The sequence below is a fragment of the Eschrichtius robustus genome, chromosome 5 (assembly GCF_028021215.1).
Source record: "Eschrichtius robustus isolate mEscRob2 chromosome 5, mEscRob2.pri, whole genome shotgun sequence".
In the NCBI taxonomy this organism is placed as follows: Eukaryota; Metazoa; Chordata; class Mammalia; order Artiodactyla; family Eschrichtiidae; genus Eschrichtius; species Eschrichtius robustus.
Window position 1 is genome coordinate 30,442,944 of NC_090828.1, and position 206,762 is coordinate 30,649,705.

At 45.5% G+C, this 206,762-nt stretch overlaps 1 protein-coding gene and 1 pseudogene across 4 annotated transcripts; both read right to left on the minus strand.

Annotated features, from left to right (window-relative positions):
- Nucleotides 1–8,114: 8,114 nt before the first annotated feature.
- LOC137764607 (mitochondrial import inner membrane translocase subunit TIM14-like) lies at nucleotides 8,115–42,903 on the minus strand (annotated as a pseudogene).
- A 1,475-nt stretch (nucleotides 42,904–44,378) lies between these two features.
- NRP2 (neuropilin 2) lies at nucleotides 44,379–159,417 on the minus strand. 4 transcript variants are annotated; one of them, XM_068544610.1, is made up of 17 exons: nucleotides 158,469–159,416; nucleotides 144,576–144,753; nucleotides 124,245–124,426; nucleotides 118,158–118,388; nucleotides 116,934–117,089; nucleotides 115,129–115,298; nucleotides 113,113–113,268; nucleotides 100,257–100,401; nucleotides 98,772–99,121; nucleotides 96,751–96,895; nucleotides 92,891–93,007; nucleotides 89,815–89,955; nucleotides 78,495–78,757; nucleotides 76,834–76,930; nucleotides 75,665–75,685; nucleotides 49,919–49,969; nucleotides 44,379–47,893 (listed from the first exon to the last, which is right to left on the minus strand). In XM_068544610.1, the coding sequence occupies exons 1-17, from the start codon at nucleotides 158,539–158,541 to the stop codon at nucleotides 47,589–47,591; spliced, it is 2,781 nt and encodes a 926-aa protein (XP_068400711.1). In that variant the 5' UTR covers nucleotides 158,542–159,416; the 3' UTR covers nucleotides 44,379–47,588. The 4 variants fall into 4 exon arrangements, with proteins under 4 accessions (XP_068400711.1, XP_068400710.1, XP_068400713.1 ...); XM_068544609.1 differs by having other exon boundaries at nucleotides 75,650–75,685; XM_068544612.1 differs by lacking the exons at nucleotides 44,379–47,893; nucleotides 49,919–49,969 and adding an exon at nucleotides 62,702–66,195 and having other exon boundaries at nucleotides 158,469–159,417.
- Between the last annotated feature and the right edge of the window lie 47,345 nt (nucleotides 159,418–206,762).

The following is a 206,762-nucleotide window of genomic DNA, read 5'->3' on the forward strand; positions in this document are numbered from 1 at the left end:
GGTAAACATAAAGCCTCATACTAAAGGCTTATTTACTTCAGTTCCTTTTACCCAGTATGCCATGTATGGTTTCCAAAAAGTAAATTATCAGATATTCTAAAAGGCAAAAAAACACCGCTTGAAGAGACAAAGCAGGCATCAGAAACAGACTCAGACATGGCCAAGGTTTTGGAATTATCAGACTGGGAATTAAAATAACTGATTCATATGGGATTTAATGGAAAAGTGGATAACATGCAAGAACAGATGGGTAATGTAAGCAGAGAAAATGGATACTCTAAGAATGAATTAAAAAAATACTAAAAATAAAAAAAAAATACCAGAAATGAAGAATGCCTTTAATGGACTCATCAGTAGACTGGGTATTGCTGAGGAAAGAACCAGTGAGCTAGAAGATAGAAACTTCCAAAACTGGAAAGTAAAGATAAAAATGAATGGAAAAAATGGGAACAGAATGTCTAAGAATTGTGATACATTACTAATGGTGTAACATAAATTCTTTCATAATTATTTTTATTTTTTAAGCTTAGTAGTGATGTCTCTCTTTAAATCCTGATTTTAGTAATTTAAGTCTTCACCCCTTTTCTTGGTCAGTCTAGCTAAAGGTTTGTCAAATTTATTGTCCTTTTCAAAGAACTAACCTTTGGGTTTGTTAATTTTTTTTCTATTCTTTATCATACCCTTACTTCTTCTTGCTTTGGGTTTAGTTTTCTCTTTCCTTCCAGTTTCTAGAGATAGAAGGTCAGGTTATTGATTTGAGCTCTTTCTTCTTTTTTAACATTGGCATTTTACAGCTATAAATTTACCTCTAAACACTGCTTTAGATGCCTCTCATAAGTTTTGGAATGTTGTGTTTTCATTTTCACTCATTTCAAAGTATTTCCTTATTTCTCTTATGATTTCTTCTTTGACTAATTGATTATTTTGCAGTGTATATTTAATTTCCACATATTCATAAATTTTTCCAAATTTCCTTATATTATTGGTTTCTAATTTAATTCCATTTTGTTTGGCAATTTGTATGATTTCAATCCCCTTAAATTTATTAAGCTTTGATTTATGGCCCAACATATATTCTATCCTGGAGAATATTCCTTGTGTGCTAGAGAAGAATATATATTCTTCTGTGATTGGGTGGAGTGTTATTTAGATGTCTGTTAGGTCTAGTTGGTTTACAGTGTTGTTCAAGTCTTGTATATCCTTGTCAATATTCTCTCTGGTTGTTATATCCATTATTGAATTTGGGGTGTTGAAATTTCCAACTATTATTGTTGAATGATCTTTCTCCCTCCAATTCTGTTAACTTTTGCTTCTGTATTTTGAGGCATTGTTTTTAGTTGCATATAGGTTTATAATTGCCATATCTTCTTGATGAATTGATAAGTTTATCATTATAAAATTTACCCTTTTATATTATAAAAGGTACATATTATAAAATACATCTTTAATCTTATAACCTAGTGACATTATTTGTTTTAATGTCTATTTTGTCTGATATTGGTAGAGCCACTCCAGTTCTTTCATGGTTGCTGTTTGCATGATACATCCACTGTATTTCCATTCTTTTACTTTCAACATATTTGTATCTTTGAATCTAATATGTGTTTCCTGTGGACACCATATAGTTGACTCTTGTTTCTTATACAGTCTGATAATCTCTGCCTTTTGATTGGATTGTATAGTCTATTCATATTTAGTGTTTCTATTGATATGTTTGGATTTATGTCATTTTGCTTTTTTCTTTCTTTATGTCTCACATATTTTTATTCCCCTGTTTCTCCTTTGCTACCTTCTTTTGTATTAAATGAATCTTTTCTAGTGTAACATTTTAATTCCTTTAATGATTTTTAACTATAGTTTTGGAATTATTTTCCTAGTGGTTGTTCTAGGACTTACAACATACATATTATATTATATTAAAATTTAGTAGATTTTCTTAAATGGCTGTCTCTCCATTTGATGTGTGTCCTTAGGAAAATTTTCAGAAACTTTAAATGGCTGTTCTTTTATAATTTTTAGTAGTTAAATGGTATTTCCCTGGGGAGAGGGTCTTTGGCACTCCTCACATGGCCATCCCATAGACCCCACCATATTACTTTTTAATCTGTTTCATGCAGCAACATCCAATCTGGGCACATCTTGGGCACAGTTTAAACTAATTCCTGTCTAGAAAAAAATACCAGAAAAGGTAAGTCATTTACTGTTCCACACAGCAGAGTCTCTCTTTATCTTGTGCCAGACACTTTGAACAGAAATAATTTAGAACCACAGCCAAAATGACATGGTGATGAATTGATCTGATAACTTCTTTGTGATCACAGCTCTCCAATGTTACCTGTTCTTACATTCACAGGCACACTAATTTAGTTCTGCTTTGACCTTTGAAATTCATTTTAAAGAACATTATGTCTTCTCCTTGCTCTGTGAGTGTTGAGAGGGCCTTTGCCCAATTGCATTAGAGTTTAGATCTATGACAAAATTCACATGCAAGGAACAATTAGTGAAAAATTAGGAACAAAAGTAGGCAATCCTATGTTGAAGTGTAACAGAAGTTCAGATAAGGAAGGTGTTAGTGTAGGTTGAAGCATCTGGTTGAGGGTCCAGAGGCACTCAACCCAGGCCTTGATTGATAATTAGTGAGAGGGAAAGAAAAATATCTCAGTGTGAAGGACCACAGATTCCTTTCTTCTTACCTGGGGAAGTTAGTTTCCAGTTAACATCTATTATTGACTTGATTGAAAAGAAAGTAATGACTTGACCTCTTATAGCAACTCTCGCAAAGGCAGTACATTACTCAAAGTAAATCTGCAGACCAACAACATCAGCATTACTTTGTTGTTAGAAATGAAAATTCTTTTCAGAAATGCAGATTCTCAGACCTTACCCCAGACTTATTAAATCAGAATCTTTTGGGGTTGGCCTGAGAATGTGTGTTTTATCCATTTTACCAGACTTTTGCATGCTGAAGTCTGACAACACTGTTCTCAAATGTTTTTCCTGATCACTCTTGGCATCCAGGGCATATTTGGAATGAAATAGCCAGGGCCAGCATTTAGGGCCTCTAAGCATGGACCAGTGCTGGACAGGTATGGCTTTCCAATTAGCAGATCATGTAAATGGAAAACTGTGTGATTGCACCCAGGCCAGCAGAGTAGTTAAACAAATAAGTAGAAGGATGCCTGGCTCTCATCTCCCCCAGCTGCCTCACATTTTTCAACCTCAGGCACTGGACAGCAGAAGTAGCGGGGGTGGTGCTGGCTCCCTGGCATGAGGCAGTCTGGCTATCTGGGGAGAGGGAGTAGCTCACTTAAAGTGCCCTTATGAAAACAACTCCCTATCAGCAAAGTTATGACTCAGAGCTTGTTCCCCTGACCACAAAGCAGAACCATAACCAAGACTCCCAGTCATCTTGTCAACCTCATTTCATACTTCTCCTTTATTCTTTTCGTTAACATCAGTTTAGGGAAGATTCTTCTGATTCATTGAAACTCCAAGCCCACAAATCATCGAGTCTTTGCTCCTACTCTAGACAGGATCTGGAGAGTGTGATGAGAACCACTCACATATTCTCAAAATAGTATTAGTTTCTCGACCATCTCTTTTAGCAGAGTAATGCTAAGAGGGACTTAAAGGGGAGGGTCTCCAGGGATCATCAGAGTCCCTTAGAAAATTGGCTGGATCATTTTCCATGACCTGCTAATTGGAAAGCCCAGATGGATGAGCTGGGCTTTTCAAAGCCCAGCAGTTTCGTTTCCAATGGTGGTTGGATTCAGCTGCCGAGAACCCAAATTAGGGAAGGTTTTGTTTTCATAAGAGGACACTCTGAAATATTGACTGAAGGCTATGGCCAACCCTAGACAATAAATAGACATATATACGACCCAGAGAAAAAACGTGTGCAAATATATATGTGTAAATGTATATATGTTGTGTTACCAAAGTAAATGTGTTTCTCACAGTCTTTGCCATGTATGAAGTGATCAAAACCAGCTGGACCATGTAGTTCTTCATTGAAAGGAATAGGGGGTGTGGAGTTGGCAGTTAAGGGGGTCAGCAGACACACTTCAGCATCAGGCTGACTTATCACTTCTCTGGAAACGGTTAACATGCTTGGCTCAAGCCACCCGTCATGTGGCTGTGATGTGCCTCTGAGCAGTTCTATAGATGACAGGTATTTATTTCACCCCCAAATCTGAGGGGCAAAGGGTCACAACACAGGGGAAGCCGGTTTGCTTCTGAGCCAGTTCATTTGCATTTCTCATTAATCCAGGCTAGACCCTTTTTAAAGTCTCTACCATAATTTATTCAAAACAGTTCAAACATTTGACTTTGTTTTGGTTGAGTTTACTCTAATGTGGTTTCTGCATAACTGTCTCTTTTTATGGTAATCAAATGTTCTGCCAACATTTCTCCTGCTATGTACACCATCTAAGGAAACCAGATGCTTTGGGTTGGTCTTTTCAATGTATCTGAGTGTTATTTTTGTTTAGAATTTCAGAGGTTTGGCGAAAGAGTACTGTTTTATAAATCTGACCCTTGATGCACTCCATTTCCCAACCTACTAATAGTTTTGGCTACTGCTCACATCTGATTTGAAATTGCTCCCTATCACCATGCGGATTAGCATGTGGACAGACAAGCTCATTTCATTCATTTTGTTCGATTTGCTTAATTTTCCTGTTCATCATTTATTCCACTTTGTAGTGTGAAAAGGATAGGTAGAAGAGTTGAGCAGCTGACTCAGAACCACACCCTGCCTTACCTCTCAACCAATCCCAGACCTGAGTGGGATTGTTCTCTGATGTGTGGGGTGTTCTTTCCCCCCCTCACACCATCAGTGTGGGAAGGAAGCAGGCCAGCTCTCATGGGAGTGTTGGCTTATAATGCAGACTGAAAGTGTTTCAGAAAAGTAACTTGGCATTGGATCAAACTAATAAGTGGAATTGCTTGTCTGTATGGATTGAAAGAAGACTTTCTAGGGCCTCAAGAGTTTGTGGGAAAGAGAAGAGGAGAAGGTTGAGGTGAACTGTGTCAGAGGGAACTTTGTAAATTATGGCACTTGAAGTCCACTTACTAGGAATTATACCTTACGAATGGGGAGATATAAAAGGAAACCAACCTGAGAACTTTAGCCCTTTCTAACCCTGGTGCTACCCTCTTGTTTGGTTAATATGATTCTCTGGTCTGATTGTCTCCATACTGACAACAGGAGAGAAAACTAGATATCAACGGCCGGATTCAGTAACTGAAGAAAACCAAAGAGGATTGAGTGGTCCCCCAAGAGTGGGCACAGGTTACCTGAAAGTATATAGATGGAAGCAGTGTTTATGATGACATATGATGGTTTAGAATGACTGAGCCGTGGAAAACAAAGAGGGAAAAGAGCTAGTCTTATGCTAAACAAAATCAGTGGGATGAGGGGTCCTCCCTCCAAGGATCTTCAGTGTTGGCCCTGAGACCTGGGAGATGAAGCTCTAAAAGACACAGGGTGAAGAAGTTTAAAGTGTAAAGGGAACTGAAGTTTCAAAAAAAGAATAGGGAGCAGCTGTTAACATCTTAAATTTAGTTTAAGGCTATGAGTATAAACAAATCCAAAGACAAAGCACCAGACATTGGTTTTTCAAGAACAATAGCTATAACCACACACATACAAACTTAAAAGAAAGACAAATCTGAGTCTCCAGAGAAGAGTGTTTAGACCAGTGTCTTGGCATTTATTCCAGATGTTCAAAAGACCGCACTTTTCTATTATAAGCTTCTGCTTTTGTGAAGTCCACTGACAAAGGGGTGGTCTGTTTGAAATGAGCTCCACACTATCATTATAAAGAGTAAATACCTATTAAGTTCCAACTACATGCCACGCATTGTGGGGAAGCTTGGAGAAGAGAAGTGTGGTGAGGACTAAGCCCTTGCCTTCTAGAAATGGGCTTAAAAAGAGATAAGGTTAGAGATGCAGCCATTTTTGGCAAAACAGCAAGCAAGTGTTGAAAATAAATGTGAGCAAATTCATGAAAAATCGTTCCTTTTTTAGCCAGATAGGACATTATACCTCAACTACAGGCTTTAGATCCAGAAATTACTGACTGACTTTGGGTCTTGTTATAATTTCCAGACATACTTTTGAAAATCCAGGCACATTTTATTTTACTCAAGGGCTCTAATGAAGTTAACAAAGGGAAAACTATGTTGCTTGAGAAGAGGTGATTAATTTTGACAGTAGCCATATCAACAAGGTCTGGATTTATGAGTTTTCCAACAATCATGTATGTTTATTATAAGTAGTCAGCGATGGATATACAGCATGAGTGAATGGATTGAAGATGGTGAATATGTCATTTTCAGAGTTTTCCAGGACTTGGCTCAATTGGAAGAAATAGATAAAATGGATTTCAACTATTGTGTCATTTAATTTAATTTTTATTTTTTTGTTTATTTTTCATCTTTTAAAACATTCTGCTATTGATTCCCTTTTCCTTCTAACTTTAAGATGTGGTACCCCAACATGTGCATATATATGCAAATGTTTGTGGAGGGCCAGGAGCAAGAGCAGAGATTTTTACAAGTGACTAAGAGGGTCAAAGTGACTCTCACAGGAGGGGAATGTAGGGATGATGGATCCCTGGAAATGTGGAGGTTTGTAAAGAAACGATTCCAAGAGCCTGGGCAGGATGTGATGAGGAGAAAACAAAAATTGAGATAATGCTGAAATTTTGAGATAGGCTGAATGATGATTTTAAATTTCTAAAGTGTAGGGAGCTTAGGGTCTTGGAATTATGACAGTGTTGCCCAAAAGACCAGGCAAAAAGATTATCTTTTTCTTTGCTTGGCCTTATCTGACAGCAGGACATTTATGCTGAGGTGTTGTGGTAGAATGATTAGGAAGATGGCAGATGTATGAACACACCTAACTGAGATCAATCAAGTCAGGCCACATCACAAAACTACTCAGAGCACTCATATACTCACAAGCAATAAAAATTGGTTAGTATTTTAGATCACTAAGTTTTTTTTTATATAGATTTTTTTTTAACATCTTTATTGGAGTATAAGTGCTTTACAGTGGTGTGTTAGTTTCTGCTTTATAAAGTGAATCAGCTGTACATAAACATATATCACCATATCTCCTCCCTCTTGCATCTCCCTCCCACCCTCCCTATCCAACCCCTCTAGGTGGTCACAAAGCACTGAGCTGATCTCCCTGTTCTATGCGACTGCTTCCCACTGGCTATCTATTTTACATTTGGTAGTGTGTATATGTCCATGCCACTCTCTCACTTCGTCCCAGCTTACCCTTCCCACTCCCCGTGTCCTCAAGTCCATTCTCTACCTCTGCGTCTTTACTCCTGTCCTGCCCCTAGGTTCTTCAGAACTTTTTTTTTTTTTTTAGATTCCATGTATATGTGTTAGCGTACAGTATTTGTTTTTCTCTTTCTGACTTACTTCACTCTGTATGACAGACTCTAGGTCCATCCACCTCACTACAAATAACTCAATTTCATTTCTTTTTATGGCTGAGTACTATTCCATTGTATATATGTGTCACAACTTCCTTATCCATTCATCTATCGATGGACACTTAGGTTGCTTCCATGTCCTGGCTATTGTAAATAGAGCTACAATGAACATTGTGGTACATGACTCTCTTTGAATTATGGTTTTCTCAGGGTATATGCCCAGTAGTGGGATTGCTGGGTCATATGGTAGTTCTATTTTTAGTTTTTTAAGGAACCTCCATACTGTTCTCCATAGCGGCTGTATCAATTTACATTCCCACCAATAATGCAAGAGGGTTCCCTTTACTCCACACCCTCTCCAGCATTTATTGTTTGTAGATTTTTTGATAATGGCCATTCTGACTGGTGTGAGGTGATACCTCATTGTAGTTTTTTTTTTTTTAATGAACAACACTTCAAATGGCATGCATTTATCCATAATTATTGAGTATTAACCTACAAATATTCTATAATCTGATTTTAAATCCTGAAATTTATATGAAGGCTTCGATTTAGCTTATGCCAATTTTTAAAATGTGTAGCTTTGAGGCATTTTATTATAAAAAGCTGGTACTCATATACATAAATGAGTAAGAACTTAAAATTAATCATGCATTTACTTCATTTGTTAGCTTGACCTTCTAGTAAATCTTTAGCTTCATTGATTTTGGCTGCTATATAAGGAGATCCTCCCTTGTCTGGGTGATTTAAAAGCATAATTCGTCAATGAGCGTATCTATTTTTCCCTTATTGGCAGTAGGGCTTACACCTAATAGCAGTATTAATGCTGCTTCCCGTTTTGTCATTTTGGGTTCAAACCCACCTCTGTAATAGCCACCACTGAAGGCAGATTTCGGTAGACTCTGAAAAACTTGTTTTACTTGAGGCTCCATATGCTTCAGGTCTTGCAAAGCGTAACGGGCTGCAAATCCTGCAGCAGCAATGGTCAGTCCAACTGCTACCACTGTACTGGCGATGGTTCCTGCTCGGCTCCTCTGCTTCCACCAGGAGCGTGGTTTATCCCACCCCACCAATTCTACACCTCTACCACCCTCATTGTAGTTTTGATTTGCATTTCTCTAATGATTAGTGATGTTGAGCATCCTTTCATGTGTTTGTTGGCAATCTGTGTATCTTCTTTGCAGAAATGTCTATTTAGGTCTTCTGCCCATTTTTGGATTGGGTTGTTTGTTTTTTTTGAGATATATATATATATATATATATATATTTTTTTTTTTTTTGGATAACATAACTTCTTTTTTTGAATTTTTGAATTTTATTTTATTTATTTTTTTATACGGCAGGTTCTTATTAGTCATCAATTTTATACACATCAGTGTATACATGTCAATCCCAATCACTGAATTCATCACACCACCACCCCCTGTTTTTTTTGATATTGAGCAGCATGAGCTGCTTGTAAATTTTGGAGATTAATCCTTTGTCAGTCGCTTCATTTGCAAATATTTTCTCCCATTCTGAGGGTTGTCTTTTCGTCTTGTTTATGGTTTCCTTTGCTGTGCAAAAGCTTTTAAGTTTCATTAGGTCCCATTTGTTTATTTTTGTTTTTATTTCCATTTCTCTAGGAGGCGGATCAAAAAGGATCTTGCTGTGATTTATGCCATAGAGTGTTCTGCCTATGTTTTCCTCTAAGAGTTTGATAGTGTCTGGCCTTACATTTAGGTCTTTAATCCATTTTGAGTTTATTTTTGTGTATGGTGTTAGGGAGTGTTCTAATTTCATTCTTTTACATGTAGCTGTCCAGTTTTCCCAGCACCACTTGTTAAAGAGGCTGTCTTTTCTCCACTGTATATTCTTGCCTCCTTTATCAAAGATAAGGTGGCCATATGTGCATGGGTTTATCTCTGGGCTTTCTATCTTGTTCCATTGATCTATATTTCTGTTTTTGTGCCAGTACCATACTGTCTTGATTACGGTAGCTTTGTAGTATAGTCTGAAGTCAGGGAGCCTGATTCCTCCAGTTCTGTTTTTTCTTTCTCAAGATTGCTTTGGCTATTTGGGGTCTTTTGTGTTTCCATACAAACTGTGAAATTTTTTGTTCTAGTTCTGTGAAAAATGTCATTGGTAGTTTGATAGGGATTGCACTGAATCTGTAGATTGCTTTGGGTAGTATAGTCATTTTCACAGTGTTGATTCTTCCAATCCAAAAACATGGTATATCTCTCCATCTGTTGGTATCATCTTTAATTTCTTTCATCAGTGTATTATAGTTTTCTGCCTACAGGTCTTTTGTCTCCCTAGGTAGGTTTATTCTTAGGTATTTTATTCTTTTTGTTGCAATGGTAAATGGGAGTGTTTCCTTAATTTCTCTTCCAGATTTTTCATCGTTAGTGTATAGGAATGCAAGAGATTTCTGTGCATTAATTTTGTATCCTGCTACTCTACCAGATTCATTGATTAGGTCTAGTAGCTTTCTGGTAGCATCTTTAGGACTCTCTATGTATAGTACCATGTCATCTGCAAACAGTGACAGATATACTTCTTCTTTTCCAATTTGGATTCCTTTTATTTCTTTTTCTTCTCTGATTGCCATAGCTAAAACTTCCAAAACTATGTTGAATAATAGTGGTGAGAGTGGACAACTTTGTCTTGTTCCTAATCTTAGAAGAAATGGTTTCAGTTTTTCCCCATTGAGAACGATGTTGGCTGTGGGTTTGTCGTATATAGCCTTTATTATGTTGAGGTAAGTTCCCTCTATGCCTACTTTCTGGAGGGTTTTTATCATAAATGGGTGTTGAATTATGCTGAAAGCTTTTTCTGCACCTATTGAGATGACCATATGGTTTTTCTCCTTCAATCTGTTAATATGTTTTATCACATTGATTGATTTGCGGATGTTGAAGAATCCTTGCATTCCTGGGATAAACCCCACTTGATCATGGTGTGTGATACTTTTAATGTGCTGTTGGATTCTGTTTGCTAGCATTTTATTGAGGATGTTTGCATCTATGTCCATCAGTCATATTGGCCTGTAGTTTTCTTTCTTTGTGACATCTTTGTCTGGTTTTGGTATCAGGGTGATGGTGGCCTCGTAGAATGAGTTTGGGAGTGTTCCTCCCTCTGCTATATTTTGGAAGAGTTTGAGAAGGATAGGTGTTAGCTCTTCTCTAAATGTTTGATAGAATTCACCTGTGAAGCCATCTGGTCCTGGGTTTTTGCTTGTTGGAAGATTTTTAATCACAGTTTCAATTTCAGTGCTTGTGATTGGTCTGTTTATATTTTCTATTTCTTCCTGGTTCAGTCTTGGAAGGTTGTGCTTCTCTTAGAATTTGTCCATTTCTTCCAGGTTGTCCATTTTATTGGCATATAGTTGCTTGTAGTAACCTGTCATGATCCTTTGTATTTCTGCAGCGTCAGTGGTTACTTCTCCTTTTTCATGTCTAATTCTATTGATTTGAGTCTTCTCCCTTTTTTTCTTGATGAGTCTGGTTAATGGTTTATGAATTTTATTTATCTTCTCAAAGAACCAGCTTTTAGTTTTATTGATCTTTGCTACTGTTTCCTTTATTTCTTTTTCATTTATTTCTGATCTGATATTTATGATTTCTTTCCTTCTGGTAACTTTGGGGGTTTTTTTGTCCTTCTTTCTCTAATTGCTTTAGGTGTAAGGTTAGGTTGTTTATTTGAGTTGTTTCTTGTTTCTTGAGGTAGGATTATATTGCTATAAACTTCCCTCTTAGAACTGCTTTTGTTGCATCCCATAGGCTTTGGTGGTCGTGTTTTCACTGTCATTTGTTTCTAGGTATTTTTTGATTTCCCCTTTGATTTCTTCAGTGATCTCTTGGTTATTAAGTAACGTCTTGTTTAGCCTCCATGTGTTTGTATTTTTAACAGATTTTTTCCTGTAATTGATATCTAGTCTCATAGTGTTGTGGTCGGAAAAGATACTTGATATGATTTCAATTTTCTTAAATTTACCAAGGCTTGATTTGTGACCCAAGATATGATCTATCCTGGAGAATGTTCCATGAGCACTTGAGAAGAAAGTGTATTCTGTTGTTTTGAATGGAATGTCCCATAAATATCAATTAAGTCCATCTTGCTTAATGTATCATTTAAAGCTTGTGTTTCCTTATTTATTTTCATTTTGGATGATCTGTCCATTGGTGAAAGTGGGGTGTTAAAGTCCCCTACTATGATTGTGTCACTGTCGATTTTCCCTTTTATGGCTGTTAGCATTTGCCTTATGTATCGAGGTGCTCCTATGTTGGGTGCATAAATATTTACAATTGTTATATCTTCTTCTTGGATTGATCCCTTGATCATTATGTAGTGTCCTTCTTTGTCTCTTGTAATAGACTTTATTTTAAAGTCTGTTTTGTCTGATATGAGAATTGTTACTCCAGCTTTCTTTTGTTTTCCATTTGTATGGAATATCTTTTTCCATCCCCTCACTTTCAGTCTGTATGTGTCCCTAGGTCTGAAGTGGGTCTCTTGTAGACAGCATATATATGGGTCTTGTTTTTGTATCCATTCAGCCAGTCTATATCTTTTGGTGGGAGCACTTAATCTATTTACATTTAAGGTAATTATCGATATGTATGTTCCTATTACCATTTTCTTAATTGTTTTGGGTTTGTTATTGTAGGTCTTTTCCTTCTCTTGTGTTTCCTGCCTAGAGAAGTTCATTTAGCATTTGTTGTAAAGCTGGTTTGGTGGTGCGGAATTCTCTTAGCTTTTACTTGTTTGTAAAGATTTTAATTTCACCATTGAATCTGAATGAGATCCTTGCTGGGAAAAGTAATCGTGGTGTTAGGTTTTCCCCATTCATCACTTTAAATATGTCTTGCCACTCTCTTCTGGCTTGCAGAGTTTCTGCTGAAAGATCAGCTGTTAACCTTATGGGGATTCCCTTGTATGTTTTTTGTTGTTTTTCCCTTGCTGCTTTTAATATTTTTTCTTTGTATTTAATTTTTGATAGTTTGATTTATATGTGTCTTGGCATGTTTCTCCTTGGATTTATCCTGTGTGGGACTCTTTGCACTTCCTGGACTTAATTTACTATTTCCTTTTCCATATCAGGGAAGTTTTCCACTATAATCTCTTCAAATATTTTCTCAGTCCTTTTCTTTTTCTCTTCCTCTTCTAGGACCCCTATAATTCGAATGTTTGTGCGTTTAATGTTGTCCCAGATGTCTCTGAGACTGTACTCAATTCTTTTCATTCTTTTTTCTTTATTCTGCTCTGCAGTAGTTATTTCCGTCATTTTATCTTCCAGGTCACTTATCTGTTCTTCTGTCTCAGTTATGCTGCTATTGATTCCTTCTAGAGAATTTTAAATTTCATTTATTGTGTTGTTCATCATTGTTTGTTTGCTTTTTAGTTCTTCTAGGTCTTTGTTAAACGTTTCTTGTATTTTCTCCATTCTGTTTCTAAGATTTTGGATCATCTTTATTATCATTGCTCTGAACTCTTATGCAGGTAGACTGCCTATTTCCTCTTCATTTGTTTAGTCTGATGTGGTTTTACTTTGCTCCTTCATCTGCTGTGTGTTTCTCTGTCTTCTCATTTTGCTTAACTTACTGTGTTTGGGGTCTCCTTTTCGCAGGCTGCAGGTTTGTAGTTCCCGTTGTTTTTGGTGTCTGCCCCCAGTGGCTAAGGCTGGTTCAGTGGATTGTGTAGGTTTACTGGTGGAGGGGACTAGTGCCTGTGTTCTGGTGGATGAGGGTGGATCTTGTCTTTCTGGTGGGCAGGACCGCATCTGGTGGTGTATTTTGGTGTGTCTGTGACCTTATTATGATTTTAGGCAGCCTCTCTGCTAATGGGTGGGGCTGCGTTCCTGTCTTGCTAGTTGTTTGGCATAGGGTGTCCAGCACTGTAGCTTGCTCTTCGTTGAGTGGAGCTGGGTCTTAGCGTTGAGATGGAGATCTCTGGGAGAGCTTTCTCCATTTGATATTATGTGGAACCGGGAGCTCTCTGGTGGATCAATGTCCTGAACTTGACTCTCCCACCTCAGAGGCACAGGCCTGACACCCAGCCAGAGCACCAAGACCCTGTCAGCCACACGGCTCAGAAGAAAAGGGAGAAAAAAAGAAAGAAAGAAAGAAAGAAAAAATAAAATAAAAAGAAATAAAGTTATTAAAATAAAAAATAAAAAAATTATTAAAAATAGAAAATTAAAAAGTAATTAGAAAAAAGAAAGAAAGAAGAGAACAACCAAACCAAAAAACAAATCCACCAATGATAACAAGTGCTAAAAACTATCTAAAAAAAAACACAAACGAACAGACAGGACCCTAGGGCAAATGGTAAAAGCAAAGCTGTACAGACAAAGTCACACCAAGAAGCATACACATACACACTCACAAAAAGAGAAAAAGGAAAAAAAAAAATATATCTTTTGGGAAGTCTGAGGTCTTCTGCCAGCGTTCAGCAGGTGTTCTGTAGAAGTTGTTCCACATGTAGATGTATTTCTGATGTATTTGTGGGGAGGAAGGTGATCTCCCTGTCTTACTCCTCTGTCATTTTGAAGGGCTCCCCTCTAGACCACTAAGTTTTAAGGTGGTTTGTTATGCATTACTATTGTTACAATGGATAAGTGACACATATATCTTCAACAGAATTCATGCTAAAGATCTAAAAGAGATAAAGAACAGAAGCTGGAGATTATACAGACAGTTAATAGAAAAAGTACATGATTAGGTGAGCCACTTATTAGAAAGAATTAGAAAGGATGATCATTGGGCAGGAAGAGAAATAAGAATTTGCCAAGGAGTCATCGGAAAGGTTGGAGGTGATCTACTACATGGAAGCATCTCTGAAGTCTAGACATCAACCTTCACAGCACCAGAAAAAGTGGTGAGAAGAACACATCTTTGTAGGAAAATTTGTACATCGGGGAACTATTGAGTTTGACACAAAGAAAACCATATAGAGTGATGGACAGAAGCCAGCTTATAAGGTGTTACAGAGGGAGGAAGCAGAGGCAATTCAAGGTCAACAAAGTCTCTTATGCATTCTAGAGGAAAGATGTGGTAACGGCTCAGATGGATGGTGGAATGGAGAGAAAGTCTTCTAGGAGGGGAGGGACAGATGGATTCTTAAACAGAAGGGACACACCAGACAGAAACAGTAATGATTAGGAGAGAGGGTGGTGGCACCAGGGCTATTAACAGATACTCTATAATTATAACTCCATGAAGTCAACATTGACCTGAGGCCCTTCAGCATTTGTAGATATTCATTAATTTTATGAAATTCCTCTGTGAGATTCAGTTACATATTCAAGGTTGGGAGCAGCCCAAGAGCCAAAAATAACATGGCTATCATATTGTTTTACTCGTGTTACAGATGAGTAACTTCAGATATCAAGTAGTTGAATAACTTGCCCAAAGTCAAACAGGAAGCCTGTTATTGAGCTGCTGAAAGATCCCAGTTCTGCAAATAAACTTCTAGTTCACTAGCTTTTCACCAAATGAGCTAGTTAGAAGTCAGATTAAGTTCATTTACTTATGGCTCCATTGACTTAAGAAAAAAAAGAAGTTATTTCTTATGGGAGGTCCTAAATATCTGAATATCCTTACATCTGTGATGGTGTTTACTTTTCCATCTCTTTATTTTATTTTTTTACTCTTTACACAGCCTTTATCTTTTACACAGTCATTTTGGCTTGTTTCTGGGTTTTAACATAGTACATGCGGGGTGTGAGTCATAACAGCCAGTTTTTTTCCTGATCCACATTGACTTTTTACAGGCAACACGAAACACTGCAGGTTAGGTTCTAGAGTCTAAGATTCTTGACTTTTTGCAGAAATCCCTTTGATCTGCTGGTGAGTCTAGGATGTGAAAAGATGATCATCACTTAGGTGAATTCACTGCTGAAGGCTATAGTTATGCTGATCACTTTGAGGCTTATATTTCTCCCCCAAGATTATCTCTTAACTTTGCTGATTTCCCTTTTCCTTGGTCGGTCCAAGGAAAGCACCAACCACCCAGAGCTTTCTGACCTCTAGGTTCTCTCTAGAAGGAGAGTTTTATACTTTAAATATATATTCTGGTAATCAACTAGTCTGACACATGGAAAGGTAGCATGTTTTATTCTATTTTTACTAGAGATTAAGAAAACTAATGAATATTAATGACCATATGTACTCACCTATGAAATGACATTGCATATGAGGTGCACTCTAGTTTCCAAGACAAATAGGAGAAGTGAGAAATTGAGGAGAGTCGAATGGCAGAAAGGAGAGAGATGATGGACACTAGGAAAGAAAAGTGGACAGAAATTTGATAAGTAGGGGAAAGCCATTAGGAAAGCCAAAGAGAAGAAATGCAGAATATAGAAAGTAAATGGAGTGGAGAGGGATGTAAGACATGGAAAAGCTATATTGATTTTTATATTTTAAAACACTGAAAGAGTTACATTACATAAGTGAGTTGGGTATATATTTATTTAACATTAGCAATAACTTAATTTCAAAGGTTTGAAATGTACTGTGAAGATATTAATTCAATCAGTCCTTTCCTGCTGATTGTGAACTGTGAAAGAGATCTGCTTACTTCTTTTCCTCTGGGGGAAACTGAGGCAGAGAAAAGAATGCCTCACCCTAGGAAATGGGTGAAGCTGGTGTCAGCCCTGGCAATCAAAGTGGTGCCAACTTTGTGGTTCCAGTGAAGCCTGTCCCAGGGGGAAGGCCCCTTGAGCCTGGCATTTTCGTAATAATTCATGGTATGTTATTTTCAGTTGCAATGGTTTTATGCATTTTAATTAGTGTCTTAATGTAGTATATTTGGGCCCCAGAGGGCATAATTGAAAGAAACAAAAACAAAACCCAAAAATACATAGAATGAGTGAATGAAAATTCACAACAACCCTGGGAGTTCTTGGCTGCCCAGCTTGTGTCATAACCATTGGATACTGCTGCCTTTCCCAAGCTCCCCACCCCCAATCTTCCGACCCTCCCACCCCCAATCTTCCGACCCTCCCACCTCCAATCTTCCGACCCTCCCACCCCCAAACTTCCGACCCTCCCACCCCCAATCTTCTGACCCCTCCACAACCTTGTTTTGCCCCCAGCTGCCTGGCTTTTCGTGTTGATTCTGGTCGCTTACAAGGTTAGTTTGCATTCCATCTCATAGATGCAACAAGGAGCAACCACAGCTTTTCTGTTTCTTTGGGGATCAGTTTCAAGCTCCCCCCACAGCCAAATGTATGTTGCTGGTGTGTTTGTTGCCGGTCTCTGCAGGCCCGAGCTGGCTCTCCGCTCCCACCCACACAATCTGCTGCTCTTTTCGTTCCTTATTTGCAGTCCCCGGTCCGCTTCTTCCCCATCATGCCTCTGTGGCCTTGCCTCTTTTCAAGTCCAGGTTGGAATCTTTGCATCATGCTGCCTCAGCCTGAAAAGAAGCCTATATTTTTTCTGCTCCTAAGCTTAGATTTATGGCCCGTGTCAGGCCTTTCTGCCATGGCCTCTGGCAGCTCCTGCCTTTCCTAACATCAGATTCATTGCTGTTCCTAAGGTCCTTTAAGATTTTAATGCTAAGTCTATAAATTTCGTTCCCTTTCTGCTTTAAACTTTCTTTAGACCTTCCCATTGTCTGATGGCATGTCCCGAAGGCGTTGATTTGCATCTCTGTTCCTGCACTCTTGGGTGAGTTGGAGGAGGAGGTGGGTGGTTGGAGCCGATGGAGGGGGAAATGGGGAAAGCAACTGATGAATTTAGATTTCCATCAGCTGCAACAATTCACTGGGGTTTGATAGGGATTGACATTTTCCTTCGAAGTTGTGATTTGCTGAGAACTTGTGGTGGCTTTCGTTACAATAGTATCTGAGAATTAAGAAAAAAAAAAAAAAGAGGGTTGGCTGAACAGATATCCAACCTACCTTAATAAATGCATCTGAGCTTACATTTTTTCTTTCTGTTGTGGCAGCTGGGGATTCTCTTCCATCTCCAGTACACATCAGCACTGCTAAAATCACTCCGATTTCTCTCCCAGGCAGATTTCTGCTGAAGAAACTTTTCTCACCTTAAGATAATAAAGCCTCCAGTTGAGAGAGGTGGAAATAGCAACCGGCTTGAAATTTCAGGGGGGGAAGGCTGGGTCATTGTCTAGAAAGAAGGAACTTGCCAGCTTGGGGAAGCATGATGAGTACTTTGGAAGTATAATTTTTGAATTCATTTTGTCTTTCATTGGCCTTGGAGGGGTTAACAACATCCTCAGCCTAGCTTTTCCTTTACTTCCTTCAGGTCAGCTCTTGTGAGGGGGGGAGGTGGGCAAAAGGAGTGGGAAAGAAAGAGAAGAAAGACTTTTGTGTCCAAATCATTTTGATTACATTGCTTGTTCAAGCTTCAATTTATTTCGGGCGACAGTATAAGTCTAGGGAGCAAGCCATTAATGGAATGGTGAAATCTGTAACATATACGGAAGTCTTGCTTCCCCAGGGCAGACTTGAGTGAAATGAAGTCAAGGCTTTTGTCCTTGGATGGTATTTGCCTCTAAGAACTCACTTAGTTTTCTTGTTTGAATTCCACGCATTGGAATCTTGAAGATCATTGGTGCCTCACATGCTTTTTCTTCAAGTTCTGGTACAGTTTTACATTTCTTTAAGCCAAGTTTTGTTCATGCTACTGTGGTCCCTACTTCTCTAGCTACTCAATGTCCTCAAACCTGGTGCCAGACTTTCCTTTATTCCTCCAGCCTTGGAGACGTGGTCCTCTAAACTCCCACAAATAAGACATTAGCACTTTTCTGAAGCCAACTTTAGGTGGTTTGACATTCAAGTAAAGACAGCTTAATGTAGAATATGGCAGAGACTAGCTAACTATTCACTTTACCAGTTCTCTCCTCCTCTTAGGCATACAGCTGGATTGCATTTCCCAGTCTCCTTTGCACCTATAAAATTTGCAACCATATGACTGAATTCTGGCCCATAGAATGTAGGTAGAAGTGTTGTTTGCTGCTTCTAGGACTGGCACATGAAATTCCTACACAATCCTCCATGTCCTCTCTCTTCCCCTTGACTGATGGTGGGATTTTAAATCTGCCACTAAGTATGGTGGGGAGATCTACACACCTGAAAATGTGCTATCTGATACCAAGGCTCCTGTAACTGCTTTGGAACTCATCCATTCCATCTGCTAAACATTAGAAGAGCCCAGCTGAATTATAAACACTCACTTTGATCTGTGTTTTGTACAATTTAATAAGAGTACCTTGAGTGAAAATGGGTCACATTCCTTAGAAGGAGGCCCTTTGCTCTAAAAAATCATGAAAGCTGGTGGAAAAGATATAGAGGAATTCTTGCCATTTAGGAGTAAAGAGTGAAGAGGTCAACTGTGTAGGGAAAAAGCTGAGGTAGATTGCATTCAAGTTCCCAATTCCTTACTCCTTTCTTTATCTTTGTGTTTTACCATTCAACTTTTAAAAAATCATTCTTATTTTTTTATTTCCAGCTTTATTGAGGTATAATTAACAAATCAAGATTGTATATATTTAGGATGTACAATGTGACTTTTAAAGGTGTACAATGTGATGATTTAATATACGCATTTATCATGAAATGATTTCCACAATCAAGTTAATTAACACATTCATCATCTCACATAGTTACCTTTTATTTTGTGGTAAGAACACTTAAGATTTACTCTTTTAGTGAATTTCATGTATACAAGATGGCATTATTAACTGTAATCACCAGGCTATACATTAGACTCCCAGAACTTATTCATCTGATAACCAAAGGCTTGTACACTTTGACCAGCATCTCCCCATTTCCTTCATCCCTCAGCCCTTGGCAACCATCATTCTATTCTCTGATTCTATGAGTTTGACTTTTGTAGATTCCACATCTAAGTGAGATCATATAGTATTTGTCTTCCGTGTCTGGCTTATTTCACTTAGCATAATGTCTTCCAGGTTCATCCATGTTGTCACTCATCTTTGTATCAATAGTTCCTTTCCCCAGTAGTGGAGTTCGCTTCCCTGCCCTTTGTTTTTGAGTTCAGCCATGTGACTTGTTTTGGCCAAGGGGATGCAAGCCATTTAAATGTGTCTGAGTGTTGGGGTGCCCTCTGGTGCTTCTGCTGTCACTGTGAGGAGAATATGCCCTGTCCAGCCTACTGGTGAGGGGAGGAGAGACATGTGAGGTGACCTGGATCCAACCTGTAGCCCAGAAACAAGCCCCGCCTAGCTCACACTAGATCACCTTACCCCCAGACGACCCACAGATACGTGACTGAGAAGAAATAATTATTTTATAAAACCACTGAGGTGTTTTTTCTTAGGTAAAAGTCACCTAAGATTCAACATTTTAACCATCTTAAACTATGTAATTCAGTATCATTTAGTAAATTCACAATGTTATGCAACCATCGCCACTACCTAGTTCCAGCATTTTCATCACTCCAAAAGGACACCCCCAAACCCATTAAGCCATCACTTCCCATTTCCTCCCTCTCCCCAGGTCCTGCGAACCACGAATCTGCTTTCTATCTCTATGGATTTGCCTCTTCTGGATGTTTCATGTAAATGGGATTACACACTACGTGCCCTTAGCATAATGGTTTTCAGATTCATCTATGTTGTGACATGTAGCATCTCATTCTTTTGTATGGCTGAATAATATTATATTATATGGAAATACCATATTTTGTTATCCAGCTGATAGACATTTGGATTGTTTCTACCTTTTAGCTATTGTGAATAGTGCTGCTCTTCACATTTGTGTCCAGGTTTTGTCTGAACAATTGTTTTCAACTATTTTGGGTATATACCTTGGAGTGGAATTGCTAATGATAATTATCAGGGAGGCTCTGTTAACCTTAAGGCTCATATCTCTAGTCATTTGTTTTCCTTGGGCTTCCTCATCCACAGCTGAATAAAACTGGGCAGGTTTCTCCATTATGTTGCACCTTAATCTCCTCCCCAGTAAAATGGAGCTAACAATAGAACCTACCTCAAGGGGATGTGGTGAGGATTTACGGAGTTGATGTCTGAAGCACTTAGAACTGTGCCTGGCACAAAGCAAGCCCCGTGTAAACATTTGTTAACTGAATTTTAAGAAGTCTTGCTGTAAGGGGTCATCTGCATGGAAGTGGCTGGCTTGACTTGAGCCTCATTTCCTGCCTGGGTCCTCTTCATCCTTAAAGCTCTTCCATAGCCTTCCTGACTTTTCCTGACTACAGGAGGTATGGGAGCACCTCTCTTCCTTAGGCCTTTTTGGTGTAGAATGAGTCCTGCATTATTCTGTTCCTGAGCCTTCCCTTCCTCCGCCAACCGAGCTTGAGGGAGCCAAGTTGCCAGTGGGTCTCTCACTGGAGCAGGGCTGAGCCTGTGTAGGTGCCTGAGTCACATCAGGTTGTTGGCATGTGCCACTGCTGGAGCCCTTAAAGTGTGGATCAGATCCATCCTTTACCTGAGGTGAAAAATCAGGAAAGGTTTTCATCAGAAGAGCATTAAGTCAATGGTTTCTCCCCAGCTTGTTCATTACATAGTCTGTTTAGACAACTACCCGGAAAGAAAACAAATGGTTCATCTCCACTTTACCCATTCTTTTTTTTTTTTAATTGTCAAAGGTTAATACAGCTGCTTTGCTTTCCTATTCCAGTGTTGGCATCTGATAACGGCACAACTGATCTATGGCGGGAGAGCCTGGAGGTGAATTATTTATTCACCCCATGTAAAGGATTAGCTATTTGTACTTTTAATGGATTTTTGCTGCAGTGTGTTTATGTATGTTCAGATGGATTGAGAAGTCCTCTGACCTCCAATGTCATATCACACAAAGCTATTTGCAAATCACATTAAAAGTCTGAATTTAAACTTTTGATGAAAGCAAAGAAATGAAGAGTTATAATATTGGGTCTGTGACCCTAGAGATTTTTCTTAATTTATACTCTTATGTCCCAGAAGGAATATATAGGTGTGAGAACAGGGCCAGAGCACAGCAGACTGTATTAAGTTAACCAATACAGGTGTCCAGCTTTCTAGGCACAGTTACCCATCTCAAAGTCCCCATCATCCCACAGTGGGTAGAGGAAGCAGCCTGGAGGAGAGGGGACAGACTGTTCCAGATGCTGAACTTCCTGGGCATCCACTCCAACTACAGAGCACTGGCAGGTGAATCTACTCCTTAGATAGTCATAAGACCAGATTTTCCTTTCATTTAAAAGAAAGGTGGGTTATCTATCTATCTATCTCTATCTATCTATCTATCTATCTATCTATCTATCATCTATCTATCTATCTATTTATCTATCTATCCATGTATCTGTCTATCACTTATCTATCATCTATCTATATCTATTTTGAATAGACAATTAAAAATATTATAGTAAAATATTTTCCCTTCATTCCTTGCTTCCTCTCTCCCTTACCTGCCTAATTCTCCATTCCCTGCCATGACCATCATTCCTCTTATTTTTCTCCATACCCTTCCAGAGTTTCTTAATGTAAAACAAATACAAGTATATATACTTATCCCCTCCGCCCTCACTTTTATGCCAAATCTGGAATGTTTTATATACTGTTCTCCTTTGCCTTATTATTTTTAAACTTAGCAATATATCCTGGAGATCATCTCATAAAAGTACATGGAAATCTTCTATATTTTAAATTTTTCATTGCTGTATAGTATTCAGAGTCTATGCTTGTACCAAGGTTTATTTAATAAGCTCCCTATTGATGGACACTTGGTTTGATTCCCATTTTGTCATTTCAAACAAGTCTGCAAATGAATAACATTTTACGTATGGTTTATCACGTGGGTATGAGTTAATCTGTAGGATAAATTCTCCAGTGTGACCTTCTGGGTTGAAAAGTATTTGTATTTGTAATTTTGCTAGATGTGTCCAAATTTCCCTCCGTGGGAGCTGTGCTGGTTACACTTCCATCAGCAATGCACGAGAGACCACATTCTCTCACTGTGTGTGTGTGAGAGAGAGAGAGAGGGAGGGAGGGAGAGAAAGAGTGAGAGGGTGAGGGAGAGAAAGAGGGGTGGTTTAAATTTGAAAGTTTATTTATTTATTTTAAAAAATTATTAGCACCTTTAATTAATTAATTAATTAATTAATTAATTATTTTTTGGCTGTGTTGGGTCTTCGTCTCTGTGCGAGGGCTTCCTCCAGCTGCGGCAAGTGGGGGCCACTCTTCATTGCGGTGTGCGGGCCTCTCACTATCGTGGCCTCTCCTGTTGCGGAGCACAGGCTCCAGACGCGCAGGCTCAGTAACTGTGGCTCACGGGCCTAGTTGCACCGTGGCATGTGGGATCTTCCCAGACCAGGACTCGAACCCGTGTCCCCTGCATTAGCAGACAGATTCTCAACCACTGCGCCACCAGGGAAGCCCAATTTGAAAGTTTTGATAGTATTTAAATAAGAGGTATGGAGTGAGAGAAGGAAGTGGGAGAAGCCCTTCTGGGTTCCCATAATGTGAACAAGAAGCAACAGTGACTCTAGATAATAATAATAACACTAATAGCTAATATTTATATAGCACTTATGTGTTTGGCACTAAGTGCGTTACTATATTCACTCATTATTAGATTAGACATGGCTCATTTTCATTTGATTGTCTTGTGATTTAAAAAAAAGTGAGTATTGACTATGTGCCAGACACTCTGTTAGGGGTTGGTTGTTGTAATTTTTGTTGACAGAAGTCCTGCCAAATGTTGACAGAAAGGGAATTTGGGAGGAAGCTCTTACCTACACCAAGATACCTTAGGAAATACCAACAGTGGTTCTGTTTCAGGTGCTGTGTAATGTCCCCCAAAGGAGATTCGCCTTGAGAGCTGCAACACAAAGCAAGGCGTGTGGTTGACTCACCTGGAATATTACGAAGCAGAGCAAATCCCAATAGTTGCTTTACTACACACGTGTATGATGGTCTGTTTGTTTCATGTTTCTTTGTTTAATAATTATGGTTGGGGGCTAGAGATGTAGGAATGGGAAAGGAAGGTTTTTGATTTTGTGTGAGCGATTATGTGTGTGTGTGGTAATACTAAACTAAGAAATAAATCCAGTTAGGCTACATATCAGATTTAGTCAATAGCTGGCAGTTATAATTAGCACATGCAATGTATCACTGCAAAGGAATATTGAGAAGGCAAAAAAAAAAAATCTGAATGCATATAAATGGAAAATACCTTCCAGACCTGCAGGTAGATATACTGGAGCTGAGTGGCAAAAATAAGTAAATAAATAAATAAATAAATAAATAATCAGAGGCCAGAACTAATTAACCTTGAGAGCTAGTGTCTCCCATTATTTTCTAGTTTTTCTCTCTTTTTTCCCTCTGTCCTAGGTCATCTTCAAGATTACTCCAGAACTCTGTAGCCTTCACTTCTGTCATTGGCTTCCAGACTGTCCCTTCATCTGGGCTAGCCTATCTTCCTGGTCCTGATCCCAAGCTGTTCTATAGTGGCAGGAGATGATTAGTCTTTGTTCATCTGCTCAGTTATCCCTACATCCCATACCATGGGGCTGTAATAGCCATGATACCCTTATCTTCAGGATAGGGTTGAATAATAGAGGGGGTTTTAGGGAGGACCAACTATGGTAGAGTGTTAGACAGTGGAAAATAGTTTTAGGAACAGTATTAATAGCCAGGGAAAGTGTTTGGGGTAGGAGAATAGTCTTCTGGGGCTATCAATGCTATTTGGAAAGGGAAAGATAGGGGATTTTAGTTGGGAAAATAGTTTACAGTAATTGAAGATTGTTTCCAAGTCAGAAGCAGAGAATTGGGTTCTGACTCTAGAAATCTGGTTAAATACTGTTTCCGTCAAGGTCCTTTCAAGTTAATGTAAAACACAATAGGTATTTTAAAAAGTGTGAGACTCAACAGAGGTTCATGGATACAGGTCTCATATCTGGGAATAACCTGCCTGAGCTCAGAAGCAACTGCCCACTTTAGATGGGACATGTCCTCTACTATATGCCACAGCCCCTGCTTGGCCCATTAACTGAGCAGTAGACTGGCCAGGCCCTTGAGTGTGTGATCCCTGTCATAGAGGAGTTTGTAGCTAGAGAATCTAGATGTGTTTCTTGGATTAAGGCATTTCACCTTGTTGATGTTTTCTAGGCAGACTATCATTACCTTTTGTTAACCTTTGATGGGTGGCTTCCTGAATTTTTAGACCTATACTTGACACTCCTTAAGATGAGGACCAAGGCCATCCCTTTGGTCTTGGGCCATATTCTTCCCTAAGAAATCCCATTCATACAATGACTTCAATTACACAAGGACTCTTTCATGCCTTCAGCTCAGTCTTCTCTTCTGAGCTCCAGACCTAATGGATGATTTAAAGGCAACTCATTTAACACATGTGAGATGGAGCTCATGTTGTCCCTATGAAACCTGATTTTCTCCCAGTGTTCTCCCAGGGACAGATGCCACCATCTACCCAGTGGCTCAAGTCAGAAACCTGGAGTCATCTATGACCTTACCTCATTTCCCGTATCCAGTCCATTGCTAAGTCCTCTTGATCTTACCACCTTAATATCTCTTGAGTCTGTCCTTATTTCTCTAACTCTACCCCTGCCACCCTAGTCTAGGCTACCGTTGTCTCCCTCCTGAGTAACTAATACTACCTCCTAACTGGTCTGTCTGCATTTGTGTTCACTTCCCTTCCATTCATTTTCCGACTAACCCTAGCGTGCTCTTTTCAAAGGCATATCTCATGCTAACATATATTTCCCTCAGGGATGCTTTCTCAGCCCTTCACATTACTTATCACTGTAGCAATTTTACAGTTTTGAGTGTGATTCCTCAATTATTGTCTGCCTTTCCCTGTAGACTGTCAACTCTTGAGGATTAGTGGCCATATCTGCTTTTGCTTATTTTTCTCATATCCCTAACCCTTAGTGTGATATATAGCACATAGTAGGCATTCAGCAAATCTTTCCTGTAATACTTAGCACAGAGTTTTGTACTTAGTCAGTGCTCAATAAATATTAGGTATTTATAAATACCAAATATCAATTGAGTAAATTGACATTCAATTTCAAAAAAGAATTAATAATTAGTTATCAACCTATCTAAAAGTACAAAGGAAGTCTGCAAACCTCTATTTTCCATAGGATGTAAAGGAATTCTTGTCAGGGTTTTTAGCTGCAAGTGACAGAAACTGAGTCTGGCTTATCATGCAGGGAAGGGGTTTGTTAAAAGTGTACGGGGGAATTCATGCAATCATTGAGAGGACAAAAGAACCAGGCTAGAGGCTAAACTTCCAAAAACATGCCTACAGCTGTGCCTTCAGACTGGTCTGATGGGGAAGCCAGTGCTGCCACCACCATGCACTTGACACTATAATCTGTTCTGCTGAACGTCTGCACCAGGAACTAGACTTGCTGCTCGACCAGTGCATCTGATTGGCAGAGCCCAGGTCACATGTCTTCCCTGCAGCTGCAAGGGAGATAGGAAAGTGAGCTGCTCCCCAAACATAAGAAGCATATCTAAAACATGTCAGGCAGCCACCAACATGACTGATGTCCTCTCCAAATGGACGGTCAAAGTCTTCACTTGCCCCTAGATCATAATTGTGCATTTGGATAGCAGCGTGTATCAATAAGCATAGTTATATAGGTGAATGGTAAGCGCTTGGCCCAGAGTGCTGTGAACTCCTTTCCTACCTTTATAGCTGATTTTGTATTTCACCGTTAGATGCTTTAGTTTAACCATCTAGAAAATGAATGTAATACTATCTACCAAATGCTGAGATTCAGCAGCAATAGTAATGTATTTTGAGGTCCTGGGATAAAAACCACTTCAAAGATTTACTGTATAATTATTTAAAATAGATGATTTCTAATGAAAATGCTAAGTTTAAAGCGATTGATGGCTTCTCAGGATGCAAAATGGGCAATGCCTGGTATATTAGCTTAATAAAACCAGTCCCAAAAATGTTTGCCTAACTCTCCTTCCCGCTCTTCTGTGGGCATTAGAAGGCAGAAATATGCAGGAATGGTAATGGGCGTAATCAGTCACAACATACGAGCTTATTATATTGGCTGCTTGTACAGTCGGAGTTTTCTAAGGTTAATCAGAGCCCTTTTGCAGAATTCACTGGGTTGGACTTTCTAATACATCTTCATCCCAGGTAGGTAGGTCGAGAGGCAGAGACACACCAGATGAGGCCCTGATAACACCATTTACATGTGATTCAGCATGAGAGAATTGCACGTGAAAAACACAAATCTCTTTTCTTTTAGCCATGGGATCTGCAATCTTTTCTAACCAAACAGTATCAGCAATTGATTCCTCTTACAGCTCCCCTTTCTTTTCTTTTCTAGTTCTATTTTTTTTTTAAGCTTGGTAGCCTTAGCTCCATTCTTCCCCAAGGCTGCCAGTCAGTTCTTTGTCCCTGACTGTTCTTCAAAGAATGGCAGCCCCAGCCTCTTAATCCCTCTCAACCTCTTCTTTTGTGCATTGCCCTCCCCAGAAATGCCTTCATGGATCCTCGTCCTTCCCTGGGACACTCCTTCTTTTCTCATTCATCAATCTAGTCTCTAGATTTCCAAGATAAGGTCATGATGCATCTGTGTCTCTTCTTTTTCCAGTCTGTAGCAAGCCCTGGTCATTTTTTCTTTCTGCCTTTCTCTCATCAGCTGGAACAGCTATGCTGTTCTCCCTGTAACAGACCATAGTTCTGCAAGCAAAGTAAATCTCATAACATTGCCCCCATGTTATAAGGTATCAATACTTTATATGGACTGCGGCAGGTTCTCTTTGCCTGTCAGTGAAGTGGGGCACGTAAGGATGGGTACATCAGGCTCCTGCATCACTTTATACCAGCTGAACTGATCTCAGTGTGGGAATAATTTAGAGAGACTCTACCAACCCCAGTACACTCAAGTTGATTTGGTGGCAGGCTTATTTGAAGGGAAAAAGCATTGAGAGTACCTTTTTTTGGAGCAGTCACTAGATGCAGGCACTCAAAAAAGATTTTACGAGCTGAATCCGGCCCCCGATCAGCCAGTGATTGACTTTGACAGGAGAGGGAAAGGCACAAAGCCTCCCCAAATGGCATACAATTTACAGTGGGGTGGCCATAGACTGTGATGTGATGTTGGTGGGAGATTGAGTATTTATTAAAATATCTTTTGTCAGCCAGATTTATTTATGTCTTTCTTCATAAGATGTGATAGTTTTGCATCAGTGCATCTAAATGAAATAATTTGCTAAAGGTCAAATGCAATTCCCTCCAGCCAGCTTTCATTTACCTTCTAATTAATAACTAAATGTTCACACATACATTAGCCTAAGGCTCATGCATAAAATAATAACTGCCATTTATTGATCAACTATTATATCCCGGGCATTTTTGAATACGTTATCTCAAATTCTCACAAACCCAGAAGGTAGGAATACCCCTTTAATAGAGGGGGAAAATGATGCTTGAAGAGGCTAAGTGATTTGCTGTTGGTCAGGCAGTGTCTGAAGCCCAATGCTCCATGCTTTCTCATACCATGCTATAGGGCAGCGGCTTCCTGCAAGGGTTTGATGCCTTGTACCATCTGCTGTCACTGACAAATGGGAAGATGAGAGATCCGTATGAAAGACTGTGACTTTCTGAGTCAAACACTTCCCCACTGGAGGAGGTTGCGTTGCCCAAAGCGTGTACTCTTTGATGGCTGTCATGGTGCTAACAGCTGCATAACTAAGGTGGAGACCTTGGAGAGAGGGGCCAGAAGAGCTTCTGAAATGACAAAAGCTTTAGGAAATGGGCCCTCTGAGAAATCTTTGATTCTACAGAGCCAGTGTGGGCTGAGCTTCTCTAAGAAGGGATGTGTCTTAGTATGTCTCAGCTCATATTACTTCTCTGGGTGAATGGGTATCCTGATGGGTCAGTGAAAAATAGATCTTCCTCTGCAGAATCTAGGTAAGAAGCCAGTCTTCCTACTTTTCTATTGACCTACAGTAGCCCAGGTATTCCACAAAGGAAAATTACAAAGATTCCTGGTATTGGGACTGTACTGTTACATGGAACTCTCATACTCATAAAAGGAGGGAGAGAAGGAGGCATGTGCATATTTGGGAGGGGGCAAAATGCTGTCCAGTGCTAGGTTCCTTTTCATTCAATTCAGTTTTCTTCCCCTGTCTTTTCAGTTGAGGGAGGGGTTGCAATGAAATCAGAAGAACATGCTTTGAACTTGTAAGGCAGATTTAGACATGCCTCACCTGGAGAGGTAGGTGAAATAAAGCGAAATGGAGATTCACAACCAAATAGTGATTTCTAAATTGTGGGCATTAAAAATTAGTTTGAAGTTTATTATCAAGTCCTTACTTCTAGGGAGAGGCTGGCAGAATTGAAAAGTAGGTAAAACGAGTTTCTGTAGCTCTCCAGCCTTCTCTCTGGGTTCTGTTTCTATGTGTCCTGGACTTCAAAACTCTAATAAATTAGCCATTATACAAATCCACTGCTTATTTTTCTTCCACATTACTTTTGGTATTGAATTTGTAAAATTCATCCAAATCTCTAAACTCTTAATATTTTAAATTTGAATAAACTAAGTTTTGAAACATTTATTGAGTAGTTATTTGACATCACGTTTAAATGATAAAATCACTACCCTCTGACCTCTCAGAGCTCTCCTTTCCATTATGCCTGTAATTTTGATAAATTTCCATCTGGTGGTAATTCCTTGCTCCAGATGCATAGACCCAGGACATTACCTGCTTCATAAATCATAAGAGTAGTTTCTCAAAAGTGAGATGTGAATTCCTTGCATCAAATTACCTAGGACCTATTTCCTTGTTAAAACACAGAGTCGTGAGCCCCAACCCTATATCCACCTAATTAGACTCTTTGGGGACTTGGGTTCAGGAATCTCCATTTTTAAAAAGCTTCCTTGGTGATTCCGATGCAGGTAAGTTTCAAGAATCACTCGTTTTGAGAAAAACAGAAATGCAAATAAGAACATCTAAATATAACTCTTAAAATAGTAAAGGCAATATAGAAAGTGATACTCTGTAGAGAACTTAGAACAACATCCAAAGAACTACTGTAAAAAAAAAAATCTATGTTCGGGTTAAGTTCTTTGTCCCACTAGACTTTGATTATTATCAATCATTGTTTATTTGTAACTTGACTTTTCCTTTTTTCCCTTTAAGCAAAACTCCCCGATTTTCAATTACTCTTAGAGTGTAGACTAATCCCTTGGCCTCTCCTCACAAGCTACTGGCAGTCTTTCTCATCCTGCAGCTTTTACTGGAAAACTTTAGGACACTGACCTCCTTATAGTATCTCATCACCTGGCCAAGATTCAGCCAGTCTCTTCCCCAAGAAATCCTGGCTTTATTAATCTCATAATAGTCCTGAGACCACCTTCCCTCTTCTTGTGTTTCATCACTTTGAAGCAGAAAAAGAAATACATAAATAAATAAGGATAAGACCAAACAGTAATTTGCATAAAATTAAGAATTTTTTTTCCAGTAAGGAAAATGTCCTTTTGGCAACCAAACCACACCTTCCCTTCCGCAACTGGTTCCTCCAGACGTGGCAGAGGAATTATTTTTGCTTAGCTGGATGATTATTCTTCAGCTAAATTAGCAACTACACAAATCCCAGCTGTTTTATTTCCTTCCATACTACTTTGGATATTGAATTTGTAAAAATCAACCAAACCTCTTTTGTCTCTCTTAGTATTTTAAATATTTATTTATTTATTTGGCTGTGCTGGGTCTTTAGTTGCGGCATGTGGGATCTTCGTTGTGGCACGAGGGATAGTTCCCTGACCAGGGATTGAACCCGGGCCCCCTGCATTGGGAGCATGGAGTCTTAACCACTGGACCACCAGGGAAGTCCGTCTCTTAGTATTTTAAATTTGAACAAGCCAAACAAGCTTTAAAGCATATATTGAGTAGTTACATGACAATATCACACAAAATACTTTTAGGCATTCCAGGGCAATATATTAAGCTGCTCTGCAAAATGTCCCTCTTTTACTATGTTCAAGACATTTTGTTTTCACTTTCCAATTCTTGATGAAGAAATTTAATATTGGTTTTGTTTCATCTCCAGCTTCTGCCTACTGGGAAAAGAATTTCTAGCAATTATCACAAAGTCTCAACAGAATAAAAATCATCTGAATATTTCATATGATTTTGAAATCTTTGGTTGGCTGCAGGGAGGGGTTGGATTGTCATGATGAGATATTACTTGTATAACCTGGCCATTAAGGAATATGGTAGTGCCTCAGCTGACTGATGAGTCATTCATTCATTCACTCATCATTTCAACAAACGTATATCAAGGATCTATTTTGCTTTGTAGTGTTTTAGGTGCTGGGAAAGAAAGATATGTCTGAAATTGGCTTTTCCATCAAAGTAATCACCATGATTTAGTGGAAGATAAATGCAAAACAAGATAGAAGGTACATATGTATATATTGATACACTTCTCTCACAGAGATACTTGGTTCCTGGTGTCCTAGGCAATTCAGAAGGGGAAAAGTTCCCAAGGGAATGTTGGGGTTTGGTCTGACTTTCATACTACTTCTACAGCCAATTCGAATTGAGTCCTGGAGTCTTCTTTTCTCAGTTAAGGAATGCCAACATCTGCCTCTGATCTTGACCTTCTGTGACTCTGGATTATTGATTTATTGGTACTCTTGGAAGTAACTCCTCATCACTCCTCTTAACTACCTCAACCTCTTACATCACTTGGAGAGCTTGTGGAAAGTCTTGAGAGAGTTGCTCCAAAGAGCTGTCAAGTTGTCAAAATTTAAGAAACGTTTCCAAGAAAAAGGGGGTGCAGTCCATACCGAACACTACTGTGGGCCTTAAACAATGGTGAACCTAGTGTTCATTTGACTTGATGGCACAAAATAATTCATAGCCACATCTATACAAATGAAAGTAGGTAGCCCTTACTTCCAAATTAGCTCTATTGTGTTCTGGACAGAGGAAGATTCTGTTGGTAAAACAGCTGAGAAGAATTATTACATTTTAGTTCAATATTATATAGATCATTTACATTAAAATTGGGGCTTCCCTCCTATGTGGTTAATGATTAAGAGTTTGGGCTTTGGGGCCAGAATGTCTTTGTTCCAGTCTGGCTCCATCCTTTATTCACAGGGTAATATTGGGCAAGTTACTTTTCCTCTTTGGACTTCAGTTTCCTTATCTATAGAATGAGAAAAATCGTAGGACCTGCCTTGAGGGGAATCATGAGGATTACATGAATAATTCCTTCAGGACATTGTAGATACCCAATACGTGCAAACGATTATGATTATCTGTAGTTCCGGAGTATTCCACATTCCGCTTCCATTTCTCCGTGTTGCGCCATTCTGGAGACACATGAAGGTGTCTTTTTTTTCTTTTTTCTTTTTAACATCTTTATTGGAGTATAATTGCTTTACAATGTTGTGTTTAGTTTCTGCTGTATAACAAAGTGAATCAGCTATACCTATACATATATCCCCATATCCCCTCCCTCTTGCGTCTCCCTCCCACCCTCCCTATCCCACCCCTCTAGGTGGTCACAAAGCACCGAGCTGATCTCCCTGTGCTCTGCGTCTGCTTCCCACTAGCTATCTATTTTACATAAGGTGTCTTTTTTAGACTTGGAACATGTTGTTATTTCTGATTACTACCGTTATTACTGATAACATTCATCCAACCCATGCATTTGAAGAGATCTGGAGTCCCTCTACTCACAAGAATAGCACGTATTACCCTACAAGGCAGCTGTAAAAGTAGGCACTGGCTCATGTGCCTGAGGCCTAGCGAAGTTCAGGAGGCTGAAGAGAACCTCACAGATCACAGAGTGAGATAACATTCTTTACTTTATTTGGCTTCTTAGAAATCTACGTCCAATGGCAAGCGCATGAATGGTGAGAAAGAGGACAGTTGTGGCTTCAGTGAGATGCATCTGTTCTCTGAGCTTCTTCCCATCCCCAGGACCTCCACGGAGCAACATGGAATCACTGAGAAATGTGAATGGGAACCCATGTATTGCTTAGAGTCTGCGTGCAGTTCTCTACAGCCCTGAGGACTTTTCTAAATTATTTCCTTTTTTGACTTGGTAACTCATCCACACGGCTCACGCATTAAAAAGTAGAAATAGGCATAGAGTGGAAATTCTCCTTCCTCCTTCTTCATTCCTACTAGTTCTCACCACCCGCATAAGTAAACCTCATTATTTATTTCTTATGCAACATTTCAGGTTTACTGCATGGTAACATCCCAGCACCACTGGCTTCATGGGTGTGGAGGACGAATGTGCCGTCGTCACCAGGGCCCCAGGGTCAGGAGGGCCCTGCGCTTGCCTAATGCTCTGCTCTTGTTCTCTTGAAATTCTTAATTTTTCAACCCCCTCAATTTCATTTTTCACTGGACCGTGCAACTTATAGAGCCTGTCCCACGTGCTAGACATGGTTCTTCACTTTGCTTTTTTGCTTAACTGTAGATCTTTTTTTTTTTTTCCCCCCCGGCTTGCAAGATCTTAGTTCCCTGACCAGGGATTGAACCTGGGCCCTCGGCAGTGAAAGTGCAGAGTCCTAACCACTGAACTGCCAGGGAATTCCTAAGATCTTAAAGATCTTTTCACATTTATATATAAAGAATTTTCCTCCTCCTCCTCCTCCTTCTCCTTATGGCTGCCCAGTAGTCTATCTGTGAGGATTTAAAAAACTATATACATGGCTACTTTAGAAAACCCCTTAGGAATCCCAATCCCAATTTTCCAGTTCTTCGATGCTTCCAAACTTGGGAGAGAGAAAAAGATTTGTTGAGAGAAGTACCAGAGAATCTTCCCTCTGGCTGGGTCCCTCACTCCGCCTGCATGGTTTAGAAGCCCTCAGAAGCACCTCTCATTTCTTTACCAGCTTCCTGGCCAGCAGTGTCCCCACCCCCACGGCTCCTTCCCCGTGACCCCCTCCCTGCTTTACCTTTCAACTCCCAGTTACTGAAATGCTTGATGACAAGGCATCATCTGGGCTCCATCAGTCAAAGCAAACTACTTCTATCTTTGCCTCTATCTGGAGACAATACTTTGGGCTGAAGGACATAGTGGCCATCAGAGACCCACTTTTTTTTTTTTTTGGCCGAGTTGGGTCTTCATTGCTGAACTTGGGCTTCCTCTAGTTGGGGCGAGGGGGGGCTACTCTTCGTCGCGGTGCGCGGGCTTCTCGTTGCGGTGGCATCTCTTGTTGCGGAGCACGGGCTCTACGTATGCAGGCTTCAGTAGTTGTGGCACACGGACTCAGTAGTTGTGGCTCGCGGGCTCTAGAGTGCAGACTCAGTAGTTGTGACGCACGGGCTTAGTTGCTCCGCGGCATGTGGGATCTTCCCGGACCAGGGCTCGAACCCATGTCCCCTGCATTGGCAGGCGGATTCTTAACCACTGCACCACCAGGGAAGTCCCAGAGACCCACTTTTAAAACTCCCCTTCCATTCCTTCTCTATTCCTACTAATCATCATTTCTGGATAAATCTATGGTCATGGCTCAACAATTTGCCTGCTTTTGAGAAGACAGCCTAGGCCCTTGGTCCTCAGGAATCTCCCAATGGTGAGAAGGCACCAGAGTAATGTCCTGAAACTCATAACTTATTTTGAAGCAGCCAATAGCTCGGTCTCCATTACAGGCCTACATCCCCAAAATCCCCTCTGGTAGTTAGAGATGCCTGTTCACTCTTTCAGGAAACAGCCCTGCAGAGTAGGAAGTGTACTTCGCCGTAGCCTTTCTGAGCAGCTGTCCCTTTGGGAAGAACAGAGCTTCATATGAAGCCCACATTCCCTGAGAGTCTAGTGCTGGGGGCCTTGTACACAAGCACAGGTCCTGCCTGTCACCAGTCCTCTGCCCATGGCTTGGGTTCAAGGTCATGGATGTGCATCGTTGCATCAGACCTAGCTGTTCCCGTGTGAGTGATAAATGATGAGAGCCCTCCTGCAGAGCCCAGAGAGATGCTGCAAACAGAAGCACGTGGTTGCCACTGGGCCTTGACCCTTCCAACAGCTGGGGTGCACCCCCTGGTGTGTACTCATGCAGCGCAGACACACAGAAGTGAATGGTGAGGCAGGTGGGTGGGAGAAGGTCCACAGCCTTGTTAAGTTCCCGCCTCTGTTCCTCACCAGGGTACCACAAACACCCAACGGCTTACGGCTCCTTGCTTCAATCAAGCCATGCCCTTGGCACCTGAAAGGAAGATGAACTAGATGCTAACAACGCACTTTTGGAGTCCAATTCCACTGCCAGGGAAAGCTTCCAGGTGCCCTGAGATTCCACCGGGAGAAAGCAAGGCTGCAACTCCAATTAAATGTCATATTGAGTACTTTGGTCTCAGTATACTCTAATTGTTTAGTTTATTTGAATATTTGATAAGAGAAGTGCTGCGGTGGCAAAAATTAATTATAATAAGAAAGAATGATCTTAAGAGAGAAAGGGGGAAAATGCTAAGAAGCCATAGACGCTTTCTCCCCACACCTGCCAGCAATTAATTAATCACTAATCAGTTCATTATTTTCAACTCCGTCCCCTGGACAAAAAAATAAGGTTATTATTTTTAAATGTCTAATTAAAACATGTTGAAAGACAATCTCTAAAATGGGTTTGGCCAGTGCTAATCACATTTGCAACATGGTTGGGGAATGCTGAAGTGCAGTCTTGGGGCTTTCTGGAATTGGAGGAATCTTTTCTCATCAAAACGCTGCACCTGGGCTTCCCTGGTGGCGCAGTGGTTAAGAATCTGCCTGCCAATGCAGGGGACATGGGTTCGATCCCTGGTCCGGGAAGATCCCACATGCCGTGGAGCAACTAAGCCCATGCGCCACAACTACTGAGCCTGCGATCTGGAGCCCACGAGCCACAACTACTGAAGCTCACTAGCCACAACTACTGAAGCCCGTGTGCCTAGAGCCCGTGCTCCGCAGCAAGAGAAGCCACCGCAATGAGAAGCCCGTGCACTGCAACGAAGAGTGGCCCCTGCTCGCCGCAGTTGGAGAGGGCCCGTGCGCAGCAACTAAGACCCAACGCAGCCAAAAATAATAAATAAAAAAAATAAATTAATTAAAAAAAAAACCCGCTGCACCTTTAAGGCCTGTTTTCCTCACGGCTCACCATGGGCTGCTTCTCACTCCAGTTATCAGTGGGCAAAGGCAGGGTGAGAACAGTCAACAGTGGTCTCTACTGCCTTCCTGCAGGGGGTGGACGGTGGCGGGGGCGGGCAGGGGTGGGGACGGAGGATTTTTACTGCAGTCATCCTGGGCTACTGGTTGGAATATCTATATTTATAGCAGTGTTACTGAGGCCTAATTCACATACTCTAAAATTCACCCTGCATTCTATTTTAACCCACTGCAATGAACTCAGTGCTGTACCTCCGCTTGGGCTGAGGATGGCTGGATGGAGTTCTACGAGTTTTGTACATTTCCATCTAGAGCCAAGGCCAGGGTCCATCCCAGAGCCGGCAGCCCACACAGCTGCTTCTCACCCTGTTTCTTTATTACCTACTCGCCCTTCTCCGCTCTTGGCAGGTGAGAATGTTTCCCCAAAGTGATTTACAGCGACGTGTGTCAGGACGGGTCTGACACTGATTGAGTCCCTTATCTCCTTCCTGTGTCCTCCCAGCTGACGGCCTCGCCCCCGGGTATCAATCAGTGTATCAGCTCCCCACTCCTGGGTGAGCCAGGAGCTGTCAGAGATGCATTCCAACTGGCATCTTCATCAGAACTGCCGCCTGCCCCTCATGGCTTAAAGAGTCTTTCTAAGGCATACAGGGAGAAGAGGTGCCTACACCGTTCCCGACCAAACTGTCACAGCTTCGGATGATTCCATGTGTTTTGCACAAATTTGGAGAATCCGGTTTCTAAAAGGCAGCACTGGGGACACTTACCTGCATCAGCTGTTCAACCTCCAAATCCCTGGCAGGATGTTGATAGGGGTGGTGACAGCCTCACCTGGCAAGCTCCCTCCCCGGCCCCCCCCCTCCCAAATCAACATGATGTCCTCTTAGCAGGGGCTGCAGTCACAGAGAGTTTTGTGTTCTAAGGCTGATGCTTTAGAAGAAGGCAAGTGAGGAGCGTATGAGAGAGGGGAGACATCAAGACACCAAATGAACACAGGAATGGAGCGGGGTGGAGATGCAGCCCCTAAAGACTCCACGGGAGATAAAGACATGGGGAGAATGAAACAGAACATCCGTCTAAGCCTGATTTTTGAATTGGCCCCAAATGCAGTGACATTTTCTTTTTTGGCTGCTTTGAAAAAGGAGGAGAGGAGAAAATGTAGACTCTGACATTAAAGATGGATGGGGCTTAGACAAATTGAACAGTGCTGAAGGTTTGCCCAGCGCTGGGGAGACTGAGGGCAGGTCTCCGTGGGGCGCATCTGGGAGAAGTGTGCTCTTTTTTCCTTAACCCAGAGGAAGCTGCATAACGAAATGGCAGCTTTCAGCCCAGGCCCAGGCAGGGAGGTGTAATATTTAACATCGTATTGGCTGGCGGGCGTGCTGGGGCTCCTCACGCGCTTTAGGTTAACGTTTGCAACGGGAACCTGGCAGGGCCTCTGAGTGGTGAGGGGCTTGGCAAAGGGGCGAGGCCAAGGTGCTGAGTTTTCTGGCCTCCTGGGGAAGGCACCGGTGGAGACCCCCCACCCCAGGCAGAGACTGTCTGTTCCGGGCCTGGCTTTGCATTTGACTTTAAAAGCAGATTCGGCTGGCTGGCCCCTCTGCATGTGAATGGCATTTTGAAGGAGCAGAAATCTCATTAAAAAAGAACTATTGACCCCTCTGTCTGCATGCTTTTGACTCTCTGCTAACCTTCCGTTTGTGCCCTGTGATTCTTTAACGTGGGAAGTGGTAATTGGAGAAGAGATTAGAAAGAGGGACGAGACAATGACGGCCTGTGACACTGACTACCAAGGACTCGAAGGCCACTCCATCTATAATGTCCTCTTGGCTGCCACAAAAGGGGGACTTCTTGTTCCCATCACCCCAGATCGTGTTGATCCAGAGAGGCTCCAAAGCCAGCATGTCTTATTCATCCTAGTCTTCCGCAGTCTCCAGTACGGGTTCTAGGCCGGCACCCACTACGTTCTACATCTGTCTGTGTTTACATCTGTCTGTGTCTAGCTGAGAGCAGCCTCTAATGAATTTCTCCTCTGGTAATCATTCACCAGGAAAGGTTAGAAATACCAGGCAACCTGGGGGCCAACAGAGACAAGGCCAGGCACATGGACGGGGAAACACACACATCCAGGATGGAAAGCAAGTGACATGAACAGCTAAAAAAAAAAAAAAAGACATTCTGTTTTAATGTCATAGATCATCGCCAGACTGCAGTGATCATAGCCGGTGCAGGCGGCAGGGAAAGAATTTCTTGTGGCATGCAGGTCGAATCTGCTTCGGTTGGCTTTGGCTGCCACAGTGACCCCCTTTTTGATGAGTGTAGCTGAATTAACTACCCCCTGCCTTTGGGCTCCCCTCCCTCCATGCAACACAAACTGAAATAGTGGGGTGGCAGGCGGTGGCGGTGGGGGGCTGTGTTGGGGAGGGGACCGCAGGGACCTTCCATCTTGTTAATGTAACACTTCCTTATGTGATGGGAGCTGAGAGCAGCCTGTAATGAATTTCTCCTCTGGTAATCATTCACCAGCGCATCGTGACCCGTGTGCTTCTGCCGTGCTACGCCATTTCCAGACGTTCGCGGTGACTTGTCAGCACCTAGTAAAAATGACTTGGACACGACCCATCTCTTCATGCCATGCCCTCCTCAGCTGCCTTCAGTCTCGGTTGAGAGAAGGAGTAGGTGGGACCACCTGGAACAGCAGCCGTAGACTCCGCGGCTGTGGTCTGATTTCAGGCCCATCTCGCAGGCAGATGAGTGCAGGCGTGCCAAGTCCGTGGGCGCTCTTGTTACGCTGAGCCATGTTCTTTGGTCCAAATGGTTCCAAAGTGGCCTTTGCCTTTTACACCTGTTGTTTCTTGCTGCACGGTGAGCCGTTTCTTTTATTGAGAAGGCATGGGTGCAAATGACTGTACAATTAGGCATCTGGGCACCCCATGGGTTCTTATCAACTCTGGTGTGAAGATGCATTGATGGCGGGGGACAAGGTTATCGTCTGAGCGTCGCCATCTGCAACTGTAATTCTAGCCACGTGGTCAATCGTAAGAAGGGGTTTATAACCAGCTTTTACTGCATTTGTGGATCACGGTGATTAAACGACAGATGGGAAACCCAACCAAGATTTCTAATCTTCACCTCTTCACTGATGGAGTGAGTGAGGGCTGAGGGAGTCACTTCATGGCCTGTGTCTAGGGCTGAGTCTACAATTAGGGCAGGCACCCCCCTGATTTTCCGTGCCTGGCTTGTACATTCATTCTTATCAGACCACAAGCACTGATTTTTGCTTTTGAAAGGATGGTTCCTGAATCCTGGAAATGTTCTAGGAAGCCCATGGTGAACAGGAAGCTTCTCAGTTAGGGTTGCCAGAGAAAATACAGGATGCCCAGTTACATTCAAATTTTGGATAAACAATAAATACATTTTCAGTTTAGGCATGTCCCAAGTATTACATGGGGTTTTTTCTTTGAAGGAAAAGTGCTTTTAAAACATTGTGGTAAATTTATATAATGTAAAATTGACTATTTCAACCCTAAGTACGATTCAGTGGAGTTAAGTGCATGCACATGCTGTGCGACCATCACCACCACCGTCCACTTCAAGATCTTATTCAATGTGCCAAATTCTGTACCCATTAAATAATAACACCCCCCTGCCCCGGCCCTTGATAACCTCTAATTTACTTTCTCTTTGAATTTGCCTACTCTTGGTATCTCATATTAGTGTTCCTTCTGTGTTTGGCTTAGTTCACCTTAGCATAATATTTTCGAAGTTCATCTATGTTGTAACATGTATCACAATGTCATTCCTTTTTAAGGCTGAATAATATTCCGTTGTATGTACGTACCACTTTTTGTCTTTCCAGTCATCTGTTGATAGACATTTGGATTGTTTCTACCTTTTGGCTACTGTGAATAATGCTGCTATGAACGTTGGTGAGCAAGTATCTATTTGATTCCCTGCTTTCAATTCTTTTGAGTCTATGTGCCTGGATGTGGAATTGCTGGATCACATGGTAATTCTGTTTCACATTTTGAGGAACTGCCGTACCGTTTTCCACAGTGGCTCATGGAATATTTTTATTTGTTAAATCTGGCGATTCTCCAACTTTCCAACAGCATTTTAATCTGTATATATTTAACCTAAATTATCACATTTAAATAAGTAGTACCCATCTCCACACTGGAACTTGTGGGCATAATCTCTCAGTTCAGACTCTAGGAAACTTACTTCCACATTTTCCACTATGGTGAAGCACAACAGCAATAAGGAAGAACTAATGGTTTATCTTTTAGTCTGTACAAAATAGGCCGCTTGATGTCTGTCAGAAAGGGGAGTTTATACAAGTCATTCACTCATTCATACGTTCAGCAAACATTTTTTGAGCTCGCACAGTAAGAGTCAGGTATGAGTTGGGGGTCCTGATACAAAGGTGAATGAGATGCTTCCCCTTATCCCTCATTTTTGCTCCAGCCAGATTTCCCTCTGCCTCTGAATCTTTGCACCTGCTGGCCCTTCTGCTTGACACGCTCTTCCCTCTGTTCTTCCTACTCCCCTGACTCACCCTGGGATTTCAGTTCCCATCAGTCGCGATGCCCAGGGGCAGCTTCTCGGAGCCTCTCACACGCTCACGGCTCTCTGAACTTCACTTTATAGCTCCCGCCGTGATTGTCATGACAGCTTTGTGTGCTTATTGGCTTTACCTATGTCTCTCTCTCTAGATTGTAAGCTCTCTGAAGGCAAGGACCACATCCGTCATGCATATCATTGTCTCCTGGCACCTAGCAAGGCGCATAGTGGGCATTTAATATAAAAGCACGTTGATTATATGAATGAATGCATGCATGTATCCTTCCCATAAGAGTTAGTGGGAGATAGACAAGTCAGCATGCCAGTTTCTATGTAAAGAGCTATTAGTGAAGGGCTATGGGAAAAAGAGCAATTCTGCTGCGAGGGATTGGATTTGAGCCAGCTCCACGGTAGGATCAAACCCGAAGATGCGCTCCCAGCCTCTCTGCACGGGGGAGGCATCTGCAAAGCTTTATCCTCACTGCTTTGTACAGCACAGATTCAGACAACCGAAAAGAACTACTCCATCAGCTAGGATGTTAGAGTTTGGGGCTCAAAATTCATTTAACTCAAATGTTCACTATTTTTTATTATTATTGTTGATTTGGTTTTTTATTTTTTATTTTAACATTTTTATTGGAGTATAATTGCTTTACAATGTTGTGTTAGTTTCTGCTGTATAGCAAAGTGAATCGGCTATACATATACATATATCCCCATATCTCCTCCCTCTTGCGTCTCCCTCCCACCCTCCCCATCCCACCCCTCTAGTTGGACACAAAGCACCGAGCTGATCTCCCTGTGCTCTGCGGCAGCTTCCCACTAGCTATCCATTTTACTTTTGGTAGTGTATATAGGTCATTACACCTGGAAAACGCCAGATGTGCATGGCTTTCCCAAGGTCACAGAGCTAGAGGCAGAACTGAGAACCCTGGGTGCCAAGCTCTGGGACCAGTGTTCTCCCACCTCCTCAGCATGTCCAAGTTCAAGGGGAGAGGAGCACTGGTGGATTGCAAAACCCTCTAAAGGTTTCTTTGAACTCCCATAGGATTTAAAAACAGTTGGCTGGAAATAGAAATGTGAATGCTCAAGGAGAGGTGAGATGAGGGGGTGGAGGAGGGAGAAAGGTGAAGAAAAAAGGCAAATCCAGAAAGGCCGCCTGCCAGGGCCCTGGAGTCAAGGCTTGGCAATGCAGCAGGGCTGCCAGGGCGGCTCGGAAAGGCCGGGCTTCAGTTCCCAGTGGAGGCAGTCAAGGGCTTGGGGATGGAGATTTATTAGTAGAGCTGTGCTCCAAACTACGGCAACCTGGCTCTTGACGGTTCTGAGAGGCCTGGGCAGCTGCAGAGGCTGCAGCCTGTCCTTTGCAAACAGAACTGCCCGGGTTTCCAGGGGAGGTTTGTTTGAATTAGGGTAGAGGAGGGGCCACGCCTGACCACAGCTGCCCGGGCCTGCTGGTTTGGTGAGGGGCCTGGAAAGGAGCTCCCCCAAGTCCCCCTCCCGACTCCGGAGCTCTACCTCTCTGCTGGTGCAGGACTTTTCCGGGCACCTCTGTGTGCACGTGGGCAAGGCCGGCTCGGGCGGTACCTCTGTGGAGAGAGGGGCCCTGCTCACCTGGCGCCACTGTGCAGGAGGAGGGATGCGGGACCGCTCACCTGTGGCCAAGGGTCTCTTTCTCTTGCTGCACTTGGAAGCTGGCTGTGACTGAAACAGCGCTCCCGCACACAAAATTGTCCTATGGGGTTTTTCTGGCTGGGAAGAGGGAGGACACAGGCATCATTCTCTGGATAAGCTGCAGAAACAACTTGACCCGTGGCTCCCTCGGAAGTCCCTGGCCCCATCTTCAGGGAGAACACGGAAGGCGTGTCCTTCCTCCAGGAGCTCCTCACAGGGGCCCCCAGGAAGCCAGGGATGAGGAGGACCGGCCTCGGAGGGTGGGGAGCAGGTCTGGGGCTTCGGGGCGGGGGGTGGGAATCCAGAGGCAAGCCGAGCCTGGGCCTCAGTCCTTAGGCTTCTTCGGAACCTTCCCTTGTGTTGATAGAAACTAGCGTTAAAGTTACTGTGAAGCCTGTGGGCAGAGGGAAGGAAGCTTCGAGGACCCACACAGGTGACATTTCCTATTCTGACCAGCACCCCCTTGTCTCACAGATCATCCCCCAGGGGAAACATTTGCTTAGGAGATTTGTTTAGCTCAGCCTGCGACTGGATGCTGGAGCCTGTGAGGACTGGAATAGACTCACCTTTCCATGTCTTCCTCACTCTCCCCTCCCCACCCCGATCACCACCGCTAACGTTGCAGGGGCAAAAGCGCCTCGGCATCCAGATGGGTCCTGTTTCCCTCAAGGAAGGGCCTGCTCCAGCTTCATTTCACTGCCTCCCCTGAAGATTCTATAAACATTTCCAGAAGGATGCAGATAAGGGGGAAAAAAAAAGATCTTATGTAAACCCTAGATGGCTAGAGACCAGGAGATATTAGATTATTAAGGCTTTAAAAATATCCACAAACTCAACTAAAGGGAAGTAGGAATTTGCTTTCATTTTAACCTCTGTGATTGTCGTTAGGGTCAGTAAAACGATAGAAGCAGGCAACTCAGGAGACACGTGATATCATAAAGATCACAAGAGGGTCTGAGAGGGAAGCTGCAGAGATATGACTGGGGTGACCTTACTGGCCCGTGAGGAATGGGGACGGGGCACACTTGAGGGCTGCCTTTTCTGTAAATTAAGGAAGGCCAAAGAGTGATGCAGGGCAGCACCTCCTCACTGCCTTGAAGAATCTTACCTGGCTCCCCAGTCTCGATACCCTTCCCCCACGTTGATCATGCTCGCTCTTTCATTGCTCTGCTTTGTGGTCATAGGAACACAGCAGACTCTTTCCCGCAGCAGGATCTCTATATGCTGTTCCTTCAATTGGGAAAAGTTGTCCTAGGTCCTTTGCTTAGCTGACTTCCTTATCTTTTCAGGTTTTAGCTTAAATATCACCTACTCAGGGAGGTCTTCCTTGATCAATCGTTTACAGGGAGTGACCCTGGTAATGTTTTTTAAAAAAAGTTTCCAAGAGATATATTGTATTGATATTATATCAGATTCATTAGGTTTCGTTATGATAAGTGTTGTCGACTATAAAACGGGTAAGTTGTATTTAATATATTAACCCAAATCCTGTAACATCAGTAATAAATAGCCATGTTTTGCAAATAGGAATTCAAGTGACACAAATATTATACCTTTAATATCTAGTAATTCTCTGTCAGAGCTACGTGATTATTGCCTTCATCAAATTTACCATAAGCAATCCTTATCTTATGTGCTTGGCTGTCTGCTTTCCGTCCACTTCACTGGAGTATAAGCTCCAAGAGCTTACAAAATCAGGAAGTGCTCAAAAACATTTTTTGAATAAGCGATTGAACCAAATGTGAACAGAGCTTCCGGATGGGGGCAAATTCAGCTCTGGTTCACAGGTTTGAGTCTCCCGTGTGTGGGGTAGTGGGAAGTTCATAGTAAGGCTTTTCCTTCCTCATCCTCTGGAAACTTGTACTACCTAAGAGTGTACTTGACCTCCTTTAGTTTTCTCTGGCCAAAGTCTAGTTTGTTTTGAATTCAATAACCCATAGGTGAGAAGATCCCTGATCATTTTGTGAAGGCAGGCTACTTCTCCTTTCTCCTAGACCAGAGGTTCTTAAACTTGAAGGTGCATAAGAACCCCCTTGGAGGGCTTGTTAAGATGTAAATCTCTAGGTCCTCCTCCCAGAGTTTGTGATTCAGTGGATGTGGAGTGGAGTCCGAGAATGTACACCTCTGACAAGTTCCCAAGTGAGGCTGATACTGCCGGTCCAGGGACCACACTTTGAGAAGCACTGTTATAGACCTTGAAATTACAGAGATATTGACAAGCAAATGTTTGAGCAGGAAGGCAGCAGCAAAGAGTAAAAAATTGCAAGGGACTGGCGATGTCTAGGGAGGAGGAGTGTTTGTAGGGATCACAGTCTCGGAAATCTACCAGGCAAGCCTTTGAGCTAAAGAAGCCCACCTGGCCAGGTAGCCCATTACCCATCTACATCATATTTTCACCTTATAAAAAGCCAGCTAGCCAATCTACCTACTAACTTCACATAAAAGTGCTGAGAAACATTGTCCCAAGGGAATGACCGACCATCCTGATATGGCTGGGATTGAGGGGTTTCCCGGGACATGGGACTTTCAGTGCTAAAACCCAGGAACGTCTCAGGCAAACTGGGATGATTTGGTCACCCAGAACCCAAGTCTCTTTGTCTCCAATAAAGAAACACGCAGAAAAATATCTCTGGTATAATGTTTATTTAAATAGTAATCTTAAAAAGGCTTTATACAAATCATATAAACACAGTTTGACATTGTTGTTTATTTTTTACATTGAAGAATCACAGTAAAAGCTCTCAAGTTCCCTTGATCTGGCTCAGCCAGCGAATGGTCAAATACCTTTAACTGCAAACCTTGGAAAAGTTAACCTTCTGTGTGACAGTTTAACTTTTTCCCTTGTGTTCTTGCCATTCATGCTCATTCCTCGGACCCTCACCCCGTCAACTCCCCATCCCCACCGAAGAGAGGAAGCAGCCCTGTGGCCCTGCTGACCGCCTAGTCCGGGAGAGCGTGGAGGTAACGTGTCATTCAGTACAAGGCAAAAAAGGAGATCAATACTGTGAGTAGGGTTTCCCAAAGGGAAGGACTCAAGGAGAGGGGTCAGCTAGCCTACCTGCAGATAGAGACAACCAATGCACCGGGGTGTCCCCTGGTCAGGTTATAATCAGGCCCCACCGTCCTTCTGTCTTCCAGCAGACCAGCCTCCAGTGCTGGTGAGGTATCTACACGTAGCCCTGGATGCCCTGCTTTTGTTCAGCATTCAGAGCCCACGCAGGGCCTCAAACCAGCCAATGGTGAGTATAGAAACAGGACTTTAGAGGGATGCAGGTTGAGTTGTACATAACTTAGAGGTGAACTGCAGGCCAGAGGCAGGGCTGGTCTTTGGGGAGTTGTAAAATGGCCCAAGGGACATGAGAGGGCCAGGACCTCCGGCGTCGGCTTTGTGTGTGTGTGTGTGTGTGTGTGTGTGTGTGTGACTGCTCCACGACCCATGTGGGATCTGAGTTCCCCGACCAGGGGTTGAATCCGTGCCCCCTGCTGTGGAAGTGCTGAGTCTTAACCACTGGACTGCCAGGGAAGTACCCCTCACCCCACCCCGTGTTGGCTTTTGAACTCTCTTCTTCTGCAGGCTAACTCTGGAACCCCCTGGACTTGCTAGCTTCCTGAACACTGAGTTACACGGAAAGCCGAAGAGGAAGGTGGGCTAATTAAGAACTTGCTTCTGCCACACACCCAGCTCAGGGGGGCCTGAAGCTAAGTCCTTGGGCTTGACAGCTTTACTTTTCACCTCTAACTACCACTGTGCCAATGAGTGCCGAGGTCAGCAGTGACTCTCGGGCCCTAGGTCAAAGTCACAACAACATCACTGAGTCCCACGTGACCATTCACATACACAGTAGATACAGAGAACTCAAAGGCTGGCAAAGACACACACACATATGAATAAATAGCCGTCAGTATGAACTCTCCCTCTCTGCATACAGAACACTGTGACGTTACCATCTGAGCTAGCATTTCCATAAGTTATCATTTAAAGGAACCAGCCGGTCCCATTCACCCTTCCCCTTTCACCTGGGTATGAGACAAATGAAATTGTGGGTGACCATAGCAGCAAAAATGGTCTGACAGTTTAACCACTGATAAGCAATAGGCTGGGCATACTGTTTGGGTTTCAAATGTATTTCCAGCACGCAGGCAATCCTTAGGCGTTACTACAAAATCAAGATTTGGATCCTGACGTGGACAATCTTATCCTTCACACAGTTTCATGCGATTCCGGATGCCTCCCCGTCTAGAGCAGTTGAGAGTCATCTAGGGCATGACTAGCACTCGGGTGGCAGGGCTTACTCCATCGGTAGGATCAGCTATGCGGGGGAAACTGGGTGTGGAGCCGCTGGGTCAGGGAAGGGGAACAGAGGAATGCCTTAGCTTGTATGGTATTCACTGATTTCTACGTAGAAGGAAAATACGTTTTCTTCATTTTCTTTCAAGGCACTTAATAAAAAAATACATAAATGTGTGTGTGTGTGTGTGTGTGTGTGTGTGTAAGAACATAGGTCTCTCTGGGGTTGAAGCAGAATTAGCATTTTGGTCCGCAGTGCTTGCAGACTTCTGGTCAGAATCAGCTCACGGACATCCTAGTTCTGATGCTTCTGAAAGGTTAAGGTGGCGGCTGTCATGCCAAGGAGGAGTCAGTGTTTACTAGCCTATTGGAGAGACAGAGTTATCACAACGTCTCTTACGGTCCTCTCAGCCTTTGCATGATCCCAGAGGATGGACTTCTTTTTCTCTTTCCACTGTTCTCCTTTCCAGCCAGTGGTCGCCAGTTACATCTCACTGATGGAGAAACATACTAGTAGCCTATATTTCCCCAGCCCCATCTCAGAGAATATCAGATAATGCTGTTTCCTGGGGCTTAGAGACCTGACAAATGAGTGCATGTGTGTATATGTGTGTGTGCTTGTGTGTGTGTGCATATGGTGCATGTGTGTATATGTGTGCGTGCTTGTGTGTGTGTGCGTGCATGTGTGTATGTTTTAGAAGAACAAGGAGGAAGGAAAAGGAAAAGCAAAACCACCACCAGAGGCCCCACAAAGTAGCCTCACAGCCACAAATTCTGGGTCTAGATTGAATGAATGGCTCCTATTCACAAAGCACGTTAAGGCTTGTCCGCTTCTAACACGGAGGCGCTTCTATGGATTTTGACGTGTGAAGTTTCCTTTCTGGTTTGTTTCAAATCTCATGTAAGAAAGAGCTGTTCATGCTGACCCTAAAATGGCAATTTTCCCCTGGATAAAAAAAGTTAAAGGCAACAACATCCTACTGAAATGCTAGGACTGGAAACGGCAGCTTGTCAAGTTGGCTGGCAGAAGCTATACCACAGCAAATCCCGGAAGTCATAAGACGATCAGAGGATGGGATAAACTGAACGGCTTTGTTTTGGATTTTTTTTTTCTAAAGATGGAAAGTCTGAAAAGACCCTTTGCTTTCCAAGTGTTGATTAAAAAGAGAAGGCAGAGACTATTGATCCCTGCTCTACTCTATACTGGAAAAGTGATTCTCTTCTGCCTCTTGAGTTGCTCATAGACCAAAGAAATATAATAATAACAAACTCACAAACAAAATAGAACTGTGACCCCCAAAGAGATGAGCTCCTGTCTTTGTCCCAGCAATGAGTCAGCCACGCGGTCCTAGGTGGGTCACAACCCCCTGAAAGGCTGCATCTCCCCTCCTCCCTCGACTTGCCTGTCTGTTCTGTCCACACCTTCAGTATTCTGGATTGGTTGGATCAAGATTATGGCATTCAGTTTCCAAAGGAAAAACAATTGTCATCTTCACTAGCCCCTCTTGCTGGAATGAAACGTCAGATGCGATTTGGGTGCAGTCCGTCAGGCCTCCGAGCAGCACTTCTGGTGGTTCATCTTGACCTTGTGCTTGAGGCCATCATAGAGCTCAAAGTTGTAGTTCTCCAGCGTGGTGCAGCTGCGGGAGCTCAGGCCTGAGTAGGAACACGTGCAGTAGAGCAGCAGCCCTGCACATGTGGCCCCCAGGAGGACGCCCAGCGAACTCATGGCGATGATGGTGATGAGGATGGGATCCAGGGTGTAGAGCCAGCTCTTTTCTTTGTCAGCCAGAGGAGCCCCAGACCCGGAGGTCGGGGAAGAAGAGTTGCTCCAGTCCACCTCGTACTCGTCTAGGACATAAAGGACACGAGAGACTGCAGGCACTGCTTCTTTCGGGGTGAAATAACTGAGGCTCCCCCAGCCCGGTTCAGAGGTTCTTCAGAGCCCAGGACTAAGCTGTAGACTCTGGAACCACATGGCTTGGCTTCAAAGCCCAGGCCTGCCTCATCCTAGCTCTGTAACCTTGGGCAAGTTATTTAACTTCTCTTTGCCTCGGTTTTCTCATCTGTGAAATGGCGTTACTAATAACCTCACTGGCTTGTTAGGAGGTTTAAACGACTTAATATTTGCAAAGTGCTTGGTGACCAGCACAGAGTAAGTATGGTCTAAGGATTAGATACTTAAAGAATCTGATTCACATTAGGTAAGCTCAGATTTTCCCAGAAGCTTCAGGGAGGCTTTGGAGCACCTGGGACGGACCTGTGTTCTGGGCACCCTTCTTTCTTTGCCTCCTCATCCCTACTTCCAACTGCTTCAGGTTAAATCAAAGAACAGGCTGAGGCTATTTTCACACAGTGAGTTTCCCAAGTTAGCATTCCTGGCCATCCAAGCAGCAGATTTTTTTGAGCCACCAGACCTCTCGACCTAAATCTTAACTTTACTGCTGTGTATTATGTGTCCCACCCCCCGGAATCAGATGTTGAATTCTAACGCCTAGTACCTCAGAATGTGACCTTATTTGGAGATAGGGGTTTTACGGAAGTAATCAATTTAAAATGAGGTCCTTAGCGTGGGCCCTAATCCAGTATGACTGGTGTCCTTATAAAAAAGGGAAATTTGGAGATATAAATTTCTGATGTTTAAGTCACCCAGTTTGTGGTACTTTGTTATGGCCACCCCAGCAAACTAATATACTTCTATAGTGTGGCCAAGGCATGACCATATTCATGGAGAATTTTGTGGGATTTCCTAATAATCCCATGAAGAAGGCAGGGTGATATTATAATTTTAAAAAATAGATGAGGAAATACAGGTTTTAAGAGATTAAGTGACTAGGTGACACAAGTTCCCAGAGTTAACAAGCAGTTAAACTAGGAGAATAAATCAGGCTTTCTCCATCCACATCCCTTACTCTTTCCACCCCATCTTAGGGCTTCTGCTGCTTGATCTATTGCAGCCTCTCTCTGAAGGCCAGTTGTGCAGCTTTGCCCATAAAAGGAACGTTAGACCGGGCTTCGCAGGGAGAGTCTGCATTCAGTTAACAAGGTGCTGTTTGGGTTAGTCACTCTGTTTCTATAGCTACACTTGAAGTGTTTGATTAAGGTCAGGTTCAAAACAGCTGCTCTATAAACTGCTCTTCTTAAAGGCATCAATCTTGGTCTAAAGCTGTTCTTTGAGGGGAACCTTGGTGATCTCTCTTGGGGATCAACTCTGGCACTCAGAGACTCCCAGAGAGACCTGCATTGCTCTGAGTCGAGGGAAGATATTACATCTGCGTGTTTGCTCAGTGCCTCTCCAGTCAGGACTCTTGCTTCAGCCTCATGAAGTATGTGTATTTGAAGTAGGAAAATAGAGCTTGGAATAAATATGATAACATGAGATGGGCAGTGTGGACAAGAAACCTAAATCCTGCAACAAGCCCCAACTTGGAGTCATGGAGAGTGTGAGAAGGGTTCCTGAAAGCCATGGAATTAGAAACCACAGCAGGCCTGAGAGAATATTCAGCGACGCTCATTCACTCGGCCCTTTTTGGAAGGAGGTCAGTGGGTTCAAGCAGAGACATGTGTAGAGAAGCCCAGCTTTCACTTCTAAAGGGCTTACTCAGATTTGTAGTTCATCAGTGTCGAAAGTTGCCCAAAGTAGGAGACCTGTTTCAGATTAGGCAGAGGGAACTCAATAAGCTTTCTAAATCGCTAAATTTGACCTTGCGAGAGCAATTGATGGTTTCTTCATTCCTCTCTGGATTCTTTTCACTTATATTTCTGACCGATAGTTCTAAATTCTGGCCCTCCAATACCCCGGACGTTATTTTTGTTTTTGTCTTTATAGCCAAACTTGACTGTCATGATTATCTTCTAAATCATAGCAATACTCACCATCAGTTTCATCCTCGTAGCCCTCTCTCCCATGTATTTCTGGGATGTCCACTATAACGAAAGAGAAAACGAAAAAAATCAAGTTATAACAAGTTCTATTGCCGTGGCTAAAAGGCAGAGATGTTTCCTTGCTGAGGATGACTCCCCAGCACTGCAGGCAGCTCAAGAGTCACTTTCTGCTTCTAGGTCATTTAGTATGTACATTACTGGATTCTTTCCCCTTTAAATGATTTGTCTTTACTTCCAACGATAACCAGAAGAACAGAAACAATAAGAAAGGCCTCTAGCGCCAAGTAAATGCTCCCGTGTGTCTTTATAGTGACTGTTGTTTACAACCAAAGTAGGTCTGAGTTTTATCTAAGGCACCTTCAGTGGTCTCTCATGTCCGTCATCAGTTGCCATGACTGCGATGTTCATTTGATATAGCAAACGGCCCCTCCTCATATGCATGCATCTAAGTGGGCACAAAGTGTGCATCTTTCTCCTCTGGATTTCATATAAATGTAAAGTAATTTAAGGAAATCACATTTCATCATTACATGTTTTAATGTAGAACTAGAACTGGAAAGACTGTTATAATGCCTGTCCACCTCCATGTCTGTGCTAATATCCCTTCTCTTTCCTTCCCAGTCTATTTTTCCCATTGGCTTTCTTCACGGTTTAGAATAGATCAAACATGGGCATCCAATCTGACTCGCCCAGGCTTGAACAGAGCTAAGTTAATTTACTCAGAATTTTCCCCAGGATTATCACTGTCTATCTTTTTCTTTTTTTATGATAATCTTTTGGGGAATGGGGAGGATAATTCAGGTCTCTATTCACCATGCTGTCCATCTTACAGAAATCAGAGCCAATGGAAATTACCTGTCTAAAATGGTAAAACACTAAAAAAGAGAATCAAATATGTGGTGAAGAAAAGAGTCTTATCATTTCTTCCTGTCTCACAAGTTAATTATACCTGTCCCTGCTGTCAGGTCAAAATGGCTCCAGTGAATATATGTGGCCCTTCAGGAGTTTCAACCCCAAGTCAGGTGAACTACCTCGATGTCAGCACTATAAATTTATATTAAAAAAATCAAGGCTTAACACAAACCCCAAATTCCAAACAGGTAGAGTATCAAACAAGAGGAGTACAAGAACTTCAGACCAGCCTGAACTTCTCCCTCATCTGCACAACACCTCGGGGAAGATCTACTTGACTATGACCTGAACTGAGGACCAATCCATCACTGCCATACCTGACATTCAGTCTTTCCCTGGAGGCAGTGGTTTTCATCATGTTCGAAGTCTTCTTCATTCCTGGCCAAAGTGCTAAAGCACATTCTCATCCTTTTGGTCGCCAGTAAGGGATGCGGAAAACCACTTGCTAAGACCCTACTTGAAAAGATGGACGCCACGTGGCACCAATCCTCCATAAATCCAGCCTGTTCCTGGCATGTTCATAGCACAACAACTGGTACCTGCAGGCCACGACAGCCTCCCCACCTCAATGCCCAGCCCCTGTGTTATTCTCCAGGACTCTACAACGCAGGCTGTGTCCTTGGAATGAAGATGTAAAAATGAATCAACAAGAGGCAGGTGGTGTCTGTCATAGGGATCAAATCTGGCTTGTGGAAATCAACCTGGAGCTTTTTTTTTTTTTAACCTTATAAGAAATAAAAAACATGGAAGAAAACCGTCACATTTCCAACAATTAATCATTTTTATGGGATGCTCATATGTCTTAACAGCTTCACGGTTAGAAGATGCAGAACATTGGATAAGAATATGTGGATTAGCCCAGGACGAAAACTGCGGGGCTCCTGCCTGTGACTTTTGGGCCTCATCCTGTTCTTGCTTTTAGGGATTCAGTCTTTGCCAAGGATGTGACAAATTCTTGGAGGCTAGAATGCCATCTTGCTCCATCTCACACCCTCAGGGAAGAACTCTTAAGACACTATTGATCATGGGCTGGAAAGCAGTGGATGTGGCATTGATCTCAGTGGAAAATAGGTAAGAGGATGGTAATGACTATGAGAACATTTTGTCCCAGGAGATCACAGCCTCTTGTCTCTGTGGGCAGAGGACTGGATGAGATGACCTCCCAGGAATAGGTCCATTTTTAAGGTTCTATGAAATTGATTGCCCAGATGTGGCTGAGATTTCTGCCCCTGGAGGATCAAAGCCTACTTCAGGTGAAGAACACTTTAGAGGCTTGACTTGGCTTTTTGCATAATCACTGCTCCCAGGAGTTTGGGTGAGTGGGAAGGGGTCAAAAAAAGGATAAGTTAATCAACATTTTCAAAAGAGCATCTGTTCACGAAGCCTTAAAGAAAGAATGACACACTGGGGAAAACCCCAGTAAAGGGAACATTTGTACAAAAAGCAATTTACTTTGATAGCAATTTTCTCTAGTCCCCTTGCTAATATTCTTGATATCTGTGTTTGATTAAGAGCTTCCTTTCTCAGATGGCTCTTTGCCCTGCACGGGTCACTTTCCTTTTCTGTTGAGCCCAGGAGGTAAACCTCAGCCTGTTTCCTCAGGATGCTGGCAGGGAGGGTGGATGTCCACCGGGTCCCTGTAGTTCTAGTGAAAAAAAGGCAAGGGCGGGTTGGACGGAGAAGGGGTGACCCAGGAGCTCAAGGCAAAGAGTGGAGGAGGCAGCACCTCCCTGGGAAGGGGACATGACAGCCACAGGATGGAGACCTGGCTGGGGAAGTGAGGTAGATGGCAAAAGACTGTGGGGACCAGGGACGTGGAATTAAATTTTTTTCTTAATGAGGAAAAACTTGGAGAGGACCTTCCAGGACTCTGTTTTAGTAGGTGGGTGTGTTTGTGAATGGGAGACAGATGGGGGAGAATGGAATGAGCCCCACCTTTAAGAGAACACAGATCAGGAATGGATCTTACCACCCACACAACTTCCACTTTCAACCTTTGTGCTCACATGACCCTGTTTCCTTCTGGGCCCTTGTTCGGATTCAAACGCAGATCAGTCTGACTCCAAAATCTGAATTCCAACACTCAGTATTGTATTAGGGCCAGAGGACACCCTCTCCCCTCAACTCCCCCAGGTGTGCACTCAAGCAAACCCCCTATATCATCCCTAACCCATTCCAACAAGGGTGCACCTTGCCTTCATCCTAGTGGGCTGGATACACAGCCCCTGGCTGTTTGCCTGCATTGCTGGCTCACCACTTGGATGGGAACTCACGGAGACTTCTCAGGAATGTGAGGAGGCAGTGATATGAGATTTGGGACTTCACATTTTTCTGTGATAGGCATTCCCCCAGACAGGGAAGCCTGATTTACATTGTTCTTCAAAGGGCAGTTTTCACTTACTGACTAACCAACCGATCAACCAACCCTCACTTATTAAGAGGGTTGACTACGTGCCCGGGAACCACACGGAGGAGTTTGGGAAAGGAAGATGTATGGGACCCGGTGTCTACAATCGAGGCCCTCCAGTGTGATTGGGAAGCAAGGACTCACTCATGCCAAAAGAGCATAAAAGAAAGTGGGTTGCTGTGGAGGGGACTCAAAGTGCTGGCGAGTCTGGGGCAGGGATTGGGCAGATGAGGCTGCGCCAAGGCAGGGAAAAAACGTGGGAGACAGGAGGAGATGGCTTTGGAATGGAGGCTGCTGCAAGGGTGGGGTGGGGATGTGGAGTTCCAGCTCCTTTCTCTGTCTGATGGAGAGAGATGGTCTCAAACATGGCACCTGAGCCTTTTTACTCGTACACTGATCTCTTGGTTTGGGGCTTGTATTCATTTTTATCAGATCCACTGAGGAATTCAGAGGTTGCCCTGCCCGCTCACAGATCTTCCACCCCGTATTTCCCTAAGGAGAGTCAGCCTCTGTCCACCTCCCTGCGCTGGCTGCTGCAGACCAGCAGAGTGAGAGGAAGAAGAACTCATGAGCGCCTGGAAAGGAGTTTAACAGAGTGAGAGGAAGAAGAACTCATGAGCACCTGGAAAGGAGTTTAACAGAGTTCGAGAAATCAAGTGAGCAGAGTAGCCACTAGTTAAAAAACAAACAAAAAACCCAATTCAACGAAACCTGGCTGGGACTTCCCTGGTGGTCCAGTGGTTAAGATCTGCTCTTTCAATGAAGGGGGTGCGGGTTAGATCCCTGGCCGGGGAACCAAGATCCCACATGCCAAAAAAAAAAAAAAAAAAAAAAATCAGCTCCGCCTGGGGAATTCCCTGGTGGTCCAGTGGTTAGGACTCCGAGCTTCCACTGCAGGGGGCATGGGGGCACAGGTTCAATCTCTGGTCGGGGGACCAAGGTCCCGCATGCCGCGCAGTGCGGCTAAAAAAAAAAAAAAAACAACCACCACACAAAACCTGGTCATTTTCATATTGACATTACATCTCAGGCTGAACGGTCCCCTTGTTTCCCTTAGTGTCACTGAGAGGTGGGTTAGGTACCCAGTGAAGAGTGATTCAAGGTCTCACCTATCTCTTATTATCCTGATTTTCCAGAGCAAAAGACCCCATAGTGACTAGTTACTAAAACGTCCTCTGGACTGTCTAGGAACCCCTTCCACCCCGGAAGAGCCAAATATTCTCCAGCATCCTTGTCAGTACATTGTAACACTACAGCACAAACGGGGAACAGCCATCCCCAGCCATGAGCTCTGCCTCCTCGAAAAAGCTGTGTTTCTCCCAGAGGGGTCTGGAACACTGCCTGGCACTGTAAGATCACACATGCCATGCAAGAGAAACGCCCCAGACACTCCAACCTGCAAACAGAAAATTCCCCCTGAGTGTGGTTTAGGTCTAAAACAAGAACGCCCTCTCTCATTTAGATTTTCCTTCCCACCCTCTCTCTCTCTCTTTACACACACACACACACACACACACACACACACACACACACACACACACGCACCCACTTTATCTTTTCTCTCTCCCTTATTTTCTTCTTTTCTTCCTCTGAAATTAGGATCCTTTGGGGTTAGTTTGCTTTTCTGCAGTTACAGAAAAATTTCGACCTTCCCTTCCACCACATCTCATATGCCGTGGTTGCTGTGAGTGTATTTTCATTGACATTGTTCTGTTTACTTTCTGCATCAAAAAAAAAAGAGCCTCACAAGATAGTTAGGAGAGTGAGGAGCCCACCTGAAACCACTGGCTACTTTTAGATAAAATGATTTAAGGCCATCTGTCCCCGGATCACTTGCACACTGACCAGGACACCAACATATGCTGGCTTTCAATGAAGAGTCCCTTCCAGGCCAACTCCGAGCAGTGGCTTAAGACGCCTGGTGGAAGCTGATGACAGGCTGGCCATCCAGAACGTGTAGCGGACGCACTCTAAGGACGGTACCCGGAGGGGGGCAGCACGGGATGTGGAGGAGCACTAGACGGGAGCACTGCCCCGAGAGCAGACTTCCTCCTTCCCATCTGAGCTCTGCCACTTCACCCAGGTGTGAGAGCCGGGACGAGTCTCTGACCCTCCCTGGGTCTCAGCTTGCTCCCCTGTAAAGTAAGCACTGATGTTCTTTCCTGCTTGAGAACTCGTCTTTACAGGAAGAAAATGAGAAAGCTCTGATGGCCTTTCTGCTGAGGGTTCCCTGAAAAGGGCGGCTGGCTGTAGACAAGGCAACTTCGACAGAAAAGGGCTCGCCACCTGTCTTCACCCCGGGTCTGTCCTCTCCTGGAGGTGGTCACACCTGAAGGCATCCACCTTAAGGTGCCCGTGGAAGGAGAAGACCATGCAAAGGACAGGTGAAAGGAAGCCGTGAGGTTCCATGTTTTCCATACTTGCTCGTTTAGCTTAGGAACCAGTCCTGCTAAGGGGCAACTGAGGAACTGACAGAGCTAGTAAATGGTTTCCCCAAGTTTGAAGCCTCCACCTTAGCTGAGGCAGGGCTGACAAGACCTGGTGAGAAGCCAGTTAACCCACACGTCCGCTCAACCCACCAAACTGCAACCAGCCTTTAAAGCAAGGATTGAAGAGATGCCTACAGAGGAAATCACTGAAACCATTCATTTTCAAGGGTACCAGGGGTCATCGCGTCTTCTTCAAGGAGGAAGAAATTGAGGAAGGAGGGTAGAAAAATGCAGTAAGTCATTGAAGAGCTCGGCAGTAGAACATTTTCGACACCTTGTTTGGGGCTGTGATTTATTTGGGATTAGCTCTTGGCCACTTAAGAGCCCTTGTTGAGTTTGATTCCAAGTTCCCGAACCCCCCGAGTCAACTAAATCACATTGGACCTTTCAGATGGGAGTAGCCTTCAGAAAATTCTCTCAGTCACTTTGTTCTGATCCCAGCAGGAGACACAACACTGTGATCTAAATAAATGAGAAATCATGAAGGACTAGCAGATATTTCTTGGCCCTCCAATGTGTTTAATTCAGTTTAATATTTAGTATTGGCTGAAGCTTCCTACTCCCTACCACACTTAATTTCCCTAATTCAGTTTGTTCATCCCCTGTTGCTATAAGGAGCCAAAAGTTCAGATGTAGATCGAATGTTTGCCAAAGCTCCTCCATTAGAGTCAGGCTACTTGAGAGCCATTCATCCCGTGCTGGGTTTGGCTTGAGTTTAGAAACACCACCAGAAGATCCTTTATCGTGGGTTTTTTTTTATCTCTTGGGCTATAGCCAAATCTACACAAAGTCATGGAAAAAAGTGTTTTTTTTTGAAGTTTTCAAATGGTTTCAAGCTGGAAAAGAAAAGGGGGCTTGGTTTGTGATACCAGAAGACTTTGAACATGATTTTCTATTATTTTTAGTTGAATAATCAGGAGGAAATACTAAAAAGAATTGGAAATACTGACTGCAAAGGAGAAGGCTGTGAAATGACCTAATAATACTTTCAAGTGTGGAGGCAGATGAGCAGCTGAGGCCAGAATGGCTCCACTGAGCCCCAATGATGGTGTGAAAATAAGAAAAAGGAGGCGCCAGAGAAATGTTTAGTTATAAACATAGGCTTCATGATTGTGTAGGCTGGAAAAAAACCAGTAAGGCTGATGGAGGAAAATTCTGGAATCTTTGCTTTGCTCTAGGTCTTTGAGAAATCAGAGATATTCTCCATTACTGTAAGTGGGTATGTCCACAAGAAAGAGGCCCTTCTTTTGTTGGCTACCTTCTCTGAGGGTATGAAGGTGGGAAAAAGAAAAGTTCAGAGAAAAGTGTCCCCCTTCCACTGCATTCTTGATTTCTTCCTGAGATGTTAGGAAAAAAGTCTCATATTTTCACATTTCAGGGAGTTCGCCAATAGGCTTTAACATTTCTCCTCTCCTCCAGTCCCAAGGTTCAAGAAGTGCATAAACTGGAAACAGTGCACAGGTGGAGAGGTTTGGTGTTACCTGGGACAAGTGAAAGGATGGAGGAGAAGAAACAAAACTGCATCCACTTCCAACGTGAAAAGCAATGTCTTCTTAAAGATTGCCCCTCTGTGTTGTAGGTCTTTGGGAAAAAACTCTCTATACACATGTATCTCACCAAGAGAGTTTGCTTTACTTAAATGCTGGGCTCTTCTGAACACAAGGATCCATGACCTTGTGATAAGATTTTAGGGCTTCCAAAGAGGTACCTCTCTCTGCCCATTCAAGAGATGATTTCCCCCAAAAGTTTGCTGATGGCTGAGAACTGTGGTTATAACATAAGAGAGTAATTCCTCCGACCTTAGGTTTGGTCTCCTGTAAAAATGCAGCTACTTGGAGGAAGCAAGCAATGAAGCCTCTGTGTTGGGAATCTGGCAGGCTCTTCTGGCAGGAGGCCTTGGTAGAGGGAGGTGGAGAAAGTGCAGGAATGCCAGAGGAGAAGAAAAGGAGCCACCGAGAGAGGGGGCAGCTGCAGAAAAGGGAGGGTGGAGGTTGAAGATGAACCACACCCGACCCAGAGGTAGATAGATAGGTGGAAACAGGTCCTTCTTGGGGAACGAGGAGGGGACGGTGGCCCTGTGAGGAGTTCAGAGCCAGGAAATGATGACGGCGGTGAGAGCTCAGGGCTTCCCGTGGACGCTATTCCCGAGCTCGCGATCTTGGTCTGCAGTTGGCCGAGGCTGATGAGGCACCTTGGGGGCTCCTTTGACAACCCACGTCAGCCCCAGTCTCCGTCCTAGTGACTGTCTTCCCACTTAAGTACCAGCTGTTGGAAGTGCCCCAGAGAAGCGATACGGAAGACCACACGGCCCTCAGGGTCCTTGTATCCCTTCTCCCAGCCCCTTGGTGGCAGTAGGGAGATGCAAAGAGAGGAAAAGATTCGTAACAGACTGTGCTGAAACGGGCCTCAGTAACCAGCAGGCCGACTGAGAATAGGACTTCGGTCAAGGCCACCTCAGGCTCAAAGCTTTCTCCGCATTCCCTTCATTACTGGAGTTGGCTGCTCTCTAGCGAGTTCCGGAGAACTCCAGTCCAGCACCCAGTTAATGAGTCCTGCCGCCTGAGAAAGAAACTGCTGCTGCTGAAAGCCAAGACGTGGTGCCTTATCATTCCCGCTCTGGATCAGAGCCTTTGCCTTTGGGTATGTCAGTTAATGATACTAAAAGGGTTCAATTTTGCACAATTACACAGAGAAGACAAAACAAGCTTGTGTGTGTGTGCGTGCCCATGTAGCTCACCCACACCTCACTCCTGTGCTGCTTTTTCTTCCCCTGAGCCACCAAGAGTTATACCCAAGCCTCAAGCCCTAGAGGCAGCAGTCCTGGATTTTTGGCAGGTTGGAGAAAGCTGGCAAAGCTCATATATGGCCGTCACACTATCCATTATGCTCAGTCACATTACTTTGACCCCTTGGTCTAAATGCACAGTAGAAACAAGGGTAGCAACTCTTAGAAGAAATGGTGTTTTGAACTAATGGGTCCCTTGGCTTCTCTTCTACTTGTCCTTCCTCTCTGGAGCCACTTGGGGCTAGCAGCTTTGCCTGCACATTGAAACCTCCCACTGGAAAACCACCGCATTTCCTACTACCTTTCCTCGGGTCACATTAGCCCTGAACCTCCTCAGAAAGAAGCTGGGTGCCTCCTTTCAGCCAGGCAGACCTGCTCCTCTCAGGGCCATCATGGGGCCCTTGGGCACAAGGCCACAGGATTAGGGACTTTCTGTTGGCACGTGGGCCTACTTGTGGCTGTTGGAATATTTTTGTCTGCAGCACAATAATGTGCACTGACCTTAAAGGATGTTTTTGACACGAATTTTTTTAGTAGAAAACATAAATAAATAACGGCAAGGCACAGCACAGTCACTCTTTGAAGAAACCAAGTGGAACTCATTAATCATGGAGAACAGGGCTCTGCCTGCTGAACCAGGGATAGAATTAACTCCCAGGCCACGGTGGCCAAAGCTCCAGCGAGCTGCATCTTATAGCCAGGCTCACATTCTCCGCAAATCAGCATTAAAAAAAGTCCCTGTGATTAAAATTCCCTTCAACTAAAATTGTCCTCAGTCTTCCCTTGCAAGCACTCCACCCACTTTAGAGAAAGAGAGAGAGATAGTCACAGAGATTATGTGGCTTCTGCACATGACAGGGGATATAATGCAGGGTGTTCGCTGGTTTGTTACCCTCTCAAATGGGGGCAGGTTCATTTTAAAGGTAAAACTCAGCCACCTGAAGCATCTATTACAATGTAAACAGGCACACCATTTGACCCAGATATTCTATCCCAGAGAAACTTGCACAAAGAGGCAACCTCAAGGATGTTCACTGCAGTATTGTTTATCATGGAAAGAAAACCTAGACACAGCCTGAATGACCACCAGTAGGGGAGCAGTTAATAAACTGTGGTACAGCGACATGATACAAAATGCTAGACAATAGCTGAAAAGGATGGGGTAAACCTGTCGGTGTGCAACAAAGTATCCTCAAGGCTTTGTCAAATGGAAAGAAGCGCAGTTATCCAGCAAAGTGAGCAAATGTTGATACTATTTACACAAAACCAAACTAACCCCAACCAAAGCAAACTGCATAATTAGACATGAACATATACATTTGTAAAGGTATAAAACAAGGCCTGGTAATATATACCTCGAACAATTTCTCATGATTCCCTCTGGGGAGGGGCTTGGGACTGGTTAACAATGAAATGAACTTTTTAGGAAAATTATTTGCACTTTTTGAGGACATAGTCACGTATAACTTGTAAGTTAAAAAGAAATGAAAAGAAACCTAGCCAGAGACCATCTTATAATTTCCCCCAACGACCTTTTTCAGTATCATAATGAATCCGGTCATGAGCCTCCAAGAACAGGTGTTTTCCCCACCCAGGGCCAGTCTTGCCTCCAGCACATCTGTTGCTGACTCTTCAAGTGGCCTTTCCTATTTCTTGGTCTGATGCCGTGGGACTTTAGTTTTATTGGGAGCTTGGAGGTCAGTGACGGCAAAGCCCAAGAACAATTACTTTACTGGAAAGAGAATAGAAGGATTCTGGGTCTCCTGTCCACTGGGCTTGGGGCAAGAATGGTTTCTGCTGTTTGCCCTGAAGCACCAAGATTCTGCCCTGTGCCATGCAGAAACCATGCTAAAAGGGGGTTTGCTCTTTGGCAAGTCCCCAAATCTTGTATCTCTTCCATGCTTAAGTTTGGGACCAAAAGGAACTCCTCCACACAGGGCAAATGTAGTCTGGCTGAGGCCTGTGGCCTGACGCCTTCTAAAGGCGCAGGTTTCTGATTATATCGAACCTCGAGACATACTCCAGTGCACCTGATCTGTGTCAGGCTTCATTAAATCCTACACTGTTCCTAGCTGTTAATTTATTTATATAAGCCGATCTTTCCCCTGCTGATTATAAGACCATTGGCTGGTGTTTCCCTCTCCCCTCCTTTTTCCTCTGGTTGGATTCCTTTTGTGTTTTCTTTGGGCCGTCATTGAAGTGGATGAAAGGCAAATTACAGCTGCAAGAGCCTCAGTGATGCACACAATCAAAGAGAGAAAACAAGCCGCACCTACAGATCTGCAGTTTGGCTCAGATGTGGAGCCCCCAACACGGACAAATTAAAACTTAAAAATGAAGCTCTTTTCATCAGAGATTACAGAAAGGCCAACAATGTTTGTGCAAAACAACTGCAGAGTCAGTGAAGAGAGGTGATGAAGACAAACACAGGGCCACAGCCGACTGGCCAGGCTGCGGGTATCTGGGCTAGGAGGGCAGAGTCTTGCTTCAACAGCAAGAACGCACATTTAAACTATCATAAGGGCCAGGTAGGAGCCAAGACAGACGATCCTGGGCCTTGACATCTGGTGTTTATGACCCATGGAAATACAATTTCTGTAACATTTATGCTTGGGTTAGGTCTGAAATACCATACTGATAACAGTGCTGTGTTTGACGCCTAAGATCAGAATCGTAACAGTCTGCTATTTGGGGGAAGAGAGAGTGCATATAGAATAAGCCTTGGGATCAGAACCAAGGTGGGAGAAGCAATGATGAAATTCTCAAAGGTGGCTCCAAAAACAGTAATGCTAACGAAGCATAAGCGATGGCTAATTTAATTCACTCTGGCAAATCTGGTCCCAGGCCAGCTCATGAAAATGTTGACTGAGCCTGGCTCTTTGCTGGAAATAAATGCTTTTGAGATGCTTTCATTTCATCTTTTGCTAATGGGAACAAATGGCTTTAAGAATAGCCAAATGTTATGTAGACAAAATGGGTAATGATGCTTGTCATTAGAGGAGAAAACAATGCTCTAAACATGGACATTCTGCTCTTTTCTCCTGCAGAGGACAGACAGTGACATCTATACTGAGCCCTCTGTACTGACAACACTTCCTGTAAGATCTGAAAACCCAGAAGCCTGTTTCCTTTAGCACCACTTGGTCAGGTTTATAGCTGTAAGAAGTACTCCTTCCTGGATCGAGGTTTAGAAAGGAAAAAAAGCAGGATTCTGACAGAAATAGGATCTCCTGGACAAGCCCCTTTTCTTGGGACCTTTAGGGATGTTCTCAGACTCTGAGGAAGGCTCCTGGGTTGATGGAATGCTTCTAATACATCCCACGAATAGGGAGTGATGGAAAATTCTTCCACCACCTCTTTTGACCACCATCTAGAAACACTGAATAGCTGGGAGGCTGTCTTTCCTGGATTATTTTGCCTCTAATACCCCTCAGATAGAAATATTTTATATAACTATATCACTAACTACTCAAGAAAGAGAACCAAAAGAAAACTATTCGTCAATAAGCTCTGGCTTTTGAGTTTCCCCAAGTCCCCCTCCTCAAAGTTGTTATAGAATTGTTCCTTTTATAAAATGTTCCACCATGATATTTCCAGGTTCACAGTAATCATATAATTATCTTCCTTACTTGCTCCAAAGTCTGGAATATCTTCGAGCCTGAACATGCTACAAGTTCCCGTTTTGTCTGGGAAAGTGCTCATAAATTGGAGATCGACGTGTCCGTGGAAGTAATCATTTGGTAGGCAAGGGGTAAGATGTCACCACTTCTTCTCCAAAGGAAGCTATCTGTCTCTGCAGAGCTGAGTACATGATTCTGCTTCGCTCATCCCACCTGCCCCCCCGGGGCCCTTTGAAAGTAGAGTCCAATCTCTGGGGATTTGCCATCAAGAGAAATTTTGTGGAATCACATTGAGTAATTTAGCACTTAGCAACTTTTGCAAAATCCCACACCAATCATAAAAATTGGCTCAGCTGCACAAATTGGATAAAACTCCTAACAAGCAGTAATAAAAAAATAAAAGAAGGAGAGGCTGGCATTCAGCCTCAAGGAGAACCTACCTCCCACAGAAATGCCCTGTGGCTCAGAAGGCGATGTATAAACTTTGGAAACATCAGTTCTTTCGCAGCCTACATTTCAACTTTGTTCTCACAAGCCAAGGTGAAAAAAAAACCCCAGATGTTTGTATAAAAATATCATCACTTTATTACATTCCACACAATACACATTCAAATAGTTTCCAACGTCCACAAGTTATTTTGACACACAGGCAACTGAGCAATGCAAGAGATGTCACAGTTATAGGGTGAGGGGATAAGAATAGGAAGTAAAAATCTTTAAGTTTTCTTGTTTTTTTGTTGTTCTTTGGTAATTTTCGATTATTTAGGTGTTTACTTGCCTGCTAGTTTCATTTTTAAAGACAGGGTCTTCTTAAAGATGGGGTATATCAACCTCAGAAATATTACTGGATTTTCTATCCTATTCTGGCTTTAATCCCAAAAATGTGGGACAAAGGAAAAGACAATTTATTTTCAGCATTCTGTTTTGTCAGTGGCAATGCTATGATCCTCTTTATTCTTTTTTCTGTCTTCACCAGCAATTAGGGGATAGCAATTGCTAGTGTAATATCAAGGAAGGGATTTTTAACCCAGAGGTAAGTGTTTCCCTCCTGGAGCTGTTAACATGAAAGCTCTGCTAAGGCAAATACTGTACCAGCCTGAGCTAGACCTTCAATTCATTCATTCAGTAATTTTTTAATAGTTGCTATCACCTCTTTGTCTTCTGAGCAGCAACTCTAAACATGCATGCATGCATTCACCTGTCCAGTCTATTTTTCTTAGAAGAGAGGGACCCTTCCCTCCATGAAATACAGAATTTTGCTTTTTAAAGCTGCAAGGCATGACATTTAATAAAAGAGCTTCCCTTTTAGCATAGTACCTGGATAATACTATGAAAGTCGCTTGGGCTGCAAGAGCAGAGAGAGAGACAGAGAGAGAAGTGTGACATCCCCAGCTGAAGTGCATCATGGGATTCACAGAGATTTGAGCAGTCTCATATTCTCAACGACAGCTTGTACATAAAGATGATGCCATGTGGGGCATCAGATAAAGATACAGCAAATTTCACAAAGTTGTTGTCATCTTCTTTTAAAGAAGGGAAATCCTCAAGGGTGTATGGTAACTCAGACAGTTCCTACACTGGCTAGACTTTCCAGGTGTAATTCCCTGACACCACGCCTCCATGGGGTGCCTATAGGGATGTCAATCATTTCAAGGGATGCCTGACCCCAGATGCATCACTGGATACAGATACCTGAGACAAAAAGCCCTTAGTGATTGGCATGGAAGTCATCATAAGGTATCCATGGTATCCTGCCACCCCTCCTCCCTCTCTCCGTCTTTCTTTCTCCATCTTCAGCTGGGGGTAAGACACTTCTTGAAATCTCAAGGTAGCTCATGCTCTAGCCTTTCGTCTTTTTTCCTGGCAGGGCTGCTGTGGTTGAGACAGACCAGCTCTTTGAAATAGAATAAGAGTGGGAGAGCACCATTCTTTCAGGAGGATGAAACAAACCAGATGCAAAAGTGTGTTTGTGTGTGTGTGTGTGTTGGAGGGACCTATGTGGATATTCCGAAAGAATGCTAAGAGTCTCTCTCTCCCAAGCAGCCAAAAAAAAAAAAAAAAAAAAAAAAAATCATTAGTATTTTGTTCTCAGAAGGTACCTGGAGGCTTTCAGCCCAGGCAACCATCTTTGGAGAGAATCTTACACTTCCTCAGTGGATTCCTAGCAGGAAGGTGAGAAGTAAACACCCCCCAAGGCAGAGCCCCAGTACACCGAGAATCTCGTTAAAATACGCATTTTCTACCAATGAAATTGACTTCATTATCGAATCCATCCTTCGTACAATATCATTAGGCAATTTATCTCTAATATCCCTCTCCCTGCGTTGTTTAGAGAGGACGAATGGGCAGCAAAGGATTTATCTTCATTATACCTTCTCCTGACGATGCAGCAACATCTGGAAATGCCAGGCCAGCCTATAAGGGTGTATTTGCCAGATGCCATGAACGCTTTAAGGGGTAGTACACTGGTACATTTTAAAAAACTGATAACTTTTTATTCTCTCATAATATTCAAATAAGTCAGGTGAACAGCCATATATTTTAGTGGCTATATATTCAGGCACCCATTAACACCATAAAAGGAAAGCAAATGACCCCTTTCCCCCCATGTTTTACAAATGCTATTACAATGATCAATATGATACCAAAGAATACGTTTTTTAACCTTCTTCCTCTATCCCATCCTAAGCAGGGCACAATGAATGCCCAGGGGGTGAGGAGGTTCTTTAAAGACAACATTTCATCCTTCCTTCTCCTCCATCTCCTCCTGCTCTCAACAGGCTACTGCTTTTCCTACATCAGTCTCAGATCTGTTATTCTCTATGACTTATTCCAAGATTGGACTTAACCAATAAAAGCTAAACATTCATTATGAGCTTCTCTTTTATAAGGCAACATGAGACAGATTTGCTTCAGGGCTGGAAGTAGAGATGGTTCCACACGCACCCAATGGCTGTTATCATGTGACTTCAAAGATGCCCGAGACAGGACAAGGGGTCATGTCGGAGTGCAGTGGGGGAACCTTCCTCTTGGGTCAGGCGGGTTGGGCATGGGGACTGGAATGAGAGGGGCCACACTTCTTTTCAGGTGGCCTCTAGTTTTTTAGGTACCTGAAGATGACAATGGTAGCCAATAGAAACCCAGCCAGAGCTAGATAAGGCAACAAAAAGCTTCAATCTCTTCTCCAAGTAAACAAAACTAGTACAGTATATTATTTTCTGGAACATGTACCCCCGGAGAAGTAACACAAGAGTTAAAGGGGGCCCTCTCTGAACACACCCACACACGCCGCCCCCCAACAATGAGCCAGTCTCTCTCTCACACCCACGCACACACAGAGCTAGTCGCACGCACAAATGTATACCATGTACAGACACACAGATCCAGGTCTCCCCTCAAGTCTCCTGGCAGACTGACTGCCCACAGAGAGGAGGGATGGGATAAGGCAAGGGGAAGAAACAGGGAACCAGTCTCTGGAAGGAAACCAGCTGAGCCTTGAGTTGTGAAGTGCTTAGGGGTGTATCTCTTCTCGTATTCCAAGATGCAGCATTAGAGCTGGGGTTGGTTGGTTTGGAATCAACAAAAGGAAAACAAACAAACAAAAGAACCCAAGGAGAATGGTCGGGATGGATACGAGCGCACAGGGTTTGGGCCCCGAGAGAGAGATGTCTGAGCGTTCACACAGAGACTAGGCGAGGAGAAAAAAGTGCAAAATCGAGGCAACGTGTTTGCAGTCTTTCTTGTTTGTTTTGGGTGCCGTCCTTGCTTCGGCCCTCAGCAGTGCGAGCTGCGGTCTTGCTCTAGTTTAATGGTTAGGGTGGGCTCCACCGCCAGAGGGGCCCCGTTGGTGTAGTGGGAGGTTTTGTAGGTGATGGAGTGATCGGTCTTCTTGGCCGCATAGCGGAACCGGTGGTAGTGGAGCACCAGGGCCAGCGCGACGGAGACCAGCACCAGCACGGCGCCCCCGGCGGCCATAACGTAATACCAGTAGGCTGGGATGGGCTGCACGGGCACCGTGTCCACTGTGGGCTCGGTCCCCGGTAGGAGGGTGCCCCCTGGTGGAGAGACACAGAAGAGTGTTGCTAGGCTGAGAGCATGCAGACTAATCCAAAATTAATTTAAAAAAAAGAAAAGAGAAGAAAAGAAACACACACATGCTTTGGAGTGGAGAGGGAAGGGGACAGGGGAATAAGATGGTACTGAGTATTTAGTGGGTGCCAAGCACTTTTCAGTGATTGATATTATTTCCTACTTACAACCCTATGAGGTAGGTACTGTCAGACCCATTTTACAGATGAGGAAATAGAGGCTCAGAGAGGTTAAATGAATGGTTATACAGCAAGTAAGTGGGAAGTTCGATATTCAACCAACCAAGAGCTGTGTGATTCCAAAACTCTTTTCTTCTTTCTGTTAAACCACAATTACTGTATAATATATAGAAGCATTATGATTCACACACATCACACACACATGCGTGCACACACACACACACACACACACAGAGGAATACATGCAAGTAAGTGATGCTGATATGACTTCTGGGATTCCGTATCACTGATTCTCCGAATGGGCGGAAATACAATATTTGTTCTGGCTGGCCAGCATTCTCAAACAATGTATTAATTAGGCTGGCTAGACTTGAAGGGGAATTCCACTTTGGTTTGCCAAGGCTTCCATGCCCACTGAAAATCAGCCTGGTCTTGTCTAAACAGGTCAATTACCACTGTCAAGCAATGAGTAGTGCATCTTCATTTTTTTAATTGAATGGAGGATTTAAAAAGCTGATTGGAAGGAAGCTGCAACCAAGAAATGTTGAGTGCAAAACGATAGTAGGTATGTGAGAGCGAGAGTAAGTGAGAGCAAAGGGAGGGAGATCATTCTAATCACAGAAAAGACAGAGGACGGAAGAGAAGCTAGCAGAGGATTTAGAAGGCAACCACATTCACTGGCTAGCTTCTGGTTGCCCAGGGTAACTCTGGGGAAAGACTGGCTAGAGTCCCATTTGATGCAAAACAGTGCTACAACTCGATTCTCCCAACCATTTACATCAGATGAGAATCTGGCCCAGGATGGGACTAGGAGCTTTTGAGCTTGCCAAAACCAGACATGATCTTTACTTCTGAAAAATGATGTATGCTTAACCTATGAAAAATGCCTCCCTAGCTGCCTACATCAAGTAGGGGTGGCCAGAAAGATGTATCCTCTCCATCCATGCGATACCCCAGGTGGGAGCCACGGGCGGGAGGTGCTGCTGTCCTCTCCGTGCACCGTTGGTCCTACTCTGTGGGTGGATCTCTGCTCTAGACTCAGACAAGGCTCATTTATATTTTCATGCCTCCCTCACGAGACGCAGAGCTCTCAAGCAGAAGAACTCGCTTTCATCTTGGTGTCTACCTCAGGGTATGCACCAAGAAGGCTCTCCAAAAGTGCTCGTGATTAAAAGACTGAACTGAGGTGAAGACTCCTATTTCTGAGTCAGCGTTTGCCGGCTCCTGTAACCCAAACCCCAGAGCACCTCTTTTTGATTTGGGGACTAGCTGAGGGGTGAGTCAGACCTTCTGATGTCTTCTCAGAAGTGCTAGAAAAATGAGAGCGTTTTTCTTGGAAAATCTTTCAGAGCCTGCCCACCTTCCCAGCTTTTAATCACTCACTGGTTCCTCTAGTTTTAGGGATCCCCTTCTGCCAAGGTACAGGGTTCATTGGTGCCTCTTGGCCCAACAGAAGTGCCACGGGGCTGGAGAAGCTGTGACAAGGATGTGTCACCCAGCATACACTCTGGCAGCCGCAGGCACAGCCCCTGGGGTGGAAAGGATCCCAGAATCCCAGGATCACCTTTCTACACTGTCTTCTTCATTACCCGCTACTCTATGTTTGTTTATTCCCAGACCATTTCCATCTTTTAATCATTTCATTACTGTAGCTGAGAAAGCTCCCTTCCTCCTTTCCTCCTTCCCTCCTTCCCTCTCTCTCTCTGTGACCATATTGAAAATTATGCACAGAAACAGAAAGAGAAAGCAAGGCACTGAAAATGGCTCCTTGAAATGGCCAGCTCGGGAGTCACAAGGAACTGGTGTCAACTCATTATTCAGGTCACCAAGAGTATCTGCTGCCTGGCAACCATCCTGCCATTGGATTTTCATGTGGGCTCAGAAGAATGCGCGAGTAACAACAAAGTGTGCAGGGATGGGCTCCAAGTTCCCCTGTGCCACCGCCTCTCCCCAGAGGGTGTCCTCGGGTCTGCCTCTGATTTCGATTTGGCTCCACAGTGAAACCCATTCTCTAATGAGGCTGCAGCTCACCGTGAGAGGAAAGGAAGGCAGTAAATCCACAGGGTTTAACTTTCCCCTCTGAAGCCCTGACTAGACCACAAAGCAGGAGCACAGATTTTTGTCAAGCAGAAAACTGTCACAACTGCTCACGTTCCTACCAACACCGCATAGTCTCAGTTCAAAGGTTTGCTTTCCCTCAGCCAAAATGCTGATTCTCAACGTTAAATACGTCCCCTAGGGCTCAACGTGCCGGGGCTGGGGCCTTCATGTGACTCCTAAAGTGTTGCTTATGATAGAGACAAAGTTGGGGCACGGTGGGGAGGATCTAGGGACCTGCTGGAGAAGAAGAAATCGCATTCTGTGGATTACAGATTCAGAATCAGAGATAGACCCCTCGCCTCAAGTTCTGCTCTGCTTTGGAAGACAAACTCCACTTTATTATAAAGCCCTCTTCCCCTTTCCCGCTAACACTCCCCTCCCCAGAAATGATTGCCATGTAGAAAACTTTAGTGACAAAAGCAATTTGGTGGACGTCACATTGGTTCCTTAAACTTTTTCCTTGGACATTTATTTGGAGAAATGAGAAAACATACTATATGAATTTGTGCTTTTATTGTTAAAGGAGTCAGAAAAGAGAGGATACACCTAACAGCCCTCCTCTCACCCCCCTCAGGCAATTTTTGATGACCTGCAGTTGGGGGCCAGAGTTTCTTAGGACATTCTCCAGCTAAAGAGACTCAGCTCCCACAGGCTGGTGGTTCGCTGGTTTGGAACCTGGCTCTGTGGCAGTCTTCAGGGGCTGTGTGCTAACGAGGCTGTGGTTTGCTAGCCAGAGAAAAGGAAGGTGATAGATCAATAGGGGTTAAATCCCCTTTCAAAGCGCCTTTCCAGATAACAGCAGCAACCCCAGGAATGTCGGATGGATGGATGGATGGGTGGATGGGTGGATGGATGGGTGATTAGATGAATGAGTGGACAGATGAATGGAGGAATGAACTTTGGACCTACATTCAGACTCCCTGGAAAAAATGTTGATGACCTAATGGTACTTCATAGAATAGTTATTCTTGGAAAGTGTTAGATTCTGTTAGCTCATACCATGCCTCTATGTCAAACTGCAAAAAGGTGCCCCCTTTGGGCAGATGCTTGCCTGCACCAGGTACCCAGGTTGGTGAGTGGCTGCATTTTAGCCCCACTTGCCCCCCTCAGCCATATGGGATGGCTGGGCCTTTGCTTCACAACACAGGAGCCAGGGCCATGTCCCCCAGGATGGCAGAAAGAATGCAGGTGACTTCAACCTTGCCCAGCACTGGTGATGTGTGGACCTGAATGTCCCCTCTGATTGTTCTAACATCTCCCACTTACTCACATACCTTGTTTTCCCCCCAATTGAAAAATGCTTTCAACGTCTCTTCTATTTTTCATTAATTTCCACCTTCTAATTTTCCATAAAGTTTTCTCATCGTGTGAGATAATGAGAAACAGACATTTAAATAGTCAGTAACTCCAAGTGTATTTGCAAGGTTGAGCAGGCTTCCACCTGTAAAGCTCTGAGCCCCCTGGAGAAAGCGGTAATGTGAAGGTGGAGAATTCGAATTTTGAGAAACAAATTCTAAGAAGCCATGCATGGAAGGAAAATAAGGGGAAAAAATGACACTGTTGGTAGCTTTCTTCCATTCCTATTGTGCAAATAGGGTTACAGAATTAATAAGCAATTGGGAAATGTGACCATAGCTAAAAGTATAATGAATGGACACTTCTGGGGCGCCGGGCATTGGGCTATACGGTGAATCATCTTTATTCTTCGTGACTCTCAGATGGGAGAGCTGAGAACCTGAGAGGATAAGTGATTTTTCTCCCAGTTTTACCTGTAGGAAAACTGAGGAGGAGGGCGGGGGGCAGCACACAGTGAAACCCTAGAGATGGCCCAGAGCCCTCAGAGGAAGCTCACGCCGCTGGGAAGTGGCAGGGACCACGTGGACCAAATCCTCCGCCCGTGCTGGAACCCAGAGGTCAGATAACCAAATCTGGCTCACTGCCTATTTCTGCACGTCTTGGAACACGGCCACCCTCATTACATATGGCTTCTGGCTGCTTTTGTGCTACAGTGGCAGCGAGGAGTGGTGACACAGAGTGTCATAAAGCCCAACGTATTTACGATCTGTCCTTTTAGAGAAAAAGTGTGCAGACCCCTGTTCTAACCGCGTAGGGATGGAACACGAAGCAGCCCTCCCCCTTTCTGCCTCTTACTTCTGTTGGAAGCTGTCTGAGGACTGTCTCAGTCAAGTTCTCCCTGAATCACCGGAAAGAGACAGCATCTCCTACAGCTAAGTTTATGACATGTCCTCCGGACCTGGAGGAGTCACCCAGGTTTCCAAAAGAAATGTTTCGAAAGACACCAAAGGTAAATCATCTCTCTCAGAGGGGAAAAAACAAAAAGGCTCATTGCAAATCAGAACTGTTTCAGGCCTGGCTTGTCTGCAGTCTTTTAGGTATAGGTTGAAAACGAAGAGCTGGAGAAGGGGCATTTCAGATGAAAGATTTATGTAATTTGTGAGATTAAACAAACAAAAGAGAAGGCTGGCTCCTCTAGAAAAGTCTACAGAAGACAGTCGAAGAATATGGTCACACCCACTCATCTGTTGGGAAGAAGAATGCAGAAGTGCCAAATTTCCCTGTGAAATGACTCTTCCGGGTTGCCTTGCACTCGGTGTGTGTGGGGATCACCGGAAGGTTTCCACTAGGTTAGCAGGAGACCTGGTGGTCTCCCACATCTTTCTAAACCCCCCCTAAACTCAGATCTGTGGCTGGCTGAAGTCTCAGACACTTGTCCTCTCTTTGGTGGCACTTAGGCTACTTCTTTTATTTATTTTTATTTTTTTTAACATCTTTATTGGAGTAGAATCGCGTTACAATGGTGTGTTAGTTTCTGCTGTATAACAAAGTGAATCAGCTATACGTATACATACGTCCCCATATCCCCTCCCTCTCGCGTGTCCCTCCCACCCTCCCTATCCCACCCCTCTAGGTGGTCACAAAGCACCGAGCTGATCTCCCTGCGCTCTGCATAGGCTACTTCTTTTAAACTAAGGCTTCTCCTTCCTGTTCCTGGAGAGAGGAAAGGGCAGCGAAAAGAAAATTCCTTCTCCCCTTAGAGAAACTGACGTTGGCAGCTGTTTAGATGAATGGTAAACGTGCGGGGGGAGGGAGGGCGTCAGGCCTCTGTGACGTGGACCTCACAAAGGATGCCTCGGCGTCCCCTCAGGCGAGGAGCCACAGCCAGGCGGCGAGCGGGCCACACACTTCCCATCTCCAGGCTTCCCCGCTCAGCAACACCTAGCCCTGATCTGGCAGCTGGGCACATCGGGGGGAGGGGGCCGAGGAGAAGGAGTCACACCCCACAGCTGCCTATCTGGAGCCCTGGCAGGGTTCAGGAATACTTCTCCGCCTTTCATCAGAGGATTACTGCAGGAACGCCGATGAACCCTCACTGTGTTTCTCAAGTGCTTCTAGTCGAGAGAGCCAGAGAGCCGTGGGAGGGAGGGACGCCAAAGAAAGAGGGAATTTGAGGCCAACCCCACGTCCTGTGCCCTGGGTTGTGGGTCATCACACTGGGGGACAAAGCCTCGGGAGGCAGCCGACTGGTAGATCGACCGAGGATGAGGGTGGGGACAGAGAGATGGGGGCGGGAAACGGCGGAGATGGGCCAGTTGGTACCAAATAAACAGAACCGAAAACCTGATGCATAGGGTCAAACCCCAGCCAGCTCTGTCATTAGCCCAAAATGGGCCCCCTCTATGCCCAGGAGATAGCCTGTGCTGTCCACTTTCTCCTGGTTTTACCTGGTTGAAAACTGCCAAGGACTGCACAAGGTGAGACCCAAGAGATGGGCCCGATGGCCCTCAGAGCTGGTCTGAGGCATAAAACCCACGATCACAGTCTTGAACAGGAGCTACTGATGTTCCTTTTAGCGTCCATCAGTGGTAGACGCAGCACTTCTGAATCCTTCACTCTCACTACCTCCCCCCCTCAACCCGTGCCCGGGATTTCCATGGGTCTCTGACGGGTAGGGTACCAGACTCTGTCTCTTTGCTCCCGCTTTGTTCAAAGCCCACAGCCTCTAACATGAATAAGAACTCTTGCTTCCACTGCGACCTGCTAAAAATAACCGGCTGGTTAACAACTACAGAACTCTGATTATGGGCTTTATGTGTTTTTACTGGCTTCCTCATTGCTCTTTTTACTTTTATTGAAAGAAGAAAGTGTTGGTTAAGAAAAAATAATCCATCACCTTAATTACACCCCTTTTCGGTTTTCCCCCATCCCCCGACCCTTACACACAGTTTTTCATTTGTAAAAGCTCAAATTCTAGAACAAGATACATGACGGCACTTTGTCTATAGCCAGTGCTTTTTAAAAAGAAAAGAAAGAAAGAAAAAAGAAAAGCACACCCAGGCTACATTGTTTAGAACAACAGCAAAAAAGTCTCTTTAAACATCACATGACAACACAGCTTATTCACTCTCTCCTCCTTGTCCCTTCTCTACATGGCTCTCTTTTTCTCCGTGGCTTGTTTCTCCTCACTACTGACTCATACCCCGGTATGCAATCAAAGTATACACCCCGAGCAGAAGACACAAGGCGATTTGAATTAAAAGGGAATGTTCTATGGCAAGAAATGAGTAAGAGGCAGAAAATGAAAGACACTTCAAAATATAAAAGATCAAGACTATCTAATAAGCCCCGGTCCAGAGGCCACTTTTGTTGCATTTCCTTCAAGATTTACCTAGTACACATAGATCTCTCCTAAAGCATAAGATTGCTTCTGTCTCGTGGTTAATATATAATGGAAAAGAAAAACAACCCCAATTCAAAAATCATACTAACAATATATATGCCTGTTGTTAATATTGTTTCACCATCAACTTTCCATAGCCTGCTTGCCCCAAACCTGATTTCTCTGTTTCTCTTTTTGAGTGAAAGCCTGGCATCAGGATCCCCAAGGCATCCACACCCCCAGCAAGAGAGGGCTACTGCTGCCCTGACCAGGAGAGGTGAGTAGGTTAGATAGAGCGAAGGGTCCTCTTTCCTCTCCCAAATGGAAGGCTTCGCTCAAGTCAAAATCCAGAGGTGCCTGCTGAGGTCAGAGGGGCCTCAGCCCAACAGAAGCCTCCCTGGCCCTGGGTTCATCTGGCTACCAAGTCAGAGTTCCATGTAAAACTTGCCGATGTAATTGAAACTGTCCAGTCTCAACTCCTATCCTGCTATTGACTCCTTAGCCAAGTCTCTGCTCCCCACAGCTTGGTTTCCTCCTTCCAAAGATGCTCCTTATTTCTCAAGACAACAGCCGTGGGCCAATCCATGCCACTCGTGGGCTGCCTTTGCTTAACCCCCAAAGCAGCCCATCGGGAGTGCACTGGAAATTCTTACCTTCGAGTCCCTAAGCCCTGTGTTTATTTGGGCTAAATGAGCACTGCGGCTCTGAGGCTGTTGTATTTATATATATATTTTTTACAAGAGAACATGACGGGTCTGTGACGCTCATGGTAAACACAGCCTCCGGGACAGCACATGTGCCCTGGTTTGTTTATTCTCTTACAGAAGCAAAGTGCTTAGCCACCGTACGTGTCATTCATGGACCCAGACATGTGTGCTCACGCAGCACAGTGTCTGCAGCAGGGGCTGTAAGTCTGTAACCAGCCTTTCCTGGGAGCTTTGAGTCTCAACAATCAGTCAAAGTCACGTGAAACAACATAAGCAAGTTTCACTGCCCGAGTGTCAACGTTACCTTGGGTCCCGAAAGTTAGAACTTGAATTCAACTGTACTCCAAGCCGTTCAGTTTTGATCTCAGCTTTCCTTCCAATACTTTTAGATTCACATTAACATAAATCTCACACCCAAGGAGCACCAACAAATGCACATGAATATTCTTAATACTTTAAAATGTGCAGCGGGGAGAGTGGGGATGGAGGCAAGGAAAGGTGAAAAAGAAAGAAAAGGTATTCTACGTAGGTAGGTCTGCCATTCCCCGTGCTGCTGTCCTCCTCCTCAGCTACTGTCTCAGGGCTGAGGAGTGGCAAACTGGGTGAGATGATTTGGAGTCAGAGAGCACATCTAGGTGGCAACCCAGGAAGTCATCTCTCTCCAGCCAGGAGCTGGACAGATTACTGAGACTGAAGATAATGAGTCTAGACTTCAGACACAAAAATGACTTCCCTTACCTCTGAAATGCTGTCACCTGTGGGGTTAAGGCCAGCCAATACAAACAGGGCACCGAAACCCTCACAACGGTTTGCATAAAACAGGGTCCGTCCTTAAGTGAGGGTGAGTGTCTCTGAGTGTGCTTTCCCCCCCCAGCCAACTCAAGTAAAGCATTTATAGAGTGGCTTCTAAATGCTTAGCATTGGAACCCGGGTGGAAATGTTAGCGGTGCCAACCAAGAGGACTGCAAAGAGGGTGAAATGTGAAATCCACTGCAGTAAACAGCACAGATATTAGCATCCCCAAGTTTGGAGGTCTTTCTTCCCTCCCTGGATAAGGCAAGCATCCCACATTCCTCTTTCTTTGCCCTGCTCTCTATTTACCTTATTAGGGATAAAATGCCCTTTTCTGTTCTGTCGTCTTGTATTTCAAGTGCTCCAACTCCAAGCACCGAATGGGCCTCCTTCTTCCCTTAATCAGACACCAGCTCCTGAGTTTTGCAACTTTCCCCCCTTTGGATTATCATTCCTTGTGTGTTTCCCCTAACTTTCTTCCCTCACAAAACTGCCCACCAGTGTACCTCACTGAGGGTTAATTGAGACCGCTGCCTTGGTACCCTGTGACTGGAAAGAAACCATCTTCAGGCGAAAATAAATCATTGCCACCTCATTTCACTTTTAATTTACTACTGACTTTTTTTTGTTGTTCAGTCTCCCCACAGCCTCTCCTTTCTCACCACTCATGCATTTTCAGCCTCATGGCTCTCCGTTGGACAGTGCAAGGCTGAAAGGTTTATCTGTAACCTATTTGTCTCTATTACAGGTTTCTAAATTTTAATTAAAGAAGAGACAGCGAGGATCTCAACCCCCCTTTCCCTGCATCTACAGGTGTTGTTGGCGCCATCTAGCGGTGAGAAGGTGTGGCATCTATTTTCTCTTGTGAGCTTTGTCAAATTTGGAGGCCTATTGCCTCCACCAAATTCATATCACATGGGGGGAAGGAAAAGGCATGCAGAAATTTAAAAAGAACTTTTTTTACCTTTAAAATTCTCACCTGCAAAAGCTGAGATGGGTTCTGGAAAAAAAACAGAAAAAAATTTGAGTTAGATAAGGGGAAGAAATAGGGTGAACAAAAGGGTATGATGAAGATGAATTTCATCAAGCTTTTTTATACTATCCCACGGAAAGTATCCCATGTCCTCCACATGCTCTAGACCATGTCTAACACATCATCATCATGGGGGCCGGGTAGGTGGGGAAAAGATTCTCAAAGTTGCTTTGGAACAAAAAGTCCTTTATAGAGTAATGGGTCCCTGAAGCATTGTAATCAGTCACTTACCACTGATTACTTTCTCAGAGCCTGGATTACTTTTAGATGCCTGGGGCCCCGAGAATTGCCTGAAGAGACTAGGGTGGTCCCAGGTGCTCTGACATCATCAGGCACACACACACCTGGGACCCATGTGCCAAGAAAAGCACTTGGTGAGTTATTATAATTACTCTGCAGACTGAAAGTAGGTCTCGTAGCTTCTCAGGATTTCCTCTTGCTTTGGGGAATGTCCATGGCTCTGATGGGCCCGTGGGGTGAACTAGGTAAAATGTGTGCATCTCAGGTGGGCTGGCTCCTCAGCACTTCTGTCCAAGGTGACAGTGTCCTTCCTATGCTGGTCACCTGGCATGCAACGTTTAATCTTACAACTTTGGCATCTTGGGCATTAGAGATATTAGCCTCCAAGCAAAATCTAAACTCTTACTTCACATGCCATAGCTTGCCCTGCAATTCATTCATGTAAAAGAGCTACTTGGGTAATTGTGTTATCACTCTGATATAACATATGTACTATTTTTTGCTCACCAGTGAAGGCTTCCATTAAATCCATCAAACCTTTCCATCATGTAATTCTGACTGACAGTTGCTCTCGTCCTCTAGCATTTTCTTTGCTAAAAGCTGGAGCGTGATGATGGGGTCTTGGCACCCTGAATCTTCATATACTTAGTGCGTGTCTATTTCTGAATGGGAACGGGGATATAAGACTTCACCTCATCTCACCCCTCTCCCGTCCTGAATGCAGCCCAAGCTATAACTGCACTCACCCCTCGCCTCCCGCACAGACTGGAGCTGCCCCACCCACTGGGTAAGAGCTGTGTTTGAAAACGATGTGCTGTCTCTTCTTGTACATCCCAGCCCTTGGAAGAGCCACAAAGAGACAGATATTCACGTACCCATACAGTTCTCCAGCGGGACATCGGTGCTTATCCGAATGTCATCAATGGCAATTTCTCCCGAACGTCCTTTTCCTATAACTCCCTCGAACACAATCTAGAAGCCGGAAGAAAAAGAGCCATGGTTAACTGAGCTTCCTCGTCCAAACAGTGCAAAGATTTCCAATTTTCTGTTAACTGCAGCTTAAAATGTATGTGTGTGTGTGTGTGTGTGTGCATGTGCGTGCGCTTACTGCACCTGGTACACATCTGTTGACCACATGGCTATGGTGCTTGAAATCTTAATTTAAAAAGAGTTGGTTCAAATCAAATGCATATTTGAGGTGATTAAAAAATACGTATATAACAAAGTGATGGATATTGTTGTCCAGTAACCAGAATGTATTGACTACAAGGGCCACAATCAGAGCACGTTTCATGGAGAATTGAAATTTCCCTAGCCATTTTTGGTATTTTTTCTCATAAATCTTTCAAATGCCCAATCCAGGTATTTGGAAACTCAGAGGACACGAGCAGGTGGGGGTAAGGTGAGAAATGTAGTATACAGGTTTGTGTCGCCTTGGGGGTGACACTGTCATATGGCTCCATTATTACAAAGAGAAGGGAAGTGATTTTCCTTCAGCACTAGTTTACTGAGCACCTACTACGTGCCAGGCACCACGACAGTTACAAAGCCTAATAAGACAAGACCCTCTGACCAGGAAATCTCACCGTTTAGTGGGCGAGACAAAAATGCCAACAGGTACTGGCAACACCATGCTCTGAGGTTTATAAGTGGGAAGGCAGGTGGGGGGTGGGGAGGGACTCAGGCTGCCTAACAAGCTCGAGAGTGACTGCAGGCTGCTCACAGGAGCCCCTCTGCTCTGTGGTCTCCGTTCCGCCCTCATTCTCGCCCTCCCCAGGTTCTCTCTGCAAATGAGCACATGTCCTCTGGCAAGCTGAGCGCGCAGTTGGCTGCCTCACCAGCCATCTGTTGCTGCTTCTTGTCTGGGGAAGACCAGGTTAATGCTGTGGCTGGTTCTCAGTCACCTCTTCCACAGTATGCCTACTCCTACCCAAGTTCCAGCCCCAGCTGTGCATACCCATCTGTGCCTCGGGCTCTTGCTCTGTGGGGCAGAGATAATAGAACTCAACTCCTGGAGCTGCTGGGAGAGATACCACTCACTTAGGAGTCTCTCTGGTCTGCTGGCCACTGAGCACCAACAGCGACCCTCCCCTTCCCGTGTTCACACTTGCTGGGACAGGGGTGGGAGGCTGTTTCCCTCTCCTCCTCGGAGTCTGAGGGGGCTCCACAGGCTTCTTCCCTTGTGTGTGGAGGGTTTGTTTGTGTTTATTTCCCTGGCTTCTGCGTCCCTTTGCCAGCCTACCTGATAGCAATCTAAAATAAAATGGAAGAGAAGAAACATTTGTTGGAGAAGATTTCAGCAATATAAAAGGCAATAGGAGGAACAAAGAACCAAGTCTGGGTGTAGAGATAGGCACATTCTGAATAACAAATAAGAGTGTCATTTAGTTGCCATGGCAACGTGAGAAACACAATGAAAACAGCGGCGCTTAACCGCGTTCCCTAAAGATGAACGGGCACGGCCCTTTGAAATATTGAAACACAGATCACAACGATTCCCTCGGATCTCCGCAACGGTCTCCCGTCGCCACCCCACCTGGTACTCCATGTCATAGCTGGGCAAGATGATCCGCCCGTGTTTCCACTCGCCGCCCTGGTCCTCGCGGATGACCCAGAGGAGCTTGCTCTCCTGGCTGGCTTCGCGCACCACCTGCAGCGCCACCCCGCGGCCTCCCGTGGCTTGGTACTGGAACTCCATGCACACGGGGCTCCGCGGCAGGTGGACGGGGGGGCTGATGAGCCGCGCGTACTGGCCCTCTCTCCCGCCATCACTCTGCAGCCGCAAGAAATTCCTGTCATCTAGGGGGAGACAAACCCAAACAGAGGTTCCAGGTAAATGCTTGGGAAAGACACCAGTTGGCAGCTGTGGTCCCTCCGGGGGGAAGCTGGGGCAGAGTTTGGGTGTCTTTTGTTTATTTATGAACTAGTTCTCCAGGCCCTGTGTCCCTTTCTTAGGGCTCTGGAGCCCGGACTCAAATGCTGCATCCTCTTGAAGCCCTTTCTTGAGTCTTTACGTCAAGAAGGTCCCTCCTGCCTATTTCCCTGCATCACTTCTTTTGTGCCTTTTACATATGGCACCCGGCGCCGCTGGCCGTAGGTCTCGGCTGGTTGTATTTGTACTTGTCTTTCCCCGCTAGATTCCGAGAGGCCAGACCCACGTTTTACTCATCATCGGCTTACCCAAAAGGCCAGTGCACTCTAATGAACTGGATAATAAAGGGGTGAAATGGCTGCTAGACCAGAGGATGTTTCTGGCCAGGTAGTTTATGATTCAAGCCTTTATCCTCTTGGCTGGGCACTGTCCAAATGGAAGACATTTAAAAGCTTCTGTCTCCGATGGTGCTACTGGATGGTGCCTGGGCTCTAGTAACTGCAACTCGGAAGACTCACATCCCTGTTCAAGCAGAACAGGGAATGGTGGCAGCACAGGGGTGATTCAGGGGGCCTGAGATCCCAATCCCTTCCCTGACCAGCCTGGGGAGGCCTGAACTTGGCCTTCCTTAGAGATCCAGGCAAACACAGCCCCAATGAAAACAAGTGCTGTCATCATCACTAACAGAGGCTAAGTGTTTAGCAGAGAACATACACATATTGGGAAATGAAGGTTTCACCCATCCAAATGTTTGAAGAGCGTGTCTTTTGGCCGATTAGCTTTCAGATACATCAGGTACTGTGTGGGAGGCCGAGTTCCCATTCCTGCTGGCAGACCCCATGCCTTGCAGACACAGGTCTGGGGACCCGCACCAGCAAATCCAGCTCGTGCAGGAGCATTCCGGCCACTTGCACAGAGAACAGGATGGCATCTGAGGAGAAAATCTCACGGCCTCCTTTGGGCCCTGAAACATCTTATGCTGAACACTTCTGCAAGATGGCGGCGGCACTTTTGCACCACATACCCAGCACATCAGACACCTCAGGATCATGTTAATCTGAGATGTGGGCACAGAGCTTTCTTACTCAGCAGGGACTGTGAACACCCTGGGCTTGTCAGGGAAGGACAGGCGGGCACGCCAGAGCCCTGAATCAACGGGGTACTCCTGGACCACCGGTTTGCTGTTATTCCCGCTGACATCATCTTTCTAGTGAGAGCGGAGCCTGTGACACTCATCAGTGGCCCAGCAACAGCTCTTTCCTCTCCTCCTCCTGGCCACGTCTCTCCCTCCTCCCTGTCTCCCTTAAGTCCCTTCTGGTTAGATTCTCCAGGGTTATTGCTCTAGAAGCTACCGTCCCCTGAAGTCAAATTAGACCAGCTTAGGATGCATAGTTGGGATTCCAGTTTGGGACTCCTTAACCATCCAGAACCACATTGGTCTAATATCCCACAACACGGGACCTCTTCAAGGCCAAAGTCAGCACAGATAAGTAGGCAGCTGTCTGGAGCAGAGAATTTTAATGATGGTGATCTGCTGAGGGAGGAGACACTGGTGCCACAAGCAGACACGCAAAGAACTTCTGAACCTATGCTTCTCCTATCAGATCTCATTACTGCCACTATTAATGGTAATAATTATAAGTCATATTTGCATAATGCTTTAGAGGTTCCAAAGCATGTTGATATGCATTCATAATTTAATCATTGCTATATGCTTGTGAGCTAGGTCTTACTAATCTTATTTTGCACAAGATGCAGAAACTGAGGCTCAGAAAGGTTCAAGTGACTTTCCAAGGGAGAGAGGCTAGTGAGTAGCAGAGCTGGACTTGACTTCAGGTTTCCCCACATTCATGCAGTAGGCCCTTCACTTCAGCTGTGACCCCAATACCTTGTCCCAAGTCCGTGTGATCAATCACATGCTATTCAAGGCAAACTGGCTTCTCTGCTGAGTGCTGCTGCCTTCTCTCCATTTACCTGTAATTCTCTGCTCCCCGACCCCCATCCCACCCCTTTTGCTAGTTCTTCTCCTAACCATTCTGGCACATTTCAACATTAATTCCTCTCTTCTCTCAACAACTCGAGCATCTACTGACCACACCACTGATTTTACCTTGTTTTAAAAAAGACTGGAGGCCATTTTTCATGCGTTTCAGCGGGTAAACACCCACTGCCTTGTACTGTAATTTAACTGTTTGGTGTGTGTCTTTCCTATTGCCCTGGTTAGATGTAAGGTCCTGGCCTCACACACAGAAGGGTTAATAATGCTTCTTCTCCCTGCCCCTAGATAGTGACAAATATATGCCATCACTCAGGAAAGTTTTGTTCCCATGAATGAATGAATGACAAACACATGGATAAAGAATGCTGTGAGGCTGTCTATTGGAAACAAGAACAGAGGGGGAATCATCTGGCCTCTGGTAATCCCTCAGGTTCATATAATCTCCTCACAGTTCCCTCCCATTCTACTGAGCCAACAGCCTTTTTCAAAGGTGAGGTGATTTTGTTTTGAGATGCTCTGCTTTTTAATAAGAAACATTTATACTGAATATGAGTATGTATAAAGAAAACGGTACAATAGCTTTCGCAAAGTGAATATACCTACAATCAATAGGCAGATCCAAAAACAGGGTGACCTGTGGAAGCAACCAGCCCACTGAGCTACCAGTGAGAACCCCCCAAATGCTCCCATGCTCCAGTCATCTCCAAGCCTTTACTGTTTCCACTTGTATATAAAGGAAACCAGATTTCAGAGACTTATTATTCAGCCGTCTTCCTTCACAGTTTCACAAATAAGACCCACTGGCTGCCTGAAAATTGCTTGGCAGAAATACTGTCACTTGTGTGAATTTACATTCTCAAGCAGCAGGGGAATCATAGCATAATGGTTAGAATTTAGTAAGTAAGATGTGTGTGGAGGTGTAAAGAGCCGGGCTGGCTGGATTGTATCCGGTCTGTTTTATTTACCCATCCCGTTGCTAAAACTTCAGGCACGATGAGGCCAAAGGTTTCACAGACTGTCTCTCCCGGGGACCTGAGCTTTCTCTCCCTCCCTTTCCTCTCCTCTCTTCTCTCTCTCTCACAGTAAGATGGTAATGACTGTGCATGATTTAAAGGACCACTGGAAGACCAGGGAGTTAATGCTGGTGGCATGCTAAGCACGAGCAGCTAAAGGATCATAATTCAGTGCTGACATCTGAGCTAATCCACTAGTTTGCAGAATCTCAAGACAAGCAGGCCTCTGAATTTCACTTAGTGAAATCATTTGTGCCCCACTTGTCTGTTAAGTGCTATGAGCTCGAGGGAAGAAAGATGATATGTAAATTTAAGGAATTAGCAGTAGACATCAGTCAGAGGGACGCTGAGCTGCAAAACGTCCCTGCCTGTCACTGAGAGAGGACTGATTAGAAGCAGGACATCATGAAGGAATGGCTTCGGCCAGGAAAAGCCCAGAGATGGGGAGAGGAAGAGTAGGGGCAAGAGAATTGTTGTGACCTGAGCACCTCTGTGTGCCAGATATATCACACTGGCGGCTTGGTTGCCTTCCGTAATCTTCCCTGTGAATTAAGTATTATGTTCTCCATTCTTACCAAAAAGGAAACAGAGGCTCAGAGAATTGAAGTCATGTGTCCCAGACCACTGCTAGAGAGTGATGGAAGTAGGATCTGAGCCCTGATTGGACTGAGTAAAATCGCCAGGAACTCGCCTCTCATCTGGGCTGGAATCCTAATGTTCGCTAGTCTTTTAAAGCCTCAGTCTTCCCATCTGTGAAATGGATATAATAACAGCAATACTGCATAGAGTCGCGAGGAGGAGGAAATGGAAAGAGCCTTGTAAGGTGCTTTGCATACGAACAGGGACACAGTAGACGCTCCATAAATGCTCTGATCTTCATTTCCACTGCCATCACTAAACCCACTGCCTCCTGTGCTGGCCTTTTTGTTCCTTTTAGAAAGAAAAAGGGCCCAAAGAGCACCAATAACCTGGGAGGACCAATCCAAGACTCAAAGGAAGTAAGATTTGGCTCAAGGACAGTAAAGATGTTCTCTGGAATAAGATGGTTCCCAGATCCCTCCTAACCCCAGAAACCAGCCAGCCTCAAGTTGTACATCAGACACTGTTTACCACATGCTTTTGGGTGAATCTACAGTAGATGCAATAAAATAATACATGATTCTGGAATGAGAGTGGGACCTCAAAAAACCATTTAGATGGGGCCAGCCCTGCTGCCCAGAGGAACCACGCTGAAAACATCTCCAGAAGAGCGGTCCACCCTTCGCTTTAAATTCTCCAGAGGAGGAGCTGCCATAGGCCATGCTGGCAACGTGTTTTCTGGGTCACAGTCCTAACTGTCAGAAACTTCTTAAATTCAGTTTTAAGTTTTCCTGCTGTCATTTAGACCCCTGTCCTCCTTCTATTCCCGATGGAGTGCAGCCAATTTCTGTCCTCTGACTTAGAAACATTTTCACTCGTGAAGAATTAAGACCCTGGTCTTCACTTCCTCAGGAAACACAACGCTTGCCTCTTTAAATGTCCGCTTTCCAGGGCTTTGGTTGTGGCAGGTCTCAACGTTGACCCTTTGCCAAGCTAAGTGCTTCAGTTCTTTGAAGTCATGGCACCCATATATGTGCTGTGAGCGAAGCACATGTGCTATCAGTGGAGTTTGTTCTTCTAGAACATTCTAATTTATGGCCTACCACTGCCAATCACAGAGGAAGTTTTAACAGACAGTGGCTGTTGGTGACTTGATAGAGCAAAGGGTTGGCCTGGCATGGGTGGGCTACTTTATTGATTTACTTAGACTTCAGGGGAAAAGCCCTTTGGATTGTTAAGAGGTCCCCAAACATGACAATTGGCCAGCTAAGAATCAGCTCTACCTGCTGGAGGCTGTCTTCTTGTTTTTGTAGCCGATGGCAGTGATGTCGGCAATGGATAGCTTCCAACGGGAAACGATGCAGAGGAGATACATTTAGCAGCAGAAAGAGAATGAAGAAAAAATGTTCCAGAGATACAATCCCTCTCCCCCCAGACCTGACATGTTTGGGAGGCATTTTGCTAGGTTCTTGACTCGAAACATCTGTTGTTGCCCATGACGCAGGGAAAACAATCACATGGGAATGAACAACAGGAGTTCAAAGGGGCAGAGAGGAAGTGCAGAGGACAAGGTCATTCAGCGTCTTAACCTGCTGCTGTCTCTAGAAAGGGTCTCCTGACATTTCACCTGGCGATTTACGACCACATCTGGCTTCAGCTGATCACGTGACCACTTCTGGCCCAACAGCAATGGAATCAGTGGTGCCGACACCTTACCAAACCCTGAAAGAAATCACCAGTCTGATCCTCCAGGCTATCGCAAAGCCAAACACACCATCTGTCCAACACACGCATCTCCTGGCTAGCATCTTGCCCTCCTACTAGAACAACCATCTGAAAGAATATTTAGTGCTGCAGGAGATGGAGTCTCTTTGTATAGGTCATGCTTAAGACATGAGTCAGCCCCTCAGCTGGCCTCCCAAGGTCAGACGATCTCTGCTAAGGTCCTCAAATTAACAACTGGCTAAGGGAAACATTGACTTTGGATGAACTCGGCAGGATGTTCTCAAGGTTTACAATTGACCATCTTGTGGACATTTGAGGTTTCAGGCCTGGGCTTTGCAGGAGTCTATCTTGAGCTGCTTTTTTGGTATGTCAGCTTTCATGAAGGTTTGCAATCGACTCAGTCTTGTTATTACTCTGCCCCTTCATTATCAATCTTACACACTCAACCAATCATGACTTTCAGAATAAAAGGAAGAGCTTCTCCTCTCTACTGCTGTCTTTTCTACAAAGTCAGAGATGTCTGCCTTCCTACGTTCCTTAAAGAAGGGCCTCTATGCTTTCCTTTTCCAGTTGAAGTTATTCCTTAAATATGGCTTTCTTTTAGCCCAGCTCTTCCTGGTCTTTAATTATCTAGCCTGCTCTAAGCCTGAGAAGTTCCCATCTCCATATTTGTAGTGGCTGTGCCCCAGACACGCCACAGCAACCTCTTTCTGAAGGCAGTTCAAGCTGATGCCAGTCCCCTGTTTGGATTGTTTGCTGCCATCGGTCCCACCTATGAGGAAGGTCTTTTGAGTTTAGAGAGTTGCTTCTTAATTCACAGAGTCCCTGCTAACTCACCGCCCAAAATCAAGCCCATTGTAAACAAGTTGACTCATCAGTCATTTTCACTGATTGCTTTGTGACTGTCTACTGACCATACCCACCCACATTTAATCCTCTTGTGTGTATGTCCCATAGTGAACCACAGTTCTGGTCCTCCACTCTCATGGGGTTTATTCAGTGACCCAATCTGCATCAAAACAGCCCTACGAGAAGTCAACAGGCCTACCGCTTACATCTGATGGAAGAGCCGCCATTTGTAAAATTTGAATATTTCAGAACATTGTATTCTTGACTTACTCTCACTTGTTTTTGAACCCAGAGTAAAGGTTCTGGTCTCTCAATCCAGTAAGCATATAAATGCTAGGTAGCCAAAGCTCTGTCCTTTTATAAAGGCATACTATTCCGAATAGCCTTTGCCTGTTTTCTTTATGTCACTTCCATGATTTGAAGTTACTGAAATGAAGTAATATTGTAGTCATACTTCATTAGGTCAACAAATATATGAAAGAACACACATTTAGGGTGACCACACACTTGAGGATTCTGAAGCTGACCTGGAACATACCCTTTATCTCTAGTCTTGTCTCATTCCTGAAGATAATAACAACAACAACAACAACAACAATAATAATAAAACAATTATTACTATTATTGCTATTACTTAGTATTTACTCTTTTTGATTGAATGAAATAGTTCCTATACTGTCTAACAGTATGTTACTTGCTTACTTTACTATGTTACTCACTGAGGTACAATGACAGTGACAAAAAATGCCAGGCACTGAACACTCCCACCAAGGGATCACGGAGAAGGCACATCTCCCTAATCATTTCCTCTTGGTTTACACCAAACCAAGGAACAAGAGCATCAGCAAGCACCCTGGAAGTTACTCTTCATGCCAAAGGGTGCTCCAGCTGTGCTGACCAAGACAGCATCCTGTGATGACGGACGTGTTCTCTACCTGCACCGTCCCACACAGAGTGGGTACTGAGCTCTTGAAATGTGGCTGATGTGATGGAGGAACTGAAGGTTTATCTGTATTTAATTTTAATTAAAATTAAAATAGTCACATGTGGCTAGCGGCTACCGTATTACGCAGGGCAAGTCTAGACACACGGGTTCACCACAGCATCTCAAGGAGTTTTTGCCTTGTTCCTTAAAGAGCTGAATCTGATCTTCCTCAGAATTCTGTTTCTGATCAATGCACTTGAGAATATCTGTGGGAGATACAGCGGCTTCCACTAGGGGAGACATTTTCTGTGTCATTGCAGTTACAGAGCAAAGGCAAAGTGCTTTCTCAGAGAGCAAGGTACTGGCTCCTCTGCAACCACCAGGGGTCACTGAATTCGGACCAGGGTCCCCAGGGGCTGGTATGAACACACTGCAGGCTTCTAAGCCACAAGCAAAGAGCTAAAAAAAGAAATTCTGAATGTCTTGAAAGACTATCTTGAAAAACAAAAACAGTGGAATAAAACCAGTGGGGGTCTTGTCAGCCTTAAGCAACTATTACCACTAGCCAAAAGAACAGAACTAATTGCTTACTTAAAAGGAAAAGAAACAAAACATGAGAAAAGAACTAAATCAGAAAACATCTAAGGAATGTAAGTAGTTTCCACAGACACTTCTAATCAAGTAGCCTGTGTATGATATTTCAACATGGCTGTTGCCTTTTTTCTTTCCTCCCTTCTCCCTCTGCACTTGATGGGGACACCTCCTTTCTTAAGTGTAATTACTTTTGTTTACCTACCTAACAAGGAGATAAAACACATGGCACACTTTTCTTAAAGACTGGAGTGGTCTCCTCTTTGTGGAGGGGCGAAGTGTGGGTGACACAGCACTTTCAGGCTTGACTTGGAAGGTCCCGGGACTCTGAACCCGTTAGCATTTGCCCTGCCCCTAACCAAGCACAGCTGTTTCCTTTCTCCCAACTGCTCTCCTCGGGCCCCAGTTTTTTTTGAAGAAGAAGAAAGGACCACCCTGAACAGAAAGGGCTCTCTATCCTCTCCTGCTTAGAGCCCAGTATCATGTTTTGTAAGGGGAAGGACAATGGGAAATACAGCAAACGATTTTTAAATCATCAGAGGATGGACAGAAGGGCTCTGAAGACGATATTATGATTTTGTTTTCTGGAGGCAGCATCCAAGGGCCACTTTTCCGAACTTCAGGGATTCCTCTGGAACAGGAAAATAATTATTTTCTTTCTCGATTTCTTAAGGGAGAAACAACATTAGGTCTAGCAGTTCCTTATGGCCCTAATTTTCTTTCTGTCCCCAGCCAGCCAGCCAAAGGTTGGACTTCTGCCCGCTCTGCAAGATTGCTCTGAAGAGCCTTCCCAAACCGCAGGGTGTAATGAATCAAGTGGAACGAGGGCAGGATGAGGATTCCCAGCCAGTAGCCGGGGTCAACCCATGGGGCATCAGGTGAGGGTGAGGGCTGGGCGAAGAGGGGGCAGAGGGGAACCGCGTCAAATGGAGAGTAGCTTAAGCTCTCCCCAAAGTGTCACTTGCTAACTGGTGGCCTTGGAGTCTGGACAGGGCTGACCTCAGGCATTCTTAGAGAAAATCTGCTCAGAAGAGTGCAAGGGAGGAAGTGGAATTATTAGAAAGAACCTGAGGATGGATGCTGAATAAGAGCCAGTAAATCTCCCCTTGCTGTATCATCTACAACCCTTTATTCAACGTGCCTTTGCCAAGCTGCCCCCTTATACACACACCTCACACACACACACACACACACACACACGCATATAAACCACAAACACACTCAAACATAAACATACAGACACACACATACACATGCATATAAACCACAGACACACTCAAATATAAACATACAGACACACACACACACACACAGATTCATACATGCACACAGACTAAACGAATGCATATACATATTTACAAACACACAAAATCTACACATAAAAACAACATATGCACATACACACAAAACCCACAACTACCTTGAGAAAGAAAGACATACATACACACAGCGCACAAATGCACACGTATAAACATCACACGTACACACATGGTGCACAAATGCACATGTATAAACATTACACGTGCACACACAGCGCACAAATGCACACACATAAACCTCACACGTACACCACCCCACCCCCACGGCAAATCTCCTTTACGTTTGGATAAAAAGTAGAGGTTGGGAAAACAACCAATTAATTGGGCCAAGTCTCAAAGGAGAGGAAATGAAATGAAAAATCCAGGCTGGGTTATAAAAATAAGTATTTTTTTTCCAACGTGCAGGAGGCTTATTATATTAATTAAACATTATTGCAGTGAGCGAGAGGGGGGAGGGTGATTAACGCTGGGACGAGGGTAAGTGTTCTCTCCTGTTGCCTGAGGCCGTGGTGATCTTCAGATATTAATCTCTCTGAGCACTCAAATCCTGAAGAGATAAACACTTGAAATATGAAAATGTTTTTCTCCGGAGCAGACGCTGTGACCCTCCGGGAAAGCAAGCGCAGGAGGCGGCCCGCGGAGAGCGTCTGTCCCACTGCCGTCCCTGGAGACAGGGGACACGGCCAGTCCTTGGGGTGAGGGGCAGCAGAGCAGCTCTGGGGGACTCTGAAGAAGGGGAGGTCCCTCCCTCTTTTCATTCTCTAGGCAGGCAACATATGATCTACTAATTTCTAGAATTAAGTCCTTCCCTCTCAAACGCTTACGGGGGCCCAAGCTCCAGGAACACTGAAAGCTAACGCGCGATGTGCTAGAGCAACGTATGCTACGTACTGGCTTGTGAGAGCCAATTGTGGAGTTTTCTGGAATATTGCAAGCCTACTGTGAAATGCAAGTATTGTTAACAACTGAATTACATAAAGTTGCAATGAAATAAAGTATATTAAAAAAGAAAGGAAATAAATTCTCAAAATGCTATACTTCCTAATTATTTTAATACACTTTACTGGTATGCATGATCCGGAAGTTATTTTTATCTATGTTATCTGTGTGAGGGGAAAAAAACTATCTAAGGCTGTGTAGCTGTACTTCTCAACTCCACCTCCGATGATGTCACGTTGGTAGCTTGCGTTCAACCACAGTGGGAGGATTTACACCACGGAGAGTGGCAAACATTAATTACAAAGCAGATTTTTTTTTTTTTTAAACCTGGAGAGCCGGGTCGTTAAACACTTACCAGAACATCACTGTAAAAGCATGCCACAATGGAGAGAGTGGACAACTCCTGCTTAGAAGGGCTAAAGGCAACCCCTCTCTACCAACAGTGCCAGGAGAGGCTCTGGAATCTGGCTCTCTGAAACCAAGAGGGCGGCTTCACAATATTCCAAGGACTGGCAACAGCACCCTTCAGGGGGCCAAGTGCCCGGCAGCTCTGCTAGACACCCACGGGTGTGGCAGCATTTCAGGCCCTCGACTTGGTCTTCAACAGAAGTGATGATACCCTCCAAAAAGTGCCACTCAGACTTGGGGCCAGCAGCTTCCCAATGAGCCATTTTAGGAACAATATCCAGCTTGGAGTCACAAGGGGCTCTGTGATGGTGGCATCGAGAGCTGGCTACGGGAACAAAGGGACATTGACTCATCCCCTCTCCTAGGACCTCCTAATTGCTCTTTCTTTCCTCTTCTTTGATCTTGGCCTCTCTCGCTCCCTCCCAGCTTCCAGGCTGCTCTGTAATCACAAGAGAGGGCCAGGAACCGCCAACCAGCTATTCCGTCGGGTGACATTGTCAGTAAAGGCCGGTGGTTTGCGGGCAAAGAGCAGAGGACGGTTCCGTGAAGTTATGAAGCTTGTCAGGGAATGTGGAGCTGAAAAACGTGGCGCAGGCTGGCCTTAACCCTCTCATCACTTAATTCGAGGCTGGCTTACCTGGAAACGTCCGGTCGCTGGGGCCGGAGCTGCCGGTCCAGGTGCTCTTGAGCCACTTGGCACGGTCGTACATCCAACCACAGGGCTCCTCGGGGAAATCAAAGTTGCAGTTGAATCCTGAAGGGAGCTGCAAATCTTTGTCTAAAAGGGAAAACAAAAACCCCGAAACGAGGCAAATGAAATGGGTTCGGAGAACAGCCACAGTGGTGCTATTTAAACGGCTGGCAGGGCCTAAGGGGAGAGCAGAGAAAGAAATGGCTCCCTTTGCTTATTCATTTAACTCATCTTGGCGATTGTTGGCTTTCGGGTCAGCCTTTGGTCTCATCCTTCCCAGGCATGAAAGCCAAGTCTGCCAGTGGTTCCCATAGTAAGCAATTATAAATGAGGCCACCAAATGGCTTCAGGCTCTAATCGGCCTCTTCTGTCCACCCTGGAGAGCAGACAAATGTGGAAATTGCTGTTCCTTAAATGCCAGAGAAGAATGTCTCCCCAGTGCCTCAGTGGAAGGCAGGATCCTGCCAACCTGGCTGTCAGCAGTGATGGACAGCCCGTTGGCATCCGGAGAGGCTGAAATTCAAAATGCGGGAGGTGCTGGCCAGGGAGGAGAAAGTGACCTTGGAAACAAGGGAGGCTTGTTTGCTCCCCTTCACCTCCCTGTGCCAGGCCTCTTGTTTCAGAAGACCGGGTCAGTTCAGCATCCCCAGGGGAGGCACTGCCAGGCGGGCGATTTGGCATGTTAGGGCAAATCGAGGGGACCAGACCAGCCTGCCGCCCAGCTCAGCGCTGACCAGGAGGAAAAATAATTTTACATGGCTCAGAGTGCCTGAAGACCAGGATTCCAGGGACAGCAGAGAATGGAAATCTAAGAGACCACACAATGGCTTGCCCCCCGTCTGCTCGGCTGTTCACCTCTAAGCGAGCAGACCAAACCCAAAGGGTTTCTTTGGAGGTGCCACTCAGCTCTAAAAATCCAGTCTGAGCTGGTGCCGAACATGTGATTAAGTCGAGGGTGGGGTGGAGGTGGGGGAAAGAGAGGAAACGGGAACCCAGATTTGGACTCTTGTCCACAGTAGCTGCGGAGACAGCGGAAAAGTGTTGGCTAACGCTGGTAGCAGGGAGGAAGTGGGGTCTTTGGCCTTTTCACTTCCCTTCTCAGGGTTCCCAGAGAGGAATTTCCGTGGGGAAGGCAGGTTAGGAAGTCTAAAGGGAACAGCCGACTGGTAGAAACACATTGCTCCCACCCCGGGGGTGAGGACGGTTCACCTCTGAGGGGAAGGGCACTGCTGGCCTTGGTGGCAGGTTGCCACCGGGTCCTGCGCGTGCCTCCCCTTCCCAAGAAAGAATATTTAATATTTGCCCACCCTTGGCCAAAGTCAGCTTGAGTTGAGGAGAAACACATGGAATCTATTACTGAAGCATCAACCTGTGGCTTGGAAAAGTCAGCCCTTAGCCCTCCCCATCCCCTTTTCCCGACAACTTCTAAGTTTCTATTTTTCCGTTCAAAAATATGGAGTAATTCAATATACCATAATTCCTCTCTAATGTTTATACGCATACCGTATCTCAGGAACGCAATTCCACAAAGAGATCTTTAGCAAAAAAAAAAAAAAAAAAAAAGCGAGAGGGGAGGAACCACCAAAGAAAAAGAAACCCCAAATGAAACAAACCACTATAAAAGGGAAAATTATATTAAACTTCTGAAGTCCTTACATTTTCCTTTGGATTGCCATTTAGACAAAACCCCCTCCTTTTGCCCTGCACCAAGCAAACCCTGCTAATCCAACACCACACAGTAAATGAGAGAGCTCCACTTTTGGCTCTCAAACTCTTTCAAACATGTCTTGGAAGATTCTCCAAGTCTCTTTCTCCTCTTCATAAAACAAAAACAAGTTCATCAAAATGTCAGAATTCTGCATTCAACTATCCCTGACCAAGAGTGTCCCCCGGCCCACGCAATGTACAAAAGCACATTCCTGAGAGCATATGCATTAAATTATCATTTTGCAGTCACACAACTTCAGCATTTATTTTTGGCTCCCCTCCCCTTCTTCTTTGTAGCCAACTTGGGGAGCCGTCCACGGCATCCTTGCAGTTTCTCACACTGTCAAGTGGCTAAGGGTGCGGGGTCCACAGATTTCACCATCTACCTACTGACTCGGTGCTATGTCTTTATGTCTCCATCACTTCCCAAGCCTCTTCACCAATCTTCCCTCATTTGGTTTAATGAACGTTTAATAATGATCAGTAATTTACTGTAAATTGAGGCTGTCAAGCATTAAATTCTAGCCCAAAATGCCAGGTGTTCCAAACTTTGTGGTCTGTTAGGAATGTCCTCATATTCTGTGACCTTAGCAGGAAGATTTAAAATGTGATGCCCTTTTGGGCTCTGCCAATTATTGTTTTTCTCTAACTTGGATATGCTTAGAAGATAAAATGAAAATGCTATACATTTCCCATGTGAAGAGACTGATCCTAAATGAGGAGGCCCTGAGTTTTGAGGAATGGGTGAGGTGCCTTTTCGTACCTCTGTCTTTGTCACTGACCTGCGCTCGCCTCGTGGAGGATGGGGTGCCCTATCTTATAATCCTAATTGTCAGGCTTCCTCAACCGGTGGTGGTAAAAGACACAGGGCAACGCAATTAAATCATGGTTAACTGCTGAGTTAACCTATCATGCTCCACTGACCAAGTCACCCACATGACAGCCAGATCTTCCCTTGACTGTGCCCCGGAGACAAGCTTAGCAGGAGGGGCGATCACAGCTGTGGATTCTAAAGACACGAAGTGAGGGCTAGGAAAGGAGACTACTCAAAGGAGGCACCCTCCTTGGATGGCCCCTTATCTCAGCTGATGCCCAGTGGGTTCACGCCCGTAGGGCTGTACTGGTTGTTCCAATATGTGAATGCTTCTAGATTGGTTGGAAATAGCCACTGCCCCAAGCCCCTAAGTACGACACTTCCCTGACCTCTGACCTAGGGGACCCCCAGGTGCCGGCCCCAGCCGTGGGCCAGCCTCCACTGCGACTGGTCGGCACCCATACCATCCTGGATGCAACACGGCTCTGGCCCCATCCTCACCATCCTCAAAGCTGCAGTTCCCCCCGCACTCCGTGGCCTCCTCGTCGATGGGGTATGGGGTGGTGGTCTCTTCGCTCTTCACGGTGGGTCCCAGTGTCTCAACCGTTGGCTTTGAGTCTGCAGAAAGGCAAAGGAAGGGGAGTGAATACCACATGCAGCAGCCTGTGTCAAAACCCAGCAGGAAGATGCCAAATACTAAGTCTCCTCTCCAAGGGTGGGCCTTTCAAGAAGGAAGGAAAAAGGAAGTCCAAGATGGACACACACACACACACCCATGAAGTCAATGCTGTGTGCTGTGATGAAGTCAGGACCATGGCCTGTGTTAAGGAGAATGGTCCCAAGCTGTAGAAATAGCCGTAACGGAGGCACGAACACAAACCCACACTCTACTCCAGAGCAGAGGCCCTGAGGCCAGCACAAAAGGCCATGCACGCCAGGCAGTAATGAATGTGGGTGACACTGACCACAGGCAGGGCTCAACCATGCTCTGGGTGTTCTGTTTCAGACACCGGTGTGGGTGACACAACACACATAAGCAATGAAGGACACCCATCAAAAATGGTTTGAAAAAAATCGGGGTTAATGGAGTGAGCTTCCGTCCTGTGGAAAACACCTGTCTGTGCACAGCCCCTTGGGAGACTGCTGTCGTGTCTCGGGCTCAGCCCTGCTTGCGCGTGGAACAGGCCTTCTCTTCTCTGCCTTCTCTGAGTCAGACGGAACCAAAGCTAACCCGACCTGGGGGCCCACCTATTACAAGATAATCAGAAGCACAACGGCTGAAGTCATAGCCAAGCCAGACAGCTTGGGAGGTGCGACCCCAGGCATCGTTGTTCGTGTTTGCACAAAACCGGATGGAAAAGAATATGGGCTCAAAGTGACTCAGACTCCATTCAGTGGAAATAATTTGGGGCTGTGCCTTTAGGTCAGGGTGTGGCAAATTCAAATGCTTCTAGGAGGCTGACTGCTACTGTAAGGGAGGATGGCCTGCTGGGGGCTGGGAGAGTAAAGGCTGGGAGAGGAGGTGGCAGAGGGGTCCTGCACACCTGGTTGAAAGGAGGCCACCACGTGACTGGTTCCAGCAGGTTGAAGAGCCGAGGGGAGGTGGCCCAGAGTGGCCAGATCTTGCAAAAAGATTTTTTTTTTTTCCCTCGCATGAAACAAACAAACAAAATCTCCAGACTTGTCAATGTTGGCAACTTATTCAAAATACAAGTAGCAGGTGACCAAACCTGGCTGGGCAAGTAACCTCGAAGCGTCCTAACTTGTAAGTTCATATTTGTTACTGGGTCACAGAATCTCAAACTCCATTGTAAAGCAGACTATGGTCAGCAAGGCAAGAAGTAATCATTTGAAATACAAACAAAATGAACAGGTGAAGAAGCCCTGTCAAATTATTTAGCTGCAGTAACTCAACCCAGCCCATTATTTTCCGTGTTATCCTTTTGGAGTAGGAATGAAGAAGGGAAGAAGGATGAGTCACAGAAATGAATGGAAATTTGACAAGCAGAAAGCCACGTGGCCTGGGAGAGCGGTTCCTGGAAATGTTAGGTAGCAGAGTGGGTGAGCTGGGTGGCAGAGAGATAATGTTAAATCCAGGGGCACAGGGGGCGGGCGAGGCAATGAGAGGGCAGGGCGTGTGAATGAAAGTGAGGAAACAGTAGCTGGCCTCCGTGCCCACTGTGTTTGTACTGGACACTTAGAGGTAACTGCCCATCAAACTACGCTCCCCGGCAATTGAAACCAGATGTCAGAGACTTCAAAGGGAAGGAGGCTGGGCAGAGGGTATCGAGCCCCTACTCTGATCTTCCAAGGAATGGCCAGGAGGACTTTGAAATGAGAAACCTGTTGCTGCCCATCGCCGGTGTAATCTGGGCCAGCTTGGCGGGGGGCAATAGGAGGAAAAGGCCATTAGCAATTGTCCAGCCGGTCATAAAGCAGGGCCAGCCTGGGAAGAGGCGTGGCACGGAGGACCAGGGACAGGAGGGAAGTATGAGTCAGCCCTCAGGTAGCTGATCGGCCTCCGGCAAGTGGCTCCTCTCTCTGGGACTCAGTTTCCCTCTCTGTGAAAGAGGCATTGGCCTAGATCGGTGGTTTTTTTTCAAACTGTATGTCACCCTTGTTAACAGGTTGTAGATCAATTTCATGAGTCAGGACTAGCGTTTTAAAATAGGGGCTATAATATTTCAGCGTGTACTCACGTGGCAAGGAAGAGCACCGCTTTGGGAACCTTTTGTTTCAGTCACACTTACTTATCATAACAAGTTTATTAGGTGCCAAGCAGCAGGCTAAGTATTTTATATCCATTATTTTATTGAATCCTCATGACAACCCTGGGGGGTGTAGATATACTATGGTCACCCCCGTTCTTCAGCTAGGATAACCGAGATCGGCAGAGTCAGGACTTGAACTTGGCGATCTGTCCCCAGAGTCCAGGTGCTTAACGATATACTATATCCCATAAGCACACACGTGTATGTGTGCTTGTGTGTGTGTGTGTGCACGCATGCTTGTAAGTCGAGTGGCTCGTGACATAAATTTATTTTAAATTGTGGATGGTGGTCAGAAATGTTTGAAAGTCACTGGCCTAGAAGCCCTCGGGTCCCCTGCATCTCTAAGCCTCTGATTCTGGCCAGAAGAAGCCAGCTTGTGTCACTGTTGGAGGGCAGTTTTCAGCGCCTGCAAGAGGACAGGTGAGGAACACTGAGCAGCCTGCAGGGAACCTGGCCTCACTCCGTGATGGGGAGTAAAGTGTCTTCCCACTAAAATATGTTCACTGGGGCTGCCTTCCACTGAAAGGTGAGAAAGGCTAATTTGGGCCCGATTCCCAGCCTTCGTGCCTCAACGGGACACTTCCTCGGCGCCATCATAACGGCTCACAGGCAGCACTTTTCTCCCCGGGAGCCAAAAGCACTTCTCCGACATGCTCTTACTAATCCTTCACGATCCCCTGCTGGGTGAGCTGCTGACAGGTACGGCACAGACAGGAAAATGGAGATACCTGGGGCCGGGGTCCTGCCTGCTGCGCTTGCTGCCACTGGCTCGGCGCGCCCCCCCGAGCTCCGTTTGGCAGGCAGCGAGCGAGCTCGGGCTGCGGCTCGGCTCGAGCTGGGATCTGTGCCAGCCCTGCTGGGGGAGGAGGGCGGGGCCTGGAGGGGAGGCGGACCCAACTCGGAAGGCTGGATGGGGTGCTTCCCGGGAAACCAGGAGGGTGGCCATGATCGGCGGGCCTCATCTTCGTTCAGGAGACTCGGAGGTGCTCCCAGGGCCTGGGACGCAGGGTGGAGCCCAGCGAGCCTCCTGCGGCACACGGGGAAGAAGTCGGGCTCTCAGCAGCTCCCCTGCAACAGGGTCCCTCCTGAGCAAATAAATGCCTTTTACAGATGTGGCTTCGAAATGAAAATGAAGTCTCTTAGCCACAGACATCTGGAGGCCAGATTCAGACATAAACCGATTACTTTATTATCATGAGCATTTTTTTTTCTTCCCTAAATCAACAGCCACAGCCCTCTGGCCTGAAGAGTCAGGGTCTAATTGAATTTGGGTGGGCAGTGTGTGGTTATGATTTGTTTTTGAGAGACTGGGGTTGGAGGACTGAAATGATCCTTTAAAAATGACACAGCACATCCTTTGAGAAGCTGTCCTGAGTCCAGAGGCTGCAGTGCCCGTGGTTTGAGGTAGAACAAGGTGGAGCCCAGGGCAGGCAGGGGGCAGCAGCGTTTTGAACTGATGGGGCTTCACCCCAGGGATGGCTGCCCCTCTGCCCCGTCCCCGTCGTGGTCTGACCTCCTCCCAGGCCATCCCAGGAAGCCGGGGTCATGAGACCTTGTGAGTGAGACCCGCAGTGGAAAAGAGGGCCTTACCTGTCCAGTCACAGCCCAGCACCTCCAGTCGCATCCCAATGCCCGCAGGGGACCACCTCTCAGGGTACACCCGCACGTACTGCGCCAGGACAGGGTCAAACCTCCGGATGTCAGGGGTGTCGTAGTGCATGTTCCCTTCAAACAGCTGCAGGGGAGACAGGCTGCTCAGCCCTTCTTAGGTGGGAGCCCTCCTCACTCCTCCTTTCTGCTCCTTCCTCCCCACTTCCCACCTCACCCCTCACATCCAACCAGAAGGCAGCTTCAGAGTTAATTCATGGTCACTGCCCGTTTTGGTCCGTGGGAGCCCCATTCTCAGACCAAAGTTTCTATTCATTTGGGAGGTCCCAGAAGCACGGCAAATGGGGAGCAGATGAAGGTGGCAATTGCTGGGTTCTGTCCTCTATCCTGGGAGTGAAACTGAGGACTCAGAATTCGGCTCTGAGTGAGTCTTAATTAAGCTGGATTTGGCTAGAGAGGAGTGAAGGGCATTTAGGCTGTCTTGCCTGTTCTGAAGTTCTCGGTTTACTAGAAAAAGAAGTTCTTCCCCAGATGCTTAAAAGTCTAGATTTAGAAAGTCCCAGCTTGAAAGTCTAGGTTTAGAAAATGCCAGGTCACTGAGAGGCTGAAGGGAAAGTGACCATCCCTTTTCTAGGCTAATGACGATTTCCACTGGTCACACCCTGATAATCTAAGACTGTGTTCCCCCAGCCTTGGTTTAGTGGAAGAAATTCTGTCAAAAGGAACCTCACCTAAAGCCACACTACATAAAATTGATGACAGTGGGGCTGCCCTGGCTGAAGCCAGGTGGGGGACCCAACCCAGAGCATACCTGTGAACCAGTGACTTAGGGGACTGTTGGTGTGCAGGTGTGCCAGGGGCTGTAGCTGATTAGCATCTAGGAATGCGGCAGAGCCACCTCATTTTGCAGGATGCCCACAATTCCAAAAGGGGGTCACTGTCATGGGGAGGGCAGGCTCTGACCCTGGCTAAGATCATCTCCTTTCCCAGGCCCCCAGAATAGTCAAGAAGAGCCAGGGTCAGCTGTCCCTGGGGGAGCCAGTGGTCCGACTTCTGCTGCATCCACTGAAGGTTCCAGTTACCAAGCACTGAGCCTTTCCAAGCCACTGGAATTATGAGCTGGGAGTTTACATCAGCACTGCAAAACCTCCAACCCAGCCCTTGCCTCTGCATTAAGAATGGAAAACATTTGCTAAACAGAGCCATGTGATACCCCTTCCTTATTAGGGGCCCTGCTCTTCTGAAGAAAATGAAGGGTAACTTAGCAATGAGGATCGGAACGCCTGGCTGATTGGGAGATTAACCTGGAGAGCGACTGGGGTGTGATGTCCTCTCCCTTTCCTGGGGCTCCTCGGTGCCCCTCGTTGAGGGCTGACCTTCACTCCTCCGATGGCAGGAGGGGGTATTACACTGGCCTGCACTTTGGCCTGGTGTTAGTTTCTCTTGCCTCTTCCCAGCCTCTGTGTGAGAGGCAAGAAAGATCTAAGCAGTCACGCCCAGGAAAATACAAAGGAGTGCAGCAACACTCAGAAAAACACAGGTGTTTTTGGAAGTAATTCACTAGTTTCTATAGTTGAGCCTCCAAAAACCACATCCCCTTTGGATGTCTGGCCAGTTCCAAGGACACTTTATCTGAAAGAGGGTAGAAAGAGTGTCCAAGACACTAGAAAGGCAGTGTTGAGTAGTGGTTAGGCGTTTGGGCTCTGGAGTGAGACTTGTGTCTGAATCATGGCTCTACCACAGGTACTGTATGACCCTGGCATGACATCAAGCCTCAGTTTTGTTATCTCTAAAATGGGAGGGATGAAAGGACCTACCTTCTAGAGATGTTGTAAAGGTTAAAATAAGGCATTTAGCAGAGGGCCTGGCACAAAGTAATCTCTCAGTTAATATCTGTTTGACTGGCAGGGGTTGGTGATGACCGTCTAGATGGGAAATCAACATCCCCCAAATCAACCTCCCTGTTTGGGGCAAGGTTAGGGAGCCCTCCGGGAACATCCTACCTTCGGCTGCTGGGTCCTGGGGTCCTGGATGTGCTCCCAGTCTTTGCCATTTAGGCTGTAGGAGACCTTGAACTTGCGCACAAATGCCCTGGCTTCCACGGCAGTGATGCTATCTCCTCCGCGGGCCCCCTGGATGATGACGCCTTTCACGGTCTTGGGCGCTCCCAGGTCTACCTGGAGCCACTCCTCGCCCGGCTGGGCCTGAGGGATCCGAGGGAACCAGCCTGAGCGGCTGCTGACCAGGCGGGCAGCACTGGGGCTCCAGAGGTACTCGCGGGTGGAGGAAGCAGAGATCTGGGAGTCGGCAATGAGGCCCGAGAGCATCCCCAGCATGTCGGAGCAGGGGGCGTCTGCGGAGAGGGAAGAAGATACAAGAGGTCATGCTGGTACCCTACTAACTGGAACCACCCCCAATCAGTAGGGAACTGTCAAAGAACCTGACTATCAAACACTTTTAAGTCAGCACTGATTTCTTTGCATTTCAAGGTGGGATAGCACCGTGGTTACGAGCCCGGCTGGGCACCAGACTGCCTGGATTCACATTTGCTTTGTCACTTACTAGTTGCGTGACTTTGGGAAAATAATTGAAGTGCTCTGTGCCTCAGTCTCCCCAGGCCTAAAGGAGGGCTAATAGCAGTACTTACCTCTTGGGGGTTGTTGCGTGGATTCTGTTAGTTACAATATAAAAGCCCTCAGCATGGTGCCTGGCATGGCTGAGTGTCTCATGTTGTTAGCCAAGGACTCTCACATCCTTGGTGACACAGTCCCCACTGACCCTCCTAGGGGCGGTGAGTGCAGGGGAGCTCAGCTGAGCATTGAATTGTTACCTGGGGGATTATTTCCCCAACTAGATGGAACCCTTCCTGGGACCAGATCTTAATTTCACATGTGTTACCACAGCTCTTTACTGCCTTGCATCCTGCCAGCATCCTGGAACATGCTGTTCCCTCTACCCAAAATGCTCTTCCCCTCAGTCACCATCAGACTACCCTTTACTCATCCCCGAGTTTAAGTGTCACATCCTCAGAAAGGCTGTCCCCAGACTTTCAATCAACACTCAATGAGGTCCCCTCACTCACTCTCAGAGCCTCCTGTCCTTTTCCTTCACACACGCATCTTAGTGTATAATTACCCCTGTATTTACATTTGTTTACTATCTATCTTGCCCACCCGCCTAAAAGTTCCAGCATGTCAGAGACCCCATCTGCTGGTTCCCTTCTCTTATTCACTTCCAGCTCCCAATGTGTGGCCTGGCACACAGCGGGCCTTCCATAAGTATCTGTGCAGTGAATGAGTGAGTGGAGCGTGCGTGAAGAAACGGTAGCCTGCAAGGCAGGGTCTAGAGTCAGTGTGCATTCAATACCCATACAGGGAGTTACAGGTAAAAGCCAGCCTTCTGTTAAGGTCATGTGGTGCAATCAAGCCGTTTGCAGAGGGCTGGAAGGGGGCGCAGAGCTCCCCAACCTCACAGGAGCCCCACTTCACCTGTGACCCGGCAGCCGAAGAGCTCCAGGCGGAGGGCGATGCCCGAGTGCCAGGTCTGTGGACGGACCCTGACGAAGCGTGTCAGCAGCGGTGAGTGCAGCTTGTTCAGAACCACCTCCGTGGCATCGTTGTTGGCTTGGAAGACCTGTAATATCACACACGAATCCATGTTATAGAAATCCCAGTGTGTAGGTGAGCCACGCAGTCTTTGACGGAGAGGGAAAGGTCTGTTCAATTTTATTTCCCTTAAGCTTAGAAATAATCAGTGGGTTTGTTGTTTGGTGCTGTTTCAGAAACACCATGAAAAACATTTAATTCCTCACACTGCTCTAAGTTGAAAACAATACATGGTCTTCACAAAAACTTTTGGAGGGAAGGAAAATTTTGCCTCTGGGCCTGAGGGCCAGCAGAGGAAGGCACCATGAAAGGAAAACACTTTCAGAGAGAGAGAGAGAGAGGAAAAAGAAAGTGGAATATCCTTTAACAATGGAGCGACAATGTCATCTTTTAGGGTTGTGGACCTCTCTCGCTAGCTTGAACTTGACTTTCCCTTTTCCTCCGGTTTCAGGCCTATAGAAAGATTTCCAGGGTATTTTATAATCAGAAAGTGCTTCACAATTGTTTCTGTTAGTTCCTTAGAGGTCTCCCTGCTCCATGGATGGGTGAGAGGGTGGAAGCACTGTCGACCCCCGGTGCCCCTGTGTCAATCAACACTTTCTTGGTTCTTTCTGGTCTTTGTTGTAGGGTCAGGGTTGCAGACAGACCGTCGGAGTCCTGCTCTGGCTTTCTCTCACTGTAGTCCCTGCCCTGTAATGAAATCCATCCCTGTCCCCATCTGACCAATGCATCTCTTATGGGAGGAAAGGCTTTCCAGAGTAGCTTCTAATCCAACATGGTAGGAGCAAGTCCTAGCTTACCAGATGGCCCAAATCAATAACTGCCATATGGACCTTGTGCTTTTTTTGTGTTCTCCATTAAAAAAGGAAAAAGAGTAGCTGGAACAAGTATATGTAAGTTTCTCTTGGTTTCCCCGGATAAGAGTGAAGGGAAAGACCAACTAACCATCACTTCTAGATCATACCTGTCATAGCTCTTAACAACCAAGTGACTGTAAGTCCACTCACAGCCAACTCTGCAACAACTAGCAATTTCTCCTGGGCAGGGGGACCAGCTCCTTCAGCTCACGGCACCTATAACATGCGAGCTGTTTGGGCACTGACAGGCCTGGGACAAGGGGAATAGGGAAACTGGTATACTGGAATCTCATTGAGCCAGACACTGTGTAAACATAATTAATTAGGCCTACAACATCCCGGGAAGTAAGTACTATTATTTCCACTTTATTGATGAAAAAACTGAGGCTCAGAGATGTCTGTCCAGATCTCAAGCCCTTGCCATGTTTTTAGACTTCAGGCTTGTGGTTCTCTCCCTTGACTCTCATCTCTTCTACATCTGCAGTGTTTATGTTGGTGGCTAGGAGTCATGGAGCCCTGAAGGTCCCCAAGCATGGGTGGAATGGAAGTAGAGCTGCTGTTCAGTGACGTGCTTGCTCCCAGGGTGTTTCTAATCCCAACGTAGAATGATCCGAGTAACAGCGAAGAGCAGCACAGAAGCTTAGAGCTAATTAACAACGCGGTCCTTGCTTCCTTAGGAACTGTAATCAGGAACTCTGCCATTTGGCAACCTTGAACCTTCTATATTTCCCACGTACTAAGGTCAAAAGTTAGAGCGGTTAAGAGCGCCCCACTGATGGTGGGGAGGAAGGCTAAGAGCCATCATACCTTTTGCCAAATGAGGGGAAGTGGCCTGTTTAAGAGAAACAGAGGAAGGGAGAGGAGGAAACAAGTTCTCCCTGGACCACGGCATTCAGTTGAAAGCCCTTGCTCCTGGTGTCGAGCCCACTGATTCCAGGGCAGCTCCCGCACCAGCCTTGCTGTCCCTTCTCCTCCCCTGGTGAGCCTCTGCCCCGGTCCCTGTCCACCAGTTTCCTCCTCTGCTGCCCGGCTGACTTCAGGGAGCACCGAGGCGGGACCGCTTGCCCACCCATCTCTCCCAGCTTCGGGTTGGCTGCTTCCTGCATAGTGATTGAGGACAAAGCGAAGGAGGAAGAAGGGCCACAAAAGCAGAAGGAAAGAGGGTCAGTTCCAGACACCTGGGAGAAGGCCTAAGGGAAGAGAGAGGCGCCTGAACCTCTGTGATCTAATCTGGGGAGGGACCACTGGAAGGAGGGCCCAGGGCCCAGCACGACCTAAGCCTCGCCATGCCCGTTCCTTGGCTTCCTCTGAAGCTCTGAGGAGAGGGATGGAGGAACTGAATCCAAGGGAAAGAGATTAACCGGTTCTCCTAGAATTCGGCGTGAGGCAGAGGCTCTTTGTTCTGTTTTGTTTTGCTTTGGCAGGGAAGAAGCAAATGCAACCCTCTGCTTATTTCCGACGGGTGCTGTGAGCAGTGGTGGGTCCCCACTGGCCTACTCCCTGAGGATGGTGACGGTGGCTGTGTGTGACCTCCAGCAGGAGGTGCTAAGGAGTTCGTAAGCGGGGGGCAGGGGCGGGGGCTTGATTCTCCACGTGAATGTATAATTGGAGTGTTGAGTGGATCTGAACTTTCACACAGCTGCTAATCCACAGCGTACACACCACGCTGGTACTGTTTAGAAACACAGCACGTCTCGTGTTTTTAATATCCAATTTTATCTCATCTGACCCCTTCATTTCTCAGCCTTGGCAGACAACACCAAGAAACCTTTCCTTTCCTTCCTCAGTAAGGAAATGACTTTGTGGACTGCCTTGGGAAGGCTGGCTGCCTGCGGGCACAGGGGGCACACACGTGTGGGTATACGCCTGGGGAGGGGCTGGTCTTCCCATGGATGCGTGTGGCCACAGGCTTGGGTGAGACCCTGGATCTCTGTCTACAATGGCATCAGCCAGAAAGGGAGGCAGGCACATGTTTTATGTCCCTGCGGACATCTACCTGGTGCTCAAACTGACCTTCATTCTGCTATTCAGTTTTGTTCACTCTTCTCCCACCCCTGGAACCAAATGAAGCCTCTTTCAATGTGACCTCAAATTATCCTTCCTGTTTCCAAGCCTAGGTCCTTCTCGGTGTCTTGTTTGCTCTTGACCTTGTTCTCATATCTGCCTTCCGCTCTCTGGACCCTTGGCTGAAGGAATACCATCTTATTTTAGTAAACTTTTTGTGTACCTCTCACTCTGAGGTGGGTGTAGTGGGAAAAAAAAGTCCAAACACCACTCAACCAGGAGCCAGACTCTGCTGTTAATTAGCTCCTAGGTGTGGGCAAATATCTCTACCTCTCCCAGGCCCCAATTTCCTCCTCCATTAAATGAGAGGATTGTATGAGCTGATTTGTAAGGTCCACTCTGGCCCCCAGATTCTAAGGCTTTCTTCACAAGAGTTTCTCATTTAGAACTGCCCCGGAAGTGTCCACTTCCTAGCATGGCATTTTAGTTACCCTTGTCCCTTGTAGCCTAAGTGCTTTTGTGGACAAGTGATGTGGATTTTCATATACTTCAAACAGTGCCCAGAACACATGGTGACTGCCCCACTCAGAGGGAGAATATATCTTGTTGATGTTTTAGTTCAATAACAGTTCAAATGATTAATAACGAAGAGTAATAAATAACAACACCTTAGTTCTGACATATCGTCTTTGGCCCAAAGATATCAAAGTGCAATTTAAGAAGATCCATTTTTAATGAAATATTAAGCAGTTTCTATTTCTCCTGACCCAGTGGATTTCCAAGGTCTCTATTTTTTCTCCCTGCACTGCCCTATTTATAGCTGGTAAATGCTATCATACATTATACATCTTTATGACTTTTTCAATGCTTCTGTGGTTTCAGAATCACCCTTCATACGTTTTCTGATCAAATTCTCTGAGATGGATCCTTGGCTTCCAGTCTTGGCATTGCAAGGTAAGGGGTTGTGCGCTTGGGAGATGATACCAGGGAATTGGTTTTACTCCCTATTCCCTTCCGACTCACTGAATCACTACAGGCCAATCAATAAACCTCAGATACCTTGATTTCTCCTTCAGGAAAATAAAGTCGATAACACGCTTGCAGGTAGACACTCAACTCTACCAGCCCTCCCTGCTGGCTCCAGCGCCTGCACGATACCCAGGACAGATATTGGACTGGAAACCACGTCACAAGCAATAAATAGGTCTTTGTTCAACTGGGGAAGTTCAAGTTCTGAAAGCCACAGACTCTCAAGTCTCGTCTCAAGGCCAGGAATTTTCAGGCCATAACTTTGCAGTGAGGAGTCCATATTGCTGAGAAAACTCAGTGGCTTGTCAGCATATGGCATACCCAGATAGACGTATATCAAACGTGGTGATCACATTTTAACATCTGCTTTAAAAGCTGGATGTCACAGATGGTATATATTTTTGTTAACTTTAAAAGAGAAATGTTAATATGGTTGCTTTCTTGCCCAAAGGAAAACCAGAGGTGTGTTCAAAGTGACCCTAACCTTCTTCAGAGGTGGGGATAGCACTGATTATGTTGTAATTACTAATACATACATATATATATATATATATATATATATATATATGAAGCTATGTTGAACATAAAGATTTCTTCAAGTGCACTTTTATAAACCAAGTTTAAAAAACAATTCAGGACACGAAGTGGTTTGGATAATCCATTTGGTGCCTTGCTGAATTCTGAACATAATCCAACACTTTCCAATTGATTCCTGAGACCTTTGGTTTATTTTCAGTAAGACAGAATCAGAAACCAGCAGCACCTCATGGGTTTTCTGATTTGCACCTCAGGGGGGAGGGGGGGGGCCTCTGCCAGTCAAATTGGCTGCTTTCCAATATCCCAATTTGGTTATTATCTACAACTTCACCGCCCCCCCTAATCTTCTCCCCCCAGGAAAAGAAAATCAACATGTTTTGACCACTCCTGTGAGCTCGTAAGGCAGGGACTATAATACTATGTAAAAAACAAATTAAAGAAAATAATATATAAACTCTAATAAGAAACATCTAGCCAGAAAGAATCACTGAGGTCATCTTTTCTCTGTCTTTCACCCCATTCCTAGTCACACCACCTCTCCCTGCTGACCCCTCCCAAAGTCCTCTTTGAAGAGTATGCAGTGACTCAGGCACTGCTGAGAACAGTGAGCGTTTCACGGCCTACCTTGGAGGCCTCTATGCGGGGGGGGGGGGATCCTCTGCCAGCCCTACATCCCTCTCCCATACACCGTTCATCTCTGCCATCAACATCCGGGTGCCCAGGCCAGTGTAGATGCTCTGTGTCCGTCAAAGTCTTTGAGCTCCTTGGTGGAAGGACACGGTGCAGGCTCACAGCGTTCCTGGCTGTCTAACCTCCCGCCACGAGGCAGACCCTCATTCTGTGCATAGCCTACCTCCTGATGGGGCTTCAGTATTGCATCTGCGCATGCCCGTCTCTTCATTCCCTATGCTGTGACCTGTAGTTTATTTCTATTTTGCTGTAAATATCTGAACGTGGCCAGCTCCAGGGATTGCACAGAAAGCAGGAAATCTTTCAAAGACAACACAGTGTTGGAGCCCTGAGGTAGAAACCGTGCAGGAGATCTTCTTCTTCTTCCTTTTTTTAAGAATAAATATTTCTCTCCACTAATACATGTTGCGTTGCATCCAAAGTTCTCCTTTTCAATCTCCTTGGCACAGACACTGAAGGAGGAGAACAAAGCAGGCAGAGAAGAGAGATGACAGGAGTCGAGGGCAGAGATGGGGGAAACCAGGAGCGCATTTAAAAAATCTGTCTCAGAAACAATGGTACCGACTCATCCTCACTGCAGAACCTACGGCCAGCCCTCCCACTCCCACCTCCTTCCCTTGCATTTTCTCTAAAACCAGCCGTCGGGGCTACACGTAGACATACATTGTTCATCAATGAATGCCATCCTGTTTAATTAATTTGTTGCACCAAACAGGCAAGGGTGTGGGTGAGGGTGAATGCTGCGCTCGGGAAATGATGCTAAGGTAATGGACCTTTTTTTTTCCTGTTTGTAAATCATGGTCCTGACATTTCTCTCTTAAAACTCTTCCTTAAAGACTATAAAATTTTTTTAAAGCTGCTTTTATTCTAGTGAATGTGGGAACTTAGCCAGATACAGAATCAGAAAGGATGTCTCTCTCATGTATAAATATATATATATATATATATGAGAGATGAGAGACAGAGAGAGAGAGAGAGAGAGAGAGAGACAGAGACAGAGACAGAGAGAATTTAAGGGAGGGAAGGGATGCAGGTAGGGCAAAGAAATTCCCTAACCACCAAATGCTCGTTTATGACCACGATGCCCTCCTGTCTCCTCCTCCTTTACTTCAGGGCTGTTTTTGTCATCAAGCAGTTTTGCTGATGTGAGGGAGGAGATAGAGGAGCGGGAGCTGGTCGTGGGGTGCAGGGCAGGGGAGACCGCTTTCTTTCTGGGGCTGGGGGCTGAGGTGGGTGGGATGTGCACACCCCCATCTGTGTGAGCCTGGCGGGGCCCGTTAGATTTACTGCGGGATTATGTTACCCCCATGAGACACTGAGCCCTGGAACACAGCATACTAACAGGATTAGGGTTTCAGGATTTGAGACAGGAAAGCACGAGGGAGGAGAGGAGAGGAGGGCAGCTCCGGGATTTGGGGCTGAAGGAGAGATGGTGTGGGAGAGAGTAGAGCATCAGAGCAACGAGGGGCCGGAAGTCCTCCTGGGAAGGTGGGGCAGAAACAGACATTCTACCTGGGTGGGAAGGGCCTCCACGCTGAAAACCTCCTACAAAGACACCGCCACATTATTTAAGGAGGCACCTTTAACTTCCAGGTGGGGAAAAGAGAGCAGAAAAGGTACAGGGAATGAGGCTGCTGAGTCTACCTGCCACCTGCACTCCTTTTCCGGGTGAAATCGCAGGAGAGCACAGAGCAGGGAACCGGTGATGGCAAAGAACCTGACAATCCACGTGGAGAGGTGTTCACCCCACTGCTCATCTAGGGGTGCTGAGGTTAGGGCAAAGCGCGTGTTTTCGCAGCCCAAGCAAAATCACGGCGCCGTTCCACATCCCCTGCTATCTGCTCTGTCCCACTGGCCCCTACGCACAGTGGGGCCTGGGAAGCACGAGGAATTTAGCATCAAGGCTGTGAGCACCAGGGAGGCTGGCCTCAGCTCCCGGAGACAATTCAGCACCCATGGGAGTTGGGTGAAGCCAGCCACGGGAGCCTGATGGAGAAAAGGTTCCAAGCTTGTGTATAATGAAAATTTCCCTGGAGCTTCCTAAGTGGAGAGGCTAAAGGTCTGAGCTCATCCCATGGCAAATGGATAAGGGACAAACTTAATTACCGAGAGCCCTGGATTATTCTTGGTTATAATTGAGGGGGACAGATAAACTGGGGGGACTTGAATTTGAAAAGGTCATCAGCCCTCTTCTAAACATATATAGCCCTAGACGATGCAATCATATCCATGACTTCTAAAGTCTGATGCCCATTGCTAGCTGATGGTTTGAGTCACTGTCTTAATCTTATATACGGTAAACAAAATTATTACAATAAAAAGGAAAAGGAAGGGGCTTCCCTGGTGGCGCAGTGGTTGAGAATCTGCCTGCTAATGCAGGGGACACGGGTTCGAGTCCTGGTCTGGGAAGAGCCCACATGCCGCGGAGCAACTGGGCTCGTGAGCCACAACTGCTGAGCCTGCGCGTCTGGAGTCTGTGCCCCTCAACAAGAGAGGCCCGCGCGCCGCGATGAAGAGTGGCCCCCGCTCGCCGCAACTAGAGGAAGCCCTCGCACAGAAACGAAGACCCAACACAGCCAAAAATAAATAAATAAATAAATAAAAATTAAAAAAAAAAAAAAGAAACAAAGCAATGAGCAAGCATCCTTGAGTATATGTATTTATAAAAAAAAAAAAAAAGAAAAAAGGAAAAGGAAGAGCCAGTCATCCACCAGGAGGCTTAAAAAAAAGGTATTTTTTGAAAACCTAAAAATTTTCATTGGAGGAATAATTACACTCCTAACTGAAGAATGAGGGGTACCGTTAATCTGAGGCAGCTCAAGTACAGGCCCCATCAGATGCAGGGAGAAGTCTGGACGACTCATCGGGTTCCTTCCAGACCTATGATTTTAAAGGAGGCAGTAAATATCCCATGGGATATCCCTTGTTACTTTTTAAATTGATAACTTCCTTCTGTTCAAGAAGAGCTCTGCGGGTCTAATACATTAGTTATATCTGCAGAGAGCCTTCCATCCACGGATCCCAGAGTGCTTTGCCAACAGTAGCTACAGCACCATTCCATTAGGGCAGGCGGAAACACTGAGGCACGGAGCTGTGAAGAGAAATTTCCAAGGTCACGTAGTGCCTCATCCAAGAAGATCTGCAAAAAGACGCCGCATGGTTCTAACCGTTAGCTGACTGATTTGGGGGGTGTGGTTTTATGACGCCACTCTCTCTCCTCTTAAGTCTCTGATAATTTCACAGAGGGTTTTAAATTCTCAAATGGCTCTCACAACGATTCATTTTAATTTGGAAAATAAATGTAGTACAGAGGATTTTTGAAGCGGGGGCTTATTTGTTCTGAAGGGATGTGGCCAGATCAAACGCAAAGCAACTTCATTCAACGCTGCATCTCAGGATTCTATGATGGGGCCCAAAATCCAAAATGCTGAGCCCCGCGCTTGGAGCCATGACCTTCAAGCACGAGTTGACTTCAGATCTCCGTGAATATGCACCCCTCTCGACCCGTGGACGGAACATCGAGGAAGCCAATTTCCCTCTGGATGCAAGATGGTGAGCCAGACCTGGATCAGATGATGGAAACACTGGCCTGAAGTCAAAGCCTGGTGACCGGTGCCTTCCAAGGGACTCCACGGTTCCCCGTGTCCCTGGGGCAAATGACTTTGCCTTGAGAGCTTCAATTCCACAGTCTGAAACACTGTTAAACTCTGAAGCAAATGGGCCGGTGCCTGAGGGTTCTCCAAGCCCCTTGGAAGTCATCATTACATTAAGAGGATGAGCTTAGTGCATTTCTGTTACTCATTACAGGGTAATTCTGAAAACTCTTGGACCCAAACCTTACCTGATCCCCGCCCTCACCCTCCCATCCTCAATCTGGCCATCAGGACACACGTAGCATCCGACAGACTCTTTCTTTTAGCCGGGATTTCTTCCAAATACGTCAGAACAGCCTAGCAACACCGTGACTAAGAGCAAGGTAACCAGAGCAGTGTCAGCAAGAAAGATGCCCATGTTTACCAAATAAAGGAGAAGTGAAATCAAGGGCTTTTGCCTAGACATATAAGGGCACGGCCTCTATCCTCCTGCCCGGACCCCAGCCTCAGCCTCACTGCCTCCAGTGCAGACTCACGGAAGCAGCATCTCAGAGGTGAGCAGGATCTTGGCCAAGGCCTCGTGCCTTCCAGCTCCTCCCATCTTTCTCCACGCCCCTCCCCTTGGTTCGTGTGTTCATAATTGTGCCTATAATTATAGACACACTCACGAACCTTCTACTATTGTACTTACAACACTCTGTCTATATTTGGGGTGTTATTAATACAGCTGGTGAAACCAAAGCAGTAGTTTTATGCTTGTGGTTTCTGAAGAAATCTATGTGAAGCAGTTTGTATAATCTAAGGGAGCATGTAGACTGGATGTGGGCTCTGACAGGCAGAAGAGCTCTCTGCCTTGTGGTTACTCCATAAATACGCGTCAGGAGGGTCCCCCCAAAGGAAAATCATAGGTTCCGTTTTTTATGGCACGTGGAGCTGGACGAGGATTTGGGGATGTGCTGTACACGTGGGCTGCGTAACTGGGCTGTGTTTTGCCAGGAGGACGTTTGCAACGCTCCCGGCCACAGTGTAATGCCTTTCTCATCGGCAGCCTCACCGTTACCTGGTGGATGGAAAGAGACTAAGAAGAGGCCGCTCACAGGCTGTGGGAGACTGCAGAAGAGCTCCTCGGTCGTCCTTGCTTCCCGGCCACGAGGAAGTCTTCCCCCCATAGGCTCAGGCCTTGCCTCAGCCCAGTCTGGGTCCAGACTGTAAATACTGTTTTGCAAGGGACTATCACAGCCATCCTCCACTACCCTGAGTGCTCATGAATCTTGTTTTTCTCTGACTTCCCCAATTCCCTGGTCTTTGGTATACCGCACTGGTGTTGACAGTGACCAGGGGATGGGAATCAAGTTCCCACATTTCTGCCCCAAATATCACCGTCCCCTCCTCACACCCTGTGCCCTGGTTCGCGTCCGCAAACCCTCCCCCTGCCCCACGGAGTAGAGCAGCCTGTTGCCTCCACCTCTGCGGTGCTTTGCTCGCAGGTCCTGCTGGCTGAATTCTGCTTTCAAGCCCACCACTTAGCACCGTGAGCACAGCGCCCACCATCCCGCAGCTACAAAGAGAAGCTCAGCGGTAGAGCCCCGGGGGCATAGACGAAGCCTCTCCCCGCACTGCCCCCAAGTCCCCTCCTCACGCCGCCTCCCATTCATGGCATCGAATCAAACTGCAGCAGACTTGACAAATCTATTTGGCACGGTTCACTCAACTGTTTCAACCCGAACAGCCAGAGCGCCGCGCTGATGCACCATGAACGGTGCGGAATCTGCACATGAAATACAGTCGGCCGGCCGGGCGTAGATCTGCTAATGAAGGAGCAGCAGAGATCACGCCCGGAGGCGAGAATCTGGCAGGTCTCCTAGCTTGCCTGCCACACCCGAGGGGGGACGAGGGAGCATGGGGAGGGGGCGATGCTTAATTGTCAGGCTTTCCATTCTCCTGCCTCCTTCTAGGGACCAAGAGAATGAATTTCTAATGGGGACAGAAAGGGCTTTTCCTCTGCCCCAGCGTCCTTTATGTGGGCAGGACTGATTCGCTAAAAAGCCAAACAACAACAACAACAAAACAAAAAGGAAATTACCCCTTGGCTCCTAGGGAAAGAAATTTAGCCACAGGTGAGAAGAGGAGGCAAAGGAGAGAGAGAGAGAGAGAGAAAAAAAAAGAGAGGAGGATGTATCTGATATGAAGAAGTTGAGAAGAATGGTTCTAAAGGAACCCAGAAAGCTAAATTCCATCCTCAGGAATATCTTCCCTGCAGAACGAATACCAGGGACAAAGCCAGGGAGGACAGCATTCTATCAAAATGTGCAGTGCTAAGGTATTTCCAAAAGCAGATTTCCTACAAATGGTGTTTTAAATAGCATCCCGGTCCATCTGCACGCTTTTAAAATTGGCTTATGCTACAGTATCCCTCTGGCCAGTGCTGCTTAGTCATTGAGTCTAGACAGGGAGAAGGTTGGGGGAATCTCTTCCCCCTCCCCTGTACCCACCCCGACCCAGCTGCTGGCCCTCGCCTGCCTGGCTGACCTTCTGGGTTCTACCAGTTTCTTACTGAAAAGGGAGGCTGGAGAGAAAGGGTATGAAAAAGAGCAGGCTGGGATGAGGACTCAGTCCAGGGTGCTCCCAGCAACCCATGCCAGACTCTGGCTTGCCATGTCCAAGTGACATTTGGTAACTCTTCCTGAAACAAAGGCAGGCAATGAGAAACCAGACCTGGCTCAACTCGTCAAGATGGGGAAGTCTTTCAATTGCTAAGTCTCTCACTTTATCTGTGAAATGGGGTGTGTGTGTGTGTGTGTGTGTGTGTGTGTGTGTGAGAGAGAGAGAGAGAGAGACACCTGGTAATATCTAGAAGCCATGATTTCAGATGAATGGTGCCATGTTACTATGGCGATCTTAATTTTTAAAAATCCACTCCTTTAAAAACTCACATTTCCCGAGTGAAACAGTGCCAACGTTATAGTTTAGGATTTTCTGGGTCCGAGGTTTCCAGTTGCACCAGCAACAGCAAGCTGCCTTGGGGCAGTGACAGGAGCCAAGGGGGCCCTGTTTGGAAAAGACCTTTGGCTTCTCCAGGTTGGACCACCTGTGTTGCCTTTTGATAATTCACACCTGACCGACCAGGGGGCTGCTGGGACTGTGGCAGGAAGAGGAGAGACCCTTTCCCTCAGTTCCCGATTCCACTGGGAAGGATGAGCGCTCTCCTCTGGGACCCGAGAGCCAACCCACAACGAACGGAGTTCTCGCCCTGCCCACGTGAGACCACCAGCCTTTTCCAATAAGCCCCCCATATGCTGAGTCTACTTCACACCCAGTATGTACCTCGCGGGCGCCAGCTGCGGGCCTGTTCACCGCCAGAGCGCCACGTGTCTTAGGAAAGTGGAGTGCCAGACATTCATCCACATGTACAACAAAAGCCCCACATCACCCACGCGGACACACCTCCGGGGGCCCCAGACACTGAAGGCACCAGCCGAGCGAACTCAGCGCCTCGCTGCCACACGAATGCCAGTTCAGATCCCATCCCCGACACACCGAATTTCTCCTCATTATTTATTGTCCTCTTTCTTCTTCGGGACATTGTGATTCCCTCTCAGAATCTGTGCCCTTTCACTCCCAGACCTCGGTAACTCCCGAACGGCAGTTTCATGGCGTTTTGTGATTCTTAACCCAGCGCGTGCAAGGGACTCAGGCCATAAGTGCTCAATGAATCCTGTACGGGGAGACTCAGACAGGGAACACACTTTCTCCTTCATTTGCAGTCAGAGAGCACCCTGCAAGCTCTCTTCCTCTCTCTGCTGTGCAAGATGTGACAGCAGCAAGGCTGTCGGAGAGACAACGGTGTTTTCCAATCACTTTAGCGTAAGAAAGAATATTCGCAGGGCCAGCGTCTCCGGTGCCTCCATCAATTATTGGAGCCTCAGGGAACAAGGCCTCCTTGTCCGCGTGGGGTGGCTCTGCAGCCCTTCTTGTGCCAGCCCTCCTGCCCCACCCCGGCGTGCCCCTGCGGTGGGGAAATGGGTTTACCTTGTGGTTCTTGCCGTGCCGGTACACCATCCAGTCTTCACCATTAGTGCTCACTTCCAGCTTGTAGGATTTGACATAGTAGCCATTCTGGGTTTCCCTGGAAATCGCTCCCTGCGTGGCGATGGCCGTGAGCACGGTTAGAAAACGTAGGTCCACCTGAGGAAGACAGGCGGAGAAGGAAGGGGGCCTTGACTCTCTTGACACAGGGCTGCATCTGGCTTTTTCTTCAAAGGACACAATTGTAATCCTTAGCTCACAACCCGTGTCTGTGATTCGCTCACAGGTATTGGTGATCTGTATCCATCTGTGTCCCCTGGACAGTTGAACTCAACATACTCGAACTACATTGGACACCTTTGAAATTGGAACTTGATTTTTTTTTCTTCTTTTCTCTTTTTTTTTTTTGCAAATCTGAACAGACAGGATTATGTTTATCTTAAAGGAATCACTGAACATCTAGAACTATGACCCCTTCTTACTAAACCACGACCTGCCTTGGATAGTGAAAGTGGATGCTGGTTTAAGGGAACAATGGCTAAATCCAATCCAATCCACTCCGCTCTGATCCAGTCCAATTCAAGCCAATTCACTTTCGATGCCCTAGTTGCCAAAGTCTCAGCTCGGAGCTGTTTCCCCTCCCCTCAGTTCCTCACTCCATTGTGTATTTAATGGCTCAGGTCACCAAGGGGTCAGAGGGCATGCAGAGTCTGCCCAAGCAATTAAGCTTATGCACCAAGTCCTGACATTTTGCCCGATGAGGAGGAGGGCCAACATTTTGAGGCACTTCCCCTCCCACAACACCAAGCACATTTGGAAATTGCTGGATGTTATTCCTTTGCTGACCACAGTGTTTCTTAGTGGCAATCTCTGCGTGATCAAAATTTAGCCAGCAGACACCGGTAAAATTTGATTCAGTAAGCATTTATTGACTACTTAGTATGTGCTCTGCATCATTAAGCATTCAAAAGGAGTACACAATGCTGTATATGTGTACGATAAACAGGTGGAGAGCAATAAGAGAAAGTATATGATTAGGACCCAAAATGAGGACTACAATCAACAGAATGCTGGCTAGAAAGGAGAACTTTCTGGAAGCTCTGCAAGATGAGAAGCATTATTGGAGAAGCAGAGGAGAGATAGTGATAGATGGCCTCAGGGTTGGGCGTTAGAACCTCTGTGGACCCCCTGGAAGTTTCTAAGTGGTCTTTCTCCCTTTCCTGTTGTCTGCTCTGCGACGTCCTTCTCAGAGTAGAGGTCGCCGTGTCGCATCAGAGCTAGGACAGGCTTGTCAGTGGGTCACGAGGCTGTTTGCCGTGTGTCATGAAAGCAGTCATTGCTCTAGCATGGAACTAGCAGCTTGCTCTTCCCTGGGGATGAGAGCTGGACCAGTGTGTAGTGCAAGGGAGGATTACTCAACAGGAGCTGCAAGTCTTGAAAGAAGGAAAGCAAACAATAGTCTGAAAAGATGCTGCAGGGCATCCGAGCAACTGGAGTTTCACTCCTGGTAGTGACATTTTCCCATGTGTTCTCCTGATAGCTGTAGGCAAAACCTTCCTGGGAGAGCTCCCTCCGGACAGCAAAGATCATGAGAAGCTGCCGTGCTTCTCATGCCTGCCCTTAGGAAAAATGCCCCCTAAGTCTCTGATGCCTCCCTATGCTAAGAATGAGGACACTCTGTAACTGTTTATGGAAGTTCCTTGGATAACTATAGTGAAAGGGCAAACAGCTTCCCAGCCAAGCAACTTCTCCAAGGCCTGGTAATCTTCACAAGGGCAGAGGCAGTGTCCATCTTACTTGTTATTTTATCCCAGCACTTAGCACAGTGCCTGGTATAGTCTCTTTGTGCCTGGAATATGGATTTCTCTGGATGGATGGATGGATGGATGGATGAAAGAAGTTCTCAAGTATGTTGTGTTTATTTTCTTTGTGTTCTTTGTCCACTCTAGCGAAGGAGCCAGCCCCCTTGCCCACCAATGCACACACACTCTGCACACCCTCTGGTATATGAGTCAGTACCTGGAGATACTCCTTGCTGGAATCCAAGTTGGGTGTCCAGCCGTTGTCATCGCCATGGAGCCGGCTTTGGTGAGGTGTCCACCTCCCATCAGAGTAGGTAGATGAGGCACTAATCTGTTCATTAGCAATCCGGCCAGACTCCATTCCCAGAGGGACATTGCACTGAAAGTCTGGGGGATGGAAATGGTCAAGGGCAGAGTTAGGTCTCTTCACTTTAAACCCCTGGGACCCCCAGAACGCTGCTCCCTTCTAGGGATGAGTCCTTGCAGGCACTCCCTCATCTTAAAGACCTAATTATACACTCACATTTTAAAAACAACTATGCCAAAGTCACGGAGATTGACAGCCCCTCTGGGTCTGAAAGGAACTAAATTTGACCTGAAAGAAATCAGGCTGTGGATAAATAAGAATCATCATACAAATTAAAAATACAATCTAAAGCACAAGAACTGTTAGTGCTACAGGCTACGGATGCTCACAGTTTCCAGACGCACTATTATTGAAATACAGGTAAACGTGTGATAGACTTGGGTGGGCTGATACATCGTGGGAAGCCTGCTTTATTAATAAACACCCAGGAGGCACTTTTGCTTCTTTCTTTCTTTCACTCAACTGTCTCATGAGTTCTGGCACAGAAGACAGACGTTACAAAGCAATAAATACCTGTCTTTGGGAGACCCCTCTGTAAGCAGAAGTGTGTCACTCTGTATTACCCTGCACCACCTGTCTGGGCAAATGGACCCAGAAGTCACTTCCCCTGGCCTTGCGCTGTCAGTTTAATTGCTGTCCTTCCTATGGATCCCACGGACACTGGTCAATATTTGTGTGTGCATGTGTCAGATAAGGACCAGCAATCTTTTTCAGGTATCAAACCTACTCTGTAGCTCTGTGACCGCACTGGCCATTTGCAGAACTTGGTGCAACTCACAATACTGTTTTCTTGTCACTCAATCTTCATGAGCTCTTTGAAGAAAAAAACAAAAGCAAAACCCAGAACAAAACCCATCAGTCGGCCAGGCTGCCGTGTGTGCAGGTATGCATGTGGTAAGCTGTCTACAGCCTTAGCAGGATTTGCCCAGCTCCAATCATCCTGAAAGTGTTCCTTTAGTCCTTCAAGTTATCATTTGGGTTTCTTGGTGAAAATGGCAGCACATCTTAAGCACATGTCCAAGAGGAGCTGATTTAAAGATGTAGCTCAGGGCAAGAGACTGATGGTCTGGGTTCAAAGACAGCAGGTTCCATGACTGCTGGGGTCAGGGTTATACTTTCTCTGTTTGCACATAGTAGAAGCTCAAAAAACTGTGTTTATTAGAAGAACGAACTGAAAGTCCAAGCAGTGTACCAGCCTAGTGAGAGAAACTCTAGCCAGGGCCAGAGATGTTTAACGTCAAAACATATGTATATAGAGAGAGGTTTAAAATTGCTCAGTTTTTTGACAATGGTCACTGAGGCTTGGAGAGGGAAGAAAATGGCCCCAGACTCAAAAAATGTTAGCACAGGAGGGGACTCGATATAAATATCCTAACTAACCTCCCTTTCATTCTGAGCCTTGAGATGGTCCTGCGACATTCCACTGGAATAACTAATTCTTGGTATACATACTTTTTCTTTAAAGAAATGAGTAGCCAGATTGACATTTATCCTATTTTCATTAATCTCTGCCTAGCAAGAGGACACAGCTCCCATGCCACTGCAAATTCTGGAGAATTCCCATCTCCCTCTCTTGCAGGTCAGCCTCTCTTCCCCACACACCCTCACAGCCCTGATGGGAGGACAGGACAGAGGTTCCCAACCGGCCAACTCACTCTCTAGCGGCTCTTGGTGAACCAGGTAGTAACGTGCAGAGAAGCCATCCTTGGCCACTGCCATGTCCGTGTGAAAGGTCAGAGAGAGGATCCCAGTGGCCGAACGGAGTTCAGAAGGTGTTTTGGTCCCACAGTACTTGCCAATCAGGGGTCCGACTGGACATGCAGGACAAAGAGAGGTCACAGAAATGGAAATGCCAAACCCCATTGGCCGTACATTCTCCCTTCCCACAATTGCAAGTCATTCAGTGGGGCATCACTTTGGATGCCTTGGCATAAAAGAGCAACCAGAGATTTGTTTTAAGAACAATGGCTAATATTTTTCCTGCACATTAAAAAGTATTTTCACTGACCTGGGCTCATTCTGTTTTCACAGCCCTGGGAGATGGACTGGAAAGGTATCATTATAATGTCTGTTCTACAGAAGAAGAAATTGAGGTTTGGAGAGGGCACGTGACTTTTCTTTGTTCATACAGCTAGGAAATAGCAGAGCTGGGACTCCAACCCAAGTTTCCTGACTAAATCTTATGCTTTTCTCAGGAAATGAAATTGCTTAGCCATCAAGTCTTCCTTACAGTGCAAAATACTTAGAACGACTACAACAGTGAAAGATTGGTTCCCTTGCTGATCCTAAATATACCCAAGACTTATGCTGGTCTCCACCTGAGAAGTACAGGTTCCTCTTGGCCTTGGGGGATGCACCTTTTATGCATCTATGACTATATAAATGATAATAAAATTACAGTAATTATAGTGATGATAATAGCAGCTTATTTATACAGATAAGACACAGAGAGGTTAAGGAACTTGCCCAAGGTTGCGGAGCTGTTAATATGAGAGCCAGGATTCAAACTTAGTCAATCTGGCTCTAGAGTCCTATTTGGGCATAGTGGGTGGTCACTGAGTCACTCTCTATGGCAAGCCTGATGACTTGGAGCAGAAAAGAACATTACCTATAGGTTTTCTCATCCTCATCCAAGTATCTACTCAGTCTCCTCCTATCCCTCTCCAAAGAAATATCTCCAAGAGAGAAAACTGCCTTTCTACAATGTCTCTGAAGTCATCCTTGGTGAAGGATAAGAAGAGAAAGTCATCATGGGTCATAGAGAAACCCTGAGGAACTTTAAAGTCTCTGTTCTCTCTCTTTTTTTTATTGCTCCTAAAGCAATTAGCAGGCAAAGGGGAAGCTACTGAGAAGTGCCTGGTGATGGCGCCATCACTCACCATGGGGGATGCCATCCCAGATGTCCAGCCAATCGTATTTGCAGTCTCCCTCTCCCACCTGCAAAGGGTCGTGCTCCAGGTCAAAGGTCAGGAACTGCAGGATGATCTCCATCTTGGGTTTGGCCAGGATGGTGAAGGTGCAGTCCAAGTTGTGTGGGTACTTCTCGGGAAACCCGGGGGACTCGATGGTTCCGTTGGGGCTTGTGAAGTTCTTTGAACAATCTTCGGAGCCTGTATGTAAATGAGAACCATAGCATTAAGAGAGTGGAAGAGGATGCCTTTCTCTGTTGCCTCTGTCACATGGGTGATTTAAATGTTTGGGCCCAAATTTCCCTACTCACGAAGTTTTTGTTTCCACTGGAGTGGCCCTTGAAGCAACATACTTTTCACATCCACATTTCAAGCCCTTAAGCCAGACCATCTTTAGGAGAGAAATTAGGGAGTAGAGCAGGCTTGCTCTACGTATTAGAGTAAGAACAGCAACTGAGGATTTGGGAGGGGGGTGGTGTAGAGAGAAGTGTGTGTGAGATACAGGGAGGGAGAGAGAGAGATGGATTCTCTTGAAAAGAGGAACAGAGTCTTCTTTCTCAATTACTCAGCTGCTTGCTCCAGAAATGTAAGTTATTTCAATCCTCAAGGAAGGCTTGCTGATTGCCAGCAGGGAAAACAATGTGACCCCTTATTTATTGCTGACCTCAACACTGGCCCCTATTGTACCAGAGCCAACTTGGTGCCCCCATCTCCCTCCAAGATCCAAGGTGCCTCAGGGGAGGGGCAAAGGGGAGTTCGGGTCTCATTCATGTCATGACTATATTAAAACTAGCGGCTCTGTAGTGGCCAGACAATTAACAATTGAGGTTTGTAGCTGGTGGATCACAGCAGGGTTTGGGGATGTTAAAGGCCGCTCCAGCAGCAAGTTTGGAAAAAATGTGGCAGTGCATTGACATTTGGAAGGCTTCTGGTTCTTTTGTGGTGGGGATGGCCTTTTTTCTCTCCTAAGCTCTTGTGTCTGCTTTCTTGGGGCTCACGGAGGCGTCTTATTAAATGCTGCACACATTCGCATCCTGGTGCAGGCTTGGACCGCAGCGGGAGGGAGCTCGTAAAAGGATTACAGCCGCTGTCTCCCCTAATGCCTCAAGGTGGAGTCACATTAAAAGGGCCCTCATGTGCTGTAACCCAGCCACCATTTGCCAGGGTCGCCTGGGACGGTCCCAGGACACTGCAGCCCAGACCATGGGCCCAGGGAGCTGCACGGAGCCAGAAGTTTTGCAAGTTAACGCGATGAATGTAAATGCTGCACAATTAGCATTGATTTCACTACGTTCTGATTTTAAAATTGAAAAAGGGAGCAGGATTTATGAGGGGAATAATAGGCACTCTAAGCATGAAGAAAAAACACAGAAATACTAGATAAACTAGGTGTTTACTGGCAGGAAGTGTCCTCTGGGGATCCCACTGAAATATAACCGTGTGATGTCAATACGCTGATCTTAGCCCGCAGCGATGTCTTTATCCGTGTCTCCTGCAGCAGCCCCCCTCTGCGAGTCTCTTTATTGATGATGGCTTTCTGGAAAGCGGCAAATGTCTGACTTGGAAAAGGTGCCATGCAAATAAGTGGGGGAGGGGATGGAAACTTTTTTTTAGCATCAGACAGGAAGTTCCAATATCCCTGCTCACCCTTCCATCACCTCCGCCCTTCCAGCCAGCACTGAGCCTTGGCAGGGTGGGAACCCGGGACACCTGGGGCGAGAGCTAATCTTTTCAGGATTCTTCTTCAGAGGCTCTCTAATGCTGCATCCCAGAGGCTCTGCGTTCCATCATTCTGAGGCCAGGTGGCCCAGTGGGCAGCCAGGCCTGGAGGCAGGACATGAGATGACCTCTCCCCCAGTTTGTTTACCACGGAGCCCCCAGTTTTGTTTACCATCAGGACCCCAGCTTCTGAAAGCCTCCTCAACGGTCCAGGATGAGGCAGTTTAGCAAAGCCAAGCCAGCTGGCAGGTCTTCAGGTGGCTGAGAGGGATTTTGAAAAGGTTAGCGTTTATGGCTGCCCGGCCACTTTGCCAGAGTAAATTAACTCTATTCACAAGTTGCTCCTAGAAAAGGCATCCTGACACTCCCTCCTAGTGTTTGCCCTATTGTCATTCCTTTCCAAGGCAAGGGGAATCACCACCACCCCCCCAGCCCCCGGAGTGGGGAATTTATAGTGGAATCTTTCTTTAGTCCCTGTCATCCATGGGGGACAGGCGCTTCCACAAAGCACACTTAGAAAGCCCACGAGAGGCCTGGAGAATGTGAGATTCTAAAGTACCCACAGTTTCCAGGGTTCTGTGGTCCTGTAATGGACTGGAGAGATTTTTTTCAATCTGACGTCCTTAAGGCAAAAAGAAAAAAAAAGTGTGTATCTATCTCTGACATGTGGCTATACACGGGTGTATCCTGTGGCTTATTTTGAATGAAGTAGAAAAACAGTTTTATCCTTTTCATGCAGAAAAATCAAGCCTGTCCATTACAATCGTGCATCCATCTATAATTGCACCATCTTGCTGTTTGAACTATGGTCAATGTCAGAAAGCAGGCAGCTGAATATCAAATGTGGAGAAGAGATCTCAGGAAAGGGTGACCATCCCTGGGACAAGGGTTGAGTCTTGCAGTTATCTGTCTTGCAGTTATCTACCTAATCCAAGATGCTTTTCTGCAATGTGTTAAAAAGGATTAAAGGTTAAAAAATAGCTCAGTCAATAAATACTCAAGTTCATGCAATGCTAAAATTGTCCATAGAACCTGGGGGATTTGGGCTGCAGTGAATGATTTCATACCAAAGTACTCTGGTATGAAAAATGCCCACTCCGTGGTTTTTCACTGTAAATTGTACAATAACTCTGCAAGCAGAAGTAGAATCTGCACACATAAGGCTATTGAAAACATGGTGGATTTATCCAACGATGAGTTGAGGCTGACCACAAAGGTAAATCCAGTTCTTCAATTTAGGAAGTGGGAGTAGGGGGCACCCCAGGTTTTCTCTGTCTGTGAATAACCCGAGATTTCAGTTTCCAAAATGTCACTGGGCACCACGAAAGAAAACTTGATCTTGAACTTTGGTCAGAAGACAGGAAAGAAACACACAAAACCCCCCACACTTTCCAGTGATTCAGTTTCCAATGTTACTTTTTAAATTATTTTAAAATTCCTTTCTCTGTTCTGCTTATGGTTTGGTGATTTGGGATCACTTAAGTCAGCGAGTTGTTTGGTTTACCCTTTTATATGTGGACCGTCTGGTCATACACAGACTCTTTCACAAACCACTTCATTCAGGGCAGACGTGAACCTCCCTCTCCAGCCACTTGCCCCCATCTGTACTGAATTGTGAGTTTATTTCTGTCAGTATAACTCTGCAGCAGAGCCCTGTCTGGGCGATGTGCTGTCGAAGGCTTCCAGAGTCCTTTGTACAGTTGTGTATCTGTTTACAGTTCCCCCTTCTCTCTCTTTATGAATTTGACTAGCAAACACAACTGTGTTTGTTTGGATTTCTTCAGCATGTTCATGCGTTTCTTTCATGTTCTGTGGATGACATAACTTTGTGTATTTTCTCTCAGGGCTCCAACAGTGGAGATCTGGGTGTGGGACGTGGCACCTGGAAGAATGCTCATCTTCCTGAACTTCTCAGTTTTGAACTCGGCACACCCCGCCCCCTGCACGTATATGTGCTCATAAAGAGGGTTGACTTTCAGGCTGAGAGTTGCTCTTTCCAATGGGCATGATGGCACGTGTGAACAGCGCCGAGGCCACTGGGCTCTCATCTCTTTCTTACATTCCCCAGAAGAATGGCTGTTGTTGTCCGGTCTGTTATCTCCCGCTGCTGCAGTAATCTTTTTCTTCCTTCTGTAGGCAATCCCAGGCCTTAAAGTAGACTGCCCCACTTCTCCATGCCCAAGCCACCTTCCTTGGCTGGCTCCTTTGTTTCTAGGCTTGCTGCCTCATTCAAAATCCTACATTAGCCTGTCCTCAAAAGAGCAGTGCTGAGTTATGATACCCTCTGTGTGTTTTGTCTTTTAATATCGACTCTTCAAATTTGCATGATGGATAGAGCTAACATTCAGGTGTTTGTGTCGATTTCTGGAGGATGTGGCACCATCCTTTGTGAAATACTAAGTTGGGAAACGTGAAACAGAGATGAGCTGGAATGGTCCTCCCCACCCTTGTTCTGACCTCCGGTGGCTAGCTCCCTGGATGGCCTTGCTTGGAGCTGTTTTCCTTTCGTGGTCAGCACAGCGGCGCTGACTGGCAGCTTTAGCACTGGGGAAACAGGCTTCCCAGATAACCTGCCGGCAAGCCACTCAGTAGCTCCCTCATTTTCACATCCATAGCATGTTAAGCATACCTTCACAGTTATTCACTCTGCCTCATATTATGACAATAGTTTACCTTGCAATTTACATATCACTTTACACATATTCATCCAATAACATATACTGTGCATCTGATCTGTGCTGTGGCTTTACACACTGTCTCCCCAACCAGAAGAGGGCAAACACCCCGTTTCCTTCCTTCCTCTCTTCTCTCTCCCCATTGCTCCCCAGCAGAGGATGGCATAATGAGGGGTCCATCAGTGCCAGTGGCACTGACTAATCTGAATCTCACACAGGACCCAGGGGAATGTGGATGAGGCGATTTGGGAGCCCCACACCAGCCCGAGCCACTGGACACACAGACTGTCAGTCCCTGTGACCTCATGTAGTCAGGAGCATGACGACCCTTGGCAGACGGTCCTTCTTGGGACTCGTGCCCTGGGACACTCCCGGCTCCCACTCTGGCTCCACGCAGCTCCCTCGGCCCCAACCTTTCAGTGGATTCTACGATCTTGTTCTCAGGCAGACAAATCTGGCAAATATTTAGACAGAGTGGATATAAAAAGTGCTTTCAGCAGCTACCACTTCCTTTCAAGAATTGTTTGGCGAAAAAGAAAATATATATGAATAGTTCCCCTCACACTGAACTCAACAGGCGCCGGACTTGGGCCCCTCGATGACAAGGCTGACAGCCTCCCCTTTCAGCAGACTCTGTCCATGAGTTGTAAAACTTGGGCTGCTGGAGAGGGAAACACAGTCGTAGACGGGGCGGGAGCCCCTGAGGTGGGGGGATGGGCAGGGGTGAGGGGAGAACTGGAGGATAAACTTCACGTAGCCTCAAGGTAATGAGCTCACACATGGGAGGGAAGGGCACGTTGCTTGGAGTGCTTCCGTGGAGATGCTGAACCGGCGACTTGTGAATCAAAGTTGTCTCTACCCGGTTATGGATATTAAGCATTGGCCCATATTCTCAGGATCTAAAGTAATCTAAGGGGGACCTAATGGAAAGCAAGTGGTCAACTTAAAAGAAGGAAACGTGCTCCTCCTCTCTTTCTGCTGTCTTTTTCAGGGTGTCGGCTTCATCGGCATTTAGGAAGTGTGGGTTCAATGGGTAGACGTGATGCAGTGGAACAGCAAGGGGAAGTCCTAGGAGCCATATTTGGGTGTAAAAGCTACTGTGTGACTCTGTTGGTGGTAGTGGTGGTGGTGGATCATAGTAAGATTTTTAGAGACTCCTAACACTGAAAAGACGATGTTCTTCCGTCCCATGTAATTCCAAAGAAAGGTTGTGTTAAATCATGAAGTAATTAGGAGGACGTTTAACCAAGTTTTGTTTTTACCATGAAGATTATTGTGATTTTTAAAAAAAAACACACAAAAATCAAATTCTTTCCAAAAGTGTTTTTCTATGTAACAGGTTCTCCTATTCTTTCGTTGCCACAAACAATGTTTATCTGCCCAACATGCTGCACCCAAGCGCTAACCTGGCAGCTCGCCCTCTTAAATTGGCTGGTAACTTAAACTGGCTTTTCACCTCAGGCTGTATCCAGGTTCACCTGGAACCTCTCTTCCCTCCATCAACTTGCTCAGGCTGGATAAAATTAGAACCCTTACCACCTGTGTCAACCCACTGGGCTCCATCTATGAGCACATAACTATTACGTAGTTCCCGCACACAGCGCCCCGTGGCCAGACACAGAGGGCGGAGTCCCATCTTCTCTCCACCCATGACCGCACTGACCTGTCTTGAAGATCTCATAGCGGAGGGAGAAGCCTGCCCCCTGCCGGGCATAGTCGGAGGTGAACTTGATGTAGAGGACCGAGCCCGAGGAGATAATGGTGGGTGGGGCGATGTTCCCACAGTGCTTTCCCAGGAGGTCTGCGGATTCGCTGTCCCCATCCCGAATCTCAATGAAGTCATACCTAGGTACGGATGGCACAAAGGGGTACATATGAGAAAAGCTCACTTTTAGGAGATGAAAAGGACTATTTTCTCCCTCCAGCTCAGGTGCCGCCATCCACTTCTAGACATTCAGGTGTTTTGTATTCATCAAAGGGCACTCACGTTTGCTTGTAGAGACTGGCAAACATAGATATAGGAAGTTGCATTGCTTTCTGAAAGCCACACAGAATGAGCACCTCAGCGGATGGCTAGACTTTAAGGCCTTATCTCTTGCTCACATGAGAGCAATAGCATCATTCTATCAAATGTCTCAAATATTTTTTTCTTCGTGCGGTAGCACCATTTTTATTTCCATTATGATCTCTCTGAATCGTAGTCTTTTCTTCTTAGCTCTGTGTCTCTGCATGTTACTTAACCCCTTTGAGCGTCAATTTCTTCATCTGTAAGATGAGGATAAAAATATCCACTTCAGGGGATTGGGATGGAGATGGAATGGAACAATGTAAGGAAGGTGCTAGGCACCGAGTCAGGCACATGGGGGCTGTTTCAGAGAGATTTGTTTATTTTCCTGCCTCTTCCCCAAGTTCAGTTCTCTCCTGGGTCATCTGCTCTTCTCTTTAACGTTTAGTGACAAAGACTCCCCAACCGTGGGCCACCTGCCTCCCTGAGATGACTCTGCGAAGTTCACATCAGCAGTGTCTATCTAGTCAACAACACGTTTTTAAAAGGAGTCAGCACCATATTAGATAAGGCAATAAAAATCTTTCCCCAGGGGCTTCCCTGGTGGCACAGTGGTTATGAATCCGCCCGCCAATGCAAAGGACACAGGTTCGAGCCCTGGTCCGGGAAGATCCCACATGCCACAGAGCAACTAAGCCCGTGCGCCACAACTACTGAGCCTGCGCTCTAGGGCCTGCGAGCCACAACTACCGAGCGCATGTGCCACAACTACTGAAGCCCGCGCACCTAGAGCCCGTGCTCCGCAACAAGAGAAGCCACCGCAATGAGAAGCCTGCTCACCGCAACGAAGAGTAGCCCCCGCTCGTGGCAAGTAGAGAAAGCCCGTGCGCAGCAACGAAGACCCAAATGCAGCCAGAAATAAATAAATAAATATTTTTTAAAAACACCTTTCTCCAAAAGCAGGGGGTGAGTCCCTGGGGGCCCAGCATCTCTGAGCATATAACTATTAGTCTCAGCAAGAGGCAGAGCGGGCTGCCTTCCCCACCCTGAGGCCTGAGTTCATTTCAAACAGAATGAAACTCGCCCGGGTTGGGGAAGACACCTCAAAGACATCCTTGGCTAGGTTCACGGGACGGCACGCCTACTGCGCCATTTTCTGTGTACGGATGCACACTTTCAGCTTCGGCGTGTGGTCTGGCAACCCTCACCGTCCCGCGTCTGTGCTCTTGTCTGGGCTCCCAGGGAATACTCCTGTCACAACTGTTGACGTGGAACATTTCTTCCCCACCAGCTCCCTCAAATTGCTGGCCACTGTACCATTATTTACTGAAAACCATCCATCTCCCTCTCTCTCCCTGTTTATTTATTTTGCATCAACCTGTTAAAACAACATGTCCGAAATCTCTTCCTTTGGGGTAAAGAGAGGGACTGGGAAGGCTACCCTCCCTGGGATGTGCCACACACACAGGGTCTGTGGGAGCCGGTGGCCTGCAGGAGTGGCTTGTTTGAGATGGAGTGGCCTGAGGCCGCACCACCGCCCCTGGGAGCCATAGTTCGGATGGCTCAGCCACTTCCAAATAAATAGGCCTTCGAAGGGAGTATATGGAGTGGACCAGGGTTAGTTCATTCTTAAGCCCAGAGGGCTGGAATCCTACAGTCCAGAGAATCGCAGAAGCTGGTTAGAGGCCAGAGAAGAGGAGATGGCAGGGTTTTCCCCCAGGAGCTCTGGAGAGATGGACACAGATTGGGAAAGGCGGGGGTGGGGGAATCTGTTTAGGTCTTGTGATTTCAGTGTGGGAGATGGTGCTGACTTTGAAAATGTGCTTCCTCACTTCCAAAACAAGAGTGAAAAGACACTTAGTTTGTTCTCAAAGGAAATTCCCCCAAACCTTCTGGAAAACCCCTCCTTTTTATTTCCACACTGTTGGACAGTCACTCTCAGCTGAGTAATGGTGACGCCTTCTTTACCAGGGTGCACAACGGTGGAGAAGCACCTATATCCACGGAGCAGACATTACCCAACTCGCCTGGAGGAGCCAGTGTCCCCCCTAGCCCACCCCCATCCCTGAATTAGACAGAACAGGGTTTGGGTCCCAGCTCAGACTTATTAGCTGGGTCCCCTCAGGCAAGTTACTCAACCTTTCTGAGCCTCAGAAATGGGGAAAATAAGAGCAAAATAGGGATACTAGAATTTTTCTCCTAGGGTTTTTCTGAAATTTAAATGACCCACATCATGTATATAAAGTGTCCCAGCACATGCTTCATGAGTGTTCACGGGGATTTGTTGTATTTTCACACCCATTTCAGAGGAGAAGCAGCTGAGCCATAGTGCAGAAGCAACTTTCCCTAAGGGACAGAGCAAGTGAGTAGAGATGCAGTATAAGAGGGAATGTACAGCTGTTCAAACATTTTGGAGGGCATTTTGGCAAAAATGTGAAAAGAGTTAATATGTACACACCCTTTAATCCTAGCAATCCCACTGCTAGGATTTTTTTCCTAGGAAAATAATCAGATAATTGTGCGAAGATGTTTATGCATCTTTGTGTGTATATATTTTAAAAAGCATGTGAAAAGTGAAAAGATGCTTTGTTTATAAACAGCATTGTGTCTAAACGTCCAACAGCAGTGGAGGGTAAATGAATTTTGGATATTTATAAAATGGAATACTCCACTGCTATAGTAAAAGTGCTATAGGTCTAGTTGTTTTATTTTTGCTTTTAAGGAAAAATGTCCACGATATATTGTTACGTTGAAAAAAAGTAGATTTTTTTAAAAGTATGCTTTAAAATATATATAAGTATATATATTTCCTTGCATATACATACAGAAAAAGTCTGAAAGAATATAGACTAAAATAGGGACTTCCCTGGTGGAGCAGTGGTTTGGAATCCGCCTGTCAATGCAGGGGGCACGGGTTTGAGCCCTGGTCCAGGAAGATCCCACATGCCATGGAGCAACTAAGCCCGTGAGCCACAACTACTGAGCCCGCGTGTCTAGAGCCCGTGCTCCACAACAAGAGAAGCCACCGCAATGAGAAGCCCGCGCACCGCAAGGAAGAGTAGCCCCCGCTCGCCGCAACTAGAGAAAGCCTGCGTGCAGCAACGAAGACCCAACACAGCCAAAAAGAAAGAAAGAAATTAAAAAAAAAAAGAAAAGAATATAGACTAAAATATTAACAGTGGTGAGATATATGGATGGTGGGATAATTTGTAATTTTTACTTTCTTCTATTATCTGAATTGTTTACAGCAAGCCTGCATTTCTTTAAAATATATAAAATAACGATACTTGCATAAAGAATTTTTTCCAAAGTAGAAGAGCTGAGAAAAATAATCCAGCTCTCAAAATTTTGCAGATTAAAAAATACCATCGTCATCATGACAATCATCATCCATCTCACAGAATCACCGTAAGGGCTAAATAAGACATAGCTTGTTGGAGCACCTAGAATAATACCAGGGACATGGCCCACACTCAGTGAATACTTAAAAAAAAATTTTTTTAAAGACTACCAGATAGCTCCAGTGTTTGTGTCGCCAATTTCTATAGGAAGGACCAAAAAAAGGCCCTGACATCCCACTGGCTTGTTCATCAGAAGGGGAGGGTTTTATCTGGTTGCCTAAATACCCGTGGAGTAATTTAGGGGATTAACAGAATCAGTGACGAAGCAAGGCTACCCAGCACACGTCATAGTTATAAACTTGCCTCAATTTACTCAACGGATATACCACCCAAATCCTTTTGGGTAACGCGGCCAGCTGCAAATACATCCTTACATATCTACGTACACATATATAGTGAAGAGAGGCATTTTTGAAAAAGGTTCATGTAAATCAATCATATCATCCAGTTTCTCTCTGAGCTTGTTATTTATAAATTTTTATTTATTTATTTATTTATTTATTTATTTATTTATTTATTTATTTATTTATTTATTTATTTATGGCTGTGTTGGGTCTTCGTTTCTGTGCGAGGGCTTTCTCTAGTTGCGGCAAGCGGGGGCCACTCTTCATCGCGGTGCGCGGGCCTCTCACTATCGCGGCCTCTCTTGTTGCGGAGCACAGGCTCCAGACGCGCAGGCTCAGTAATTGCGGCTCACGGGCCTAGTTGCTCCGCAGCATGTGGGATCTTCCCAGACCAGGGCCCGAACCCGCGTCCCCTGCATTGGCAGGCAGACTTTCAACCACTGTGCCACCAGGGAAGCTCTGAGCTTGTTATTTAAAGGACCCCTCTGGTGAGTCCTTTTGTGAAGTAAATAATCAGTCCTTACTTGAACTTCTTAGAAAAACTGGATTTTCCTATCCAGTTTGCTTGAGGGGAAAGCGACCCAGAGTCACAGTTTGGCAGCTAACACCACCCCCCCTTCCCTTCAGTGTCGGGGTTCTGCCCTGTGGACAAGCCCCAGCTAACCACCAGGCCTTCTGGCTGGGGTTTTTGTATAAAGGGCATACTCCAAATGACATGCTGACTCCACGCAGAATGTCTCATTTACCTCCTGTGTGACTGACTCATTTGGGGAAATTTTTTCTTATCAGGGATTTGCTACAGCTGGAGTAAATCTCCTTAGAAATGTCAGTGTTGTCAGGTTCATTTGTGAAGACCTAGCGGAGACTTAGGAACTTTGTGGCCTTGGAATAGATCTCACTTTGCATCTAGCATCTAATCACCAGCATTTGTTTGGTAAAGGAATCTGGGCTGCAAACTCAGAGCTCACCCCAACGAGAGTCAAGTAGGATAACCTGAAAAGCCGTTCCTCTTATTCATTCTCTGGAAGGAAAGAGAAACCCGCTCACAGACATATTAACTATTGTGTTTGCATTTCATTATTCCTAATCTCCCTCAGATGAAAAAATTCCTTTCAAAGCTTTAACACTACCTTTTCTTATTTTATTTATTTACTTTCCTAAGCTGAAGTAGCCATCTCTACTCCAGTTCTTTTTTTCTCTCTAAAATGGTTCCCCGAGTGCCTTTTTACTTTTCTCTTCACAGATTCCAACATCTGTATGTTGAGCATTTGTCTAGAGAATGCTTTCTGTACTTTCTTTCTTGACTTCAAAGTCTTAATTTCTCTCCCCAAACCCACATTTTGGGCGTGGGAATCTTGATGGTGGAATTAATTATAAGAGTCCACAGAAGAGGGCTTCCCTGGTGGCGCAGTGGTTGAGAATCTGCCTGCTAATGCAGGGAACACGGGTTCGAGCCCTGGTCTGGGAAGATCCCACATGCCGCGGAGCAACTGGGCCCGTGAGCCACAACTACTGAGCCTGCGCGTCTGGAGCCTGTGCTCCGCAACAAGAGAGGCCGTGATAGTGAGAGGCCCGCGCACCGCGATGAAGAGTGGCCCCCGCTTGCCGCAACTAGAGAAAGCCCTGGCACAGAAACGAAGACCCAACATAGCAATCAATCAATCAATCAATCAATCTTTAAAAAAAAAAAAAAAAAAAGAGTCCACAGGAGAGATATGAGAAAGCGGCAATCTCATCTCTTCTTCTCATCACTAGGCAGGCATGAAAAGAAGCTTTCTACCTTCCATAACTCTATCCACACTTGACGCTGCCCAGCAGGTCACCAAAGGCTGGGTCAGCCAACCGAGCCTGTGCTGGAAGATTTACCACGTGGAGGGCCCTTCTCCCAGGGCTGGATAATGTCTAGCCCCATCCAGAGTCTACCTTTATGGATGTCACATAGAACTACTTGTGAGGGGATTTCTCTATCGTAGGCAGAGTACTTAGCTGCTCCAAGGAAGAATGCTGTGCCCATTCTATGGGATTTGTCTACACATCTAAGCACCTCTGCACCCAAGTCCTGAAGCCATAAACTTTGCCAACCAGGCAATGCCTCCTCTCACGCTACTTGCATCATGAATGTTTAAGCCATTGCGTTTTGGACATGGCAAGTTCTTTCCAGCCCCTGGGCCTTTGCACTTGCTCTTCCCTCTGCCTGCAATACTCTTTGTTAGCTTTTGCTCTGTCTGGTACTTTCTCATTCTTCTGAGTGCAAATGTCACCTCCTCTGAGAAGGCTGCCCTGGTCACCCCATTTCAGCTGGCATGCCCTTATTTTCTACCTCACCACCCTCTCATTGCCTTTCTGGCTGTTGCCATAATCTGTAAGGTTTTGTCAATATACTTTCTTTGTTTAGAATCTGTGTCCTCCACTAGACACTAAGCACCATGAGGGTAAGAACCTCACCTTTTCACGGATGAATTTATAATACTTGCACGGTGCCCAGCACATAGGAGGGCTCACTAACTTTTTGTTGAGTGAATAAATGATTGAGAGACCTGAGGTTGACGTTACATGTTAAGAAGAATGAACTCTGCTTTCTGAGGGGTTCGGTCCGTTTTACACTCTGCATTTGTGCACCAACACACTCACTGAGCTATTCTGGCTGTATCTGGAAACCAAAATGTTGCCTTGTGACTTGAAAACATGAAATATAACATTTTGAGTGGAAGAAATATCTCAAATCATGCTGACAGCATTTTCTCTATTAGTGGCAAACAAATCAACTATAATTAAAATGCTGTCAAAGTGATTTGAGATTTTTCTCACACTTTCAAAGTTCCATATTTCATGAGTAGATTATCCAGGCCAGAGAATTTACCACCTCCTGGAGTGCCTTTCTTACAGGAAGCTCAAAGACATCTACAAACACTGTCTTATTAATCCTTACATTAAAACCTGCAGGGACAACAGGAGGAAAAAACAACACTGTCATGCACAACTTTCTCAACAAAGCAGCTGCCTGAGATCCTAAGAGGCTGTGAGGTAGGTCTGCATGATGCTGAAGTTTCTGGTCAATTCAGGCCCAAAGCCAGGTCGCCTGGTCTCCAGCTTAGCAGGGACATCCAGCTTTTATGGAGAAATCAGCTAGCTGTCAGGTCGGGTTTTTTAAGAAGCCAGTTTTATTTCCTTGAATTTCTCCCTTTCACTGGTACCACTTTTATAAGAAGCTGGTATATCAATGAGAAGAGCTCCCATTTACTGAGCATTCACAGTGGGCTAGATCCTCGCTCCGTGTAGACACTATTTCATTTAACCCTCACTTAATATACACCAGGCCCTGATATGATTACCATCCATTTGCAGATGTAGAGGCTGAAGCTCAGGGAGATTAAGTGACCTGCCCAAAGTCACACGACAAGGAAAGGTCAGAGGCAGGCTTTGCCCAGGCGGTTTCACTCCAGGGCACACTGACCTCGGCCTCTGTCCTCTGGCCTCGTTGTTGCATGAAGATTGGAGAGCAGTGGGAATGCCAGATTGCCAGAACACTGTAACATTAGAAGGTGCCAGGTGCAAAGACACCTCTCCGGCTCAGTTAGAGACTTAACAGAATCTCACTCTTTTTATCTAGCTGTTTTGTTTAAACAAAGCCTGTAGGACTTGCCAAATTTAATAGACAAATCACCCATAGATGCAGTGAATAGATTTGGAATTCACAGTTTCAAGACTCATCCAGTAGAAATCCAGCTTGTAAGTGTTCAGATGGGATCACATATTAATTTTTGTAACTGAAGTATTTTTATAAGCACATATATACCCATATGTGAACATATGGTCCATTGGGTGAGAAAACAGTATCCCGTGTATTTATACGCTCTTATAGTATCATCTAGAGCACATATTTTTCAGCCCATGGATTTCCAGTAGGGTCCACAGATGAGTCTCAGTAGGTTGGGGAAACCCTACAATCCTACGCAGAAATTTTGTGTGTTTGTGTGTACGCACGTTTTCCCAGGGAAGGGGTCTGGGACCAAAAGAAAATTTTTTAATTGCACAGAAACATATCTGTCTACAAGGGTGTGTGTACTCTGGGAAATGCAGTGCATGGGTTTTGTGGACAGACCCAGCTGGTTCCTGGCACATGCTAGTGGTATGATTTCAGGCAAGGCATTTATCTTCTCTGAGCCTCAGTTTCTTCATCTGTAAAATGGAAATAATAAAACACCCCACCTTGTGGGATTGTTGAAAGTTTCGTGAAGGCATATACAGGCCCAGCACAGCACTGGATGCCTTAGAAAGTGCCTGCGAGGCACTGGTCATTTTGATTATTACCTGGGTTCTACAAAATAGGATGGCAGACTTGGGGGAGAGAAGAGTTACATACACACGATGCTTTGGAAACTGAACAGGTGAAGGTGAAATGAAAAGTAATAAATTTAGAGACCGTCTCAATGTTCCCCAACCTCAGTGCTATAGAGGGTGGTGTCGAAAAATCCTCCTACTGTACAAACCCATCAACAGTGCTTCATCACTTGAGTTTTTGAGAATTCGTTTCAGTCTCATGTTTCCGAACCCAGGCTATGGGACCAGCCAGCCAGGCTGGGTTCAAAACCACCTCCACTCCCACTCCCATTTGCTGGGTCTTCAAGAGCTAGGCACTCAACCTCCCTAGATTTGGTGAGTTAATGCACGTCAACAGCTCAGCACAGGGCCAGGCACATAGTAAATGCTCAACAAATAAACGCTACTTGTTATTGCTGCTGCTGCTATCGTTATTTGTTGTTGTTGTTGTCTAACTCCATATCATTATTATGTCTTACCTAACTTATTACCATTATCTGCTCTCTAACTCCAAGGACTCACACACCGCTTCGGTTTGTGTATTTGCGTGGTGCCGAGTGCCTTTTTAATAGTGGCCGTTGGCACTTTCATTTTCTTCCTTTATTTCTTCCCATCCCGAATCTCTGATATTTTGAGCTTATTAGCAATCCCCTCACAGCCAGGGTCACCAGGGCTCTTTAGAAGGGAGGAAATCTGACCACCCAGCAAAGGAAGTATGCAAAGAGAACAACCCAAGACAAACTGAAGGAGTTATTCCAAAAAACCTTGAAGGCAAGAAAATGGAAACTACAAACAACATCTATTTATAATGGCCTGTCGTTTTTCCGCAGCAGCCCTGGGATGATGGAGAGGGCCCGCCGGTCTCATTGTTCCTGGCGGAGCAGCCTGCCAAGAACGCCTCGCAACGTGAGGAAGGAGGCCGCTCCAGACACCGTGTCTGATAAGTCTCACTGTAGATGAACTTACAGAGAATCAAGGGCACACAACAAGGCCTGCGTCACTTCTCCCTGACCCTCTGGCCAAACACCACTCCCTCCACTGACCGGCTCCCCAGCAAGCACATTCCTCAGGTCCTGCGGCCACAGATCTGCTCTGCTCCTGCAGACAGGCTTGGATGGAACGTATTTGCTTATGCAAGGAAGGATTTTCGAAGCAACCGGTGCTAATGTGAAGTTTAAGGCTTTTGGGCAGGCTGTTTTCAGCAGGACTGTTGAGTGCTTCTTTCTGTCTGCTCTATGCGTCTATAAAATCCTCACCCTCTGCAGTCAGCTCAAAGGACCCCATGCTAGCATTTTGTAACAATATCAGGGTAGAAAGCAGATAAGAGTAGCCCACAATTTGTGTCCATTCACCACTAGGCTGGTGCTCAGATGGGAAGGTGAACTGCAGCAGGGCCAGAGACTTGCTGAATTGTTCTAAGCTGGCCTGGGTCAATCGAACATGCCTCAGTTTGCCTCGTCTCATAAATGGCTACAGGGACCATGCCTCTGTGCCTCTCAGGGCTGACGGGTAAGGGCACAAGGTGAGTGGAAGGTGATTTCTGAGGGGAAATCAGAGTACACCATTCCTCGGCCTGGTGTGCCGGCAGCGTTCCTGACCCTGGCCAGGTGAACGGTTCCCTCTGGGACGGGTGCTTACCAACCCTGGCTCCCAGGGGGTCTAATTGTGGAGTGAATCATAACCTCTCCACCTGTACGAAAAATGGGAGCCTGCTGGGAACGAGGTGTGCTGGGCACTAGGGAATCAATCACAGCATCGAAAAAGTCCTTTATGTGTTTTCCTGGGATCAAGGCTCCCAGTCGTTTTTCTATCCCCCTTTGCTGGCATCCAGCCTCCACAACAGAAGTCGGAAAATACAAAACTTGTCTGAAAAACGTGCCATGCGGAAATGCAAGCAGGGGACAGCTTGGGGAGTAGGTGGCAGGTGTGACAGGCCCTGTCCTTGCATTTCATTCACCCTGAGCTTCAGGTTACAGAGCTCAGAGGTTCTCCCCGGCTCCAGGAGCAAACTTGTCACTACCGTGCAAAAAGCATGGTGGTGTGGAAATGATGGGCCTGCACTAACGTCCAAGCAGGAAGGGGCTGCTGCCACGCCAGGGTGGAGACTCTGAGGCCAGCGCTCCCGGGCCAGTCAGCTGGGACTTCTTCCACCTCTCAAACGGCCGCTGGCTGTGTTCTGAAGGCCCCAGGGCTGTCAGAGCAAAAGCAGGCCTGTCCACGCAGGACACGTGAAAGCACTCGCCTCTCCCCATCATGGAAACGCCCCTCTGTTCCGAAAGAACCAGCTGCCGTTTGGGGGTGGGGGGAGTAGAAGCTGTGAAGGTTCAGAATGTTGGATGCTCTTGGCTGAAGCCTCAGTCAGACCAGAAGGAAAGATGCCTAGAAAGGACACCAGCTCCTGCAAGAAAGGGAACCAGATTGCAGGAAGTCTCCTCACGGGATGGGAACGGTCAGACCCTAAAGGACTTTTATTTATCCCACAGCCAGAGCAGGCTGTTTGCTCTGCGTGCAGAGCTGCTGGCTGGCGCCAAGGCCACCTCCTTGCGGTGGCGGCCGGCAGGGTCCTCACAGCGTGGGGAGGGACCGTCAGCGCCAGGGAAGAGCTCTGGGGGCCGCACAGGGAGAAGAGCCCTTGCGGGCGGTAGGACAGTAGAGACCGATCCCCCACGCCACAGAAGAGGAGTCAGTACCCCGACATTTAACCCAGCAGCCTGCCCGGAGGCTGGGACTAAATCCTGTATCTGCTTGGACCTCAGTTTCCCAGCAGATAAGACCAAAAAAATAATGATACTTTCTTACCCTCCTACTGCTCTCAAAGGGATGACGCAGGGATAAATCACTTTGAACATTTAGATGAAAGGTGCTCTATAAACCCGAGGTCTCATCAACTGCAATTGTTACGGTAATTATTTTAATGATAATAATGATGATAATGGGCGGAGGGGGTATGGGGCGGGGACGAAACGTCCTACCTTGAGACCAAGAAAAACCCTCCCGGTAAAGCCCATGGCACGGATTCCTTCCGCTCCTAGGTCCCAACCATCTCTTTCAAACTGCCAGTTCCTGGGCTGAAATATTATTTACTCCTTTCCTTTCCAACAAAACAATGATTTGTTCCACCGTCTTCCCTCTTGCTCACTCCCCGGTGTGTCTGGCTTCAGCCTGACAGCTCAGCCCTGGGCTGTTTACAGGCCTCGCTCACCCTCCACGACTCCGGTGCAGCTCCACTCACACTAAAGGCAGGAGAATTCTCTCTGTGTGAGGAATCAATTACTTCCGCTGACACTCTATTACTAGCCCTCACATCTTCGGATTCCAGACAGAGAGTGAGGTGATGGGGGAATGGCAGGGAATTTGAAGAGGATGGCGAGGGGGGCTGTGCGGGACAGGGGCGGAGGTGGGCGACAGGGAGGCAGGAAGAGACAACTGACTTGAGAGGCAGGCCTCCAGCTTGCATTTAAAGACACAGAAAGATCTCTCTCCCTCCTTGACTGCCCCGTCGGCATCCGGAGGTGACCACATGGCAGGAAGAGGCAAAGAAAAGGAAGAAAGAGAAAAGGAAAAGAAAAGACTTGTCAAGTATATCTAAGGAAATCAGAGAGGCCCCAAATACCTAAGCCTTGGGACAGCAGATGACAGCTCTGGGCACAAGGACACAGGTATACGAAGGCAGCTTTGGGCAGCAGGCTTCAAATCCCAGGCCTACCATTACCATCTGTGTGCTTTCTCTGGGCCTCAGTGTCCCCATCTGTTAAATGGGAATAACAGCAGTACCAGCCCCAAAGCATTGTTATGAGAGTAACACATGGAAAGTTCTTGGTGTAGTAGCACCTGACACCTGTCAGTAGCTTAATAAATATTTGCTATTATTGTCCAACCGACAATCCCTCCATACCACCTACAAAACATGCGATGGAGCCCCTAATGGGGCAGAGCAGAAAAATTTATAGAGACTGCCAAGATGCTTGGCTACAAAGCCAGGGAAAAAGCATAAAAAATCATGTGAATTTTCCTTTATCATGTGGAGTTTTTTGCTGCCCTCCTAAACCTAAGCCCAACTCACACTTCTTCTTTCTTCTTCTTTTTCAAGTTTTATTTTGAACCAGCTAACATTTTTCAGGGATTTTCCGTCTAGGAAAAAAAATTTTGATTATGTAAATTAAATACAACCATCTACTCTGCAATCAACTGAGATGAGTTGTGAGGTGTAGGTCTCATAATGAAGGACGATTATGGAAGCTCTTTTCTAGAAGGAAAGACAAGGGCAGCTAATTTTTTTTTTTTTTTCTGGGATGATTTATCCAGGCAAAAGTGGAAGAATGGAATTAAATATTCTGTTGAGTTTCTCTTGATCCAAAGGTTTCAACTGCCCTGCCACTAAAAAGGACAAAACAAAGAGAATACATTTTTTTTCTAAAGGACTCATAACTACCGGAAAACACACAAATCCCCTTTTAGAAAAATCTAATTTCTCTACTTCATCTATTTCCTTCTCCTGTTTATGCCCTCCACACCCAGAGCTCCCACTGAATTTCTTAAGACAGACTCTCACCCGGTGTAATTAGATGGGAGAATTACATGGAGCTACATGGGGTGAGATGCTGGGCCTCTGGGACCTCTGGGTTCAGAGAAGGTGCCAGGCTTGAGAGCCAGAACAAGTGGGATTGTGTACTGGAAAATCTCAAGGGATTTCCTCAATGAGAAGATAAAAATGCATTGTGAGGAAGGACATCCAATTGCATTTGGAGAGTTGGGATTGCAACATCGCATATTTAAAAACAAACTGCCAAAAATAACCGTTGTCCCAACTGCTCTTTAACCTTGGTGGGCGGAGAAGAACAATCTGCGGTGTTTCCCCCACTTCTTCAGCGAGCTAAAGTGCTGGGTGGAGTCCTTGGTCAAGGCTGGTGAGTGTGGGGTTGGCTGCCAGCTGAGCTCGAGGCAGCAGGACTGTTCCCGTTTATTGCACCGCGTACCTGGAGGGGATCTGTTTCTGTCATTAGCAGGGCTGCTGTGATACAGAAAAGTATTGCTGCTCATTGGTTCCTTGGGGGAATCAGAATATTTCTGTGGCTGAGCAGGCAGTAAATCTGTAACAATGTCATGAGTAATCAACCTGAGGGTCTCTCCTGAGTGCAGGACACCCTCTTGAACCACACAGAACTCTCACTCTGCTCTGAGTTCCAGAGACTCAGGCGGACACCAGCTGAAGCCACACGTCTAATTGGGCATTGTGCCCTCCTGCCCTCTGTTCGTAGGAAAGAGATGTGTGTTCACAGGGAGTCTTGTGTAGGAGTAAACTGACGAGCGGAGCTTAATGCAGAGTGTTACCCGGACTTCCCCAGGCCATACCCCACTTTCAGGCATTAAATTGGGGGGGGGGGTCCCTGGATATAGGGTAAGAAACTGTAGAAACTCTCTGACCAGGGAGAGTGGGACAGCAGAGAGTCCCCCTCATCTCACTCTTTCCTGCTCCCTGACCACAGCCCCTCTCTGAGATGCTGGAAGTTGTCTGGCCAGGAAATAAAATTAAATAGCATTGCCCAGTCATCTCTTCACCGAGAAGGGGGTTTGTATCAACAAGCCACCAGGATGGCCCTACATTACTGTGGTTCCTGAAGACATCAAATTCTCTCCCCTTCTTGCCTTTGACACGATGCTCTCTGCCTGGGCCACCAGCCCTACTCACATCCCCTTCGCCTGGCTAACTTCTTCAGGATCAGTGCAGGCATTGCCTCCTCCAGGGAGCCTTCCCTGATCTCCTCAGCCAAGGGTAGATCCCAGGGCTCATATCACGTCCCGGGTCAGAATGCATGGTGTTGGCGGAGGCAATAGAGCATGAGAGTAAAGAGCTCAGGTTGCAAAGTAGTGTGTTCTGGTTTCAAATCCCTTCTCTGCACTTTTTTTTTTTTAACATCTGTATTGGAGTATAATTGCTTCACAATGGTGTGTTAGTTTCTGCTGTATAACAAAGTGAATCAGCTATACATATGTTCCCATATCTCTTCCCTCTTGCATCTCCCTCCCTCTCACCCTCCCTATCCCACCCCTCTGGGTGGTCACAAAGCACCGAGCTGATCTCCCTGTGCTATGCGGCTGCTCCCCACTAGCTATCTATTTTACGTTTGGTAGTGTATGTATGTCCATGCCACTCTCTCACTGCGTCCCATTCTCTGCCACTTTCAAGAGTGCAAACTTGGGCCAGTTGCTTACCTTCTTTGAGCCCAAGATTCTTCATTTGTGAAATGGGAAGGGTAACAACGACTTCCCATTTCACCGTTTGTCGCAAGGATCAAACGTGATGATGCGTGTAAAGCACTTGGCAGCGTCAGGCTCACAGGTGGTGCTCCACATGTGGTAACTTTATCATCAGTAACCACACATTTTTTTACTTGCTCCCTCCTTCCAAACTCTAAATTTCATAGGGTCAAAGAGTACAATCTACTTACTCATCACTGAATTCCCAAGGCTATCATCACGCTTGGCACATAGTAGATGTTTAATATCTAGGAACGAATGAAAGGTCTATTGCCACTTTGCTGATGAAAGACCAAGTCACAGAGAGCGTAGTAACTTCTGTGATCCCGTGTCCTATCTTCCTGCTGTCATTATGTCACATCACAAGATGGATGACTAGGGAAGACACCTCTGTTGACATTCCAGTGTGGGTTCATGCCACGCTGACTTACGTCCTGGCAACTCAGATGTAAAAATCTCACTGACACAATCATCTGCATGCCCCTGCTCAGCCCCCTCTAGGACTAGGCACCTTAGAGGGTAGAGGTGAGACACATGCGGTCCGTGCCCTTAGAGAACTTACGTGCTCAGAACACAGGATGACCACGCACGAACAAACAGCAAGCAAATCAAGGCAATATGCAACGCTTGGGGAGTTCCGAGTAGGGGGCCCTAAAAGAGAGCTGGAGGAATCAAGGACTCCAAGGGGGAATGGAGGGGATCGTGCCGTGGGGCACTGGAGGGGAGAGGGAGGAGGGTCTGAGCCCTGGCCCTCACAGGGTCTCCTGCAGATGTAAGGTTGTACGCGGAGGATGTTTATTGAGCACAGGGAATCTTCGCTGGCCGGCTGGGGAAGGGCCCGATTACTGAGGTCTGGTATGTTCCCTCTGCTTCCTGTAATCAACTTATCAACCTGGGAAAGTGCCCCCTTCCTAAGATAGCATCCCCTACTTTGGGAGAAGCACACGTATCTTCTAAGATTTAGAGAGCTCCTCTGGTCGTAAATAAACACAAGGGCACTTTGTTTATCCGGCACACTTAGCTAGAGGCTGAATATCCCCCCAAACCTCAAATATCCAGAATGTGGGTGGGGCGGGGTGGGGGGATGGTTTCAGAAGAAAAGACGGTGAGCAGCTCAACTAATGCCGAGGACTGCATGCACTGATGCCCTTACACTCTGCCCCCGGGAGAGCGCACTAGGACACACTCCGCTATGAGCGTGGCCGACTAAAGCAAACCAGATGTGCTGGCCCTGGGACTGCACCGGCCTGGGACAAAGCTTAGACCCCAGGACTAAACACTTCCCAATAGACACCAAAACCTCCTGCAGCAAAATCCATACCCACAATAAAAGGGTAAAAAGAGGGCAGAGGGGTATACTCATAACAGAAGATGACAGCAAGAGTATTGATAGAAAAAAGTCACACATTCCCCCAAAGTACAAAGATGCTAATAACCCAGTTGCGAACTTATCGTGTATCTACATAAACAAGAGACTGAAATCTCGCAAAGTAGTTACCATTGTCCAAGTTTTGCAGATGAGGACACTGAGGCCTGGGAAGTTTAAAAGGTCAACAAAAACTCATATCTAAATACCCAAACATGACATTACCCAGCCTCTGTCACAAAACGTCAAGTTTAGAATTAGAAGCCTGAGTCACTGAGAAAAAGTTGACTCACCTTAGCATTAATTTTGTTTAAGAAGACGAGGAAGCGTGGCACATGATTTAGAACGTTCTTAATCAGAAATCTTTCTAAAGAGGAACTTTTGGAACTTTATAGGAGTATGTTTTAGAATCTGGAAATGTCAATGAGGCATGGTAAATGAGATTTGTTGTGCTGAACATACACATGAAGTTATCAGTATAGGTTTCTGTGTGGGTTTTTCAGCCTAAGAAATGTTCTCTCAAGTCTTCCTAGTGGTTTTCGCACTTTCTGAAGCATGTTTGTCAAGATATCCATCTGGAAATAACCAGTTCTTAAAAGGACCTAGATTCTTGATTCTGGTTTTATTTGGGCCTCCGGGATGGGGTGGGATGCTAGGCTTGTGCGAGGGCTCGTGAATAAGCTGTGTATCGTACACAGGTGGGTGTTTTCAAGAATACACATATTTTAGGTCTCAGAAAGGGAAAAAAGAATATTCAAGTTTGCATGCATATGCTCCTAAAGCCCTAAGGTTCAGCCACTTGGCTGATGACTCAAGTGAAAGGCAGTAGGCACGATGCTCTTCCCCACCGCAGGGAATGAAGTGGCTTCTCCCTGTTTGCTCAGATGGCCCTGAGTCCTGCCCTTTTGTCCCTCAGCCACACCGTCGTGGCTGGGCCACAGCGGTTTCTGGTTTCTGCCTGCAGTCGGTGACTAGGCCTCCGAGCAGCCTATGGGTGCTGGGGCTTGGATTCCTGCAGATGGCCAGAGGGAGGAGTTGGGAGCTCACTGCAGATGGTGGCCTCGGACTGTACTGACTCAGGCAAAACTGGGGCTGGTGAGTGAAAGTTTCCAAGCAGACGGCAGACTTAAATGGAACAAAATTAGCAAGCGACGGTTAGGGGAAAAGGTCTGTCTGTCTGGGGTTTATTCACCAACGGGCTCCACCTTTAGGATGTGGATTTCAAGGGACAGGGAGCCAAAGGCTCAGGGGCCACCGGCCAGGCTAATCCTCTCATAGCAGGACCCATTCCCAGGTCACGGGGCCATCTTTGCAGTTAATCCTGCACAAAGGAAGAAGAGGGGAAAACAGAAAAGGGCAGGCATGCTGACCACTGCCTTTTTTGCACAGTGGGGCTGGGTTTTTTTTTTTTCCCTGACGTTCTTACTCATTTTTCTTTCTGCAGGGGTGTTGCTGCTGCAAGCTCTCCTCAGAAGGACCTTTGGGCCGTTTTCTCTTGGTAGGTGTCTACCCTACGGGCCTTGAGAGTCAAATCCAATTGGAAACATGCGCCGAAATGAAAGGAGAAAGGATGCTAATTTCCTCTGATAGTAAGTGCTTTCCAACCCCCTTGGAAGGCAAATGAGAGCGGGAGAGAGGAGGAACAGGACAGAACCTTCAGGACTTCAATTAGATGAACTGTCCCCTTCACAAGAAAGTGAAACAAGGCAGTGGGGGAGGAGGAACCCATTTACCCTGAATGCAGATGGCAGTGAAGACTGTTGAAAATACCTTGCAGGGTGAGAGATGGAGAGAACCGGATGTGTCTTTCTAAGTAGAAAAATTAATGAGAATGAGAGAGAAATGGGGAGTGGAGGAGAAATGGGGGAGGGTACGAGAAGTAAGGATGAGGTTAAGTAGCAGAGGCGTGACCCCAACAGCATCTTGCTGACACTTTGGCACTGGGGCAAAGAGACTCCAGAAAGATCCTTTTCTGACCTCCCTGAACTTTTCGGTTCAAGCTGGAAGCATGGAATTGGGGGAGTGGGGAGAAAAACAAGAAGCTACTTGGTATAGACGTTAAGTACCAGAAGCTTCAGAATAACCTTGTAACTTACCTGCTTCCCCTACTCCAACTCCAGCCAGAGGCAACGTCTTGGTTCCTCTGTTCCCAGTGGCTTCAGAGACCTTGTGCTCGCTCCATCCCTGGGGCTGAGTCCTGAGGGCAAGGGGTACGCCACAGCCCCAAACTGGGCAGGAACATGTTTCCCTGGCCTTTTGTGCTTCCAACATGTTTTAAGTCATGCTTACCAGCTCCTGAGTTTTCCCTTCCAAAAGCATGCCTTCTCTCTCTGCCACTATGAATATACATGAGATGACCTCTCAGCAATTTTCCTGGGAGATTTGCTGGCATAAGCATAACAGATTTTGGCCCTCCGTTGAGACAGGTGATTAGTCAAAGTTCCCTGAGCTCAGACCCAAGCTCTCAGTACATCACGCTTCAGTCTGTGCCAACCTTCTGTAACCCAGACAGAGGCACCAGAAGCCTTATACCTTATAAAGAAGCTCTTCTAACAGAAATTTTTGGTAAAGTTCACTGGCAGGGAATTGGCAGCCTTGAGGTGCTATGCAAATATACACAAGGCTGTGCATTTAACTTAGACAAAGAGGAACTGATTAGTTACCCTATGTCATCCATGGAGTCAAGAGTAGATGTGGGATTATAACTCCATCTTATGACTCTTTGTCACATGAGGCGTCCACCCGGGAAACCCTTCGGTTTTCAACAAAGGCTACCTCTTGTTAGGGAAAAACCATTACGAAGGTGCAAAGGAGTCCTAGGAAGATAACAGTGACATTGACTCACTGTGCCCCCTGATCGAACTCTGGTTAAAGAGGAGCCTTGCTCTCCCCCACAAGGTAGCACGGGCCCAGACCTAGGCCTGCTCCCTTGGACTTCTCCTGCTAGCTGATCCCTTTATTAATTTTTCAGTCCTCACAATGCTTTGGTCACAAGGAATGCTCAGACTACTTATTAATCACAAGGGGCCACTGAACACCCATCAGAGCAGTGGCACGTTCTAGGCACTCGTTTGGAGCAGGATATGATCGTTGGCACATTCTATCATGCATAGAAAACTCTCACTTTGGTTTCAGCGAGGAAAGACCTTAAGATGGAGCCCACTAGACAGTACAAAGGGCATTCACACTCTTGACATTGCAATGCTGCTTCCTCCCTCACCTTAACTTATAGAGACCTTGGTGTTAACATGGTGTTTCTTTTTGCTTCCTTTTTTTTAATATTTATTTATTTATTTATTTATTTATTTGGCTGCGCTGGGCCTTCGTTGCGGCATGCGAACTCTTAGTTGTGGCACATGGGATCTAGTTCCCTGACCAGGGATGGAACACGGGTTCCCTGCATTGGGAGCGCAGAGTCTTAGCCACGGGACTACCAGGGAAGTTGCGACATGGCATTTCTAAAGCACTCACAGATGTCTAAATGTCTGCTTGGTCTCTCCTAAGCCACACATTTCCAAGATGGAAGGACCAATGTTGTGAGCCCAGCTGAGACACCTCGGGTGACTTAACTTCTCTGGGCTTTGGTTTTCTCATCTGCAAAATGGAGGTCATAATGGCACCAACTTCCCAGGGCCATTGTGAGAATTGAATGGATTGATATTTACAAAGCAATTAGAAGAGTGTTTGTTAAATAAATCCATAGCACCTGCTTTGAGACTCTAACCTGTACAGCACAGATACCAAGAATCAATGCGAATCTCAGACCTGCCAGTACAGACTCAGATTTTTAGCTCTCTTTCTATAAGGAAACCTGCTGCTGCTTCATGAAATAACAGCCTGACCCTCCACGGCTGGATACACAGGAAGTCTCCACTTGGGGATCTGGCTACTGTTTTATTAAGGAAGCTGCTGGGGTTCCTACATGTGGGAGAGGCAGTGGAAATGGGGAGATCTCCAAGGGGAAAGTCAATCTTAAAGTCAAGAGCTGGCATTGTGTACTCCCCCCACCTGCCCCTACGTGGAATTCTCCTCTACTGCCAGCCTTTGAATTTAGGGTGTATTCTTTACACTCTTCACTCAGGAAGGCGCTTTCCTCCATACTATGGGATCAACTAGGCTTTTATTTCCACTGCAAGAAATAAATCTCTTGAGGTTTCCCTCTGGGGCCAGGATCCACCACTGTTCAGCAGGTCCTAGGGCCAGGGGTGCTGCCATGAGGCGGCAGGCATGGCAGAAGCCTGGGGAGGCGGGTGGGGGGGTGTGTGTCTCGTGGATGTACATGGCACAGGATGGTGCTTACTTGCAGTCGTGCTTCTCGATTTCGAAATGAGGGTTGAAGTTGAGGACAATCTTCTGGTTGGGTTCGGGGGCGTAAACAATCCACTCACAGTTCTGGTGGGATGGATAATCCTGGGGGTACCCCGGGGAGGTGATATAGCCAGCATCTTTGGAATTCAAACGACCTCCACAGGGTTGGTCTGGAAGAGAAGGCACACGAAGTAAAGAACTTCAAATATGTTACAGTCTGTTTTTTTTTTCCTTTCCTTGTTTCTTCTCTCTACCAGTGGCTGATTAAAACAGTTTTACAGACCTTTTATGGCAGTCCAGAAGACTAACCTACTTACTCATTCAGTGGAAGAGATTATTTCAGCTCATCCTCCCCCCTACTCACCCAAACCACACACACGCACACACTCGCCAAATGAAAATATTCCAGAAAATGCTCATAAATATTCCCAATTACATGGTCTGAGATTTTAAAAAACCAACAAAGCTGCAAACTTAAAATGCCTCCCTGCCTGTTCCTGTCTCCCCTACTTGGCCCATCTTCTCCTCGTTCAAACCTCGCATCTCTATCTTTATCTCATAAATCCTTCATGTGATTTGGTGTCCCCCAGCCCAGCCCAGGCAGCCAGAAGTAAAGACTCCGGGAACTGACAATAGTGGTTTTGTGGTGCCGACCCACAAGTGAGCCTGGTAACAATTACATGTGATGCGGAGGAAGCATTTTCAGTTTTGGGCCAGAACAGGCCCTGGAGGGTGATTTCAGCTATTTTTTTTTTTTTTTTTAAGGAAGAAAAAGCAAAACCCCCAAACACTTAATTCCAAATACACCACAAATTTGATTTATTAGTTCATTATACACTGAGTGGAAAAATCTGCATTAGAGAATCCACTGGCTCTGACCTCAGAGGTTTGACGGAAGTGCTTTGTGCTGAGTGGACGCCTGTGTTTTCTCCAAGCTTTTTGCCGCTGTCCCTCCTGCCCGGTCACCACCACCAGAGTGTGCTGCTGCTTTGTCCAGTGGTGACCAGCCTTGGAAAGGAGGCTGCAGGGCAGTAGCTGCTCCCCTCCCCCTCAGCAGTGCCCAGCTGGAGGTAAACAGCTTCACGTGGGCCAGGAGGGATGGGGGCGATCTTCAAAGGCAGAAGAGGTGGGTGATGACATTTGAAGCATCTCATATTTGGGAGTGAAGCTCTGTCATCCCCAGGAGGGGTTCCTGGGAAATGGAGGGGTTTGGCTTAATACCACGGTAGAACAGAAGATGGGAAGGCACAAGAGACCTGGAAATATTCAGAAGCCTCTCGGAGAACTTCCTAAGATGTGTGCCTCTCTCAGCATCAATCACGATTTAATATCGCCATCTGCATGGAGCAGCACGGGGTCCGTGAATTATGCATTCTGGCTCAGCAGCTACGCTACAGGACGGGGCTTTCTCCTGTGCTCACTCTTTGAGGGAAAGGGTCACGCATTTTTTAACTCTACAGGTGCACTCTCCTATTCCCCGTGTCTGTTGGCATTACTGTCGTCCAGACCTCTGCTTTAGATTACCAGCCTGACAGGCTTTAAACGCATAAAAGATGGGCACACTGCACAGTGATGGTTGGGACACACAAATCCACACAAGTAGCCTTTTAGGCATCACGCCTCTAAGAGCTCAAACTGTGCCGCGTTGAGCTGCCCAGAATCTAATGGATTCAGGTTCCATTTCCTACTGGGTGGAAAACAAAAGCAGGCCATTTCCTCTGGTTTGCAGAGACCACATCGTCCTCTAACTAATGACCCCGCACCCTCCCCAGTCCAGGAGGACAATGGGCCCAGCCTTCCCGCCCAGACTGAGATGAGACCAGCAGTTAAGCCGGGTGCCGCCCGTTCCTCTGCAGTCTTTCCAGGTGTCCACACCACTCCGCCATGCTGGGCACCCAACGACTTCCAGCAAGTCAAACTGTGGCCCGTTGGTCCTGGTTCGTGGGCGTGAAATAGGGCTGAGAGTGGTGGCCCTCTGAAAAGGTTGAGGTGTGGGGATTTAGATCACCAGCTGCTCGGACCAAGCTAACGGGAGAGGAAACTTTCTGCTGGCTACAGCTCCTCTGCCAGCTGTTTTGCTGAAAACTGCAGCCTTGCCACCAACTCACCCCAAACCACATTTTTCACCTTGGAAATCATCAGATGGAATCTGAGCTGAGCTCCTGTTTTGTAACCAAGTCATCCAAACTCCTTCCCTCCTTCTTTATCCCTTCCCTGCTTCCCTCCAATTACTCTTGAAAGAACTTCTCTCCCTCAGTTCCCTGCCCCACCCCCCAAGTTTAAGCTTTTAGTCATTAGACCAGGCACCCGTAATCAGCAATAAAGACAGGAAACTTCCTCATAGAAAGGTTTCATTTCTCACCCACACCAGGAGTAATCATTTCCCCACTTAAAAAAAAAATTAAACTATATATATCCCATAGCAGAGAGTCTGCATTTTCGGCTGTTAAAACTCACTTAACCAAAGGAAAAAGGAGTAACCCCTTTCTTTTTTCCTGTTCTTTCCTTATCTGAAGAAAATCAAGGCACTTATTAAAATATTTAAGAACTCATTAAAACATCTGCTTTGCTTGCGTGTAGTTAACCTTTTCAATATCCAAACATTTATAAACTCACACTCTTGTTTAGATGGCACTCACACTCAGAAACACACACAAACATAGATATCGAGCATATGTCCGGTACATATGCATATTAGAAATTCACACTTTAGTCCTGTACACACTTTCACACCCTCTCGTAAAATATCATACATCATTTGCACAGACATATATCCACCAAGATAAATACTAGAATTTCTGTCTCTATTTTTCTTGAAGAGAACTGAATTCTTGAAATCTATCATCAGTAAAAATTGTAAAGAAAACACACTTAATCCTTCTACACTTCCTCTTAATAACTGATCTTTCATTTCCAGGTTTGGGGACCCTTCCATTTCTGAAATACAAACATGCCCCCAATAGAAATGAGCTAGACTTTCTTCTGAAGAGCTACACCATCCGGGGCTTGGGAGGTCTCTGTCAGTTTCCAAAAGGAACAGCGTAAGTGCTCTCTATCCTGTTTCAGAGGAGTCCAGCCCAGCCAAAAGGGGGCTGAACTCAAGGGCAAACGCCTTTAGGCCAATCTCCACATACAGAAGGGAAGCTGACCCTGTTGAATTTTTAGCTACTGAGCCTGTTTGGCAAGTTGACAAGAGACTGACTTCTTTCTCTATTTTGTGAAAACCTTTCACCTGGGGCAAATTCACTTCCCAAAGAGAAGTAGGCAAAGCCAGGCCTGGACGGTTCAGAGCGGGTTTTCTCCTACATCTGGGAAGGAAACCTAAGGGATGGGCCAGGTCAGGTCAGATAAAGAGGCCCACGGATGAAAGGATTCAGGTGACACCTCTAGACATAATTTGAAATCAAGGGAATGCTAAGTTCTAAAGTCACAAAGGCCTGATTTTTCCCCCATAATGACTACTTAGGTGTTTTAATTTGACATATAAAAGGTCAGATTATTTCTGACCTTCATATCTTTCTGTCTCTTTTTTTGTTTTTCTCACATGCCCTTGTTTGCTGGTGAGCTAAGCACCATCTGATGCTGCCTAGGGGTAACCTGGCCCGGGATCAGGTAAAGGGATACTGGACCCATCCACTTACAATTCTAAGGCCAGTTTCAGAAGGAACTCACCCTCCTATAGAACCCAATTTAAGACGAAGCACTGGTTCCTTCATAATATATGATATTTAGGAAGTACTTATTAAGAAGGAGTAACAGATCTTCTTTAAAAACCTGGTCTGACTCCTAAGGAAATTCAGCTGGAGTTGTTTTAAAGAAACACTGGATGGCCAGGACTTGAAAATAATCAGATTACAATGGCTTACTTCACGATGGCCAGAGACACCAGGTGACAGCAGGCAACAGGCTGTGGGGCTGTCCCACAGTAGAAGAATCGGATCACTCAGTTTAGCTGAACTGAAAGTAAAAGTCCTTGGCAAAAACAGGAAACTTAGGCTGGCTGGATACGGGATGGGAGAGTCAGGTGATGTCAAAGGTGGGTCTGGGGTAAGGGGACCAGATTACTAGGAGGGGAGGGGGGCTGACATTAGCAAGAAGAGGGGATGCAGCACGTGGACTCTCAACTCCCTGTGACCTTCCTGTGTCTCAGCTTCCTAAACTGTAATTCAATGAGAGGACTGAATTAAGTGTGTAGGTTTCAAAGTTATTTTTAGACGTGTTTGTGTTTTCCTTGATCAGCACTCTATCCAGAACTCCAATGTGCAAAGCAGCTAAAAGTGGAGCTCTTCTTGGGTGTGGGGACGGAGGGTGACCAGAATCAGTGCAGTATCCCCGCCATGAAGTCCCTCCCCTCCTCTCTGATGGGGCTTCTCTGTAAGAACATCAGGACTTCCTGGGACTGGGTTTGAAACCCACTAAATCTCAGTTCCCTTGTTACTTTAAAATGCCATAGAAAAGAGAAAGAAGGATTAGAAGACATCAATTTCATATATATACCTGAGGGCACTTGGTGGAGAAAAGCAGTCTCATTTCCCCCAAAATAATACGCTTTATTTACTTTATAATTTATCCTTTATTCACAACACAATCCCATCCTGTTCCTATTTCCACAGCATTGTTTTTAGTTAATTATTGGTAGCAAGGAAAAGAAGAAGCTCTTTCTACGATTTCAAAAGAGATGAGTTTTGCCACTTAACTAGTAAGAAGCCTTGTATTCAAGTATGGTCTCCCCACTGACAAGCTGTGTGACCTTGGGTAAGTTAGTAAACAACTCTGAGCCTTTGTTTTCTCATCTATAAAATGAGGGGAGTAGTTCTAAAGGTCAGTTCCAGTTCTAAAATTCAAAGCCTGTATAATGAGGAGGGAGTAAAAATCCTGTAACCCATAGATGAACCCCAAATTTAAAAGATTCTCTACCCTCCTAGACAATAAGATATTTACACAAGGTGTTAATTTCTGTTTCATCTGCTTAGTGAGCCTGAAACAAAACTCCAGGATTCTTCAGATAAAAGTATCTATCCTGCATTATGGAGAGTTCAAATGTCTCTTTCAATCACATTAGCTCTACTGACCTGCGTTTCTTAACTGAGTCTATGGCTGTTTATTTATAAATATTAGGGATACACAGTTCTGTGTGTGAGCATCTCAACAACAGTGATGCGCATGAAAAGAAAGACCAAAAAGAGAGTTTCTTCCAATCTCTCACTCAAATCATCTAAGTCCTGTGCTCAGGGTTTGAACCAAATTTTGCTCACTAACCTTGGATAAGCTGCTTTTAAAGAGTGATTTCTGTGGGTTGAGGCTGGATTTTGTTTTATTCAAAGCGACTTCAGCCTGTCACAAGACAGTCTCATAAAATCTGTATCTTGGCTTAAGCTGGGAAGAAATGAGCCAATCCATCAGCCCAGGAATGTGGCTGTTTGACCACTTCCTAAGGCAACTGGGAAGGGATGCAATCTATTCAATTTATGGGGCTGGGTGGCAGTGAGTGATACGCTCCTGAAGGCGCAGCAAATGCAAATCCCTGTGAACTTCTGCAATGATAAAGTTCAAAATCTGAATAAAAGAAGCGTCTGGGAGGGCAGGACGGAGGGAATCAGAGAGCGGGACAGGAAGCCAGCACATGAGCATGGAAAAAGAAGTGAGGAACGAGGCAAACTTCCTCTTCTGAAACACCTCCGATGAATTCACCAAGGAGAGAACTGGAAGTTGGGTCTGGAAATAGGGCCTTTGGGAAGTCTCTTCCCCTCAGTCTGGATGCTAAAAATGAACCTTCATTTAATCGTTAAAATGTAGTTTGAGGCGATTACCTTCCCTGACCTCAAATCATGCCACCTGTGGTAACCTCGTTATTTGTCATCTTATATCATAAACAAACACAATTCCAATAGGGCAGCCAATATAATATCATTAGTTTATATTTATGTCCACTCTTTCCCAGCCCTCATTGCAAATGCAATTTTGATGCCATCCATGAGAGATCTGGGATTACAATTCCTGACCCTTTCAACAGACATTTGGGGAAGGAAATAGAAGAAGAAGAATTTTAGGGCCTCTCCAAAAGGTAATATAATTTTTTTCATTTATTTTGATTAACTGAAGGCTTCTGTTGAAACTTTCATGGCTCCCCATTGGTTAGTAAATGAAATCTAAACCCCCTGGCCCAGCAATTTGGGCCTTGCATTTGGCACAAGCTACTATATCCAACCTGATTTGCAATTATTTGCCTCTACACCATCTAAACTGCAGTTTCTGAGCGTTCCCCAAACAAGAAGTGTTCCCTTCTCTGCTCCTATTTCCCCTTCCCCTGGTATGCCTTTCCTAGCTCTAAATCATCTATCCTCTCAATCCAGGCTCACACGGCACCTCTGCCCTCCCTGATCTCCCCACACCACGAGTGACCTTTCCCAACCTCTGAGGCTGAAGCTCTTTAGCATCTTCTAAGGTGTGAGAGAGCCTTACCCACGCTGCTGGACCACCTGTTCATCTTTGGCAAACCATACAGCATCAAATCCAGAGTCTTTCCCAAAAGTCAGACTCAATGAGGCTTGATGAATTAATGAATTAATAAGTGACTGGCGTAACACCAAAAGCATCAGTAGGTATCACAAATTCTAAGAAAGCCTTGTCACAAATTGTTCTGCTTATCCAGCTACTACCCTTCCTTCCCGACCCACAGCTCCTATTAAATGCAAATGTTTTTTAATTGGTGAACCGAGAGTTTAGAGGACTTGTCTGGGATAATAATACCTAGTCATAGATCAAGGTAGAGCTAGTGTGAACTATATCTCATAGGACACAATAACCTCAGATAATAATGATGAAGTTCAAAAGATATTACATTTTAATTCTAATAATGGTAAAATTAATTTATCTGAGGGTTTTCTTGCCCCCTCACTCCATCCCCCTACCCTCCCAAAGGCAAGCTGCAGATATTTGTTTTCAGTAGCGCCAAGAAGATTCAAACTACTGCTTCATCACTAGACTCTTGCTGGGTTTCAGTTTAGTTCTCTACCCGTCCCTCCCCGGCTCCCTTCCCCTGGCCCCCAATATGCCTTTTAGGCACATCTGTTTTATTTTTCCCCTTTATCAAAACAATTATTATCGCCGCTTGGTCCGGTAATTTGCAATTCCCTTTATCTTCTTCGCTGAAAGACTGGCCAGAACCTGGATCCCTGGCTATCACGGGATCTTGAGAGGCGGTGAGCAGGGTATCCACTGGCTGTGTGCATTCAGCTGGCCAGCAGCCCTACCCCACTGCACGCCTTCCTTTTGTTATTCCCAGCCTCCTCCCTTTTCTTTCTGGATTAGATCATGACTCCTTTATGAAGACCCAGAGGGAAATGCGATTATTAAGAATCTTGCTGGGTAAAAGCTATTTTGTCTTTATGACGACTTTTTCGAGTTCAGCTGCTGAGGGGCCTTAATGCCAGAGTAGAAGTTATTACACATTCAGGGAGCCCCTTCCACGCAGCACTCCCTGCTGAGCACACTTTCAGGGATGAAGGATGGAAGAGGAGGGAAGGAAAAGAGAGAGATTTAAAAAATCAGTAGAGGCGAGAACACTGAAAGTAGAAAACCCAGGTGAGAAAAAAAAATGCAAAGAACAGATGTAAATCTAAGATGAGAATCCAGCAGAGAACATCCGTCTCTGAAGAACAGTGTGCCGAGAGATCATCTGACGCTTATAAATCCAGACAAAGGTTTAGTGGGGTAAGAGCTGAGAATGCGTAATTACCTACTTATTTAAAAAAAAAACTCATAAAAGTAACATCAACTTACCACATGGGTGTTAGTGTGCTTTCTATCTTTCTACGATCACCAGATACTGTTAACTCCACTGAAGCTGTTTTGAAGATTAAATGACTTCCGAATAGACAGCTTAATATGTACTAAACAGTACTCTATGTAATCTGACATAGCCCAACAGCCCTAGAAATCAGCTATTATTATCAAATACATTTTCCAGATGAAGACACTGAAGTACAGAGAGATTAAGGATTCTGGATCACCGAGCTGTTAAGTGGCTGAGCTGGAGTTTAATCCAGGTGGTCTGGCTCCAATGCTTCAGAAGCTGGGAAGTCCGATGCAGGTCTCCCCAAAACATTTCAGTGACAAACCTATTTAGTGGCATTTAGGGCAAGAAAAATGTTTTGCCTGTTTGAAAACTCCTTTTTCTCCCCCGTGCCAGGAATCTGTGTGTGAACAATGAGAGATGTGTTTGAGGCTGGGGTGTGAGTGAGCTGGAGGCACTGAACACAGTTTCCACTCCTGGCACCTCAGATCCTTGTCATCCTGGCCCTCTTTCCTGCATCCTGGAAGCCGGGGTGTGAGTTTGGGGGAGGGTGTGGTAGGGGTGTGACTAGATGGCTCAAGTCTGAAACTATGTGTCACAACATCAGAGGGTTTTTTTCTCCGCAGCTGCCATTTCTCTCCTGTCTCCTCAACCCCATTCTTCCCCATCCTAAATGCCACGTGGTTATTGTTCTACTGGAGAGGAGCAGCATTTTCAGAGATGGGGGATTTATTTTTATCGCACAGCTGGTCTGCCAAAGGTCACATAATTTGGCAATGTTCCCAGTGGTTAAAAATTAATTTCTCCTTATTAATACAACCAAGGTCCCCTAGGATCGGAGCTCAGCCTTATCTAAACTTGACAGCTTCCTAAACCTTTAGAAGATGCTTTCTCCTGGAGGGCCAGCCATGCTTACAAGGCCACTGTGTCCTGGAATCCAACCCCACTGAATCCTGTTAGGTAATGAGACCATTAAGCCTTCAGCCATGTCTCATCGAAGCAGATAAAGCTTTGAAAAAGGCTGTAGGCTCCCTAGGACAAACTTCCGCAATACCAGGAATGGGTTAATTAAAAAAAAAAAAAAAAAAGTGAATGCCTTACCTGGAAGGAAGCATACAAAGACTAACTTCCAGGGATCAAACACAAATGTGACACTCAGAGAGGGTGCCTCAAAGCTTATCCAGTGGCAAATGATGGTCAGATGATAAAATACCTCAAATATGTTAATGCTACTACAAACTACTGCCCAGATGTCACTTTTCAAGTCTTTTCTTGTCAGTGCAAGAAATTAAAAAGATATTATGCTTCTGCTCCATCTTTTAAAAAAGGAAAGTCGCATCTCTATTTCCTAAAGTCTTCCCAAACTGGACTTCGGGGGAATATATTCTGAAAACTCTTTACCAATGAACCTGGCTCTGAATTCTGTCAACTCAGAACTGTCTCACACTTGGGTCACCCAAAGTCAGCTCCTTCTCTTGACCACTTTAATGAGCAGTTGAGTCAAATGAAAATCACCAGACAGGGTCCTCAGAACCATCCAGTCTATGGTGTCTCTCCCCACTAACTCCCCGGGGGCCTCTCCCCAACTGTTATTTGCTTTCATGCCTCATTGCATATGAATTGGCATTTGGACTCCTAGACTCGACTACACTGTGAAGATACGAACTGACCTTCCGGGTGCAGAATATGAACTATACATTCAACAGCAGGAGATGAGAGCCATTTGGTAGACAGCAGGAGTCCTGTCTGGATAGCCTGGGGTTCTCGTCACTGCAGCCTTCCAACATTTCATTCTGCCAGTTGGGTGCTCTGTGGCTTAATCTGAGGGCTCCACGGCATGACATGAAAGTCCAGACCTGCGGTGCTGCCTGAGCATACACAATTCTACCAGGCACAACTTGGACAAGAAGGGGCTTGCCCTGGAGCCCTCATGGGGAGCTCTTCCCTTTCCACTGTTTTGCACTGTGTGCTCTGTTGGCAACTGGCACTAGCTTCACTACCTCCAGTGGCTGCTTATGGGATAAAGTTGACTGGGTACCCACTGAATGCGGGCACGGGACCAGTCCCCAGAGCCTAGAGCAGGCTGTCTGTGCCGAATCCAGGAGTTTATAGATCTGCTTGCAAATTTTTATGCCTGCCCACAGCCATCCCGCAATTCGGGGAGACAGGCTAAAAAGGAAACCCTCTTCAAACTCTTATCCGAGCCTAGACTGCCGTTGCTTCTCTTTCAGGATTTGTTTGAACCAGACCTGTCTCCCACAGTTAATTTACACCTCTTATCTGATCATCCAGTCCAGACGGAAGGTTGAATTGACCGCGTTTGCCAGTGTCCGTGGCAATGGTGTTAAAACTCAAGCACAGATCAAAGCTCTCCAGGCAAGGGGCGGGCGGGGGGTGGGCAGGGGAGGGGCGGTTATTGGTTACAGGGTCCGGGCTCTTTTGGCCCCAAGCGGTGTGTCCCGGAGGTGGGGAAACGTTAGGGCTGGGACTTGCCACTATCTGAAGAAACCCATTGTCAGGGCCTGATGATTTCCTGAGCAAAACGCAGTCCCCCGCTGACCACGAGATTAAGTCCAGCAAAGGGGAGTTCCGCGGCCAGGCGCTGACCGGGAATGGCTAGCGCCAGGGGGCTCTCCTCTCCGTCTGAAACCGAAAGGAAGGGAGGTGGTGAGAGGGAGGCGAGTGGTGAGCACACGCCAGTAAACCGGAGCGCCGATCTCCTCCCCCTCCAGAGAAATTCAACCGGAGCCGCAGAAGCGGTGACACGGTTGAGCCGGATCCCCTAAGCTTGGCCCGGAAAGCTGATTCCCACCCCCATACCGCAGAGGTTCCCGGAGGGGCGAGCGGTTCATTCCACCCCACCACCCACGCCAGCCCCTGGACGTTAGCTTTGTGGATGCCCCCCACCCAGTCACCGGGCGCCGGGGAGCTGGTGGGAAAAACGGAGGTGCGCTAGCCCAAGGCGAAGGCTGGGGGCAGCCGTTTAATCACAGCTCGCCCCGCCTCCATTAACTTATGTTGATATTAAAGAGAAATCAATCAGTGAAAATGAAGCATTGGCCGTGAATATTTCTTTTTCCCTAGAGGAAAAGCAAAGAGCGAGATGGCGGGGGAGGGGAGGCAGAACTCGCCGGCGACTGCAGAGGTTTCTCCGCAGCGGCGACTTAACTTTCTGGCAATGGGCAGCGTTGAGGAAATGCCGCAAGCTTCTCCCTGGAGGTGTCCTTAATCAGGAGGGGGAGGGGACAAGGCTGCAGGAGTTGGAGGCGGCCCACTTAGCCCAGGCGTGAGCTTCGGTTTTGCTTTCGCTGGGAATATTTTTCCCTAATAGAATGTTTATGGATCGCTCGGCTCTGTTTCTGCTGCGTAGTCCAAACAAATCGATGCGGCGTTAGAGACAGCGAGGGGTAGGGGGGAGGCTGGGGGGCCACCACGTCCCCACCACGTGGAATGCCCGCGCGCCGCGTGCTCTTCACCTGTTCGCGCGCACCCGCGGGCGCCCGGCGCGCAGCGCTACTAGAGGCCGCGCAAGTCGCTCGCATTCCGGCGGCTCAAGCTGCCTCCTTTGCGCCTCCAACCTCTGCTCCGAATCCCACCCAGTCTTCCCGCCACCCAGCTCGTCCAGCGCTCGGGCCCCCAGCCCCTCAAAGCCGGCTCTCTGGGGGCAGCAGGGGTAATGCAGCGCAAAGTGCAGTGCGGGAGGCAGAAGGGGGCGCTCCGGGCAGGGCCCTCCGAGCGGTCCCGAGTCCCCGAGCCCCCGAGCCGGGGCAGGAGGGAGACAGGCGGGCGGCGGCGCTGCGATCTGGCAAGGCGGCCGGCGTGGCAAGGACGGGGGGAGCCTGGTGCGCGACGCCCACTGGGCCTCCCAGCCGCCCGCCAGTGCAAGAGGCTGCCCGCCGTGGCCACGAGGTTATTTGGTCAATTGCTCCCCGGCACGGCCCCCTCCCGGCCGGCGCGCACCGGGTGAGTCAAGAGGTCTAGCTGGGCCTCGCCCTTTGCCACCCGCTGCCAGCCCCGGTGCCAGTCCGCTGCTCCGACGAAAAGCCGGAACGGCCAGCGGCTTGCGATCGCCTTTTCGGGTGAGGGAGAATACCCACCCCGGGCGGGTCCCAGCTCCGCGTCCCATCAGGAGGTCCCACTCTGGGTCCGAGGCTGCCTGAGGCCTCATAGAGGGCGACCAGCACCGCGCTCCGCGCCTCTGGGCTGCTCTAGAAGTGACGCAGCGCGGCCCGGGGCTGGGGTGGGAGGGGGCTCTGCAGAGAGCGCGGAAGGCAGGTGGCAGAGCGGGAGTGGGTTTGAGCGGACGTCGCACACACACGTACACACTCCGCGCAGTGCTCGGGGACAGATGTGAGAACATCTGGGGTAGGAGATGGCCCCCGAGTCTTTACTACCCCTCCCGCCCCTCAGAGCACAAGGAACCTGAAGTTGTGTGTGTGTGTGTGTGTGTGTGTGTGTGTGTGCGCGCGCGCGCGTGCCGGTGTGTGCGCCAGTGTGCGCGCGCCCGCGCGCCGGGGCCTACCAGAGTCCGTGCCTGAATACATAACGTACCGTGGGCATCCTCACCGCGCGCGCACGCGGGCACACACACACACACACACACATACACACACAGCGGATCACACATATATAATTTATGCAGCTTTCAGGTCTGTGGGAGGTAATTTAATTTCGCTTCAAGCTGGGAACTTAGAATTAAGGCAACAGGGAATGGGGAGCCACAGGAAATCTCCCCAAGTGGGACCTGCGCCCATCTCTTTGATACGATTTTCAACTGCTTTGAAGACCAATTATGGCAGAGAAGACGCAGCAAACGTGTGGATTTGGATAACAAGGGCATTCGCGAATCTTTCTCCCCCTCAAGTAAACACCCAAGCTTCGAGTGGGGTGCGTGCCAGTGCTGGGGAGTGAGAATTAGAGTCCCGGGCTCCCCCAGCGGGCTCCCACTAGCCCGCTGTGATGGGGGAGGGCCCGGGAGGCTGCAAGGGGTTAGTGCTACCGCCGCAGTGGCAGCCTCCGAAGTGCCTGCGGGTAAGGGCACTTCAGGAAGGCTTTTTCTCCTCTCTTTCTTTCCCCCATTTCCTCCCGGGATGGTTTCCCCACTCTCAATCACCTGTAGCAGCTTTTAAGAGTTTTGTCAGACTGCAGACACTGTTGTCAGAGGGGAGAGAGGCTCACCCGGGAGAGTGGTATGCGGAAGCAAGAACATGCCCCACTGGATCCCCTGGAACCAGCCCTTCTCAGAGAGTGTGCCCCTAGCTCACAAATACTGGCCCCAGACGGTTCTGGGCCTTGCAGTGCTTATCTCTGCAGTCTGTCCACGCACCCTTTTTGGCAGTGGTTAAGAACAAATTCCACTCAAAAGTTTCTAACCACTTCACAAGAATGAGAGACCTTTGAGGGCCACATAGTTTGTGTTATCTAATAATAATTTTTAAAAGAACACATGATTTACTTCCCCAGAAAATACAGCAGGAAAGAGAGCTGAATGACCAAACGCCTTGGTTGCCAGAAGCGCCCATCCCCAAGCCCCTAGCTCAGCCACAAGACAACTTGCTCCATCAGCCTAAGCCCAATGATCCACACATTCTGCAAACAATCTACAGCACTGGAAAACCCAAACTAGACTCTTGTAGTTCCCAAGCCCTTCAGTTAACATTGCTCAATGTAGCTAAGGGGAGGGAACGCAAATGATTTATATTTCGCTGGCTAGGTTGAAGAAACTCAAGGGAGATGTGTTCTGCTTCAAGACAGGGGAAAAAAAATTCCCCAAAACTGTAATGCAAAAGCTTTGTAGTATTTTTAAACCTTTGATTCAGTCCATATGTGACATCTGAACACCGCCAAATTCTGTCTATGTTTCAAAACACACACACACACTCACACACTCCTAGCAGGAGAGAAAAGTTGGGTTTTAGCAGCGGTGGTGGTGTAGGGAGGGCCGGCTGGGATCTCTCTCTAAATTATTCAGTATTGAGAGACCTTCCTTCTTTGCCATTGCGTGTGGCCCCCTGCATTAGCAGTTGCTTTTAAAGGTAAAGGCATACTGAAATGAATAGAAAAAACAAAAAACAACTTTCAGGGGCTTACCTGGTTGGCCTCTCACTTCATGTCCTGAAAAGTAGAGAGCTAAGAAAATCCAGGTGAGAGGAAACATATCCATTTTGGAGAAGGAAGCTTTCTCCAGAGCTGTTTTTGCAGATTTCTTGTTTAATTGTAAGTCTTTGTATTTTTCTCTCTCTTATGTTCTTCCTTACAGTGTCCTCTGCAAAGGTTTCTACTGGTCAGTGTTTCCCTCCTGGGTCCTGGCGGCCCGTCTTCACCTTTATTCTTGCTGGATCCCCACCTCACCAGGAGGAGGGTAGCTCTTCACATCAGCAAAGAGGGAGCAAGCCGGGAAGAGAGGACGGGTTTCCTCTCTTAAAAACAAAACGCATCTATGCCCTCTCCAGTTCCTCAAAGTATCATTTCCTTTATCCTACAACATCACGAGTATTTCCCGTAAGCCAAGCGTAAAAAAAAGGAAAAAATAATAAAAATAAAAGCCAAGACTTGCCTTGGGCATCACACGGCCCCCAGGCGGCTGTGTGATCTCAGAGGCGTAAACTGACACACATCTCCCGGCACTCGGGACCGACACGCGGGTGGAGGCACAGACCGCCGGACGGCCCGAGCGGGAGGCGGCCGCTCAGCTCTTGCCCTCACCGGGTTCCTCTAGCGGGAGCCTCCCCTAGAGGCTACACCCGCTTGGCCAGCCTCAAGAGGGGAGTCTGAGGAAGGAAGCTGCTGCGGCGGCGGCGGCTGGTGCTGCTGGTGGTGGTGGTGGTGGTGGTGCGGCGGCGGCGGCTGGGATCGCCTGGGAGCGAGCGAGCGAGCCGCTCTCCGAGTTCGCTCGCGCCCGCCCTCACCTCCACCTCGCCTAGCGCCTTGCCGAGTGTCTGCGCCTCTGAGGATGTGCTGGGGGCGGGCTGCGGGCTGCTGCCTCGCTCGCCGTCTCTGCTTCCCCTCCGGCTCCCCCCAGCCTTTTCAGGCCGAGCAGCGGGTGGATGTCAGAGCGGCGGCAGAGCTATCCGATTACGCGCCGGCTCAGGGCCCGCCCCTTCTGTGTTCCTGATTAAAGAGGCAGCCGCAGAGACGCGCGGCGAAGAGCAGAGCGCGGCGGCACCCGGCTCGGGCGGGGCGGCGGCTGTTTCCCCCTCGGCCGCGGCCGGATCAAAGTTAAGGCAGCTCCCACCCGGTCACCACTCTCCCACCCTGGGCACCTCCGCGCCTGGCTGCGCCGGGCCGCCCGTGCGTAATGCCCTGGAGAAGGAGAGCCCCCGGGCACCTCCAGGGCGCGCTGCCTTTGGCCGCCTGGCCCCCGCCCGAGGAAGACTCCGCGGGAAACGGAGGAAATTCTTGTTCTCCCCCGATTCCCCGACTCCCGTGCCACACACGTAGAACCCAACACAATGCCACGCGCAATGGCGTTACGAGAGGCGTTGGGTGGCGTACGGTGTTTGGAGTAGCGAGTCGGGCGGCAGCTCAGCCATGCGTTCGCACAGGCAGCAGTGCGTGGCGGCGACACACACGGTCAGCCCCGGCTGAATAAAACCCCAAACACTCCCTGCGTTTACTACTCGGATCCTTTGTTGTATCCCAAACATAGACTCCCGTCCTCTCTGGGTGAGGATATAGTTTCCCCTGCGCTCCTGACTTGTAACTATCAGAAGAAGAGGAAAGACATTCTTCAAAGAAATTTTTCAGGTAATTAAATTGGATTCCCCCAACTGTCCAAAAAAAGTCCAGGTACATGAAGGTTTCTCGAAATGCTACTGTAACTACTTCTATTCACATTTCCCCATGGAAATGTGGACACAACGCCGAGAGAGAAAGAAAACAGCATTATGCCAACTATTTTTAAATGGAGGCCTGAAGCCTGTTTAGAGGGAGCCTTGAGCTAACAGTTGGGAAAACACTTGTATCTTTGTTTCTAAGGATGGCTTTGTGGATTCCGAACTGTCTTGCTTCACTAGGCTCCTATTACTACATTATCATAAAGACTCTTAACAGGAACAGTCTAAATAACACTTTGCGTATACCTTTTCTGCCACTCCGCAGATTAAGAAAAATAAAGTTTCGGTGACAAGAAACACACACACATCTGACTATCCCATTTATTTCTTTGCTTGTGCTTGTGGATTCTTCTGGGTGGTTTTCCTCCTTATCTGGACTTGCCATTAGCTTTGTTTATCACTTTTAGTGTTTGAAAAATCTGTAACTCCCACTTAACTGTTATTTACACTGAGATAACCAAAACAAAATTGAATCAGAAGTCATTTGCAAATAGTTGAGCCCAGCCGTGCAAGGATTTTACAGTGCTGTGTAGATCCCCTGGCTGCATATCACACTGTTAATCTTAGATGCCTGGTTTGAAAGGGCATTTAACCGAGGCCTGGTGAGTTTTTCCAGTGAGCATGTTCCCTGGCTGGCCTAAAGACTACCTCTCATTCCTTTCATTTTTTCTCTCTCTCTCCTGTCCTTCTTTCCCCCCTTCCTTCCTGGCCTTGAGAGCACATCCGTATTATTAAAAACTCCAAGTTAACTTTTTTTCCTGTTTAAATGTCAGTTGTAAAGAAAGACCACTGCTCCCCAATATTTAATGGAGTAAAGAGGCGGTCTGGATTTTGAAACTTAATTGGAGATCTCGGCTTCTATCATTGCCAAGGTACTAACTTAAGGACAAATAACATTATCTACAGTGACACAGGTTTAATAAAGAGAGTCATTTAGGATCACCTCCCCACCACCAACCAATCTAGCAAGTGCCGAACATGGAAGAATTCTGTTTCTGAGAACATTATAGAGAGTTCAGGTGAAGGGGAGACAAAGAAAAAGTAAACTGAAGCCCATTGGGAAACCATAAGAAGGAAACTCTGGACTTCTGCTCTCAGGTTCTCAGGGTTGGAGGTCCCTATCAGGATGCTTCGAGGGTCTTTGGTCTGGTAGGGAGAAGGGTCAGTTTCAGTGTTCTGTTCCTGGACCTGATTCCCAGCATCATGGATTTTAATTTTTCAGAGGAGTCATTAAGAAGGAGCTAACTTACTTCCTGGGAGTCCTCAGTATGACTGTTGCAAGAGTTCTAATCCGTCCACTTGAGTCAAGTCCTGATTTCCTGCAGTTGGGTAGAGGATGAGTCTTTGGTTCAGAGCCCTGGGGACTCCCAGCGGCCAGACCATTTTGAATCCTCTAGGGGGCAGCACTCAATAAATAATGGTAACAGTACCTGCAGTAGCACTTCTGGCGGTGCTTTTACTTCCAGCTCACAGCCCTTTAAGATCAGACCAGGGCAGATTTAGACTGAGACCAGATCTCCCCCAGCTCACTCTGAACAAGAGCCCACGGACTCAGGGGGACTTAGAATTGCTTTAATTCAGGACTTCCAAGAACTCTGGGGACTAAACACAAATCCCACCTGTGCCCTATGGAAAAGGAATCTTTAGGGAAATTCTCCAGAATGGGACTGGCTCAGACCTGCCGGCCCCAGTTTTTGTCTAGACTGGGATCTCAGGGGTTTGGCTGCAATTGGTTTGGTTTCGACCAGAGGTGCAGGGGTGAGGAGCCAGGCACCGTAATTTTTCATTATTTTGTGAGTCCACATCTTTCACTCGTGTGAGTCCCATAGAGAAGCCTGCCTACTAAAGACTAGTAGCATTGACAGAAACAATGGGCTAGTTAACAGAACACTGAACTGACTAGAAAACAGCTAACTAGTGAAGTCGAGAATCCTGGCAGAATCACTGACTCACCTAGGACGTTTTACATCATTATCCTTCATTGTGAAATAATAATAGATAATCCCATCCTACATTCCATTCCTTTGACAAGAAGGGATGTGGGGAACATAAACAGGTTTGTAAAAGATGCTAAGAGAAAGCTGTAACCTAGCCACACCCCAGTGGAAAGATGGGCATTTCCAGCTCGACAGTTCCAACCCGAGGTTACATCAGAATCGCCTAGGGAAAGTGGTAAAAATTCAGATCCCTGGGCAATATCCTCCTGCAGATCAGATTCCTTGGGTTTGGGAATCTGTATTTTTAACACGTTTTAGGTGATTCTGATGTAAATGCTCATCAGGCCAGAATTGAGAACCTCTGTTCTGAGACACTGTGTTTGCACATAACCTTTGATATATGCCCTTCCATTGAAGGACCCCTGGACAAGTATTTCTTCACTTTTCCTCTCCAGGAACTTCTCAGATAGGGAGCAGATGTTTCAAGTATCTGGGAAAAGCCCCTAAGAACATGTTCCTTTAAATGCCAGAGTGGTGGTGTTTCCAGGTTTACGTTGTAACATTTATTTAGAAGTGACAGTAAAGAGCCTTTTGAAAACACCAAGAGCCTCACCTCATGGGTGTGAGAGGTTTGCAAAAACATGTTCAAAGTGCCAACTGGTGGGGTTTATGGAGCTGGATTCAGCCCTTTCACCACCCACCCACTCACCCATTGGTTGTTGCTAGAGGTTTGTTTCAGGTATGGTTTTCCGTCCTGTGTTTATTGCAGTGTGCTTATTAAATGCTCGTGGAAGCATGACTATGCAGGAGGTATGCAAGCAAGTAAGACATTGGGGTCTTGCCTCCTGGGAACACAAGATCTAAGAGTTCCAGAAGTTTCATGCTTCCACAATAGATACCACCTGTCACATGGTGCTTCCCCTTATCTGAGCCCTGACATTGACAAGCTCTCACCCTGAAAGAGGGAGATAGGAGACATAATTGCATCTTAATCTATAATTCACTACACTGCCCTAGTTAATGTTTAGCTGCATCTGTCTCAGAGGCAAAGCTTCAGTTAAAATGTAATAGGTCTTCATTTTTTATTCTCTCTTTTGTTTGAAGCTGAAGTCCAGGTTTCTGGTCAATAGGGTTTTTTCCTACTCACTCTTTAAACAATCAACACCACCTCGTAGTTTCTATTTGATATTATTTTTGGTGGGTTTCCAGAATCCTCGCAGATTTCCATAAAGTACTGAGATCTCCTTCACTCTAAACTGTGTGTGTCTCTCATCTCTTTCTCAGACACAGACACTAGATCAGGTAGGGGAGACTTGTGAATGAAAAAAGAAGAAAAAACAAAACCAAAAACGAGTGAAACGTGCAAAATTCATTCAAACATCCCTGAAATCCTTGGCAAAGAAAACTAAAGAAGTCATAATGCTCTTGCTACTCTGTTTGGTTTAAGCATGAGGCAGCTCTTCCTCTGTTACACTCATTTTTATACAAGTTGAGGCACCAGTGCTTCAAAAAGGACCCTGTCAACCCTTCACTTTAAAGCAGCATTTTCCAATACAACTTTCTGCAATGAAGGAGGTATCTGTGCTCTTCTCCTGGCTATTAGGCATTTGAAATATGCCTGGTGTGACTGATAACTGAATTTTAAATTATATTTAATTTTATTAAAAAATTTTAATTTCCTAGCCTCTCAAAAAAAAAAAAAAAAAAGAGATTCCACATGAGTTTAAGGGCTAGTGAACATATTGGACAGCTCGGGTTTAGATAATCAAAAGACCAGAGCAGGAGATTACCCATAGAAGCCCTAGAAATTCACACCTTTGTTAGTCTCTGAGGCTACCTCACTTGTTCACCCAAAAGGGACCCCCAGTATCAGCAGAGGTATCATTTGAAAACGTATGGTGTCTGCTTGGCGAGGAAGAGAAGGGCTGGCTTGTATTATATGTGCCCCTTCTCTGCTCTCTTGGACAGTTTTTCCAGAGCACTCCCCAGGAATCAGCACCTTCACGGCGCTCCAGGATCTTGGCCTCAGCTCCAGCCCTCAGTGGAGAGAAGCAGGTTGGGGCAGCAGAAACCTGAGGTCAGGGCAGATGGGCCTTAGGTCTCCCCTACCCTTGAAAAATCTGATAACCAATTTGGAACCAGTTTCCTCACATGTAGAATGAAGGGGTTGGTTTGAATGACTTCCACCCCTTTTCAGTTTTGTATTTTGGCTTGGGATCTTCCTGGACTTCATCCTCATTCATGAATTTAAAGCTGGTTTTAGTCTTCAGTTCATAGACAGATCAGTCATTGAAATTGATAACCTTTTATCCCCCAAGAAGATGTAAATGCATGGATGGGGCTTAACTGGATATTCCATTTTCATACTATTTATATTGGGTATCTTTTCCCAAAGAGAAAGTAAGTATGTTAGGCATCTTGGCAGGGTTTTCAGAGGAGACATTTTTGGATTTTTGGACAAAGGCTTTTCCTAGCCCCTAAAAAAATACAGATTCTTCTTGACAATCACAAACACAGGCCAAGAACTTATTTGTAACTTCGTGGCATTTATAGGTGATGTGATGGGAAATTTTAGGGTTATGATCTGAAATTTTTTACCAGTAAGGAAAATCATATTTTGAACTGAGGATTCCCATTCTTTCACTAAATTCATAGACTAAAATTCCTGGAAATGTGCATCTTGCATCCATGAGTGTGCATTCCTTTTCCTTCCTTCACATGCATACCTACACTCTTAAAGTCCCACTGATTTGTAAGGTTATTTTGGTGTTTTTGTTTTTGTTTTTTTGGTTATTGCTGTTTTCAGATTTGTAACTTGTGACTTAAGGTGCCTTAATTAGACATCTACATGTCAGGTGATTGTTACATTATGATGGCAATAGTTGCTAATTTGAGCGTGAAAGTCGTGACAGAAAGGCAAGTGTCAGGGAGCTGACCTTTTGCTATTGAGGATACTCCAGGGTGGGTTAATTCACACCCACCATAGTCATTAGTTCCTACTCTCCTACTTCATATTTACTCTTATGCAGTTTACTGAGCTGCCAATCAACTCTTAGTTTCCAGATGAGATCCCTGATGGCGAGGAGGATTGGAATGATGCTTGCTTTCTGCAGGGATCAAGAAATGATTTGTAGAGGCTGTCTCCTTTTCCATCTCCAGACTTGGATTCTATTTATTTTCTAAACTTAAAAAAGAGAATAAGTAATACATGTACATCATTTAAAAAATTTCAAGCCAAATGTATTCAATGAAAACTTAAACTTTCCTCCCACCCTGTCCCTCAGCTTTGCAGTTCACCTCTCCAGTTCACCTCCCCATTGATACAGGTTTTGGGTATCCTTCCAGAGATACCGAGACTACATTCCAAGTTAAAAGCAAAAGCACATTTCATATTTTTCCCCAGCTTCCTTTCTCCAGCCCAAACCATTAGGGGGCAGCTGTGACCAGAAAAGAAAACAATAGGAGCAAACGCAGAGCTAAAATCCAAGAGGAAGAGATGTGAAAGGAAAGGAATTTAGGAGAGAGACCAGCAGAAGAGAAAAATGGAAAAGAAAGCCGAACTGAACAAATGCAACACATCACAAAATAAAAGGAAATGGAGCAGGAAGTTGTAATATTAAAAGCTAAGGGGAGTTTATGTGTTAAGAGAGGGGACATTTATAAAGGCTAGGGATTATTTGAATTTTTTTTTTTTTTAAGCCAACCTGTAGAACATGAATTGGCTCAATGTTAGCAGAAAGTGGGAGGTCATTTTCTTCTGAACCGGAAGGCATTTATCATGCTGGACTTTACATTCTTAGGACCTGTTCCAAACTGAGGGGTTCAGAGCACCCTCTGTCCATTTGGGCTTGTGACGTGGCCGGTGGGGATGGAGGACCAGCCCCCATCCCTTCCATCCTCAGAATGCTTTCGGCCCTCAGCAAGGCAGTGAAATTAGCCTGAATATAAAGGTGCAATTCTATTTCTCAGTGCAGCAGAGCTCAGAAATGAGGCACCACGTTTTTTTGAAGCCAGTGCCATAATCAAAGTGCTTTCAGGTGTAGTTCAGGCAAACCTCCCCTGGTTTCAGCAGGTTAACTTCATTAAAACTCCTAGCTACCGCTTTTATGTTTTCTAGGCTTTCCCCCTGGGTACATTAGGCAGAAACCAGCCCTCTTGGGAGTTCTGTACCCTGATGTTTTTCATTGTGAATGGAATGCAGGGGCAACATTTATGCTGGGATAATATGAAATGGAAAATTGCTTCTAGAGCACAATTAATATGATCACTTTTCATTTAGTCTCCAAACTTCCCCTCCCCAACTTTAAAATAGGCAACAAAAACTTGAGGAAACCCTGGTCTAGGGTCACTGGATAAAACATGGCATGCCTGGCATCCTGTATTTATTATTTTCTGAGTCTGATTCAGAAGACAGACTATTCCCAGCCTGTCCCAAACCCTACACCCAATGTCACTCATCAAAATCCAGTGGAAACTTTCCTCTTAGGATCAAAGGCACTTGTTCTCAATCACTTGCCTCTGATGTTAGACTCATTGATTTACTGAAGACCCAGGATGGGCAGGGGACCCTTTGGGCTTGCTGGGGTTACTCAGAAAAAGCCTGGGGTGCACTTGCCATGAGGAGTCCTTTAACCCTATGCCAGATGAAGCTGGGTTTTCTCAAGTGGGCACTGGAGGTTTGGTGAGTTGGGGTAAGTTGCCATATGAGTTATTTCAAAAGTGGTCATTTGGCAGAATTTGGGCTTTCATCTATAGCCTAAAGTCAGAAGCTCTCTCCAACCCTCTCTCTCTCTTTCTCATTCTCTTTTTCTTTGACATGGAGTCCTGGAGTTTAGTTTCTAACAAGTTTTAAAAGTCATACTGGAAACTTGTCCAAACAAAAACCTCTCTGACCAGAAGCAATTTGCTTCCCTTTAAACAAGCCCCCCAAAATTAAATTACAAAGCAAGTTTGTCTCTTTGTTAGAATTTGGCTAGGATCTAGGATGTAAAAACACTTCCCATTTGATTTCCCATTTGATTTGATCATAATTTAGAAGATGGAAATGTAATTTTTGACCTTTCAACACATTTGGAAGCATGTTTTCATGTTGCTATACCCTATACACAGGCCTCATCTTCTCCAACACTGAGCTCCCCTAGTCCTTGGAAAATAGAAAAGTTGCGCTTTGGGGGTGAGGAGTATTCTAGGGCAAGTCAGACTAATAACATTAATAATTGGATTAACAATGTAAGATGACAGACATGTCAGAGGAAACTCAGGGCTCTGAACTGGGTCAGGAGACCTAGTTTCTGGTTCTTGCTTTTTTGTTGATGCCATGTGTGTTTCATGTCAAATCGTTTCATTTCTCTGTGATTCTGTTTCCTTACTCATCAGAGGCATGTTGTTATTCCAAAGTAATCTAAAGCAGGGTCCAGTTTAGAGCCCTCAAGTGTTCAAAAAATATTTATTGAGCAGGTACTATATGCCAAACTCTGCATGGGTGGAATAATGGTGAGCACCTCAGTGAAGATGACTGTTCTCAGGAGATTTAGTCCTAGTACAAGTGATAGATAACACCCAAGTCAACATGAGCAGGGTCATTTCAGATGGTGATAGTGAGTTCTAAGAGGAAAACAAAACAAGATAATGTGATAGAGACCAATAAACAGCAGACAGGGAATGTGGGTTAGTCTTTCCATTAACCAAGACTCTATAATAAGCAAGTAACTTAGCTCAGGCTTAATCTCTTATCTTTAAGATAAGGGGTTTTGTTACACTGGTGTTTTTCAAAGTCCAGTTTGAGATCCATCAGTGGGTTATGAAATCAACTCATAAATTTGTGATCAACACTTTTTAAAAAATGCAATAGATCAGAATGAAATAAGAGCATTTATTGTTTCATGAAACCTGTTTCCATTTATATATATATATTTCATACACACATAAACACATGTGTTCTAGGTCACATGTAAAATATATTTCTTTCTGTGGGTTGCAGTGGATTAGGTGATCTCTAAAATATTTTCAAGCCCTCAAATTCTGTGATTCTATTCAATCTTTATAGCAGTGGCCCAATGGAGCATAGTTCTTGCTTAATTTTACATTTTTATCAAATAAATAGTAGTATTGCTCATCAGAGAATCCCAGGGTTTAACCCAGTTTCAGGCACATGATTGGTGCTGGCTAAATGCTCTTTGAATGAATGGAAACATGATATTTATGCACTAGGTCTTAAAATAACTACAGCAACATGAATTACCAAATAACTTACCAAAGTATCAACATAATTTATTATATTTTTCCAAAATGTCAACCTTGCAAACCAAATTCAAAATTATATTGCCCTTATGGTGTTAGGAATTGCTTTTTCTTAGAATTCTCAGAAACTCTGTTACAATTAAAAAAAAAAAAAAAAAAAGCTTAACATGTTCTTCTTCCAAGTAGGGCAAACTGCCTTCTTTCAACGTATAACTATAATTCAATAAACCTTTAGGATGTTTACAGAAAGAAAAGAATTAGTGAGGAAATGTTTCTATTTTTTGTCCCTGGGGATCCAGATAATTCTGGCTTCCTAAAACTAGTCTTGTGAGTTTTCATTTAAGTCACGTTTTTCTAAGCAGCAGTGATCTTACTTTAACACATATTATTTTTTCCTTAGTTGTGGCTTAAGTAGTAGGCTTCTCTGTCTCAGAATAATTTTTTAAAATTATGCATTTGATTAGAAATAGATGACCCAAGTCTTCCATCCTTCCTTGCCTGGAACCCGAGTTGACATCCTTTGAGATGGGAGAACCAGACCGAGGCGATCCCATTGAGGAATCAATGATACATCATCCTTAAGAAAGGCAAGCTCCAATGGACCCACACAGGGCCCATTGCACATGCCCATGAGTTAATTTTCAAGTCCATTTACTTAATTGCCTGAAAATCCGTGGCCAGGCAAGCTGACTCAGAGTTTAGGATTGCTATACCCAACGTTTTGTGTCCATCCCCTCCCGCCTTCCCAAAGCAGAGCAGACACACATATACCAAGAAGAAACATCAGCACCCAGACATCCCAGTCACATTTCAGCTGCTTACCCAGGGCAGCCCAATGCAACGGCCATGGGGTTGTGTTTCTATCATGGGGTACCTTGCCTCATGCAAAAAATGTGCTCTTGAGCTAGAACATAGGAAATCACATTTTTGTGAATCAAAGTATATTATAAATAATCTAAAAGAAGACACTGTTTGAAGGGAGTCCATATTTTTTAAGTGAGTAAGGACCCCAGTGCAATAATTATAGATTGACCTGGAACTAACTATTTGCTTGGAATCAGTTCTGAAACTACTACTGTTTAGATCAAAACGTGTAAAAGTCATGAAAGGCTTTTGCGTCATTTTATGGTAATCTTTATTTGTATTGTTATTATTGTTTTTACCCCCATTATTAATGACAAATTTTTCCCAGGTCGGGAAAATTCAATGTATTCATGTTTCTTGTTTTTGCCAAATATAAGTCATATCAAATGCAAACCCATCCCATATATTTCTCTATGTAATTCCAGTTTTTGTAGATCTTCTCCTTGTAGAATGTTTCATAGGATCATTTTAACAATGACAGTCTTGTGTAAATATGCTAAGACTCATATATATATATATTTTTTGGTAACTGAAGTTAATTGTGCTCATCATTTTGAGATGCAACACCCAACCAACAATGAGAAATGGCAGATTTCAGTTAAACAAATGCAAAGCTGTATTTAGACTCTTCTGCAACATTGTGATGGGAAGAATCAAAGCCTCTTCTGCTACTATTTTTAAAATACTCACCCGGGCAATTCCATCAGAAATACTGTTATCATCGCTTTTGTATTTTGATCCTTTCTATTCAAGGGGAACGTGTTCAGAGAAAACCCAGATCCAATGAAAACAATTTTAAAAAGTCAGTGTGTGCAAACGCTGCTGCGATATTTGTTAGAGTTGATAACAAAAAAAAAAAAAATTCTCAGGCTCTCTTAAAATGTGGTGGTGGGAGGGTTGTTTAAAGAGGAAGACAATGCTTACAGTCAGTGGAAGGAGTGTCAAGTCTGGGATCCTTACTAAATGTTTCAGACAAGACTCTTTACCTTTTGCTAATTGCAAAATAAACAGATCCCCCTGCTCCAGAGCTGTGTAGACAGTCTTTCTGCCTATGGGTACAGGACGCCAGTCTATTTATCACACAGAGACTTGTTGGCTGAGCAGGAAATTAAGCTCTAAACTTCTGACACCAAGTTCTGTACTTTCACCACAAGGCAACACTCAGAGTCCAAGCTCCAGCTCTCCCTATCTCTCTCCACGTGGTCTGTTTACCCACACGCCTGCAAAAGAACTTGGGAATAGATGCCAAAAGAAATCTTGCAACATACCACAAATCAGCATCAGCTGGCCAAACTGGGGTCTGTCACCAGGATGTTGATTTTTTTAAAAAGACAGTTATCACCACTGTAGTAAAAATATGTTGCCAAGCAATAGCATTTACTAAGCACCTAATTGCTCCCTGGTTGGGGCCATGCAAAGAGATGGCTTGTCCTTCAGTATATCTATGACACAGAGTTAGATTGAGCAAGACGGGGAAAGACCCAGGCCTGGCAGGCATGGATAGTAAGATACACACGCCTACCCGAGTGATAACTTGCCTATTGTTGGTGTGGCAGATCTCTCCAGGAACAAGCAGATAGGGTGTGCTTGGGTGAGGAGAACCACTGAATGTTTTTTCTACTAGCTCCATTGAGAACTAGGTTAAATAAACCGACTCCTATCTAAATGGGAACAAGTTGCCATTATTTATGATGTAACAGTCTCAAAAATAGAAATATCTCAAATATCTTTTTGTTGGTTTCTTGTTGCTGAAAAAAATTACTGGAAAAAATTAGCCCAAGGAGGAGGCATGGTAAAGCAGAAAGTGTTGCTTTAAGGGATGAGAAGTCTTTCTGTCATTCATCAGCCTTGCAAGCAAAGTTTTACTCTATGCTTTGTCTGTATATCTGTATCTGTATCTTCCTCTATAAAACAAGGGGATTGGAATAGATTGGTCTCCCTAGAAGATTCGCCTTCCTTCTCCTCCATGAGTCTATAAAGCGTGAGCTCAATGGACATTTGTATCAACAGCCCTCTCTCCATGTGAGTCCGCTCACTAGGTGGTTGGCTTTACATGATTTCAAATGGTCGTTCATCCTCTAAAAGAAAAAGCTTGGCAATTCATAGGTTAGCACTCTTTGTCCCAAAGCAGCAGGCTTAGGCACAGGGGCAGGACTGCAAACATCATGAAGGTCAAAGATCATGATCTTTCTGGCTGGAAACTGAGACAACTGCATACCTGAGTGGTCCTAGGGTCTTGACCTGGGCCAGCTCAAGGTCCCTTTCCACTCCGGGTATAGAGGGCTCTGCACCAGGGGCAACTGGGTGGTGTAAGCAGTGTTCAGGCTGGAGTTCTTTACGTGACTTTAGAAATATAATTTGGCAGACTGAAAAGGGAAAGTCCTGGTGCACATATGCATTGTTTCGGAGATGATTTAGAAGTGTCAGAGGGTGGTAACACCCCCAGGCTATTTGCCTAAACTATGTGGGGTCTTGACCAGTGATGTGAGGCCATGGATGAATGACAGGGAACAGTGCAACGCTGCGAGAAGCACCCGTGGGCACAGGACTTTGAAGATACTCATCTGTACCTGCAGCTTCTGGGCAGGAGGAAGATCCTGAAGAGTACAAAGAAACAGTGGCACTCTTGGCAGAGAGGAGAAAATGTGATGGTGGTGGAGGGGTGAGACAGTTCAACGGATGTGGAAGGTTCCCTGCCTCGGGCTCCCATTTGATCAAGAGGCAGAAGGGATTTCATTTAGTGCTGGAAAAAAAATGCACAAAAAGCAAAAAAAAAAAAAAAAAAAAAAAAAAAGAACTCATGCACATACACACACTGAGAAATCTTAAAAGTGCAACTACTGGGCACATCTCTCAAGGATAAATTAACAGAAAAGTAATTTATATGTAACCAAAGTTGTGAAGGAGACAGGTATCCTTTTAGCCTAAGAAGGTACAAAAGCTTTGCTAGTAGGGAGAATATGAGTCTCATCTATAAACTCAGGGAAACCCTTTGGCAGAAGATAAAGTCTTGCAGTGGGAGATATCTGATTTATTTAAAAAGTGACCATAACCAAAGACATTCAGAGAGAGGGCGTGAAGGGCATCGAGCTGTCTAAGCTGTCTCCTAGAGTCCAGCCCACACTATGTCCTTCCTTCCTTCACCAGAAGGACCTGAGGCTTTCTTCTTACCTCATCCAACAGAGGAAATGGGACCAGGCAAGAGCATCTGTGCCTTGTACCCCTAAAGATTTCCAAGGCACAGAAAGAGGCTTTAGGAAGGACTACAGCCTGGGAATGAAGGGGAGGGAGTGTGTGTGTGTGTGTGTGTGGAGAAGAGGGAGGGAGTGACGAGTGTGGCATAAAGAAGGGACAAGAAATTCTGTGGAGGACACACGACGCTGCCTGAAGAAATAGCAGTGAGCTGATGCCCCCAAAAGCTAGACAGTGAAACTCCATGATACTTTATAGTTGGAATAAACAAGTTAGCGCCCCTGTGGGAGCCTTCCCCAAGCTTTAATGTCACCAACTGAGACATTATATTATTGGTCCCAATTATCCACCTCGTTTGCTGCGAAAGGGTTACATCCCTCTTCGTTCTGTGGTGTGCAGTGCCTTCTCTAAGGTGTGGTTATGTCTTCGCCCCTTTGATATCAGACTCAGCCATGAATGTGCCTTGGCCATTGGAACAAGAGTGGAAGTGACCGATGTCACCTGCAAGAAGACACATGGAGGGCCATCGTGAGGTTCAGCCACTGCCCTTTGCCTCTGCCATGAGCGAGAATGGCATGTGCCAGTGAAGGGCTGCCTGTTAGCCTGGATCCCAGCATGAAGAGGACACAAGGAGCAGAGCTGAGCCGCAGGTGACATGTGCTGGCGCATGCTGTGAGCAGTACACAAACCTTTGCGCTGTAAGTCACGGAGATCTTGGGGTGACAACAGCATAATCTAGTGAACTCGGATTATATAAATCTACTGTACATTGTAAGGATGCTCCCTGTGATCCTGGAACAACGTGATAGGATGGGCTTTACTACAGGTCTGAGGGAGGATGTGTCCTTGCCAGAAGGAGGTGTCCTTGGCCCACAGGGTGGGCAGGGAAATCAGGAGATGTCTCTTGTAACCAGCCCACCAGCTAAGCTGTCAGATCAATGTCCCTGCCCACGTTTTCCCCTCCCCAAATGGGACCTGTTGTCACTCCTTGTGGGGCTAAGAGAAGGACCTTATTCATAGTTACAAAGTCTTCAAATAACTGGGAGAATTGACCCAGAAAAGGGGACGTTTGGGGCAGGGGAATTCTGTGGCCAGAGTCCAGGAAATTCTACTGAATCAGAGAGTGGGTGACAACGAGATAAGCAGTTTTTGTCAGGCGGCAGGGGATGGTGGTGGAGCTGGAGTTCAGAGAGCAAAGATTTGCTTTTCCAGGAACCTTTCTTAAAAGGAAGAAAAACTGAAAGAGGGGTTATAAATGCCTCAGGTGTTGCTATTGAGAGAAAAAAATGCTATCGTCTGATAGTGGCAGTGGGAAATGATCTGGGTTATTTGTGACAGAGTCTTCCCAGATAGACTCAAACTTTTCTTCACTCACTAGGAAACCCACCAAGCTTTGTGTCCTAAATGAGGGCTTCTCATAGATCATTTCATGAGAAAAGTATTGTGCAGTTTCTTAGTCATCTGTTACAGAGTGTAGGTAGAAATATCTCCCCATTTCACTGGACAAGATATGGCAGAAGCTATATTGGGAGGGAGGAAGGGCCAGATAACCTCTCAAACTCTTTCAACTCAAAAAGATTAATATTTATTATTTAATGCTATAACTTGTGACATTAAAATGTCAAAATTGACTTAATTAGGGCAAACAAGTAGAAGTAAATCTGAAATGCAAACATACCATCTTATCATCTTTATCCCTGAACGCCACATCAAATTGTTTATAGGAATGAAGCAGGGTATAAATAAGTGAATGAATGAATAAAATCTTGTGTTGCAGCCTAATGCCACATTCAGACTAATATGAGTAAACAGTCCAAGTTTTGAGAGGTTTGAGAGCATGGAAATGGGACCTTCAGTCATGGGGACAATTCTAATAGATTTGGGTGAGGAGGGAAAAAGATTGACAGTGTGTGTGTGAGGTCCATGAGTTCCAACACTTCTACAAAATGCTGGCAATGATTCAAAGGAAAAGTGAACCATTAGGTGGTTCACAGCAGGCCCCAGTGCATTGCTGTGGCTTTACATTAATTTTTTTCACCCCCAAAGTTCATTTTAGTCTCCTGAGAGGGTTTTTCCCCCAGTGTGACAAATTTTCCAATTTTGTAATGGAAGCCAGGAGAAAATGGAATTCTCTTTATAGAAATCCATTTTGTAGCCAAATTTCTTGAGATGCATCTATCCCTGAAAGCAATTTCCCTCATCCAGTAGAGGCAGCTGAGGTGTTTGGGCCCAGCTAAGTGGATCGCTGACAATCCGCTCCTAGAGCTTACGGGAGATTTAACAGCAAGGTCCTGGAGGGAAGTGCGTCAAGGGCCGTCCTCTCCAGGCCCTTCTCAAGCTGCGTTGAGTTCTGTTTTCAGAGCAGAGATTTTCACAAGGTAGCAGGCAGAATATGGGGCGGCGGGGCTGGGAGTCGCTTCCACACCCAAAGGCATCGGGTCGATTACCCTTTGTATGTCTCCAGCTTGCTCTGGAATCTGGCTAGAAACACACATACCTCACCAGTGAAGTACACGGAAGACAAGTCAACAGACAAGAGTGGCATCAAGGTACGTCCCTATCACAGATCAGAATGGCCCCTGAGGATTGGCAGGAAAGTGGAAGGAGCTGTCTGATGAGACTGGAACTTGTGTCTGGCTGGCTCCTTGCCCTGACTTACATTCCAACACTGTCTCTTTGGGGGCACATTAGTGATTATGCAATGGAGAAGCAAAGCGCTTGGTAGTAAATTAACCAAGTTTTATCCTACATGGGTGCCTTGCGAGCAGAATATACCGCTAGGCTTTGACGCATGCGTTCCAATGTAGGAAATGTACTTGAAGCGTAACAATTGGCTCTTCTTCATCTGTTCATGGTCCCCATTTGACTCATCCCTCCTCTGTAAATACTCTCCGACTTGTTAGCAAGCTGAACAAATTTCAAAGCTCTGTGAATGGAGTGCATGGGGGGTCAGAAGTTACCTTGTGGGAGGCCTCCGAGGACACATAAACTTTCCCTGTGAATCGTTTCATCTGCTTGACACTCGTGAACAACTATGTTTCTCATGCAAGCAAGGGGATGCAAATGAAGATCAGATCAGTGCTAGTGGGGAGGGAAACTGGCGAAAAAGTCAAAGTGGTATGTCCAAAAATAGAGAGTGAACACTTACCGTTGGGACATGATAAAGAAAAATAAATGTTCACGAAGGTAACAAGCCAGAAAAACATCGACAAGCACGAAAAGAAGAGCTCTGTGATTCTTAACTGAAACCTGATGCGTCTCCTCTTGCTGGTTTTCAGAACCGCATCTCAGACACCATCTGTGACTCGCCGTGGTGGTGACACACCATTGTAGGCTGTCCTGAGCCTGCCACCTGCTGCCCAACCCCACAGGACAGTGATTCAGGGTGGAGAAACAAGCACCTGATTTCACAGGCAAAGCAATCACAAGAACTATTCAGTGCCCTCTATGTAGCAGTGAGGTGTTGATCGATTCTGTATCTACACACCCTCCCACAGTTGAATGAGTATTACAGGCCAGACTGCACTCTTCATACTAGCTTACATTTATTAAATATTTGCTATGACCTGGGCACCGTTCTGACTACTTTACTGGTGCAAATCAATTTAATTTTCACAATAATGAGGTGGGTTTATTTTTTGCCTATTTTTACAGATAAGGAGAGCGGGATACAGAGAGGCAATAATTAGCCCTAAATGATACAGTGTGGCAGGATTCGAACTCAGGCCATCTGGAACCAGAGATGGAGCTTATAACCATGCACCCATGCAGTATACATATACCCAATCCAGTCACCAAAAAGCCTGTGAGTTAAAACACACACACACACACATCATTTACTCTTAGATATCTTGACTGGTCTAACCAATCAGATTGATCTCAGAATAAACAAGTCATTCTTCTGTGCCTTAGCTTTCCCTTAAATCTAGTGAGCAGTATATCACAGCCAATATCAATTTAATAAATGCAAAATCCCACTACGTATCAGGCAGCATGGTATACTTTTAGGGGCTCCAACCTTGTTCCCAAAGAGCTTTCAATCTAGTCACGAGACAGCAGCAAACCCTATTGAGATTTATATGATGCAAATGGCAGAACAGAGAGAACAAAGACTTCTGATGGGGTAAGAGCAGAAGAGACGGGGAGGCCCAAACAGAGGAACTAATATCAGGAGAATAGTTACTGGTTGACAATATGGGTTAAATTGCAAGAAGCAGGCAAAGAGAATGGACCCCAAACTTCTCATGATGCCCAACTGACTTGTGAGGGAGGAGGTTGACTACATTCTCTTAAATGAAAAGGTCATTTCAAATCACTTTTCTATCTACTTTATAGGTACTGTGAAAAGATTCACAAAGCACCTGCTTCCACCAATCATAGAGGCTGGGGTTATGAGGCTCACCTCCCTTCCAAGGGTGAACTGATAACTCTTGTCTATTCCTCACTGGTAAGTTCACTCCTGAATTAATCAAGCCTTTTACTTGATTGGAACAGATAAGGAACTTGACAAGGACTTGTTTACTTGACAAGGAACAGATATTCAACCCAAACTAGCTCAGGTAAAATGGGAATTCGTTGGCTCATATAATCAGGAAACCAGGAGTCTCCCTGTGCACCTGGGCCGGGACCCAGCTAATGTGGTCAAGGCATTGCCATTGCCCCGCAGTACACACGTGTACTATGTGTAACGTTCCTCTCTTGCCTCAGTTTGTTTCTGCTTGGTGACATTCCCAAACAGGCTTTGTTCAGCTGGCAGGCAACCCACATCCTTCCAGCTTTGCAATCTCAATGGAAATAGGACTTCTCTTTCCTAACATCTGAACATCAATCATGGAAAAGGCTCTAATTAGCCATGCCTGAGTTGATGCTCATTTCTTCGGCCAGAGGATGGAGTATTCTGATTGGCCAGCCTGTGTCATGTGCTCACTCTCACAGGAGGGTGTGGATGAGACTCCACACATGAAAGCCCCACCATGATGACACAGTGTTGGGAAGGAATTCTCAACAGAATTAGGAGACTAGGAGATGAGGGCGGTTGGTGTGGGGTAGCGGGAAAGAAGCTAGATCAACAGAACCATAACTGCTACAATCCATCTGACAATGCCTGAGGATTTCAAGTCTTAGAGCTCTTCAATGTCCCTTATCAGGGCTGCTTAGCATGGATAATAATTAGTGAGCCACACCTGGAGATGGCTACCTCTGTGAGATTATGATTATGAACACGTTTGTCATCATATAGCTGTGGGGTTCTTATGATGACTTGCTTTCTGCTCTTAGCAGCCACTTACATTTGTGCAGTTTTCATGGTTTACAAAGCACTTCCACATAAAAATGATCTCATCCACACAACAACATGAAAAGTACATAGAACGGCCATAATTACTCCCATTTTATAGATGAGGAAATGGGGCCTCAGGGAGGTTAGTGGCTCATCCAGGGTAACATACCTGGCACGTGGTCAACTCATCTGAACACCCAAGTCTTACAGCTCCGAGATGAACATCAGAGAAATTGGGAGTTTTATGCGAGCTCAGGGAATGTTTCTGAGATCACACAGCGACTCAACCCCTTAGATAGGATTAGAGTTGGAAATCATGATTTTCCTCCCAGGTTTTCATGACTAGAATGTTGGTCTCCTGAGGAAATTCCTGACTTAAAACCTGTCCAGATCTGATGCCAGAAGTTCTGTTTCAAAACACATTTGGTGAGGACTCTGCAGGCTCATTTGTCTCCAGCACTCACTGGAATGCTACACATGCTCACTTGATTTCCAGGCTCCTTTTAAAAGGAGCCAATACAAGAGATTTGTGCTTATGAATTACTGCACTTGTAATGAAAAAGGAATTACAGAACATGCTTGAGCTGCTCATATGTTAGACAAGCCTGCAGCTTCTAGATTGCTAACATGGCGTCTGACTGTCCATCCTGTTAATAATCCCATTAAAATTTTTGCAAAAGGTAAGTCAGCTTCTGGGGTATGCATGGTGAGAGACAGGTACAAACTGTTACTGGAATTACAAATGCTAAGGAATAGGATTAGATGGTATAGTCAGAACACTGTAACTCGTTACAGCTGCTAATTGGGCTCTCATCTGAAAAGCACCTTACTGCTTTACAGGGGAGGGAGAAAAAAATAAAACAAGCAGCCCAGACAATTAGGGACCAAACAAAATTAAACAAGTCTTTATGGCCATGAGGATCGGGCATAGTGCTTTGCCTTGCTTTGTTAGCAAGTCATGTATTATGAAGCACTTAGGGATGCTTGCTAATGGGGTCTCTCTCCCTCCTGGAGGGAGACTTGAACATTAGACTCTGTGACTCAGGTGCAGAAACTCTGCTGTATTAGCGAGGGCAGAAGGACGCTCTCCTTCCTCACAGGGGTGTAGCGAGGCTTAATTAATTGTTGGGAAAGCACTTTGAGATTCTGGGATGAAAGGCACTATAGAATGATAATAATCTGCATCGACAAGGTACATTTCTTCAGTGGAATTCCAAGCACTTTATAAACATTAATTAATCCTCATAACACCCTGGCGAGGTAGGTAAGTTTTCGCAGGATACACTAAACAAATCCACCATGTTATAAGTGGGAAGGAGGCTACTGCTATGAGCTCACTTTATTATTTATTCTTGGTGAGAACTTCCAGAAAGGCTGATGAGGACCCTGCTTCCCATTAGTCTAAACGATTTGCCATTCGCTTTTGATTACCCACAAATATCGTATTCTGCCGGAGCGCTAATCATTCTGCTTGGGGGACACGTGTCCTGAGCAAAGCAAGTCATAAACAGCTGTCATTCCAATGGATATTAATGCCCATTGTCTCCCATTCTGGAGCTCGGCATCTCCCTTACGCAAAGAGAATGGCAGAGGAGCGGGTGACATCTGTTTCAAAGGCAGTCTGCAGCCATACTGGAGACATGCACCTGGCTTCCACTTCCAAACCTGTGTAACCCGTGACTTCTTGGCCTTTCTTTGTCACCAGCACATTTTCTATTCTGCATTCGGGGTGTTCATCTCCACGCAGCATGGGGAAATGGAATTGAAGGGGGTGGGCGGGGGACAGAATTCTGAGTTGCATGTAAACCGGGCAACCAGCGTTTCCAGAATCAAGCATCTGTTACAAATCAGCAGTGCAGAAGCAGCTCAAGTGTCAGGTCCCAAACAGCTCCCCCAGACCCCAACCATCCCGCCACTGAAATAAACCTGAAGAGGGAAGACAGTCCTCCACCTAGACAAATGATTTCAACATGCCGAGCTGTGGACTTGTCAGTCTTGAGTGGCTCTCTGATTATACCTCTGTTCCCGTACTCCTGGCTTTAATTCTGCACACAGTCATTGACTGCAGCTTTTCAGATTGAAAAGGAAAAAGCAAAGAGCAAAGAAACTTGCTTGCTGTCATTCTGCACGGGCACCCACGCTTTAAGACAGTTGTCTCTCAGCCGGCCTCCTGGGCTGCAAGGAGAGCGTGGGACTGAGGAGTCAACGTGGTGAATCAGCCAGGGTGATGCAAGTCAGATCCCCTGACAAGACATGGAAGCATTGTTTCATGGCTGCCCTGTGATCAAAGGGAGGGTAAGCACCTCCTGGCTGGGGGTTGGATTTTGACCAAAGGCAATCCCCAATACGGATCTGGCAAACTCTTTGAGTGAGTCACCCCACTCCTGTAGCCTCAGTTTCCTCCTTTTTGAAATGAAGGAGTTAGAACAGATCATTTTCTTAGGTCCCCTTTTAGCTTGAATAGTCTGTGGTGGGATGACTGGGTAAAAATCCCCCTACTTCCTCTTCTCTGCAAAGCCTCCCAACCGGCATGCCTCGAAGGGGACAGAGTGTGGATAGGTACTCAGCCTATTGATCCCCTCAACCCTTGAGAGGGTCGAAGCACCTGAGAAGGTCGCCTCCCCTTATTTGTTTACTGGTTCCTGGGATGCTCTTACAAATATTTTTATTTTCTCTGTTTTCCATGACATGAAAAAAATTGGGAAGTGCTGCTCTACTTATTGGCCCACAGGTGAATAAACTAAGGCAAGGAATGCTCAGGTGACTTGCCTGTTACTAAACAGCTAGTGAGTAATAATGTGGGTCTTTCCGATTCCAAAAACTGAGCTCTTAACCAGGAATTCCAATCCTGGCTGCCCATTAATACCAGTGGAGGAATTTTAAAAAATACCTGTGCCTGGCCTCAGACTTTCTGATTTTCCTAGTCAGGGTGGGATCTGGGCATTGATATTTCCTTTAGTCTCTCCAAGTGATTCTACGTGCAGCCAGCACTGAGAAACACTGGGCCAGACGATATTGCTCCTGCTACAGCAGTTTTAACCAAGGGATTGTAGTCTGCCCTTGTAAAGTCCACAAGTAGCTACGAATCACCTACCTGATATGGTAGAGGCAGCCTTCTATTTTAATTCCCATATAATGAGAACTGAAAATGTGTTTAAAAGTAAAATGTCCAAAAAGCAAGCCATAGAATTTCATATTATAATGTCCAGAGAGCTAAACAATTTAAAATCCTGAATTATGTCTGTAAAGCTTTTGATCTCTCCATCAAATCTGAACAAGAGCCTTGCTGGGTAGAGTATTCTTGGCTGCAGGGTTTTCCATTTCATCACTTTAAATATACCACTCCCTTCTGACCTGTGGAGTTTCTGCTGAAAAATCAGCTGATAGCTTTATGGGAGCTCCCTTGTATGTTATTTGTTGCTTTTCCCTTGCTGCTTCTAATATTCTCTAATTTTTGTCATTTTAAAACTACAGTGCATCTTGGTGTGTTCTTCTTTGGGTTAATCCTGTATGGGACTCTCTGTGCTTCCTGGACTTGGATGAATGTTTCCTTTCCCAGGTTAAGGGACATTTTCAGCTATTATGTTTTCAAATACGGTCTCAGCCCCTTTCTCTCTCTCTCTTCTCCTTCTGGGACCCCTGTAATGCAAATATTAGTGCACTTGATGTTGTCCCAGAGGTCTCATAAATTGTCCTCGTTTAAAAAAATTTTTTTTTTCTTTTTCTGTTCTGTGGCATGATTTCCACTGCTCTGTCTTCCAGCTCACCAATCCGTTCCTCTGTATCATTTAGTCTACTGTGGATTCCATCTAGTGTATTTTTCATTTCAGTTATTGTATTCTTCATCTTTTTTTTTTTTTTAAATTTTTATTTATTTATTTATTTTTTATTTATTTATGGCTGTGTTGGGTCTTCGTTTCTGTGCGAGGGCTTTCTCTAGTTGTGGCAAGTGGGGACCACTCTTCATCGCGGTGCGCAGGCCTCTCACTATCGCGGCCTCTCTTGTTGCGGAGCACAGGCTCCAGACGCGCAGGCTCAGTAATTGTGGCTCACGGGCCTAGTTGCTCTGCGGCATGTGGGATCTTCCCAGACCAGGGCTCGAACCCGTGTCCCCTGCATTGGCAGGCAGATTCTCAACCACTGCGCCACCAGGGAAGCCCTATTCTTCATCTTTGTTTGGTTATTTATATTTTCTAACTCTTGGTTAAAAACTTCTAACTTCTTGCTCTGTGCATCCATTCTCCTCCCGAGTTCTTTGATCATCTTTACGATCATTAGTCTGAACTCTTTCTCGGGTAGATCGCCTATCTCCACTTCACTTAGTTCTCCTGGGGTTTTATCTTGTTGCTTCATCTGGAATATGTTCCTCTGCCACCTCATTTTGCCTAAGTTACTATTTGTATTTTTATTTATGTGGTGGGTTAGTTATGTTTCTCGACCTTGGAGAAGTGGCCTTCTGCAGGAGATGTCCTGTGCCTCCTAGCAGTGCCCTCCCCTCTCATCACCCAAGCTATGCGCTCTAGGGATTTCCCCTAAGAGGGCTGCATGGGTCCTTCTGTTGTAGTGGGCTGACTATGTGGGTGGTCTGGTAGACTTGGTTGGCCCCTAGTCTGGTTGGTTGCCAGGCCCTGCCTTGTGTGGATGCTGCTGGCTGCTGTTTAGTGGGGCCTGATCACGAGGAGGCTGCTTGTAGAACCCTAGGGGGCCCCGGGGCTAGTGCTGGCTCACTGGTGGGTGGAGTCAGGGTCCCGAAGACTCTGGGGCTGTTGCCCCCCACTGGAGGGTGAAGCCAGGTCCTGGGGTTGGTGCCGGACTACTGACAGGCAGAGCTGGTTCCTGGAGTCTGGCTGCACGGCCCAGGGATCCCAGAGCTGGTGTCAGATCGCTGGTGGGCGGGGAGGGTGTGGTTCCTGACACAGCTGGGTCCAGGGTCCAGAGTGTCCTGAAGCTCGCGTTGGCCTGCCAGTGGGCAGGGCCGGGACGCAGGGGATTCTGGGACTGCTGCTGGCCCACTGGTGGGGCGAGCTGGGTCCTAGGCCCTCTCATGGGCAGGGCCGTATCTAGAGGAGACTGTGGGCTCAGGAAGTCTTTAGGCGACCTGTCTGCAGGTGTCTGTGGCTGTGGCCCTACCCAGTTAGTTGTTTGGCCTGAGGCATCCCAGCACCTGCGCCTGCAGGCTGTTGAGCAGCGCCAGGTCTTGGCGTTAATTTGGTGTTAATGAGCGAGAAGGAGGAGCCCACCCGACGCACGCCAGCATCCATGTGGAAGAACGAGCTCCGAAGTATGGCTGCCGCCAGTGCCCGCAGCGTGAACCACAGCCGCCCCGCCTCTCCGGGAGACTCTCCAAGACCAGCAGGTAGGTCTGGCTCCTATCAAATTACTGTTTTTGTCCTGGGTCCCAGTGCATATGAGATTTTGTGTGCACCCTTGAGAGTGAAGTCTCTGTTTCCCCCGGTCCCGTGGGGCTCCTGCAAGTAAGCCCCGCTGGTCTTCAAAGCCAAACGCTCTGGGGCCCCCGTCTTCTCAGGGCAGGAGCCCTGGGCTGGGGAGTTCGACGTGGGGCTCAGAACTGTCACTCCTGTGCGAGAACCTCTGCAATATATTCTCCGGTTTGTGTGTCGCCCACCCCAGGGGTTAAAGGGATTTGATTATATCATGAGTCCACCCCTCCTACCTGTCTCGTTGGGGTTTCTTCTTTATGTTTTTAGTTGTAGAAGATCTTTTCTGGTAGGCTCTGGTCTTTTTCATCGGTGGTTGTTCTGCGTTGTGATTTTGATGTGCCCGTGAGAGGAGGCGAGGTTAGGTCCTTCTCCCCCGCCATCTTGGCCGATCTCTCCTGAATTATGTTTTAAATAATTTGGTAGGTAGCTGCGAATCTTTCCTGGTTCCTGGAGTTGAGGATGGAGGTTGCTCTGGGCTGCTTCCTTTCTCCCTAATCATTGAGTTGGAGAAGTAGTAGAAACTGGTGGCATGTCTGTTTCCCAGGCACTGGGGCCCGCTCCCTCATTTCAAACTAGAAGGTCCTATAGAGCTTTCATCTTCGAATTTCCTTCAGTGCCTGGATAGGCGTCTGGAGCCATGGTGAAGGAAAGGGTCAGGTAGGGCATTAGCCCCCTGCCCCATCCCCACTTGACAGTGAGGCTCTCTACACTGCTGCCGATGCCTGTGTCAATGAGACCCTGGTTGGGGGCCGAGGGAGGGAGAAACAGCATTTGCATCAAATGAATGGTACGGGAGTTGGGGCGGGTGATGCAGTGCTGCTCTCAGAGAGGAAGTAATCTCTAACATCTCCAACCGGATGGTGGCTCCTTTTGGAGAAGGCAAGGAAGGAGGACCAGAGCTGGACTTCACTGGGAAAAGGGTAGAGTGCCCTCCAGAGCTCTGGTCCGTCAGCCAGCCTCAGAAACCTGTTGCTGCCTTGGCGGGGAGCCAGCTCTGTCTCCCAGCTGTGAAGTGCCACAAGCCTCATCGGGAGGAGCTTGAAATGGTAGGTTTTATCACCTCCATTTTTTTGAGGTGAAGTAACAGAGGCCCAAATGGTGAAGTGATTGGCACAAGTGGCACAGCTGGTAATAAGCAGAATAGCTAAGGCTCCAATCAGAGAGAGCACTCAAGTGCTCTGATTTCTATAATTCAGCATGGTGGTTTGGAAAGAGCATGGAGTTCGTGTTCTCCCACTTTAGTATTTGTAGGGCCTTGGACAAGGCACTTGAAGTTATAGTAGAGATTAGGTGAAGTAATATAAGTGGACGTGTCTACCACAGTGTTAGCAATAATAGGAGCTCAATAAATGTGCTAGGCATGGCAGGATGGAAGTGGGGGAGGTAAAAACACTGCGAAAATAAGACTGGGTCTTGGCCCTTAGGAAGCTCATTGTTATGAGGGACAAGGTAGCACAGCAGTTAGGCTCATGGACTCTGGAGCCACATGACCTGGTTTTGAAGGATGGCTCGCACTCTTCCTAGCTGTGCCATTTTGGGAAAGTTACTGATTCTCTCAATGCCTCAGTTTCCTCACCTGTAAAATGGGCATAATTGCAGTATATACTTCCAAGGTTATTGTGGAGATTAAATGAATGAATTCATGTACATGCTTTGGCCAGTTCCTGATACATAGAAGGCTTGTGATACATGATAGTTGTCAGTACTGTTATATAAATATGTAAAAATGTAAATAAAAGATTTAGGTAACAGTCAACAAAAACAATGGAAGAAATGACACAGAGGAAAAATGAGAAGTTCTCAAGTATGTTCTAAGGAAAAAATTTCCTGCTATGTTTGGAAACTCCTGCAGGTACAATTTGTGACCAGATGGCAAATGATGTCTTTCTTAGTTGATCACAAAACGGAGTCCAGAGGATGATGCCAAATCTTTCTTTTAAAAAAAGTTGTCTTCTTGAGTTGTTTCTGCACTTGTGCTATGGTTCACTCTGGGCATCTTGCTGCAAGGTCAGGGCCTCTGAACTTTCCAGGTTCCATCTGGAGAAAAACTTTAGTGTAGAGCGTTGTATTATTTTCCTGTTGCTACTGTAACAAATTAATGAAAAGTTAGTGTATTAAAGCAACACGAATTTATTATCTTATAGACAGAAGTCTAAAATCAGGGCTGCACTTTTTCTAGAGGCTTCAGGGGAGAATCTGTTTCCTTGCATTTACCAGCTTCTAAAGTCTGCCTCCATTCTTTGATTTGTGGCCCCTCCCTTCATCTTCAAAGCCAGCAGTATGGCATCTTCTCTCCTCTCTGACCTCCTGCCTTCCTCTTATAAAGATCATGGTGATTACTCTGGGCCCACCAGGATCATCCAGGATAATCTCCCCATCTCAAATTCCTTAACTTAATCACATCTGCCATGTAAAGTTACATATTCACAGGTTCTGGGGATTAGGATGTAGACATCTTTAGGAGGCCATTATTCAGGCCTATCACAAGCATCTATAAGTCAAACACATCTTTCTCTTGCTAATATGGGCAGCCTTGCTTAGAATAACTAGCACAAGCTGATATGCAAATTCTCCACCCCACCACCTGTAAGGAGAGGAAAAAATGCAGATGGTGAGTGGGGAGTAAGAACTCTGTCCTACCACTCATCCATATAATAATTGCTGTGGGAATTCTGGTGGGTGCAGTAAATAAGGGCAGGCTTTTTATTGGAACTAAAGATTTGAAAATATCTTGAGAAAGGAACAGGTCCAAAATAAATTTTATTTACTCATCAAAACACTTTTGTAGAACCTGATGTATGCACTGCTCTAAGCACTTTATACAGAGTCATGCAATCCTCTGACAGCCACATGAGGTGCATTCTGTTATCATTATCTGCATTCTACAGATGAGGAAGCTGAGATGCAGCCAAGGTTAAGGGATGTGCCTGAGGTCACACAGCTAGAAGTGGTGGCTCTGCATGAAGTGGTATCCGATGATGGTGAACTGAACCCCGGGTTCCAGTGACCTTGGGCACTCACCACCCAGGGCTTTATGTGTCCTTGAATCCACAGTTCTCACAGTGTCTCATCAGGGTGGCTTTTGGTTTAGATGGTACAGCATGAACATGGGGAGAAGTAGTTTTCACCTAATGGAATATCTTTGTCTCATCTCTGGAAAAAATAAGTGCCCCAGGAAAGAAAGGAGAAGGTACATTTAGAATCCAAGAGCTGGAACAGATTTTAATGATCATCCTGATTATCAAGGTTTCCCAGACTTCTAACCCTGGAGCAAATCAAAGTAGCTGAGCTGGCCTGGAGGTGGAAGTGTTTGGCTTGGATCTTCAGCTTCAGGCAAGAAAACGTCTTTCAGGACTCAAATTCTTTTTTTAAAAATAATTAATTATTTTTTTTATTGAAATATAGTTGATTTACAATGTGTTAATTTCTGCTGTACAGCAAAGTGATTCAGTTATACTTATATATACATTCATTTTTTTTATATATTCTTTTCCATTATGGTTTATCACAAGACATTGAATACAGTTCCCTCTGCTGTACAGTAGGATCTTGTTCTTTATCCATTCTATATATAAAAGCTTACATCTGCTAACCCCAGTCTCCCACTCCATCCCTCCCCCAATCCCCTTCCTCTTGGCAACCACAAGTCTGTTCTCCAGGTCTGTGAATCGGTTTCTGTTTTGCAGATAGGTTCATTTGTGTCATATTTTAGATTCCACATATAAGTCATATCATTTGGTATTTGTCTTTCTCCTTCTGACTTACTTCATTTAGTATGATTATCTCTAGTTGCCTCCATGTTGCTGCAAATGGCATCATTCTTTTTTATGGCTGAGTAATATTCCATTGTATATAGGTACCACATCTTCTTTATCCATTCCTCTGTCAATAGATATTTAGGTTGTTTCCATGTCTTGGCTACTGTGAATAGTGCTGCTATGAACATGGGGGTGCATGTATCTTTTTGAATTAGAGTTTTGTCTGGATATATGCTCAGGAGTAGGATTGCTGGGTCATATGGTAATTCTATTTTTAGGTTTTTAAGGAACCTCCATATTGTTCTCCATAGTGGCTGTATCAATTTACATTCCCACCAACAGTGCAAGAGGGTTCCCTTTTCTCCACACCCTCTCCAGCATTTGTTGTTTGTAGATTTTCTGATGATGCCCATTCTAACTGGTGTGAGGTGATACCTCACTATAGGTTTGATTTGTGTTTCTCTAATAATTAGCAGTGTTGAGCATCTTTTCATTTACTTTTTGGCCACGTGTATGTCTTCTCTGGAGAAATGTCTATTTAGATCTTCTGCCTATTTTTTGATTGGGTTGTTTGTCTTTTTTTGATATCGAGCTGTGTGAGCTGTTTGTACGTTTTGAAAATTAAGCCCTTATTGATCACATCATTTGCAAATATTTGCTTCCATTCTGTGGATTGTCTTTTCGTTTTGTTTATGGTCTCCTTTGCTGTGCAAAAACTTGTAAATTTGATTAGGTCCCATTTGTTTACTTTTATTTTTATTTCTATTGCCTTGTGAGACTGACCTAAGAAAACATTGGTACAATTTATGTCAGAGAATGTTTTGCCTATGATCTCTTCATAGCTTTATGGTGTCATGTCTTATGTTTGTCTTTAAGCCATCTTGAGTTTATTTTTCTGTATGGTGAGAGGGTGTGTTCTAATTTCATTGATTTACATGTGGCTGTCCAGCTTTCCAAACACCACTTGCTGAAGAGACGGTCTTTTTCCCATTGTATATTCTTGCCACCTTTGTTGAAGATTAATTGACCACAGGTGTGTGGGTTTATTTCTGGGCTCTCTATTCTGTTCCATTGATCCATATGTCTGTTTTTGTGCCAATACCACGCTGTTTGGATTGCTGTAGCTTTATAGCATTGTCTGAAGTCTGGGAAGGTTATGCCTCCTGTTTTGTTCTTTTTCTTCAGGATTGCTTTGGCAATTCTGGGTCTTCTATGGTTCCATATAAATTTTAGGATTATTTGTTCTAGTTCTGTTAAAAATGTCATGGTTAATTTGATAGGAATCTCACTAAATTTGTAGATTGCTTTGAGTAGTATGGCCTCTTTTGCAATATTAATTCTTCCAATCCAAGAGCATGGGATATCTTTCCATTTCTTTGAATCATCTTCCGTTTCCCTTATTAATGTTTTATAGTTCTCAGCGCATAAGTCTTTTACCTTCTTGGTCAGGTCTATTCCTAATTATTTTATTTTTGGGGGTGAGATTTTAAAAGGTATTGTTTTTTTACATTCCCTTTCTGATATTTCATTGTTAGTGTAATGAAATGCAAGCGATTTCTGTATGTTAATCTTGTATCCTGCTACCTTGCTGAATTTATCAGTTCTAGTAGTTTTTGTGTGGAGTCTTTAGGGTTTTCTATATATAGTTTCAAGCCATCTGCATATAATGACAATTTTACCTCTTCCCTTCCAATCTGGATACCTTTTATTTCTTTTTCTTGTCTGATTGCTGTCGCTAGGACTTCCAATACTATGTTGAATAGAAGAGGTGAGAGTGGGCATCCTTGTCTTGTTCCAGATTTTAGCAGGAAGTCTTTCAGCTTTTCACTGTTCAGTATTATATTGACTGTGGGTTTGTCATAAACAGCTTTTTTTATGTTGAGATATGTTCCCTCTATACCTACTTTGGTAAGAGTTTTTATATGAATGGATGTTGAATCTTGTCAAATGCTTTTTCTGCATTTATTGAGATGATCATGTGGTTTTTGTCTTTTGTTGATGTGGTATATCACATTGATTGATTTGCATATGTTGAACCATCCTTGTGAACTTGGGGTGAATCCCACTTGGTTGTGGTGTATGATCTTTTTTATGTGTTATTGGATTTGGTTTGCTAATATTTTGTTGGGAATTTTTGCATCTATCTTCATCAAAGATATTGGCCTGTAGTTTTCTTTTTTGATCAAGGCTCAGATTCTAGCTTAAAAATTCATGAAGCCTTTTTCATTCTAAACTTGTAATGAAGTCTTCTTCCAAGAATAAGTCTTTGAATAAAATTATCAGAACATTGTGCAATGTATATCTGGTGATTTTGAGTGTCCCCCCAGACCCACCGCTGAGCTGAACACCCAATTTCCACACCTATTTGAGAACATAGACTCTAGTCCCACCCACTCATAAGTCTAAGCTCTAAACTTATCAAATGATGGTTTAGACCTGGCTTGGACACACTCGCTGAGAAGCAGAAGGGAACTGATTGCCAGCTCATGAAATGCACGAGGCACTCTTGTCAATCTAAGTCTTGGAGCTAAGGGCTTCTAGAGTCACCTCATGTCAAATCACCCAAGCTGGTATGAGAGTAAAGGCAATAGCAGCAGATGGGAACATGGAGACCTTCCCTTCACCTTGGGCCTGGCTGGACTCCTAGGGACAGAACGGCTATCTTTAATGGAGAAGCACCAGTGGTTGAAGCCATGGGCAGAGAGTAATAGTGCTGAATGCCCTTAAGGACTCAAGGCATTTCTAGCTTGTGCCAGAAGTAAATAGCAACTGTTTTGTGGCAAAAGAGAGCCACATAATGCAATTCAAGTTCAGTGGGTATTCCCAAGCAGAAATTGTAAGGGCTAGATTTAGGATGGGGGATGGGGTGGGGTTGGAGCGGGTACAAATACACTAAATAAGTCAAAAGTCTGTGTTCTAGTCTTTAGTTGGCTCGTGAGGTGCATAGTAAATTCCTCTTAGTGACTGGCTACCTTCAAGTCTCAGTTTACCAAACGGCTCATACATTGGTTGCTTAAGATTCCAGAGGCCTAAGGTCATCCTGTGGACAGCTTGTATGCACCTGCTCAAAGCTTCACAAGACTTTTCATTAATGTTTGGTCTAGGCAGTTGGCAAACTGAGAATACGTTTCTGTCTAGGAATATTGCCAACCAACTTGGGCATCTCTCACTAAAGAAAGTGAGGTGGTGATGAGGAGTAAGGAAGAAACCCTGGTTTACGTTTAGTTCTACTGGGACTTGAGGACCATACGACAAATGTTCAAAGATCCATAAACTACAAAGTACATCCCAACCTCAATTTAAAGACCAGAAAAAAAAAAAGACCAGGTGGCTTTGGCATGACCCTTAAGATCACGATGGGGAAATGACCACTTTGCCATTCTACTTGCTGTTCAGAGCCCTGTTTTAGATCTACTCTTAGAAATATGGTTCTGATCAGGAATGAAATCAGAGGAGGAAGAGGAGGATAAGATGGAGAAATCCAGGAGCTGTGCCAGGGGCCTCTTCGTTTCAAGACCCAACTCACTGGGAGCTCTAAGACAGAACATTTCAGCTCTTGCTGCTAGAAGGGGATTCTCCACAGAGCAAGGGGGCTGTTCAGAACTGTGGGAGAGCCTTCCTTTGAAGCCTTTGTTTCTCTAATAGACACAATCATGGAAGGATCCATAAAGGGAAGGGACACAGCACACTGGGTGTTACTACGGACAGATGACAACTCCACCGGCCGAGGTAGAACCTGAGGACAGTGGGGCTACTTTTCCCTCCTGCCTTTGCTTGCGGGAGAGCTGCTGCAGACTGGAAATCAAACTCGGCCCTGATACTTTGAAGTCTCCTCCTCTTTGAGGTTTTGGTGGAGGGATAATGAGTGGATGAAAGGGCTTTTTAGCTGGGGCTGTGAACAGCTAGTTCCAGATGAATGGGCACTAGCAACACAGGGCAGCTTGTGAGGCCCATTCAAGAGGGGGAGGGGGGGGACAGAGCAGGTCTTTGGATGGTGTCTGTCCCCAGCACCGGCCCTGGAAACAACTAGTGAGGGGAAGGGAGCCAAAGGGAAGCAAGGACGGAAGAAAAGTCCTTCCAGACCGGGTGACTCACTTGGCTGCTGGGTTTGCCTCTCCTTAGGCATTTGAAGGGACTGAGAACAGTGGAGGGCGTGGGCTTGGAGAACAAGGCAGATTCTGGCAGGATCTCCCTCTTTCCTGGATGGGAGCCCTTTCATCCTCCTATATTTATGGATCGAGGGCTATAATCCCCCCATTGGGGCCACAAAACAATCTCTCAGATGCCCTGGTCTTGGTAGTCCCTATGAGACCCTGTTTTTGGGCCCCAGTGCCCTGGGCTCCTCCTGTTTATTGTTCAGGAAATCTCCCTCCTTTCTCTTCTGCCCTTATTGAGAGCAAATGCCTTCAGGCTTGGTTTTCCATTATCCCTGAAATCCATCCCTTCCCAGGCCATTACCTGGTTACTATAAAATAGGCCACAAGCTGGCAGCTCTCGGATGGGCTGTGTGAGGTTGAATTCTGTGTCATCATTTAACAATCAGGAAGTTTCACTGTTTAAGAAGCTCAACCACACCTGGCCCTACAGTTGGTCAGAGTCGAGTAGGGGTGCCACCTTGGGTGGGCCTTGGCTGCTCCTGTTCCCTAAACATGACCTCTGCCCTTGCCCCATCTTCTCCCAGACCCTACCTCTGCCCACTGCTGGTCTTGATCTTCTTACACTCCTGTACATTCACATAGTCACGCTATCATACTGGAAGCATTTGAGTTTGTGACCCCAGGTAGGGTAGAAAAGGGGAGCACATCACCTCCCTACTTTCGTGTTTCTACATGGAGAGAGTTTTGAGTGACACTCCTGGTTTCTCTCCTTCCCCTGACTTAGTAAGTTTGGAAGAAGGACCCAGGCATGCCCAGCCCAGCCCCTCCATCTTCAGACCTGCCTGCCTACAGGAGGATCCCTAATGGCTCTGCTCTCACCCAAAGGTGAGAGTTCTCTCTGTAGGAGACCACTGAGCTTGTCCATCACTGCCTGCACCCAGGAGGTCATGTTGGCCTAATTCAGGGGTGAAAGGTTAGCAAGCTGACTTGGCTGCAGTTTCAAGTCACGTTTTTCAGTTGGCTTTATTCAGTTGGCAAGTTGACATTTCCATCAGGTATTCTGATATTTAGTTCAGAAAAAGTGAGAGCTGTGATTCCAGTGGTGAAGGCTACAGTTACTATGCAGTTTACGTGCTGATGTGTGTCTAGCTCAGGAACAGCAAACTTCTTACCCCGAGTGCTACCTGAGATTCCCCCATCCTCATGGATGCATGCACACCTGTGGGCCCCAGTTTCACTGACCCGTGCTCCCTCACCAATATGTGAGGACTTCAGCCCTGTGCGAACCCCCCCCCCCACCCCCGAAAATCAGAGAGACCTCAGGGAGCATTTCTCTTGCTCTCACCCTTGGCTCATGTACATACAGCTTCTGCCCACCATGATGTCCCTGCTTATGTAGTTCCTCAGTGCCCCTGAGGGGTGGAGTCCTCCCTGGGAGAGCTGATATCTGTCCTGGTGGAATTTTCTCAGGTTGCCCCTCAAGTTCCCATCCTTGTGGTGTCCATCCTTCTTGGGTTCTCTTCAGGCCTCAGTGCACAAGAGTAATTTCATGTTCTGTGCAGAAGTATCAGGAAGACTTCCTTTTCTTTCACTCTGAGTCATGCTTTGTCTAGCCTCAAAGTAGCTCTGTGTGTCCTCACATCGCATTGCTGGCTGCATCCTCTCTCTCCATGGGCCTCTGTGAGGTTGACTGAGGGGCCCACTCCTGAAACAGATGCTTGGCTGACCTCCCCACCTGAGGGTCTCCCTCCCACGCGTGCGTCCCTGGCTCCCTCAAACCTCCTCTCTCCACCAGAAGTTCTCCTGAACTCCTACTCATGCAAGCTAACTTCTCAATGGCCAACCCAACAGTCTTGTCCCAACTGAATGACAAAAGCCAACATTTATTGAGCCAGACACTGTTTTAACTACTTCACATGAGCTAAGCCACTGAATCCTCCCAATGGTTCTGTGAGACAGGTGCTTCTCCCATCATCACTACTTCTTATGGAATTGGAAACTGGCTCAAAGGGCCTCAGAGATTTGCTCCAGGCCATACGCATGGTGAGTTATAGAGCTGCTCTTCACATACGAGTGGTCTCGATTCAAAGTTAACCCTCTTAGCCTTCCTTGAGCTCAATCTGTGATGTAGGACAGAGAGGAAGAAAAAGGAGAGGAAAATTTAAGAAAAGTTGGAAATGGGCAGAAAAGTAATATAAGAAGGGAGACAAAAGAAAAACAAGCCAGTTCCCCAGCTCCCAATGTTTGCATGATAAATCACTCCATCACACTCTTTTCCGTAGAGCTTGAGGGATCACAGAGAATCTGTCTTCTCATTTCACCAAAGAGAAAGCTAAGACCCAGAGCAGTGAGAAACTTGCCCAAGATGAAAATATATGTATTTTGAGAGAATAAGTGAAGGCAAAATGAAAACTAAAAGAGCTTCTAAAATGGAGATGGTGCAAATCTTTGTTTTGCTGTACGGCAGCTGAAAGGGATGGAATGACTTGCCCAAGATTAAAATACGTGTACTTCAAAGAGGATGAGGTAAAGGAACCAAAACAATGAGAGGAACTTGCCTGAATGAACTTCTAAAATGGAGAATACTCCATTTTGTGGTACAAATTGAAAGAAAAATTACTTTCTATTAAATAAACACAGTTTATGAAGTGTAGTCTCTATTACCGCTATTGTGTAATGGTGAAAAGGGAAGGTTTGCCTATTGATTGATCCCTTTGAGCGCCATGTAATCAAGCAATTTTCTAGCTGAAATTTTCTGGAATTTGGGGCCAGATGCTCTCACGTTTCATTAATTAAAAAGGCTCTTGTTGGGTATCGCAGTGTACTTAGAAGCATGTTCAAGGGGTTTGGTCTTGCGGAGAGGCACAGAAATTCACAGTGGTTTGAGAGGCATGATGACAAAGGTGTGCATGGTCTTGGGCTTGTGCAAGATCCATCTGTGTGTAGGCATCAGGCTAGATCAATGATTAGGGAGCACTAAGGCCCGAAAACATTAGGCATATGTCTAAACATGAATCACTGCAAAAAGGCTGAGGTTAATGCGAGAGCCTTTCACTTCCCTAATAGAAAATCGAGCCAGCCCTCGCCTCTGCCCATAGACTCAGCGATGCCCGTGTGGCTTCCATGTGGTCAGAAGCATTAGTTAGGGTCTTATCCATATCTATTAGGAGGGAGGAAGCCCATTTAGCAAATTAAAATTGTTTTTATTTCCCCAGCTAATTGTTTTCTAATTGTTTAAGTAAAAGGTTTTGGTCTTGATTAGAGGCTTTTAGTAAATTAAATCTGTTCACATTTTACAAGTCTAATATTTAGATCATAGAGAGGCAGTAATGGTTAGTGAGGTTTGCTATGGTGAGGGTTTTGAAATATAAATGTTGATGCTGAATAGGCCTTAGAGATTATATGGTTCAATACTCTCATCCTGCCACTGAAGGAACCGAGGCCCAGAGACGCTAACGGACTTGTCAAAGGTCACACAGCTTGAGAGTGGGAGAAGCTAGGCCAGAGCTGCCAAGGTCTGCTACCCCTGGCTAAGCAAACATTTTCAGGGGGAACACCTCTGGTCAATACAAGCTTTAATTAAATATTTAACCTTGAAAATAGCCCACACACAGAATAAATGGGGCATGCAGAAACATTAATTAATGTGTTTTATAGCTTAATGTAAATTATGTATTTCACACTTTAATGTAAACTGGTTAGTACTTGATATTTAACTGAGCAGTTGTTATGGGGAAATTTAACACACTGTGTGAGAATTTGAGCTAAGTGACCTAAAGGTACACACATAAGTGTGCACATCCTGCTTAAAATAAAATTGATATATTCCACTATACTTTTTAGAATAAATGTAAGAAAAAATGTTGATAAGCTGCAGAATTAATTCCCCAAAGTGGGTTCCTTAGGGATACTTATGTGAAATCCATGTAAATCAGTGTAATGATCACAGATGTTATGAGGGGAAAATGATTTCCTAGTCTAATAAAGCTGGAAAGCCCCAGGTTAGGCAAGTTAAATAGATTTTTTTCTCTTTTTTTTTTTCCTCTGTTGCTTCTCTCTCTCTCTCTCCCCCTCTTTCCCTTCTTCTGCCTTTCTTTTGTCTTCTGTTCTTTCTTACCCTCTCCTTAACATCTGGCCATTCCGAGCCTTCAGCATTGTGAGTCTTGAGGGGGCGGGGCAAGGAGGGTGTGGGACTGACCTTGGGAGAGCCTGTCTTGGTTTCCAGTCTCCATGCGGGGTCTGGGGAAGGCTGGGCCGAGTCACACAGACCTTTCTTTTTGTCCGGTATTCTGGCCTGGCTCACCTGGCCTTACTGATCTACCCAAGAAGTCTTAGCCTTTTCTTAGATCCTAACATCTTCAACTCCATCCTTGTTACATGCTCTGGCCTGGTGGTCCTCTTCCCTTCCTCAAGCTCCCTTTGCCCTCAGGCAAACTTTGATGATTCCCAGGGTCACTTTAAAACTGAAAGGCCATTCAGTCTCTTCTGCAAAACACAGAAGCACCTCCTGTTTCCATTCAGACATGGACACTGGAGCCTCCTTCCGCGGACGTTCTGCTGGATCACAGCACTGCTCCAGCTGCCGGTCCCATGAAAACATTGTACCTCACAAGTTCCCTCCCGTCCCCAGGAGGGATCTGTGAGGGCACCAACGGTAGACACAAACTTTTCTCCTTACTTATCCAGTCACTTCGGTTATTAATGGCCTTGTAGAAATAAGCTTCCCTGTCTTGAAATATGGAATGACTGAGAACACAGCCCCGGGATTTACAGCTCCACATGGCATGCAGATATAATTTTTACATGGCTACTGTGATGACAAGATTCAGTAAGGCTTTAGGCAAGTTACGTCTGAATTGCGTGGCGAAAATATGAGATGTCCCTGGACACTCAGTCCCTCTGAGAGGATATCTGATTAGCCTTGGCCCCTCTGGGGGCAGCGACATGTTTGGGGTCTAATTTCCATTTGGCTGACTTGGAAAGGTAGGGACCAATATGGCTAAGTCTCTCTCCTGGGATTTTTGGAGGAAGGTGTAAAAAAACGAAAACTGGCCACAGAGCTGCCACTCACTGTCAATCACTCAGATTTTAGATAAGGACTCCCTCCTTTTTTATTGTCTCCCTCACTTAACCTCTGCCTTGATTCTTTTCCATCCCCTCTGGGGATAGGGGAAGGGGAGAGGGGGAAGAGGGGGAAAGACTACTTTTCTTTTCAAGTCTAACCATTTCAGTTCAAGTCTGTAAATAAAGGTTAAGCTGAGAGGGAGCCCGAGTTAGCACAATAAATGCCCACTTGAGCTTATCGGCCACTCTCCCCCATTGGTCAGTCTCCCGGAGCCTCCCTTGAAGAGGCAGCTGCAAAGATCAAACCCTTTAGCTATTCGGTCTCCTGAATCCAATTTGACTTGGCCCTGCTATCACCCACTGACATTTGAAATGTGTCTATTTAAAAAGGAAAAGAGAAAAGAGCACAAATAGGAGGAAAAAAATATGCCGGAGATGCCATATCCTGCTAGGCAAGAAAAAGAAATATCCGGCTTTGCAGAGACTAGAGTCTGTGTGTGCTCTGTGTGTGTGTGTGTGTGTGTGTGTGTGTGTGTGTGTGTGTGTGTGTGTGTGTGTGTGTGTGTGTGTGTGTGTGTGTGTGGTGTTGGTTTTTGTTTTTTTCTTTCTGTCTTGGTCTTTTCCTGTGTTTCTGCCCTCGCACTGCCACACTTATTAATATGATGGTAAGGATGACCTAAACTGTCTGAGTTTTTCTAGAAGGCGGGAAGGAGGGGGCTAAGGAAATGAATGGACCGAGCCTGCTTAGTCACAGGGCCTTGCTCTGAAGGGCGGCCTTCGGCTCTCTGGCTGGTTGAATGAGGGAGGCCACCGGAGGAAGTTGGCTGGCCTGAGACAAAGACAACAGGCACTTCTAACACAGGAAGGATGTCCTTGACCTGACCTCTGAACCCCAGACCAAGGTCAGGCTCCTGCAGGCACGCCCTTTGGTGGTCAAGGAGCATTTGCTGTGCCCGTTGAGAATCTGTCCACAGGGATTCTGAGTAGGGGGCTGTCTGGAGAGTCTGTAACTGGGGGCTGTGACCCTCATTTCTGGTGGCTCTAGGTCTTTCAGTCCAGTGCTTCTGAATTCTGTTAAAATGTAGGTTCTGGTTCAGTAGGTCTGGGGTGGGATCTGAGATTCTGCATTTCTAACAGGCTCCCAGGTAATAAGATGCTGCTGGTTGTGGACCACTCTTTGGATGGCAAAATGTGCTTGGCACAAATGTAGAGATGCAGAAGTGAGGAGTTGGGGCCCGAGGCTACAGCTGTGAGGGCATGTTTTATTCAGCACTCCTAAAAATGCTTTCAGTGATTTGGAGGCAGACCAAGGTGACACTTGGTTTTCCCACATTTACCCATATTCAATACATTGAGCGTTTTGTAACCTTAGAAGAGACGTCCTCTCAATATGGAGTAATGGATATCAGAGCGTTTCTCAAAGTATCCCTGGATTGGCTATAATGGAATCACCATGAGAGCTTGTTAGAACTGTTGATTCTGCGGCTTTTCCCAGGCCTCTTGAATCAGAAGCTCTGGAGGGGTAGTGGTGGGGAACCCAGGAATTGGCATCTATCAAGCTTACAGCTGATGCTTGGGCACACTGAAGCAGCTGAAGTATTAGGTCCCTATGTCTAATTGCTCCTTCTTTGAATTGCAATAGAGTAATAAACATCACAAGAAAATAGAACATTTGTTTAACAAATCTTTAAAAAATACAAGTAACACATATATATATTCAATAGAGGAATTGAGAAAAGACAGAGGAGCAAAAACAAGATGAAATTCACCTACAATTACTCTTAACATTTTGGTGTATGCCCTTTCAGACGTTTTTCCCTATGCATTTTAGGGGAAAAAAACAGAAGCCTAATTGTAATAAGACGTTAACACTTTGAAAAAAAAAAAGAACTCCACAGTGCACTGGAAAACTCTCTTCAAGCAACTACATTTCTCCAGTAGTATACATTTTAATGATAACCTGTTGGATTTCTCTCCTTAAAATCCATTGTCTATGAGTGACTTCTTTCTAACATTGCTTCCTCAAACAAAGTGAGGTACCTTTTTGTCCTCCCTCACCCCCCCTTCTTCCTTTCTTCCTTTTTTTAATTTGCCTTCACAAATCAGTGACAAACAAGGTTTGAGAGTTTGGCAATTAATCTCCCCGGTTTTGTTGGGTCTCACCTGCTGACTTGCTGAGTCAACTTGAGAAAGGCTGGTCCCTTCTCTACTCTCTAGTTTCTTTATCTCTAGGATGAGACTAATAATGCTTGCCCTTAACACACTCACGGAGATATTTCCAGAGTTATATTAGGATAAAATCTGCAAATTTCTTTAGATTACTGAGAGATAGAGTGATTTAAAAAAATCCAAGGCACTTGTTATTTCCTTAGTACTTATGACAGGATTCCCAGCTGTGGTTCTAGAAAACCATTTGAAAAAAATAAACCACTTTAAAGGCAAAAGAGACATTTCTCATCTCTCCTGTTAGACACTGGCAAAGGGGCGGGGGAGGGTGTCTATTTATAAGTCATATAATTTGATTCTACTTTATAATCCAGTTTCTACAACATGGACTAGGTAAAGAGTTGTATCAGTCAGGTCCACCCAGAGAAACAGAGGCAGTAGGAGATGATAGGTAGGGAGGTAGATAGATAAAAGGACAGGTTTTATACATACGGATTGATTTAGATGTATGGACTATATATGTATGTATATTTATGTGTGATATGTGTGTATAGATATAGATATACAGATATTGATTTAGTACAAGGTATTGGCTTACACAATGGATATGACTAAACAAATCCAAAAATCTATAGGGCAGGCTCTCAGGAAGGGACCATCACAGATAACCTAGAACTCCACAGGCTGAAACTGTTTTCTATAGGCGAGAATCTCTTCTGTCTCCAAGAAAAGCCTCAGCCTGCTTTTAAGGCCTTTCAACTGATTAATCCAGGCCTACCAGGACAGTCTCTCTAATTTAAGGTCAACTGATTGGGGACTTTAATTACATTTATAAAATCCCTTCACAGCAGCCCCAGATTAGTGTTTGATTGAATAAGTGGGGGCTGTAGCTTAGCTAAGCTGACGCATCAAAAAGCTCTCACAGTCTACTTCTTGTCAACATGGCACCCATACACGTCTCCTTAAATCACACTTAATCTCCAAACCAAGACATCAGCTAAGCCACACTTCCACCCAACATGATATAACCCTCCAGCTTACAACTGAAAACAGTTGTGAAACTTGTACAGCTCTACTCACTGTATCACCTTTCACAATCTTACTATCATTCTTTTATAATTTGTTAACCTTCACTTTCTTCAAATCTCTACCACTAATCTCTGTAAGACCAATATTCCTCTTGGTTTATTCCCATAGTTTTTGTGATATAAAATCAACTTAACAGCAAGACAGCAGCTAACTCTTTGATGCTCCCTTTGGAACATTTTTCCTTAGGAATAGCTTTCTATACAGAATGCTTATAATCACCAGGCCCAGTGCTTAGCATTGTTTATATAGTATTTCACTTAATCCTTACACCAACACTATGATATAGGTATTATCTTTATTCTCTAGGAGAGGAAACTGGGTTAAGAGTGGTTAGCTAAATATATAGCCAATATCATATAGTTAGTAAATGGCACAGCTGGGATTTGTACCTAGTGCATTTTTATTCCAGAGAGAAAGCTCTTAAACACAACTAAGATATTTTGTCTTTTTTTTTTGGCTGTGTGGTATGTGGGATCTTAGTTTCCTGACCAGGGATCGAACACTTGCCCCCTGCAGTGGAAGCACGGAGTCTTAACCACTGGACCGCCAGGGAAGTCCCACAGCTGAGATATTTTGAAGGTCCCTTGTAAGGGCAGTGTTTCTTCATGGGTGGTCTGGAGACCATCTATATCAGAATTACCTTCTGCACAGGTTAAAAATGCAGATCCCTGGGCCCAACCACAAACCTAGTGAAAGTACATTTTTAGAGACAGGATCCATCAGTTTTAACAAGTTTCCCAGGTATTTTTATGTATTCCATAGTAGTCCCATACTCTGAAGTGGAGACTAAAGGAAAGAATTTTCGAAAGTGGACCATCTTGGCTGTTGGTAGGTTTCAAGGACTCATGTTGTTGAAAAGAAGCATCGTGAAATTTGAGAACATCCGCTTAGATGGGTTGCGGCTAGCAAGTTGGGAGACTTTCTACGTTCTACTGCTGCGTGAAGAATTTTCCCGTTTTCTCTAGAGATTCCAGGGATGGGTCCCTGCCAATGCCACACATCAAATGCTCAGAGGACCAATCTCATCACGTATATCAGCTGTCCCAACACATTCAGACACAACCAGGAAGTGCTGTTGTTACTATCCCCAGTGCAATAGAGACAGGATTGGATGGGCCAGTAGCTCAGATGACAATGCAAGTTTTGGTAACAAATATATACACCAGAGATTTAGAAGACCTTTTTCTTACCCTGGTTTTGCAGATAAAGGCAAAGGTGGGGGTGGGAAGGAGACAAGAGGGACTGTGAAAGGAATATGATTAAAAAAGAAAAGGAGCGAGAGAAGCTTATTCTCATTCCCAAACCAGATCAATCCTTATTCCAAAGTGATCTCTAATCAAAACCCAGCATATGGTTTTTATTAATTTGGGGGCAATTCCCCTACCATCTAGTGCAATAAAAAAGGATGTTGATATCATAGAAGATTATAGCATCCCTTATTAAGCTAGCAAACAAGACATGTAAAATCCAAGATAATGAAATAAGTTGGATTGCTTCACCCTTGCCTCCCTGGTTTTATTATTATTATTATTATTATTATTATTTTATTGCTGAAAGTTCTGAGGGGAAGAGCTTCAGAGCTGGGTTATTAATGGATTATGCTAGGTTTATTGCCAGTATGAAGCTGATACCAAGGGCCCAAACTTCTGCTCATCAGTCTCAGTGGGGAGAAAGCAAAGTACTATCTTTAAGCTCTAATTTGCAGAAATGATTCACCTATATTTAATTTTCTGTTTTCTGAAGCTAGAAAAAAACTGAGCTTGAGTTTTTTTTTTGTTGTCAGTTGGTTTGGCCAACTCTTGTTCCCTTTAGTGTAGTATGGGTTTCATGCCACTTTCTCCAGAACGAAACTTCAGGTCAGTGGAGACCAGTACATCTTCTGTGAATGCCCCCACCATGAACATTAGGTTCTTCCTCGAGGGAGGCTGGCTATCAAGGTTTTTAGTTTTGCCTCTGTGAACTTCTGCAACATAGCCTCAAACCCTGAGCCATTCAGATATAGCCTGGGAAAGAGTGAGGGTTGGTAATACAGGATGAGATTCCACACCAACTCTGGGAGTTCCTAATCCATGTTGGGAGAGGCCAGGAGGGAGGGGCAGTGGGAAGAAAGCTGGCTGGCTGCTGTGCCAGGTATGTTTACACAGGCATCTTATTCATCTCCTTAAACAGCCTGTGAGGCTACCACCTCGTTAATGAAGACTCTGTGTCTCGGAGAGTTTTGATAATCTACTCAAGGTCACACAATTAGTTGGCGGTGGAGCAGGGATTCAACCCAAGCCCATCTGACTGAGCAGTGCCACCTTTTCTGACCCGCTGGAGCCTGCTGGGCAATTCCCTCCAGTCACCGTGGTGAAGCCAGGAGGCAGACGGAAGAACAGGAAAGGGGCTTTCTGTTCCATTTCTGTGCCTGCAGTTCTCGGTGCGGCCAGGTTTGGGGAACAGAGAAGGAGCTTGGTGTCACCTGCCCCTCCTAAGATAGTTTGAAATTGACTTTTCCATGAGGAGAGCCGGTTAGTTTAGGGCTTGCCAAGCTGAATGATGCATTTTTGTGAGCCAGCGTTATGTTTTAGAGAAAAATTTTGACCCATAGAATATTTTTCTTGCCAAACTGCACTCTGCAGATTTGAAAATCACTCTGCAGATTGTCATAGCACAAGCATCTGAAAAAAATGACCATAGAAGAAATGATCATGCCACATTTTGTGGATGAGAGGTGTCTTAGCTCGGGCTGTGATAACAAAATACCATAGGCTGGGCAGCTTAAAGAAAAGACATTTATGTCTCACAGTTTTGGCTGGGAAGTCCAAGATCAAGGTGCTGGCATATTAGGATCCTGGCAAAGCCCCTCTTCCTAGCTTGGAGATAGCTGCCTTTTCACATTGCAGAGAAAGAGGGAGGGAGGGAGGGAGGGAAAGAGAGAGAGAGAGAGAGAGAGAGAGAGAGAGAGCTCTTGTCTGTCTTCTTCTTATAAGGACACTAATTGCATTGTGAGGGTCCTACCCTCATGACCTCGTTGAAACCTAATTATTTCCCAAGGCCTCACCTCCAAATACCATCACGCTGGGCGTTAGGGCTTCAACATTTGATTTTGGGGGTGGGTAGTTGGGGGAAACACATTCAGTCTATAACAGGGGGTCACTGCATCAATGAGTTCTGGTCACTTTCTAGTCTCCTCCTGATGTAACCCACGGGAGGCATGGCAGGGAGGGGTCTGACTGGAAAAGGACAGGACTGAGGGTCAAGCAGGCAGGGGCAGAGCCTCCCCTCTACTTCCGCTGCTCTTGAATTGCTTTGAACCCAGAGAACGGCCTTGCAAATGGCTCTTCAGTGTGCCTTGAGGGAAGCTCACAGGAATTTGTTTTCAGCTGAATGGATTGCTGTTTCAGACCTTAATAACTAGGCCTATAAAAAAGTCTCTTCCTGTCATCCTTAAGTAATTTTTCCAACCTTGATGCTAGGCTAGAAGAATTTCCTTGCAACCTCAGCATCCTGTTTCTAAAAGTTGAGGAGCATCTCAGGACAGTTCATGGAACGCCCTGGGTGGTAATATGGCGCATGGAAGAAATTTAACATTGAAGGAACATTCCTGAGATTAAAACGCAAGAGAACTGTTCAGGGAGAAGCCGACACCATAGATAGAGTTTGGCGGGCAAGAGGTTTCTCACTAATAGGGCTAACAATTTAGAGGAGAATGTCATCAACTGTAAAATGTTTACTTTTCATCTAATGAATTTTAATGGGCAGCTTTCACCATTACCTCTAGGAATCCATAAGAAACAGAAAAACCAGCCTGGAAACTTATCTGATAGTCACTAAAGCAAAGTCTGTGGCATTATCTCAGCTCCATTTCTAAAACACATTATTTTCTCATAAGACATTTTAAATATAGCACAAGAAATATTTCTCGTATTGCTTGTACTCACTGTGACCTGAATGCAGTAGCTCTTTGAGAAGTCTTATTCCCTTGCATATCTTATTTTGTTATTCAAATGATGAGGCATATTTTGCATGAAGTTACACCTTTTTAGAGGCAGATTTTGTTCTGGAAAATTGGTGCAGCATTTCCATTTCTCGCGTCTTTACATAACTGGTTTCTTGTCAGCAGATATAACTGTATCTGACACAGCAGCCCTGGAATCTGCATCCTTGCAGGAAGTGGGCCCTGGTGCATTTCCACATCTCTGACTAGGAGGGCACACCTTCCCCGGGAAGAAGGTTAAATTGGACAGGTGCTTCTCAAGATCTTGAATATTTCTTTCACCAAATTTTTAGTCAAAACGCAGACTCTTGTCATCGGACTGTCAACTTTGTCCTCAACTTAACCTTCAGGTTTAAAACTAACTGGCTTCCTCTCAAGGCATGCCCCTCATTAGCTGTGACAGAGAGAGTGATGGGGCCACACGAGGCCCACACTGACCAGCTCACCTGACAGCAGAGGCTCAGCTGAGAGGAGAAAACCCCAAAGCGTTCCTTTTTGTTCCCTTTTTAAATGGAGTTTTTGACATTACAAGGTGGCATTTTACACTCATTATCAAATACCAAAATCACTGGACGGCTAGCAGGTGTTTTTCAGAGAGGCCGCCGTACCATGCCTTGTACAGACACTGCCCTGGTTATCCCTGGCCCACCCAGCTCTAGCTTTATTCTCACTGTGATCCCACACGGCCCCTCCCACTAGCAGACCTGTCGCACTGCACAGCTGTAGGAGGCACTGTTTACACTGTGTTCTGTATGAGTGCCACCCCCAGGGCTATGTGAGTGGTGCCCCTTGAATCGTTTATCAGAAGAACCCTGCAGGCTGCATTAAGACAGGCTCAGTCACACCACCAGGCCGGAAGACTTCACACAAAAATCGTGGTGAAAGTGAGAGAGTGGCATGGACATATATACACTACCAAATGTAAGATAGATGGCTAGCGGGAAGCAGCCGCATAGCACAGGGAGATCAGCTCGGTGCTTTGCGTCGTCCCCCTAGAGGGGTGGGATAAGGGAGGGTGGGAGGGAGGGAGACGCAAGAGGGAGGGGATATGGGGATATATGTATACATATAGCTCATTCACTTTGTTGTACAGCAGCAACTAACACAACGTTTTAAAGCAATTAGACTCCAATAAAGATGTTAAAAAAAAAAAATCTTCGTGATTGATTCCATGCTGTGGAGAGATTCTCACTGACCTGGTGAGAAGTTCCTCAGCTTCGTCTCTAAAGCCTCTAAGCCAACGCTCTGGATGTTGCCTGAAATTCCGTTGTTTTCTGTGTTACTTTTCTATTGCTGCTATAACAAATTATCACAGACTTAATGGCGTAATGCAAATGTATTATCTTACAGTCCTGTACACCAGAAGTCCAGTATGAGTCTTCCCAGGCCAAAATCTAGGGGCTGGCAGGGCTGTGTCCCTTTCTGTCAGCTCTAGGGGAGAATCCGTTTACTGGCTCACTCAGCTGTTGGCCGACTTCAGTTCCATGTGCTGTAGGGCTGCGATCCCTGGTTCGTCGCTCCTGGAGGCCTCTCTTCAGCAACATCTGAATCTCTCTCTCGCTCCAGCTGGGGAAGGTTCTCTGCTTTCAGGATTCATGTGATTGATTGGATTGGACCCACCTGGATAATCCCCAAAATAATTTCCCCAGTTCAAGGTCCTTAACCTTAATCACATCTGCAAATTCCCTTTTGCCAAATAATGTGAGGTATTTACAGTTTCCTGGGATGAGGATGAGGGCGTCTTTGGCAGGACATTCTTCTGCCTACCACATTATTGACTTAATTATTTGTTAAAATAATGGTTAAACGTTGAAACCAACTACTTATGGAGAACCTTTGTCAAGAATTGTGTTTTAGACAATATTAACTGTCTGTAGCTGTTTTTTTCTCCAACCACAGACCTATTTTCTCATTTAATCCTTTCGATGACCCTATGAGGTAATATCAGTGTCAGTCAAGAATGCAATCAGCTGCAAGTAACATAAACCCCAACCAACGCTGGCTTATTATTTTAAAAGGAAATGATCTACAGAGCAGCTCAATGATGCCGTCAGGACCCTAGACTCTTTCTACCTTTGATGAGAGTGAGAATACAACAGGAGTTAATCGCATAGACCCTGTGGCCCATTGTGTGGTTTTTACAAGTTTCATCCTCTGCAAATAGGGGTAATAATATACTTAGCCAATGGGGTTGATGGAGTAAATGAGTTAATACATTTAATGCACCCAAAACTATGCCTGGTGTGTATTAAATGCTCAATAACTGTTGGCTATTTTAAATATTATTTCTGCATCACCATCCTTAGCATGTTGGGTTTTGATCTAATATCTTCATGCTTATCACCTCATGGTTGCAAGATGACTGTTGGGCTTCTAGCCATCACATTCAGGTGCCGGGCAAGAAAGAGAAGAGACAAGTAAGGGAGAAGGAGGCAGGAGTGCTATTTGTATATGGAAATCAAACACTTCCCAGAAATTCTCAGATACTTCTGCTTACTTCTCATTGGCTGGAACAGTGATCTATGACCTCCCCTATGTTGAAGGAGAGTGTAGGAAAGCAAGTTTTATTTTTTATTTTTTAATATAATATGGAATCTGGATGGGCAGACACACGTTGTCCCCATCTCTTGCTGACTTATTCCCAGTCCCAAGAAAATGGTGACCTCTTCAGGAAAAAGGGGGGAAAAGGAACATAGTAAGGTGCTAGCAGGGTCTGTGCAGTCTGTCATTGGTACTTCAGTGTGCATGAGTCTTAGCCGCACATTGGACAAAGATTTTGATGGGAGGCTGGTGGGAGGTGCAGAGATAGGGGGAGAGCCTCTATACATGGATAGTGTGTGGATTAAATTGTGCCTCTCCAAAAGGTATGTCTGAGTCCTGAACTCCAGTACCTGTGAATGGGATCTTATTTGGAAATAGGGTCTTTGCAGATACAGTCAAGTTAAAATGGGGTCATATTGGATTAGGGTAGGCCCTAATTCAATGCTTGGCATACTTATAAGAAGAGTGAAATTTGGGCACAAAGACACTCTGGTAGGATGCCATGTAATGATGGAGGCAGGGATTGATGTCTACACTAACACCGATGTTTGGGGAAAAGAAAACTTTTCTTGGGTGCAGTCTGGTTTGTTTCTGGGTCTAGGGGAAGAATCATCCAAATGCCCCTGCTGTCACCACTGCTGAGGAGTGAGAGAAAGAAAAGGACCCATAGGGACGTGGTGGGCCCCTTGTTCCAGCCAGGAACAAGGAGGGGCTGAAGGCTGAGGAAGATCCCCCTTGAGGGAAATCAACCTGGTCAGCACAATCCCTATCTCAGAACATTCTTGCTTCATGTCATTCCTCTATAACTTACCATGGAGTCCTAGGATTCAGCCCACCAGCTTGCATCCTACAGAAGTTGCCCTACCTTCTGGAAGCCTCAGAGGCCCCTGGGGCACCGCTCTA

Bases quoted from the DNA above. Each gene is read 5' to 3' on its own strand.
- NRP2 (XM_068544609.1), bottom strand. From the start codon at position 158,541: ATGGATATGTTTCCTCTCACCTGGATTTTCTTAGCTCTCTACTTTTCA. The intron at 99,122-100,256 runs GTGAAGTGGGGC...CCCTCTCCGCAG, and splicing joins CTTCGGCTGCCGGGTCACAG to ACGCCCCCTGCTCCGACATG. The intron at 78,758-89,814 runs GTAAGCCAGCCT...GTCTCCCCCTAG, and splicing joins CAGCGACCGGACGTTTCCAG to ATGACAGGAATTTCTTGCGG.